The following is a 288,358-nucleotide window of genomic DNA, read 5'->3' on the forward strand; positions in this document are numbered from 1 at the left end:
GTAGTTTTTATTTCATCTTTGATTAATTATCATTATTCATAAGAAAAATTTCTTCTGGAGCCGTTGTACTACAGAGGTTAGAGTGCAGTATTGCAGGATAACTCTGCCCACTGGCAGGAGTTCAATCCTAACCGGCTCAAGCTTCTTAAATTACCTTAAGAAATGGATGTTTTCATTCTTCCACTCCTGAATATTTCAAACCACATTTCTATGTTCAGCAATCATTGCCCATTAACTTTTGACATGTGTAGTGCCATGTTGTATCCTTTCTTGTGATCACTTGAAAAATAAAAATATCGACCTTAATCAAAATTTGTGTTTTCAACCAAAGGTAAATAGTCCACTTTCCTGTAAGTTCTTGGTCAAAGGGAAAGAATAGAGAGCATTAAACTGGGTTTAGATTCTGAGTTAACAGATGAAAAAAATCACCACAGTAAATATCTAATAAGTCTCAATGAGTTAATGTTTTTTTAAAAATAATAAAATCAGTTGCAATTGTCACTAGCTACCACTTGATATGAGTATATATTTTAAGGGATAGAAATGCTGAATCTACTATAATTCAATATTGACCTTAAATGGGCTATAGACCATGGTAAAATGGCCAAAGGTGATTAAATACCTGTGAGGATCTATAGCTAGAATGCAAGCAATAATCACAAAGGCATTGGAAAAAAGGAGTCTTATATACAGTACTTACAATTGAATAAACTCCAAGGAAGGAAATGTGCTTAAAAGTAAGTAAGGCTAATCAAATGAAGATTAAAAATATACTAGGAAGAAAAGCAAATGTTAAGTCAGCAAAGCAACATCTAAAATGGATTCACACCTCTAAACATGAACTAAAATGACCATCAACAAAGAATCCTTCAGAAATCAGATCAACTGCTATGGAATTCTCCAAATACATTGACTATGATCAAACTGACTTTCCTATAGTCATATAAGTTACCGGTAAGTCAATGAAAAATACAAAGAGCAATTTATTCAGAAAAGGCAACTCAATGTAAGAGATGGTGTCAGTCATCTAATCCAGCATCTTATTTGTTGTGGGAATTCAGCCCAGATATGTGGACATACAGCATCCAGACATGAGCCTAACACGATTTTAGATAGACTGTTTCACTGCTTAATTTTCCATATCATCAGGAAATTCTTCCCAAAGTTCAACTTGATACTGTTTTCTTTTAATTTCAACACATTGGCATTTGCTCTGCTCTTAGTTTCAACAAAGATCAGGCCTCCCAAAAAACTTTTAATGTATGTGGGCTCATCAAAGGGTTCATATATACTTTTGAAGAATCTGATTGAAAGAAGTAGTGCCATATAGTATTCCAGTTTTTCTCTTATTTATTTATCCTCAAAGACAGTGAAAAGCAAATGATTTATAACCCAGTAATTGCTATTTATTCTATAGTGAACTCTTCTCCACCCTCCTAGCTCAGCAGTCTATTGTAAAAGTACAGAAGACAAGCAGATTCCCCTGTTAAATTCTATTAGCAAGCATGGATATTTTAGCAAGTTGATATGAGCTTAAGATATGTGCATTCCCTGGTTGCATCCACTCTTTTACATTGCCAATACCAGAGCCATTCATATCTGAAATTAAGAAATGGATTTACAGAACTTAGTGGCCATTTTCCTCTGTCAGTCAGAAGAACTGATAGCTACCTGGATTTAATGGGTGTATTACCTGATTTTACCTGACAGGTAAAATCTTTGATTTTCATCTTTTATCTACTTTTTGATCATCCACTGTGTCCCTTGCACTGGTATGGTAAGTCCTACAGTGCTTTTCCTCCTTTTCTGGGTCTCACACTCATATGCTTTCTTGAGTTGTGATCACTAAAGAATGAATCAATTTTGAGCAGTATAAACAATGTAATATAGGATTACTACCCATCCTTTCTCTGCATTAAAGTTAATAGGTGATTATTTTCAATAAAAAAACTACTACTCTTTGTCTATTTCTGCTACTCCTCTCCTCCATTTTTTAAAATAAAATTTATTGGCCAGACATCTTACCACAGGGTAACTCTGGGTGGCTTACTCTCATAAAAAATATGTCTATACATATAAAAATAAAACATAAATTATTAAAATCAAACATTAAAGCCTAAGGACACCTTGGAAGGGTGACACACAAACATAAAAACAATTTTAAAGTTGATAACTTTTAAAAGTTATTGAAGAAGATTTAAAAGAAGAAATCCCTGAAACTCTTTTTCAGATACCTGATTCTTATGCTTTTGTTATGCAAACTTTCTTTAAAATGCTTCATGCCTGTCTTTTGATGGATGGAATTTAAAAGGTTTTTAATAGGTTTTAGTGGGGAGGGGATCAAGATTTAATTAGTAGTAGTACTAGTGGCATTTATAAATCCATTAGGGCCTTCATAATGATATATTCCTCCAATCCCCATCTGCCAAAAGAAACCAGTGCCTATAAAAAAAGTCATTTTATTTGAAAAGCTCTTAATGAGGTGAGGTTTCTTTCAAGAATATGCTTGCCAGACTATAAAATTCTATTTTTTTAATTCAGGCTAATGCTGCAGTTACTAGTCTGCAGTTTAACTGCACAATTGCTGTCCATGGTCCTGAATGGAAATTTTTTGCCTGGTAAAGTTATTTGCAGCACAGATTCCACAGATTCCACAGTCTTTTTTATTTTGGCTCTGCTCCAGTTGGCAGATTTTTGCTGGGCACGGAGAAGGAATCTCTAATGATCTAGAACTGCTCTGTGTCCAGAATGAGGTTGTTTAGGAGCGGTGTGAGTATGATTTTTTTTCACTGATAACACATATGCACATGATTGAAATAAAAAAAATGCTTTACCAAATTTTGTGGTCGTTACATGAGAGCCAATGAGATGCTAGTATTCTTGTAAGTGAGGCCATGAGATAACAGCTGTCTTAGATGAGATCTGGAGTGTTCTAAGAATGAGATTGTTACAACCTTGGGAGATTTCTGCCTGCATTTTTAAATTTAGGTTTTGGGAGGCATCTGTTCTGCAAAGGTTCGTAGAAACCTAACCTTAAACCCCAATACAAGATAATAGTTGGTTTCACACAACATGCTAATCCCTATCCTAGTTAATAAACACAATTGCTGTGTTCTGCTCAAACAAATATATTACAATTTATTGTGATGGTCTGGTTCAGGGTTGGGTTCTGGCAGGCACTACTGCCAGTTTGCTCGCGGGTACACTGTGTGTACACTTGATGCACTGTGCGTGTGCTTGGTGCATGCTTGACGCACACTGTGTGCATGCTTGATGTGTGCTGTGTGCACATGCACAGTGCAATAAAAATGGTTCTGCACACAGAAGTGAAAAACAAGAACCCACCACTGGTTTGGTTACTAAAACCAATTCTCACAATACATTGAATCATAACCTTTCTAAACCTTGTCATAGGATGTTGTGCGAATCCAAACTAATAGCTTGATCCCATAACATGGTCAACTGCCAACTGTAATTTCATTGCTAGTAGTTATGAGACACAGTGGCACAGTGGTTAGAGTCCAGTACTGCAGGCTAATTTTGCTGACTGTCTGCTGCCTACAATTTGGCAGTTCAAATCTACCAGGCTCAAGATTGACTCAGCCTTCCGTCCTTCCAAGGTGGGTAAAATGAGGACCCAGATTGTTGGGGGCATTATTTTGACTCTGTAAACTGCTTAGAGAGGGCTGTAAAGCACTGTAAAGTGATATACATGTCAAAGTGCTATTGTTATGCCAAAACACAATTATACTGGGTATGTAAAAAGTCTCAGTGTTTGTAATTCTGAATCTCTATCCTGTTTTTTTCAGAATGTGCCAAATTTTCCAGCAGTATTTACCTCAGGAAAAAACTAGCAAGGCTCCATGGCATCACTAATCCCAACTCCAGATAAGTAGCAGTAGTTTGCCAAGTATTGCAAATCAAGGTTTAGAACTTGTTGCAGGATCCAATCTGTGTTGGTCACTGGGACCAGAGGTTTTGTCTTCCAAGCTTTCGGAGTCATGCTGGAGCCCAACTTCAGGGAACTACTCTCTAATCTAGATCAATCCAGATCTGGATCCTGCGACATTATCCTGGGGCATGTATATTTGCCTTCATTCATTTAGAACTTGTGTTCTGGGCTGAACTTGGGCAGCGAGAGGCATAATTTTTCAATCACTGTTAATTCTAATTCTTTTTTTTTTTTGAGGGCTAGATATCTAAGTTAAATTAACCAACAACTGTTTTTAATTCTTCCCAGAACACAACTAACAGAAAGGAGTTACTTTAACTTTGGATTTGTTTAGGGATAAATTTAGCTTTATAAAGTCATTCAACATGGTCAACATGTATCATATTAATTTGCTCAGCTAGTCAGTTTTTGAACCAGGGCCCAAGAGTCTCAAATTAACAATTAATCTAGCATTAAACAAAATCATTTGACCAAATCATTTTTGGTTGGATATTAAACTACAAAGAATAGCCATCAGGTGTTTATTTTCCTCTACTACGCTACCCTATACTGTCTTAGCTATTCTTGCTAATTACAACTGAAATATTGGTTTTTACTGTTTTCTGTCTTTTATTCAAAAATGAATATCAACCTACACTAAGACATGTCACTATTAGTACTAGAAAGTTCCTCAGACATTAATGATAATGCTATGGTACAGCAGAAGGGTCAGTCGTAACAGTCAAGCTGACCCTTCGCTTTTCTTTTCATAGTCCCTTCCTTATTTCAGTTGGGACTCTACTTAGATAATTATATAAGTTTTCAGAAAGCTTCTCTTTATCAGCCCCAGCCAACTCCCCCTGCCCCCAACTCATGGCTTTCCCTTTTGCCAGTGATCTTCTGGAAGCCTTAGGGAATTCACCTCTTTTATCTTCACCACCTTGGAAACAGGTACTTAAGCAGCAGCCTGTTGTCCAAGCAACTAGGTGGAACGTCTTCCCCAAAACTATGTGATTAAAGAGAAGGAAAGTTGGTGGATAAGAAACTTTGCAGAAAAATTGGGTTTTGTAAATATTTTATAGCCATATTCAATGCATTTTATAAACAAGCCTTTTTCATCTTTCCTGGGCTACAGTTGCCAGAATTAAACCTCTAACCATATTTGGCTAATAATTCTATGGGTGTTAGGCTAATATAATTGGAGGGCACAAGAATGGAGATAGAAAAAAGTTTACATTTAAAACATTCATAGACTACTATTTCATGAAACCAGAGTGCATTTGTTTAAAGAATTTGGATGGTCAGTGAGTTTTGTTACCTTCTTAATTATTCACCTTTGTTTCTAACAGTTTCAAAATGGGAAATTGATCCCATATCCAAATATCTGAAGTGGGATCTCCTGAGCACAGGTAGAAAAAGTAGATCTGTATAAGTGTGATTAAGAGCCATGGTGGCACAGTGGTTAAAATGCAGTGCTGCAGGCTATTTCTGCTGACTGCTGATTGCCAGAAGTTCGATAGTTCGCCAGTTCAAGGTTGACTCAGCCTTCCATCCTTCCCAGGATTTTACCCCATTTGGTAAAATGAGGACCCAGATTGTTGGGGGCAGTATGCTGATCCTGTAAACAGCTTAAAGAGAGCAGTAAAGCATGGTGAGGTGGCACTATTGCTACTAAGTTCACAAGAATTCCCTTGTTTTGCTTTGCTCTGCTCTGCTTCTGAGAAAGCCTTCAAAACACATGTTTTTAGGGAAATCTGCAACAGCAATAAAAGAGGAAAATAAATATAATAAAGAATAAAGAAGGCTGGTTAATAATAGGTGAGGCACTGGATAAAATCTCAACAGATGCTCTGATTCCCAAGCCCAGTGGGTTGTCAGCTTCCTTTTCATATCTCTTCTTGTGAACAGATTTTTAGGACAATCTGCCAAGCCATTTTCAGATGTAGATCTTCAGATTTTATTTTTAAAAGGTTAAAATTCAGTGGTGAAGAGAACATGTAGGCAGGGGAAAAAAGGACAGACACTGTTTTTTTTTTTTTAAAAAAAAACCTATTTATTTATGATCATTAAAAACAGATGAATAATAAACATTTGACACCTAGTTTAGCATTCCAAGAAAACACATAAACTCTACTTGATTAAATATGAGCTGGACGTGAATGGATAGCACTGTACTAAACCAAGGCTCGCCCTGAGAATTTTTCAGCCATGGTCTTAAACTAATAGGGAACTGCTGATCTCTCTTCATCTTCCAGGAATATGCCTAATGTTTTGTGAAAGCCATGTAGGGGAACAGCTCAGGCCTGGGAAGCCCAATCAAATAAAAACAGATGGCAGAACCCATGCAAGTTACTCCTGATTAGCCACAAAGGGTCCTCTTCACCTTAAGAATTAGCCAAGAAGACAGTTCAGGCCATTGTGGAAAATGTTAACTGGGCAGGTGTTTCCTAGATCCAGCTGCCACTTCAAAGATCCTGGCCAGTGTAAGTCAGGCCTGGAAAGGTCCCTGTTGGAATACTTAGATCCCAGAAGCTGCTCATCAAGATTAGGCTTTGATGCTTGTCTTAATAGATGATGCTTCCATATCAGAACCTTTTGCTGTAAAATGGGTTGACTATCATAACACTGCCACATAATTTGGTCTATGCCCATCTCAAAAGGCAACTCTCAACTGTATAGCATATGCAAGGAAAAAATGAGAAAATTTTTCTTAAAGGTCATCAGTCTGGAAACTAAACATGACCTCAGTCAACCAAGACAGTAGAACTTTGACTATCAGATATTGGAGAACAAAGCAGAAGATGACCCCTATTTTGTGCCCAGGGATATCTGGCTTGTTAATGTAGGAAGGCAGGATCATGGAGGAATGTTGTTTGGTGGCAATATATAAAAATTAAAATTCTTTTCTCAAACCTGCAAAATAAATCATTTTCTGATCCAATCTAAGCTTATATTTTGAGGCAGGAAAAAAGAACTAATACTTATGATAGCGGAGGGTAAAATTGCTAAAAATGGAGGCCTCTTTCGTCTGTAATGATAACTGAGAAAGTACATTCATGACAATCCAGTTTTAAAGGAAAGATACTTTTCAAGACATTATGTTGATGTCCCATCTGCTTAGTTTGCTTTAGCGCCCCACTGCAAATGTCAGAATTTGAGTACAACAAGCCAGTATTAACAATGCCTACCCTGCTCTTGAATCAAGCTATTAAGATTAGTTTGCAGTTCATTGCTGCATTCACATATGACATGAAACTTAGATTTTTTTATTTAAAAAAAACACTGCATTGAACAAGCACAGGAAATGGTTTTATACCCTCTGCTGATATTGGAGTTTCATGCATAAATCAAGGAAGTCTTCCAAATGAACTAAAATTAAGGAAGAGTTGAACCTTCAACCAGAACCTGATGTTTGCTGAGTGAAATTTACTTTTTTCCATGAAATTTATTTTTTCCATGGAATTTAGGAAATGCTGTCAAACTTTTGTTTTTATGTTATTTGTTTAAATATCATATGGCTGTTGATGATTTGTGGGTAACAAATTTTAATCTGATGTTATTTTATCTTTTTACTTCATGCTCATTGATGAAAACTCATGTTTTGAGTTTGAAAAATTATAAATCTCAATTGCTTCTTTCTAGCCAGGTCAGACTCTTCAGGATGTTGAAGGTAGAAATAAGTGAAATGTAAATAGAATCAGGCAAAATTCTGCAATTTGGGTCACTTTTTGACCACCAAACCCTAAATATGTATATATTCAATGTATATATTGAACACAGATATTGAACAGATATTCAGAATTAAATGTCTTTGCATTTAATAAAATTTACTTGGCAGATGAACCTGCAATCCTTCATGAACTTACCTGGAAGTGAAGCTTACTGAATTCAATATGGATTTAGTTCTGAATATGGATGTATATCATCTAGCTATGACTGTGAATTCAGTGTAGACTTGCTCTGAAACACGGTAGTCTCCATTCTACCAGATTATATTAGGCTGAATTGTTGGTTCCATCCGCCCCCTGCTTTCGAAGGATATCTATGACGTGGATGCAAGAGTGCCATCATGCAACGTTAAATGATCTGATCTGAAGTTGAATCTAAATATATATTTTATTGGATACAAACCCATTTGATCCCCAGTGCAAGGCAGGCTGCATACAGACGTTTACTGAGTTATTGCACTGTGGTTAAACTGCAGCAAATGAGGGGGATTAAGAGTTCAGTGATAATTCTACGTTCCATGCAGATGGCCCCAAATTCAAATCCCAGCATTTCCAGTTAAAACACTCAGTGGAGGTTGATTGGGGGGGGGGAACCCCTTTCTCCGCATGAGTCTCTGAAGAGTCATCCCCAGGCAGAACAGACAGGCCTGAGTCAAAGGGATAAACAGTGTAATCTGGGATAAAGTGTCTTTCTGGCTGACACGAAGCCTAAAAAGGTATCTCAGTGGTGAAACATTGAATGTTAAGGTCCCGTCTAAAGAAAGAAGAAAAAATGGAATGGATGTGAAAAATGTGGCTCTTTCTATGGCATAGAAAGATGTAGTGATACAGTGACATATTTCCAATGATACATCCATCCATCCAAGCAGTATATAGTATATATCAGCCAGACATTGCACTGAAGCAAATACCTTTTTAATAGGAAATTCTAGAGTAGGAGTATAATCCACTAGTGCATTCTCTTGGGGAGTAGAACCTTTAAATGTGGCTGCATTAAACAGACCATAGTAAAATGAAATAAAAAAGGGAAACTCTTCTAATGTTATCCAAATCTGATTCAATTATTTTTTCCTTGTGCTATAGGAGCCATAAAAAAAGTAGGGAGGGAGTTTGCAACCAGATCTTCTGTGGAAGGCAACTTCCTTCCCCCGCTCCCTTCCTCATCCAAGCATTGTCTTACCAAGTCTCTTTTGCTTCACATCCCTGAGCAACGTTTCACCCCTTATTTACAAGGAGCTGGCTTATGCCTTTTCTTCATCTTCATCTTCCCCTCCTTTTTCATTCCTTTTGGCTCGATAGATTGTGTAGTTTATTGATACCCTCCCCTTCTTTCCTTGGCTGGCTGGTGGGGGAGGAAGGGGAGGGCTCTGTAACAAATTAAATAGGGGGTGGGGGTCATTTCTGGAGGGTAATTGGTCCCATTATTGGAAATGCTGGGGCAGCTGCTGGGGGTGAGGAGATTGTGAGGAGGGATCTATATTACCATACAAAGGAAACAAATGAGTATGTTTTTACCAAACAGACTGACATCTCCCCCCCACCCCCGCCTCATGCATATATACATATATACATACATAGATGGAGCTACCCCTTTCCTTCCAATTTATTTTTTCCCCTCTTCTTAAAATCAGAGATGAGAAGAAACAAAGCCTATAGTGACCCGGTTAGAAATATATACAGTATGTATACACACAGACTCCGTTCTGAGAACTCACTTGTGTTCTTAACGATATATTTTATTTTGATCTGAAATAATTAAAATGCTGTTTTTCTCTTTTCATCTGTACCATACTCTGAATATTCTGATTGACCCCATTCCACTGAAAAACAAGTGCCAGTTAAAAGAAATGTATTTGTTTTTGCGGTAGAACCAGCTGTAGCAATACTCTGGATGTGCAAGAGAGAGATCATTTGCTAGAAAAGCTCAGTTAATATTTCAAACATTTTTTTTTTAAAAGATGACAGAAGCAATAGCATTATGTACTGTTTATGGATATATATATATATATATATATATATATATATATATATATATATATATATATATATATATATATATATATATATATATATAATAATTATATATAAAATTTCTGCACTTGCAGACTGCATTTTTACAACTCACACCAGCATATAATTCTATCCCAGCACAGTAGGGTGCTAAATCATATGTAAAGGGTATGAATGGCAGTCATGTAAGTATGAATAATTTGTTTTATTGTTACATTTGAAATGAATAAATGCTGTAATAATTCTCTCATCCTAGTATCTATGGAATTTGGCCGTTGGTTGCAATACAATGCAAATTTCATCTCCATCACCACCATCACTCTAATAGGCATACATACAGTACATACAGGATATATATTCAATATGTAATGGAACCAGTTGTCCCATTGCTTTAAATGATTTATTATATTTAATTCTATATTAGAAAAATTAGAAGTACTTGTTCCTGGCTCCTCTGTGTTCTGACTTAGTAGTTTTATATGTATCCTATATACAATAAGCTAAATATCCATTTATTTAGAGTATAATTAGAAATACATGTTTATACATCTATAACATCTGTCAGAATACTTATCTATGCCTCTGCCCAGGTATATTCCCACCTCTACTGTGTATGAATGAACTATACGGTTTTGTAAAGGCAGTGACATATAAATAGATAATATAAATAATTTATCTCTTCATCCATCCAGCCATTACAGAAGCTGTTCTTGGTTACAAAGGATCTCTTTTTTCCTCTTCCATTGTGTATATGCTACTGCATCATATCTAAAATATTAATTCTGGCTTCAAATTTAACCCTAAGTGGATTTAATTTTGTGTAGGATTTGCTGTCTTTTGAAAAATAACCTGGGCTGTGGGGTAGGGGTGCCCTGGAGGAGCTTCTAGCTAGGGCTTGCTTTAATTGTCATCCATTCCTGGCCCATTGGAGTGGATATCACTAAGAATGGAGTGATACTCTGCATTAATAGGCATATCTGGGGATACGGGCACATGAAATCCAATGGTTGTGGTTATTATTAAATGCCCAACAATATACCATCACAAGTGGTGTTTTTTTTTAAAGCAATAAGCCTTAAGCTCTATCATAATGTTTCAGGCGTATTAGATTTGCTCTCCCATCCTCCATCTCATTGCAGCAATTTTAAGTAGGGAGGCCATCATTCCAAATTGAAAATATCATGCAGGGAGAGAGAGACAGAAGGAGCCAGGGAATATCCTGCAGGCACACTTCTGTCAGAGCAAGGTTCTCCAGCCCAGTTGGAGCTTGCATCTAAGGAAACACGTGCAGCAAACCTGTACCGCAGTTGCCAATGTAAAAAAAAAAGGGGGGGGGGTTAGTGCAGGAGAAGGGTGGGGGTGGGCATTGGGCCCCAATGCATCCCCGGTTTTTTTATTCCCTCCCCTAAGTAAGCCCAGTTTGTATCCTAAGAGAGGGGAGGAAAGGCCCTATGGTGCATCACACTTACCTGGGATTCAAGTAGGAATTCATTCTGAGGACGCAGGTCTAGGCTGGGGGTATTGAAATCCAGGTCCCAACCTTTGGCCAAATCGCGCCCATTGTGCATCATCCACACACCACACTCCAGTTCCTATCCATCCTTCCCTGCAGTTCTCCACCAACCCCCAAACCTCCCCCCCCCGGAATCCCCCCCCTTTTCCCGGCCGGCCCGAAGTTTTTCCAGCCTCGTTCTTAGCATTCACCGCGTGCCTTAATTGTATGGACATTTAAATCAAGGTCCGCTGTGAACACGCAGAGAGGGGCCTTTGCCAGCAGCCGCTGGTCCTGATGCTGACCAGGGTGGGTGGTGGGAGAAAGCGAGAAGGACCCATTCCTTCCTGGCAACGCGTGGGCGTGTAGAGAGGGGTGGGGTGGGGGATCAAAGAGGGGGAGTTGCGGCTGGCGGGCAGGTCAGCCGGAGCCTTCATCCTCGGATCCCCACCCGCGGAACAAAAGCGGGGAAGGAGAGGCGCGGAAGCTGCCTCTGCGAAAGGGCGTCTTTGTTCTTATCAGCCTCCTCGCAGCGCCGCGGAGATCTCCCGCCACTGCAATAGGCGGTGGGGCCTGTTTCTCCGCCCTCCCCCACCCCCACCCCACCCCCGTCCCACAAGAGCTGCTGCAGGTGCCCTAGTCACTCAGCCAGGACGAGAAGAGGGGAAGACGGGGGCGGTGGGGGGGGGCGGGAGGATGAGGGTGGGGAACAACATCCAGCTTGGGATGGGCGAGGCGATGGCTGGCGTGCCCTTACCTCCCCCTTAGACCATCTCTCTCTCTCCCTCCGTCTCCGTTTCTCTCTTTTATCCCTGCTGGTCCTGATGCTGCGGATGCTGTTGCTGCTGCGGCAGATGCCGCTGTTTGGTCTGCCTGCAAAGATGCTCAGCCAAGGCCAGGGTGGGAAGGAGGAAGGGAGGGGAGAGAGAGAGAGAGATGAAGGGAGGAAAGGAAAGAAAGAAGGAGAGGGAGGGAGCTGGGGCTGCTGCATTCGTCTCTTTAATGATAAGGTACCAAGCCGCCCTCCTTCCCCCAAGGATGAAAAAAAAGAAGAGAAAAGAAAAAAAAAGAAAAAAGAAAAAGCAGGGGGAAGGACACGGGCTAAGCGGGGCCCATCTGGCTTGCGCTCAGCTTTGTCAAGTCTTGCATACGCTAAAATGCTAATGACCTAGATAGCTCATGCAAAATGCAGCAGCAAAAACAGAAGGGGGAGGGGAGGGTGGGGGAGGGAGGGAAGGAGGTTGGGAGGGAGAGCAAGGGAGGGAGAGAGGGAAAGCACCAGATTCACCCCCACTCAAAAACCAATTCTTGCCCCACCCGAAGCCTTTCTAAGTAGATGTTCTTGACTACAGCATGACCACGGTGGGGGTGGAGGAGAAGAGAGAGAGAGAGAGAGGGAAGAGAACCTGATTTCAGGGATTACTTGACTGCATTGCGTGCATCCCTTCAAGCTACCCCCTCCCATCTTTATCAGAGAGGGAAAGGATTGCCTCGGTCTCCTCCCCCCCCCGTTTTTTTTTAATCTTCCCCACTAAACATCTTCCCCACTAAATCCAAAAAGCCAGCTCATTGCCTCCAAAACCCAGCCCAGCAGGCTGTGGCTAAATTCCTCAAAATCTCTCTCTTGCACACCGTAAAGATATTGAGGCACACAACGGGACAACTCCTTTCCTCCTCCGTCTCTTTCATGACCTATCCCTCGCCAAGGTCCCTCCCCACCCTCACCTCTCCTTCCCAAACCCAAAGGGAGAGAAAAAGACAGGTGGAGAGAATCCCACGTTTCCCAAATGTTAAGAGAACCTTGTCAAGTCTCAGATCCCAAACATTCAAACGGATCTTCTTGGGGCAGACCAAGAGGTCTACAATTCTGCTTCCAGCAGACATCAGTCAGATGAATCCAGAAAACCCACCAACAGATTTCCCCCACCTACTAGAGGCAATCGCCCCCTCCCCTGCGCTGTTTACCCATCTAGGAGTCGATACTCAGAGATAAATTACCTCTGAATGGAGAGACTCCACTTAACCGTTGATAGAGCTCTCCTCTAAGTCATTCTTAAGAGGTCGCTTCTGACCCCCACCCGCACCCCAGCTCCGTTCCTCCCAATAAAACCGACCACTCGAGAGCAGAAAGCTGAGCATCCTCTGTCTCTTCTCCGGATTGTCTTCTGGGTGGTAGGCGGGCTGCGCCCCCTGCAATCTCTTCCTTTGGGGCTGGAGGGACAAGCTGGAATGGGGTGGAAGCTGTGAGGGATGAAGATGGGGAGGAATGGTAAGAAAGAAGGTTGACCTCGGAGCTGTTTTGAAAAGAATAAAATTGAAAATCCGCTGGGTAGGACTGGACTCTTCCGTGGCTTGGACAGGCAAAAGATGGTCCGTGGGGCAGCCACCCCCCGCGAGGGCAAGCAAGGTCGGCCATCTCCAGTGAAGATCCAAGATGCGATGCGCCACTCAGAGGAAGAGAGGATGGCAGGGAGGCACGCAGCGTTTTTGCTGGTTGCCAGGCACTGCGGGCTGTGCCTCAAGTTGGAGACCAAGCAAGCTTCAGCAGAGGGATGGGGTGGGCTGAGGGGCTGGGGATGGATGGGGGGGAGGAGGCTGTGGATCACCTGAAGAGGGAGGAGGCAGAGGAACTCTTACCAAAGCCCTTCCCAGGCCAAGCCCCTGCTCTGAGCTCACCCACTATTCTGGAAGTCTTGCCAGCAGCTTTCTCCCTCCCCCTCTCACCATTTTTTGGATTCTTGGAGGGATTTATCAGCCATCCCCTAAAACCCACTATTCAAATCTTCTCCCCCACCCTCATTTCTGCTGCCTTCATGCTTGGCCTGGAAACCGAAGGCTTAGGTGTGTCCCCATTCAGTAACCTGCCAATTGATTGCAATCATCAACTGAACTGTTTTATTTATTTCTTGATTGTTATTTTTACAAATACCTCAAGGCAGGGCGTTGTTCTCTTTTCCCCACAGCAACCCTGTGAGGTGGATTGGTTTGAGAGAGAGTGACTGGCCCAAGGTCACCCAAGAACCTTCCTTCCTTCCTTCCTTCCTTCCTTCCTTCCTTCCTTCCTTCCTTCCTTCCTTCCTTCCTTTCCTCCCTCCCTCCCTCCCTCTCCGTGGCCTACTGAAAAGGAGAAGGAAGAGGGTTAAAAAACAGGAACATCTCCACCATTCCCACAACCTTTTGGAGCAATAATGATAAGCTGGTATATAACTCCCTCCCACCCAAAAAAATATTCTGAACATTTACCTAGAGAGAAGGGCTGAATTTGTACTGGGGAATCCCAAGTGACCCATGGTTTCTGGTTTAATGGCGTTAATTTCACACCCCTCTCCCTCATCAAATAATGCACAGCTTCTTCCTCACCCACCTCCATCCATCCCCCTTTCCCTCTTCTTGCATGTAACGATGTGTGCATATAGGTGATACTGAATAACCCCTCCCCCCCCAATATGGCACACATGAGCTGCCATTCATGAATGTGGACGAATACAGAATATGCTACATTGTATGCATATCTGAAATACATTCAAGGTTGTACTGTAATGTTTTTTTTAAAAAATCTATATATTGTGTCCTTGGAATTACGCATTACAGGCAAGATATTTGGAACACTGCATTACTGTTTAACATGATTCTCAGCATGCATGAGTATTCCAAAAATTATGGAAATCATGTTTATATGTTGTTCACAGTCCTGTGTGGTTAGTCAAACCACAGATTTGGAGATTTTGTTGTCACATGTATGTCAGCATTTCTTTCTTTATTCTCAAATCCTGCCTTTTGCAAAAACTTGCTAGCTCCAGTTTAAAGAGGAAAATTATATGGCTAGAAGGACAGATGGATGGCATGGGTGCATGCATCTGCGTGTTCAGAGAGCGAGAAAAATTGACAGTATGTGTCTAATTCAAATGACATTTTAGAGCTTTAATCCTATCTCCTAAAACCCCTCTCAAGCAAAACACACATAGATATAAATGCTATAGGGCTTGAGTAAGGAGGACGAGGTGAACTGCAGGGATAGGTAAGTTAGGGAGTAAATTTTTTGGGGTGGTGGTGGTAGTCAAATTGCCTCCAACCTCTTGTTACCCTTTTCACTGGAATTTATTTCAATGTATGTACATCTCTCTCTCTCTCTCTCTCCCTCCCTCCCTCCCTCCCTCCCTCCCTCCCTCTCTCTCTCTCTCTCTGCAAGGCAAGTAGAACTGTGCACATGGGGGGGGGGGAAGAGAATGTTGCTAAGGAAGGGAAGGGTAGCCATGTTTTGCAGCTGACAGCACTGCAGTGAAAGCAGAATTGACAGTTGGCTACATGCAGGCTGCAGTGGTTAGGATTTTTTTTTATTATAACACTCTCTTCTTCCTTTCCCCAGTCTTCTTCCATCAGAGAAGAGAATTATTCCATTCCGCCCACCTCCCTCCAGCTGCCATTATACCCTCTTGCACTTCCACTCACCTCCCTGCATCCAAGGTGAATTAGAAGCTTTTATGGAGGAAGATGCAGTGAGGCACCGAGGCAGGCCAAGAATGCAAAAGACTGGAAGAAAATTGAGGGAGGAGGGGGGGGGGAAGAGGCCTTAAAGGAAGAGGCACATTTCCCCAAAGAGAAAAGAAGATTAAAAGGGATGGGTGGGAAGGAGAGAAGGGCAATGTGCTGATAGTTGTGGAAAAAAGGAATTTTAGCACTGCCATATTTCTCTGCTCTTTGATAGAAAGGGCAGAGAGGTGGGGGACATAGGGAGAAGAGATGTTTAAGCTTGGAGGGAATAGGGGAAATTTAATGTGCCTTTCTCAGCAAGATGTCTTCAGATGTGTCGGAGTCCGATTCCCTTCATCTCCAACCAGAATAGCCCTGTGAATTTTGGGCTGATGGCAGTTGGAACCCATGAAATTATTGGGCATCAAGTTAGAAAAGACTGGATTAAACAGTAGAAATAATTTTTAACCTTAAAGGAGCTCTTTAATTGGCTGAGGAGCTCTCTGTCTCTGAAAATAGAACTGGACAGAGGGTTGTCCGAAAACATGTGTATGTTGTGCACGTCTTGAGATTGAAATTTAGGGAAAATAGGTAAGCTTTATATTTATGTTTACAATTTACATGTGTTTTTTCTAGAGGCTATTCAAATTTATCTATAAGTGGTATGCACCTTGATCAAAATTCCCTGCTCAGTATCCTTGATGTGGATACTCCTTATGCATCCTTCCACATGGTAGCATTTAGCTAAACACGCATAAACACACTGACTTAAAGCATGATAATATTCAAGATAAAGGAGAGATCTTCTGGAACAAGTGAATATATTTTGTGAGCAAAACCATGTCCCAATTTTTTTTAGTTAAGTGCAATAGGGACACTTGGTCCTGCTTTTTTCCAAAACTGAAAAGAGGGACTTACTGAAGTAGATTTTCAGGACAAAGGACAGCACTTAAGCGGCTCAAATGCTTCTCCATTGGTAGAATTCCATTGCCACACCCTACTGGTTGTAACTATATTTCCATATTTGAATACAGAAGCAAATGACAAAACATCTAAATAAAGAGAGACATTTAACTTGAACTTACCAGGGGGGAAAAAATCAAAATTTAAAATGGGATATGAATATATCTTTACATATGATTATAAGAAAAAATAGAAGTGTTCATAGAGCAAACCAGTAAGATTAATGCAATAAACCAAACACAACTGATATTAATACCCTGATAGGTGCATCAGAAATTCATAACAATTATGAACAGAATCAACAACATTAAATTTTCTATCTAGATCCCACACTTACTTACTTTTGTTTTCATCTTCTTAATTTCTGGCCCAAGGGAAGAGCTCTGAGAAGACCATTTGCATTACTCAAGATATTTTCTTTCTACCTATTGGCAAAATACATCTTTTCTAGAAATTAACAAGGGTTAATGGCTTTTGCAGCAAAGATTGCTTGGTGATTGTCTTGGTTCAAAAAGACAAATGTTATTATTTGACCTAGTTTAACCAGTCTCAGTTTATGAAATCAAAGGAATAGTTTAGTGCTTTCTGATGGTTACTTTTGTGTTGTGGCCCAGCAGGATCCGGTTGAGCTGCTGATTCCTCAGATAGTGAGGAATCATATGAGTCTGCCCTGGACGATGTGAAGGACCCTGGGCAGGGTTCAGACTCAGAGAAGGGACCAGAGAGGCTGATTGGCCACCAGGAAGTGCCTGAGGCATGGAGCAGTGGGAAGGATCAAAGGCAGTTTGTTCCTGATGCTAGATTGAGAAGGGCTGAGAAATGAAAGCAGCAACTCCGTAGGCAGACTCACAGAAGATGATTAAGCACATGTGGTTGTTGATCGGCCCCTCCCAAGAGAGATTACAGGTGAGGCATTGGGAGGGGACATTTGCAGGAAACAACCATTTAAATTATTAGCTAAGAAAATCTATCTGTGTATTCTAGCCGTGTCTGTTCGTTTGGACTCTCTGCGTGGCTTCAGAGCTACTCTATTGAACGTGAGTTGCCTGGGCCCTCAGCCAAAGGATTCGTTATCTCAGTAATTGAACAGTGGCAAACAGCCAAGCCTGTGTTCTGGTTTATTCACAGTCTGTGGGGGTCAGAACACTTTTGTCTCTTTAACCTCACAATAAGAATCTGTACCCAGCTTGGACAGTTGTCCTAGATGCTCCAACCAGGAAGCAAACCTAATCTGGTCAACTATAATATATAATTAACCTTCCTCCCTTCTTTCCTTCCATTGCTTTAATGTATCTTTAATATCTTTTATGGGTACTGGTCTATCAGTTGTTGGGTGTGTGATTCGGTTCATTAAATTGGATTTTAGGGGTCAGCTGTGGATTTTAGGGGTCAGCTGTGGCTGCTGCTACAGTGCCACCTTCTCTACTGCACTGCAATCTGAAAACTGAAAGTCCAAATCCCCAGGCTCATGGCTTTAGGAGATTTCATTTTACCTACCCTGGCAGCAGGATCTGAGATGACTCAGAGTTCATGGCCACCCTGACAACCATGGGCCTGTACCAGGTCATATGGTACCCAACATGGGGCAGTGATCACACACATCTGTCAGAGTAGTGATAAAGTGATCTGGGATTAGAGGAGCTCTCTGTGCCTTCTCTGTTATGATCAGATCATGCCCTGGTAACCACGCCATAGGGAGGCCCAATCAATTGGATTGATCTGTCCTCATTGACTGATAGGCCATAAGGGCTCCAGAAGGAACTGTGGATTGTTCCTTATAGTTTGATGCAACTGTAGAGGCCTTAGTTGCTAGTTGGAATAAGAGAGCAGCTGTCACCTTGATCAGATGGTGTCAACGCAACACCTTCTTTCTGTTGGTTCCTGTTGCTCTTCATTTATGAAGGAGCTGAGGGAGATGAAATGGAAGAAGGGACATCTAGAGCACTGCTGGAGATCAACAGAAGATACACTTGAGTGAAGACGGGTAAGAACTGCTATAAAAGTCACTTTGTGGTGGTAGGCTGGCAAAGTGACAATTTACTTTCTAAAATAGTGTTAACCTTAAGTCTTCCTGTGCTCCAATTTCCCATGTACTTTTATAAGTTATTTTGGCTGCATAATTTATTCTGCCACCTGTGCCATCTAAAAATAAGCGAGGGCCCTACCCCCAAAGGGACAGAAATAATGGAGGAAAGACTTCATTTTCTTTGAAAAATCAAAGGTTTTTCCTTACGTATCAAGTAATCTTTGACAGATAGGCAAAGTATGCATAGAGCTATTTAATTCCCAAGAGTCTTTAACACCCAGTGTATTGGAAACATGAGAAAACCAGAGATGAGCCTCCAGAAAACAAATCTTACATTATTAGAAAGAGGGATTTGTTTTAGCTGGAGTGACTTTCAATTTGTTTGTTGTTGTGTGGTTCATCCATTAATTGTTTCAAAGGTAAGTGATTTATTAGTCAGACATTCATGCAATTTTAAGGTTGTTTAAAGTCAATATGTCTGAATCCCTAGGCCAATTCAAATTAATGTTCTTAACAATAGGCAAAACCTGTCTAAGGTCAAGCTGAGTCCAAGCACTGAATTTCATGTCAACATTTTTTTGATCTTCTTTCCTAGAATAAAAGTTTTATGATACATCCAGTGCAGATATAGTGAAAAAAATGAGGAAGGAGATGCTTAATGAAATATATCAATCCCATTCAAATAGGGGTTTCTGGTTTGTTTGTTTGTTTGTTTGTTTGTTTGTTTGTTTTGGAACCTTCAAGTCAGTATTGTCTTCTGGTGATTGCCTGGCCAGTTTTTCAGAAGTGATTTTCCCTAGCCTTATTCCTAGGACTGACGGAATATAAGTCAGTCAGTCAATTAGGAGGTTACCAGGCTGCTTTCTTGCCTAAGGTGGGATCAGTTCTTGGTCCTCTTAGCCATAACACCAAACTGCCTCATATTTAAGAGGCAATTCACTTTTAGTCATCCCATGCCTTCTAATAATTATATTTAAACAGTAGCTAAGGAGGCCATCCCAGCTTGGTTATGGCACTTGAACATTTTTTGTATAAATCAATAACTAAACATATTCTAATTATGGAATGCACTCTTTCAACAATTGTTTTATTCTTCTACCCCATTTGTTCAGCTTTCAAGGAAGAAATCACAACTTTCCTCTTCCAATACGTTTTTGGAGTTGGATGAATAATAATATTATGTATTGTTTTGTATTTGATGTGGTATTATTGCACACTTTAAATGTCCACAAATAGATATCCTGGAATAACAAGTGATAAACATTAAATAAAATGATAAATGTTACAAAATTCCGGTGTGAATATATTTTAAGAAATGATCTATCTAACCTGTATATCTGACCTAGACAATTAGAAAAATTCTAGCAATTGTCTTTTCAATCCTTTCTTATCTCTGTTAGAAACAGAGTTTATATATCACAGATATACTGTAAATATGCTCTAGAGCCTTATTAGTGAGCAAGGCTTTTACAATAAGTCAGTGTTGCTGGAGGCAATTTTCCCCATGTCAGTTTGCATTGTGTCCCTGAACTTATACAGCATGATAGACTGATGGATTTTCCCCTTCACTGCAAGAACAAAGCATTTCTTTGATTTTCTTCCTACATCAAAATTACAGTTAATTTAGTATGCCATATCTAATTAAGTATGGTTTGTATATGTTTAACTAAAACATCGTCAGCAAGTTTCTATGTCCTTACTTGTGAAATTTGCATATCAAAAAGGGGGCAAGTACTGAGAAGCATTATATTTTCATGCTAAGACGAGGTGCTTTCAAAACTCTTTTAAGAAGGGATCACACATGTGAAACAATTCCACATGTGTATATGTTGCTTTGACCAGCTAAGCTGATTGTGTTGACAGAAGCCGGTTGTCACAGAAACCCAAGAGAAGTTGCTAGTCATGCAGTCAGGACCATAGACAGCTCTCTGACATGCGTTTTCTTTCATTATCCAAAATCCACAAACCAGAAAGTCTTTCTCATTCATTCATTCATTCATTCATTCATTCATTCATTCATTCATTCATTCATTCATTCATTTGTATCCCACCTTTATTATTTTTGCAAATAATTCAAGGCAGCAAACGTATCTATTACACCTTCCTCCTCCTCCTCCTTTTGTCCCCACAAAAACAGCCCTGTAAGGTGAGTTGGGTTGAGAGAGTCTGATTGGCCAAAGGTCACCCAGTGCAAGTAAAACACTGTAAGTCAATTTAAATGTCCTCATTGCGATTGGGTAATGGGTTCGTGATTCATATCCAAAGAAAAACCACTTTTGCCAAATTTAGAATAGAATAACAGAGTTGGGACTTTGGAGGTCTTCTAGTCCAACTCCCTACTTAGGCAGGAAACCCTATACCATTTCAGACAAATGGTTGTCCATCTATTCTTAAAAACTTCCAGTGTTGGAGCTTTCACAACTTCTGGAGGCAAGCTGTTTCACTGATTAATTATTCTAACTGTCAGGAAATTTCTCCTCAGTTCTAAGTTGCTTCTCTCCTTGATTAGTTTCCACCCATTACTTCTTGTTCTGCTTTGGAGAATAGTTTGACTCCCTCTTCTTTGTGGCAGCCCCTGAGATATCGGAATACTGCTATCATGTCTCCCCTAGTCCTTCTTTTCATTAAACTAGACTTACCCTGTTCCTGCAACCATTCTTCATATGTTTTAGCCTCCAGTCCCTTAATCATCTTTGTTGTTCTTCTCTGCACTGTTTCTAGAGTCTCCACATCTTTTTTACATTGTGGCATTTCCCAAATTTGGAAGAATTTAGGTTTGGGAAGCACTGACATAACAGCTTTTCTTTAACATGCTACCCTTTATGGCTTGACACCTGAATACCATGCATGACTGTCCACAGCTGGGTAGAGGTTGGAATAAGAGGCTCAGGAGGGACGGTCCCTAAGTTATTGGCCTGTAATGGTGATAGTGGGAGAATTGTACTGTCGGATCTGCAAGACTGATGCCAGTTTTAGCAGTCAGACCAGACAAGAAATATGGTCAGATAAACACATTCTATTTTATTGTAAACTACATGAACAGAAACTTGCAGATATGAAAGGAAACAAAAGCAGAGTATAAACAAACAACCAAAGTTATTCCAAAATGTATATAACTATAGGTCCAGAATAACGTATTTTGGTGTAAATAATTCCAATTTCAATCAACATATATTATTTTAAGAAATTATAAGTATTTTAATTTGCAGCCTGTTGGGTACAAAAGGACAGAAAACATTTTCAAATATCGATTTTCAATAATGCTGTTGAGGCATGCAGAATTGTCCAAAATTGTCCATGGAGGTGCCCAATATCTCTTTTATATATTTTGTACAATATATGGTACATGGTATGATTCATATATCATACCAAATATAAGTGCCTGCCTGCCTGTCTGCTTGCCTGTCCGTCCATCCATCCATCCATCCATCCGTCCGTCCGTCCGTCCGTCCAGTCTTTTGTAAGAACAGCCATCCATCCATCCATCCATCCAGTCTTTTGTAAGAGCTGTGCTGGATTCAATAAAGAGCCCAACTATTTTATCCTATACAATGGCTAACCAGATGTACCTAAGATGTGCATCTGTATGGACAGGAAGGAATAGTTCTCTCTCATTGTTTCCTCCATCAGCTGGTATTTAAGTTGTTCCACCTTTGTTTCAGAAAAAAAGTATATGGTTATCAAGATCAATGGCCATCGTTTGCTTATTACTCCATGGATTTGTCCAGCTGTCTTTTAAAATAATCTAAAAGTGCATGTATCACCACAATGAATAAAAATGAATTCTGCAATGCAAGTTGTTGTAGATAATAATGTTGCTGAGTGATGATATCTCTGCAGCAAGTTGACTGAGAATCTGCTTAGAAATTCCATTACAGTCTGAGTACCATTGTTAAAAAGAGATTGCAATATTACCAGAGTGATAGTGTTCATGTGACTATTTAATCTATCTAGACAATTTTAAGGTCTTTGCTATCCAGTGAAAACATTCTCAAAATATTTTGTAAATGTAAGGTCAAATGACAAAATCAACCTTTAAATACCTACATAGTTCATTTTTGTAAAGAAAAGTCTCTTTCAAGTTGATTTCATTTTGATTTCACTAAACTCAAGTCTGCCATGTGAGTGTAGTTTTATTGACATGGGTCTCCCTTCCTAGTCTACAGCCCTTGTATTTTCTCATCCAAGTACTAATAAGAGCTAAACTAACGTAACTGTTGAGACAGCCAAGTTTGACTAGTCTTCATGGAAATTTCAAGGATCATTATGTTATAGAAAAATATTTCCTCCTTCCCTTCCTCCTTCCCCCTCCCCCTCCTCCCTCTTTTTCTTTCTTATAGCTATCCAACTCAACCGATTCCGGGTGGCTTACAATTCTAATTTTATGCTGATAAAAAGTTGTTTAAAAGTTGGTTTTCAAACATTAACTGAATTCTTGATTCAAAATAATTTTCTTTTGCTATAGTTAGATGGGAACACCAGAGGTTCCCATTTAATTATACAATTGGCCATTCAACAGCTGGAAGAAAAAGAATAAACATTTTCACTTCACTATTATCGTTGCTTATTTGTGCTTCATTTATTTATTGAAAATATCATTGTGTATTTGAGAATCAGGTTGACTTGTGATATTGCATTTTTTTAAGACAGTACCTTCCACTTTCGGATTACAGTTGCAAATATCTCCATCCCTACCATATATAATGGAGATTTCTGGATATGATAGCCCCAACAAATAGTGGATGAGTAATTTGAGCGATCAAGTCAGATCTCAATGCCATTGGAACAATTAGTTTCTCCTGGATTTGCCCAGGAATCAGAAATCCCATCCCCCAGTTTGAAATGTTTGGTTGCTTCACATATAGGGATGAAGATTTAACTGGCTCTTTACATCATGAAAGAAGATAGCACTTGCTAGCTTAGTACTGCATTCTGTTTCTGCAGGATGCATACAAATGTCTACATTTCCAAAAAAGGGGACAACGGAACAGAAAGGAAGATAAAAAGTAGAAGAAGGGGAGGCAGAAATGGCAAAAATGCAGCCAGCTTTTCATTTCTATGGGGATTGAAGCTAAGAGTTATGCACACAATGCAGTGTGTAGCCTCTGCCCACCCCCTCCCCTGTAATAACTGCATTTTGCTGCTGTATTCAATTCTTGAAATGAAGGTTTTAAGCCTTCCTAAATCAGCTCTAGGCTTTTCTTGTTTTTGTTTGAATAAGATGCTCCTCAGAAAATGGTGCAAGCCTGACTTCATCTCCTGCCTCCATTCTGTTCCCCTCCGCCCTGTCCCTTGATTCATTGCCCAAGGCTGCTGCAAGAAAAGTGGAAACGCTGACTGCAGCAAATTGCCATTTTTCTGCCTTTAATGCAGGGAAAACACACCAAGGAACAGAGTGTACAATCTCATTCCCTGTCTGTCTCTTGATCCAAGTGATTTGTTGAATTTGCTGCAGAAATATATGGAGAGAAGGGAAGTGATGGTGGGGATGGGTGAAAGTGAGTTGGTGTGATGAGAGAAGGAAGATCTATCTACCTATCTATCTATCTATCTATCTATCTATCTATCTATCTATCTATCTATCTATCTATCTATCTATCTATCTATCTATCTATCTATCTACCTACCTACCTACCTACCTACCTACCTACCTACCTACCTACCTACCTACCTACCTACCTTCCTTCCTTCCTTCCTTCCTTCCTACCTACCTACCTACCTACCTTCCTATCCTATCCTATCCTATCCTATCCTATCCTATCCGTCAGTCTGTCTGTCTGTCCATCTGTCCGTCCACCTTTCACTACATGTGGGTAAAGTTAGCATTTTGAATCATTTAACTGCCAAGGGGGTTGGATCTTTTTAAGAGAGGTGAAAAGATTTAGCTGATCTTGAAAAATTAGGAAGATAGAAGTACATGGATAGGAGATCAGAGGAAAGGGCCAAAATTGTAGGCCAGAATGGGAGGGCAGGCAGACATCCTGGAAGAAGACAAGGGCAAGTATCTTCTATCTTATTGGCAGAAAAAATCATGATATGTCAATAAATTCACCCTGAATTGGGTTTGTCTTGATTGACCTTTTACTTTTTCAGCCCAATTTATTTGTTTATTGACTAAATTTACTTACTGGCTTTCCAGTTTAACAGCTCAAAATTACATCAATTGCCAGCTTCCCTTGAATTTTTCTCTATATAATCATACTGTTGGAATTTGGAGACCAGCATAAACTTATTCAATGAGCTTCCATCTCTGAGAGTAGATTTAATTGCGTGTCCCCCAGTCCACCTTAATCACTACAGTTTATTGTGTTACAACTGCAGTTTTGTATGTCTTGTGCCTCAAAATGGCAGGGAAATACAATGCCAGTTTTTAAGAATTATTCTGCTGAATTTCCATGAATACAGATCCACTCAAAAAGAGTGTTGCTATAGGTTATTTGCCATAAGATCCCTTGAAATATTTTAAAAGGCATTTCTTTTCTTCTCATTTATGAATGTTTCCCTCAGAGGGTTAAATGGAGTCACATCAACATTATTTTCTAGTACTGGCTATTACAACCTGAGATCTAGAGACTTCATTTTTAGGATTTTGTCTCTTGAATAAAACTCTGGTATCATTTTAATACTATTATAAGGTATGCTACACCATGCAGGATGGGATGAGGACTCTAAAAGATACCTTAGAACAATAAAAATTCCTGAGTTGTGACAAAAGCTTTCCAGTTTTATCAGGTCACATGTATGTATGCATTCATTTTTTATAGCTGCCCAACTCAGTCATGTGACTCTGGGCAGTTTACAATTTTAATTTGAACTCAAAGATTTTTTCATGCAAACAAGAGCTCTATCCTTCAAGCTTTAGTCTTATTTCATTGCAGGATCTTCTGGGTTGCTGTAGGATAACCTTTGCCATGTTTTCAAATACTCTGGACTAACTGATCACCCAGCATTGCAGGTATATTTATTTATAGGGGGAAAATGTCCAGACCAAATGGAACTTCTAATGTTGGATTTTCCCCCTTACCAGAGGGAACCCCCTTTGGAGTACTATGAAGCCATTACCATGGCAACTTCACTGCGCCGTACAGTAGAAGTCATTTTAAGGCACAACAAGCTGTATCTTAACAGAACACCCCCCCCCCCAAGGGGTGTTAGGAGTGTCTTACCCCCAGAGTATTTTTTTCCAGAGAAAAAAATATATATGTATACCAAGTTTGGTTTGGTTTGGTTTGGTTGAAATTGCTCAAGGCATTTCAGATTTGTGTGTGTGTGTGTGTGTGTGTGTGTGCGTGCGTGCGCACGCACACTCTCTCACACACACACATTTGTTTTTGTAGATTTTCACGGGTGTAGGTATGCTGGTCTTGTTGTATTCGGGTCTTTTCCCATGTAAGATTGAGATTGTCGTGGCAACGTTTCAGCGAAGTCTTACTCGCCATCTTCAGGCTGGGCTTTGTGCTTAAAGCATGGTTGGAGCTGCCGTCTTTCTATAAATCTTGGTGGGATGTGTGTGGAGTGCTGGCTTTGTTTCAGTAAGTGGAATGATTGGTTGTGTGGTTGTATCATGATTGGTAGATTGGTGCTGTCTGTCTGTCGTGTTGTAACGGCCTGGGTGGTGGGTGGGGCTCGTTTGTTGACTAGAGCTGGTTTCCAGATGTCTGCTAGGCAGGAGATATTGTCACATTTATTCATGTTGTGGGGTTGTCCAGTTCATGCACTGTTTATTGGCTAGTTTCAGAGCTCAAGATACTGCCTGCAGCACTAGACTAAACCTACTCATTGAAGTGAAGGAAGAAGAATTCGTTTTTAGAAAATATTTCAGAGAAGAAAGCATTTTAGTGAAATTCTCACAAATGGGTGTGATGCTACTGCTGTACTTATTTATTTCTGGAATGCTACAAGGTGTGCTTGTGAGGATGTCCTATTTTGGACAGTACCGCCATTTCTTCAGCAATCTGAATTCCATCCACAAGCTTTTTCAGTCTGGAAAAATGAGACAAGCAGGGATGCTTTCATGTGAGCGGTAGAAAAGCTATCTCCAGGGTTAAAATCTGCTCAAAATACCAAAAGACAATGGAATGACATTCTTCAGCCTCCTAAAGTTAAAAAAACAACTCATGATAAAAAGTGTTTTTCACATTATCCTTCTTTTCCTTTTTTTAAATGGGGGAAGAGAATGTTGGCAGATTACAGGGCAGACTTTGGAGATTAAGCTCCTGAGCTGATGGCTGAGAGGCAGGAAATGCTCAGCTTCATGATCTCATTTTGGAGCACCGAAATTGACTCAGTGACACTGCTAAATTTGGCATGGTGTGGGTGGAGTACTTAGCACTAGAGGTTGCTGTTTCCTTGGCTGCCCTCCTTCTTAGCAAGAGACACTCCAGGGGAAGACCACATATGATAGATAATGGGCCTTACCTGGAAAAATGAGAAGCATTTTAAACCCCTTTCTGTATACTTCAGAAAACTAAAGCAGGGATATAATTTTTTTTGAAAGCCAGGGGCTGCATTGGCCAAGGACCACTATGAATCAACTGGCAATGTTCCAAATTTTATAATCACTGAATTTTTAAGGCTGCTGCTTCAAAAATGTGAGGTATATCCATCTCTCTAGTACAGGGGTGTCAAACTCAAAGCCCAGGGGCTGCATCCGCCCCATGGGTGCTTAGATCTGGCCCATGAGGCTGTCCTGAAGACAGTGAAGGAGTGGTCTGTGGTGCCTCTGCCAGTGAAAATGGAACCCGGGAGGGCTGCACAGCCCTCCCAAGCTTGTTTTTACTGGCAGAGGATTACAGGAGACTGTCACAGTCAAAAATGGGCCCCCCATGTTCCATTTTTGCTGGTAGAGGGCTAGCAAAACAAACTAAAAACAAAACAAAAGCAGAAATGTTTCCCCTTTTGTATTTGAGCATCCAAGAAGGGACAGGAAAGGAGAAAGGGAAAGAAAAAGAAGGGAAGATGGGAAGAGAGAAATGAGGGAAAAACAAGGAAAGAGGGGAAGAGAGAAGAAAGGAGATAGAAGAGTGAAGGAAAAAGAAGAAAAGGAAGGAAGGGAGGGAGGAAGGGAGGGAAGAAGGAAGGATTGCCCCAGTCTCACCTGGGCCACCACAGGTACCCTTGACATGAGTGATGTCCACCTTGGCCCACCTTGGCCATGCTGACCTCGACCCCCTGAGGTCAAACACAACCCTGATGCGGCCCTCAAAGAAATCAAGTTTGACACCCCTGCTCTAGTGCATCAGATAGCTCACCTTTCTCTGAAATACTAATTCATTTCTGTAGGGTCTTGTCCGATATATGTACAAATCAGAATAATAGTATGCATATTATGAGATTAAAGAAGGAAGAGTGGAGGAAGACTCTACCTTCCTATTTAATGCTGGAGACAGTTTGGGGAGGGAGGGACAAGGCCAGTGGAAGAGGTGTATACTATTTTGTCTCTCTTTTGTTGCAACAAAACAAAATGTTACTGGTAACAAATGGTTTTAGTAGGAAGAACCCCCAAGGAAACCTGCTGGGCCAGTTTGATGAAAGTGACTGTCAAGTGATGGGTTGCATTGGGGACCATTGTGCATCCCTTGTGATGCTTAATCTAGACATATAAATGTGTGATTCCAGCATACAAAATTGACTTTTCATGGACTGGGGGCAGTATATCAACTGCTAGTCCCTGAGTGACATCTGATTTTGATGCCTTCTAGAGCCAAACTGGTACAAAAAATAATGTAAATCGGCCTTTCCCCTTCTGATACTCTCCATATTTCCTGGGAATATTACTCCCACTGCAAGAAGAGATCTATAATCCATCATGCTGATTGTTAGTTGTAGTGTGGGGCTGGTGCAGGGGCTTTGTAACAGTTCCCAGTAGAAATTTTCTACTGGATCCTGCCTGCAGTTTGTTTCATTAGAAGTAATCCCCGATATAGAGTGTGTTTCAACTTGCATCTCTACTGAGATCAGGTGTTTTTTTTTTTCCTGAAAAAGAAGGCTTGTGCACCAAGGCTTTAAATTCGGAAAGGAAGCATTTATGATTATCCATTGCAAGAACTGCCTCTCCAAGAAAGAAGCTCATCTGTTTTGACTCATAGATGCCATTAATAGATGGACTGTTCTGGCAGAATGAACTAGAACAGAATGGCCCTAATCATTCATTTCCAGTCTTGGACAGAAGGAGTTGCTTTATTGTATTAATACCTGCCTGGGCAACTCTGATCTTTCTGACTTGTGTACCATCAGGACTTTTATACTTTCACCTGTCACTGGCTGTGAGGTTGTACAGAAAAGGGTGATTTTACACACACACACACACACACACACACACACACACACACACACACACACACTATCAGAAGTGGTATTCAGCCAGTTCTGACAGGTTCTGGAGAACTGGTAGCGGAAATTTTGAGTAGTTCGGAGAACCATCAAATAGGCTGGCCCTGCCCCTGCTGCCTCCCAGCTGATCTTCTTTTATTGCCCTGAACAGGAGAAGGGAGCTAGAAAGCAGATTATTGGGGTGGGGAGGGAATGGGGATTTTGCAGTAACTTTCCCCCAGGAGCGGGGAGAGAATGGGGATGTTGCAGTATCCTTCCCTTGTCATGCCCACAAAGCCACGCCCACAAAGCCATACCCACAGAACCAGTAATAAAGAAATTGAATTCCACCACTGGACACAATGTGTATAAAATGCCACTGATGAAGAAAATGCATGTTAGCATACAAAACTGACTTTGAAGGTTTTTTTTTTATTCATACTGGACTTGCTGCGAACACAGCCAGTTTTCCCCAATATACTGAGAGACGATAAATTGGGACCATAACTCTTTAAACTCCCGGTCAGCTAATTGCAAGGCTAGCTGGGAATTCTAGCAGTTGCAATTCTAAATATATCCAAAACCAGAGGCACTAGGGTGTGGATGTGGGCAGGATACAGTGAAAATTCCAAACACAGTGGCTTTTTCATGGATTAAATGCCTAACTTTTTAAAGCATGCTGGAATTTTTTTGTGGTCCCTTCTCAACATGCCATTTCTTCTGTTTGCAAAAGCAATGTTCTTTTACTTGCTTTTGCAAAGCTTCAGCCTACTTTGAAGGTAAGAAAGAGCTTATAGTGATAGTGGTCAATTTTTCCTCTTTTTCGCTCATGCAGATAAACTGCCACCAGCCTTGATCTGGGGATCCTTTGATAAGTAAAACCTTTGATCTTCTTTTCCATCACCTTCAACCTACCTACCTTATCAAAAAATATCCTTTTTTTGTTGAAGACTTTTCCCTTGATTGTTTGGTCTCTCAAATTCTTCATGAACCTCAGGCTCATGAACTAAAAAGCCTTCAGCAGTGCCAAAACCCTGCATGATCCATTTAACAGTATCTCCATCCATCACTTTTCTCTGGATAGAAACCAACAGGTTATTTCATCAGTATTATGATATATGTACATGTTGGTGATTTTAGCTGCCAACCATAATCCTCAAGTCCCAACTTTTCCTTCCCACCATCCTCCTGCAAATTTTTCAATTTCCTTGTCCATTCCATCAGCTACCCCTTCTTCTCCTATTACAACTATTTTTAAAATCAGAACTTAAACTAATATTTATTCTTGTCTACTTATCAGCAAAGTGTATATAAATTGTTTTATCTGGGTGAATGGCTATTGGAAAAGCCAATAAGAAGATATGGCTAAGAACAGCCTCATCCCATTGTCTTTTTTCCAACCTTTTGGGCTGACTTAATAGCACAAGCAAGACGCTGAGCTTGTCGATCAGAAAGGTTGGTAGTTTGGCTGTTCGAATTCCTAGCACTGCATAACGGAGTGAGCTCCCATTACTTGTCCCAGCTTCTGCCAACCTAGCAGTTTGAAAGGATGTAAAAATGCAAGTAGAAAAATAGGAAACACCTTTGTTGGGAAGCATTCCATGCGTGTTCCATGTGGCTTTGGTGTTTAGTCATGCCGGCTCTTTGGCTTGGAAATGGAGATGAGCGACACCCCCTAGAGTTGGGAATGACTAGCACCTATGTGCGAGGGGAACCTTTACCTTTACCTAATAGCACAAGCAATAGCACTTAGACTAATATACTGTTTCACAGTGCTTTTCAGCCCTCTTTAAGTGGTTTAACTGATTCAGCATATTGTCCCCAACAGTTTGGGTCCTCATTTTACTGACCTCCGAAGGAAGGAAGGCTGAGTCAATCTTGAGCCTGGTGAGCTTTGAACTGCCAAACTGCAGTCAGCCAAAGAAGCCTGCAGTACTGTATTCTGACCATTGCTGCCACATTTGTTTTTTTGCTCTTGTACTTTGACTCTGAAAGCATTTTAAGGGAAAATAAAGTGAACATTTTGCAGGTTACACATAAATAATGAAAACCACATCCAGTAAATGAATTTGTCTTCCTTAATAGAACATTAACCCAAGATGGAATAATGAGCACAAATTGGAAGTATAGTGTAGCCTTTTGCAGGGCAGATGATGTGCAGAATAGATTTTTGCTCCTGAATAGGCCTTATATTAAATAGAGTATAAGAAAGAAGGTTCATTGGAAGTTTGTTGATGATAAAAACGTGATTAAATGAATAGGCATGAATTATGGAATACTTTCACAAAGATGGAACTGCTGAATATGATAAGATCGGTACTGAAGAAGGTAAGGTGTGTATGAGAGAGAACTGAGAAACTTAGCAAATGATTTAATATTGATTTAGGCAGTAAAATGTCCCCTTGGCTAGTTAATGTAATGTAATAAAATCACGCTGATGCATCACTGATATACCTCTATATCATATATCATTGACACACACGGCTGTATGAAAGAGAAGTGTGTTGGCTGGGATCATGAACTTATGTGGATGTCACGCTGTTGACCAAGTCTATATGATGCATATGGTTCTGAAAATAAATGTATTAAAGACTAACATGCGTAACAGGGAAAATGGAATGAACAATTCAAAGTTATATTTAAACAGCATCAAACTAGAGCAAATAGATGGATTTGTATACCTCAGTAGAATATTTATTAAAAATGGGGAAATAGATAGAGATACGCACAAGTGCTGGTTTGGCTAGTTTGTCCTGTTATAAGAAATGCCACCAGGATTGTCAGTGCTAGTGAATGATGACCCCTGTCTTAGACTGACTGTTGCTGGACTGACTTTTGATTTGGATTTTTGCTTGATAGTTTGTTTCGGCTTGAAATTTGGTTTTCTGCCCTTTATTTACCTTTGACTCTGACTGACCTATGCTTGTTGAATACCATAGTGACTTGTGTCTTCTGGATTACTGCATTAGGTACTATTGCTTAAGACCAAACTTGTCCAGAGCAGGACATATTCTGCATTTCAGCTTAAAGCCTACATGATAATATCACAAAAAAATTGGATCTGGCAGACCTCTAGAGGAAAAAAATCCAAATTTTGGAGGAGATTCCTAGGATTAAAATCAGTGAAAATTTTAATCCATAGAAGGTCATTGAAGGAGCATCGAAAGTGCTTATTATGCACTAACAAAATTTAAACAACAGAAAAGTCAATAAAATCTTTTTTTTAAGTGTAATGATGGAACGCATGTAGTTTCTTAAGTGAATGTAGTAGATACAAGATGGACCACTAATTTATTACCAAACCTCAAATCTTTAATTATATTAGAATAGTAATAGAAAACCAATATAAACCATAGAGTATTGGAGAACATAAACAAAAACCTAATTAAGAACAGAACAGAGAATAGAATAGAATAGAATAGAATAGAAAAAGAGAAAAAGTAAGAGGAGAGGCCACTTTCTCTTTTACCCCTCAGTGGTAGATAGATTTACGTATTTAGCTGGGGAAAATGAATTATATCAACATGAACAAGAGCAACCAATGAAGTATTTGTTATGCAAATCTTTTCATTACAGCAAAACCGGAGTGCTGATCACAGATAAAATTCTTTGTTGCTTCCACCCCCATCCTCCACCCCTGCAAGAAGCAACTACCTAGACTGATTATCAGCGAAAGAAGGGAGAAGAGGCAGAACTTTGGGTGACACAGTCCCTTCTTAGCTCCTTTATTTTATTCCCAGAAGAATGAAAAGCTGGATGATAAATGAAAAAAAAAACTGCTGGGTTCATCAAAGTTTTCTCATTTTATTTTCTCCCTTTCTTTCTATGTCCCCAGCTGGGGTGACATCTGCTCTTGAATGACCTCAAGTGCCTTCTGTCAGTGAATATTCCTTTGGGGATAGCTGGCCATTTTTCATATGCGCATATATTAAGGTGTTGGTTAGAGGCCTCCCTCCTGCTTTCTTGGATCTCTAGTCAAGTCCTGTCAATAGTCTAAAGTGGTAAGATAGATGAGGGATAGGTCATTCATGGCTTATGACAGACCTCAAACCATTTCTTGTAGCCCAAGTAACGCATGGTCTGTTGGATGAAACTACAGGGGGGGGACATGCTGAACATCAGTACAGTTTCTTATGAAAAAGTGAGGCTTTTGAAGGCAAGAGTCAGATCTGATTTCTCTGGGAAGTGGGAAAGACAATACAATCTCATGATCCCCAGTCCCTTAACATCTGCATCTATGAGAATGTCTCAGGTTTCAGTGAGGAGATTATTTTACCACCACATCTCATAGATTATTAGGTTGTATTGATCAAAGTGCTTTCCAGATGTGTGGTATTTAAATTCCCAGAATTCCTCAATCAGAGGGTCCATTATTAGAAGTCTGGGAGTTGAGCTTTTCTTCTCCAGAGGCACTCAACTGGGAAAATCTTCCCTGAATATAGTTTGATCTGTTTTCGAACTGAGACACCCACAGAGGGTGAGACACTCCAGATTTCACCTATAGCTCATTTGTTGTAAACTAGAGCTTGAGGCAAAAGTCAAATAGGGCTAGAAGGGCCACCCTAGAGCTTTGACAGGCTTTGGCTGCATTGCCAGCTGCTCTATTTAAGTCAGAGATGAAAGTCTGAGGCCCAAAAGCTAAGAGGAGCCCCTAGAGCCCTTTTAAAAATTCCTACTGAATTGTAATTTTTTTTTTCAGTAACAGCAGAGAAAAAAAATGTTCCATGTGGGGAGAGTAATGTTAAAAGCATTTAATCAACAATTTAATGTTGAACACATATAAATGCCATCAGTTTTATTCCCCCCCACTCTTGGCTTTTTCATAAAAGATGTGTAAGCTCCCCTGGCATTGAAACATTACTATAAAAATCTTATCTTTCAATGTTTGTTCCATCTTCTTCAAATTCCAGACTTTTCCTTACAGACTTTTCTGGCTTCTTTTTACTGCTTTTGACAAACCATATATTACATAATTGCTTATTCTCACCACATTTTCGCTTATTACTTAAGTCAGTCAGCAGTCCTATTTTCTTGGTTCATTTATCATTCAACTATTTGGATGGATTTGCACAATACATTAATCTAAAATGTGGCTGGTTATAGATTCTGGTGCTATGTGTTGTGCAAACATAATCACTACAGTACTTGTTGTTCTGAACCCTTGCTAATATTCGTGACTATAGTTTATATTAGGGATTGCTTCCTGGTTTCTGACAAGAAGCCAGCTCTAGCCCAACTTTCATAAGATAACAAAATGTATCCAATATTCGACATATAATATATATTAGCTTAAGAAGCTGATATAAATCATGTATAAATCAGGAAACTGGGTGCATGATTAGATCAAGGAATTTTCCCAAGCATTTACTTACAATAATATTGCACTCTGGAACATGCTGTGTTAATTATTTATATACCCCACTTTTTTCCACCAAAGTTTTTAAGTAATTACTGTCCTCTAGTTCATGTGCTTTTGCTAATAACACAATCAGGAGAAAAAAAAGATGTAAGAACAATATATCTTGTGCTGCTTTCTCTATACCACCATCTTTTCTAAATTTTGTAAAATTAGCCTTAATTTTTTTATCAAAAATTAGTAGCAAAAAAGGCCACTTTGCTGGACGGGAATTCATACTAGAACACCTTGCAGATAAATGGCTACCTCATGTATTTAGCTTCTTTTTCCTTTTTTCTAGCTACTGAGTCGGTCATGTTTTCTTATTTTGATTTGTAAATTCTTGAAAACTGCAGCAAAACTCCCTTTAAAAAAGGCTTAATGCAGATTTTTTAAATGAAAAAAAAATCTTCAAAAACAAAGGGAAAAAACCACCCAAGAAAATACCCATTTGGCATCATCACCTGAACCACTGTTGTCCTAGCTTTCCCATGCTCCCACCTCCCAATATTTTTGCAATTTCAACCAAACTTGGTAGACAGATTACTCTCTGGAAAAAAATAATGTGGGGGTAAGACACCGCTAACACCCTTCAGGGGTGTTCTGTTAAGATACAGTCTGTTGTGCCTTAAAATGGCTTCTACTGTACTGCCGTAAATGGCTTCCACTGTACAGCTCAGTGGAGTTGCCATGGTAACAGCTTCACAGTACTCCACAAGGTGGCTCCCTCTGATAAGGAGGAAAATCCAACAGTAAAAATTATGTTTGGTCTGGACATTTCCCCACTATAAATAAATACCCGGGCAACGCCGGGTTATCAACTAGTTTAGAATAATTTCCATTGACTTAAAACCTTTCACAGATTAGGCCATACTAATGGCCTAACCAACTATTGTATAGTTGGTTGCTACAAATAACAATGTTGTTGCAGATGTGATATAGTAAGGTTGTGAGTGACGAAGAGGAATAGACCTTGGTATATGAATGATTCTAATCTTATCGTAACTGAGAAGAGGAATGGCAGGAGTTGCTTTTCTGGATCCATATATATTTTCTGGATATTCAAGGCATGTAAATATTTCTGAGCTAGGGAAGCTGCCTCAGCAATGCCTTGCTATTGCTATAATCCATCTTTTCCACCTAGAACATTTTTGCATAATGTACACATTTCACATGGGACAGAGGTTCCTGGTTCCTCCAGGGCATGTACATGACGTTTCGCATATGCTGTCACTGTGTGAAGTGGTTGTAGACAGAGTGAGCAATTTCTTTGAGGGATGTTGGCATACAGGGAACTGCAGTGATGCATCAAGCTTCCTCTCTATTAAAAAATAATCAGAACTTAATCTAGCTTGTTTTAAGTACCTAATGGGATCTGTAATTTCTTGCTAATTATATAATTATTATAGTTTGTTGTCTATGGCTCCAATTAAACATAAAAAACTCTGCCTCTATGTATATGAATGATGCCCAGTTTATTATTTCCTTCTCAGTAATACATCACATTTACTATTCAGATGTGTATTTCCTCTGCAACAGCTCCCACCTACTAGTCTGAATTCAAACAAAGGCCTGCTTCACACATTACACTAAGATCTAATATACTACTTCCTTTTTGGCTTTGTGTGATATGTGATCCTACATTTTGGCTTGAATGTGAGCCACAGCACTATGCTAATTTACCATTCAGCTTGTATGAATGTGTTCTGATTGGCCTTTTTGCTTATGCTTAAAGTATTGTCCATAATAATGTCAAATATAGAGTGCATAGCCACCCTCTTTATTTTTATGTAAAAATCAGAATCATGCAAGAATCATGGTGTTTCCGATGACGTTCTATGGGAGTGAAAGTTGGACTTTGAAGAAACAAGATAGGAAGAGTATAGATGCTTTTGAGCTTTGATTTTGGAGACTTCTGAGAACACCATGGGCAACCAAGAAAACAAAGAAATGTATTATCAAACAGATCAACCCAGCATTCTCAATACAGGCACAAATGACCAGTCTCGAATTAGCCTACATTATGCAAAGACCTACCAGTACCTCTCTGGAAAAAGCCCCAATACTGGAAAAGATGGAAAGAAAAGTGAATCTCTTTGTGATTCTTCACTTCTGTAAGGTAAAACGTGAGAGTGCAGACACATTTACTGTGTGGGTGTCTGTACATTTTGAAATAGCTTTCCCCCAGAAATTGAGTCTGGCCCCATGTTTGTTCCATAAGACTGAGTGACACTGATCGTTTACCATAGACTTTTTATTGCATTTATAGCAATGTATCTCAACTGCTGGGGTATCTTTTGATTACAATGGAATACAGTACATATTTTACAGATAAAGGCAGGCAGTAAAGTGTGCAACTCTTGAAGATGAAATACTTTAATTTATATTGCATTCCTTTTTAATAAAAAGAGAAAAAGACCAAAGCACAAGTGAGTTTTGCGATACTGATGGAAATGCTTCTTCTTGTTGTGCCATATCCATCATCGGACATTGGCAATCATGTTGGCATTCCTATTTTTGTCAACAGCTGCATAAAAAAGTGCTGCTGAGTTTTCTCCAAACCAGTCCCCTAGGTTTTGAAGCCATGATGTTCTTCTTCTGCCTGGACCTCATTTGCCTTCAATCTTTCTCCAGAGGATTAAATGAAGGATGCCGTATTTTTCTGAGTGTCATATCACATGTCCAAAATATTCTAACTTTCGCTTTTTTATGGCTTTGATGATATGAAAATACATACATTGTCAAAAAGAAGAAAAAAAAACCATACACATAAATAGTGGTCTAATAAAAAAGGGAAATACAAGAGAGGGAAAAATACTCCATGTCATTAGTAACAATAATAACAATTCTATATATTGTCTAATGCAAATATTATTCAAATATGTATATGTTTCTGATAAATTATAAAACTACCTTTTTAACCTACTTTATTCTGCATAAATGAGCCCCACATTTCATTATGCTTGTCTATATAAAGTCTATATTTACAGGCAATCCTCTCATAAGTAGCAGGCGGAATCAGATCTTCAATCCATTGAATATATGGAGTCATACATTTATCTTCCCAATGCTGCAATATCAGTCTTTTAGTAATAGTAAAGGCAAGGTGAATCCACTTTAGTTCAAATTCCATGTATTAGTTACATAGTTCAAAAGAATACTATCATCTGGAAATTTTAGCTTTTGTCACACAATCGTACAATATTTATATCATTCATTACTTTCTCCCCAACTAATGATAACTTTGTGGTTGAAATTACAGATTAAAAGCTCTGTGAAACAGCTCTGACTTTATTGCTTTCCTAAATGCCACTAGGAAGAATAGAAAGATCTCCATGTATAGGCTACTTCAATGTGGTGTAGCCAATTCAGAAAATCACTTTCTTCTGCCCCTCTCCCAGGGGAAGACTTTCAACATCTCTGCTCGAGATGAACAGATTGGGTAGGTTGATTCTGCCTAAAGGTTATAGCAATAGCACTTAGATACCACTTCATAGTGCTTTACAACATTCTCTAGCTGTTTACAGTCAGCATATTGCTCCCAACTAACTGGTTCCTTATTTCAGTGTTTTTCAACCACTGTGCCGCGGCACACTAGTGTGCCGTGACATAGTGTAAGGTGTGCCGTGGGAAAAACACTTTATATATAGTCAATATAGGCACAGAGTTAAAAAATTTTAACATTTTCTAATGGTGGTGTGCCTCGTGATTTTTTTCATGAAAAAAGTGTGCCTTTGCACAAAAAAGGTTGAAAAACACTGCCTTATTTTACCAGCCTTGGAAGGATGGAAGGCTGAGCCAGTTAGGATCGAACTTTTGGCAATGGGCAGCATCAGCCTACAATACTGCATTCTAACCACTGTGCCACCATGGGTCTTGCGATATCCTGGGTGTAACTCAATGCAGAACCATGAAAGATTTTATAGGTTAATATTAGCACCCTGAATTGTTGTTGAAAGTCTATTGGAAACTCAGGCAGCACCCACAAAATTGGTATTATGTGACTGTAATGGCAAATTGGTTGCTGTTTTTTACACCAATAGCTTTTGGTTAGTCTTCAAATGCAGACTCTGCTCAATGTGTTGTGGTAATCTATCCTAGCCATGATTGAGGTATTACGCTAGCTGCAGCCTCTTACTCCTTACTCCATGGGTTGCATTGTTTGAGAATACAAGAAAGGATACACTTTTTTTCCTATCTGGAAAAATATATATCTTAAATTCAGAAACATCCTACTTTCTACTAAATATAAAACTTATCATTCATAGTTTATCATGATAGGGTTTTTGCCTTTTAAGACCTGGTTCCTGTGTTATTAACTTGCTTTAGTTATGGATAAATAACCAAATAGCTTTTAGATTGATGAAATAGCTTCAGACTCTTGTTGTTGACCATGTTGGGTGGAGCATTTGCTGCATCCTTTTTAGGGAAGCATTCAGTTTTTCTTCTTTTGATATATCAGCAGATGGCAACACTTAACTGATCTTTGAAACATATTTGAATGAGCCCTAGTTAATATTGGTTGGGAATCACTAGGGCATTCCAGGGCTGTTGACTAGGCAGAAGTAAAACATATCCTGGAAGAAGACAATTGAAAACCATTTTCATTTCCCAAAGGTGCTTTTTTCAAAAGGCAACTGGACTTTCTGGTTTTTCTTTGAAGATGTTTCACTTCTCATCCAAGAAGCTCCTTCAGCTCTGGATGACCTGGTTGACTGAGAATCTCCATAGACATTTTCATTTTGTTACCAATAAAACTTCATGAACCTATCCATGAAGTCCCCAGGAATCAAATTCAACTCACAGAAAACTTTATTTTTTTAGTTTTGTCTTTGATAATTTGGCCAGTTTTTATCCCTTTTATTTCCATTGACATCTGGATCAGTTGATTATCCTTCCTCTTGACAGTGGTACTAAGGCAAAGTAGTACTTTAAAGCAGAAGAAAGGGTACCTTGGTGGTATCTGCAGTTAAAATTGTGTACCCCTCTTTTAACTAGCCTCTGAAATGTAGTGTCTATTCATCTCTGCCATATTAGAGGACAACTGCTTGGAAATAAGGAACGCTTTTACGCATACACACCTCTTAATGGTCGTTATGCATCATATGGCATTGTTATAATTGTAATCTTGAGATATTGCTATATGAAATCTTTTATTCAAGCCTTCTCTGTCAGTCAGGACTACAAATGGTCAATGTCTAATATTTAACTTCTTCATAGAGGCCCCTTGAAGATATTGTTCTGATAGCCGTTTCTTCCTTCCATACTTGATATTTAGCTGGATCCTTTTATTCATCACTAAGACAGATTCTGAGCCCTAGAGTCAAGGAGGAAAGGCAACTTGTCAAGAAAGGTTGACCTTGTTCTTTTAATCACAATGCCCTTTTCTATTTCTTATACTCATCCCTCTTCATCTTGAAAATGGAGTACAAGCTCTTTAGTTCTGATCTCAAGTCTAGCTCTCTCCAACTTGAGATTTCTACCCTCAAGATTATCAGTCATTTGGAAGTGATGGTCAGTCTTTGTTAGAACCTGAGTTTATTGAAACTGCAGCCTAAATATATATGTAGGGGAGAGGGCTGGGGAAGACTGCTGTAGTGTTATACCTTTTAATATTTTCAAGTGTATATATATGTATGTATGTATGTGTGTGTGTGTGTGTATGTATATGTATATATGTGTGTGTGTGTGTGTGTAATATAGCCCAGGTTCAAATCCCAGTAAGGGTATGGCTAGCTGATGAGAGCTAAATAGCTTGAAATAGATCTATACTAGTCTCCCTTTATTTATTTATCAGCACAAATATAACAACATATATATATATATATATATATATATATATATATATATATATATATAAATAGATATAGATAGATACACACACACACAGAGACACACAGACACCCTAGTGCCGCATAACAAAGTGAGCTCCATTATTTATCCCAGCTTCTTCCAATATAACAGTTCGAAAGCACATAAAAAATGCAAGTAGAAAAATAGGAAAGGTAAGAGTGTTCCGTGCGCCTTCGGCATTTAGTGATGCTGGCCACATGACCATGGAGACGTCGTCAGACAGCGCTGGCTCTTCGGCTTTGAAATGAAGATGAGCACTACTCTCTAGAGTCGGGAACCACTAGCATATATGTGTAAGGGGAACCTTTACCTTTTATATATACTGTAGGTAGCTTGTATGTTCTACTTTATAAAGGACAACCCTCTTCCCATTTGGAGGTATCTGAAGGGATGCACAGCTCAATTTTTCATTTTAAAAATAAAAGAATCCTATAAAGAAAAAGCAGGAACTTTTACTGATCAACAGTTTTTAAAGATTACATTAGCTACATTAATGGCCAGATTTGCATTTCAAAATTAACCAGGTGAAACAGAGATACCATTATATCTATGTAATATACTGGTACTTAGTTGGCAGTTTTGTCTTGATTTGGATCTTGTTTTTTGGCTGTACTATGGATGTACTGTTATCTAACCAGTTGGTTTCTGTATAATTCAACATATGGTATAACCTCCATAAAGAGGTTAATTCAATAATCAGGGTAAACCTGTTGTTGGAATCTTAAACGCAAATCCCATCCCTTTCTATTTTTAAATTTAATTTTTAGTGATTATATAAGTAGGTATAAACACTGAAGACTTTTCTCCATGTCTTCCCATGGAAGCACTCTTATTTGGCCAAATTTACTGGATCTCTTTGCCACCTCACAGAGAATATGCCCAGTATTCCTCTGTGCCTTGCTTGGGATAGTTTACTTTTTACAATTTATACATTGCTTAAGCTCAAAGTGGTCCACAATAACAAAGCTAAGCCCAGAGAGTACCAAGAACTCCACAAAATGATTCAGCAATAAAAAGTCTTTACCAAAAAGAGCAATGGGACCTTGAAGAAAAGCTATAATATACAATCCATAGGAAAAAGGAACTATTTTATCAATATCTATTCCAGGGCAGATTTTAATTGCTTTCTAATAAACTGGTAGGTTGGAAACCAATCTAATATTGAGATTGTTGTAAAACTTACTAGAGAAGGTCATCTGCATTTATTCATCTTTTCCTTGATCCACTCATAAATGGAAAGGAAGCTGAGGAGTTTCTGGAAAGTTCTGGAATATATGTTTTTCTTAATATATCGAGCAGGTAGGCTCCAAAAATCTTAAGGAATTCCATATTGAAAACATTTTACAGAGATAAACTAAGCTGATAATTTCTCAGCCCTGTTGTAAAATTGTGTAGTTTTATCTACAGCTGGAACTCTCAGTTCTTTATTTGCTGTAGAATAGAAATCTGATTCCAAAACATCCAGAAATCTTGTGACTTCCCTAGTTTAAAGGATACAATGGGTGCCTTTCTATTTCGCTACCATATGTGTAATTTCCCAACAATTGCATGTACTTTGCCAACCTTTCAGTGAAAAATGTAACTTCATAGCACTCATAACTCCCATAACTCATAACTGGAGTTATGGAACCAGCAGCGACCCAGGCCTGCCATGCCCCCAAACCAGTTCCCCAAGTGGCGCCATCATTTTGTTTTTCAGTTCTGCAAATGCGCAGAACAATTTTAATTGCACTGCGTATGCGTGTGCATCAAGCACACACACAAGTAAACCGGTAGTAGTGCCTGCTGGAACCCTGATGCTTTCCCAGATAACACAGGATGACCATGGAAATTTGTCCAATACTTTTGGAGGACAATATCTTGGAAAAGGCTAGCCTAAAAATCACAGCTTCAGGACAGTAAATCTGATGCATGAGCTTCTCCAGTAGCAATAACCCTTATCTTACTTTCTTTCCATATAATTATACAATACTGCATATAAAGGAAATTAAATTAGCAAATGTAAAGGAGAAATATTAGCATATGCCAAGGATGGCTGATTCAATTATTATAGGCCATGTATTACTTGGGATTCATTCAAAGATGGAATGGTGTTTTCATATTCTGAGCTGCCACCTTTGTAGCAATCTCCTAGATAATAATTATAAGCAGTTATAGAAGTGGTTTTTTTTTAATATACAGTCAAATTCAGGGTGAACCATGAAAGACAATGGATATATACTTATTATAATAAGGATAATAGCGGGGATCAATCTCCACCAGTAGAGTTAATTACTTCAACTATGCTGAGTAATGTCCATTTGAACACTTAGTTGTTGTTGAATATTGTCAATATGGAATGATGGGAGATCCTTCCAGTATTTTCCATGGTAATATGTAATTTGCTGAAAAATAAGCTATATATATTTTATTAAGTCAATAAAGGACTACAATCCCCCAACTAATCAATATGCTTACATTGCCTGAGGCAACAGAAGGTAAAATATCTAGGTCTACATGCTTGCAATGATGTTCATATTTCTTTTCCATGATTGAGGCATAAACTTTGTCAAAATAAATAAATTCCATTAGAAGAATTGGAAATGCAGTCTTCAATGTTACCCATATTTATTTAAATAATATATTCAGAATTAATGTCCAAGAGTACATTGAGATATTTATTTATTTATTGAACATATATAGCTGTGCTGATCACATACTGCCCAGCTTACAATAAATAAATATTGCTACTTATTTGCTTATATAGGGGGCTGAGCATTGTAGTTTAATCAGCACCAATCATCATTGCTCTTGTTGTCAGCTCATTTTGGCTAGTTATAAAACTGTGCAAGTAAGACATTTCTATTCTCAAGAGAATAATGTGGATTGCTGCCACATCTTCATCAACCTTGCCTAAAATAACTGTGCTTTTAACTAGATGCCCTGCAGTGAAAGCATATTCTTTAGAGGGAATTCCTGCATATACTGTTGGTGGCAAGACAATTTGACTACCATGTAAACAGACAAGAGATATCCATTTTGATAACTCTTTAAATTTTTTGGACACCGAATCAGAATTGTCACGGTGGATTTCCTATTCTGTGCGAAACCGACTTGCCTTCAACAATCAAGTACACATTATCTGACACTTGTCCAGAACTATAAACATCTTAAATTGAACACCTGAACGTATTAGCCAAGGGATCCATAAGCTAACTCTGGACTATGCCTCAGTATGCATTTGCTTCTTCTCTAGTGGTAGCCACTATAAAAAGAGTTGTATCTCTGTCTTGATGTTCCATGCTAAAAACTGGTCTGACTAGAATGGCATTTTTTTCATAATTTTGAATGCATCTTTTCTTTTGAAAAACACATGGCCAGAAAGCTTATAAAGTGGGTATTATATATCCTCTTGCATTTTTCTTCTTCCATTGGATGGGTCTGGTTTTAGGTTTTGAAATCCAAAAGAATTTCCTGATGTAAACCAGCATGAAGTGCTGCGCTTCCTCTAGAAATCCACCAGATGGCTTTGGAGAACTCATAACTAAAACTGAAAACTTTCTAGAAGAAAGATAAACCCCAAGGGGGTGTGGAGAGTCCTTCTAATAACATCAGTGTTATCCTTTAGATATAGAATGGCAAGAAAATTCCTGTTTCCTTCATGTTGCAAAAAACATTACATGAGTCGTAACCCCCTCCCCTTTTTATCTTTTATCTTGCATTGGTGACTAATGGTTCAGCTGCATCTCATGTAACCACTGTCAATTGAAGAAAGAGAGCCTGATATTTTATGGTACGAATTCTATTCGGTCCATGGAAGGTGTCACAAGGCACTGTTGAGCTAGCCTTTTAGATATTTTTTTACAGCATTCCTAATTTTTGTTGCCTTAGACAACTCAACAAAAGCACTTCTGAAGATTTCAGTGTGTGCAATTTTTGTATTTGGGAAGGCATTACATAGAAAAACATTCTTCAATTTTTCTGGAATCAAATTGGATAGGCTTCAAAGGTGATAACTTTGACCACATAGCTATACAGCTACACATGCATATGTGCATACTGAAACATACACATATTCACATATATGCATGTGGATGTATATATGTACAGACACATATATCGACACTATATTTACATATAGTGTATTTATATCCATTTGATTTACATCTATTTGATCCAACTTAATATATGTCTATTTAAAAACAGAGACATATTCAGATACAATATATTTACACATCCATGCATCGACATATGCATATACATATTATACAGAAACACACATATACTCATATATACCTATTGCATACATACATTGTCCAGGGTAGTATGAATAAAATTCTAGAAATGAATCAAGGCTAGGAGTGCTGTCTTTGGTAATCTGGCCAAAAGGCTGCTACAGTAATGCAATTGGCACATGAGGATACGAGACAAGAAGTAAGCCATCTTACTAGTAATACTGATGGCACCAAATACACCTCCCATCAACAATTTTATGTATATGACAGAATGAAGTCCTAAGGACCATTATATAAATATCTGCCAATTCAATTAATTCCAAGCAGAAAATGGTCTTGTGCAATGGTCTCTGGGCCCCCCAAGATTAGCCCATGTAACAACACTGCTCTGCAGTGTTGAAAAAGCAGCAATTGGACTTTCTGGTTTTTCTTTGAAGATGTTTTGCTTCTCATCCCAGAAGCTTCTTCAGCTCTGACTGAATGGTGGGGAATGGAAGGATAAATATATCCTTTGGGACAACAATGACCTGGATGACTGAGAATCTCCATAGACAATTCAAGCTTTAAATCCCTTCATAGCATAGGTCCAGGCTACTTCAGGAGCCATCTCTTCTCACTGGGATTGACCCACCCGCTTGTGCTGGGAGAAGAGGCATTCTGCAGGCCCTCTTGGCCCAACTATTCTGGGTGTAGGGTCCAGGAGAAGGGCCCCCTGACATTGCTCCTGCTCTGTAGAACATTTTGGCCCCCGGAGTGAGGTTGGCACCGACCCTCCTTACTTTCTGTAAGAGCCTAAAGAGCTGGCTCTGCCAGTTGGTTTTGGGGTTCCAATGGGGGAGAAATACAGTGGAGGTGCTTATTCGATTAACAAGATTTCATCTTCCATCATCCGGCTTCCACACTTTCCATCTTTTAGTTGGTCTGCTGTATTTGGCTGTGTGCAATTTTTTTTAATGTTTGTATCCTTGTAGAGTTTTTATTTTTTATGATTGTAAACTGCCCAGAGTTACCTTGAGATAAGATGAGTGTCCAATAAATTTTATTTCTTTATAAATAAATGACATTTTTGAGAGGAATATCATAGAAATGGAAACAAGTGATGAAATTCAACCGTACTATTTCAAAAATACATCTTAATAATTGGACTAGCATTTGGTAACATTTGGGCATTCCTTATTCATGAAGAAATTCCAATTTCTTTGGTCAGAAAAATATTCTTGTGGGAAATTAAGGAATAGTATTATGGCACAATATGCTTTCCATGGGAGTACCAGACCATCTTATTTGTCTCTTGAGAAACCTATATGGGGGTCAAGAAGCAACAGTGAGAACTGGACATGGAACCACTGACTGGTTCGAAATTGGGAAAGGAGTCTGGCAAGGCTGTATACAGTCATTCTGCCTATTTAACTTATATGCAGAGCACATCATGGGAAAGGCAGATGAATTTTAGATGAATCAAAAGTTGGAATTAAGATTGTCGGGAGAAATATCAACCACCTGATATGCAGATGATACCACTCTAATGGCAGAAAGTGAAGAGGAACTAAAGAGCCTCTTGATGCGGGTGAAGAAGGAGAGAGCAAAAGTTGGCTTGAAACTCAACATTAAGAAAACTAAGACCATGGCATCTGGCCCTCTCAATTCATGGCAAATAAAGGGAGAAGAAATGGAGGAAGTGATAGATTTTATTTTCTTGGGCTCCAAGATTACTGCAGATGGGGAGGCAGTCAAGAAATTAAAAGACGCTTGCTCCTGGGTAGGAAAGCTATGGCAACTCTAGACAGCATACTAAAAAGCAGAGACATCACCCAGCCAACAAAAATGCATATAGTCAAGGCTATGGTTTTCCCAGTTGCAATGTATAGCTGTGAAAGTTGGACCATAAGAAAGGCTGAGCAACAAAGAACTGAGGCCTTTGAACTATGGTGCTGGAGAAGACTCCTGTGAGTCCCTTGGACTGCAAGGCAATCAAACCAATCAGTCCTAGAGATCAACCCTGACTGCTGTTTAGAAGGCCAGACCCTGATAATGAAACTCAAATACTTTGGCCACCTAAGAGAAGGAAGGACGCACTGGAGAAGAGCCTAATGCTGGGAAAGATTGAGGGCAAAAAAAGGGGACAACAGAGAATGAGGTGGCTGGATGGAATCACCGAAGCAGAAGGCTTAAATGGACTCCAGAGGATGGTAGAGGACAGGAAGGCCTGGAGGAACGTTGTCCATGGGATCACGATGGGTCGGAAACAACTTCACAATTAACAACAACAAATACTTTCCTTGGTCATAACTTAATGTTGTACAAATTGAAATTGTGAATTATGGAATACAATAGAGTTTATGCTGACACAAAACGCTATATTAGGACACTAAATGTTAATATGCAGAAACTGAGTATATGCATTTTGAACTTACATGTTCTAAGTGAACTTCCCAAATTAGTAAACTAACTATAGTGCAGTATGTCCTTTAGTCACATTTATTGCATTGTGCAAAGCCAGTCTCATAAATTATACTTAAGTAAAACATACCGGTAGATAACTATCTGATATAATCCACATTTTAGAGACAAAGCAAAACAATAACAAACTTTTATCCAACCGTGGTGTTGAGTAATAGCATCCCCACGACTGATTTAACAATGGCTTATTCCAGTAGTTCCCAAGCTTTTTCCTTCATTACCCAAAACTGCTGATCAGAAAGTCCTTTTTACCCCAAGCCAGGTAAAACACTTCAATTTGAACCTTCTTGTGACTGGCTAATGAACGGATTCATGTCTTGTTACCGAAAGAAAAAAGAACTTTTATCCAATTTTGGGTAACTTATCCAGATTTGGGAAGTACTATTAACTCTATTTTCCGAGTACTCACAACACACTAAGCACTAAGCACTAAGGTGCTTGTTTTCCATGACCACCAGTCCCTTAGCCCCAGGAAGGGTAGAACAGAGCCAAGGTGGCGCAGTGGTTAAATGCAGCACTGCAGGCTACTGCTAGATCAGCAGGTCAGCGGTTCAAATCTCACCGGCTCAGGGTTGACTCAGCCTTCCATCCTTCCGAGGTGGGTAAAATGAGGACCCAGATTGTTGGGGGCAATATGCTGACTCTCTGTAAACCGCTTAGAGAGGCCTGAAAGGCCTATGAAGCGGTATATAAGTCTACTGCTACTGCTACTACAGATGTCTTCTGAAGATATAGGTGAACCTGCCCTGAAACTATGAATTTGTTTCAACTAAATAGCTGTGAGTACTTAATTTTCTAACAGTGAGAACAATCGACCAATGGAACCGAAGTTACCTTCAGAAGTCATGGGAGCTTCATCACTGGAAGCTTTCAAGAAGGGACTGGACTGCCATCTGTCAGGAATAGTGTAGGGTCTGCTTGGGCAGGGGGTTGGACTAGATGACCTACAAGGTCCCTTCCGACTCTGTTAATCTGTATCACTATGCTAAACTCGTAGTTTAAGGTCCAAACCTTTCCTATATCTTCCCATGGGCCAGCGATCCCGTTGTAAACATTGCCTAGGAGTCAAACGGAAGTTACACATAACCAGCAGCAAGATCAGAGGCAACGACCGTGCAGGGCCGGTGCGTGGACCGGGTCCCGTGTCTCTCTCTCTCCCGCGCGTGCTCCAAGTCCCGAGACCTACGCAAGCCGTCAGGCAGGTCATTACCGCCTCTTCTTCCTTTTTGCCCTTGGGGCTTAAAAGAAGGCGGAGGACGGGGTGTGGAATGTTTTTCGCTGTTACTGCCTGCCGTCTCTTCCGTACTTTCGCCACCATGGGAGAAGCCGCTTCGGTTTTCCTAAAAATTCCCAGCAAAGAAGCAGCTTTGCCTGGCAGAGACCAGAGCCTCGTCCGTATTCCGGGTAGGCAGAAGGAGAAGGAAAACACTATTTAATTTTAACTGTTGATGTGAGGCAATTTCCTGCGCATGCGCGTTGAGAAAGACGTTGAAGGGGAACGTCAACGAGCTTTCTGAAGTCTGGGGGGGCGTATATTTTGTTTCCTGCGAAACAAAATATTTACGCATGCGCCTGAATACGCCTTCAAGTGTGAGGATGGATCTGGCGCGGCTGCTCCGTAAAAGTAAAGCAAAGCCGTTCAGCCTATTGCGCATGCTTATTCGTGCGTGTAGTCTTGTCTAGCTTGCCTATTGCCTTTGGTTTGTGCTTTTATTAATATGCTATTTTTGACTTTGCAGTAAATGAATTATTCATTTGTTACCAGCTTTGGTTTAATATTATTGCTAAGGCTCCCCCCGGTGAATGTTTTTAATTTTCTTGAAATTTCAAGTGTTTAGACAAAAACAATGAGAAAAAAAGGACCTGGCCTGCTTTTTAACACAGTAATAAGCTTCACCCGCAGAAATCAGCAGGTAGAGATTTTAGCAGTCAATTTCAGCTCAAGATTTTGCTCTTAAAGACATAGGAAAATAAACTAGTATAAAGTCTATTAGAAGGGCATTTTATGTTCTCCAGTTGTATATCCAATACTGCAGGGTTCTTGAAATATTTTTATTATTCCTCTTATTTCTGTAACTATAGTGTTATTAATTGCATTTTATATCTGCCTATTAACGGTAACAATAGAACCTGGCTATACCAATGACATGCTCCTGCTTTCTTAGTTAGCATTGTCAAAGCCCACATAGATAGGGAATTAAATACAATATGTTTGACGAATGTTTAAAATACTGTTCAAGAATGAAACTAGGCTAAGTAAAGGTTTCTTTTATTGCACATTTTCTGGTAGGTCAAGGGAGAAAATGCATACAGGTAGTCCTTTATTTACAACCATTTGTTTAATAACCATTCAAGGTTAGAACAGCACTGAAAAAAAGTGCTGACTCACTCATGACTGTTGCAGCATCTCCATGGTCACATGATCAAAGTTTGGATGCTTGGCAGCTGGCATGTATTTATGAAGGTTACAGAATCCCCGGGGTATTGTGATCACGTTTTGACAAGCAGAAACAATGGGAAAGCTAGGTTCACTTAACTATGTTACTAACTGCAGTGATTCACTTAACAACTGTGGCAAGAAAGGTCATAAAATGGGCAAAACTCATATAACTGTCTTGCTTAGTAACAGACATTTTGGGCATATTCTCTAGGGCACATTTATTTTATCCAGTGCTGGGTTTTCCTTTTTTTTTTAACTACTGGTTTGCTTGTGATCATGTCTGTGCTTGTGCACGATGCATCCGAGTGGGTGGGCGGAGCCTCTTGTCGCTACTATCCTTTTGTCCGATTTGGACCGAACTGGGAGCAACCCACCTCTGATTTTATCCCCAGTAATCTTTTCAGTTTAAGTGGGAAGTGGAAGTGAACATGAAAAAAGTGAGGCCTTATGCAATGCATGTAATAAACACAATTCATGTGTAGTAACTTAACAAATGGAGATGGCCTGTCTTTTAGGATTTTTTTTCTAAAGCTTTCTAAGCCATGTATTTATATCTGTACGTTTAGGACTAGATTGCCAATAATTTGGTTAGCTTCATACATTACACTAAGCTGGTTGTCTTAATGAAGTTTGTTCAAGAAACTTAATGAAGTTGGTTCAAGTCACAGTTGGCTAGATTCACACATGTTAAATCATGGTTTACAAATACAGTGGTGGGTTCATATAATGCATTATGGATACGGTAAACCACATTATAGCTTAATACAATCCATGAATCAGTTCACTGCCTTCTAGCATTTATAATGGTTAAAAACATAAATGGTTAAAAAAGATCTTTAAAAGATTTCATTCATAATGCACTCAATCTTTACAGTACATTCTTTTGTTGAAAATAAAATATGTTTTTATGGATTAATACTGAAAAGAGAACTTATGCCTGGCATTTGGAATTTCTTAATATAAAAGCTTTAAAGAAAGCAACATGTCAGCATATACTTAAAAGCTACAATTTCTGAGGTAATATCTGGATATCTAGCACATTCTTATTGTCTGCAGTATTCATTGGTAAGCTTTTCTCATTTAGAAGATTCTGTTCCAGTTCGGAACAGAATCCTTGAAGTCCGGAGTCCTTGAAAAGTTGCTTATTGGTCTTCCTACATTGATGTTTGTATTATACTGAAACTGAAGGAAGCTGAAGTTCTTCTCTGAGATGGCTTTGTAATCAGAGTACCGTTTGCTGAATGAAAATATCACTTGTGGTTTTATTTGTTTTTTACAGTCTTTCTTCTGTAGGAAGTTATCACCCAGCCCTCTCCCAGAAAAATGAAATATCCTAGGAAATATTGAAATGGCAGAATATTTCTCTGGATGTGAAAAGAAAAAGACAGAATAGCTGTCTGTAGCTTCCTGCCCATCCCCACTTTGTCAATGGGCCATTAAGCTAGTCCCTTTACATAATAAAGACTTCTCCATTTCAGCTCAAGGGGGATGAGATTAAAGCATGATAATATTGGCCCTTTACCCAACTCACCACATGGCATCTGAAAACTCAACCAAACCTGGATTCCAAACAGCCTAGAGAGTTGCCCCTGCATGGCCCCATGGGAGTCTGCAACCAATCAGAATACATTTCTTACACAGGAACAGGAAACAGAGAGGTGGGACTGAACAGGTTATAAAAAGACTAGCAAGCCCCTCCTTCTCCCCTTCTCTTCTTCTCTACCAACATTGAAGCATGTGATCACCTTTTCTGTTCAGGACTCAAGCCATGTGGTCCACCAATAAACCATCTTTCCAAGCAGCCTCCATGTGTCCAGTGTCTTTTTCCCCATTTGGAACAGAACCCAGAAAGACATTTCTTTCAGCACTTCCTTAAGAGCAAGAAAGTTATAAAAAAAGAATATACGGTATATAGCACTTTGATTTTTCATTAACTTTAGCAAAGATGGAGATGGCTCTTATTTTCCTTCTTTTGAGATCTAGGGAAAAAACCAATCCTCTCAACTATGTTAGACTGAGAATTTATTCTATTTTTACAGAATATTTTTTTTAAATCCTGGAAAGTGGGTACTTAGATGTATTGGCTTGGAGATTCTGAAGTAGATACTATTTGGATTTCACTTTCTGACTGTTGGGCATTGTATTATGGATGTTAGCAACACTATGCTAGAATTTTCCTTTTTTGTGGACTGATTAAATATACAACAGCTTGTTTTTGAATCAAAATATTTGTGGATTCATGAATTCAATGACAAATAATTTTAAACATTTTCTCTCTATTTTCTTAGACAACGACATTGCACATTGAATAATTTTTAATAACATTCACATGGGAGTCCCTGTGGATTTTATTCCGTTAGTTGTTGCTGACTGTAGGGGAGCAACATTGATCTCCACTTCAGTGTTCATATGGCGTAGATTCTGTATGAGCTTTGTCAGCATTTAGTGAGGAATCCTATGTAATGTTGGCTAGGTTCGTATGGTAGGCTAATTTGCAGTTTGTTTAACTATAAATTATTCAAGTAAATTAAGCCAGTAACTGCAACTGGCAGAGCGCAATAAACTAAAATAGAGTTATGCAATGTGTATCTGAATCCAGGTACAGATTTATATTTCCCCTGCAAACTTATAATGTATTGATAATTTGAAACTGCTTGCAAAAGCAGCATCTTAAAAATATTATTGAAAATACTTACTTATGAATAAAGGGACACTAAATGCCAAAATGAGAAAAAAATATTGCAATCATCTATATCTATTTCCCAAATAAGATTAAATTTTAAAAAAGGACAGTGTTTCATGTGTTATAACTCAGTGATGAAATGTTGATGTGGCATACCAAACCATGCTAAGAGCTTTAGTAATGTTATTAATACAACAGCATACTAGAGATTACATTATATCTTGAGCACAATGGCTTCTGGGTTTGTTTCTTTTAATTCTCTGGTGTTTCTACTTCTCACATAACAGGAATTACATCTAATAATAATTTCTTAATCTCTGTTACGGGAGACTTCTTATCAATTTTAGTGTAATGTCTGTTGTGAATAAAACTGATATTGCTTAACAATTAAGTTGCATTCAAGTCATTTGTTTAATTTGTGGTTTACATTGAATAATAATGACTATAGGACTCCTTGATTTTACCACATACAAAATATTCAGTGGTGGGATTCAAATAATTTAACAACTGGTTCTTTGCCCTAATGATTTTTTCCAACAACCAGTTCACCAAACTGCTCAAAAAGTTAACAACCGATTCTCCTGTAGTGGTGCGAACTGGCTGAATCCCACCACTGAAAATATTGGATTCTTTATGACTGAGCTCAGTGTAACTATCAGTTAATATGAGTCTTAGACAGTTATTGTATGCTCTCTTGCTTGTATCCTCAGTATTTGGAATCTATCAAAACTTCAAGAACTGTGGATTTCTTGACATGGAGGATAATTTAAAGAATTATCACTTAATGCTGAAAGAAGAAATTTGTGCCTGATTTGCAGCAATGGATTATTCATAAAAAGTTGTTTGTCAACAGTTGTTATTTTATGAAAATGAAAGATGACTTGACAGATATGGACATTTTTTTGGACTTCTGGGTCCCTCTACCTGCCCTATGATTTTGTAATCAATCTAATCTGACTCATATGAAATCTGGGGAGCACAGATCACGTTTGTACCTATAAGCCCAGCTCCACTAATGCATTTGCTCTATCCTATCCCCTTCTTGGTCCTAAATGTGCCACCACACCAGGCACAAAGCAGTCTGCATCATCTCCATCAATGTTGATAGACAACTTTAAGAAACAGGTCAGATATATCCTGGACTTCCATCAGTATTGAGTCATCTAAAGTACTTCTTTATTGACTGGAAAGGGTACAGCAGGAGGAATAATCTTGGGAGGATACTATGAATACTGAGGAGCTCTGTACTTCCCTAGCTGCAGTATGGTCAGGCTTTCCTCTGTGCCCAATCAGAGTAGATGGTAGGGGGCTGAGCAGACGACTAGGCTATGATGCTATCCTTTGTAAATAGGGAACAGCTTGTGAGTAAATGGCAAAGAGAAATGAGCTCCACTGGGCTGAAGAAAGTATGTGGATTGTGAAGACCCAGATTTCATTTCTTCCTCTTTGTCTGCTTACCAACTTGCTTATTAACTACTCCACTCAACAACCAAGATTCTGGTCCCAATTGTGGTTGACGACTACTTGTATTGAATAAAACACTATGGTTATATTCATGCATTACATTATTTGGCTTACATTACTATAACATGGTATTACATATTACTATATAATAGCATAGGGTTGGTTATTTGAGGAAATACCTATCGTCAGTTATTTCTACCCGCCTGCTATCTTTGGGCAGAATGGGTATGCTACAGGTTCCCTAATTCATGATATATTATAGGACTATGAAATATGCTGTTTCTGTAGCATACCCTGCCCTGTAGCATATCCTCACAGAGATACATAACCAGTTACCTGGTGTTCTGGAAGACCCTTAAGACTTAGTCTGCTCCTAAGCCTGGGTTAACATGTCTGTGGCACACCTGTCATCTTTTTATTTTTATGATTTTTAAAAGTCTAGGCATAAAAGTCCTTCTTTTATGTTTTTAACTGTTTGACTGTATTTTTGGAGTAGGTAGCCATGATGCATTTAATAAACAATCATTCATAATTTATAGTAACACATGAATAAACAGTTAAATATTTTGTGTTATGTTATGTAATTATGTTACATAATGTAAGGGTTTGAGTTTGGTTATAAAAACCTAACCAGACAACTGATTTTGTAAGTTGGCTTCATTTTGAAAAATGCTTGAATATATTTTGAATGTAAGATTGTTGTTAGTTTAAATTAAAATCTAAATTGTCTTAGTTTGTGTGCTTTTCTAAAATGGCGGCATCTTGCTTGGCTGCAGCTGCTTCGACTCTCAAGAGTGTTGGGGTTTTGGAGATGAAAGTGTCATCCAGTTTGAGTGATTCTATGGAATTGTGACAGTGGAATTAATTGTATTACAAAATTGTTATGACTGTCAGTCTGTATTGGATTTGGTGATATTTAGCAAGAGAGGAACTATTGATAAAGCTATTCTGGAGAGTCTGCGTTGCTTTGGACTGCTTCGGTTGAAGTTACAAGCAGCAAAAGTGTTGGTGGGTTATGTGGAGGGTGTGAAATTGACTGCAATCTCTGAAACTTTCAGAGTTTTAGGTGGTGGAGGCAGCAGGAGCAGCAGCCTTTGCAGCAGGAAAGTCTCCCTCTGGAGCTGAGCTGCTTCTTCTGAGGAGGTGGTATGATTGAAAGAGGAAAGGAGGCAAACATGGAGGGTTAACAACTAGGCTAAAGGCTAATCCATACAGAGCGTCATTGCCATCTATTTTGTTTGCTAATGTGCTCCTTAGAGCCTAAAATGGAGTACATCAAGTTAGAGTTACTAACAAACTGGCAGGTGAGAAACTGCTGTGTCATTATTGCAACAGAAACTTGGATTAAGCATTCTGTCCCCAATAATGCTGTTAGCTTGGTGGATTTTCATCATTTCAGTTTATTTTCTTTTGAGAGCGGGCACCAGAATTTCATGTTTTAATATGTGCCAGTGTGTTCATAGAAAAAAAGTGACAATAAAGGTTGTCCCATCCCATCTCATCAGCTAGTGTCAAGAAAATCTTAATGCAATGAATTGTTTATGCTATAGGAAGATCCTCCTATGTGAAAAGCTTCCCTGCTAACGTTTCTAGGAAAATTTCTTATTTCTGAGTGCTGCTTATAATTGTCCAGGCTTACCGAGTAAAGAAAAAAAAATTACTATCCTACAATGTAAAATCCATGAAATCTGTACTGCAGTTTGGCAGTAGAATGGAAGTTGTTGCCAGGATATGGTTTCTGGCCACCAGTATGGTTGGTCAGAAACCATATCCAGGTAGCTGCACCCATACATTCATCCAGGTTGTCTTACAGGTATCATGGTTGGTATACTGCACAATGATAATTGTGCACAATATATGCATAATATATTGATTTTCAAAGGACTTCTATTGGAAACAAGAACTTCTGATAGGTTAGCACAAACTGGAGCTCTGCCAAGACTGCTTGGGAAGGTTGCCATGCTGGGAGCGATGAGTAGTGTAAGCTGAAGAAAAGAAGGGGGGGGGAGGCAAGACTTGGCAAGGTTCAGTGAATCGGGTTCTTTTGTCTATTTTATTGGCTTGAGTTTCATAAAAGAAAACCATCTTGGGATAGAGGAAAAAAACAGAAGTTCCTGGTATTCAGAATGATGTTAAAGTCGCTTGGGATTTTTTAAAAAAAGATGATTTATTAAATTTGCTCATAAGTGACTTGGGAAGCAACCTTTTTTTAAAAAGAAGCCATCACAGTGTTTGTTTTGTATATGTAGGATAATACGTATGTCATCTGAATTTTGTATGTATAAGATTTCAAAACAGGAGGTGGGGCAAAAGATTCTAAAAGTGAAAACATTCTATATAGAAAAGAATGGTATTAGTTTGTATGATAAAAGTTATTTATTTATTTATTTATTTTTAAAATTGAGTGGATGCTTTAAAATTTGGAATATAAATTTTCCTTTTCTGTTTTCATAACACTGCAGGTATTAACTTTTAAAGGCTAAAAACTATGATATTTAAATTGATTAAAAAGTCAAAGTGGAAACTAGGAATGATAGTTCCTTATTAATTATCATAAAATGACAATTACAATAATAAAATATTATTATTAGAAAAGCTTTTCAAGGAGCCTCTTCAAAGATGCATCCTGAGATCTTCTGTGAAACAAGAATACATCAGAATATTTTCTTTAAAAGAAAAGCATTTCTTTTTTATATTTCTCCTCTCCCGGTTTACATTCTCCTTTTACTATTAACTGTCAGTGGGAAAGACCAGATCATGCAATTGGAAGTAACCACTGTGTGCTTGAAAAGGAACAAGCAGTGTTGAAGATGGGATTTCTACTATTGCTCACCAGAAGTTTGGGGATTTACCTTTTATAACACAGGTGTGAGATCAGTGTTCTTTTTATATTATTTCTGGATAAAATTTGTAGTGGAGAAAAAGTTACTTCTCTTGTGTTTGGATGGTGGCAGAATTAATCACTTGATGAAGAATGTTTTTACTTACTGTATCTGTAATTGCTATATCTAGAAGAAAAAGTGCCACAATAATTATTGGTTTAAGGAACAATAGATAAAAATCAGATTCATTGTAATTTTAACTATGGATTTGAATCTAAAAGGTGGAGTTTGTAACTATTTGTCAGGAAGTAAGTTTCAGTGAATTAAATAGATTTTAATTGTCAGTAAACATGTATATTTATAGACTGTTTTCAGGCTATAAGAGACGAATAATTTATAATTTTTCTGTAGTACATGTATGAAATATCTTGTCAATCAAGCCTTGAATTATTTTAATCTTGATTAATTTTTAAAACATGATAGATGTGTCCTCATGTATTAAAATTAAGTTTCTTAAAACAGTTTTCATACAAATTTGTGAGTAGGTGAGATGAACATATTTATAAATATGCTTATTCCTATTTGTGTATTATTGTTAATATCACAGCTGTAATTCTCAAGATATTTAGGCAGAAGTAAATCTATAAACAGTGAATGTAATTTAAAAGCAAAGCATTATGATAGTTTTCTAAATTTGTATGGTATGAAAAGTGATTTGTTTTATTTGGATTAAAAAATGCTTAGCTTAAAAAAACTTGCTTAGCTCTTTATTTCCAGAAATTATTACAGCATTATTCTCAAATGGTTCATTGAATAGATAAATTCCATATATGTTTTTTGAAAAGGAAATATTTCATGTTCTACTTTATTTTGCAAAATTAACATTTTGTAAATGGAGTATTATTGTATATGTTATAACTGAAGATCCATTATAATTAATGGAGTTAAGATTTTGGTTAATCTTTCAATATATACATTTAACTCAATCCAGTCCATATCTAACCTTTAAAGTTCTATTGATTTGAATATTTAAACATATGCTTAATATTTCCTTTGAAATGAAACGGACAGACAGTTCAGATCTCTGTTTTGACATATCCTTATATCCAGGATACCCACTTTCTAATAATTACCAAGTTCCTGCTATGCTTATAAACTATCTATCTGAGATTAAAATTTGGGAAGTACTACTTTCAAGGTCTGTATTAGATTATCCTTACTTGACTCAATTGGGTTTTTTGGGTGTATGTGATATTTTATCTGTTTACAAATCCCAAACAAAGGATGAATTTAAAAATGTTAATCTACTTTTATTTAATACTTTACACCTAAGGAATGTATTTTAAATATACTTTATATAATTAATTTAAAAAGTGTTAATGTATTTATTATTCTTCCAAAACCTTTACCTTGTACTGTGAATAGTTATAGAACTAAAGACTAATTCTGATTTTCCAAATGGAAATTACACAATAGCACAAATGTAGTTTATATATCAATATTCTGGAATCCTGGAAGATTTGGGATGAATTCTCAATAGTTCAACTGTAGTTGATAGCTTTGCTACATAAAAAGATAGATTCTTAATATGAGAATAGGTAGAACTACATTATTTAATGTGAAATTCTTTTTAAAGATAGTTTTCAGTGAAATATGACCAGAATAAGTCCTGAGCAAATCTCATTAAAATCAATAATACTTTCAGCATTTTTGATTCAAACACATTTCTGACATAATATGGTTTTGGACTAAATAATACATAAAAGTTTTTGAATATTTAAACTCTATATATGTTTGTCAGGAAGTAAGCAGTACTGAATAGGACTTAACTCTCAATAAACATGTATATTTAGAAACTATTTCCAGGACATAAGAGGAATAATTTATTCTAATAGAAAGTATCATTGATAACTTTGTTAATGTACTGTATGGATAAAATTATTAGTTATTTTTCCCTTAATTTTTGGAATACATAACCTTTATGATAAATTACAAAATTTACAAAATTAGGAATGTACTATTTGCAGCCTGAACCTACTATGTGACCTCAATTGCCTTTGATGTAATCCTCAGACCCCATACAAAACCTGTATTTGAGTTTTAATTTTTAATATGGAAAAAGATGTTTATACCTTAACAATATTTTATTGTTTAAAGAAGTATTTTATTTTTAATCAAATTTAAATGTAATTTTTAGTCTACTTCCCCTCTATGTTTAGTGCTTTGCCAGACATAATCATCATAGATCATTTGTGAAAAGGATTTCATTACAACTAAATTTTGTCTATAACCTATGACTTTTTTTGTGTTTGGTGTCTTTGAGTCAGTGTTGAGTCCTGGTGACTGCCTGGACTAGTTTCTGCAATTTTGTTGGCACATTATTGCTTGCTTCCTAGAGCCAAGGTAGAGGGACTGGACAACATCACCCAGTTAGCTTTGTGCCTTTGTGGACTAGGATTCACAGTCTCCGGGTTCCTAGCCTGTTGCCTTAACAAACTGGGCCTCTGTCATAGAACATATTCTGAACAGTACAATAGTCTTGGATGCTTTTGTTTTATTTAATTCAGGAGGATAATTATTTCTAGACTTAATTTATATACATGATAACTTTCCATCATTTTAACTATTTGATTATAAAAATTAAAGTTAATAGCTATTGATAAAACCCAATAATACAATATATAATATTTAATAACAGCATTGTGTTAGAATGTACTATACTAAAGAATTAATAATATGGAAAAATATGTAGAAATTATCATGAAAGCTATAATGAATCAAGATAAAATCTTATAAAAAACTCTCACCAAACAAACCCTATTTTTTAGGGAAGTAATATTTCATGCCATCCATTCTCTATAACAACAATTTAGCAAACAGCAGAATTGTGGGGCTACTCTGGGCTACGTTTTTCCAATGAAATGAAAAAAAAAAGATAGTCCTAGAGCGTTAATATAGTTATTATACTCCTATAGTGTTAATAAGAGAACAAAGGATGAGTTTTTGGGATAGAATAGTGCAACATTTCAAATACAGGTAATCTGGGGTTAAAAAGTATTTCATGAAGTAACATAAATAGATGGATATTGGCTTCCTACAAACAGAGGGAATGGGCATCATGCAAGCAATGTAAATTAGTCCAAGAGAATACAGAAAAATTGGAGATCCAAGAATAAGTACAATTGATTGTTTGCTGAATATCTGCTTAGAAAAGGGCATGTTTGTTTTGAAAATGTATTTTAAGCATAAGAATATTCATTTATATGCATAACAGAGCAATGAATATAAAGTGTGATGGAGTTGTCATTTATTATGAAAGACTAAGTTTATTATTTATTATGAAAGATTGAAAAGATGTGGATAAAAGGATATGATGTGCGACAGACCGTTGTTTAGTGATGTCAGGTACACATCTTGTGAAAAAGATTGTGATGGAAAGAAAAAAGTAAAAAAATATATACATGAAAAAATAACTGGAAAGAAAAGAAGATATGAGAAAGTAGACCAATCTTCCTACAAAATGAATGGAAAGTACCGTATATACTCGAGTATAGGCCGACCCGAATATAAGCCGAGGCACCTAATTTTACCACAAAAAACTGGAAAAGTTATTGACTCGAGTATAAGCCTAGGGTGGGAAATGCAGCAGCTACCGGTAAATTTCAAAAATAAAAATAGATACCAATAATGCCATTGCCCATTGAATAACATATACAGCCTGCCTGTGCCCATTAAATATACAGTAGCCATTGTAAAAATTTGCTCTGGATAACAAATTATTATCACACAATACCGGTGTATTCAATGAAATACTTCACTCACCTCATGATGCTGATGTCCCGCTGTGATGATGATGTCCCGTGCAGCCGCGGGAGCGATGTCCCGCCTCCTATGACACACAGCACAGTGATTCCTATCATTGGATCACTGTACCAGAGGAGGTGGGACATCGCTATGTGGCTGTTTGCCATAACAAGGAGGAGGTGGGACATCGTTGCAGAGCGGCAGGAGGGGGAGGAAGGGGAATCGTAAGACAGCCCTGCATTACATTAGAACGTGAGGAGGGGGGATGGTGCGGTGCGCGCTGCGCGGCAAACTGACACAGAGGGAGGGGAAACTCACAGGGGCGCCGGGCCATTCACGAGCGTCACCCAGCGGCATGGCCCCGCCCCTTTTTCTCCTCCATTTCGGGCAAATTTTTCACTGACTCGAGTATAAGCCGAGGCGGCTTTTTTCAGCCCAAAAAGCTTATACTTGAGTATATACGGTAGGTATTTTGTGGAAGTGGCTTGGAACAAGAGTGAAAAGAATTATGCTGCAAATTGCTATAGAAGTGTTAACTTCCTTAATCTTAACCTTCAGTTTTGATACATTCTAAATTAAATGTTATAATGGATTTTACAGAGAGTATGCTGATCTCCAATATCAGAATCAATATTCTTCAATATTTTTGAGGATATCTTATAAATAAACTTGAACTCTGTATGATAATGCTACAGAGCCAATGTGGTCCAGTAGTATTGGATTAAGATCAGCAACTAAAATTTCAGTCAAAATTGGTTCCAGGTGCAAAGCTGTTTGATTCATTTGTCATGAACATTAACAACAGTGAGTCTATTATTTGAGGTTTATTTGCAAGCTTAAATACTTGAGAATGCAAGCAAACATATATCTAAATATATTCCTACTCCTATTCTATTCTATTCATTTTTTTAATAATTTACCTGTAAAACATTTTTATGATTAAGAAGTGTTGCTTTCTTCATTAGGAAAACCTCAGTTAGATTAAGTTATACATTATACAAGGCAAAAATAGAAACAGGGTATTGATTGAAAATTATTTTTAAACTCCCATATACTTTACAAAGAAAATATTTTTCCTAATATTTATTCTCCATAATGCTTGGAAAAATAGTGATTAAGATTTACGTAATACTCATGTAATATGGTGTAATCAGAGTTTAATTAACTTGGAGATCAAGTTCAAGGAAGGAAACCCAACCCCATCAATGTTTATAGCGTTTGAAGTACTTTAGAAAACAAACATGTAAGAGTATATAATAGAAACACATAAAATGATGCAGGTGATGTTAAAATATCAGAATTTTGACTGATTAAAAGAGCTGAATGTTGGAGACTTCAGAAAAGATGAAGTAACACTTGTTCCATAAAGCATAGTTAAAACAATGGAATTCACAGCCATGAACTTGATTTTTTTTTCATTTTTTTTTTATCTTTTAATATAAAAAAAAATACATAGTGCTGGTATACAAACGAGTGAATAATCAACTCAGAGTTCTCATTCAAGGCACAAATGGCCAGGCTCAAATTATACTACATTAGATACATTATGAAGACCTGGGTCTCTGGAGAAGGCTGTAATATTGGAAAAGATGGAAGGAAAGAAGACAATGATCAGCAAGTTGGAGTAGTGATGAGTGCACTGTTGGAAGACTTGAAGAACCATTTTAGGGATATATCATAGAGAAAATCTATGTGGTCATTAAGAATTAATGATGACTCAATGGCACATAATCACAATTTTGATAAGAAAATTTGGATAAAGTGCTTTTATAGAAACAATAAAACCCCACTGGTCCTTGTAAAATAATAATTTATTCCTTTTACTTATCATAAATTTATTTGTTTTCTTTTCAGAAAACTGTTCAAGAAAAAGTTACAGGCTAGGTTTTATCATCCCATCTGTCCATTGAAACATAACCTTAATATTTCTACTATCTAACAACTAATTTGGCTGATAGACATACCTGAACATTTTATGAGGAATTCACTTTTTCATTGGGATTATGAATGGCTGCTAATTGCAATTGCTATATATTTTCTCCCTTGTCTTGAATTACCAGTGAAGTTATATAATATTCTTACATGAGCGTAAGTCCAGGAATTTGCATATTATCTTAAAATATATTTTATTGTATTAACGAGTTGGTAAAATAAAGAAATGACAATTTTATTAAAAATCATTTTAAACATTTTATGTTGCTTATATAACATGACCCACAAAATTGAATGCAATCTCCCTGAAAAATGTTATCGGATTAGAATATTTTTGGATTTTTTCATGCCTCAAGATGGGATTTATTTTATATAAATACTAAGAGTTTTACACTATAAATATAACTCGGTTTAGTCTGCCTCTTATTGGAAAAGTCATTTAAAGGATTTGTCTATTTATTAATAGTCATCCCATAAATGAAGAACATTGGGAATGCATGGCAAAAATATATGCCTACTAGAGTCACCCAAGACACAAAGGTCATCTCAGTTGCCCAAATGAAACAAACAGACTATCAGGCAGGAGCAATGTGAGAGCCAGATGATCACTTAGTGACAATATGACACACACAATGGTAAATCTTTCCTGTATTTAGCCAGAAAACCATATACATAGACCAAAAAAACTCGTAAATGATGAGTGGCTCCTGAGCTGAGAATGTTGGCTTGATTAAAGCCTTAAACCTGGTTTTCACTGTTACCATGCAGAAAACCTTCGAAGACAGAATTACAGAGGGAACATGAAACACATGAAAATTCAACACAATAAAGACGAAACAAATAGACTATTCAGTGACATCACCAAACGAATGGAATTGAACATTTTTAGTGCGAACAGGTAGTTCTTGACTTTCAACTGCAAATGGGATCATAATGTTAGTGACTGAGCAAAACAGTAATTAGGCAAGATGCCCTTGTGACTGCTTCTCTCAATTATTGCAATCCCAGCACTTTGTGCTCCTTACTATGCTGTTTCTGCTCAGGAACTGAAAGTCTTCCTTGCTGAAATCCAAGCAGGATTTTCAACCCCTGACCAGAGGACTTCCCTCACTTGCCTGAGGCACCTGTGCTCATTACCTTACCACGTTGCCTTTCTCCTTTCTTGGATTTCAGCTCCCTGAAAGAGTTGCCTGCTGAAGGTTTTCAGCTCTCTGGAACAGAACTCTTCAGTGGGGTACAGAAATGCAGCTGAAACCCTGGAGATTTCAGTTCCATTTCTATGCCCCACCAGGGGAGTTCATCTGTTATTCACAAAAGGCAACTCCTTTGACAAAGTGTAGGAACAGAAGTATTTCAGCTCTGTTTCTGCTCCTCACTGCTCCTCCCTTTTGCGGGCAGCTCTTTCAGTCAGACCTCAGAGATGAGAGGAAACTTGCAACCTTCCCTGCCATTGACTTTCTAGGGAAGCTGGCAGAGAAGATTGCAAGTGATGATTACATGGTCACAGGACAATTGGCAATTGGTCATAAGTGCGAAGAGGTTGCCCATCTTGTCTGAGATTGCAATCACATGACCGGGGGAGAGGTGGTGTAATATTTTACAATGGCTGGAAGTATTTAATGGAGCACCCTTTTCAATCCTGTCATAATTCCATATCATTGTTAAATAAATGGTTGCAAATTGAGGATTATTACACTATTCAGGATATGAAAAATGAAGAAGGAACAGTATTGCTTTTATGGCCAGGAAGGTTATAGCAAAGACAATATTTGGGTACAATGCAAATAGTGACTAAATAATTCTATTTTGACTATGCAGACAATTCTTTCATACATTTATCCAAATATCTGTTCTAGCTATTGATGAAGAGAACTTCAGTATCAAGTCCAATTTGAAATTGGCTGAAGAGCCAAGCAAATAATGCTGCTTGTGTAGCGATTGGGATATCTTAAGTTGGAAATAGAAAACACTGTATGCTTGAGCTATGTGATCTGGGAAACAAATGAAACAAGAATAATTTTCGGCCAATCCAGTCATTACTTCATTGCTAACACAATCTTGAAGCAACTGAAATAATCTTTATAGACTTGGGCATCTTGATATATAGAAATCAATTTGACTGTATTATTGGTACAAGGAGGAGGAAGATCTCACTTATAACAGCAAAACATAGCCAAGGATTGACTGTAGAACAGATCATAAATCTAGCCTACAGCCTGGTATTCCCTGGTCATCTGCAATCCAACTATTAAAAAGACTTGATTAGCTTCCAAATCCAAACAAGGTAGCCAATTGCTGCAAGACCTCTCGGCAGTGGCCATCTATACAGATCAGAAAAGAGTTCTAAACCTCCTACATCTATAAATGGGAGGATTTAATGATATAAAAGATGGGGTTTATTTTTATGTATTTTATCTGTTCCCACCTTTAAGTTTTACAAATAACACAAGGTGGCAAACATATCCAAAATACCTTCCTCCTCCTATTTCCCCACAACAACCCTATGAGGTGAAATTGGGCTGAGAGAGAATGATTGGCCTAAAGTCACACAGCTGGCTTTTATGGCTAAGGTGGGACTTGAACTCATTTTCTCCTGCTTTCTAGCCTGGTGCCTTAACTATTAGACCAGTGATGGCAAACCTTTTTCGCCATGGGCGGCAAAAGCACATGTGTGTGTGCTATCACATGTGCTTGCGTGCCTATCCCCATAATTTAATGCCCCCTGTGCTGTGCCTCCTGCACATGCACGTGTGACACCCCCCCCCCCCGCTGCCCTGCACATGTGTGCACCGCTATCTTGGAACCTGGGGATGGGAAAAACAGCCTCCCCACCTCCTGGAAGCTCTCTGGAGACTGGAAATGGTCTGTTTTTTGTCTTCCGGTGGGCCCGGTAGGTCCGTTTTTCTCCCTCCCCAACTCCAGAGGCTTTCTAGGAGCCTGGGGAGGGCAAAAAAATGGCTCAACATGGACACTGGAAGTTTGGGAATGGACTTCTGGGTTGCCCGTTGGGCTATTTTTCTCCCTCTGGAGGCTTCAAGAGGCTCCCCTAAAACCTCCGGAGGACGAAAAACAGCCAATGCGCAAACCGAAAGTCTGTTCTCAAACTTCCGGTTTGCATGCCCTCCAGAGGTTTCAGGAAAGCATCCAGAAGGCGAAAAACAACCGGAAATCAAGGCCGAAAATCAGCTGGCCAACGCATGCATGCACGCTGGAGCTGACAGGACAACACTTTGCGTGCCCTCAGAAATGGGTCCGCGCATGCCATAGGTTCGCCATCATGGTACTAGACCAAGCAGAATCTTTATGGCCTGCAGCTATTCTTCTATGGAGTGAAACCATATAGATAAAGATCTAAAACATTCTTTGTTAATTTGGTAGTAGAGTTGATGCATCCGAGTTATTTAATGCTTCTTTTTTTCCTTTAAAAACAAACAAATTAAAAATTAGTTCTATATATTCAGTTACTCTTACACTTGGTATTCTGAGTACTTTAGAAACTCCTAATTGATTAATTAACTAATGCACTAAGTTCTAAAGATTAATTACTTTAGATGTCTTTAATTGACTGTTTGAAATTTATATGATCTGTTGTAGTAAGATTGGCTATAAATTAGAGTTCTTTTTAAAATCAAAACTCAAAATAGCAGAATTGTTATAATTACACAATCCTAATAGATTCCATCTGCCTTTCTATGTTCCTGTATCACATTTTGTGGTGTCCCTATGAACTGTAGTCATCACTTGTATAATGTAGATGCCTTTGAAGTGTAGGAATTGCCCATGGGGGAAAAGAAATCAAAAGAAAATTAAATGATTAATTAATGTAATCTAGAGTCTTTTACCAAAGGCATTTCAGGGACATATTTAGCTCTATTAATGATCATGATCATGAAATTTAAAAGCAGGTTCACAGTGTTTTGAAGATATAAAGTACCATTTTGTAGTTGCTACAGGGGAAATTATCTGAAAGTGCTCTGCTGAACCTCCCATTGAACGTGGAATTAGGAGGGATTGAAAAAACATGGAAATGTTTTTTTAAAAAAACATTTCCATGAGGAGAGGATGAATATTTGGAAGGAAAAATACAAAGTAATTGGACTAATTAAGGAGCATGCACTATGACCTTTAATTTCCTATATTAAGGTGCAGAGAACTAATGAAAGTTCTGTCAGGATTTATTATGGAAGTATGTAAAGCAACTGAGAGTTTTGGAGGACAACATAGGGACAAAATATGACCTCTGATATTTGTAATCTTATGTCCATTAATAGTGGAGAGATTAATGGATGGTAGAGTCTGCATTTGGTTTCATAATTATGGCTTCAGATTAGAATTGTAAATTTTCTGAAACGTTGCACCGTCTAAACTTGGGTCCATGACTGTCACTTAGTGTAAGAGAATTGACAACGTTGTTGTGGGAATACAAGAGGCATCCAACAGGTGAAAATGTCTAAGTACAATGGTACTTGTGAGCCCTTTTTGAATTTTCACTTCATGAATACCTTACTTAAGGAGGTTTGTTCAGCAGTCATTTGAAGTTACGAAGGCACTGAATGAATGGTATTTATGACTGGTTTTCAAAGTTGCAGCAACCCCATGGTCACATGATCAAATTTTGGGAGTTTGGTAGTATGCCTACATTTGTGGCCCCAAAGTGCTCTTCAATTCCTCCTATTAGCCCATATCCTGCAATCTCTGCCAGGTGAGGGAAATTGAGATGAACGTAAAGTATGAGGTCCTCTCCCAATGATATGCAGTGCTGGCGTAACAATCAACCAGGTCTACTGGCACTTCAGTGGATAAATGGTACAGTCGTACACGGCTCGCTTAGCAATAAAAATGCTACTCCTAATTAAGATGGTTAAGTGAGGATCACCTGTAGTCCTCACTGATGCGCTTTGAAATGGACTTGCAATAATTTCAGTCAATTAATTTGTAACAGAGTATGTACAGTAAACGTTTGCATGATCACAAAGTTAAGTCTTAAGTCTAACACAAACAGAAAACTTTGGCAATTCTTTGATCTTGTTGCTTCCATTGCAGAGCAAATAGGCATCCAAATGCTGATATTTTAGCAGAAAGTAATTTTAATTAATGCTTTAGACCAAAATTCTATGAACAATTATGCATAAATTAGAACAGTGAACATAGAGCTGTATCTGAGTGCATGAATAGAATTGTTTTGTGAAGTCTGAGGACTGCCTTCTTTTTTTAAAGCTGCATTTACCACCTTTTGGCAGGAATGTATCCCAGGTTTCTTTGACTGCATAACAAAGGAGGGAGGAAAGCATGATGAAAAAATAATCTGATCTTGAGATCTAGTTGAAATATGAGAGTTAATTAAATTTTATCAGGAGGCTTTTTTTTCCTCAGGATGCTTTTTCACACCTTTTAAAACCTTCCTCCTATTATATACATTCCACGAGGGAAATTAAATTAAAATTACATTTTATAATGGTTTTATTTAATGACATCACAGCTCTATGTGGTTTTTAATGAGCTGGAAGAAATTATATGGTTTTAGTGAAGATGTAAAACTATATACCGTAGTTTTTGGACTATAAGACGCACTAAGATTTTGAAGAGGTAAACAAGAAAAAAAAGTTTTTGCCCTCCCCAGCTCCCAGGAGCACTCTGCAGGCCTTCCAAACCTTTTGTGTGTCCCGTTTTTTGCAAAATCGTCATGTGCAGAAGGTTTGGGAGGCCTGCAGAGTGCTCTTGGGGGCTGGGGAGGGCAAAAATGGCTCTCCTGGGGAGGGTCTGGGAGACCACAAATGGACCCGTTTTTTGCCTGTTTTTTTGCCAAAACGGGACACACAGTTGGTTTGGGATGCCTGCAGAGCGCTCCTGAGCGCTGGGGAGGACAAAAAGGTCCCAGTTTTTGCAAAAACCAGGCCCATTTTTCTGCAGCGTGTTTTTGTCCTCTCCAGCTCCTGGTAGCACTCTGCAGTTTCTTATTCTTTCTTAAAGATTGAAAAGGTTTATTAGATAAATTTAAACATTATATATTTTTAAAAGTAAATGCTTTCTAAAATGGAAAATTTATTTATTTATATTTCATATTTCTAAACTGCCCATCTCCCTCAGAGAGAGGCTATGGGTGGTGTAGATAAACAATGTATGAAATTAGCATTAAAATATTAAAATTTAGATAAAATATTAAATTATGAAATTTCAAAAAGATAATTTCCAAAATGGCCATTTATCATGCTAGTAGGTAACATAAGTGCAATGACTATATGCCCTTTATTATAAAGGGTTCACCCACAAAACCACGCTCGACTAAACCGCGCCCGACTAAACCACGTCGCTGACGTCATCAACAGGGCGACAGCAGCGTGGAGACAGAAGGACGCTGTAAACCCTAACCCTAAACCTAAAATTAACCCCTAAACTTAAACCTAACCCCCCTAAACCTAATCCTAAACCTAACCCTAAACCTAACCCTTAACCTAACCCTAAACCTAATCCTAATCCTAACCCTTAACCTAACCCTAAACCTAACCCTAACCCTTAACCTAACCCTAACCCTAACCTTTAACCTAACCCTAAACTTAACCCTTACCTTAAGTTGAATCGGCTTGCTTTCAAAGTGCTATTTAAAGCGCCCTTCTTTCTCCGCGCTGGCTGTTGTTGCCCTGTTGATGATGTCAGCGACGCGGTTTAATCAGGCGTGGTTTAGTCGAGTGTGGTTTTGACGGGTCACGATTATAAAGTACAGTCCTTTATTTCAGAAAGCTCTTCTTTAGATTTATTTAATATTCAAATACTCATTTTTGTCCTTTTTTGGTCATTTACCTTTCTCCTCCCAAAGTATCACCATTTAATTCTTTTCAGAAAATCAGCTTTTGATTTTCTTTTCAGAGAATGAAATTTAACAATTACTTCCATGTAGTTTCTTGGTAACCAATGTTCATATTTAAGATTGCATTAGGATTACAACTGATAAAGGAAAAATAAAATAAAATGCAAACAAAGCATCTTGCAAATTAGTATCTCTGCGTTTTTGGTAGATAGGGCAAAGAATTATGGAATAGTTAATTTTTAGAAAATCAAAATGAAATTAAAAATTAGAAAAAATATTTATTAAAATTAAAAAAAAATGAGATTAGCTATTTTTGAGTCTATTAGAAAAAAGGCCAAAAATAAAGAAATTTAGCTGAGAAAATGTTAAAAGTTTTTCATTTAGGAAACACGGTCTAAATATGTAAGTGGAGAGTATTTGGGTTAATAGTATTTGTTGTGAGACAATTCTGGATAGATTATGTATCTTCAAGCTATTTTGGATTCCTAGTGATCACATATATGTATATAGTCTCTCTTAATAATCTATTCTAACCTGGTCTTTCAGGTCTTCCAATGGTGTACTCACCACCATTGTAACTGAATCTACGTATGCATCTTGCTGCTGCTGGTATTTGTATTGGAAATACTGTGTTACCCCAAAATAACATCCGGGTTTATATTAATTTTTGCTCCACAAAAAAGATGCATTAGGTTTATTTTCAGGGAAATACAGTACTAAATATGTCCATTTAGCTGATGATCTTAACTGGGGCTTATTTTGGGGGGGGGAGAGTGGTAGGGCTTATATTACAGGCATCCTGGAAAATCATGCTAGGGCTTATTTTTCCTTTGGGTCTTATTTTCGAGGAAACACGGAAGTTGATTACAAACTGAGTGCTAATCAGCAGTTTGATGATGGTTCTCCCCCACAAATGCAAATATAATTTTTGACTATATCAACACAAATAGTCTCTAATTTACATGAAATAATAGGACAAACCACCTTACATCCTAGAAGGCAAGACCTCAAATAATGCCCTAGTTTTTACCAAAGGCAAATTCCTGCTGAAATTAAACTTTTCCAAGCAACGCGACAGGCTTTTCTTCACCCAATGTGTTCAAGCAGAGCTTGATCTACCTGTTGTAAATTATTTAATATGGATTCCTGCAGTTACTTTGTGGAGCAAAAACTTGAATTATAATTTACAAATTTATGGATCTATGTCAGTGTTTATCAACCTTGGCAACTTGAAGATGTCCAGACTTCAACTCCCATTGAACTCACATTCACTGGCTGGGGAATTCTGGGAGTTGAAGTCCGGACATCTTCAAGTTGCCAAGGTTGAGAAACACTGATCTATGTTAATCAAAATATCTAGTCTAAACATAATGTGGCAGTTAATTGGGTCTGGGGCTTTGTCCTTTGTCCTTGGATTCCTCTTGTCTAGCAATGGCAGAGTTGCTTGATTTTCAGCAGGAGTTCAGGAACTCCAACTGTTTCCTCCCCTCCCCCCCCCATATGATTGCCAGTTAAATCTGGTTTAATGTTAGCTGAAGTGATCGGGTCCATTTCCGCTGAACGTATTTCTTAATTTGGGGTTTTACTGTCCTAATTACTGCCCTGATGAAATATTTTGTTAATAAAAACAGTGTTCATATTTCGTTTGATTTCTAATTGATTTATTCCTGCTCAGAACTGAAATTCAAGACTATTGTATTCCAAAATAATTATTTAAATGGCTTTCTAAGAAGGTACTGGGATCAGTTTTAGTGGATCTTTTGTGTCAAGGAAGCTGTAGAGTTTCAGAACCAGAAGCATTTTAATCTCTATTTGAATGCCCAGATCTTCAGCTGTCATGTATGAAATATACAATTAAGGGATCTCCCCAGCCGATTGGAAATAATTTAATTTCATACAAGAGGCCGTTGCCAAGATATCTTGGCCACAAGATCTTTAGGGGTTTTATATGTTAACTGTAATATTTTTCAGTGTGTTTGTAACTATGGGTTACTCCCAAGTCTGGATCCATAATAATCAAATTAAATCTGTCACTCATGTGAACAATACATGTTCTTTTTATCTCCTCCAGGATTATTTTTTTCAGACATGAAGGTACATGATTTTGCTAAGCTACATATTGCATATCTGCTTCATATATCTTAATATGGAATCAATTTCTCTTTTAAAAAAAAAGTCCTGGATCATACTGGAGAACTTGATCTTTATTAACATTTAATAACATTTAATTAAATGTTCTAACTTTATCCAAATCATTAACTAAAACCACTGAATTTTAATTCTTTAATGTTAGTAATATAGAACTGTGTTTGGGGCTGGGAGCCGCCAACTACAAGCATGCTACGCAAACAATCTGATATATTTCCCATTGTGTGCCTGCTTACTCTCTTGTAATCCCTTCCACTACAGTCTCTATGCTTTGCAAGGGAATGGGAGGAAACAAGTCAGACATAAGAGAGATTGCCTGCAGAAATCACTTATTATTTCTCCCCTCTTACCCTTTCCATTCGTGTTCTTCAATCACGCCTCTCTACAAGGGGAGAAAAAAGGGGAAAAACCCCCAAGCAATTTATTTTTGTCCTATTTTTTCACACATATAATCCCTTCTTCTCCAATAAATGATAATATAAACATTACTTCCTTTCTTGATAATTATTCCAGTGCCTGGGTAAGTAAGCATTTAAAAGGATGGGGCAATGAGGAAAAAGAAAGCTCTATCGTTGGCATATTATTTCCCACTTAGTGACTGCTTCACTTAATGCACAGCTGCTGGTTCCAATTGTGATAACTAAACAATTACCTGTAATGAACAGGCCATAGCTTGCAAGATTATCTAAAAAAGCTGTATGATAAAAGATAAGAATGCCACTGAAACAGATCCCAGTGTGTGAGCAGAGGAGTATGGAAGAAAGGGATAATTTATATAACATAAAATACTGATTGTTTAGATTTAGATAAGATTTAGATAGATTTAGATAAGTTTATTTATAGGCCGCCCTTTTCCCTGAGGGGACTCAGGGCGGCTTACAACTTATGGGGAAGGGGAATACACATAATGACGTATAAAGACAATACATAATTAAAAATAGAAACAACATTCATCATTCGGGTGGGGGCGGATTATAATCTTTAACCCCAGGCCTGACGGGATAGCCAGATCTTAAGGGCTGTGCGGAAGGTCTGGAGGGTGGTAAGGGTACGAATCTCCATGGGGAGATCGTTCCAAAGGGTCGGAGCTACTACTGAAAAGAATGTAAATACTAATGGATTAAGATTGGAAAAAGATAAATAGCCTACTCATACCACTATGTCAATATCTTCAAAGTAGATTTTCAACTTTTCTTCTTTGGAAAACAATTTCCCTTCAATTATAAATATGGAATTAAGGATTAAAATATCTTTATAGCTTTCAGCCCAAATTCCTCAAATTAAGTACTGAAAATTTGAGACTGGATCCGATGTTTTTCCATTTGATGTTGTGTTTTTCTTACCGATAGATAATAAGTTGTTACTGTATTTTCTTTAGTTAAAGAGAATTTTAAAAATCCCTATTTCTCTGTTGTCATTGTCCATTAAAAGAAAAAATATTTTTTCTTTTTTGTGTCGTGTTTTTACTACCAAGGTTGCAGGGGAAAATCACATTTAGGTATTCTGAGCTTTGTAAAACGAAAGGACTGTAGTGGCTTCTTCCCCTATGCTTTTCCCCTTGAACTGACCTAGAGCAATTATGTTACCTCCCTGATGAGATGCAGTTATGTGTTACTATTCTGTTCCTAGTGTGCTTTTGTTTGTGTTCTTGCATAATTACAGGGAGCAAGATAGGCATGCGGTATGCTTCTTGAAAACTATTGTTTTATCAGAGACATTTGTACCCAAGGTCTGCTGGGTCCATTTTTGGAAGAAAAAAAATGAACAGTCTTTTACTGTATTTACCCTATAGTTATTTCAGTAAATGCTGATTTATTTTCCGATGGATTCATATTTTTTATGTTAAAAAATAATTTCCCAAATTTTTTACTGGTGTTTTTCTTCCTCTTTGATATAATTCAGTTTTGAAAACATGGCTTCATTTTACTGAAGGGAAATTTGTTACATGGTGCTAAATATTCAATACAGTGCCAGTCAATTAAGAAGCTTTCTCCACTGTGTGTGATATAAAATAAAAAAAGTAGGAAGGTGTCATATTGTTCTGTTTGCTGTTTAATGATACGGTTTGCTTCTTTCAGTAAGTAACCAACCTTATTTAGTCTCTACATTGATTACCGGTAGTTATTTGACTTTTTATTACAGGTAGTCCTTGACATGATCATTCACTTAGCAACTGTTCAAAATTCTGATGGACCCCCAGAAGGTACTTACAACATTGTTTCAAAGTTGCAGTGGCCGTCCTAACTGGTCTTGTGACCATGATTTTGGCACTTGACACCGGTCTGCGTTTCAGTCCTGGTATCAGGGAAAGTCCATTAAGGATTACCAGAAATAACAATATATCTATGTAAATCTTGATCAATTAAACCATCTTTATATTCTTTCCTTTTACTCCTAACAATCTTTAGAAGCAGCTTTCTGGGGCGAACCGGCAGAAACCCACCTCTGAAGCATATGCAGGATTTATAACACAGAATTTCAGCAGACTGGTTATGACTCTGTGAAACCTAACTCCAATACTACCTCCTTTACACTGTCATAAATAATTTCCTTCCTTTCCATACTTTTCTTTTGTTTAGACCCAGTCACTGTGCATTTGAATAGAATAGAATAGAATAGAATAGAATAGAATAGAATTTATTGGTCAAGTGTGATTGGACACACAAGGGATTTGTCTTTGGTGCATATGCTCTCAGTGTACATAAAAAGACAAAATACATTTGTCAAGAATCATAAGGTAATGATAGTCATAGGGTACAAATAGGCAATCAGGAAACAATATCAATATGAATTGTAACGATACAAGCAACAAAGTTAAGGGTCCTGAAGTCATAAGTGGGAGGAGATGGGTGATAGGAACGATGAGAGGATTAATAGTAATAGTAATACAGCCTTAGTGAATAATTTGACAGTGGTGAGGGAATTATTTGTTTAGCAGAGTGAAGGCGTTCAGGAAAAAAACTGTTCTTGTGTCTATTTGTCTTGGTGTGTAGTGCTCTATAACATCGTTTTGAGGTAGGGATTGAAACAATTTATGTCCAGGATGCGAAGCATCTGTAAATATTTTCACGGCCCTCTTTGACTCGGTCCTCAATAGAAGGCAAGTTGTTTGTCCCAACTAAGTCTCTTGTTTTCTTACCCTATAACTTGAGTCCTTTATTGATTTTCCTATGGTCAAACTGAAACATCCTTTCTTCTAACCAGGCAAGGACAGTAGTATTTCTTCCTTAATAAACTATTGGTAGCATTCTCTATTTCCAAGGAACAGTTAAGGTCTATGCCCAAAAGTATTTGGGTGAATAAAGATGGCTAGTTGTTGGAGGCTAGTACTATACTTTGAAGTGCTCCTAAGGACCAGTATATTTATCCATCCTGTCTGCCTGGTCATCTACTTAAGTACCTATGTGCACAAATGGCATCAAGCATTTGGACAGCAGAAGTTAAAATCAGCACTTTGGTTACTGCACCATTAGCCTCCTCTGTTCTCTGTGAATTCTGCACCCTGAAGTTGTAATCATTCCATGGAGTGATTAGCCTGCTGGCAGGACTCCCCTCATTCCATCTGATGAGCAGCCTCTGAGATTCAAACGATTTCTGGTGAAAAACAACATGCTTTATCCGAGGTGGCGCAGTGGTTAGGGTGCAGTACTGCAGGCCACTTCAGCTGACTGTTATATGCAGTTCAGCGGTTCTAATCTCACCGGCTCAAGGTTGACCTGGCCTTCCATCCTTCCGAGGTGGGTGAAATGAGGACCCAGACTGTGGGGGGCGATATGCTGACTCTGTAAACCGTTTAGAGAGGGCTGAAAGCCCTATGAAGCGGTATATAAGTCTAACTGCTATTGCTATTGCTACTCACCTGAAATTGCACACTTTTTCATTCTATTACTTTTTCTTTGGGAAAAGTGGTAGTTCTCCAGTAGATGGATTATTTATTCATTCATCACATTTTTCTACCACCCATCTCACTCTCAGCTGATAAATCAAGCACATAATGCTGATGTAGTATATAAGTGCTACTATCACAAGGAACTTAAATAACTTGTGCAATGTTGGTAACGTTACAGCTATTTTCTCTTCCTGATAATACTTATTTTGTGCTGACATTGTTATTAGTCAGTGGCCTTGTTTGAAAATGTGGCCAGAGGAAAAAAAAAGCAACAGTAAGCTGAAGTACCAGAGAACACTCTGGGACATGAGTGGGAGAAGACATCATCAGGTAACCTTCTGATAAATTGTATTATATAGTTGCCAGTGCCTACCAGCTGAGCTCTTACTGAGAATATCCACATCATGCCAGTCAAAATTCCAAATATATTTACCAGCCCAAATTCACAAACCTGAGTTTTTCTTTGCTCAATGTTAGATGAAGAGGCTGGGAATTTGTCTTGTTCTTTCAGTTCTGCTTCTAACAGCATAATCTCATGCATGTCTGAGAGTTAGGTAATTGGCAGCTAACTGCTATTATTAAGTCTATCTCAAGGGGGCAAGATAACAATAGGCTATCATGTGATTGGATGCAATTCCCACCAGCTACTAACCAATAGGAAACATCCATTTTCCAGTTATATTCAGGGGTATATTTATGACTGCTGGACTTTTCTACTTAAACTTTTCATTATCGGATTGTTTCCTTCCTCCCCATCCTATTATCTTTTGGATTATGTTTCCAAGAATGAAAACTTACAATCTATGACTGATGTCTTATTTACAGTTTTTTTGTATGTTAAGAACAGAATAATGAGACAGTATCCCTATCCCTCTCAAAAGTGCTGTAGAAATTATGCAAGGATGAAACATTTTTGGAATGAACACCTAAATATTGTGAAACAACCACTAGTTATTGTAATGTTAGCCACAATAAACTAAACAAGATCCTTATTTTGCTAGAGAGAGATTACTTCCAACATTAAAAATTGTTCTATATTATTGTTTGTTTTGTTTTTAAAAAACAAATGTTGCAAAATTTCTCAGTGTTAACCTTTTGTAGACCTACATTAAAAAGCTTTTATCTTGTTTCCATAGAAACAGATGATCACTATTTCTGCAAGAATATAAAATCTTTTCACTATGTTTGGTAGCAATTTTCTCCAAATGACCTCCATATAATTAACACAATGGTTTAACCTAGGCATTAACATTATTTTCTGTGAACCAAACTCATTTTCCCCTTTAAAAATGTACTGCATTGTGCATCCAAGGAGAAAAAAGGTCCTTGAAACTTGATCTTTTCTGAAGAGCCTTTGTAAATTGTACCTATTAACATATTTGATCTAACCTTGTGGAAAGCTAGATACGTATATGACTTGTATGTCTTATGTCTTTGTCAGAAAACTGGCAGTGAAAAACTAAGTAAATACAGACTTGTCAAATCAGGTTATACATATATCATCAGGTGAATCTGACCCACCTTCCTTTCTAAAATTATTTGGTCAAAAGTGATGTAATTTTTTCTTTTGGTATAAAAATATAACAACAAAAATAACAACAATTCTTTACATAGTCAGACAGATATTTAAAATGGTATTTTTATTTATCTATCTATCAAGTCCTTCCTTCCCAAGGACTGGGATAGGGGGATGATATTTGATGGTGTTAAAGGTATTGTCAAAGTTGTAAGCTGTTCCAAGTTAAGTTGTTTTTTGCAATTGATTAATGGTGATTTTGTCAATGCTGATAGCATGCAAATGATGTTCTAGAACAGTGATTCCAACCTGTGGTTCTTGGAAGGCTGGGGGGGGGGTGTTTGATATCGGAGGGAGTGCACAAAGGCTTGATGAAATGTTATGATTTAAATCTTTAGTTAAGACTTGGGGAACCGTGTCCATGATCCGTGTCTACAAAAGGTGTTTAGAGAGAGTGCATAGTGAAGAAAAGATTGAGAACCACTGCTCTAGATGTTTTGGGATTTCAGTAAAGGTGCCTATCATTATTGGTACTATCTTTGCTTTCTTTTTCCACTATAGTTTTATTTCTATTTTTATGACTTTGACTTTTATGATTTTTCTTCAGTTCTTTCTCTTCTAGTCTTCTGTGTCCAGATCAGTGGTGGGATTCAAATAATTCAACAACCGGTTCTCTGCCCTAATGATTTCTTCCAACAACCAGTTCACCAAACTGATCAGAAAGTTAACAACCGGTTCTCCCGAAGTGGTGCGAACTGGCTGAATTCCACCACTGGTCCAGATACTGCCACATCCGCAATGCAAACATGTCTGTCTGTCTTATCAACAATTGTAAAGACAGGGGTGTTATTGGCAGGTGCTTCTCTGTCTGCATTTTAAAGTCCCAGAGCATTTTAGCTTCTTCATTTTCTGTTTCTTTATCTATTCTGTGATCTCACCAGTTCTTGCTTGCAAGCAAATGGTATTTCTTGAGATATTCCAATGCACCATTGTTGCTAATATTGCCATGCTATACTTTGTAGTCAGTCTGTGTGACCTTGCAACAACTAACTAGGTAGTCCATTGTTTCTTGAGCTTCTTTGCAGAGGTGGCACTATCAGCAGTCCACAATAAATCAGTTTTTCTACTAAGGTTTGCTCTTGTGAATTATCTTCTTTAGAATTTTCTTCATCCAGTTCTATCATGAACATTAAAAACATTATTTAACAATAATACTATAAGAACAGATGGTAGGGGATGCAAGTTATTTTTCTTTAAAAAGATGCTTACACAAAGTTTCACCATACTTAATGACACAACCTCTGTTTAAATTGTCACAAGAGCTAACAACAGATACGTTTGCTTTTTCTATATTGGCCGTTTTCCTTTCCTTTTCATCCTCTCAAGATTACTGAACTCTCTTCTGTCTCTTTTCTCTTAACTCTCATGCCCCAAGTTTTCTTAGCCTTCCTTACAATGAAGTGTCCAGTTAACCTTTTAATTGCATTGTGCCAGTGGCGGAAAGGATCATTTCATCATAATAAGAGTAGAAGCTCAGCTGGTACTCACCTTCAGCTCAAGTCACTAGTTCATTTATTCTTTTCTTTGTTTATTTCTTGTTCTGAATCAGCAAGCTGATATGTATTAAACGGCTGGGGACAGAACTATTTGAGGAACTGCAGGAAACTGATAGGAAACCTAACTTATAAGGCACAAGCTGAAAGTGATACTTTGCTTATTCACAAGAAATCTAGGCAGTCATTGTCTATTTTCTTATAATCCACTTGTCTCTTTGTTAGCTTCCATAGTACATTTTAACACCCAGTGATTCAGTTATGTCAGGGGTGATCCACAAATTACCAACTAGCATTTAACATTGTCATGGTAGCTGAATGTCTCCTGTGCAAATAGTATTTCTTTTGTCATGGCAGGATAAAGCAAACTACTGCATAGTCCAATATAAATGATTCAAGGACTGTAACACTAAAATACAGGCATACATCAGTATCAGTGAACATCTCTCAGATACAACAAACTTTTTACGCCAGTTGTCTTCAGAGCTCCAGCTTCAGAAAAGCAAAAATTGTTATAATAATGCATAAATAAAATTATCTTATCTTCCACAACTGCTAAAAAGACACGTAAAGGTCAATGCTTTCCCAAAATATAAAGCTAAGCATATTCAAACAACCTAAGCAAGCAGCATCTTTATACCATAACAAATTGTAAACAATCCAACAAACAAAAGCAAGAGATCTTGCCCTGCAGATTGGATGAAAATAAGCAGTAAACAACAGAGGACACAGAAAGGATATTCTGACAGGTTGATTTGAATTATGTCTAAAGTTTTTTTTTTAGTGAAGCATGGAAACATTCAACTATTAAGGCACAAATACAATGAGGCAACTAGTATTATAATAAATTAAATAAAACAGCACTTTCTAATTTTCTAATAGGTTCCATTGTTTCACAAAAAAATGAAAACTAACTTGAAAATTCTGCCTTTACTTAATGAAACATTGGAGTGTGAAATCACTATTTATTTACATAGTTAAATAGTTTTGGAAAATATCCACGTTTTATCCAGGTTATTGGTATGGTCAGTGTCAACTTCTGGTATCTTAAGGCAGTTGCAAAACCAAAATTTTCATTTAAATATACAAAATGTATTTCAGGTATACTCAGTATGTTAGTATACACAAATAATACTGGACAGAAATTGTATAAAGGTGCAGGATACTTTTTATTTAAGCAGAACAATTGTCCTAAAAAAATCACTATCATTAATACGTCAGGAGGGAAGGCAGCTGGGCTCTGCAGGCAAGATATTAAGAAGACAATTGTTAGCACTCCTTCAAAACTTAAAGCCAGTCCAACATTGCTGTTAACAAACTTTTAGAAACTGCATTTGGTGTCTAAAGACTGCAGTGGATGGACAATGATGCAGGAAGTGTGAAGCCTGAGCCTCCTATGTATTTAAATAGGAATAGGATCTTCCATTTTCAAGAGTTTTGGATATGCAACTGAAACGTTTCATTTTCCATTTTCCATTGTATGCTATGTTTTTCTTATATATTTCCAGCCTGAAAATAAAGAAAAATCACACCAGCAATTTTATGTAGTCATGCTATGACATTTGTGGTTTAACCAGAAAGAATGCTTGGGTCTTTGAGGCTGCTCATACCTCTGAAGCCAAAGGTTCACAGCCCTTAGTAACGATTCTAATGAATATGAAATTTAGTTGCTCAGGAAGAATTTACCAATTTTTAGATCATTCACAAATCCAAAAAGATCTCGTGGAAAAGAAAAAATAACTACAGGGAGGAAATAATGGATACAGGAACAGCTTAGTATTCTCTTCTGCTCTTACTTCTTTATCTCAAATTCCCTTCACTCTGCCAGACTTACATTTCAAGACCAGACCTACTACAATCTAAATATGCAGTTGGTCTTAGCAGAAGCAAAAGAATAGATATTTTAGAAGCATACTAATTATAGTCTGTTCAAAAGATTTTTGCCAAGGGCTGATTAGTTCATAAGTCAAACAGGGTTCTTTGTCAACTACGTCTCCTCTTAAAGCAGCTCAGTTTTGCAGGTGAAGCAGCACATTTTTGAAACATGCAAAATACTAATAATCATGTATACACTTAAGCAATCAAAGCAGAGAGTTAAGCAGAGTCAGATGTGCCTATTCTTAAACTGGCCACCTCTGATGAGCCAGCTGTGAACTACAATTGCCACATTTTAATTTCAGGAAAGGTTGGGAGAAGGAGGAGGCATTTGAATTGACACAGGGATAACATAATTATGCACAGCAGGATGCTGCAGAATTAATTTAGCCAATCAGAATTACATTTGGGGGATGGGCATGTGCAAGGCTGGATGTGGCGAGATAAGCATATATGGAAAAAACAGGAGCAAAAATGCAACTTTACCTTGCTAATGTTTTGATTATTCATCATTCACTAGAACTGGAAGTCAACCAACTGAAAATATAAACTATTTTATGAAGGTCCTTGACTCTTATAAATCATCTTGAAATTGGAGAAACAGTGAACAGGGATGACTATACCACAGCATGCATGTAATTATTGATACATTATATAAATCTCATAATGGACGAATATAAATTTTTTAGCTGTGATGCAATAAAATTTCTAAAACAATCCAAGAGGTTTCCAGATATGCAGGAAAAATCTAATCCAGGGGAATATGGGAAGGTGGAACACAGAACATAGAATTTCAAATTCTAGCATCCCAGTTAAAAAGGGCAAGTACAGGTTTTCTGATTAAGACCCTTGACAGTTGCTGCTCATCTGTCACTGCCACATACCAGGTCTCAAACTGTGAGGACAAAAGTCAGATAATACCAAAGAAAGGCATACTGGAGGAATCAGCTCCAGAACACATGCCTCCAAATGTTCATTATAGTGATGGGAAGGTTTATTTTATTCAAACATTTTAAATTCCTTTCTTGTTAAAATAAAAGAAATGCAATAAAACTATGAAACTGCATCATCTTAGAAAACATCTTTGCACCCTCTCCACAATGGAGGAAGCCTCTGGAGTCTCACATAAACCATTGACTTCAGACTATTTTAATCTGAAATACTTGGCTTCTTGTATATTGCTGAAATCTTTCCAATCCACATAGAGCTGTCCTTCATTTTCCTAGGTCACTTGAATTATAACCCAATTTTGACAGTTTAGCCCTACAGAATCCACCTAGAGCAGGAATCTATTCCTTTTAGCTTAGTATTTTATGAGCCTAGACAGTTTCATTTGGCATACATGCACAGAGCAATGTTCTGTTACATTGATACACAGAGAATGTTCAACATTTTATATAATTTTTTCCAGATCCTAGTTTTAGTTTAATCCCAATTACAATGACCTCAGATTTCTGGATTCATTAGAAGAAAGATTAAGTAATACGTAAGAATGTGGGTATATATTTTATTTCCATTTGAGAAGCCCACATGTAGTCATATTAAGGTGGTATAGATGCATATATAGATATGAGAGCTAGTTTGGTGTAGTGATGTAAGCCTTGGTTAGAAACCATGCGACTAAGAATTCTAGTTTTGCTGCAGGCATGAAACCGGCTGGGTGACTTTGGATCAATCACTTTCTCTCACCCCATGACACCAGGCTCAGGTAACAAGTTGGTCAGTTAAATGTCTATGGAGGTTCTCAGTCATCCAAGTCATGGTTGTTCCAAAGATCAGAGCTGAAGAAGCTTCTTGGATGAGAAGTGAAACGTCTTCAAAGAAAAACCAGGAACTCCAATTGCCTCTTGAAAAAACACCTTTGGGACAAGCTTGACTTACTTGACTTGACTTAAGTCTTTAGCGTCGGTACGGCATCGCCAATCCCTTCGCTGTAGAGTCGCATGCATCCCGAACCATCGCCACCCATTGTTTGCGATTTTGAGCGGCAGTTTTGCCATCTCGTATGGTAAAATGGATTCGCGAGAGGTCTTCTTCAATCAGCTTCATCCATGTTTTCCGTGGGGCGTTCTTATGCACCTTCCAGGTTTTGGGCACAGGTGCTTCAATGGTTATTTTGGGCCAGGAGTTGCTGTTCATTCTCCAAACGTGCCCTGCCCATCGCATTCGGTTGCGCCTTACAAGTGTTTCGATGGTTGGTTGGTTCAGGCACAGTTTCCGTATATAGTCATTTGTTTTCCGATCATGTAGACTAAGCCTGCTTATGGTGCGTAGGCATCGCATTTGGAACACCTCCAATTTTTGTAGTTGAGCTTTTGTAAAGGTCCATGATTCAGATGAATAGAGGAGTATTGGTATGATCAAAGCATTAAATATTTTCATTTTTGTGGGCCTGGATATTTGTTGGGACGACCACAGTCGAAAGTATAATTTTGCGAATGTTGTTGAGGCTCTTGCTAATCGATGGTTTATGTCTTCGGTTTATGACTTGTCTTTGGGACAAGCTGGTCAATTAATTCCTGTCACAACCAATGGATTAACATTTGGTTGATCTGAAAAACAAAAACAAAAATCCCAGACCCTGACTTTGTGGCCAAATGCTTGGAAGACAAAAAAAAAAAAAAAGATATATGTGTAGATGTTGAAAAAGGTTTGCAGGAACAGTTATTGTAAAGTAAGAGACGACTCAGTTCTGGAAAAAGAAAGAAAAGTAAAGAACCCAAAATACCCCCAATTCTGGAGTTTTGGGGGGTTATGTTCAGAGAGGAACTCTGACAGGCTTTTGAGATTATATTGTTATACCTTAAAACAACATAGTAGCATTCCTATATTATTACTATATCCTGAACTGAAGGGTAGTCAAAGATGATAGAACTAAACAAACTTTTCAAGTACAATGGTACCACATCAGGATTTTTCTCAGTACAGCTATGAGTGAGCAGAAATCGGTTTATATTTTCCCTCCAAAACAATTTACACACATAGTCTCATTCATATACATACATACATACATACACACACACACACACACAAATACACACACACACAAACATACACACACAAACATACACCCCCCATATATATATATATATATATATGTATGTATGTATGTATGTATGTATGTATGTATGTATGTATGTATGTGTGTGTGTTTGTGTGTGTGTGGTTTTTTTGTTTTTTTATTTATTATTTTTATTTATTTATTTATAAACACAAATATAACAAAGGCAACAGTAAAAATATTGAGTTTCTGTCATGATGGACTCGTGATGAGCCGATTGACAGGTGATGGAAGCAGTTAGCTTCCTCCCATAATTGGGGCTTACCATTGGTTGTGACTCTAAATATTAGCATGCACATGAATATGTCCACACACTTATTTACAATTGGAGGTCTTTTTCAGTTTTATCCTAATCCTTATTACTAAAGGTCCCAGCAATATATTACGGACCTTTTTCATGCAAAGCCATGTTGTACTTCTGAACATCTTACTTTTCTCTAGATTTATTTGCAATCATCAAACTAGCTTTTCTTGACAAAAGAAAAACAGCCAATAGCTAAATTATTCTGTCCTAGGGGTTTTTATCATAGGGATGGATTTTTCCGATGGTGATCTAGAATGGGCTTGGACTTCATTTACTTTTATTAAGTGGTCTTTTTGATATGTTTTAACTACTAGTTTTATTATATGCTAGCCAGAGTTACCTTGTGTAAAATGGGCAGCCACGTAAGTAAGTAAGTAAGTAAGTAAGTAAGTAAGTAAGTAAGTAAGTAAATAAATAAATAAATCTGTTAATTTATTAAAGCCAATTGTATCATGAGGTCAACTTTCATTAAACTGTACACCATGGTATATGAACCACAATGTCCCAGCCATAATATGTTTTGACTTAATATATTGTGTGAATCCAATTAGTAATCTGATCCTTTTGCTAAAATTATGTAAATATTAATATTTTATTATCTAAACTTTCACCTGTCTCAGAATAATTTGATATTCAGCATACCTTATTCACTTTTATGTTCTAATCTGCAAAGCACATCAAGAATTACTCTTCCTAAAATTCTGCCTGATTAATGAAAGAATAATGTGTGAATGTTCCATGAGGTGACCTGAAACCCTTTTCTGCTTACACAGAGCAGCCAAGACATCCTGTGCCTTCAAATTATGTTCCTCTGAAAGGAAGATCTTACACAATCAATCGACTGTTCATATCAGAATCTTGCGAGAATTAAGGTTATTTATGGAATAAGGAACTAGGAAACGTGAAAACTGTTTCTGGTAACAATGATTTTAAAATGACTGGAAAACTGGTAGGATTTAAGGGGTCTTTGCTGCTCTCAGAGCTTATTTGTTTTCTTGTAGTACAATTTAATACTTTGCAATAAGGGTTGATCTGTGTCCTATTGTCAAAGAAAACCATAGTTCTATCTATAATGATGTGGAGTCCTATGATGAAAATGATATAACTACAAATCGTTATTAACAATCACTGCAACACTAAAATGAGTTTCCATAGCAACAGCGGAAAATTATACAACATACAGCTTTGCCATAGCAAATAAATTATTCTGTGAAATGTTCCTTTTGCAGAAATCATTTGGTTTTCTGCTGCATTGATGCTTAAAAGTCTGGCAAGTGCTACTTCAGATGCTTGTGCCATACCTCCCAAGAAAGATGTTAAATTCCATCATCATTTGTAATTCAAATATCTCAGATATGCTTTTCTAAAATGAATTTACAAAACCAAAAGCTAGAGGCTAAATTGTCCAAATAAAAATCGGTGGTTTGTTTTTAACTTTAAATTGTCACTTATTTTGTTTAAAATATGAGATAAATCTATACTATACAGGTAGTCCTCGACTTATGACCACAACTGAGCCCAGAATTTATGTTGCTAAGTGAGAAATTTGTTAAGTGAGTTTTGTCCCATTTTATGAATTTTTTTGCCACATTCATTAAGTGAATAACTGCAGTTGTTAAATTAGTAACATGGTTGTTAAACGAATCTGGCTTTCCCATTGACTTTACTTCTCAGAAGGTCACAAAAAGGGATGAGCCGAGGTGGCGCAGTGGTTAAATGCAGCACTGCAGGCTACTGCTAGATCAGCAGTTCAGCGGTTCAAATCTCACCAGCTCAGGGTTGACTCAGCCTTCCATCCTTCCGAGGTGGGTAAAATGAGGACCCAGATTGTTGGGGGCAATATGCTGACTCTCTGTAAACCGCTTAGAGAGGGCTGAAAGCCCTATGAAGCGGTATATAAGTCTACTGCTATTGCTATTGCTATCACATGACCCTGAGACACAGCAACGGTCATAAATATGAGCCAATTGTCAAATGTCCAAATGTAAATCATGTGACCATGGGGATGGGACAACGGTCATAAGTGTGAAAAATAGTCATAAGTCTCTTTTTTCAGTGCCGTTGTAACTTTGAATGGTCACTAAATGAACAGTTGTAAGTTGAGGACTACTTTAGTCTCACCTCTGAACTATTTGATTTATTTTTTTCTTATCTGTTTCCTATCATTTAAAAAATGACGCCTGAGCCTTAAGTAACCATGTTTTCTTTTCACATTTGAAAGAGTTATTAGCAGATGAGAATAAGTAGCCTACCAGTTGTTTTTCCAAGTTCTGTACATGAGACTCTAAAAGTACCCCTGGGATACTTGTTATAAATGTATGTTGTGTTTTAATCTGACAGTTTGCAAAATACTACTTTTACATTTTCTTTCCTTTTTAAAGTCAAATTTATTGGGGAACTTGGTGGGAATTAAGAGCAATATATCTCCTGACATATTGCTACCATAGGTGTCATGCTGAGGAATTTTCCAAAATATAGCTAGTTGTGCAATGTTCATAGCTCAATATCTTATCAACCTATGTTTAATATAGCATTTTGTTCTTTTATGTGTCATCTGGAAAATACATCAAGGCAGTTTCATTAAAAGGCCAAAATTGTAATATTAAAATTGTGGCTTTTGCTTACTGGTTAGCACCAGTGGTGGGTTGCAGGTGGTACACCCTGGTATGGGCGTACCGGAGCCTGCCCGGAGCACCGGATACCATTCCAGTACGGTGCTCCAGAGGGCGCTCACCCTCGCTCCTTACCTGTACTTTAAGCATTTGGCGCTTGCGTGCATGCACATGGCGTGTATGGCGCCTGTGTGATGCTCTGCCGAGCAGCTAGAGCGTCGCGGAGACTTGAGGAAGCATTGCAGGTAAGTATGATGCATGCGGCGCCGCAGACGTGTGCGCGCGGGGTGTGCGTGGGCATGTGAATGACGCCAGGGCCCACTATCTAGAACCCAGCACTGGATGGCACCAATTAGGGTTTGAATCACTGTGCCAACGAACAAACTGTTTTTGATATAATTACTGCAAGTTATTATATTCAAGCATAGCAACTGATGTAAAAAGAACCAATCCAATCCTTGTTCTGCAATATGTGAATTGCTCTGCTTTCAGTTTCAAAGCTGAAACTAAACAGCAACACTAATAGCAGCCTGTAGAAATTCCCCAATTCTGTTTATTTTGTGGTCTTGATTCAAACAGGGTGGCTCCGGTGAATATTGCTGGGAATATTGTGATAATTATATTTATTAATCCCTAATCTCTTCTGAATAGTTTTGCCTTTTATCTCTGCAGGATTCTCTATGAATTTTTTTAGGAGTCTAGATGTATTATCTATATAGTTAGGCTGCATCCCCATATAGGTTCCGATTTGAGAGAAAAATTACATTGTTTTTCAACTTTTATGAAAAATACCCAGCATCTTAATTTAAATGTGTGACTTCACCTCTTTCCCTCTTTAAGAAAAAGTGCACAGTACAGTTTAAAAATAACAAATCAGTCTTAACTTTGGATTGAAAATCTTACTTAAAAAGAAACTTTAAAAGTTCCATCATTGTTTCCCAATTATGAGTTCTATAATATAGGTCATTCTCAATTTATAATTGCAATTGAGCCTGGAATTATGGTCATAAATCGTGCCATTGTTTAAGCAGGTCATCAATAAATGCAGCATCCTCTCTGTCTTACTTTTGCTGGACTTTCTTCTGTCCTAGCACAAACCCTGTGTGAAGAACCTTCATTTGTTAACAGTGAAGAGTTGCTGGGAGTTTAGGCAGTAGTAGTAGCAGCAGCAGCAGCAGAAGTAATATTATGTGTATGGAATGTATTGTAGTTAAACTATGGGAATTTTTGAAAAACGTATTCCATGTGAACTGTACTGTGGAGCTATTTTTCTGCTCTAAATTGGAAGAGTCTATCTGGTGCTATTGTTACCTGAAATCTCTTACCATATAGTAATTTTCACATGACAGAGAATTCTGTTAATGGAGCCTCCACACGAGAAAGCCATCTGCAAACCTGTCCCTGACCTCTCCTTACAATACCTATTCTTTGCCAGTATTTCATGTTAAAATATGGCTGCTGGTAGATGATGACAGTGCAGCATGTGATGAAAAACCTTCATATGTGATAGCTTTAACTCACACCCTGTGATAGCTTGGAGGGCATCACCGTTTGCTCTGTCATGCAGACTAAGCAGTATTTATATTAATCCTGGGCTTTTCTTTACTGATAAGGTTCTTACAGCAACTATATTATGTAAGGACTGGAACACTGTTCTTAATATACCAAGACTTATTTTTAAGTATCCCACTTAGTCAAATCTGCTAATAGCTCTTTCAAATGTGAAAAGCAAAAGTATTTAATTTTCATTGTGCACAGACTTCCAGCAAACATATCCAAGAATTAGAGTATTACAGCAACCAAATTTGCTAGCTAACCTCGCCCTCCCACTGCCAGGATTCTTCCTGGATCTTTAATCAGTGCTCTGCTCTTCATTTATTGTCTCTCCTGAGTCATCAGTATTGGTCTAATGGACTGGAACAGCCTAAGGTGAATGATAATTACTTATTGAGTTGCTGATAGCCAAGATGACAATAGGCTTATTAGGTCAGTAATAATGGAAATCTGTATTTAATATAGAAGTGGGTTATTCAGTTCAAAAGAAAAGAGCACAATCTTTTTTGGGAGAGTGGATTAGGATTAGGGGTTTTGGTTCAGAAAATTTTCAAGAGCATTGTAAGAAAATTATAAATTAATACTACCAATCCTTCTAGAAAAAGAGAAAAATACATTGATCTATTTTTGATGGCAATTTCAAAAAAGGCAATGTGATTTACATCAAAACATATGTATTTGGAGATAAAATGAAATATTTCATATTCCCACAGTGTAGTAAAATTAAGGACTTTGGTACGTTAAAATTAATTCTATGAACATATTGGCAGCTTCTTAAATTCATGAACTACAGTAGTATAATTATTATTCTAGCTAGTTGTCCATTATTTTCTACTTGTTGGTTCTGCCATTTTTCTATAAATAGTACTTTATGTATAATTATAAGGAAAATCTACATGCATGGCAGCTTGAGGAGCAGATGAAATTCCAAGAAGTGAGTTCAGATTCCAAGTCAGTTTTCAGTACTCTTAAGAGCTAGCTTTTGAACTGAGTTCTTCTCAAGGTGAGATTTGTTCTATTTCATCTTAATATCTGCCTTGATGGATTCTTCTCCCAAAAGAGAGGAGGGCAAAGAATAATGCTGCCCATCTGCCTTTCCTGTGTTTGATGGCAGCAATTTAATATGTACATGTGTTAAATCTTTCTAAGATTAGGAACAACCTGCCTTTATATAGTTAAGCTATAGGGAGAGGAAAATGTGTTCCAGGCCATTAAACAGATGTATAGTTATGTAAAATAAAGAGTCAAGATTAGGTTCATATATTGCTCTTAGCTACAAGATAGTTTTCTGGTTTTGGATTATTATGTGGTAAGAGTCCAGGCATTATAGTTTTATAATATAGCCAGCTAGTTGTTTACTGCCTCACTGAAACTGAGAGAGAGATGCTGCATACCGACAATTAGAACTTGAACAAGTCTGGAAGAAATTTCAGTATTTGAACATCGTTTTAACAATAGTTCTGATTTTACGCATCATTAACTCACCTAGATGCTGCATAGAGAATGGATCAGAATGACAGGTAAAGAATTTTGGTAGGTATGTTAAGAGCAACATGGCGCAGGGGCCTGGGCTAGAGGCCAAAATAAATGGAGATAGCCAATAGCCATGATCTCTCTGACACCTTCTCTTTCCAATTCAATTGCAGGGAAAGAGCAGATCGCTTTTGCCAGAAGTACCTGTGGGCCCTGTACAGTCAGCCTGAAAATTGTATATGACTCAAGGGAAGCAGGCTGCATTTTCTCTGTTTTAGATCTATTTAAATTATTTAACTATCATTATTTAACCATTATTGTTATATCTGTGCATTCCCAGCAAAGCCAGCCCATAGTGGTTAAGCCAGCCTAGTGGTTAGGTGAAGTACTTCCTTTTGACGCAGTAATTAGAATTACAGATAATGTTTTATCTGGTAAATGTCTAATCAACATCTGGCAACATCTGATAGAGATTTTGCTAGCTACATTTTGCTATATCAGGACTTTTAATAAATACCTTGAGAAAGTTATGTGATGTCAGGCACCTAACTGGATGGGGTATATTTACTAACTGCTGAGAAACTGACTTTTAAATGATTGCCATTGGTAGAGAAAACAAAGCTATTGTAGATTCTCCCAGAAATTATAACTTAGGGGTACCCTCTAAAGAGCAATGGAGAATGCCTAGTTTAATGGGCTGTTAATGAAACCAGTCATTTGTAAGTTATCCAAAGTAGGTCATATTGAATTTGTAGGCTTGAACATTTCCTTACTAAAAGAAAATGTTTGTTAGATAAAGCTGATATAGAAATGTTGATTATTATCTTCAAATCTATCTCGCGTGCGCGTGTGCGCACATGCGCGCACACTCGCACACTGTTATGTTAGCTAATCTTTCGAGAAAATTTGGAATAGATTAATATATTTATTGATCAGTATAAAAGAAACATTCTCAATAATGAGGAGAGGGAGGTGCTACCAGTGGGCTATCGTCAATCCTGATTGGTCCATAGACTGAGAGAAATTGTTTCAGCCATGCCTGAACTCCTTCTGCCCAGTTCCACTCAGTCTATGGTCCAAATAGGCTGGTGTTTTCCTTCGCTGTTCTGAATTTCTTCAGATTTATCCAAAATACAGATTAATTTGGCTAATTCGACTTTTAGACAAAGGTTTTATACCAAATTTGAATATTTGTGCTCAGTTTTGCATTTGGCTGAATCCAGCAAGCTTCTATTTGCAAAGTGATTGCTCCACTGCAGTTTCTTTGAAGTAAGAGGGTGGCCGGTTTAATTTCCTCTGCGCTGGCTTGAGTGGCTGTGCCCCAGGTAGCGGGAAAGCCGTGATTAATTTTAAACATTTTTTTTCCTGACAGCCATTCTCCTTCCCTTTCAGTGAGCCCGCAGCCACTTTCCCAAATGTGATTGAAGAGTCCAGCTGTAGCACTGGCGTGGTTCTTGCAATGGGCTTCCTGCAAGCTACCTGAGCAGGGTTTTTTTTTGCCTTCTCACTGGAAGCCGCCTGACATTTCTAGCGCAGTGGGCGGCTGTTATTGAAGATGGTGGCCATTTTGAATCTCTATAAGATGAACGGTGTCCATTTTGAGTGACACGAGGCGAGAAATTTTAAATTGCTCGGCATTGAGATGAGATTTTAACTAGTTCTTGGAGCCGCATAACAAGTTAAGGGAAGGAGGACTTGCTGTGCGCTAGCCCGCAGGGTCAGCAGTGGAGCACGTGGGGCAAGGCTTGAAAATGGATCCCTCTGAGGGAGATCCCAATGCAACTCAAGTCTCTGTGGGGTCAATCACTGGTGTAAGACCCAGATGCACAGCCATTAAACCAACAGCAGCCCAGAGCCCATCCAGGGCCATGTTGCGGGACGAGCAACGCAGACAAAGGGCTCTGGAGAAACGAGTGGCCCGGGTGGAACATTTGCTCCGATCTCAAAAGGAGCGGTTTGGTGGCTCTCCTTCCAGGGCTTCTAGTCTGGTTTCTTCACGTCCCCTCCTAGGGAAAGCAGGGTTTTCCAGATGGACATTTCCCCTTCTCCCTTGGTTTCCCGTAGGGCCATTAGGGGCGTAATGGGGGATCCATTAGAGGGCTCATCATGGGATTTCCTCATTCTGCATCCCACATTGGTGCCCCAAATGGTAAACCCCGACAGGGAGAATATAGATGAGGACTATGAGGAGTTGCCCAATTTGCCCCCTAATATCCAAAAGTTAATTGCTTCTGTAATATCTCATGGTATTGCCTCAGGTATGAAATCCCAGAATAGGAAGCCTGCAGGTTCCAAAAAGTCTCTTACGAGCTGGCCATCTGCAGTGGATAAGGGTTCTGAGGTGGCTCTTCCACTTGAAGAAGTCGATGCTCCGGGTTTGCCATCCTGGGGTCGGTAACTGGGGAAGAACCCGCAAGCAGGCTAATAATCTTGGACGATGAGGATTCTGCTAAGCAGGACACTCCCACTTTTGCCGGACTTTTTCAGCCTTCTCTGTTCAAACAGTTATTAACCAAAGCAAAATCTACAACTAAGCTGGGTGGCAGTGCTTCTGCTACCGCCCCAGAATCCTGCAAGGACCCAACACAAACTATGTTTGCCAAAGCAGCCCTAGATAAGGAGGAGGTACCGCTCCTCCGCTTTTTCTAGAAGTGGTCAAAAGTCAGTGGGGCCTCCCTGGCACATTCTCAAACCCAGGGGTAAATGACAGGAAGCTTTACAATATGGAACAGTCTTTTTCCCAGGCCCTTCAAGTGCCCACGGTTGACACTCCTGTTGCCACCCTATCCTCCTCAGCAGCTGTAGTGGCAGGAGATGTTGCAGACAAGTTAAAGCCTGAGGATAAGAGAGCAGAACTCATCCTTAGGAAGGGGTTTCAGACTTCAACTTGGTCCATTAAGGCAGCGGCCGCTACCTCCTTTTTCAATAGAACAACCCTATTGTGGCTACAGCAATTGCAGGAGGGTACACCCCTGGAAGATGCCCGCACAATTAAAGATCTTAGCAAGATCATTGCGGCGACCCAACATTCCGCGGACGCTAGAGTTAAATTTGCCACTCGGGCTTTATCTGCCTCTGTAGCCTCAAGACATCTCCTGTAGTTAAAGAACTGGCAGGTTGACAATAAATCGAAGTTTCATGTGACATCAACACCATATGCAGGCAGCAAACGCTTTGGCGAGTCCTTGGATCTATACATAATTTTATAATGTCTTCAGCACAACAAAAATCTTTTGAAAAATGTTTTTATAGTGGAGTGATATAAAGGATATTTTTCTTGCAAATGAAAAGCAAAAGTTTAAAAAGTTGATAAAGGGTAAATATTGAACTTTGTGAAGTTAATAGATGAAGTTGCTGTTCTGTTACAGTGTAATTATATTTGCACACAGTCTTCCAAAACCAGAAGATAATCTCTGTCACAAAGCCTTGTTACTGACAAAAGTAGAGGTTTTCTGGGTGACTATATTTTTATGATCCAAACTTTCTTGTTATTGGTGTGAATCATTGGACTTTTTATGCAAAAGTGATATACAAATAAACAGAAGATAACACTGCCCAGAGCTAATGGATCAATGAAAGCTTCAGGTCTACCATCTGAAAGAAGTTGTGAGAAGCAGAAATTCCACTGTATTGAAAAGAGATTTGATATGCTGAACTTCAGTGCTGCAAAGAAGAACTCCATGTTGGAAGCACTGCAGGGTATCGGTAGTGATTAAGTCTGGTGAGGTTAGTCTAAAACATGTTGTAAAGGACAGGCCTGATACCAGGAAGCTTATCTGAGCATTCCTTCTGCTCATTTGTCACTGTCAGCAGGTAGTGGGGGCAGGGATAGGAATGTAGGAGAAGCAGTGAACCTTTACGACTCATCTGTTGACTGGCAGTTGAATGAAACTTTAATGTAACCTCTAGACAGATAATCTGCCATTAAGGTGTGCATAGTTGGGCCCCAGTGCGTATATATGGTATTCACAGCCTGCATGTTGCTTTCAGCTACTGACATCTGAACAATAGCTTCTTGTGAGATATGTCATTGGGGAAGAAGTAGGTCACAACTTTTGTGCTCTATTAACAATATAGTGAAAACATGGGCTCGAGTTCTAAAATAATAATGCAGCCAACAGGTGATCCAGATGACAGAATATGAATGTTTTTGTCTTCATTTGTACAGAGGTAATCAACAAATGTCAGCAGGTGATAGATTAATGGTGGTATAATGTGGAAAATCCCTCATCATAGATCACATTCCTGCTATGAACCTATTTGATTTCATAAGATAAGCCCCATTTCTGCCACTTCGATCCCCATTTGTAGTACAGATATGGACTGACTGTGACAAAGTACTGTAATATGCCCTGATTGCCTCTTTTTAAAAATAGAGATTCAGGATTTATTTTTTCAGTTGTATACCATAATTTATTTGTAATTCATTATTTCAAACATTTTACCCAAGCTGTGATCTTCAGGATACTTTTGAACTTTCATGCTCATCACCCTGGATGTCTTGGACAATGGTGAAGGTTTGGGAACTGCAATCTAGTAATGGCTGAAGGAACACTGTGTCCATCCTTCTCTACCTCTTTTGGGAAAAGAGATCAAAATTAAGGGATTAAAAATAAATGAAAATAAATTATGAATTTATATACCTTTATAACACCACAATATTCTAACTGTGTTTGCACATCATGCTATGCCATGTTAGTTTATCCATGATTTACTGAATAAATCACAACTGCCGGGGTTGCAGTACATGTGGCCATGCCATAAACTAAACCACATCATGTCTTAGCAATGTAGGAATCTGGCCTTCAGATTTCTTTCCGAAGTACATCTGAAGTCTTACATTGTGACAGATGGTGCTATGTTCATGAGAAACCTTTCTCTAGATGCCCTGGATTTACGAACGAATGACTGGAGAAAATAATCAGATAGAGTCTGGGCTACTGTGTGATTGGAGGAACAGACAATTGCTTCTCAGCTACATCTATGTAGCTCCTCTTGGTTTAGTATCTTGTGTGTAGAAAATGAATGATGTAGGAGAAAATCAAAATGATAGATGAAAACTGGAAAATGTGCAGTACAGTTATGGATGTCAAAGGCTGATTAGTTGTGTACTGTTTGAAATATAAACATAAGAACTGTAATGTTGTGAAAGTGTTCTTGATTTCCAAAAATGAAGTAATTTAAAAGTGTATGGTTATTTTATTCCGCACTTAATTTTCCCACTGATAGTATATATTGTAAGTTATTTTTCTTTGGTTTGATAGCTGCTTTCAAACAAAGAAACAAATCCAGAAGGAATTTGGGTATGTCTTCAACTTATTCTAAAATGAATTTTGGAATAATCTGCAGAAATACTGTGCTGAAATACATCATATTTTGTAATATTGATCAGTATGCAGACAGTAGTGCTCTTGCTGTAATAGATCCAATTGCATGTGAGGTGTCAGGTTGTGCTATATTAATGATATGAACAAATTGCTCAAACTTACCACAGTGCCCTTTGTCACTGTCGCTTTTAATAACTAAAGATAATTTGTTCTGAAATATAAATTGAAACTGTGTTGTTTTTCATAAGCCTCGATCTAACTATGGTAGGTGAAAAGTCACCTGGTTGGTCTGGAAGTTTTCTCATTCTTTACTTTATATTATTTCTCCCTGAAAAATATAATAGCTGCAATTATAACTCTTTGCTTGTGATGCCATCTCCAAGTGTGAAGGTGGCTGCTGCTTCGCCTGCTTGAGGTGTTCTATGGGCAGCTCTCAGTAGTAATTTAATTTAATTTAATTTAATTTTGTAATTTAGTTCTAGAGAAGTTGCAGATTCAGATTATGTTCTTTGTATTTCTCTTTTTCCTTAGTATTAAATATTGGTAAAATGCTTAAAGGCTGGGTACATCCACACATCATACTTAGCCACATCATTTAAAAAAATACATTTTGTTTTGGTTTAGCACAGGACTGTCAAACCTTTTGCCTGCAGACCAGATGCGTCACACGCTGACCATGCCCATGTCCAGTTTAGTGAAGGGGGGGGGAAGTCCCGATACATAACGTGATGCCACCATGATGACTCAAGTTTAAGAGCCAAGGTGGCGCAGTGGTTAAATGCAGCACTGCAGGCTACTGCTAGATCAGCAGGTCAGCGATTCAAATCTCACCGGCTTAGGGTTGACTCAGCCTTCCATCCTTCCGAGGTGGGTAAAATGAGGACCCAGATTGTTGGGGGCAATATGCTGACTCTCTGTAAACCGCTTAGAGAGGCCTGAAAGGCCTATGAAGCGGTATATAAGTCTACTGCTATTGCTATTGCTATTGACACCTGTGGCTTAGCATGTTGTGTAAATCTAAGCACTGTGGTTTTAAAACCATGCTTTATGGCTTAGTTAGAGTATTTTCTCCTGACATTTTAAGACAGGTAAATTATTACCTATCTGATGGGAATACTGAAACTGGTTAGCATTTGTGCAAAGGCTGAAAGGTAACCCACTGGCTTACAGGTTTATACTGATATTCACTCATAGCACTGAAAAATGTTTACATGGAATCGTGGTGAGGAATAAAGCCAGAAAGGATTTAGCAGTTATTTGATGAAGAAGTATAGACAAAAAGTGCAGGTATTATTCAGTACAGGTATTTATGACTGAAATTGAGAGAAGAATTTTCATTGATAAGCAAGGTGGTTTAATCAAAAATTCAAAACCTTTCAGAGAATCTTGTAAGATCCTAGCAAAATAATCCATTAAAGCTCTGAACTTAAAACTCTCATTTTTAATTTTTTATTCCATTATCTTCTTGTCTTGCCAAATATTTCTATTCAACACTTCATGAACCAGGATAAATAGCAAAGGGGACAAAGGATAAACTTTGTTTGGTTTAGTTAAATTGCTATTAACCACATTCTATTAACATGATTCAAAGCTAAGAGAAATAAATTTAAAGAATACAAATTAACATAGGAGTTCTCAGACTGTTTTGTAACCCCACAAATAAATGTGAAAGGGCTTTCACTCGTTCCTATCTTTATTATTTATTATTTTATTTTGATTTATTTATTTATTTTATATCCTGCCTGTATTATTTATATAAACAGCTCAAGGCAGCGAATATATCTAATATTCCTTCCTGCTCCAATTTTCCCAAGAACAGCAATCCGGTGAGGTGAGGTGAGAGTGAGTGGCTGGTCCAATCACCCAGCCTTCTTTCATGGCTAAGGCAGAATTAGAACTCATGGTCTCACAGTTTCTAGCCTGGTGCCTTAACCACTAGACCTATGATGGTGCACCTATGCACGTGGAGCCATATCTGCCATATCTCTTAAATAAAAATATATTTAGAATACATGCACATACACCGATATAAATACAGAATTCGTGTTGGTGACATTAAACATATGTTTCTTGGGTTCCACCACAAAACCGCGGTAGACTAAAGCGCGCTCGACGAAAGCGCGTACGTGACATCATCACAGCGCGACGAAAACAGCACGCTGTGAGCGGTAAACTTAAAATTAACGTGTAAATCTAAACCTAACCCCCCCAAACCTAACCCTAAATCTAACCCTAAGCCTAACTCTTAACCTAACCCTAAACCTAACCCTAAACCTAACCCTTAACCTAACGCTAACCCTTAACCTAAACCTAACCCTAACGCTTAACGTAACCCTAAACCTAAACCTAACCCTTAACCTAACCCTAACCCTAACCCTAAACCTAACCCTTACCTTTATGTGAATCGGCTTGCTTTAATTTAATTTTAATTTTAATTTAATTTATTTTTAATTTTATTTGTCGCGCTGCTGATGACGTCACGTACGCGCTTTAATCGGGCGCGCTTTAGTGGACCGCGGTTTTGACAGGTCACGGTTTCTTGGGGATGTACATGTATATGCATATGATATTGGGTAACAGCTTTAATGTTTTGCAGAGATATTATATATATATAAATATTATATATAAATATTATATATAAATGCAACTCATGCAATTAAAAATCAATTTCTTTTGACCAGGAATTGACAGAGAAAATGGGAGGAAGCCTCCATCAGTTTATAATACAAATAAAGTTATATGAATAGGCAATATACACGTGACTAAATAAATAAATCCCACTGAATTTCCAAACTATAATAAATAGGTCAATTTGTAAACTTTGATTGAATTTTACTGACAATTGAAGATGAATGAGGAAATTTTAGGAAATGCAAGCTGTGGAGAATGGTAATAGGTATTATGTTGAGTGGAATGTTGAAAAAAGAGAAAAGCGTGTGAATAACAGTATGTTTCTTCTCACTTAATTATATGGAAATGAAAACTGGGTATGTCAAAAAAAAGGCATAAAAGCAAGCTGAATGCAGTGGGAATTGGTTACAACAAGTCTGTATGAGAAAATGAGGAAAGAAAGGGTTGAGAATGAATGGGTGCTGAATGAATGTACATTGAGTGCAAAAGTGAATGACCATTGTGAAAGCAGTATGCTGAAATAGTTTAGTCACATACGAGGATTGAATCACAAAACAAATATACGAATGAAGAATGAATAGATGGAGAAGAAGAGGATAAAGGTTGTATGGAATTGATGAGATCCTCAAAAAAGGTGAAAGGTTTAAAGAAGAAAAGGCAATGTATGACGTTTGTGCAGAAATGGTTTGCAAGAGAAGAAAGATAGCAATAGCAATAGCAATAGCAATAGCAGTAGACTTATATACCGCTTCATAGGCCTTTCAAGCCTCTTTAAGCGGTTTACAGAGAGTCAGCATATTGCCCCCAACAATCTGGGTCCTCATTTTACCCACCTCGGAAGGATGGAAGGCTGAGTCAACCCTGAGCCGGTGAGATTTGAACCGCTGACCTGCTGATCTAGCAGGAGCCTGCAGTGCTGCATTTAACCACTGCGCCACCTTGGGAGAGCAGAGGTGAATTCGGACCAGTTTGGTTCAACTGGTAGTGGTTTGCCGGCCTGGGTCGCCAGAACCCGGTTGGTGTGGTATGGCTCCCCCCCCCATTTTTTAATGTTCTGCACATGCACAGACCTATTTATGGGCCACTGCGCATGTGCAAAAAAATGCACATGCACTGAACTGGTAGTAATGCCAACAGCAACCCAGCCCGATGGAGTGGTATAATGAATAGTATTGGTATAATTTGAATTTATCACTGTTTCCTTTTTTTATGTCACAGCTTCAATATCTTGGGCTTTCTATTTCTTAATTCTACTCTGTGTTATGTGTAACACTGCTTACTCCAAACAAAAGGTAGTAGCATGGTGGAGATGTTGTGCATTTTAATTCTGTGACTTAATGGATAGTGGTTTAAAGAAAGGAGGGAGAACCATTAATTTTCTTATAGGAAGAACAAAACCTTATATGGTTTTGGTTTTGAAATAAAATGTAGATGTGAATTTCATTCCAATAAGTATAACTGAAAGTATTTTAGAAGTCTACTAGTTTATTGTAAATACTGGGAGAGAAATATTGATTGCACATGGTAAAAAGCAATAGCTATAGCATTTAGACTTATATACACTTTACAGTACTTTACAGCCCTCTCTAAATGGTTTACAGAGTCAGCACATATTGCCCCGAACAATTTGGCTCCTCATTTTACCTACCTCAGAAGAATGGAAGGCTGAGTCAACCTTGAGCCTGGTGGGATTTGAACTGCCAAATGGCAGGCAGCTAGCAGTCAGTAGAAGTATCCTGCAGGTACTGCACTCCAACTACTGTGCCAGTATGGCTTATGAATAGCTTAAGTTGTGATATATTTACCCCTTTCATTAAAAGTGAAATGCTGCAGTGGCCAGAAAAAAATGTTGTTATATTCAGTTCAAATATGTAAGTTTCATATTATCTTCAAAATAAAAAGAAAAAAAAGTACATTCCTATATCTCCAAAGGTACAGGTAGTCCTCAACATATGGCCATTATGAGCCCAACATTTCTGTTGTTAAGTGAGATATTTGTTAAGTGAGTTTTGCCCCATTTTACATCCTTTGTTACTACAGTTTTAAGTGAATCACTGCATTTGATAAGTTACTAACCTGGTTGTTACGTGCCTCCGTCTACCTCATTGACTTTGCTTGTCAGAAGGTCACAAAAATGATCACATGGGACATTAGCAAAAGTCACAAAGATTGCCAAGCATCTGAATTTTGATCACATGATTGTGGGGCTGCTGGAGAGGTTGTAACTCTGAAAAATGGCCATGTCATTTTTTTCAGTACCGTTGTAACTTTTTCAGAGCTGTTGTAATTTTGAACGGTCACTAAATGAACTGTTGTAAGTTGAGGATTACCTGTATTTTACTTCAGTGTCCATCGCCACCAAGCTGGCTGAAGAGCACTAAGAAATGAAACAAAAGCTGTTCTGAATGCCAGGTCTGCCAGGCAGCTTAGCCTGATATATGAAAGCCTGATATATAAATACGATGAGAATAGATTTATAATTATAATAAAACTTGGTTTTGCAGAACTAAGTGAGGCACAGGATATCTGTAATTCCCTAAAGTCCGTTCAGTCAAATAGCACTTCATTGCAGTGACATAATTGATGGAAATTCATCATTTGCACCATTATGTCATCCACATGATGAGATCGTTCTTCTCCACTTATTGCATCTGCAGACTCTTGCCTGGAAGCTTAATTCAGAGTTACTGAGACTCTTTTAAGAAAAGATGGGTAAGGCAAATCTCCTTCAAGCATGATGGATGAATTAGTGGGTTTCTTGGTGAATAAAGTTGCTTGAACTTATTCTGCCAATTGGACAGAGTCTACTGTGATGAACAAGGTAGTGTATTATTGAGATTCCTTTCCTCTAGTAGAGTTCAAATAAATGAACAGGTTTAGGTATGGTATGAGTCCTGATACCTGTGAGCAAGGTAAATAACCTTGGTGGAACTCAGTTATAGAAGAAACAGATTATCTGTATTTCTCATAGTCAGAATTTAGACCCAAATCATGAGGGAAAAATGGCATTGTTAACTGTAGTGGATTATCTTTGTTGGAATATAGATGGATATATAGATTCTCTTAGTATCTTTGGTGACATTTGATATAATCACTCATGGCATTTTGCTGAATCATCCCCAATGGATGGCAATTGGGGGGCATTGCCTGATAGTAGTTTTGCTTCTATCTGAATTATGGAGAAGCAGCACTCACATTTCTGGTTGCTTTAGTGTGATGTGCTACGGAGGTCTTTTCCTCATGTTATCTAATATTTACAGCATATGAAGCTGGTGGAAAAGGTCATTTGTCAGTTCAATATACTGATGACACTTAACTATATTTTGCCATCCTGGCCAAACCAGAGTTGCCCTGGAAAGGTTGAATTAGCATCTGTCAGGATCTAGATGGATCCAGGCTCTTGATTTAATCAGTTCACGTTAAATTTTATCAAGACCAAGTTGTTTTCTGTCAATTCACATTAGAGTGATCTGATAAAAAGGATGCTGGTACTTACTCTAGATATGGACAAAGAACTTGGTTTGTGAGTTGGAGCTCAACCAAGTCTTATGGTTCCTATTTAAACAGGTGAAAGTTGTGGCCAAGGAGGTCTTTAACCAAGAATAGTCGGCATGCCAGTGCAACCCTTTCTTCTCCAATATCAGTTTACTCAAGCCTTAATTGCTATGCATTTAGATTACTGCAATGCATTCTCTATGGCCTTTGAACATGCCTTGGAAACTATAACTTCAGAATGCAGTGGCTAGATTTCTGGTCAGATAAGTTCACAGTTAGAGCTAGTATCAATTACAAGATCACTACATTGGATAGTAATATGCTTCTAAGCAGTGGTGGGTTTCAAAATTTTTTAGAACCTCTTCTGTAGATATGGCCTGCTTTGTGGGAGTGGCTTGCTGGTCATGTGACTGGGTAGGAGTGGCTTGCCAGCCATGTGACCGAATGGGAGTGGTTTGGCAGTCATGTGACTGGATGACCATGGCCAACTTGTAAAATGTGGTGAAACTCACTTAACAATGCTCTTGCTTAGCAACCAAAATGTTGGCTCAAAAACTCTGGCATTTGAAGCACGTAAGCCTTAAAGCTGTCAAATTACAAGACTCTTGTAGCCCTAACCCTTTAGAAAAAAAACCCCCAGGAGTGTTCAAACTTAACAGTTTTAAGACTTGTGGACTTCAACTCCCAGAATTCCTCTTCCAGTCATGTTGGCTCAGGAACTCTGGCATTGAAGTGTGCAAATCTTAAAGCTGTCAAGTTACAAGACCCTTGCACCCCTAATCCTTTAGGAAAAAAAAACCCAGGGGTGTTCAAACTTGACAGCTTTAAGACTTTAAGGTTTAGATAGGACTCTTAGAGGCGGGTGGGGCGATTGTTGAGCCAGCCAATCAGTGAGCGGTGGGCGGGGCAAGCGTGGTGTGGATGGGCGGAGGGAGGGAGCTGGAACCGGTTCTAAACGGCATGGTAGATTTGTGAACCTCTTCTATAGAAGAGGTTAGAACTGGCAGGAACCCATCCCTGCTTCTAAGTCTAATTCAAAGTGCTGGTTTTTATCTTCAAAGCCCACAGTACTTTGGTACATAAGGTACTGGGCTCAACAGGGTTGATTCTGCCTATCTGGCCTGAACATCTTGAGAGAGCCTCCTAAAGTAATTGGGTAGACGGCAGCTCTTCTCTGTAGTGGCTCCTATGCTCTGGAACAGGGCTTCCAGAATATACCCTTGTTCCTCTTTGCAATATGCAAGGTAGTGAAAACATTCTTATTCCACTAGGGGTTTAGTCCTGAAATGAAGAGAGTGGACATTTTCTCATGGTGTGCAATACATGTCATGTCCTGTACTATCTTGGTATATTATACATCATCCAAGCTCCTATGATTGTGAGTCTACAAATATTATAAATAAACATTTTTCTACAACTTATACAATATAATATAATTTTCTACAATCATGAAATATAATTTATTACATTTTAAATAATATAAATAAAGTAATTTCTGTTGAATCATCATTATACAGATGTTGCCAATTACAACAGAATTTGGTAAGTGGCATCAAAATCCATTGGAGTAAGTTCTGGAAAATGAAAGTTTTACTGTAATGATTTTTGTCTTAACATAATGTATGAATCCATGGTTTATTCTTGATAATGAACAAATCATGGTTAAGCAAACTATATCTTAATGTAATGTGTGAATCTAACTAATCAGTTATTTATTTATTACTTTTATTTGACACTAAATTTTCTGGAATGTTGACTATAGAATAAATTGGGTTTTGAGAATGTATAAAAGGATTGGCACAAACTGTATAAATGTCAGACTAGTCTCTCTATAGATACTTCCAGTACTGACTCAGGTATGTCAGATGGTTTAAAATTCAGCCAGTTTTTTAAAACCAACGTTTAAACCCAGATTATATCACTCCAATTCTACATCTATTTTATTAGTTCATATTCTTTTTTTATGAACACAGTTTAAAGTGCTTCTAGATCCTTTAAATGCATAGAAACAAGATACTATACAGAAAATACAGAATGGTATTTCTCATATTACAGTGACTTGCTTAAATTTCAAAGGTTCTTCTTTTTGGTCACTTCCTCTTGTAAAGGCCTGTCTAATCTGTAGTTATTTATTTATTATTTATTTGATTGATTTATATTTCACCTTTCTGATCAAAAGATGCTCGATGGAATGCCATTTGTTTAAAATATCAGTTTGGTTCCTTCCATTTTAGAAGGAAAAAAACTGATACCTACTGTATGTGGTTGCTAAGTCTTGAAAATGACTTGATGGTGGGTAATCAGTCCTTCCATTTTTAGATGGTAATTTAAGGCCAATTTGTTTGAACTTTTGATTAATTGCTGCTAGTTTGGGAATATTATCTTGTGGTTTTGTTCATTTTTAATTGTGAGATTGATTGGTCCTATGTAACTGTATTCAAAAGTAAGATCCATTAAATTAAATGGAATGTACATGCAGTAAATTAATGTAGAATTACAGAATATCTTGCTTTTAGGATATTCATTTTGAACAGAATAATAGAAGCAATATAAATTTTAAAAATCAATAACAGATCTCTGATAATATGAATGAGACTCATGGCAGAAACATATAGTAGAGAATAAACATGAGATTGGTAGCAATCCCTGTCCTGTGGAAAAAACTGAGATCCAGAAGGATACCATCATATTAGCTCTCTAGAAAATTCTGAAAAACTGGTTCCCTTCCCCGCAACATCAGGTTGGGGGAAGCTGAAGCCCAGACAATGTGATTGTTTATGTATAGAGGGGTATTGCTTTAGGAAATTGAGAGTTGTTTTGGACGTTAGTTTTAGGTTTTCATTATGTTTTTATTTGTGGCTTATGAGCCAGCTAGGATTATAGTGTGTATGCATTATCTCAATTTATATGATGATCCATTTCAAATATTTAGCCAAGGCAAAAAGCAAAACAAACAAAAAACTGGTACAGTTGGTGAATGGGCTCTGCCCACATGAAGATCCCCAGATATATAAAATAAGCCATATAAGTCAAAGAAACTTTCCTATTTGATAAGATAATATTGCTTTGATTTTCAGGTAAACATCACGTGAATGGGAACAGTATGGTTGAACCCTTTCCAGAGGGAATGCATATGGCAATATTTGGTAAGTTCAATTTGTCTAATATTGAGACTATATTTATGACTAGACTTATATTAAATTATGCTGTTTTTCTATTATTAATATTAATGAATATCACCTTAATTCTTTGCTTCAAGAAACTGTTTATCACTATTATCTCCTTTTAAAATGATAACTCATCCACGTATGGATGAATTCAGATTTTCAATATCCAATCTAGTCTTGTGACTTGTTAATAGAAAGACCCCTCCAATACACACAGATATGGTTATTGTAGTGGCATGAAAAATGAATGAAGATTGTGATATGGAATGAGGGAGCCAGTTTGATATAGTGGTTAGAAACTGGGAGACTGCATTCTAGGCCTGCCTTGGGCACAAAGCTAGCTGGGTAACTTAGGGCAGTCACCCTTTCTTAGGCCTGGGAAGCAAGAAAGGGCAAACTGCTTCTGAAATCTTGCCAAGAAAACTGAGGGACATGTCCATGCAATAATCAGGAGTAAAAACTGATCTGAAGTTGACGTGCACAAAATTAAATAAAGGATTCATGTAATGATGGATTAAAACTCAAATTTACTGCATTACAATAAAAAATACATTCACTATTGCTCCTAGTTATTTTTTTTAGAAGGGAATGGAAAAAGATATTCATCATTATTGTGTTTAGCCAGAAGCCATCTTAAACATTATAGGGTACAAATATAACTGTGGTTGTTAGAAATCAGTAGAAATCAAATATACATTTATAATTAAGGATGCTTAGTCAATGGTTTACAACTTAGCTGTTTCTCAAAAGCGATTTGTGTTTTACATTAATGGTAATTTACAATCTTGTAAATAATTTAGTTATGATAAAGCTTATGGAATAACTTGGCAGTTGAATGGAACTTTGAAATATCTAATTTGTAGAGAATTAAGATTGTGTATATAGGAGAAAGAGTGGCAGAAGTTGGGGACGGAATTAAAAGAGGGATCAGACTAGAAGCCCTACATAGTCACCAGAGGACTAGGTCCAATTCCACTTAAATTTTGTTGACCCTTATCTAACTCCCAAGTAGGTGCTAACCATTAGTTGTAATATGATAGACTTATATATTTATTTACAAGACTGTATATTGCCTCAATCAGAAGGCTTTGGATGAGATACAACAAAGCAAGATGTCAACTCTGTGTGTTGAGCCGGATCTCAGATTAAAGTAGCTGGGTTGAGATGAATGAAGCTATTGGATAACGTGATTTATTGAAAAAGACTAAAGGGAAGGAAGAAACACGGGCGAAGTTTAAAAGCAGATAAAGAAAGCAAAAAAGATGGTTGCGAATAAGAAATGCCTAATGAAGAATGCCTAATGAAGCTGTTAATAAATCACTACTTTTTGTATTACAATATCGGTTCGCTTATTATAAAGCAGGCATCGTTAGGATACTTTACAGACAGTCATCGTTTGCTTTTAACTATTGGGGGTGCCGAGGGGGAACTCAGAAGACCATTGCAAAAGGCCAGCTATCTGAACAGAGCTGGATAGCAGACATCAGATATCAAAGCCGAGATGAGCGAAGCAAGAAGTGATAAGTAATCAACCCCTAAAAACAGCTAAAGCTGAGCCCCCACCCTACCCCTATGCCCAGAAAAAGGGAAAAGCCCTAAGCGAGCTGGGAAGAGTGGAGGGGATGCTGGACTGGAATCAAGCCAGGCCCCCAAAGTCCCCAATGTAGCCCTTGGGAAGTTCCATAGAGCAACGGAGGGAGGAATTTGACTAGGTCACCCTCCATGAAGAAAGGCCATTATGCATGCCAAAAGAGAGGGGAGGAGCAGTGGATCCTCTTGAGATGACGAGAAGCACATGGGAATGCAGCCTCACTTCTCCATGCATCGAAGGAAGATGAAGCTAGTGCCTCTCCCACGTAGCAGGCAGGCTGCCCAGGGCAGACAATCTCCACCCTCCCTCTGAATTAGAACTGAGGAGTATCTTCAGACATATCAAATGCAAGCATACAGAGGCTGACAGGAGGAGGGAAGGGCACTGCTGATTGAACCATCCCGATTCAGAGGAAAGTTTGATGGGAACTCAGACCAGTTAGCCCTATTCCTTGACTCAGCTGAAGTCCACCTGGAATGCTATGGACACCTCTACTCATCACCCAGAGCCATAGTGAATACTATCACAGAGGGACTAGAGCGGGAAGCAAGGGAATAGCTAGCAGTCCTCCACAAGAGGAGAGCCCCCCCAACTGCAAGGCGTAGATGACTTCCTATGACTGCTAGAGGCCAGATTTGAGGAGGTGGAGGAGGACCTGTACGCGGAATATGAACTCAGCGACCTAAAGCAAAGGGGCCTCCCCATCAAAGAGCACATCTGTGAATTTAGGAGAGTCATTGGAAGGCTACTCCCTTTACCAGAGCATCTGTTAGTGTATTTTTTCAGAACAAGTCTGGAGCAGCAGATTGCCCAAGTAACTGCCTACCACGACATTCCAAACTGACTCTCTGAGTGGTTCCGAGTAGCAATAAAAGTCGATAGCGATAGCGGCCAATGACATGAGAAAGCAACCGGACACAAAAGAGAGAGATCAACCTGACCTGAAACCACCCAGCTGATGGGGAACCACAGCACCCTGAGACCAGCCTTCCCTCGAAGTCCTCTGAAATGCTTCAGATGCAAGGGGATGGATCATATGGCATCCATGTGCCCCACCCCAATCTCAATGCCGAGGCCAGAGCTACTACCCAGGGCACGATGGGAACGCGGGCACAAAGGCTTTCCAGGCTGCAGAGGTCCCTCCCCAACCAGATGAAGGGGGGGGGAACCTAAGGCAACAATGACCAGTCACCAGAATCCTATGACAGTGATGACGAGGGTGAAAATGACCCAATGGTGAGAAGACCAATTTGCCCTTTCCTTTTTCCAATACGCCTCACAGCTCCAAAGACAAGAAGCCAGGGGGATTTTCAAGCCCTAATAGACTCAGGCTGCACTGATGCTTGATCAACCTGACCACAGACCTGAAACTGGGGATCAGAGCAAAAAGACTGGGGATCAGAGCAAAAAGACTGCCCCACCCAATCTGGTTCAATAGGTCCCTAATGGGGGGAGCCTATGCCACCCACTTGACCGAATCAGTGAGACTAGAGCTAGTGGATCACTGGAAAGTAATGTGATTCATAATAGCCCCCAAAATGACAGGTGCAGTCATATTGGGACTCTCCTGGCTAGACAAGTGGGGACCAACCATCTGGTGGCAAGGGAGTACCCGCAGGCTTAGGATGGAAAAGGGGCCCCAACTCCTTTTCCGCCAGCAAGCAGAAACACCACCCAAGCAGGGAACCCCCCAAAAGAGCTAACCACAACATCTGAGAACCACATCCGATGAAACCCCAGAGACCGAACAGATCCCAGGGGAATATCAGGACCTCGCAGAAGTATTCAGTGAGACATGCAACATTCTGCCCCCCCCCCCCAGTGAGGCAGATTGTGCCATTGAAATCATCCCCGGGGCAAAACTACCCAAACCCAAGCTGTACACCATGACGCCCTGGGAAATGCAAGAAATGCGCAAATACATATACAAAAACCTAGCACAAGGGTGCATCGAGCCAGCCAAGCCACGGGTTGCAGCGCTAGTCCTCTTCAAAGAGAAAAAAGACAGAACTATTAGGCTGTGTGTGCACTTTTGAGGGACAAATGCCATGTGCATACACAGCCTATACCCCATCCCCCTCGTGAAAGATATGCTATTTCACTTGGCCAAGGGAAAAGTCTTCACCAAATTAGACCTCGGAGAGGCATACTACTGAATATGAATCAGGGAAGGAAATGAGTGGAAAACAGCGTTCAACTGCCCCCCAGGGAGCTTCCAATTCAAAGTGATGCCTTTCAGACTACAGGGAGCCCCATCAGTGTTCAGGGGGTCCTCATCTACCTGAAAGACATCCTCATCTACACTGAGACCATGGACAACCACATACCCCTGGTCCAAGAAGTACTGAAAAAACTTCTGGCAGCCTACCTGTACGTCAAGCTATCAAAACGTTAATTCCACCGTGAGTGACTAGACTACCTAGGCTACCGACTGTCAAATGAGGAAATATGAGATGGACTCAGCCAAAGTGCAAGCCGTCCTAAGCTGGCAACCCCCTCGCACCCGCAGACAGCTACAAAGCTTCTTAGGGTTCACAAACTTCTATAGGCAATTCATCCCCTCCTTTGTGAAGATCGCCAAACCCCTGACAGACCTACTGAAGACAGGGAGCCCAGGAGCAAAACCTTGCCCGAGACAACCTCTAAGGTGAGACCTAACCTGCTAAAAGGCATTTGAGACACTAAAATAAATGTTTGCAAAGGAACCCTTCGTGATCCAAGCAGATGCCAGCGACATGGCAGTGGGAGCGGTGCTACTCCAAAGAAACAACCAGGGAAACCTACAACCCTGTGCCTATACCTCCCGCAAGCTCACAGACACAGAGAGACGATGGGCCACATGGGAAAAGGAAACTTTCACAATGAGATGGGCACTGCTAACCTGGAGACACCTGTTGGAACGGGACCAGAAACCGTTCGAAGTTTGGACTGACTATAAGAATTTGAAGGCTCTTAGGACCCCATGAAAACTATCACCCAAACAAGTCCGATGGGTTCAATATGTCAACCGCTTCAACTTCGTACTAAAGCACATTCCAGGGCAGAGGAACTTTCTAGCTGATGCCCTCTCCCGCATGCCCCAGTACAAATGTGAAAGGAAGCAGGTGGCGGATGCCATCATTTCCTCTACCCAATAGTTGCCCAAGTGACCACCAGATGACAACACCGTGACCAGCATGACCAACCCGCAGGCGACCTAACCACGAGACTCAAAACTGAACTGCTAGCAGACCCTTGGTTCCAAAACAACCAACACATCTTGACAAAAAGAGATGACCTTGCATGGAAGGAGACGAAACTCTATGTCCCAGAATCCCTACACACCCTAATTCTCCAAAGGAGCCACAACGCCAAACCGGCAGGCCACTTTGGATTCCTAAAGACGTTACACTTAGCCCGGAGGCAGTTCTGGTGGTCCAAAATAAAGATGTGGACAGTTATGTGAAAAGTTGCACCATCTGCGCCACAATGAATAAGTGACCAGGAACAGCCCCCCCCCCCTGGATTGCTGCAGCCAGTAGCAAGCCAATGAGACCGTGGGAGGAGATCACAATGGACTTTATAGTAGAGTTGCCTAAAAGTGGGGGAAACACGGTGATTTGGATTGTAATAGACCTGTTCTCCAAACAGGCGCACTTCATACCCTGCAGCAGACTACCCTCAGTTCACAAGCTGGCCAAACTGTTCCTGAAGCACATCTACCGCCTGCATGGAATACCTTGAAGAATTATCTCAGACAGAGGGGTCCAGTTCATGGTTAAGTTCTGGAGGGAGTTCCTGCAGTCCATTGGGTCATCCCAGGGCTTTAGCTCGGCTTTTCACCCGAGCACGGGCAGATAGACTGAATGCTATGGTAGAGCAGTACCTGAGGTGCTACGTGAACTATCAGCAGTCCAATTGGGCAGATCTTCTGACCTTCGCTGAGGTTGCGTACAATAATGCTGTTCACAGCAGCACAGGACTAACACTGTTCAAAGTAGTGAGTGGCATGGACTTTGTCCCAATGCCTGAGTATCCAAGGGATCCCCCTTCCTCAGTCAGCTTGACTGATTGGATATCAATGCTAAAATCAGCCTGGGAGAATGTCAAAAAAGCATTAGCTAAAGCAGCACAAACCTATAAGAAACAGGCAGATAAACACCGAGCTCTGCAACGACCATTCCTGGTCGGAGAGAAGGTTTATCTCTCCAAAAAATATTTGAGGTTAAAACTCCCTAGCAAGAAACTGGGACCAAAGTTTGTAGGACCATTCCCCATAGTAAAGATCATCAACCCAGTCTCACTGCAACTGAAACTGCCCCGACTGCTAGGGAGGGTACACCCAGTATTCCACAGTAGCCTCTTAAAACCTGTGGTCGGATCCACTCTGAGATCACTGCCCCGGAAACCCCCAGGCCTTGTGGTCATAGGAGGCCAAACCTATTATGAGGTGCAACGCATCCTTGATTCAAGGTGGCACAGGAGGCAACTCCAGGACTTATTTAAGTGGAAGGGCTATCCCTTGTCAGAGGCATCTTGGGTAAAGAGTAGAAATATCCAGGCTGATCGCCTTATAGAGAGATTCCATGAAAACAATCCAATAGCCTTGAATCCCATACTGATACTCAAATTGTTTTTGCTTGCACAGATTGCCTTTGAAAAGTGAGGAGAGGCGGATGTCAACTCTGTATGTTGACATTCCATGCAGAGCGTCATCTCAGATTACAGTAGTTGAGTTGAGATGAATGAAGCTATTGGATAACGTGATTTATTGAAAAGACTGAAGGGAGGGAAGAAACACGGGCAAAGTTTTAAAGCAGATAAAGAAAGCAAAAAAGATGGGTGCGAATAAGAAATGCCTAATGAAGCTGTTAATAAATCACTGCTTTTTGTATTACAATACCAGGTTGCTTATTATGAAGCAGGCATCGTTAGAGTACTTTACACAAAACACACTGCACAGAAATAAAAGAGAATTGGTGCATCATGCTCCAACACCACAAATTGCAAACAAGTACACAGATGTCTGCTATTATTCATTGTGGGGTTAAAGTTTGATAGGATCTTCCACCTGGATATTTGGCAAGCTACAGCTCAAACTTTGGTATGAAAAATAGATGAGGAAACTAATCAATATAAGTTCACTGCATGACTTGGGGAAATCACTGGTCTTAAATGTAACTATTTTACACAGTTATTTTGTGGGATGGTGCTACATACATCATATTTAGCTGTTGAGGAAAGGTGGAATGTAAAGATAAAAATTTTGGTTTCTTTCATTTTATAGTGCATAACAAGGAGACAGGTATTCTGAAGTACTGAATCATTTCTGCAACTATCGAGATATGTCTCCATGCCAATTAACCTTACCATAATCTTTGGAATGTGAACCTTTAATTAATTACCATGAAAATGTCCTTTGTCCCTCAGGAAAGGAAAGTATAATTCTTGCTTTAAAAAGCAGATTCTTATTCTCATATAATGGTGAGGTGGGCAGCAAACAAATTCAATAAATAAATAAAATAAAATTGGTTGGATTTGACACAATAGTGTTGAGTGGTGGGTTTTTTTGGAGAAATAATATTTTTGATATTACCTAGACAAGACTGAAAGACTCTCCTGAGCTTTAGCTGTCAATTTTTTTTATGTGCCATCATACTATTTTTGGTGTCATGTGCAATATAATAGGAATAAGCAGATTATTAATTAGCTATTTAGGTTGATAGATCACATTATGACATCTCAGAATGGTCTGGAAAAGCACAGATTGCAAGCAGATTACAAACACCTGTACTGATCTCTTCCCTTCCTGAGTATCAGGATGACCCAGCAGCTGCCAATCAAACAGCAGTTAGGTGGGTTGGAAGAGAGGAGAGGGGGGTTTTGTGGTTTGTTTGTTTTTTGGGAGATATTTTCTTGGAAACTCTGCAGTCTTCTTCCTCCCTCAGACCTGGTGTGAACTAAAAGTTTTGCTAGTTATTTTTCTCAGCTGGAGCCAAAAGTAGAAAAGAAGAACCATCAAACAAGCCAAGCAGGAAAAAACAAGCAGAAAAGCCAAACAAAAAACAAAACTTGACAGAAATAGAAATAAAAAACTAAAACTAAAAAAGAAAGAACATATAAGCCCTTCCAGGTAAACCAGGTAGGAAACACATCTGGATGAGCTATGTTAACAGAATCTTGCAAGTCAAACTTCCTGCCACCACTTTTAACTGATTGATCCATTAGGGCAGGTCCTTTTCTAAATTTCTTTCTCTTTAATATTTCTTAAGATATTAGGGTTTCCTGCCTCACTTAACTGACTATTTGCCAGGCATAATCTCTTCCCCCTCCCAAGGTCATTCCCAAATTCCATTATATATAGTTGAATCCTATAGAAAAGGTTCTAGTTCTAGAGAGAGAACAGGGATATAAAGAGTTTAAGACAAATTAAATATAGAGATCAGCAATACAGACTAGAATGATGTTACAATATAGGTAGTGCTCAAATTACGACGACAATTAAGCCCAGAATTTATGTTGCTAACGTAAGTGAAAAATTTGTTACGTGAATTTTGCCCCATTTTATTACTTTTTTTTAACCACATTTGGTAAGTGAATCACTGCAGTTTTTAAATCAATAACATGATTGTTAAGTGAATCTGGCTTTCCCATTGACTTTGCTTGTTAGAAGGTCACAAAAGGGGATCGTTCACATGATCCCGGGACACTGCCACCATCATAAATGTCAGTCGGGTGTCAAGCATCCGAATGTAAATCATGTGACCATGTGGGATGCTGCAATGGTCATAAGTGTGAAAAATGGCCCTCCGTCACTTTTTTCAGTGCCGGGTAACTTTGAACGGTCACTAAATGAACTGTTGTAAATTGAGGATTACCTGTATAGTGAAATTAGACAGAATATATACTACATAACTTATAGAAAATACATAAAAAGATAAGATAGTTTTAATAATAAAACATTAGTTTCTAAAATTGTTGGCACATCTGTGGAAATCCCAATTCTAAAGCTTCCTGGGATTTCACCCAGTTGAAAGTTCATGATCTTATCCCCACACCCATAAATCCATCACATGGTCCAATCTTCTCCAGCCATGCTGGCATTTCCACTCATCTAGTTCCGGTCAAATGCAGAGGTGCGGAGACAAAAGATGACCTTGGGCTTCTATAAAAGAATGACAACAACACATTCCACCATTCTACTCCTTTCTATTCCCCCCTCCCAAATACTACACTAATGAAACAGCATAGTGAAATAATAGAGAGTGTGGCAGGCCAAAGATCCTAAAAGGAACATAACTACAGGCCTGACAATAGGATTTATTAGCAGATCAAAGTATGAATTGCCATGAAACATATTAGCATGATAACAATTATACCAAATGAAAACATAATGATTCTGTTTTAACAATGCAAATGTCAACACATCAGTTTCTAGTTTCTTGGGACAGTTTCTCATTAATCCACAAAGAAAATACAGTCTTCAATTCCAAACAGATTTTTTTTGATAGTAATATGTTTTAATGCTATTTGGTTATCCCAAAGAATTCTGCACTTCCCAGTTTTTAGGATCTTCTCAAGACTTTAAACCAGATTAGAGAGAAAGGGATATCTTGCAAAATGTTTATACAAGTTTTGTTTAGGACTACATTCAAGATAATTTTAATGGGTACTACATGAAGTTGTTTTTTAGATGTTTTATGAATTTTCCTTGTTAGTATCCATTTTCTAGCCCAAAAATGTTAATACCCTGTTTCCCTGAAAATAATCCCAAAAATAAGCCCTAGCATGTTTTTTACGTCTGCACCTAATATAAGTCCTACCCCCAAATAAGCCCTACTTAAGACCCTTCACATTTGGCTGCCTGGCCATTCCATTTGGTTGCTCGCAATCCTGTGGCCACGAGGTGAGGTAGGGTAGTGGTGGAACTGCCCCACATGCCCTGTACTGGCTTACTTCAGGGCCTCTGCAGCCATGGAATCCACACCTTGACACCTGCCTCACAGCAACAGCACCAGAAGAGCCGAGGTGGCGCAGTGGTTAGGGTGCAGTACTGCAGGCCACTTTAGCTGACTGTTATCTGCAGTTCAGCGGTTCTAATCTCACTGGCTCAAGGTTGACTCAGCCTTCCATCCTTCCGAGGTGGGTGAAATGAGGACCCAGACTGTGGGGGCGATATGCTGACTCTGTAAACCGCTTAGAGAGGGCTGAAAGCCCTATGAAGCGGTATATAAGTCTAACTGCTATTGCTATTGCTATTGCTAATCATGTGCCGGAGAAGCCCACATGGCCGCCGGCCCACCTCTTCTGCTTGCTTGTGGCCAGAATGGAGCGGAAGTTGAGCGGTATGTTGGTACCAAGGCCTCTAGGTGAGGCAGGTGTCAGGCCGTGGGTGGGCTGGCTGCAGGGGCCCTGAGGGTAAACTGGTATGGGGCATGTGGGGCAGCTCCACCCCTCCTGCCTTGCGGTGGTGGCCTCCTGCCCCCCATGAGCAAACAGAAGAAATGGGCCTCCCGTACATAGGAAAAAGAATAAGGACCCCCCCCCCAATAAATCCTAATGCTTATTTTGGGACCCAAAAGAAAATAAGACCCAGTCTTATATTCAGAGGGAAACAGTTATCTGTCAATGCAGTATGTATTCAGAAAGGCTCTTATCTCTGCTTGCTGTCAATTTAGTACTATTTGGGAGATTTCAATTTCATAGAATGATTTCTGAGGCTACAAGATCATTTATAAGGAGGCTATTTTCCAACATATACCATGTCAGTGAATAAATACTTCATTTTTGTATGCACTTTATATATTATTTGCATACATGAATTGACTAGGCTGAGAGGGCTTTTCCCACCTCCTTCCTGCATGAGCTCTAATTTAGTTAATTATTGTTCTGCCACCTCTAAAGATTGCAGATGCCAGGAAGCAGAACATTAAATGAATGTTTGCCATTAATACAGATTACTGTGTTTTGACAGTTTGCTAATCAACTAAAAGAAAATTATGCTGTAAAAATATGTCTGATTGCCTTTTAACCTACCCTAAAGGTGTTGTATGGATGTGGTCTTTTCACTAAAGATTATGTATTTTGTAAGCAATTTTTGATAAAGTGCAGCATCTAAAATTAGGGAGTATCAGCACTTTTAATATTTGACTTTATGAAAAGCATTTTAAATTTTTCCTATTCAGTTAGCTTCATATTTTAATCCAGAAATCAAATTTAAGTATAGAGTTGTCAAATTACCACCGTGATAATGGAATAAACTTATTTCATTTCATTTCAGTATGTTAGATAGTAAGCTAACCAATTTTTATAATACCCTAAGGTACAAATGTCTAGGTTAATGCTGGTCAATTTTTACATGTTGTTTAACTGTCATGTCTTTAACCAACCTAAGTTATTTGTGTTAAACACTAAAATTACTTAAGAGCATGAGCTTTTGTGAATTACAAAGGAAAGCGTGAGTTTGTCAGGCTATATAAAAAAAGGAAAAGACATTTTACTGAATATATGGATGCTTCTTGAGAAAAAGAGTTTTGCCATGAATTACTTGATGTTCAAAGGACCTTTTCATCTGCATCATGCAGGTCAGGATATTACTTTTTATTGAAATCTTTGAAATTCCATACTAGTACCAGTTTAATTTAATTGAAAAGAAAATCCAAATATCACTGTTTCCCTAAAACAGGGGTCTATAGTTAAATTGTCATAAATGTTTTAAACCGATATAAAAATCTCTAGTGAGACAAAATGAAAAGTATCACCGTATGCTATTAAGAATAAATACATTATTACATCATTTATATATTTGATATATAACTTGTTTTTTGTATCTTATGAATTATGTTGATTGCTGTTTTTAGTACCCTATGACTATCACTGAGTGTTGTATCTTAAGATATATGATTATATTTTATGATTATGATCATGATTTATCACTTGTTGCTTACACATGTACACAGAGTTTATGCACGGGAGACAAATTCCTTGTGTATACAATCACACTTGGTCAGTAAAGAATTATATTTTATTCTATATATAATTTAGGCAACTCAGCTTCATTAGTAGTATAATTGTTTACACTTATTGCAGGGATGGGCTGTTTCTGGGGGGCAGAGAAGATATTCTGGAAGCAGAAAGGAGTCTACTCTACTCAAGTAGGCTATGCAGGAGGATATACCCCAAATCCCACATATGAAGAAGTCTGTTCAGGTAAGGTTCATATTTTGATGGATTAAATATCTCTTACTGACAAAATTAATAGAAGAAATAAATCTTCAGGAAGTCAAGAAAGAAAATAACATGCAAGAGGTTAAGAGAAATCTGTACAGATGAAGTTATTAGCATATAAGTTTATGAAATTGTTTTATCCCTATTTATTTGTGCTGCATGCTTCCTTCTCTGTAAAACTTTGACAGTCCTAAAGGTCAATATGGTTGTCTGAATCAGTATCCTTCTTCCCTATGCAAACTACATTATTTAAAATATCAGGTGTAGCAGGATTATACATATTAAGCATTCAGTCCTTGTAATTGATTGTGCGGATGTCTTTGGAGAAAGAGGGGAAGTGATGCTGTCTAGGGACCAATTGGATGAGAGAGGCAGGAGCCCTCAGTGACTTAATCAACTTTCAAGAAAAAAAAGTGGAAAGGACCCACCCTAATGGATCAAGCAGATAAAAATGATGTTGGCATATTTGTGCCAACAGACTTGTAATGTAACCTTACAATAAAGTAGAATTTGTTCATCTAGCATATTTTTCAAGAACAGAATGAAGGAAAGAAAAAAGGAAAGAAATATTGTATGTGCAAAATATTTTTAAATGGACAACTTAAATACCTAAATAAATTTGTAAAAATAAACCAAACACAAACTTTCATCCATTCCATTTAAAAACTTACTTTTTAAATTGAATTGGGCTGTCTCATTTATTTGTTTCAATTTATATGGCCTCCTAACATCAACATTATGACTGCCTAACAGCAAACAGTTAAAAACACATCATATCAGCAACATAAAAATAAATATATAATTAGCATCTGGGATAAAAATCACAAACAACCATCAGGATAATCATTTCATAGGCTCTCCTATATATTCTGACCCCAAAATAGCCACTAGTGTCAAAGAAACAAAGGTATTAGGACCACATGTGTGGGAAACATTGTTTGATTTGTGGTCCTAGAAACAGTGCAGCTGTGGGTTGCTCTCGGTTTGGCCCGGATCTGTCAAACCGGTAGTGGCGGCGCTTCTGCGCATGCACCGACACATTGCGTATATGCGTGCATGCGAGCACAAGCACAAGCAAACCAGTAGCCCTGGGATTTGAAACCCACCTCTGAAACAATGTTGTTATTTCCCCTTTGAAATGAATTTATCCTGTACCCATTGAAATAGATTTTTCCCTTTAAAATTCCTTTGATTTTATACCCATTTTAAATAAATCTATTGTCCCTTTGAAGCGATTGCTTTCCCTACCCACATGCCATCACTGACGAAAGCTATTTTCTCTTGCAAGTAGTTATCCAAATATTGTTTCCTAACAATAATCAGGATCTTAAAATGATAATACATTCCTTCACCTTGTGGGCGATGCTGCAGCCCTTGTTTTTCCTGTTTCCTTGAAAGCAAAAGTAAGACTATGATCTAGATTTGCTGTTTTCTGCTTGTATTCTTCATTTCGGCTAAGCAAGTTTCTGTACAATTAAGAACAAAGGAATTTCATATTCCTTTATGACAGCTCTTTTTGCTCTTTTAACAGCCTTCTAAGTTCACTTCCTTGGATGAAAATAAAACTGATGGTAATATCCACATTATAGTCAGAATATGATTTCTTTGTGGATTCTTTGATGATGATGCAATATTGTGTACCCAAATGCAATACTTTGTGCAGATCCTATCTTTGTGGGTATTGTAATCAGTTACATCAACAGTATTTGCATTAATGTAGTAGTGTGATGTAAAAACTGGATTTTAGAAGTCTGTGGAATGTTTAGAAACTTGTCCAATTCAGCTTGCTCCTGGCCACAAAGTAGCAAGGGACCTCATAATATAATCCTGCAGCTCATGCAAACATAGCCATTTGGTATTGTAGAATGTGCCTTATCTCATGATGAGATATTTTATTACCAAACACTGCAAAACTCTCTTGAGATTTGTTGTGCATCAAATTACATGCACAGCAATTTGAACTCTTTCACAGATTACTTGACTTCTTATGGATTATAGTATTTTAGGAGCAGAATGTAGAAGCAAACCTTTGTGAATTATGTATTATGCTTTTAAGAATGATTATCACCTTTTATGTTAGCAAAAATACAAACCATTTTGCTCTGAGCTAAAACCGTAATCAAATTGCTCTGACTTGTGAAGATAAGTACCCCGATAGAAAATTATTTTTATATCTCTGTAAATTGTCTTACAGATGGATGTTTGAAAAGATATTTGTAATGGATAAATGTTTTGGGCTATTTCCAGTGCCTTTGACTCAATAGACAAATGCACATTTTTTGGCTAATATTATATAAAATTCATGATGTTCATTCATTATGAAAAATCTCTTTATAGTTTGCTTACAGATGTTCAGAACAACTTTTTATTTGTCAATATATTCAAAAGTGATTTCAGATAGGCACATATATAGTGGAACTGAGGCCTGACAGAAAGAAAAACTTGTTGATTCAACAGCTGCTTTGTGGTAGCTGTTAGCTTCTGTCTTCATCCCATTAGTTTGCTTGAGAACAAAATATTTTTACATTATATTTCTGATTCAAAATATGTAACCAAGTAATTATCTGAAATTTTGGGTAGCCTTTCAGAATATAATTATATGGAGGAACATGAGTTTTGAACATTATTTCTTATTTAGATATGGTACCCTAAAATTCATTTACTTTGTATTTGAGCACTCTGTAATGTTTTTTTTCCTCAGCAGCTGTCACTTTGTTTTTTAATATGTGTGAATGATCTTTGAAACACTGCATTCCGTTTTGGTCGCCATGATGTAAAAAAGATGTGGAGACACTAGAAAGACTGCAGAGAAGAGCAACAAAGATGATTAGGGGACTGGAGGCTAAAACATATGAAGAACGGTTGTAGGAACTGGGTATGTCTAGTTTAATGAAAAGAAGGACTAGGGAAGACATGATAGCAGTGTTCCAATATCTCAGGGGTTGCCACAAAAAACAGGGAGTCAAACTATTCTCCAAAGCACCTGAGGGTAGAACAAGAAGCTATGGGTGGAAACTAATCAAGGAGAGAAGCAACTTAGAACTGAGGAGGAATTTCCTGACAATTAGAGCAATTAATCAGTGAAACAGCTTGCCCCCAGAAGTTGTGAAAGCCACTGGAAGTCTTTAAGAAGATGGTGGATAGCCATCTGTCTGAAATGGTATAGGGTTTCCTGCCTAGGCAGGATGTTGGACAAGACCTCCAAGGTTCCTTCCAACTCTGCTATTGTATTGTATTGTAAAATTAATGGCAATTTAAATGTCTGTTTTTAGATTTGTTGACATGATACCTACAGTTTTGTTAAAGAAATTACGCTGATTTCAGAATTTGCTTTTTTTAAAAGTTTCTTTCAATTGTAGGATTTTGAGACAACTGAAAAGTGATTCCTTACTATTATAATTTCATGTGAGTTTGTTGATTGTTGTTCATTTATTAAAAATATATATTCCGAGTTCTATTTTATTCAGCATTCAGCAACAAAGAGCAATAAAATGATAGGAAAATACATTAAAACTTCTATGAAGTTCTACACTTGTAGGGGATTGGAATTAATAGTCCCATGATTCTATGATTCCATATCACTGTCTTTTTTCTAAACAAAATACTTAGCAATCTTTTGTTAATTATGTCTTTCTGAACATACTTCAGAAAAAGTGAGGTTCATAACATTTCTTCTACTTTCATTCATTTGTATGTAGTAATTTTTGGCACTAAAATATCCAACTATCAAATGTAGATGTAGCTAGAAGGGGAAGAAATATAACTGTCCTATTAATATAACAGATATTATTTCACCTTGACATATGTGCCTAGATTTTTAAGATGCTTTAGCTGCATAATAAAATATAAACATTATCCCTGTTTTCTGTCACTACTAATGATGCCTATTGGATGTGTGAACAGCCTGTGAGGATTACAGGCCTCAAATCTTTCAGCAATATAACAGTTGGGCATACATATATTTTTTTTATTGAAGCATACTTTTTCATTGTGAAGGAAATGGATTTCTGTTAGATTTGTGACTAGCTTTTCTGAAAAGAACAGGATACAAGCATTTTAATACACTCTATAGAGTGCAACCTTGCTCGTTCCAAAATCTTCTGCTTGTTTGGCTATATCATTTGGTCACTTGCCTATGGTTGACTTAGTTCACATGGGCTGAAAGAGAGACAGGTCAGTTTGTCAAAGTAATCTGTATGCTTTGAAAGAATCTTAGGTGGCACAGTATAGAATGATAGCAGTTCTCAATTTCCATTATGTTATTGTTGTAAAGAAAGGAAATGGCTGGATAAAGAAAGCATTCACTGCTAATAGTTTCTATCCTGAACACTGATTCTTTGGAAATATTCTTTTGATTCCTTGGAAATATTCTTTTTAACTAATAGAATAGAATAGAATAGAACAGAACAGAATAGAATAGAATAGAATAGAATAACAGAGTTGGAAGGGACCTTGGAGGTCTTCTAGTCCAACCCCTTGCTTAGGCAGGAAACCCTACACCACTTCAGACAAATGGTTATCCAACATCTTCTTAAAAACTGTTGGAGCATTCACAACTTCTGGAGGAAAGTTGTTCTATTGATTAATTGTTCTAACTGTCAGGAAATTTCTCCTTAGTTCTAAGTTGCTTGTCTCCTTGATTAGTTGCTTCTCTCCTACCCTCGGGTGCTTTGGAGAATAGTTTTACTCCCTCTATTAATAAGAGGATAGATGCTTTGAAAGACAACTTGCTTAATTGTTTCTGTCATTGCTCTACAATATGTACTGTAGGCATAGGAGAATAAATATGTTCTAAGGTTTCATTCTCATAGGACAGTTTTGAACCCCTAATCATTAGCATTAGTTATCAGGCTTAAAGGGGGAGGTTATTTTTACATTAGATAGATCAAACTCAAGTAGAAAAGGAAGGTATATATCATGCTTAAGATCCTTCTGAACTGATGTTCAGCCTGAGTATTTGTCCTTGGTTCCCAGAAGTACACTTTTTCAAGAATCTATTTGGATTGTAAAAGAAACATTTGTGGATATAATGCAAACCACCCAGAGATTTATGCTGCTATTTTCTGTTACTATTGCTCTAAACTTTTGGCAATTTGTAAGTTCCTTAGCAACCATATTGTTCTAGATCAGTGTTTCTCAACCTTGACAGCTTGAAGATGTGTGGACTTCAACACCCAGAATTCCTCAGCCAATATTGCTGGTTGGGGAATTCTGCGAATTGAAGTCCACATATCCTCAAGCTGCCAAGGTTGAGAAGAAACACTGTTCTAGATGATGATACCAGGACTAAAATTCTGATGCTGCGTTCTGAGTAAATGATATGCTTTATTTATTAATTGAATTTTAGGCTGCTAATTATTTTGTTTGCCTAGCCACTTCAATCTGTATATTGTTATTTGTTTTTTTTTAATTTCCCGTTGAACATGGCAATGGATCAAACATTTTAACAAAGATGCATATTTGCCATGGAGATGAATTAAAAGAATAGGTATAGTCCAGTAGCCAAATGTAATGGTATATCCTGAATCTTAGTACTGAACAAAGAAATGACCAGTGCTGAGCATCTTGAATGATCAAAACTGCTATTAAATGCAAATTTACAAAGGGCCACAGTTGATATAGATTGCTTACATCTTTCTCATTATTTGTAGTGTTTTGTTTAATTTGGTTAAATTAATACTTTGTTTTCTCCCTCATCCTCTCCTATCTCAAAGTCAAAGTTCAGATTCCTTTAATGACCCATCAGAAAGGAGCAATAATAATAACAATAATGATGTTTATAGGACACATCCTACTTCCCTGAAATCATGATGTTCCAGTAATTACTGTGTGTAATATTATATCCACCATTTATATGCCACTATTCCCAAAGAACAAAAGCTCCATATGGCTGAACACATCTTTTTTTACTTTAAGATAATGATTTTCACTTATTTTCAAATTAGGGAGCCTTCACAGTGTATTTTGTATTTATCCTGGTTTCATGAACTAAAGTAAATAAGAAAGATAAACTCTTATGTGTAATTTCTTGAGGTTTCAAAGGTCTTTTTCTGTGTATATGTTGAAAAAATCATAAGTTCCTAAACATAATGCATACATTTAGGATATGATAAGTAAACCTGTTCTTTCACATCTTCTTTTCTTTCATGAAACATAATTAAAAAAACCTTAATATGCCAGCATTATTTGCAATATTTATGTATGGCATAAGCAGGCTGACAGAAGTTCAGCAAGACAGAACTCATCTTCAGGAAGATAAGACCAGTTGAGCTCTGGCTCAAATGTATTAATTGCCAAGGAAAACACTATCTTATTCAAGATGTTATATGGTGGGGAAAGGACATATTATTCGGCAACCATTGCCAAGTCTGGTCAGATATTGGCATTTTTGGAACATCTACTCATGTTTCTCTGGCTTATGCAAGTAGTACAGAATAGTACTACTAGTAGTACTGCTAATAGTACAGAATAAAGCATCAGCCACAAGCTATTTATTTGTTTATTTATTTTGTTTGCCACTCATTTCATTACAATGTCTCCCAAAAGAAAACAAAAAAAGAAAAATCTTTCTTATAAATTTTATTTCTTTGTATTGGATTTCCCAGTTAAGACAGTATTTGCTCACTGAAATGGCAAAATAAGAAATTAATTGTCTTCCCTTTCCAAAGAAGTATCAAATGTTAATTGTGGCTGAAAAGCCTTCCAATGATTCTGTTCTAATATCACATTTCCATAAAGTATATACAGCTGAACCTTCTGAACTGAACAGAATGCATTGTATCATGACTTTTCAGTAAGTGCCATGCTGCCTAGATAATTCCTGAAGTTGAAATTTTAATAAATCTGGAAATCTGGCTATTTCTTTTATTCTAGAACTTCAAAGTGAGTATTATCTGTAAGTGTGCACAATAAGCAAGGATAATCATTGTATTTATAACAGTCTCTTTTTAATAAATCCATTTTAGTTGGTAACCTAACTAATGCTTATATGAATGTATTTCATGGCAGCAGCTGTTAGATTTTTAAGGATGATCCTTAAGTGTGGAGAGTACTCATTCAATAGATCTCAGTAAATTAATCATTCCCAATTCATTGAACTGTGGAGATATGCTCACAGGGCAATGGATTGCCTATTAATTATTGTAACTTTTTTGCTTTTGTCTCAGGTTCTGCAGTCTTGTTTGCATCCTGCAACCCTTCTGTTTTCTTTCCTCTTAAAGAAGTAGCTATTCTTCCGACTGTATAATGATTTAAATTGGACCAGATGCTGCCTTTTATATTGTCTTACCTGTATTCCAAACATATTTCATATGGAGTTAGAAAGGGATACTTAGGCCATTGGGTCTAAACTGCTATCTTCTAAATGAATGTTCACATTCAACTGGAATTTGCTTTTCTATAAATCAAATGCCACATTTTATGTCCTGAACTTCAGAACAATGGACAAAGTTCCTCTCTAACTTTGCATTTCATTATATTCGAAGAGTACTATTCAATTCTTCACATTCAGTGTTATCTTTTCAAAGTTATACTCTGAGAGCTAATGGAATATAGCAATGATGGCTAACTTTTTGGTGTCGAGTGCCCAAAGTGTGGATGCCCGCATGCGCACAATCCAAAAATGCAATGCGAGAGCCCCCTGCACATGTACACATGTGTGTGCCACATGCGCCCTGCCCCCATGCATGCATGGCAGAAATCCAAAGACCAGCTGGCCAGTGGGAGGCATGTGCGCATGCGTGGTGGAACTGGGGCAATGGCTGGCATGCCTGCAGAGAGGGCTCTGCTTGCCATCTGTGGCACGCATGCCGTAGGTTTGCCATCACAGGGATATAGTAATTACACTGATGAGCTACTATGAGGAAACCCAGGTTTTTATCTGTGTCCCGTCTCCCCCCATCCAGTCATGACTGATTTTCAGAGGTTGCCTTGACAAGTCTCTGTACTTTTCTTGGCAAGATTTTTCAGAATTGGTTGGCCATTGCCTCCTTCCTAAGGCTGAGAGAAAGTGGCTAGTCCATGATTACCCAAGTGGCTTTGTGTAGGCAAAACTAGAATTCCCAGTCTCTCGATTTCTAGTTTTAACTGTGCCACCAAACTGGTCTCCACTCTGCCATAGATATTCCCTGAGTATATTTTTGCCCATTAATATCTCTCAACCCAATATAAGGTTGCTGTTCTGGAGTAAAAAGAAGGAAGGCACTTTCATGTAAATATACTGTAAATCCAAATGACAAACATGATGATGCTTATTACAATGTTCCTTCGATCTCCCTCCCCCATAGGATTTAATTTCTGATTCCTGATCATCTTTATTGCTCCTTTCTGAAACTTTTCTTTGTCTGAATTCTGCTGAAGTTTTAAAGAGATTATAAGAGGGACTGTAGTCTTATGATCCTCACACAATCACATTTGGAGGCAGTGTGCATCACTCTGTTTGTAAAAGCTACCATAATCTCTTTCACAGCTTACTCCTTTTGCTCTGTGCAAAATAGTACAATATGTGCATAATATAATACATTCAGGTAGCCCCATAGTAAACATCTTGATTTTTTTGCAAGAATTATTGTAAATAAATTTGCAAGAATCATTATTACTGACCAAATGAACATATAGGAAAAGTTTCCTGTCCTAAAAAATCCCTTTGGCAAGGGACCAACATATCATACTTCTCATCACCACTGCAGTGATGAGTGGTGCCACCCCTTGATTGTCAATTAGCTCACACATCCTGCATGATTGGTTGCCTGAGTCGCAAAGATTTGGTTCACAGCAGTTTTTGCTGTCTTGTTTTAAACAAAACAATAACAAAACCCATCCTTTTGATGAACAGATGCAGAAGCAGACCTTTCTCCAATTCTTTTTCCTTTACCACTGTAGCCTTTGCACTTCAAAAATAAGAGCAGCTGTTTCCCCATGAGCATTTAATTTCCTTTTCTCCCCCAATCACGAGTGGCCTCGATCGCAAGAGAGAAAATTAATATGGATGAAGGCAGTTTTTGTGTGAATTAAATTCATACCTAGCAATGTTTCTAGTTTGGAACCTTTCTAAACTGTGAATGTGAAAATATAGTGAATAAGGAATTCCAAAGTGACAAGCAATCACCGTTGAGGATCCCTCTGCCATTGTTCTCCTTCTGCCTTGTATTCACAAAAAGGTAAGATTATAGCAGGGTGTGGGAAGCAATCTTCTATTCTAGAAAAGGGGCAGGTAAATAGCAAACTGTTTACCAAAGCCAGATTTAATTAATTCCCTGTATGACTCAAAACTAACTTAGTCTTATTGGTCCCTTACAGCATAATTAATCATCAGTAATAATTTATTTTATGTGAATTCCTGAAGATAAATATGAGCATAGCAATTCATTAAAAAAGGGATGGGAATTAATGACTTCTAAAAGGTTTACCACAAAAAACCCTGAAAAGATTTATTTAAAGGCTTAATGATTGATGTATACAGTATTTTATCTGTTAAACTTGGGAGTTTAAATTTGGGTCGAGTCCCAACAGAAATACAGAAGCTGCTGTTTGATCATTGGCTAGTGATTAGCACTCTTCGAGGGGGAAAAGATATAAGATACCATTTTTCATTTATATTCTTGGTAAGATTCTAGTCCTCAGTGAGCAGGAAATCCTGCAGCAAGTATTAGGACTACATTTTATCTTTGTACATATTAATGAGTGCTTTGATTTATGATAACTTTGAAGTTGTTATACTATGAGCTAATACAGATCCATTTTCTGATTGATGATCCTTATATAGCCAAACATGTATGATATATCTGCAACAGTGTAAGGGCTTGAAAAGTACAGGCACATTTTGAAAAAAATAATTATAAGTCATTTATATAATTTATAAGCCAACCAAAGTCTTTTTGGAGTGTGAGATCAGGAGCATATAAATTTAATAAAGAAAGAAAGAAAAAGGAAGCCTCCAAACAGGTAATTAGGATTAAGTATATTCTGCCATCACAAAATCCTGATCAATCATTGACAGTGGAAGATAGAAAAAGGAATTAAACTGGAATATGGTAGAATATCCATATCCAGATGCCAAAAGTTTAAAGTGTTTAACTTCAAGAGATATTGACTAATCACAAACAGGTCTTTGGCCAAACTTTTTGTACTGATCTATAGTAACATGTTTGATAGGTTTGCATGTTATCTGCACATGAAATAAAACTGATATGTATGCATGGCTATGTTGATATAATTATTTGCTTTGTATGGAAGTTACATTACTGGGAAAGTTTTTCTCTACTTTAGGATGCTTTCTGATATTTAGCATAGAAGCAACCACTGGCAAATTGAAAAAAAAATCTTTGCATTATTTAAACTAAGGGTATTATATATTATAGGTGTGAAGTTAAAGATATATTTTCAATAGGAGCTCAAACACGAACTGGAAGGCCAGAACTAAACTGAAAAAAGAGAAAAAAAACTAAGAGAAAATCCAAGAGTGCTAATTTAGGAGGGAATTACCACCTAAATTATTGGGAGGAGAAATTCCAGCAAGCCTCTTCTAAATTTAGTCAGATACTTTCTGCTCTATAATCTTATAAAATAAGTAAATTATGGCATAAAAATAAAAAGTAACTGGATATGGATTTTCTGATGTGTTGATAATGTGCCATTGATAATGTACTATGTTGACTCTTCGCAATCACATAGTTTTTTTCTATGACGGCCTGTCCCTAACCTGGCCTTTAAATATTGGCTGGGATATGAGTATATAAATGGACTAACTAACTAATCATCCAGCATACAGCTGCTGTAAAAATTGAATAAAGAAACAAATAAACAAGGCAAATTCCATGACCACAATAATTAGGAAGAGAATTGAAAATGGGATTGTTACTATAATAGTGCCATTAAATATGTGTGAGAGGCACATATGTTAGATTATGTGTAGTTCTAGTCACTACATCTTAATGATTATTACAGTGCTATGAAGAGTGGAAAAAAATAATATTAGGGAAGTGGAGGAATTCCTTTATGAAGGAAAGCAATTGCTTTGGCTTTTTTTTTTGCTTCAAACCAAAGGATAAAGAAGATATGGTATGTATGAAATCATAAATAGCATTGAGACAGGTATATTTTTCTAACTCTTTCCTAATGTACAAGAACAAGAACAAGATAATGTAATGAACAAGAGACCATCCACTGAAACTACATTCAGAGGAATTCAGGATTCCTCCTAATTCCTAATAAAATGAAATACTTTCATATCCATCACATATACTAGAATTTACTACCAGCTGTTGGGATAATGGCATTAAATTTGAATGATTGACAAAAAATTGAAAGGAGGATAAAATCCTGTTCAAGGAAGATAATATTATCAGTGGCCACTAAAACTGATAAAAATTTGAAATTCCAATTCATACACAATGTGTTGTAATAATGTTGTTGGGAAGCAACAATGGAAAGAAGATACTGCTCTTGTTTCAGGTTTGTGAGCGTTCCCAAGTTGGCCATGGAAGGTTGGATTGGATGAGCCCAGAGGTGGTATTCAGCAGGTTCTGACCAGTTCTGGAGAACCGGTAGTGGAAATTTTGAGTAGTTCGGAGAACCGGTAAATACCATCTCTGAGTGCCCCGCCCCCATCTATTCTCTGCCTCCCGAGTCCCAGATGATTGGGAGGAAATGGGGATTTGGCAGTAACCGTCCCCTGGAGTGGGGAGTGAATGGCGATTTAACAGTATCCTTCCCCTGCCATGCCCACCAAACCACGCCCACCAAGCCATGTTATGCCTACCAAGCCACACCCACAGAATCAGTAGTAAAAAAATTTGAATCCCATGACTGGATGAGCCTATGTTTATCGCAAAGATGCACACTGAGAATCTGTGTGAACTGAGAGTTAATGCAATTGAGAATCTGCATAGATGATGACACTATGGATTCACCGATCAGGGTTTTATATTTTTGTGTGTTTAAAATTTGACCAAGGGGAGCTTATCCTGCATTATAACACACATATAACAAATTTTGTGTACAAAATGTCACATCAGAGAAATAAATATTTATATATGATTCATTTCAAATACATATTATTTGAACAAACAACCCTGCCATAGCAGGAATGAATTGAAAATGGATTAATTACAAAACATAAAACATTGATAAACCATGCCATCTTCATATGCACAAAGTCCTATTGTATTATATCAGGAAACCATTTAAGATGAAACATCTCAGTACTCGCTTTATATTGTTAGGGTTATTTTGCATGTTGAAAAACTGTTCCATAGCTGCTACTGTACATTATTCCATGAGGAAGAATTATCTAGATTTCATTATCATCATCATCTTGATTTTACTTCTGCTTATATTTAAGGAGAAAGACAGAAAGTTTAGTATTTTTTAACAGTTCTAGTATATTTTTACTTTGCAGTAGAAGTAATATACCCTTTTAGAACTTATAATTGTTAATTTTCTGGGTGTAGAGCCTTTTCAATCATGCTGCCCACTCTTTGGACCATCATCTCAATCAGGGACTAGATTGGCCCTAACTCTGCTGGCTCTTTTTGCAAGACTTAAAGACATGAATTTGTCACTGGGCTTGAGGATCAAGATGCATGGTGAGCTCAGGCAGTGGTTGTGTTAATTTGCTGTTGGTGGATTTTTTTAACCTTAGCTGTTAATTGTGTACGTGTATTTTTTAAAATATTGTTTTAAGTTTCTATATAGTTCTTAATTTTTAGTTTTTAATTGCTTTCGGCCCTCCAAAGTTTTAATATTTTAATCTGTTTAGTTTTATATTTTTAATATGATTTTATTTCTAATTTTAATTTTTGATTGGGAGTTGCTCAAGTTGGTTAGAGAATGAGTGGTAATGTAAATGTGTTAAATAAATAAGTCATGAATTTTAGATGGATGGTCATGTAAACTGAAATAAATAAATAGTTCTTAAGTCAATGAAAATAAGGGATTAATTTGTACTTATTTTAAAACCAGAAAACAAAAATTACTTAGCATTGCAAACAATTCTAGCTAATAGAATTATCCCTTATTTTGTGGCTGATTAGAAGAGACATTTTCACATGGATTAAAAAAAAAGCAATCTAGCCTAGTAGAAGGTAGTTTGTATTAATAAATCGTGCTCTTACATCCAAAATCACTATAGCATAGTACCTTTTATCTCCCATCCAGGAATCTATCATCATTACATTTTATGTTGAAGGATACATTTGGCATTTATTATATGCTGCATTTCATAGTAGCATTTTTATGTTTACCTCCTATTAGATATGCTCTAAACTGAGCTGGAAATTAGCCTTAGGTTTTCCACAACTATTTGTTCTGTTGTTAAAAGACTTGGACAATTTTTCAGCCAATCTTATAGTTTGAGCTCCTTTGTTTGTTTGTACCTGGGTACTTGAGAGACCACCTGCTGCCAATTACCTCCCAAAGACCCATTAGATCACACAGGGTCGGCCTCCTCCGGGTTCTGTCTGCCAGCCAATGCCATCTGGCTACTACCCGGGGGAGGGCCTTCTCTGTGGCAGCTCCGGCCCTTTGGTACGAACTCCCCGCAGAGATTTGGACCCTCACCTCTCTCCAGGCCTTCCAAAAAGCCGTCAAAACCTGGCTGTGCCAGCAGGCCTGGGGTTGATGAGTTCCCCTCCCCTCTCGACCTGTGTGGCTGTGTGATCCTTGGCGATTTTAACTACTTGTATTATGTTCTATGTTCCCTTTCCCCCTTTGAGTTGTTCGCCGCCCTGAGTCCCTCCCGGAAAAGGGCGGCATATAAATAAAACAAATCTCAATCTCTCAATCTCTGTACCAGGAGACGACATTAGAGACTTTTTACAGACCAAGGTATACCATACTATATATGTCAAAATATAACACTGCATCAAAATGAATTGGAATGAATTTAAATGGTAAAGAGAGCCTGTTCATTACTGTAAATGCCACAGTCAGAACATGACTAGGTGACTGAAAAATCAGTGATTTTTTTAGCACTAAAAAAGTGACAATACAGTAAAAGGTAGAACTGGGCATGGCAGCAGATGGAAGCACTAAGGTATTTGAAAAGACAGGTAATTATTATAGGTATGGGTAGTTAGGGCTCTGTCAAATGTTTTCTAATTTTTGTGTTGACATTTGTCATGGCCAAACCTAGTGCTAAAAAATAATTTCCCTGCCAAAGGCTTCTGTTGTTTTTACAGCCAAAGGCTTACGTATGTTCTTGGATGTTGCCACAATCCTCTGTTTAATGCATCCTCTAAATACCATTTTCCCCTCTCTCTCTCATTACCAATGAATTCGGGCAAGGAAACCTGTATTACTTTATATCAATGTTATTCCTTCAGAAGTAACATAACAATGCTATTTTTTATTTATGACATTACAATATTATAAATAAAAGTACATTTGTTTTCGTAGCCTACTTCTTTAATCAGAGATGATACAGTTGAGAACAGTGAGGCCAAGCTAAAAGCAAAAAGCAATAGAGATTATAAGAAACTTTGCTGAAATAATGAGTTTTATACAAAGCTGTTAAAATGGGAAGCACTTTGATAATAAGAACAAATATTAAACTAATAATGTGGTTTCTGCCCACAAAATATGATATATGATTCTTATTAAATGTCGTACCAATTTTCTCCAGCTTAACTCCCCTGCAGTAAACTGGCAGGGATGGGCAACCTTCAGACATTTGTCCCTGCTGACTCTTTATATGCCATTTTCAGAAATAGAGAAAATTGTGCTGAGAAAAGTCTATAGAGATTCTCAGTCATCCAGGTCATGGTTGTCCCAAAGGCACTTTTTCAGGAGGCAACTGGACTTTATTGTTTTTTTCTTCTGAAGGCATTTTGCTTCTCATCCAAGAAGCTTCTTCAGCTCTCTTCTCCACTATCCTGTCAGAGCTGAAGAAGCTTCTTGGATGAGAAGCGAAACATCTTCAAAAGAAAAAACAAGAAAGTCCAGTTGCCTCCTGAAAAAGCAACATGCTGAGAAAATTTGGCAGAATGCTTTTCTGTTTATTTATTATTACGTTAGAACACAGATGTCAAACTCGATTTCATTGAGGGCACATCGGAGTTGTGTTTGATTTTGAAGGGCCAGAGTGGGTGTGGCCAGGGTTGGCATGGCCAGCATGACATCATTTGTGTTGGGGGGTGCCTGTGGTGGCCCAAGTGATCTGCCCGTGAAAATGGGCATCTGAGCTCCGTTTTCAGCTGCCTCCTGCAACCCTCTGTCAGTGAAAATGGAGCTCGCAAGTGCCTTGTGCGGCCCTTCTGAGCTCCATTTTTTCTGGCAGAAGCACCATGGGCCGGTCCTTCACTCTTTCCAGGGCGGCCCCTTGGGCCAGATCTAAGTACCCCCAGGCCTTGAGTTTGACACCCCTGCTTTAGAAGAAATCAGCAAAACGTGTTAATCTAGATTTATATCCTAGATGTAACTTATCAATTTTTCTTTCAAAAATGAACCCATCCACTCTCTAAAAAGTAAGGACAGAGATAGAACAAAAAGGAGTTGAAACTGTCTCTTGCCATCTCCTCTGCCCCTCCTCCCCCGGTCACCCATGTGATCTCATGACTATATTGCCATGCCCTGCAGAGCCAAAGCAAAAAAGCAGTTTCCTAATGGAATAAAGCATTGCCATTTCTCAAACTACCAGAAAAAGAGGCAGGGCTTACAACCGTTAATCACCAGTCTTTTTCTGTCCACAGCTTTTTACTTGTTTAACATACTGAGTAATAATATATTCATTTGTGTGTGTGTTGGTTTCAGTGATTAATATTCTTGTTTCTTATTGTTTCATTGAAGGCAAAACTGCCCATACTGAAGTTGTGCGAGTGGTATTTCAGCCAGAAACCATCAGCTTTGAGAAACTGCTCAAGGTCTTCTGGGAGAATCATAACCCGACACAAGGTAGAGTGATGAGTGAGCCAGTATTTAATTATCTTACTAATTACAGCTGGGATAATTAGTGTTTGAGCTGCTTGGAAGAGATGAACCTTGAAATCACACCACAGCTCAAGAGTATGATTGCAGGCATTTATTGATGGGATGGGAAGTACGAGGAACCAGAATTTCACAAGCCTCCCCCCCCCCCCCCCCTACTGCTCCCAATAGATGTCTGTGCTGTGACAATACCCACAGAGAGACTTATAAGACAATAGAAATTCTTCTCACCTTTGGATTATTTTCGCCTTCTTCTTTAATGCAATCTCTCGCCTTTCAAATTAAAGGTCTTCTTCCTACATAGCTATACAGTTGATCATTTCAATTATAATGTTACTCTGTGAGTTTGGCTATTTCATTTTTCCCCCCAGTATCTTTTATCTGGGAAAACAAATAAAACTATTGAGGTATTTAGAATAACAATGTGGTGGGCAGTTCTTTTAATCAGTATTTTGCTGTAACAAGTTCTTCCTTGAAGGTGTCTGCAGGTTGCATGTAATATGCCATTAGCATGATGGAAGCAAGAAAATGTTTTAGTTTGGCATCTTTTCAAAGGGTAAATGCTGTTATATAATTTCATGATAGCATGAACATACATTTATGGCTAAATTTCTGACATTGACTACTGTTGACCTCACCCCATTCCTAAGAGGTCTGTAAGGGGCATGCATAAGCACACCAAAATGCCTACTACTGTCCCTGTTCTAACAACCCCATTTATTCATATCCATTTCATCTATTCATAATCTTGTATATACTTATATCTATTATCTTATACATGCTTGGCAAAACAAATAAATAAATAAAAATAAAAATAAATTGTGTAAGATTTAATATAACAATTATTTTTATCCTGCTTTTATTATTATTTCATAAATATCTCCAGGCAGCCAACATACCTAATAAACCCTCTTCCTTTATCCCCCCCCCCAAACAACAACCATGTGAGATGAGTTGAACTGAAAGAGGATGACTAGGCCAAAGTTGCCCAGCCAGCTTTCATGTGTAAGGCAGGATTAGAACATCACAGTTTTGCTTCACATATTTCATTTCACAGTTTCATATGAAAATGCTGAATTTCTGCAAAATCTCAGAAAAATCTCTTGAAAGATTTTGAAGTAATTTATCATATAATGATCTTCTGGAATTTTTGTTATTGTTAATATGTTATTGTTAATATATATATACACACATACACACACAAACACACATATATAGATATGATAGATAGATAGATAGATAGATAGATAGATAGATAGATAGATAGATAGATAGATGATAGATAGATAGATAGATAGATAGATAGATAGATAGATAGATAGATAGATAGGTAGGTAGAGATTAAAGCTCTACAACCTTCATCTATACTCTGCCATAGTGAGTAATTGGTCAACAATGTTCTCAGCCTTAAAATCCTATTTTTCAGTGGGTTTTTTTGATACATTTCGAAAAATATTCCAATATTTAGATAGGGGTGATTGCATTCAGAAAATTTGAATATTTTTTTTATTTGCAAGCCCAATTTATAAGTGTCACTGACAGGCTACTACTGGACCATTCTTTAAGAAAACATGATGGTGTAATAGCTTTCGCTTGCAGAAGTTTGAGATTTGTCATGATCTTTCATTGAAATACTTCTCCCATCATCTTCTCTGTCAAATAAAATATTGAAACAAAAGAAAGAAAAATAGTTTCAGCCTTTTGGATCATTCTTTTTTAAGAGGCTTATTTCCTGTTGACTGTATTGCAAACCTATATATTGTGTGTATGACAGTGTGCCAGGGGTGGGTTCCTGCCAGTTCTAACCTCTTTTATAGAAGAGGTGCCACAAATCTACAGTGCTGTTTAGAACGGTTCCAGCTCCCTCCCCCCACCCATCTGCACATCATCAAGATGAAGAGCGAGAGGAGGAATTCTGGGAGTTGAAGTCCACAAGTCTTAAAACTGTCAAGTTTGAACACCCCTGGGTTTTTTTTCTAAAGGGTTAGGGGTGCAAGGTTCTTGTAACTTGACAACTTTAAGACTTGCACACTTCAGAGTTCCTGAGCCAACATGACTGGAGGAGGAATACTGGTAGTTAAAGTCCACAAGTCTTAAAACTGTCAAGTTTGAACATCCCTGGGGATTTTTTTTCTAAAGGGTTAGGGGTGCAAGGGTCTTGTATCTTGACAGCTTTAAGACTAGCGTGCTTCAACTGCCAGAGTTTCTGAGCCAACATTTTGGTTGCTAAGCAAGAGCATTGTTAAGTAAGTTTCACCACATTTTACAAGTTGGCCACATGGCTGGCAAGCCACTCCCACCCGCTCACATGGCCAGCAACCCACTCCCACCCAGTCACATGGCCGGAAGCCACTCCCACAAAGCAGGCCACACCTACAGAAGATGTTCTAAAAAAAATTGAAACCCACCACTGCAGTGTGCACATACCAACTCACATTAAAGAACTAAGAAGAAATTTCCTGATTATAAGAATAAATAACCAATGGAACAGCTTGCCTCTCATTACTGGAGGTCTTCAATAAAAGATTGTCCAGAATGTAATAAGGTCTGCCTTAGGCAGGGTGTTGGACTAGAAGACCTCCAAGGTCCCTTCCAGCTCCATGTTTGAGTAAAATTCAAGGGGAAATTCAAGCTTTGGGGAAAATTCAAGATTCCTTGGAAGTATCCATGATGTGTTCTCAAAATATCAAACACAATATCTGATCCAAACATTTTGGGCAGCTTTTAAATATATGATATGCTTTATTTACCTGTCATAGAACAGAGAGAGAAATGCAGTTTCTGCCACTGCAAAGTGTTATGAAGATAGCTAAAGTATAGAGAAGTGAAATGGGGACTTAGGAATCAAAGCATTTAAGCAAAATGCCTTTTTTTGCCACCTCTTTCCTTTGTCTGCCTTTCCCATTGTTCATTTTGGAATCCCTTCCCTTCCCTATATCTTTTCTGCAAACTGCTGATCTTCCTTCCAGGGATGCATTGCCTGTCTTGTATTTTTAGATAGGAATATTTCATGCTGTGTGTTGCTATTTCACTTCGGGTCAGGAACACCAGTGCAGTAAACTTGAACATAGAATGGGGTTTTTTTTTTTTTTTTTTGGATGAGCTGTTATTTTCTGCCCAAATAGGATGCAGCTCTGGTAGCTTCTGGTACCTACCCCATCAACACAAGGTTTCATTTGACACATGACCACAAGCAAAAAAGAGAGTCAGGGAGGAACATGTATTTCCCAGCTGTTTGAGTGCCTTTGGCATCTGTGGTAATAAATTATCACCGCAGAAGATTACAGGATTTTGTAAACCAAGTCAAGTGCATGAAACCGCTTAGTTTACGATGCTAATATCAAATAGTACAAGGCTGTGGACCAGAAGTTTCCTCATTCTTCTTATCAAGATGTAACTGCCACATTCAATACACACAGAAATTGGCACAAATTTGTATCAGGTCTTTACTGCTTTGGTTGTTGTTACCTAAAGGTTATTAGTCACTGGGTGGGAAAAGCTGAGCCCTTTATGGAGGTTGCACAAGGAATCTATCATCTGCAAATAATTAGAATTAGACACTAGAAATTACATTGTTTTTCTAATCAGCAGATGTGTCTACTTGGAGAAGGAGGACAGCTGTATCACAAAATGTGCAATACAAATGTGAAAGCAAGCCTAAAACAACATTGCACATTTTGTGATAACCCTACTTTCATAATGTCAAATGGGTCATTGCATAAAGGATCATTGCATAAATTGTTCAAGATGGCTCCTCCAGAACTTTGAAAAAAGTTACTGTATATAAGAAACTCAGACCTCAGTAGCAGAGGTCCTTTGCATAAGTGAAGTAAATTCAGTTATTGGGATGGTACTTCCTATTTACCAAGATTTATTGACATGATGTTGTATTCTTTTCTGCTTCAGCTGTAAAGGAGCCGTTCTGAGTCAGGCAAAAGATATCCCCGCACTGTGTTCTTTTCGTATAGTAGTCAAATGGAAGCCTGTGAGAGACTTACAAGTAGGACATGAAAGTTTTCTTTCAAAAGACAACAATTTGTGGGGAAGTGAGAGGATAGGACTTTCTTTTTATCCCCTTGTTCAGCAAATCTAACTGAACATTAAAGGTCATAAATAGACCTTTAATAGACTAAAAATTATGAGAAGCATCTATAAAATCAACCGGGAAGTGAGTTGGAAGTTCTAATTCCATTCCCTAATTTTCCTTGCTCGCAAATGATGTTCCCACAAATTATTCTCTAAAGTTATGTGTATGTATTTATGCACATGTATTTGTGTTGGGAAGCATTCATTGGGCAAAAGAAATAAGCAAACCATCAGAAATCTCACAAAATGAATAGGCAGTAGGGAAGAAATTGTCTTTAATCATCAGTCTTGTCCCATGTCTATGGTATTTCAAAGTAAAAATTTAAAGAGCAATTTTATACAACATTTGGCTCTTGACGATTAAGCAGCTGCAAAGTGTATGAAAATGGCCATTGGGGAAGCTCCTGTACTCTACTGATGGACTAGAATCAAAAAGCACGATAGAATAGGGTTCACTGATTTGTATTTGTTCAATATGTAATAGGAGCCCATCCATTACCTTAACATATGGTATGAACAATGCCATTGTGTTAAGCCATCATTTAACCAGCAAGGTACTATATTAAGTAACATAGGGAAGGTTCTTCTATCTTTTGCCTGTAGCACCGATACTATTTACTTTTCATATTAATACCTATCACCCATCTTACAGAATTTGATTCTGATGATGTATGATAAAAACATACAAACAATAATTATAAAACCACTCTAAATCATAAATAAAACATAAATAAAACATAAATATTACCATTATTTTAAAAAGGGTAAGAAGAACATAGATGTCACACACAGTGAACGCACCTCTCCAATCCCCATTTCCACTCCCAAGCCTATTATATAATCAAGTTTTAAGAGATTTCTGGAAAGATATCGAAAAAGAGTATGTCTCACCTCAGGAGTGGGAGGGATGATGTTCCACAGACACAACTGCAGAAAAGCCCCCCCCCCTCCTTGGGGTCCCACCAAATATAGTTCACTAGCAGACAGGACCTGGAAGAGGTGGAAGTAATCGGGAAGCAACAGTTTCTCAAAATAACCTGGTCCATGAAGAAGGACTGTAAAGGTCAAAACTAGCATCTTGAATTGGGCCTGGAAGTAGCCTAGCCATGTGCCATTCTAGGGGCACAGATACCTGCATTTTGTATCAACTGAAGCTTCCAGATACTCTTCAAGGGTAGCCCCATACCAGTGGTAGGTTCTGGCCGGTACGCCCCAGTATGGGCGTACCAGTGCCTGCTAGGAGCATCAGGCACTGTTCCGGTATAGTGCTTCAGAGGGCCTGCTCACATTCCTTACCTGTATTTGACCCAACTGGGCCATTTGCGCATGCGCACACAGCGCAACACTCTGCCGAGCAGCTGGCACGTCGCAGGTTACCGGTTGCGACAGGAGCTGGAACCCACCACTGCCCCATATAGAGCACATTGCAACAGTCCACCTAGAGGTGACAGGACTTGAATGACTGTGAGCAGAACCTCCTGATCCAGCAACTGATGCACAAGTTGAAATTGTTCAAAGGCAATCCTAGCCAGGACTGTCACCTGCTCTTCATGTGTCTCTGCACTACACTATCTGTAACTGTGTCCTGATGATCGCCAGTTACAGATAGTCCTCAACTTATAACAGTTCACTTAGTGACTGCTCAAAGTTACAGCAGCACTGAAAAATGTGGTTTGTGGCCGTTTTTCACAGTTACGACCTTTGCAGCATTCCCATGATTGTGTGATCAAAATTCAGATGCTTGGCAACTGGCTCATATTTAAGACAGTTGTAGTGCCCCAGAGTCACGTGATCACCTTTTGCGAACTTTTTACAAGCAAAGCCAATGGGGAAGCCAGATTCAATTCACAACCAGATCGCTAATTTATCAGCTGCAGTGATTCACTGAACAATGGTGGCAAGAACGGTCGTAAAATGGGGCAGAACTCTCTTAACAAATGTTTCACTTAACAATATAAATTTTGGGCTCAGTTGTGGTCGTAAGTCGAGAACTACTTGTATACATCTCTGCTCCTGGTGAATTAAGCAGCGCTATTGATGTTCTATCCTGGTTCCTGGAAGCTATGGCGATCTGGATGGGGAACAGCAGGCTTCAACTGAAGCTAGTAAGTCTGAGTGGCTCAGGGTTTGGGGCCTTTCTCATTCTGGGACCCCCAAGTTGCATATTAACATTTTCCTGGGACATTGCAACCCCATCTAGCATCAATGACAGTGTAGTTCTGGAAGGAGAAGACGCCATATGCCTCATGTAAGGTTTTTGTTTCCACACGTCTCCTTTTTCCCTAATTCACCTTTCCCTTCTTGCACATGAGTTGTGCTTCCTCTAGGATCTTCTTCATTATTTTATTTCCTCTATTCCAGTGATGGTGAACCTTTTCGGCACAGAGTGCCCAAACCAGAATGTGTGTGCATGTGTGTGCGCCGGAGCACTGGAAACTGAAAGCCAGCTGGTCTTTGGGTTGTGCATGTGCATGCCGGCCAGCTGGTCTTCGAGTGCGCCGGAGCACCATAAACCGAAGACCAGCTGGCCGGCACGAAAATGCCTGTTTTTGGCCAGCGTTTTGGGGAGTGCTTTCCAGCACTCTGGAGCTTGCAAGGACTAGCATGCTGGAAACCAGAAGAGCAGCTAGCAACAGCGCATGTGCCCACAGAGATTGCTCTGCATGCCACCTCTGGCACGCGTGCCACAGGTTTACTATCACAGTTCTATTCTGTCCTGCTACTATTCATCATCTGTTGCTGCATGGCACAGTCAGTCAAACTAAATCACTAGCACTTTTTAGGAAATGTTCTGCATAGCCAGGTTCTACACCAGGTGAAGCCCATCAAAAGCTGCTATTATCTCTCCCCAATTTCCAACACGTTTTATCACATAAGGCAAATGACATTTTTACTTTGTACACTGAACACAAGGTCAAAGCTTCTTTTACCAAGACAAGTTTTGAACTCTGGGCATTATATGTCTAGTCATTTCAGGCAGGTAATGGGAGCGTGACCCGTCAAAAGCGCGGACGACAAAAGCGCGATCGACAAAATCGCGCCTTTGACGTCATCACAGCGCGACGAAAAAGATCGAAAAATTCAAATAAAAATTAATAAAAATTAAATTAAAGCAAGCCGATTCACATAAAGGTAAGGGTTAGGGTTAGGGTTAGGGTTAGGGTTAGGGTAAGGGTAAGGGTTAGGGTTAGCTTTAGAGCGTTAGCGTTAGGGTTAGGATAAGGGTTAGCGTTACGTTTTTCGTTACTTTAACGGTTAGGTTTAGGGTTAGGTTTAGGGTTAGGTTAAGAGTTAGGGTTAGGGTTAGGTTTAGGGTTAGGTTTGGGGGGGTTAGGGGAAGGTTTTAGCTTTATTTTTACATTTTTTCGATCTTTTTCGTCGCGCTGTGATGACGTCACAGCGCGCTTTTGTCGAGCGCGCTTTTGTCCTACGCGCTTTTGTGGTGGAACCAATGAAAGAGTTGCCTGCAGTCCATAAAATAAAACTCAGCCCGTTTAACCAATAAGCTCCAGCACAGTTTTGGTTTTTCAGAAGGTTTTTATAATAATCTGACCTGCTTTTCACATTTTTGCTAACCAGGAATTGGGGAGGGATGTGATACAGTGACTGCATCCAGTACAAAATAAGCCCCTTCATTATTTATGCATTATTCATGGCAGTTTGTGAACACTGCATTCCTTTGGTCAGTTTGATTTACATGCTGCATTAAAATTCAAGCATAAATGCTACATGGATTATTAGTAGGCTTTTAATCTTTGATTTCATGTCTAATTAGTTACAAGAGGTCAAACTTGATTTTCTCTTTCTCCTTTTTTCCCTGAAACAGCATTTTCAGGCGACTCTTTTTCTTCCCTATTACCTCTGCCTTCCCATAAATGTAATGCAGTAATAACTTGCCTTAATGATAACATAAGAGACGTCTATAAATTTTATAGAAGTCTTAATCCTCAGTATGCTGTAATCTAGACAGGCTTGAGTGATTCAGTGCATAAGTAAGACAAAATAGTGAGTGCATTAGGAAGCCATATTGTATGAAAGCAACTCATCCATCTAGCTCATTATGTCTAAGTGTACCATGGTTTAGTCAACCCGACTGGATTCTTTGAGGGCTGGATCAGCATTGTAGTTCTCCATGGGCCAGTGAGAGGGGGGCAGGGAACAAGGGGAGAAGTAGATGGGACAGACGCCTCCTGAAGCACTTTACTGGCCAAAACGACACCTTGTTTTTGCCCTCCATGGCCTCCAGCAGCACTCTACTGGCCAAAAATGGGCCGCACAGAGGCCTCCCAAAAATGGCCAGCAGAGTGCTGCCAGAGGTCGGGGTAGGCAAAAACAGGTCACGTGGAGGCCTCCCAAGGTTCCCACATGGCTCATTTCCGACCTCCCCGGTCTCTTGCAGCACTTTGCTGGCCAAAAATGGGCCGCACTGAGGCCTCCCAAAAACGGCCAGCAGAGTACTGCTGGAGGTAGGAAAAGCTGAAAACAGGCCATGTGGGGACCTCGGGAGGCCTCAACACGGCCCGTTTTTGGCCAGCAGAATGGTGCAGGAGTCCGGGGAGTCCGAAAGCAGGCCACGGGCCAGATTTAAGCACCCCACAGGCCAGATCTTACCCGCAGATCTGACCCGAGTTTGACACCCCTGGCTTATCTCAATAAAATAGAGTTATAGTCTTCCTGTGGTTTCTAATCTGGACTATCATAGGATTTATTTATTTTATTAAATATACATGCCATCTCACTAATGAAGCAACTCTGGGCAGCTTCTAAAATAGATTAGCTGTGCCTGTCCTAAATTTTGGAGACGTTTGTATCTATTTTTCACACCCTTGTAATTTATTGTTGTTAGTCCTGTTATGAAACCCATTATGTTCCATTATGTTCAATAAAAAATCCTGTTGAAAAAGTTATAAAATCATTGTATACTCCCAGCAATCAAAACAGTCCTGGGAAGCAGCAACCATTGGGTGTTGAAGGGCGGTTCATCTCTGTGTTGCATTGGCCATACAAATGGCTTTACCATACTAGCTGATTTTCATACTGTGACCTTCTTTTCAGTTTTCTTTTCCCTTAGCAACTCTTAAGCTTTGTTCACATAATCGTTACAATGAGTGATGAGATCAAACCAGGGCAACATAATATGGATGACTTTTGCTAGATAATAATATGAGGAGCTGCAGAAAAGGAGTTTTTATTAGTCTTAACTCAGCAGATATTGATTGGGGTGGAGAAAGAAAATGGTGGATCAATATATTAGAAAGCAAATGACAGATGTAGAAAATGTAAATCAAAGCTCTATTTTTTTTTACAATCTAAGAAACTATGAGCTGCCCTTTACAGTTTCACTACACCACACCAAAGATAGTTTCAGAAAGTAGTAATTTGTCTCCATTATTAGTGTAATTTCATTTGGGAATGAAAGACTAGAAAAAAGAACCATTAGCTTCTTGTCACTTATGGGAAGGAAATTAGAAATGCTACAAGTATGACACTCACAATATCATTACACGTTAGTACTAGAAAGGGGGAAAAACTGATAATTCCATAACCTCAACAGAGAGATTGACAGATTAAAATAAATTCATCTCGATGCAAACTTTATTGCAGTGTAATATGATTTTTGCTTTCCTCTAAGTTGTACCAAAATTTAGTAATTCTTTTTGACTTGCAGAACACATTTTACACATTGCTGGTGGCTTTGATTAAGAGGTACCTATCTCTTTTGCCAATATTCAGCTTTATTTTACAGTTTTAATAAAAGGACAGGATGCCATATATCAGGAATAACTAGCTCAAACCACAAACAATAAAATATAAGCACAAGGGAGAAACACATATGGAAGAAAAACGAGATAACTAGGTATTTCATAAGTGAATACCAGGAAGGACGAATATGAGTTCTCTTTCATACTTAGGAAATAGCATACAAGTTTTAAATCAGAAAAAAATATATACAAAAACACCAGTCTTGATAAGTAGGGAGTAAACTCCCTATGTTGAAATACTTAACTCTTTGCAATAATACATGCAGTAATACATGCCAGGTCTGCCCCCTCGTCTAAAATTAGGCCCTGGACGAGGGGAGCCTTGCGAACCACAGACCTGGCATTTAGCAACAACAACCTGTGACCAGGGTCCTGACTACTCACGCCATCTGGCCTTGGAGTGGAACTAACAGGGCCGGAAGGAGGGATCCCTCTGACGTAGGGAACCCTCCTTCCCCGGTAATGGCTCGCCCTGAAGCTCCCGCCATATCTGCCCCTCCCCAATATGACCCTAATGTTCCGGCCCACTCCCGCATCTATGGTCCCTCCACCCTCTCCCCTGGCCACCGGATTCACCAGCAGGCCCTTCGACACACACATCCAAGGGCCAGATTAGGCCTGGGCCCCCCTGCCAAAGCACTCACTGTAGGAGGTACCCAGCTATGCTCCTGGCCCACCACACATACACACACATACAATCAGTCAATCCCCACAAACAAGTTAAAACAAGGGAAACAACAATATTATAATAAAAGTGGGAACATTCAGTCAACCACAATCAAACCACGCACTCTCCATACAATTAAAAATTATAAAAAATTACAAATTTATAAAAATTATAAAAATTGCGCAATATAGCAAATTGATCGAATATAGTCCAAAAAAGCCGAGGAGGGAGTAATGTCCAAGACCTCCCACGCGAGAGCCCGAGATCCAGGGAATGATGAAAGAGACATATGGTGATAGCAATAAAAGAGAGAGACACACTTCCCAGTCCTCTCTCTCGTCAGTGGGGGTATGAACAGAAAGCCCAGGATGGCAATAAAGTCATAAGCCCCAATTTGCTCCCCAACGATGGTCCGGAGGGCAAGGCCAGGAAATGTCTGGGAGGCAAGTAGGCCATAGGCGGTGGATATAGCAGCGAAAGTTGCGGAGCCAGCCATAGGCGACGACAGACCAGCAACACCCCTTCCCTCAGAAACAAAAGGACACACGGGAGCCAGGGAAACCCCACGGTAAAAGGGGGGAGGAAAAAAAAAACCCGATCCCAGCTGTACCGTGACACTCCCAGTGGTGGCAGCCGACCGGTAGGCCGCTAGGCTAGCAACTCCACCCCCAGCCTCACCCTAACCCTAACCTTAATCCTAATAATCCTTAATCCTTGGCTCCTAAGAGCCAAGGTGGCGCAGTGGTTAAATGCAGCACTGCAGGCTACTGCTAGATCAGCAGGTCAGCGGTTCAAATCTCACCGGCTCAGGGTTGACTCAGCCTTCCATCCTTCCGAGGTGGGTAAAATGAGGACCCAGATTGTTGGGGGCAATATGCTGACTCTCTGTAAACCGCTTAGAGAGGCCTGAAAGGCCTATGAAGCGGTATATAAGTCTACTGCTATTGCTATATTGCTATTGCTATTAAAATAAACTAACCCCACCCAATAATTCTAATCTAACCCTACCCTGTCCCTAGCGTTATAGTATCAACTGGAAGTCAAAGGTTCTGGTCCAAAGTAGGAAGTGGGACCATGGGAAGGGGACCCAAGGGGTTTCTAGAAGACATTCTAAGTTATATGGATTTCTATCTTATAGGATCCATTACTCTAGAATTCTGCATTCCACTGTTGTTATTATTGAACTACACTGGAGTTCTCTAACTAAACATTCTATCCCTTCCTTTATTTTTAGGGATGCGGCAGGGAAATGATGCTGGGACACAATATCGGTCTGCCATCTATACATTCACCCCAGAACAAATGGAGTCTGCCTTGAAATCTAAAAATGATTACCAAAAGGTAAGGATAAACTTAAAAGGGCTTCCAGGTCACCTTACAACATTCAGACTGAGAAAAGCCATTATGACTTATCCTCTCAACTTACGTCTACAATTGGAACTGGAGTCTCAGGTAAGGCAATTAAGAAAGATATCCACGTGACCGCTTCCCTCAATGACTTCAATCCCGGCTCTCCCTGTTGCAGTTGTTAAGCAGGTAGAGTGAAACAGCTGCCTACTGAAAAAGGGCAAACAGCTCCTCTTCATGCATGAAGGTGAACTCATATGCTGGGCTGGAGAAATGAGGCAGGGATTATGAAGATTATTTCTCCACTACAGTGCACAGGTTCCTCTGTCCTCTGTGTTCAGAAGGGAACTCATGAACTGAGCTAGAGAAATGAGGTGAAGGGGATCATGCAGCTCAACAAAGGATTTCTGTCCCTTCTGCCATGCATGGAGGAGAGGGGATACTTTGACATATGGTAGCAGCTTGCAAGCTTCCCCGTCAGCTTCCCCATTGACTTTCTGGGGAAGCTGGCAGGGGAGATTGCAAATGATGATCATGTGCCAGAGAGCACTTGGCAATTAGTTATAATATATAATGTTGCCAAGCACCCAGATCACAAACCCTTCATGAACACAAAGCCATGTTTTATGATGGCAGGAAGTGTTTGACAGACTCTAAAGCAGACATTAATGTCTTCATAACTTTGAATGGTTGTTAGACTGCTGGATGTATGCCATCCACTAGCCCAGGGATGGGCAATTAATTTTCCAAAAGGGTCAGATGAGAAACTGGGACTGTTGTGGAGGATTGCTCCTGCCCCACCCACCACTGGCAACACTCTACCCACGAAGCTGCTCTCCTCTGCCGATGCTGCCCCGATGCCCCAATGCTGACTCTGCTTTACACCCCACCTGCCAATGCTGCCCTGCAGTTGATGCTGCTGATGCCCGCTCCCTGCTGTCAATGCCATGGATCAGATTAGGACCGCCTGTGCCCATAGGCTGTAAAATGCCCAGGTTTGCATTACCTGTACATTGCTGAAACAAGGGTTTTTTTTGACTCCTTGAAGACTAGCTTCCTATTTTATTTCCAATCTCACTCTTAAGGTCAGTGTATTTCAGGGGTGGGCTGCTGGGGGTTCGCAGGGGTTCGGGAGAACCTCTAGCTAAGATTCTGTGCAGTTTGGAGAATCCCCAAATCCTACTCCTGGCTGGCCCTTGTTACCCTGCCCCCACCTAGGAGTCCCCGCGCAGCCCATTTTGGATGCAACTAAGTGCAGGGTGTGCATGGAGGATTGGGGAGGGCAAAAAACAGGCATACTGGAAGTTCAGGAAGGCGAGAAATGGGCCCAATTCTGGCCTCCCGAGGGCCTCCAGAGCCTGGGGAGGCTCTTTTCACCCTCCCAGAGGCTCGAGGAAAGCCTCTGGAGCCTGGGCAGGGCAAAAATACTCCCTCTGCCATGGTGCAGGAGGCTGACTAGGTCATGCCCACCATGGCCACGCCCACCCAGCAACCGGGCAGAGAACCCTTTGCTAAAATTTTTGAAGCCCACCCCTGGTGTATTTATATCAGATGTTGTTTTGGCACTGCTGTACTTTTTCATGCCATCGCTCATAATGAGGAGAAACTCCATTCAGAACTGTGAACAGTCTTCCAGTATTCTTTGCTGTCTGTTTGAATAGCTAATAGCTGGAGACTCTTTATAAAATATGTGATGACTGACATCACTACCTTTTTAGTTTTCTTTCCACAAGGGATAGCGAGCAAAGTAAAATATCAGCAGGGAGATTTGTTGACTAATGATTTCACGTCAGTTAGATATAAAGAAAAGAAGAATGGAAGACAGTGACAACCATGTAACTCTCATAATTGCAAGCTTGAGTTGTTTATTCACTTGAGAACAATTTTACTTTGCAAAATAGTATAAAATATTTTATATTTACGTAGTTAGAAATGTAGGATATTTCCAAATCAAGCTCCCATACAGTTGTATAAATCAAGTCAAGTGACACAATAAACTCTAATATGCTTATACTTTTTAGTTTTTGTATTTATCTTGAATATATTGACTATATCGGAAATAGCAGAGATAGCAGCAAGTAGTGGCATGGAAAAAAAATGACGATCTGCTTCTGTATTAATGTCCTTTCCCAAAGTCTCCTTCTCAGTACTTTTCAGTGAACTATAAACTTTATTCTAAGGAATACCTGCATCATTATTATTCATTCCCCCTCCCAAGAGGATTAAGGATGGTTCTCATTAATTTATATTGTTTTCTTTCCTGTAGTTTTATGTGCAGTTATTGGGAGATGGGTTTAAGGTTGAAAAATGTCTGGTTTTTTTTCCCCTTGCCCAATGTTCCCTCTATTTTTTTTTTCCAGTGTGTGTGGAAAAGTATAGTGTTTGAGCGGCACATTTTCATGCCTGAGCACCTGATTTTTTTTCACAGATGTTTCACAGAGCAATTGATTTATAGGATCCAAATTGGAATGGAGAAAAATGGTTTTGTGTGTGTGTGTGTGTGTGTGTGTGTGTTTGAGTGAGCGAGGGATCTGGTAAGGGAACTGCGCCTATTTAGAAAAGAAGGTAAATTATTGCAAACATGATCAGTCTAAGATAAATATGGGGACATGTTGGGCTGTAGAGAGAAAGTGATAAAAGAGTGGGAGAGAGGAAGAGAGTAAGAAAAAAGAGGGAAGAGAGACAGAAAGAGACAGAGATGGAGGGAGGTAGTGACAGAAGAGTGGGAAAGAAGGAGAGAGAAAGAGAGACAAGGAAAGAGAGTGAAAGAGACAGAAAGAGACAAAGAGGAAAGAGAAGGGAGAAGGAGAGAGAAAGTGACAGAAGAATGGAAAAGAAGGAGAGAGAAAGAGAAGAGAGACAAAGAGAAAGAGGATGAGAGAGACAGAGAGAGAAGAGAGGAAGAGGAAAGAGTAAGAGGGAACATCTCATTTCAACCCTGAGGTGCAAATATTCTCTCTGATTGGTAATTTTATTTGTCCATTTACTATCCAATACTCTCATTTCTCCTTAAATTCATCAAGAATTCCCTTCTTTTTATTGAATTTATCACAATACCTTGAGAACAACTTTTTCAGCATAGCTTTACAGCTATTTAAAATATATAGTAATTTAGGTCAGGTTTTCAGAACATTAGTCTATTTATAAGTCACTAAGTGCAAAGAAACAGAATTCAAAAAGTTGGCTTCGCTTTTTGCAATTGCCTATTGCCTGCTTAATTTTTTACCTACATTTTTATTGTTTCAAATGTTTTATTCATTTTCATTTTCAATTTTGTACATTCACTTATATACTGAATATTTGCAATAATAATAATATAATTTAAAAAAAAAAACCCCACCTAAACACAACTCATCATAAACCCAACCTGTCGCTTTCATACACCCCTTCTTCTCCCCCTCCAACTTTCCTTTCTCCCTCCAACAATCACCCCTCCTACTTCCCTTTCCCCTCCTATCTTCCTTTCTCGCCTTCCTCACCCTCCTTCCCCTCTCATCCTCCTTACATTCCCCTCTTCCTCCCTCCTTACTTCTCCCTCTTCTTTTCCTCTACTTCTCACTTTGGTGCATTTCTCTATTCATTAATCTATTCAGTTACTAAAAATTGTGCTAAAAAGAAAAGAGAAAGAAAAAAAAGAAAAAAAAAGAAAAAAAAGAGAAAAATAAAAAGAAAAGATAAGGAACAACAGTATACAAGTGTATTCTTCTTATTCTATATATTGAAACTATATCTCCACCCACCCACCCACCCCCAATGAACCCCCCTCCCTAATCCCCTCCAACTTCCCAGGTCCCACACCCGGCACAGTTCAATACCATTCACCTTCTAGAATATCTTATTAACAATAATAATGAAAATAAAATAAAAAGAACACTCTGAAAAAGAAAAAAAACGAAAAAATAAATAAAAAAAATAAAAATCTTTTGCATTATGCTCAGCCTCCCATCATTCTTAAAATTTAAACAGTATAGATCATTCCATTTATATTTTGTCTTCGTCCCTTACTTCTTTGATATTTACCCCCATCTTCCTGTAGACTCTCCAGATAGCCTTTCTTAACCTTATATTCAAATAATAGTTTATACAAAAATCAATTTACCTTCAAATACAGAGCAGTCTAATCATACTTTCGCTACTCATCTTCCTACCCCTCGTTTCTCATCTCCATTCCTCCCAAGCCCAAATTCCATAAGATTAGGATCTCGCTCTTCACTTTAAAATCCTGAGCTTTTTATGTTATACTTCAAGCATGTAAATCCGTAAAATGTGTGCCCAAAATCCATACCACTTCATTCAGTCCCAAGATCCCTTCATCGATATCCAGCTCCACCTTCCCTTCTGCCCCACTCCTCCTGACTCCATTCATCCCAAACCGCAATTCAAATAAATCTTAGTCCCCGCTTTCCTCACACCAGAAAACAATTCATGCGCAGTTTGGATTGAAATTCAAATAAGTCTTATAAAGATCCCATACAATATCTGTCCAAAATAAGCAATGCTTCTTTCCATTCCTCATCGGTACACAGCTTTACCATTTCGTACCAAACAGGAATCCTAAAATTTTAATCAGTCCAAGAGCTTAAAAAGTATTTTAAAGACATCACTGGATCTTTGTTCTTTACTCTTCTGCCCTTCCGGAAAGAGAAGGCAACCCTCTGCCTTATAACCACGTGTCCCGCTGCTTTGAAAATATGGCTAAATCCTCAGTTTCCGCTCTTCTGCCTCTCCGGTAGGGGGAGAACAACTCCCTCCATCTTGTAACCAAGTGAATTGCTGCTTGTCTTTCCTTCACCTTGTCTTTCCGCATTTCCGAGTGAGTCAAGAAGCCCCGCTTTCAGAGTTTTATAATAAAAGTCCCGAGCTTCCGAAACAGAATTGAGACGAAATCGTTGATTCTCGAGTGTAACTGTGATTCCAACTGGAGCTTCCCATTTATACTGTATTTGACGATTTCTAAGCTCTTGGGTTATAAAAGTATAGTCTCTCCTTGCTTGCAGCATCTGGAGTGGTATTTCTTTAAAGACAAACAAATTTTGCCCATCGATTCGGAGCCTGTTGTTGTAAAACTTTTGGATGATCGCATTTCTGGATTCTCTTGTGAAAAAGTATATAATTATGTCTCTTGGAAGCTGTCGTTGTTCTGCTACACACGAATTCTGGCGATAGATTTTTCGAATATTCCAATCAAAATTGAATCCCGGACCTCCCACCGCTTGGCTGAAAGCCTCTACAAACGTCTGTTTCAAGTTCTCTCCTTTCTTTTCGGGCAGTCCTCTGACTCTTATTGCAAACGCCTTTCTGTTATAATTTATCATTATAAGTTGTGTTTGAGTATCTCTAATCTCTTGTTGTAATGCTTGGATGTTGGAAGTCAAATTAGAATTAGCCTCCTCCAAAGTTTCCAGTTTAGTCTCCATTTCTTCGATATAATCTGTCAAAGTAGACATAGCTTCAAACATATCCACCTTTATTTGGGCAATCTTAGTCTGTATTTTGTCGCATAAATCCAGCACAAATTCTTTGATTTCTTGTTTAAAATCATTGAGTATTTGAAAAAGAAGCTCCTGTGTTAAGGAATCTCCAGTAGGGGGTGTAGGAGGCAAGGGCAATTGATCTTAATTAGATATACAGACCAGAACTCTGAGAGGAGCTCCGTTGAGCTCCTTCGGCGACAGGCTCCGCCAATTTTTTACCTACATTTTTGATAACTGATATTCACTGTTGACCCAAGAAGCCCATCTTAGAAAGAAACCCTCCCCCCCTCTCTCTCTCTCCCTCTCCCTCTCCCTCTCCCTCTCCCTCTCCCTCTCCCTCCCCCTTGTGATTGCTGTCTCCAGGCTGGCTCTCCTCTCCTATTATCATGGAAGGCGTCTCACAAAAACCACTGCGCTGCACCCACGCAGCTTAGAAGGAACGTTGCCCTTGCCCCAGAAAATCTTTCCTGTTATATACTGAAATGAAGTTTTTTTAAAAAAAATTGGGAAAGGTGTGCTATCTGTCTTCTTGCAGATTGTCAGCAATATCCTATGAAAAGTAAAGCATATTAAGTTTACATTTTACAAATTAGCAAACTTGAGTCTCGCTTTAGCACTCACATAACTGAGGTTTCATGCCAGCAACTCTTCTCTACTTTGTCTTGGGCTTAGACCACAGCCTATCATGCTATCATTGTCTGCCTGTTTTGGTCTGTCAACTTGGGGAGAGAAGTATTGCCTTGTGACTGACTGTTATAAGGTCATCTGTGATCTTGACAACATGTGGGTATTGGTCCTTTAATCAGAAGAAGTTGCTCAAACTGTGAGCTTAATTTTTTTTATCCATAGTTTTCTCTATTTTCTTTCCTGCCGTTTCATTCTTGATATGCTAGTTTTTCATAAATAAATTTTATGGGTAGGTATTTGACCCATTTAAATGGAAAGAATTAAGACGTTTTCAGGAATAGAAAAGGTTGAAGTAGTTCCAGGCATCCTAATCAGACCCTTTCTCCATATCTCTTTTTCTCAATATAGTTTAATGTTTTATATCTTAATTTCTCCAGTCAGATGCAAGAAGCTTTTAAAAGGTCAGATCACTGAGAATTATTCATAAAATTTTTTACATTATCGGTTGTGTCTATCAAATTTAAATAATACAGATTACAATTAAGAAAAAAAAGTCTTATTGAGATTGAAAGAATTTTGTCATTGGGATTGGTAGTATAGGAGTTAAGCTTTAGATATTTAATTTAAGTCAAGTTATCTCTCTATAATCTGTCTGTTTTAAAATCACTTTTATGTATAGTCAATCTGTAATATTGTGTGAGTAACTTTTGTAGACAGTTATTTCATTTGGTTGTTTGGTAGATTTAAAAGCATAATGGGGAACTGCCAATCATTTTATACGGTTAAAAAAAATAAGCTTTATGTGGGTATTTTTCCTCATTGATATAATTTTTCCTACTCTACATCCGGAAATAGGGATCTCTACAGAGTTTTGCTGCCAGCCTCTTGTCTTTAGGAAACTTTGGAAAGTAAGAATTTGCCACATAATTATTTTGGATCATTCCTACAGAGGAAAGCTGGCACATAGGTACATGTGTTTCACCTGTGAAGTTTTTTGTTTGTTGTTTAGGTTTTATTTATGTATCATCTTAATCATACTCTTATGTATAATTTACTCTGCATCTTATTTATTTTCTATATATGTATTAATTTAGTTACAAAAATGTTTCATTATTTGCAAAATAGAGTGAGTCCAGCTCATATACAGTCTCTGCATTTGTTTCAAACACTATTCCTCTAAGAGCAGTAGATTTTTCCCCCCATTCCCTCTAAAATGTATTTACTTTTACAGTCCCTTTACACACTGTGCAATATTTTCTTAGCCTCCCAGTTCATAGTATAAACACTTGCTTTTCTCTCTCACTCTCTTCACTTGTCCTCAGACTTTAGACTGCTTATTCTTAATATAGCTCTCAGCTGACTTTACTCCTTTTTTTTAACCACATAACAATTTAGTGTTCCTTCTGGCTATCACACACCATTCTCTTGTTGTCTTGTGTCTTCTCTTTTCTAAAACAATATGCTGTAAGCTGAAAATGTAGAAAACAAGAGCTAAGACAGAACCAATAGAAGACTTATTAAAAGTCTTCCAGGATGCCTATTAGTTAACTTTTAGGAATAGGGTTGAAGTAGAGCCAATAGAATACCTGTCAGATAACTTTTGAAGTGTTTATTAGTTAAGACTTAGAAATAGGGATGGCGTGGAGGCAATGGAGGACTCTTTAGATAACTTTCAAAAAGTCTATTAGACAGTTTCTTTATCCCATTTTAAAAAAATTATAAAAGCTTGCTGAATCCTTTGTTCTGGGTTCTGTTTTTTTTTTTTTTTGGGCCGGGACCCTTTTGCTGAAGCGCTTCAATAAAAGGAAATCAATCCTGCACCTCATGTTCGGGTCTTAGCCTGGCACCAAAGCCAATGAAGACTACCTTCATTGGCTTTGGCGTCAGGCTAAGACCCAAATTTGGGGACAACAGAATGGTCAGGATATTTTGTAGAATGTATCTTTGGTTTAAATCTCTGCACTTTGTGTTTGTATTACATTCTATAATGGCATTAGTATGCCATGATATAGGTGTTAACATTCCCTATTCTTTGTTTTGGTGTAATTTCTTTTTTAAACTATTTCAGTTGATTATATTTCAACAGATCATCCACCACTCCAAATTCATTGTTAGCGCTTCCACACGTGTAAATTGGTGTTAGGCGTCAACTTAAGCAGCAAATAAACATTCACATGATTCATTGGCCTTTCATTATTGCAAAAATGAGAAATACTGTTGTGACTGACTTGCCAGCTCCAAGAAATAGTATGGAAATTCAGAATTTTGATCAAGACAGAACTTGGGTTATTTCATTGCCCTCTGGTGGCCCTAGGACAGGTCTGCAACATTGTGAGAACAGTTCATATTCCTCTTTTTAAAAATAAATAAATAAAATGAATTGTATTAAAAAAATTTAAAGGACCATAAATACTAGCACAAAGTAATACAAAATAGAAAGAATAAAGAAAAAAACGGGTAAAAATGAATTAAAAATACAGAGAAGCTCTGCAGCAAATATAATTACAAATTTTTCTCTTATTGTATGATTTTTTTTAAAAAAAGCTCACTTTTTTCTATTTTTCACTTTGTAAATCATCAAAACTAGAAGTCACAAGAGCATTTTTTAAAAATGTTTCATGCAGATAGTCTATAAGAGGTTTCTCTCTTTAGGACTTGCCAATTGCTCAGTATTGGTAACAATATGCAACAATTCAAAGAAGTTAAGCTATGTAAAAAATGTTAATCCAAACCATTTTGATTCCCTGCATTGAGCAAGTTTGATTATGTAGCAGTGATAATTTTGAAGTCTAAGTATAAATATGTATCATATTTTCCCATGTTTTAACATGTATTAGAAGCTAAGCCAATTCCAGCTCATCTTGCAGTAGAAACTTCCTGCAGAATCCTGAAAGAAATAGACAATAGTGTCTTTTCAATCTGCAAACACATAAAAAACATGATATGCTTTTCTTTGCAACTGAGAAATTAAGTAGAAAATCAACATCCAACTAGAGCTCAATTGAAAGGAATGCCACTGAATCCAAAGAAAGAGGCATTGGAAGTCAGGCAACCTGTAAATTGAATAATTAAATATGATGGTCAGAAAAGCTTTAATCTAGCCTGACAATAGGGCCTTTTCTTTTTAAAAGGCTAAGGAAATTATTTATTTAATTGGTATTGTGATTTTATCTTCTAGATTGTAAAAATTTAAAACAAAACAAAAGCAAAACGTAAGCATCCTTGTCCTTTTCTGAAAGCTACAGAAAGTTTTAAAAAGCACAGTTCCCAAAGAAGCTCAATTCATAGCATGAGGAAAACAAAGTAGCACTAAGACATATAGTCCTAATGCTTTACAGCCCTCTAAGTGGTTTACAGAGTCAGCATATTGCCCCCAACAATCGTGGTCCTCATTTTACCAACCTCGGAAGCAGAGGTGGGTTGCTCCTGGTTCAGCCCGGATTGGGCAAACCAGTAGTGGCAGGGACGTGCAGTCACTAGAGGCAAGGGAGGCAGAGCCTCCCCAGTCTCCTGAGAGAAAGGAAAGAGTTTTAATTTTTTTTTTAATGAATTAAAGCCAGGATAGTTCCTACCAGATTTCAAGTCACAGTGGCTTGGTGTCTGCTCTCAGTGTTAACTAGGAGGAGGCGAGAGAACTCGGGGCCTCTTTTGCTTAAGGAATTTTTTGCCTTTTAAAAGTTAAGGCGGAGTTAAAAAGCAAAAGATTTAATATGCAAAAGAGGCACTGATTCTCCACCTCCTGATCTGGGAGCAGCGAATCATGTCTTGCATTTAAGCGACTGCGCAAGTGCAAGGGTGATTCTGGAGAGGTTTTTCTTTCACCAGCCGCCATTTCTTCTGCAGCCAGCCCAGCACCGAGCGGGGAGGACGAGGAGGAGGAGAAGAGCGGTGAGCCCTTGTGGCTGGCTGGGGAGGGACTCACCGCTCTTCTCCCAGCCAGCCAGCCACTCACCCCCACCCAACCTGCTCCCTGCCTGGCCGGCCAGCCGGCACAAAGACTCACCGCTCTTCTCATCCCAGCCAGCCAGCCACCCGACCTGCTCCCAAGAATGTTAGCGGGGACGGAGGAGGCGGGTGGCGAGGCGGCAGAGCGTGGCAGCGGCGAGAAGCAACACCCCCGCCGCTGTGTCCGACAGGCATCTCGCATTTATGTCCATCATAAACGAGAGACGCCTGTCGGACACAGTGGTGGGGACGTTGCTTCTCGCCGCTGCCACGCTCTCACCAACGGTATCCCTCACCGCACGTCACTGAGTAGTGGTGACGGTGGGAAGCTCCACCCACCTGCCCGGATGCTTCTGTGCATGCGCAAAAGCATTGTGTGTGTGTGGAAACCAGTAGGAAAAAAAATGGAAACCCATCACTGCTCAGAAGGATAGAAGGCTGAGTCAACCTTGAACTGGTTACAATTACCCACTGTGCTATTATTAACTAGTACTCCTCTCCATCTCTTACTATGTACTTAACCTAGTCTAAAATTAGATTTTCATTTTTAAAAAGTACAATTAAAAGCCAGGCAGGCTTAAGATAAACCTCATAACTTTATAAAATTCATGAAAATTGATCATTTGCTAGAAGCAAAATAGTATGAGATACTGTATCGTTGGAATTAAAACTGAATTGTGAAACTGTTGGGGAGCCGTTTTCTTTCCTTAAGCCCAGAAGTTAGTTGTCCTTCTTCATAGTTCTGATGTCACAAACTTGTAATCTTTATGAAAATATAGGACAAGTTTTTATAAGGAGATAAAAGCAGTTTATAAATGATGGTTATATATCAGTCTTTCTATTTATATGGTGAACATGATCTGAGATATCACTGTGGGCTAATAGAGGACTTGCAAATATTGGCAGCTTGTTATTTCAATGTTGCAGCACCTAGCCAAACTTGGCCCATCTTAAAAAATTTAAGTAGTATTGGATGTAATTAGAACTTGAATAGTACACTTAGCTGGAAAATTTAAAAGAACAAAAAAACAAAAGAAGCCTACAGCATTTTTTGTTATTGTTGCCAAGAAAATAGCATGGGTCATCAAGATGGAACTCAATTTGAGATAGATGTTTATGTTCTCTATTCATTAAATTCTTTCTGTAGTATTTTAGCTGTGATATGCTTCATTAATACAGTCCTTTTAATGGAAAAGCAAGTTGCAAATATAATAAATTTCATAAGAAGAATCAGCTATATTATTTGGATTTAAAGCTAATTTGGTGTCAACAAAATGGATTGTTTTGGTTTCAAGAATACCTTGAAAAAAATTAAGATTTTTTAAAATACCAAACGGGAAATTTGTGTTCTCCAGATGTTTCAATCATTCTTGAGCATTAGTCTATTTGGCTCAGTTTGATAGATTATACTCCCTTCCATAGCTTTATTTAATATTTGAACAAGGCTGGGGATAGTAAAAATTTCCAGTGCAGTTCACTGTCACTCTGATCAAAAACGAGTCTTATGAGCTCTTTGGAATTTATGCTAGAGACTTAGGGAAATATGTTCTCTGAATTACTGGATCAACTTCACAGAACTTTGATTGAATCCCAATTTCATCTCAACTCCAGTTGAAACTTACTTGGAATGCATGCCTTCAGTTGCAGGGACTCTTTATTCAGGAGGATTGGTATTCTTCAAAAATGGCAGAGTTTCAATCTGCCCAGTTCAAACATTTTCTTTCCATGTTCCAGTGTTGAGCTCTACCCAGATGACAGATTCTAAACTGTAGAGCTAGTCAGCTCTAAAGCGAATGAAACTTGATCTACAACTGCTCTACTTGGGCTTGTAGAAGAAAGATTAATAATGTACACTTTTAGTGAAATTAAACTATTTTTATTTGAATAGGTATGGTGGAAATAGTTCTGCTATTTTATTTTATTGTATTGTATTACTTTATTTTATTTTATTTTATTTATTTTATTGTTTTATTTTCTTCAAGTCATTGTTGACTTCCGATGACTGCTCGGACAAGTCATCAGAATCTTCTTGGCAAGGTTTTTTGAAAGTTGTTTGCCATTGCCATCTTTCTAGGGTTGAGAGGTAGTGACTGTCTCAAGATTACCCAAGTGGCTTTATGCTTAAGATGGAACAAGAATAACAAGTTGAAATGGACCTTGGGGGTCTTCTAGTCCAATCCCCTACTCAGGCAGGAGACCTATACAATTCTGGAGTAATAGCTGTCCAGTCTTTTCTTAAAAACCTCCAGCGATGGAGCACCCACAACTTCCAAAGGCAAGCTATTCCACTGATTGTTTCTCACTGACTGCTTAGTTCTAAGTTGGATCTGTCTTTGAAAAGTTTCCATCTGTAACTTCTTGTCTTGCCCTCAAGTGCGTTAGAGAATAGGTTATCTCCCTCTTCTTTGTGACAGCCCTTAAATATTATAAGACTGCTATCATGTCACCCATAGTCCTTTTCTCTGTTAGACTAGACATATCGAGTTCCTGCAACCGTTCCTCATACAATGCCCCCTAATCATCTGTGCTTTTCTCTGCACTCTTTCTTGAGTCTCAATGTCTTTTTGTATTATGGTGACCAAAACTGGATACACTATTCCAAGTATGGTCTTACCAAAGAAGAAGTGGTACTAATACTTCACATGATCTTGATGCTACCCCTCTATTGATGCAGCTTAGGACTGCATTTGGTTTTTTTTAGCAGCTGCAGTACATTGCTGGTTTATACTTAAGTGGTTGTCCACTAGGATTCCTACATCTCTTTCATAGTTATTGCTTGTTGGAAGAAATGTCCTTCTGGGTTCAGTTCCAAGTGGGGGAAAAGACACTGGAGACATAGAGGCTGCTTGGAAAAATGGTTTAATGGTGGACAGGACCACATGGCTTGAGTCCTGAATAGAAAAGGTGATCACATACTTCAAGGTTGGGTGAAGAAGAAGAGAAGAGAGCAAAGGGCTGAAAGTTCCTGGCTTTATATTCTCTGTTCGGCCCCACCTCTCTGTTTCCTGTTATAAGAAATGTGTAAGAAATGTATTCTGATTGGTTCTCAGGGTCCCATGGGGCCAAGTTTGAGTTTCCAGATGCCATGTGGTGAGATTCTGTGGAAGGCTAATGCTAACATGCCTTAATCCCATCACCCTGGAGCTGAAGGGGAAAACTCTTTATTATGTAGAATAGACTTGGCTTGGGCATTTTAATGGCTAATAAGGAAAGTGGGGCTATTAAGAGTGAGTCTGGTTCAGTGGTGGGATTCTGTTCCAACCGGTACAGTTGGAACGGCCCCAGCATTCACCCACATGTGCAGCACGCATGCAGATACGCACAACGCACACCGCACACATGCGTCCTACCTGTCAGCAAGGCTTCCGCAAGCCTCCGCGACGTGCCAACTGCTCAGCAGAGTGTCGTGCAGGTGCTGTATGCTCTATGCACGTGCGCGGAAGCCTTAAAAGACAGGTAAAGAGCTTGGGCAGGTGGGTGGGCCCTCCGGAGCACTGTACTGGAACGATATCTGGTGCTCTGGGCTGGCTCCTGTACACCCTTACCAGGTCGTACCGCCTGCAACCCAACATTGGTCTGTTTCCTGCCTAAAAACATGAATCTTTATTTCTGATCCAGGGAAATAGAATATTCTGCCTTTTCAATATTTCCCAGGATATTTCAGTTTTCTAGTAGAGCGGTGGGTTTTAACTTGAGTCAGGTACCACCTATTCCATACCTTGTGCATTTCATTTTTCTTGCCTAAGTGTAAAACCTTTCTTTTCTTACCACTGAATTGTATTTTGTTGGATAGGGCCAGGGATGAAATTCAGCAGGTTTTGACAGGTTCTGAAGAACCGATAGCAGAAATTTTGAATAGTTCGGAGAACTGGCAAATGTCACCTCTGGTTGGCCCCAGAGTGGGGCGGGAATGGAGATTTTGCAATATCCTTTCCCCAGGAGTAGGGAGGCAATGGAGATTTTGCAGTATCCTTCCCCCTGGAGTGGGATGGAAGTGGAGATTTTGCAGTATCCTTCCCCTGCCATGCCCACCAAAACCATGCCCACAGAACCAGTTGTTAAAAAATTTGAATTTCACCACTGGATAGGGCCCAATGTTCAAGCCTGTCAAGATCATTCTGGAATCTTGAGCCTATCTTCTAAAGCATTGACTATTCCTCCAAGCTTGTTTGTCTGCAGCTTTGATGAGTTCCCTTTCTATCCTTCATCTAAACCATTTATGAAGGTGTTGAAGAGTACTAGGCTTAAGACAGAACCTTGGGGTACCCTACTGCATGCTTCCCTCCATGTAGAACTCATGAGTCTCCCATTTTCTAGCCTGATGCTGCAATATTAAACCACTATAGATGCAGTTTTAAAATTAGACAATTAGACAAGGTTCTCATAAGTAACTGTACAGTAATGAATAATATACAATAATAAGTAATATCCAATACTGAAGGAAATGTTCATAAAAGCAGAGAAGAAATTTTGATTTCAGATATTATTAACTTTTGCACAGAAATAAATTCTATATAGTATATTTCTATGAAAGAGACTGGCATTTCCCCTCTCTTTTCTAAAAAAACCATGATAGACTTACATTGAATTAACTAAAAGAATTCCTTTCTTTTATATAGAGAGGCTGCACATGTCCTCTTGAGAAAACTACATTTCTTTAAAAATATGGGTAAGTTTGTTGTGTTGGCAGAGTGAAACTTATAAAGACAGAAATGGAGCACTTTAACAAGACTTGCTCCTTCTGATGAGAATGTTTAATCCTGAATCTGATCTTCTACTCAGCCTCCCTCTTCTCATTTCTGCCTCCACCCTTACATGCAACACATTTATCTTCTTCCTCCATGTGAAACCTTGAATATGCTGCAGAATCAGCTATAGTTACCATAGTAACCAGCCTAAAAACCATGTCCATTGGACACATCTTTGGGAGGAGGAAGAAAAAAAAAGCCACCCACCATTGTTCCCTATCAACTCTTAGCTCAGAACCCATTAAGAGGAAGAAAGGGCAACACCCGGAGGTCACTTGAATTGCCAGCTGTATACCCTACTTGCCTTGCTGTGTCACTAAGAGCCCCTTCTCTTCTCCCTGGGTCAATACCATTAGTTTGACCCTTGGAAGTGGATGTTGCCAAAGAACAGGAGTCCCACAGAGAAGTGCAAGCAGGGAACTTCTTTTGTTTAACATCTTGCCACATTTCCTTTTGAACTGTTTAGGATTCAGATGCAGTTGCAAGTGGGGCCTTTCCTCCTGCCAGTTCAAATAGCGGAAATGCAGATGACAGGCCTCAGATATTATAATTAACTTCCATTTACAGCACAGCTGTCATCAGAATTGCTATGACAATTGAGCAACCAAGAGGGCTATTCTGCACCTGGACCAGATTAAATTCTAAACTTGGTTCTCCTTTGATCTTCTCTCCAAACATACTGTATATGTACATATATACACCCACACATACGCATAGATCCTGATGGTGTTTTATTTGTAAAATTAGAAATATTTAAATATAAGCATAAATAAACTCGGCACAATCTTATACATCTAGCATCCTGGCATACAACAGCCTGAGCTTCTTTGCAGTTTTTAAATCTTGCAAAACAATGAAGCTTTAGGGAGGCAGTTGAGAATTGTTCCACCAAAGGTTCTATTCTACCAGCAAATAGAAAAAGTTCCATTTCATTTATACGTTTTTATGACTTTAATCTTATCACCTCTAGTTCTGTAATCATTCTAATGTTCACTGTATTTGCGTGTGGGACAATTTTACAATACTATGCTGTCAGGATGTTTTTTAAGACTGAAAATTGTTATGGGAATATTTAACACTTAGATGTAATTCAGCTGAGCCCCATCCTTTGTGTCTGTTGTGTTATTTCAGTTGTTTTCCAGTGATAATTTATATCCGTTCCAAGGATATTTCAGTGATCTCTGATTCCATCCATCTACTTAATTCATCGTCTTCTACTTCTACTTCCCTCAATCAAGTAATTTCTCAGTATCTTCTCACATCATAGGGCCAAAGTATATGAGTTTCTAATTGTTGATCATTGCTTCAAGAGAGCAGTTGATTTTTATTTCCTCTAGGAGTGGTTCTTCTATAGTCTGTGATTCTCTTAGTAATCTTTTAAATTGAAAATATTCTAGATTCTCAAAGTACCTAATTTGAAAGCAGTTATCTTAAACTTTTTGCTAACAGTATCCAACTTTCACAGTCCTTCATTACCACTGGGGGAAAAGTTTATTTTCATATTTGTATTAACACAGAAGCATTCTTAAGAACCCTGTCTAGGCTTTCAGAATACTGTTCATCTATCTATTCTTGAGTTCAAGAAAATGAAATTATATAATACTTTTATAACCATCAACGATAAATTCATTGACCTGCTGATTAACATTACCTTTATTTTAATATTTAATATGATTTCAGATTTCTATATTTACTTTAATAATGACATCTATGTGGTTGTTTACTTTCAGTTAATCTGAATCAAGTGGAAATTTTGTATTTCAAATTGTTTGTGTTCTGGCTTCCAATTTTGATTTCAAATGTCACCTTTTCTAATCCCACCATTCTTAGGGTAATTCACTGTTCACTGCAAAGCATCCTTAGAAGAATAAACAGATTCTTGACCCACCTATTAGTATTAACATTTGAATGTGAGCTACAAAAGAAAAGTCTTGCTTATGTGGAGACTAAGCAAAATTGATCTATACAAGTCAGATTCACAGGCATCTCTGCTTTTATATAGGCATGTATTCTGATCCTTCCATATTAACTGAGAGAACTGTTAACATTTTAGTAGCATTTTCTCTTTCAGCTTTAAATAGTTCAATAAGCATTTCTTCAAGCTTGGATTTTCTTCATTTTATGGCTGGTTCAATGCTTTTGGTACTTTTCTTCCTAGCGAAATCAGTTCCCTAGCCCCCATATGTTCAACCTTATGGACTTGTCTTGCACTCTGTTTTCTGCACCAGCAATCAACTGATTCTGAGAGGGGTTGGGGGATTGACTTTTCTACTAGCCAAAGAAAGGTAAAGATGGCCCTACCGAAGATTAGAGGGGAAATGTGTTGGAGTGAGAGAAGTTACTGATGAAGATATAGTGGGTTTTCTCTTGCCTGGAGTCCATTAAGGAAATTGAAGTCCCCACTTCCCTATTGTGCCCATGCTGTGAAGGCAGAAGATATAGACTGGTAAACAAAAAAGTACATTAACGGCCCTCTCCCTCTACCCACCCCAGCCAAGATAAGAAGTAATAGTGCCATTGAAGGGAGAGAAACATGTCAAAGAAAAGATGAAATGAAGAGGAGAAAGAAAATCTTCTGGCATCTGTGGATCTAAAGAAGAAGAGAAGGATGAAGCTGGAAAAGAAAGTAATGCCAGGGTTGAAGTTAGCAAACTGAAAAGAGAGAAGGATAGGAATACAAGTTTATCGTGAACACCTATCCCAGTGATGGCGAACCTTTTCGGCACTGAGTGCCCAAACCAGAATGCGCGTGATTGTGCACTGGAGTGCCAGAAAACCAAAGACGAGCTGGCTGGTGCGCTTGTGCATGCCGGCCACCTGGTGTTTGGGTTTCCGACATGCACGCCAGCCAGCTGGTCTTCACATGCATCCGAACACCAGAAACTAAAAGACCAGCTGGCCAACGCATGCACACCTGGTTTTTGGGCGTTTTGGGGGCCATTTTCGAGCGCTCATGAACACCAACTGCCAGAAATACATGTCAAAAACCAGAAGAGCAGCTGGCAATGGGGCACGTGCCCACAGAGAGGGCTCTGCGTGCCACCTCTGGCACACATGCCATAGGTTCGCCATCACGGACCTATCCTGTTGCTGTAAGATAAAACTGAGAAGAGGGTGGTTACACTTTGTTTGCAACATCAGGATGAGAGAACAAAATCTAGAATTGAACCCTGTGAGGCCAGATCCTCACAAAGGCAAAAGTTTCTTTGTTTAGTTTGATATCACTGTGGTAATCAGCTGAATGGATTATCTTTCCATATTCATTCTTGTTTCATGTTCAAAGTCTGTATAGTTCTTATATATCCTTCTTGTTGCTCAAGGCTTTCTTCATCCGTCTTTCTTTAGTCATTATGATAGTATATTTTGGGGAAAAAAAACCACTTTGATTGTTTTTCTTCTTTGAAATTTTGGAATATTTTTTCCCAGTTCATTTTTATACTGGCCTTTTCCTCTTTCCATAATTTCTCAAATTTCTTGCATAAGTATATTGAACTGTCCCATATGTTACACTTACATTTTGATAATGTCTTCTAAGCCAAATTTTACAGACACACCTGGTCCCTTTAATTTTCAAAGTTTAACCTCTACATTTGACACTAATAAGTCATGTTCTGTTTTATAGTCAGCACCTGAAAACGTCCTTGCTGATTAGATTACACTTCTTTCTGTTTCCAATAGATAGTTTGATTCTGATGTTACCATCTGTATATTCTGAATGTAGAATATACATTTATGCTATAATCAATCGAAAATAAACATGTCTGTTTGCAAAGCTTAATCTATCATCATTTTTGAATAAATCCAATACAAGCCCTTTTAAAGTCCCAGTTTCCTCTATTTTTTTCCAAATTTTATGATCAATTACATGTTAGTAAGTTGTTTTAGATGTTGTAAATTATTACATTATTGTAAGATTTTACTTTTAGCACTATGGTAAATTTGCCATAGCATTCTTTAATGATTCTGTCAACAAGCCTGGGGACTCAAGAATGATATGGAGCCCATCAAATGGCTCATTTGATTGTTGTCACTGGTGTGTGTGTGGGGGGAGGGTATTGTTGTATTGTTTTTTTTGGGGGGGGTATCTTTGTAAGCCGTTCGGAATCACTGAGGATGAGTTGGGCGGTCATATGAATTTTCATAACTAAATAAATGTTCTCTCTCCATTGCATGTATGCATAATAGTATATTATGTGATTTTCACTGAATACACAACCTTTAATGGATATATTACCACTTATTGAATTATAGTCAACTGCATATTAGCAGTATCCTTTTAACATTTCATTGACATTCCATTCCTTCATCTGGTCTCATGCCCTAAATAGTATGTAATCGAAGTATCTATTTAAAATGGCTTCTCCAGTAACTAAAAGAGTGCTTTCTGATCTAAAATCTCATTATTTGGCACCAAATTTGTCTAAACATTATAGTCTTTTTCATATTATTTTGATGGCAACACTATAGAAATGGTTTGTCATTATTTTTCTCTGTATTTGATTTTGTAGTTCCTTCTTATAGATAGGTTAGCTTTTCAGATGCTTGCAAAATCTTATTTACTACTTCATCTGATTATCTTTACTTTCATCCCTCCTCTTTTGACCTTACCAGCAAGGATGGCTCTATTATAAGCTCATGGTCCTGCTGGCATTATTAAGAATAATTGAAACTATTAAGCATTCCCACTACATCAAGGGAATATCTAGTAAATATCACTTTTCAAAAGTTTAATGGGACATTTCTATCTTCCTTTTTAGTGTGATAAACCTGGACACAAATGGTGGAATCTTTTCATTTGAATGTTTTTCTTCAAACTTTCTAGGAAAAAGCCATTTTACAAAGCATCACACTAAATTTAGTCACTAGCATTTTGTGTTCAAGAGTGAAGACTGATATTTCTCTGCCAATTCAGATGTAGAAAGGAGGATGATTTAGATTTAGATTTAAAGTTTATTTATATGCCGCCCTTTTCCCTGGGGGGACTCAGGGCGGCTTACAACTTAAAAAGGGGGGAAGGGGAGACAAACTTTTAACATATAAGACAAATACATAATTAAGAGCGCAACATTCATACTATTCGGGCGGGTTGTAGTCTTAGCCCCAGGCCTGACGGGATAGCCAAGTTCTGAGGGCTGTGCGAAAGGTCTGGAGGGTGGTGAGGGTACGAATTTCCACGGGGAGATCGTTCCACAGGGTCGGAGCTGCCACCGAGAAGGCTCTCCTCCGCGTAGTTGCCAGTCGACATTGACCGGCAGATGGAACTCGGAGGAGGCCTAACCGGTGAGATCTAATAGGTCGTGTGGAGGTAATTGGCAGTAGGCGGTCTCTCAAGTATGAGAACTTACCATACTTCCCTCTCTGACACTGGCAACACAAATGGGACATGAATCGGAGGCTGACTGCCCCTTTTATCTGATAAATGGTTGAAATGACTGGCAGAACTATAGCAACTGCTGGAAGTTTTATAAAAGCTAATGTATATGACACCAGGTGAACTGGCCATTTGCTATTCTTATCTTAAGGCACAGGATAATATTAGAGATGCACCACAAAACATGAAGAAGTAAACAAAAATCCAGGAAAGGACCAATTCCTAGCAAGACAAAGCAGTGAAAAGTCTCTGTTAGACAAAACAGAGGATCTGAGCTAAAGGCTCAGGAGCAAACAATTTAAGTGTTGCTGGAATGATATAGTCTTGGCAGTGTTGGGCAGTGTTGGGCTTTCTGAAGATGGAATTATGAAGAACCATCCTCAAGAATTTAAAGAGCAAGAGATATTTTATCCTAAGTTCCTCAATAGTTCAAAAGCAGGACTTAAGCCTCTTGGCAAAGATCATAAGTTTAGTTTTCTGATAGTTTATATCTAATTGATTTATTTTATGATAATCTCCAAAGACAGGCAATGTTCTTTTAAGGCTTATAGAGACCTATTCTCAATCCTTGAGAGAATAACAGCATAGCCTGCATTAAGCAGGATTGAAATGCATTCATTGGCAAGTTTGCAAGAGTGGAAATTTGGGTTCTGTAGATGATTTACCTTGCTATTAATGTAAAAGTGAGGGGAACAAATATACATCCTGTTTGACTCCCTTCTGAGTTAAAATGACATTCAGTAGAAAGCCTCTGGGATGGTGCCTGACCTTGATAGATATGTGTGCATGAAGAGAGAAAATCAAAGTATTGTCTGTTGGCCACTTGAAGAAGCTTCCAACTTCTGTCAAAGTCTGACTTGAGATTACAAATCAAAAGAATAGCATTTTTATGTGGCATTTAAGATCTATAAGTGCCATATACAAGAATGTTGGCTTCTTGGAAGAGCATTTTTCAATAAGATATTGCAGCACAAAGCAATAGTCTCCTGTGGATCTGCCCCTCTAAAGCCACCTGGCTCCTTGGTCAGATTTTTTTTCTCAAGCAATCCCTAGGATTTTCAGTAAAGGTGTCTGTAGTACAGCTTGCTGGTAGTATTAAGCAGGCTGATAGGTCCATATAGCCAGTCTTCATTTAGTGACTGATTCATTTAATGATCATTTGCTATTAGGATGGTGATGAAAAAGTAACTTAGCAACCAGTACTCACATTTGCAACATTTGCAGGTCTGCAAAGCAAAGAAAAGCTGAAGTAAGATCATAAGTCTTGCTGTTTCACTTAGTGACTGCTTCGCTTAATGATGTTTCTAGATTTTTTATGTCTTTATGTAGCATAATTAAGAAAACGAGACAGTTTTAAGTTGGCCTTTAGTTGGGAGCACACTGTGACAAAAGTAATGGCACTTGCTTTAAAAACAAAAAGAAAAGAAAAACTCCTGGGGTTTTTCCACTGTTGGTAAATTGGAGCATTGTTTTAATTGAAATAATGTTTTGGCACAGCATCTTTTTCTTGTCTTGAGTGAGACAGAAATGTTTGCTAAAAGTAGGTAGGATAGCTAAGAATTGAAATAAGGCAGTTGGAGGTGACTGGACAAATTTAGGATTTTGTCCATATGAACTGAGCTTGATGATGCTAACGGAATATGTTAATGTTAATATGAATATGTTGCCTTATGCAGCATGCAAGATAGATTCATTCCTGCCAATCTCAACTTCTTGCTCCTTATTTGTTTAAAAAGTTCTGCATTTGTCAGAAGAAAGCTTTCCTTGGTGAGAAATAGAGACCGAAAACCATATTAACAAATCTGGAAATCTTTTAGCAACTTTTAGAAGTTTTAATAATTTACAAAAAAGAGGAAGAATCTAGGAAGAAAATAATTGGAACTTTCTAGATTGGACTGTAACTTTCAGAAGCTATGATTAGCATGCCAGGATTGTGGCCACTGTAGTTCAAAAGATTTGGAGGTACCAGGTTGTCTACAATTGACCAACAAGGATAACTTGACCAAGGGTCACCATTGGTATGATGAAAAAAAACAACAACCATTTTGCACTGTCTTCAGTCTTCCTTCCTCTGCTTTTAAACAGCTACGCCTCATGCATTTTAAAGTCTATACTTAGAATCTGGGAAATGCTTCTTGGCGTTATCCATTAAAGCATTTCACTACCTGTTTTAAGTAAAACTACTAGCATAAATGGAGATATCTTTCCTTCAAATTAGATAGGCAGCTTCCATTCCCATTCCTCTTTCCCTTCTCCTCTACCCCTCCCCTCTCCACCCGACTGCACGCCACCCCACAACCAAACAACATTGCCAGCATGTATGCTTATTATAGCTTCCTCCCCAGGATGTACACATGATGAAAGAAAGAAATGGATGAGATGCAAATTTCTAAGAAAGAATTACAGAAATTTTAAAAGAACAGTAAGCAGAAAAGGCGTGGTTGCTAGGATATAAAGGAAATAAAAAGGCTCTTTTTTTGTTCAGCCTGGTCCTGCTGTGGAACAACAGCTATGAATAAACTGGTACTGCCCAGTTAATGGGCTTCCAACTAAATCTCATCAAACTGCATCTAGAAAAATCAATGAGTGTTCCTCTCCCACCCCCCACCATTATAAAAAACAGCCAGTTGAAAACAAATATACCTGAGTTTCTCTTCTACTCATTCTATTATTTTTGAAGATGGCTTAAAAAAAAATACAATGTAATAGTTTTAGAAAGCAATTAATCAATTTCTGACTTTGAGATTTCTGTTTTTTAAACCATTTTTATTAAAGACTAATATTTACAATAAAAATTAGTACACACTAAAAAATAAAATAATTAAATTAAAAATAGAATATATATAAAACTGTCTTCCCACTTCATCACAGCATTTATTTATTTTTTTGTAAACATGATGTAGCATGCTTCATTGAATTATAGAGTCAGGCTGAGATCTGCCTTGTGGCCATGTTTTGTATCCAAGCCAATCAAGAGAAGTAATCCCCGTCCCCTGGTTGGCTTGGATTTCAGAATATTTACCTGTGAAATGCCTGTAAGGTCCTGGTATACACAGGTTTAGTAGTCTTTTGGAAGAGTACTAGACCTGTATTGTAAACTACACTTTTGCTTCAGAGAAAGGTCTATTTAAACCAGGAAGAAAGACAGATCTTTATAGCTATGAATGGCTAATTCTATGACCAGACGGTGCATTACGGGTTTCCACTATTTCTGTCAAGAAGGTATTTCACATGGCTATAATTATTACTATTTTTATTAATGAATAAGTAACGGATAATGTACTATTCTTTTGCAGCACTGGTCAAGGACAGTTGGAAGTGGATCTGAATATGGACACTAGGGAAAAGGTCATGTGGTTTGTCATTAGTCCTTCTAGTCCATAGAAAAATATGGAAAGGGGGAAATAATACTGCAAGTGAATGGCTGGCTGTGTGCATAGTTTGGAACTGTAGTCTGATTACAACATTGCAGACCTGATGGGTTTCACCTCACAAGGATTAAGAAAAATATCTTCAGGCAGTGCGGGACAGGTTTGATTAGAAGTTCAGTTCTATCTATGGCTGCTGGAGATAAACCCTGAACTAAGGACCTGAGATAGAAGGAGCTGTAAACATTGCTTTAATATTATGAAATTATTAAATTAAAACTTTTAAATTAAAAAACAAGAAGAAATTGGGGCATAAAGTTCATAAGTATTTGTAGTCTAAACACTCATGTTCAGACATGGAAAGTACACAAAATGAGCTTAAACATTTATTAAAGATAGGCAAATACAATTTAATAATCTAAATATATCCCCTTAATAGGAATATAACAAATGATGTATATAGAACTGCCCAGCTGCATCAGAGCAATAGCAATAGCAATAGCAGTAGACTTATATACCGCTTCATAGGCCTTTCAGGCCTCTCTAAGCGGTTTACAGAGAGTCAGCATATTGCCCCCAACAATCTGGGTCCTCATTTTACCCACCTCGGAAGGATGGAAGGCTGAGTCAACCCTGAGCCGGTGAGATTTGAACCGCTGAACTGCTGATCTAGCAGTAGCCTGCAGTGCTGCATTTAACCACTGTGCCACCTTGGCAAGTGCAGCTTGCTTCAGCATTTTGTTTCTCATAATGGGATGCTTGCAAGCAGAGTCTGGAAATACAGTATATCCATTTCCTGTTGCTGCCCCTACCCCAATTCCATGGTCACATTGAATTTTAAGGGTTATGGCTCTTCATTGATCCACATTTCATACCTACTTCCCTTTCCCCAATTAATTCCGATGACCACATTTTATGTTAATGTGTTCCTGAGGTTCAGTTTATTGAAAAACAGTGGAAACAATAGAAATTAAAAAGTTGCAGCTTACAACTAGAAGTATCTACACTTGTTCGGAAGTCCATGCAGGTGATATTGTACCATAGAGGTCTTGAGGAATAGGAGGAAGAGTCATAGTTTAGATTTAAAAAATCTGAATCTGATGTAAAATTATAAGATATTTCTTAGATGCCCTCCTAATTCACATGATGATAAAAGGAAGGACGGAGACATATATTCAAACTTTCAAGATTCTATTACTATATGTTTATAATTTTAAAAAAGCTCATACCTGGGACTGATGTTTGTCATTGTTTAATGACCCCTGTTTTGTTTTATGGTTTTTGTTAGCAGAATATTTTAGTTTTGGCTGCCTGTTGATTTAAAAAATTTTTTGCTTTTATTATGAGGTTTTTAGTTTTGCATGCCACCTGAAGTCCACTGGAATTGGGCAGCCAATAAATTTAAACACACAAACAATATTGATTTACATGATTTGGTTCTTTTAGTCTGGTCTACCTTGAAGGGCTGACATGTACAGAGCATCTGGATTAAAATAAGTGAGGAATGGAAAAAGGATATACTTTTATTGGTGCCTATAGTTTCCCAATCAAAGAGAATATGAAGACAATATTTTCTAAAACACATTGCAGATTGTTGCTGATCATGCTTTTTATCAGGAGCTAGGAGCCATTATCCTCCAACAAGACAAGGTTGTTTGCCATTCCTGGACATTATTAGAGAAGGCAAATAAAAGTTTTCACTTCCTGTTCTTTAATGAAAGGGGACAATAGGGGATCAACAAGGGAAAACTGAAACTTTAATAGCAGCATTTTATTCATGTCTGGCACTAGAAGAAATTAACTCAAAGTCAAACAAGAGAGAGAGGGAAGAGCTTTATTTTCAGGCTAATAAAAAATTTTAAGCAGTAATTTCAAGATTATTGCTATCTGGACTCAGGTATGCCAAGAGCTGCATCTGAGTTGACAGTCTCCCTCCCCCAACCCCATGAACTTAGCCAAAAGCATCCTGTTGAAATTAAGGTTCTTTATTTTTGCTTGTTCAATCACTGCAGCATAATATTACTGCCCCTTCTTTTGACGACAGCTACAATTTATTCATCAACACTGCGACTATTTGCTTACCTGTCTGTTAATTTGCAATGACTAAGATTAAAAGATATGGGTAGTATTCCCTGTTATACCTGTCTTTCCAAAAGGCAAGTAGCAGTAGTGATGGGAGGTCTTTAATTACTTTGACACCTGACAAACATGATCCTTCCATGAACTTCCTTACCGGCATGGTTAACAATTTTCTCCTTCAGAGGGTGGGAGAAGGCACAGTTGATATAGGTCCATGATGGCAAACCTATGGCACGGGTGCCAGAGGTGGCACGTAGAGCTCTCTCTGTGGGCACATGTGCCATTGCCAGCTGCTCTTCCAGGTTTCATCGCATGCATGTGCATTAGCCAGCTGTTCTCTTCCAGGTTCCGCCATGCGGTCTTCATGCAGCTGGCTAGTGCGCATGTGTGCTGAACCAGTTGTCCGCCACGCATGAGCATGACCGAACCCAGAAGAGCAGCTGTCCACCTCGTGCATGCACACCAGTCACCTGCTCTCTTCTCTTCTGGTGCTCCCGTGCGCACTTTTGGCACCCAGTACCGAAAAGGTTAACCATCACTGATATAAGTCATCTTTGATCTACCCTGAATATAAAGCAAGTGAAAATATTTAGTTGAGGGGCTAGAAGCTAAGTCCTATAAAGAGAGGTTTCAAACTGATAAATGAGCATGTAATAGCTCTCAAATAGTTCCACAGCGGAAGGTCAAGATCTGTTATCTATTGTTTCATAGTGTGGACATAGAATAATGAATGTAAGTTACAGGAAACGAGATTCTGATGAATGATTTAAAAAAGCCCCTTCATAATAGTAGTTGATCAGTGGTGGCCTGCCCTTCCCTTGATATGTTCAAGGAAAAGGTAGACAATCATCTGTCAGAGATGCCTTCATTGGAATCTTAGCAATGGGCAGGTAGTTGGACTTCATAATTTCAATGGCTCCTTCAAATGTTGTAATTTTTAAAATGTCCATATTGTCTCTGTTCTCAGTGTTTTGTTTAACATTTAAAATGGTCACACTTATTGACTTGTACATATTTTCAGGCAGTCCCCAAAGGTTTTCCTGTTTACTTAGATATCATATATAATTTAGTTAGTACATTATTGAACACTAATACTTATGTAGGGGTGTCTGATTTTAATTGTTGATTTCTTTTTCTTTTTTTTAAATGTTGCATTATTTTCTTTTGTACTTGACCTTGAAAGACATTGTACTGAAAGGAGGGGCATTAAATCTTTGAATGAATCAAATGAATCAAGAAACAGTGCAGCAATGTCTTCCACATCTGTGGGATTCCCTTAATTGTAAATGATGCAGATGGCCTCTTATCATTCTTGTTCTGAGAGCTTCCATACACGCAAAAGATATGCAAGGAATTTTTAAAATTCTTTTTGCGTAGTAATACTTTTTAAAATGGCAAATGTTAACCTTGACATATCAGTAATCCACAAGCAGTACATATTTTGAAGAGAAAAAAAATCCTTCCCAAATTATTGATATGAAACATATTGGCAACATTATCAGAATCAGAAAAAATTGTGAAAAATCTCATTTAATCCAATCACATAAGTAAAAATATAACAAGTGGAAAGAAGGAAATGAACAAAATGAAACAAAGAGAGCTTTTCGTCTCTGACATAGTATTGTTTATGGCAAACTTGTTTGGTTGAATTGTACATTTGCCCATTATCTTAACGTGCTATATGTATGCAAATTGCATTCCTTGCTTATTGTGCAGCATACATACTGTTAACATAGCCACAAGGGTGCTAGAATAGCATTATTTAAGCATCATTAGTATGCAACAAGGTACCTTGCTTCTCTCTTAATCCCTTGCAAAGTGGGCCTACAAGCTCTCTGTCTCTTTGTTATGACAGTGCTAGTCTTTGTGCTTCTAATGCAATACTAATAAGACTTTAAACTAGAGAGCTATATTAGGTAGACAGGAAATTGAGAGGAGAGAATAAATCCCAAGAATGGGGAGTTGGGGGAAAGAAAATGAACAGAGGGGAGATCCTATTTGTGAGCAGAATGAAGATGGGATAGAGAAGTACAGAGATACCCTGGAGAATTTAGGCAAAATGGCCTTGCAGAAAGGAAATATTTGAAAAACGCTTCTTAAAATTGTTTCCTTCTACTACAGGCAGATAAATTAGCAGTGTCATGAGGTTGGGACCCAAATGTAGCTTTCAAAGGCTATTTGAACTTACGATTCCTCAAAATCAGGCTCTTTGATGGATTTTCTCCTGAGTTCTTGGTGCACCTCTGGTTGGCAACCCTGTCCACTACAAAGCCATGGTGTCAACCCTTCAAGGTAGGGAAGGTCAAAAGACAGAGAACCAGGGATTTCAGGTGGGTCACTACTTTATTGTCATAGGGTTTATTAACACAGTCTTGAAAGCCTGTCCAAAACTTTCTCTGACTCTTTTAAGAACAACGAAGTCAAGGCAGAGTTCTTCTGAATCTTTCTTCAGCTTTCTACTTTCCAGGGTCGGGCAACTGTTTTCCCTCTCCAGCTTCATTAAAAGTTAAATTCCTCCACATATGGGCTTAGGTTGTCCAGGTGGCCATGCTGGATAACCTAAGGCAGGGGTGTCAAACTTGCAGCCCGCGGGCCGGATGTGTCATGTGCTGGCTCCACCCCCCTGTTTATTGAAGGGGAAAAAATCCCAATTCGTTATGTGATGACGCGAGTTTGACACCCCTGGCCTAAGGCATGTGTGTCATAAGCTGTACCTTTCTTGCCCCCTTTCAAAGTAAGCAGATTTATCAGTGAATTGTTAAAAAATATGCAGAGAGAAAGAGTAGGCTTCTATTTTGATGTAAGGAATAGTCATCCATAAACCAACCAGTAGTGGTCTTTGCAGTATGACCACATTATATGAGCAAGACTGGCATGATGTATTGCCAGTGATCGATGGTTGCTATTATAAGTCCATAAGCATAAGCGCTGCTGCATTTTCTACCATTTACAGCATCCTGGTCATCCTCAAAGGCAATACCTTTGCACCCCTTTGCCCTGGTAGAGCACAGATATACAGGTAGTCCTCGAATTACAACAGTTCCTTTAGTGATGTTCAAAGTTATAACAGCACTGAAAAATGTGACTTATGACTGTTTTTCATAGTTACGACCTTTGCAGCATCCCCATGATTATGTGATCAAAATTCAGATGCTTGGCAACGATTCACATTTATGACCTTTCCTGTGTCCTAGAGTCATGTGATCCCCTTTTGCAAACTTCTGAGCACCAAAATCAGTGGGAAAGCCAGATTCACTTATTAACCAGGTTACTAACTTATAAACTGCAGGGATTCACTTAGCAACCATGGCAAGAAAAGTCACAAAATGCGGCGAAACTCATTTAACAACAGACATTTTGGGGCTCAGTTGTGGTGGTACATCAAGAACTACCTGTACCGTGTTAGTGTGAAGCTTTCCTTATATTATACTTTCTTAAAGGCAATTTCTCCAATATGTACACTGATGATACATTTGTAGTGTAGACTTTTTTGAACCAATACTTTTTTTCCCTCCTGAATGCAGACAGGCACTGTATGTCAATTTGTACTGCAATAGATCCTCTGTAGTACAGTAAAGAATTAGAATATTTCATCTGAAAATAATTCAGGGACAGCATCTTTTACATCTTGATGAACAAATGTGTGCTGTAGCACATTCTGCCAGTGTATTTTCCATTCACCAATATTATCACTCTGTCAAAGTCCCCTTAAGATGAAGCTGATTCTGCTTTAATGGTGAAAGACTATAGCTCTGTCACAAAGACTACCAGTTTAATATATGGCATCTTTAGCTTAAAAGGTCAGATAATGGAAGATTTGAAGCACTGATGAAAGGAATTGCAGATGAAACACATAATTCTGTAGTAGACAAAGAATCATATTTCTTAATATGTTCTCATTGCAAGCTCTTTGTGATTTTGTTGGAAAGCCTGTGGAGATAGTCCTCAACTTGCTTAGAGACATTTGAAGTGACTTATGACCCTTTTTCACACTTACAACTTTTGCAACATCTTCATGGTCATGTGATCAAAATTGGCAGTTTGGCAACTGACTCATATTTATGATAGTTGCAGAGTCCCGGGGTCATGTGATCACCTTTTGCAACCTTCTGACAAGCAAATGAGAAGCTGAGATTCACTTTACAGCCGTGTTATTGACTTAACCAGTGTTTCTCAACACAGCCGTGTTATTGACTTAACCAGTGTTTCTCAACCTTGGCAACTTGAAGATGTCCGGACTTCAACTCCCAGAATTCCCCAGCCATCTTCAAGTTGCCAAGGTTGAGAAACACCGGACTTAACAATTGCACAACAATTGGGGCAAAAAAGGATGTAAAATGGGATAAAACTCACTTAACAGCTGTCTTGCTTAGCAACAAAAAATTGAGGGGTCAATTGTGGTCATAAATCAAAGACTCCCTGAACCAGGTTATCCAATTTTATGCTTATGACACTCCTGAACTATAGCTTTGAATGGGGTTAATATAGTCTTACATGCCTGATACCATTGTGTGATTTGGGATACTAAATAAGTTTCACTTTTCCACTAATTGGAATACCTGCCGATTCTCATCTCAACATGGGGCTCTGAAAGGTCAAAATATTGAAAGATTTAGCATTCTTACAACAAGTTTTCATATTTGAATGCCAATATTTCTAATTATGATTTTACTCAAAAACATTAAATTGGCAAAAAATTATGGCAATCTTAGCAAGACGTTTAGTCTCTTTTTTCTATCTATAGATGGGGGGATGGGTAAGTTGCCATTGCCATTTTAGAGTGGAACAGATGCATAAGGTCTGTAGTTGTCACCTTGTTGAATGTTGGTTTGGATGAAAAAATAACTTGCTCAAGGTCACTCTGTGTGAAAAAGAAAAATTTTCAAGAAAATTGTTTAATGAAATCCTTATTTAAAAAATGCTTGAAAAAGAGCTCATTAGCCCACCATTGTATTATACATCCTTGTTCTTGCAGTTACTTATATTCAGGAAAAGAAGGCAGCCACAAGAATTTCAATATGAAAACAAATACAGAGGAAATTTCAAATAGTAAAATAATCATATTAGAGCCTACCATCAAAGCATTTGTATCATATTTCATGTATTTAATAATGCATGGTGAGACAGTTGTAATAATTCATATTTTAAAGATGTATGTATGTATCTAATCTAATAGATACCTTTCACCCTGGCTTCGCTGATAATGGATAAGAGCCTGTGGCCTAATGGCTAAGATCTCTGCCTAGTACGTAATATAGCCCAGGCTCAAATCCCAGTAAGGGTATGGCTAGCTGATGAGAGCTAAATATCTTGAAATAGATCTATACTAGTCTCCCTTTATTTATTTATCAGCACAAATACAAATATATATAGGTTTTTTTTTTACAACCCCTGGTAAGCCCCAATTATGGGAGGAAGCTTAATATATATATATATATATATATTAAGAATGTGTATAAATAAATAAATGGCATAGTGCCTTTATGAAACTGTATCATCTTTGATTTGCTAAATAGATAATACATAACTATATTTCATGATTGTGGTTAAAGAAGCATAGCAAGATATGACATGCATTGAGCACTATATTTCCTATATTTTCTTTTAAATACTTTCTTTAAGGAATATTTCTTTAAGGAATTTATAATGGCTTCCAATTTTTTCAAAGACAATGTATAAGAAATTAAAATAATTAAAATAAACAATGATATTAGAAAACTTCAATTAAAATGCTATACATAAATATGAAATAATGAAAATGGTTTAGGTTTATTAGATTTATACGCCACCCTTCTCCCAAGGACTCAGGGCATACAACATTAAAAGAAACACATAATGCAAAAGTTAAAAAAAATTAAATAGAATATCCCAAACCCAATTAAAATTGACAATGACATTTTTTTAAAAAAAATTCAAATTAAAATTAACAGTGATCAATAATTTGTTTTGTTTTGCTGGCTTGCTGGAAAAGCCAACTTTTTAGGGCGCGTCGGAAGGACCGGAGGTCGGGGATTATACGAAGCTCTGGGGGCAGCTCATTCCAGAGGGAAGGCGCTCCCACAGAGAAGGATCTCCCCCTGAGGGTCACTAGCCGACACTGTCTGGCTGACGGCACCCTGAGGAGGCCAACTCTGTGGGATTACACTGGACAATGGGAGGCAGTAGGTGGTCTCGCAGGTACCCTGAGCCTAAGCCATGGAGCGCTTTAAAGGCCATAATTAATACCTTGAATCGCACCCGGAAGACAACCGGCAACCAGTGCAGGCCGCCTAAAAGGGGTGTAACATGGGAGCACCTGAGTGCCCCCATGATAACCCGCGCAGCCACATTCTGGACCAGTTGAAGCTTCCGGGTGCTCTTCAAGGGCAGCCCCATGTAGAGAGCGTTACAGTAGTCCAGGCGAGAAAGAACGAGGGCATGAATGACTGTGCACAGAGCATCCCGATCGAGGAACAGGCACAACTGACGTACCAGGTGAACCTGGTAAAAGGCCCCCCTGGTCATGGCCGTCAGGTGTTCTTCCAAACTAAGCCACATATCCAGGAGGACGCCCAGATTGCGGGCCCTCTCTGATGGGGCTAAAATTTCTCTCTCTATCATCAAAGATGGAACAAGATGCACAAATCAGGATGACGGAAACCACAGCCACTCCATCTTGGAGGGATTGAGCTTGAGCCTGTTCCTCCCCATCCAGATCCTCACAGCCTCCAGGCATCGGGACATCACGTCGAGGGCATCGTTTGGGTGGTTTGGGGTAGAGATGAAAAGTTGGGTATCATCAGCATATTGATGATACCGTACCCCAAAACCACAGATGATCTCACCAAGTGGTTTCATATATATATGTTGAACAGGAGGGATGAGAAAACTGACCCCTGGGGCACCCCACAAGTGACGCACCTCGGGGTCGATCTCTGCCCTCCAGTCAACACAAACTGCGACCAATCCAACAGGTAGGAGGAGAACCACCGTAAAACAGTGCCCCCCACTCCCAACCCCTCGAGTCATTGCAGTAGGATACCATGGTCGATGATATCGAAAGCCGCTGAGAGGTCTAACCAAGACAGAGGAGCAGCCCCTGTCCCAGGCCCGCCAGAGATCATCGAACAATGCCGTCTCCGTGCTGTATCTGGGCCTGAAACCTGACTGAAACGGATCCAGGTAGACAGCTTCATCCAGGGACTGGGGAAGCTGATGTGCTACCGCATTCTCAACAACCTTCACTACAAAGCGAAGGTTGGAGACAGGACGATAGTTGAATAAAGAAGCTGGGTCCAGGGAAGGCTTCTTAAGGAGGGGCCTCATCACCGCCTCCTTCAAGGTGGTGGGAAAGACCCCCTCTCTCAACAAAGCGTTGATAATCGGCTAGAGCCAGCCTCGAGTCACCTCCCGGGAAGCCGAGACTAACCAAGAGGGACACGGGTCCAGCACACAAGTGGCAGCACTGAGTCTCCCCATAATCCTGTCCATGCCCTCGGGGGTCACAGGATCAAACTCATCCCAGATGGTCTCCACAAGATTCATCCCCGTCGAGTCGTCCGAATCTACCCAGTCAGAGTCCACGCTTGTCCGGATCTGAGCGATTTTATCCTGCAGATACTGAACAAATTCTTCAGCCCTACCCTGCAAGGGGTCTTTCCCAGCTCCTTGGTTAAGTAAGGAGCATTTCACCCTAAACAGGGCGGCTGGGCAGTTATCTGCGGATGCGATAAGAGCGGAAAAATGTTGCCGTTTTGCCGCTTTTATCGCCACTAAGTAGGAAGAAATAAGTAATCATCATTTATAAATTATTTAAGAAACAAACTACATATTTAGCACACATATAAAGAAACCCTCAGGAAAGAAATATATTTTAGCAGGTGTTACAAAGTTGAAACTTCCTAATATCAGGTGTGTGTGAGAAGATTCCAAAGATGTAATTGATATATGATAAATTATAAATGAACATGTAATTGTAAGTTATCAAGTATTCATAATAAGTTATATTAAATTACATTCATAATTCAATGTTATATTCATAATCAGGAAAGCTACCTCCAAAAATCAATTTTATAGCCATCACTCAGTTTTATAACAGGGAAGATAATTTGGTCCCAAGTGGTTTTGGGCTTTAGATTCTAGCAATAAGATTTTGAACATGATTTAATATCCAATTTGCAGTGATGTGATCTATACATCCATTACTCCACTCAGGATTCTGTAAACATTTCTTTAGGACTCATTTTTCAACTGATTGTGTATTTCTAATTCTATATGTCCAACATAGATGAATTTACCAGCTGGATAAATTTGAATCAGGCAAGACCCAAAATAAATAATATCAATATAGTAATGTAATATCAATATTGTATTCGTTTATTCAGTGTGTATGCTTTTTTTATTGCTTTGGTCAAGAAACAAATCTCAGTTGCTTACCAAAATCATCATTAAGAAAGCCCATATTCCTCCTAGACTCATATATCCACTACATTAATCCCTAAATGCTGATCTTTCACAAACCCTTTAAATCTAAATCTTCTAAATATTAACAACAATGAAGATCTTATTTCATGGGAATGGAATTCCGCATAACGGGAGTTCTGGCCGAGAATGCTCAGGTTTAAGTTCCTTCTCACTGGACTTCAAATAGGGGAGAGACTTTCTATCAGGGATGGGCAAATTCTTTCTGGAATAAAATAGATCCATCTCCCATTCTCCCAAGCCATGTTGTTGTTATCAGCTCCTTGAGTTTATCCAGAAATTAACCAGTAGCCAATGTGTGCTATGGGGTACAAGTGTTATATGGCAATATGGAGATGTTTCCATTATTATATAGGCAGCTGCATTCTGCCAAAGCTTTGGAGTAATTCCAGGGTTAGTCCTAAGGAAGTCCATTTGAGAAATGAGAAAAGTATGAGCGAAACATGACAGTGTTTTCCACTATAGAAACAGTGCAACAGGCACTGGAGCACTCATAGCTGGAGTTTCCCCTAGCTGTTTTAGCAGAAGCTGTCAATCCAAGAGAATCACCTGATTAGGAGCCATCTCCTGAGAGAAGAGCAGAATATGAAGCCAGTAAATTCAACCAACTAGAATGAGAGGGAAAATGAAAACGTATTAAAAAATATGTAACAGTATAAGGATGGTCTATTAGATCAATTTCTCCCCTCCTCCCATGAGCAAGCTGAAAAAATGAGATGGTTTGGGAAACACAGTGTTAATACATACATTTTCCATCACACGGAGAATGCTAGTCCTCTCCAGTCCATTTCACATATGGGTTAATTTTCTGTTTATATCCTCCAGCGGCCAATTCTGGCAAATCTAACTTGAACAGCTTCATCTGTAATTCCAATGTTGTGCTTAAAATTGTTTAATCTTCACAATGAGATATGGAAAATATGTGTGATTTTATATAGAGATAGGGAAAAAGAGAAATAGATACTGACACAGATATCTGGATAACATTTTCTAGTTAGTGATACGGTAATTTTACCGTGTCTTTGCAGCTCTTTAGTAGGCTCTCTTTTCTTTCTTGCAAAATTATTTCAAAACAGAAATATTGGAAATACTTTTTTTTTTACTTTTGCTTTGGGGAATATTCCTCAAGAAGATAAACTAAATTCCATGCTGTGTGTTGTTTTCCACATTGTCTATAGATATGAAAAAGACACTTCAGTGCTTGCCTAGCATGACTTCCTCCTGATGGAGGGAAAGGAAGAATGTGCTTTTCCTATATACTGTATATTGGTTTGGCAAGGGCTGCTTGTTGGTGTGATTCTGGCAGCTGTGAAGCCCAGCTGCCCAGTTCCAACTAATCTCTTCTTTCTGAATATTAGCAAACCTTCTTTTAGTACCACATTGCCAAGACTCAAATTGAATATTGTGTTTGGCTGTTTTAATGTTTGTGCAGTACACTCCTAAGTATTGGGTATATGGGTGGGGGCTGGTTTTCTTCTTTTTTTAAAGTAATATATTTTTTAATTGTTTTAACCCTGTAAGCCATCAGGAGTTGTATGACAAGTGCAAAGCTTTAGCGATCTATGAAAGAAATACATGAATTTGGGGTTGTGTAATAGGATATTGAAATAGGATTAGTGAGACCCTGTTTTAAGTCTGCCTTTCTATAATTTTAGGCCAGTCACTCTTTTAAGGTTCATGTTCATGCAGCATGGGATGCTATGACCTCCTCGAAGAAACATACCATAGGATATTAATATTTGTCTGTATTTCTGTATTCATTTTTTTATTACATTTGTATGGCCACCCATCTCAAGTACATGACTCTGGACAGCTAATAATATTAAAAATTATAAAAGCGTATACAACCTTCCCTCCAAGACATAAAAGACCAGAAAAATTACAAAAGTTGCATTAGTCAGTCGCTTGACACAGCCAAGAAAATGGCTCCATCAACACAGCCAACTCCTACAGTAAGCTTGAGCACAGATCCAAGTCTTCAAGGCCAATGAAGCAGGGGCCAATCACCCCAGAGGAGTGATAGTCCACAGCAGGGGTCTCCAACCTTGGCCACTTTAAAACTTGTGGACTTCAACTCCCAGCTTTGCTGGCTGAGGAATTCTGGGAGTTGAAGTCCACAAGTCTTAAAAGTGGCCAAGGTTGGAGACCCCTGGTCCAGAGGATAGTGTCATTACAGAGAAGGCTGAACCTTTCTGAACCCTACTAATACCTGACACTCCTTAGCAGATGGAACCTGGATCATGATATGGTAATTCATTTACTATGTCCAGCCTTTCTGCTCAATTCCATAAAGCTATAATATAAATGATTTAAATAAATCTAACTATTAGGAATAACATTTAATATGATCATGCTTTATTCCCTCATGCTCTAGGGATGTTACTTTGATTGTCTTTAATGTAAGCTAGTGAGAGAAGGTCGCATGTTCTCAGACCTTCCACTAAAGTTAATGCTTATGGAAAGATTTGAATGGGAGGCTTCTTATTTCACAGCCTTAATGTCTAGTCTTGTACATTATTTCTTCTGCAGTATCTGTGTTGTAGAATTAAGAAAACTGCTTAATGACATTTTACTGCTCCAAACCTTGTGTAAAGTAGTACCTTATGCTGCTTTTCATTGATTTATCTATTTAGAAGATTTATATGGCTGTTCATCTATGCAACATAATTCTGGGAGGCTCATCACAACATACTGAAATCACAAAACTCAGGAAAATTAAAACCATTGCACACAACCAAGCATCATAGCACTTGTAAACCATATACAATGCAGTTGCTCCGCCCCCATCCTGGCTAAACCCAATGAAACAGTCAGGTCCTAAAACTCCAGGAAGCCAAGAAGGTAAAAGTCCTCCTGGACTCATGGCCCTTGCTTAAGCAGCAGATGGCATGCATGGCTGGGAGGTGCTTTTGCATTATCCATCTTCGCTGCCAGTTGCACTCATTCCTGGGCTGGGAGGCTCCACTTATGCTCACTCACACTTTAGTAATTTTCCAGTTGCACTACTTCAAGGAGCTCTACAAGGTATTGGCCCTGAAGACTAACCAGAAGCTCCAACTGGTTCATAATGCAATGCTTTAGGAAAATGACAGGTACAGTTAGGAAGCCATGATCCATAATGCAGTGTTTCTCAACCTTGGCAACTTGAAGATGTCTGGACTTCAACTCCCAGAATTCCCCAGCCAGCATTCGCTGGCTGGGGAATTCTGGGAGTTGAAGTCCGGACATCTTCAAGTTGCCAAGGTTGAGAAACACTGCCATAATGGCTGGAGTTGGGATAGTCAGGGCTTTGGAGCTTCTATGGGTTTTTAAAAAAAACTGTTTTGTGTATTTTCATCCTTGATGCATCAAGAAAGAACATTGCTATTTTTCATCAGGGCACTTGGAAGGGATTGATGAAGCCTTGTATATTGCTTGTGCATGTGGCTTGACACACCCTGACTTAAAAAAAATCATGCAACATGACTTGCTTGATGTAAACTCTTCTTTTATTGTTTCATTTCTAGTGAGAGGACTCTTGCCTTATACCAGTAAAATAGCTGCATAGAGAAAGTTATAACCTGGGCACAATGAGCTGCCAGAAAGTAGTAACCATTTTTCTGTCTGGGACTTTCTTTAACTTAAAATATAGTAGACACTGGTCTTCATGAGTTCAAACGGCAAGATAAATTTCTCAGGCTGTTTCATACAGCAGCATTCATAGTCCATCTTTTCCATCTTGACTGGGGACTTTGGGGATATGCCTCATATCTCAAAGACATGTTTGTAAAAAAAAAATAGCTCTAGTATTAAACTAAGATTGGAGTAAATTAACAGAACATGGTGTCTGTTTTTCCTCCCACTTTTCATTATGGGGATTATGATAAAATTCATCATAACTGCTCAAATCTTTGTAGCTTGACTTGAAATGGACCTCCTGTGGAATTGTCAACATAGTTTGATTCTTTTATGGAATACATTTTAAAGAATAAGGCTTTCCTATCTTGAAGTTGAATCAGATAAATATCACTAAGTTTAAGATCATGAACTCTCAGTGAGAACTTTCCTTCTACGGCGGCCTTCTCAACCTGCTGCTGTCAGATGCGCTGGAGTATGAGTTCCATCATCCTCAGCCAACACAGCCAGTGGTCCATATGATCCCTATTATGGTATGGCACATGTTCAGGCAGGCTTTTCAGATTTGAGCACTTTATCTGAGGCTGCTGTTCAACAAAAACTAATCAAAAGCCATCTCTCCAGCGTGGCCACAATGGAAACATGTTGCATAAGCACACCATGTCCTTTTTAACACTTTCCTCTCAAGCAGCACCTTTTAGCAGTTAAAATGCTTCCTAAAATATTCCGATATTTTTAGCCATCATGTATGAATCAGTTTGTACAGAATTGCACATTTCCCTGGTGAACAAAAGAGATGAGTTTGTGTTCATTAACTCTGGGCCATCTGGTACAAACATGATGCAGTCTGTGAATCAAAACATGGACCAAACTCCAGGGATGGGGAGAGGTGCCAGGGCCTGTACCGAGGACCTTGGGTGGATAGGCAGCAGTTAATTGCATAGATATTTTCCTTTCTCTCCTTCTCTTAATTATCTTTCTTTTTACAGCATATCTGGGCTGTAGCTACAATCTCGTAAATCTGTGTTCTTTTCACAGAATATGTAAATCGTTTTGAAATCCAGCTTTATTATTGGCAGGTTAAAACTGAGCTGAACGGGAGTTTTCTGCTTTCAAAAGGGAGATTCTTCTACCTCAAAAGAAATGGTCGGTGTACTGCAGCAGGGAAAAAAACTCTCTATATCAAAAGTCACCCTATGCTCATTTAAAGTTTTGTGTTTTTATATTGATTTAGCCATTGTTCAATTGTCCATCCTTAATTAAACCTTTTAAACTATACAAATACATAGGCTGTATTTGTAGGGACACACTAATTGCAAAAGTCCAATTAGCACATCTGTGCTCACATTTTTTTACAGTAATCTGTTTAATAAGCCATTATGATTACATTCATGTAGCCCAATAAGCTAGAAACTGGGTTTTCTAATCGCAGTAGTAAATTCAATAACTGCTTGGGAGCAAAACATTCCCCCACAATCACATTTTGTTGCAGGTCTAATTTCTTTGAATCAATTTCCAGCGCTGTAATATAGTGAGGCTAGTTTTACAAACCTACTGTATTCTGAATAATATTGACTATCTTGACCTTAGTGGGAGGCAGGAAGAACCACACTGGAATAATTGCTTGGAGGATCAGAATTTTCCCGCCTTCCCTCATCAGTCATTCCTATGGTAATTAACTGTGATGTCATGATCAGAAGACTGTAATTATAGGTGTGGGGAACAAGAAACATAAGTGAATAAGAGAAGTGTTCTGTAGAGCCAAGATACAGTTTCCATGCCAATACTGTATACTTAGCACAGTCATTTTAATAGTCCTGATTTTCTAGCTATGTGTGGGAAAGGCATTAGCAGCAAAATGATAGACAAAACTATGGCAAGAAAATAGTCTGAGAAAAAAAAAGTATAGTTCAGCATCTCTTCAAAATAATTTTTATATTAATGGGATCCATTTTGTAGCATCAGCCTTCATATATACAGTATCTAAACTGCCACCATGGGTCAAGCAATGATCCAGTGTTGTAACAATAGCTAGATATCATGTCAGTCAGAGGAAAGTGCATTCTGGGCAAGATTGTCTTATTAATTCTAACTAGCCAAAGCAGCAGTATGACAGTTCTTTTCTTCTTCTTCTTCCTCAGTACATTACAATACATGTCAAGAAAGAGCCATTGAAAATGACAGAATAATACAGAAGGGCTTGTGAGAATACAGGAATGGGAGTATTCCTATCCTAGATTTTTTTCTGAACTTTTTTTCTGAAACATTTCTCTTGTCTCCCCAAACAGCAGAGAAAAATTATGTTCTTCTATAATCGAATCATGTGCTTAGAAATATTTTTTAAATGCTTCTAAATATATGAAGCAACTAATTGCAACCCTTGAAGTTACTACAGGTAATCCTCGATTTATAACAGTTCAGACTAAAACATATGAAGAACGGTTGCAGGAACTGGGTATGTCTAGCTTAATGAAAAAAGGACAAGGGGAGACATGATAGCAGTGTTCCAATATCTCAAGGGTTGCCACAAAGAAGAGGGAGTCAAACTATGCTCAAAAGCACCTGAGGGCAGAACAAGAAGCAATGGGTGGAAACTAATCAAGGAGAGAAGCAACTTAGAACTAAGGATAAGGATAAATTTCCTGACAGTTAGAACTAAGGATAAATTTCCTGACAGTTAGAACAATTAATCAGTGGAACAGCTTGCCTCCAGAAGTTGTGAAAGCCCCAACACTGGGCGTCTTTAAGAAGATGTTAGATAGTCATTTGTCTGAAACGGTATAGGGTTTCCTGCCTAGGCAGGGGATTGGAATAGAAGACCTCCAAGGTCCCTTCCAACTCTGCTATTGTATTGTATTGTATTTAGTGACCGTTCAAAGTTACGACACTGAAGAAAGTGGCCAATGAATATTTTTCACACTCATGATCATGTCAGCATCCCCATGATCATGTGATCAAAATTAGATGCTTGGTATTGACTCATATTTATGACGATTGCAATGTCTTGGGGCATTTTGTGGCCTTCTGATCAGCAAAGCAATAGCAATAGCAGTAGACTTATATACCGCTTCATAGGGCTTTCAGCCCTCTCTAAGCGGTTTACAGAGAGTCAGCATATTGCCCCCAACAATCTGGGTCCTCATTTTACCCACGCCGGAAGGAGGGAAGGCTGAGTCAACCCTGAGCCGGTGAGATTTGAACCGCTGAACTGCTGATCTAGCAGTAGCCTGCAGTGCTGCATTTAACCACTGCGCCACCTCGGCTCCTAGTCAGTGGGGAAGCCAGATTACCTTAACAACTTTGTTCTGAATGTGGTGACAGGCCATTATTTGGCAATATAAGGAGTAGATCTTGAGAAAAAAAATTAGATGTGGAAGAAAAGAAGAGAAAGTATATGAGACCTCCATTAGCAAAAAAATAGGGGACAAGTGAGAGACTGCCTCCTGCCAATTACTTCCCTGCGACCAATTAGATCGCATAGATTAGGCCTCCTCCGAGTTCCATCTGCCAGTCAGTGCCGACTGGCAACTACACGGAGGAGAGCCTTTTCAGTAGTAGCTCCGACCCTTTGGAACGATCTCCCCGTGGAGATTCGTACCCTCACCACCGTCCAGACCTTCCGCACAGCCCTTAAGACCTGGCTAGCCCGTCAGGCCTGGGGATAAAGATAATTTGTCCCCACCCGAATGATGAATGAATGTTGCTTACTATTTTACTTCTATGTATTGTTTATGTCTATTGTCTGTACCCTCCCTTCCTTATTTTATGTAAGCCGCCCTGAGTCCCCTCAGGGAAAAGGGCGGCCTATAAATACTAATAAAATCCAAAATCCAAAATCCAAGTGATTTATTTAATGTATTTAGAAATACAATTCAAAAATGTTTGTAATGATATTAAAAATATATTGGTTGACAACATGAACACACATAAAGTTTTATGTGCAGAGAACCTGAATGTTCAAGTACTTCATACCGACTGTGAACTTAGCAACGAATGCTAAGTAGGTTACATGATACTGACCGTAGGAAAATAGAATGAATAATTGTAAATTGTGCATAACTAACAAAAAATGGATCAAATAGCTGAATTTAAATGCCTAGGTAAAATGTTTATTAAAATTTTGAAAATGGATAGAGAATGCTTAAGATATGCAAATACTGGTAGAAGGCTTGTGGCTAATGCATGATCAATGTTTGTTAAAGGAAAGAAAAATGACAGTGCATGATTTAGTCCACTCTGTTATATGAATTGAGAGGTAGATATGCCAGAGTAAACTTAAAGATAAATATACTATAGTGCGGATTTGCATGCTTGTGTAATGAAACAAGAGGAAATAGTGTCAATAACAAATGAGTGCTGAATTAATTACAATTGCAAAAGAAGTGAGCAACTGAAGTGATTCAATCATATATGATGAAAGAATAAAGATCAAATTAAGAGTGGAAGAAGTAAATGCATTGGAAAGAAAAGGATTGGTTTATAAGGAAAGAGTGTTTAGTGTTTATTAGGATTTGTATGCCGCCCACTCTCAAGAGACTCAGGGCAGCTTACAGATAAAAGCAGGAAGGGGGAACATATAAAAATTAAAAAACAGACATTAAAATTTCACAACATTCATAGCTCAGAATGGGGCTGGATAAATCAACAGCCCCAGGCCTGCCGGACCAGCCAGGTCTTAATAGCTTTGCGGAAGGCCGGAAGAGTAGTAAGGGTCCGGATCTCCACGGGGAGATCGTTCCATAGGGCCAGAGCCGCTTCAGAGAAGGCCCTCCCCTGGGGAGTCGCCAGCCGACATTGACTGGCAGATGGAATCCAGAGGAGGCCTAGTCTGTGGGATCTTATAGGTCTTACCTTTTAAGAGAGGTAAAAACGGTTCCACTACAAAACCGCAGACGACAAAATCGCGGTCGACGAAAGCGCGCATTTGACGTCATCACAGCGTGATGAAAACATCGCGCTGTGATCGAAAAATGTAAAAATAAAGCGAAAACCTTACCCTAACCCCCCCAAACCTAACCCTAAACCTAACCCTAAACCTAACCCTTAACCTAACCCTAAATCTAACCCTAAACCTAACCGTTAACCTAACGCTAAACCTAACGCTAACCTTTAACCTAACGCTAAACGTAACCCTAACGCTCTAAACCTAACCCTAACCCTTAACCTAACCCTAACCCTAACCCTAAACCTAACCCTTACCTTTATGTGAATCGGCTTGCTTTAATTTTATTTTTATTTCAATTTTTAATTTTTTTCGTCGCGCTGTGATGACGTCAAATGCGCGCTTTCGTCGATCGTGCTTTTGTGGACCGCAGTTTTGACGGGTCACGGTAAAAACAGCTATAGTGAATTATCTTGGTGTGAATTGTTTCAACTAGTCTTTGTATTCTTTTGTTTTTAATCTTCTGCCCTTAATTTTATTGACTTTACTGCTTTTTCCCTTTTTATATTCTGCATAATATTGCTTACCCCAAAATGGCAATGTATGTACTGTTATACAATATATATGAAATAATAGTTACCATGCTGCATTTGTGCTTGGTATGCAAACTGGTACCTATATATGTTTAGAATTTATATCCTACTAACTCCAGGCAGCATGTAGAACTTGTAGCCCTAAACAGCTGGAGAAAACCAGATCGCTCATTACGGATTTGGCAATGGAATTCCTGGGCTTTTCCCTGTTCAAATATTCTTTGATGGCCGAGCCAAGAAATAAATCCTACAAATCTCTAGACTTGAGATATTCAGGCTTTGTTAACTGAACTGCATATCTCAGTATGGCAATTGCTTATACTTATAATTCTGGAATCAGCTGTTTTGAGCTCTAGAGTCTAATAACCATTACTAAGATATACCCAGTCCTAAAAGGCAATAATTAAACTTTATACCTTAACATTTAAACGCTTTGAATTCTATATGAATGATTGAATACAAATGAATATCAATGGCTCTGCAAAACACTTTTCTTATAAATTGCCACAGATTCAATTCCTAATGTCTCCAGTGTCTTCTGATGGAGAATATCTGTCTGAAATTGAAAAAAAAGGCCAATAAATGTTTCCTATTTTCTAAAAAAGATACTTGTTAATTATTTCTCATGAAAGTAGGATATAACCATTGGAAAGAAATTAATTTCATTGGGCTTTGAAATTAATCAGTGTTAAATTATTTCAATATCTCTTTTAATATTTCAGTTTTAATTTCATGCATACACTTTTACTGAAGCTATTGGTTGGTTTTGGTAGCTACATTGTAAAAATCTCAACAAATAATCATCAGGCTTCCCAATGTAAGCATTAGGAAATAGCGGAGGAGGTCCAAACAAGGATGTACAGTAGCTTCCACTTCTTCATCTACTGCAGGGCTGTCAAACTCCCATTGCATGGGCTGGATGCATCACACTCTGGTCATGACCATGCCTGGTTTAGCAAAGGGGGAAAAACTTCCGATACCATTGTGACGATGCTGTGACAATGTGAGTTTGACATCCCTGATCTACTGTAAGCCTTTTCTGGGCCCTTTTCTCTCATTTCTCATTCAAAAATGGATAAAAAACCCAGACTTATAAAACAATGTACATCATCCTAAACCATAGTTGTCCTAATTTTTATGCCAATGCAATGACAATGGAACAAAAAATAGCAATTTAATTCCCACAATGTATCCAGAATATATTCCCACAAAAAAATTGGTATCCAACATTCACAATATGAGAATATTGCTCTTGTGATTAATTAAAAAGGCGCAAAAGAAGGCACAAAAATTCAAGTTCAGCAGAATTTTTCATGAAACAGATCATAAAATAATGGGGGGAGGGAATCCAAAAATCATTTTAATTAATGATTTATGAATTCAATCTTAATATTTGAGAGTTTAGCTAGAAAATATTAATCAGAGGTTAAGTATTATCAGTACTTAGCATTCAGGAAAAAAAATGGTCTGAGAAGCTATCCTACTCCTCTCCAGATCTAAAAACACAAAGATTGCAATTCCAAATGTGTCCCTTAGCTTGAATATTGAAAAATCTTTGTAGTGGAAAAAATGTGATTTGCAATGCCTGTAAATTTATCAATATTTGGAAGGGATAGTGGAATTAATTAGTTAAAATAGTGTTAATTTAGGTGCAGGTAGCAGAATCTCAAAAATGAGTCACAGTCTCTTTTAGACAGTGTATTTTCTTCATCCATGAGCATCTTCCATCAATTTGGAATCCGCATAGTTGATCATATTTTTACTTGCATTTGTAAGGAAATTTAATCAAAATCACTGCCAGATAAGTGAACTTACCACAGAAATGAATTTGCATTTAAATACATAAATGGACTCCCATTGCCAATGGAAATTTTTCCATCAACCTGCATTAGAATAGAATAACAGAGTTGGAAGGGACCTTGGAGGTCTTCTAGTCCAATCCCCTGCTTAGGCAGGAAACCGTACACCACTTCAGACAAATAGTTATCCAACATCTTCTTAAAAAGATTTATTTTAAAATTTAAAAATAGTGTTGGAGCATTCACAACTTCTGGAGGCAAATTGTTCCACTGATTAATTGTCAAGAAAGCATTCTTTTGAAAAGATCTATTTAACCCTGACTCATGAGATATTTAAATTATTTTCATTTTAAATTGGATTCTGTTGAATCAAGATGGCTTCCAATTGTGCTTTTGGTATTTGCAGTCTGCTACCATCAAGTTGCCCAGTGTCCTAACCCCATTCTTCCCTAAAATCAAAGTTATACATGAAAAGTAACTTCCAGGAACTGCCCCCCGAGATCTTCAGGGCTGGTGGGAGTACATGCAGCACATGGTGAGAAGTCTTATCCACTTCCTAAAGCTCTGCCATCTTCTCACATCATTTGTAGTGCTGTACTTGAAACACCCGGGGATCTCTGTTGCAAAACAGATTTGCTTTGCAAGTGTACAGACATACAGTATAATGCAACTGAATTCCTAACAGTGAGGACAATTAACCAGTGGAAGGGCTTTCCTTCAAAAGTTGTGGCTGCTCCATCACTGGAGACTTTTAAAGAAGAAATTGGACAGCCATTTGTCTGAAATGGTATTGAGTGTCCTACTTGAGCAGGGGTTGGACTAGAACAGTGGTTCCCAAACTTGGCAACTTTAAGACTTGTGGACTTCAACTCCCAGAATTCTCCAGCCAGCAGAGCTGGCTGAAGTCCACAAGTCTTAAAGTTGCCAAGTTTGGGAACCACTGGACTAGAAGAACTGTGTTATTCTATGTTCTGTGTTCAGTAAGAAAGGGCCTTCAGAGAGAAATAGACCACAGGAACATTTCCAAATTGATCCTCATTATTTATCTATAAATGGTCCAAAACATTTCCATCACTGGTGCTAGTACCACCCTTTTAAAAACAAGGCTGCCTGATGCTCATAGACCTCAGACTTCTAGAAACAACTTGGCAGCCATGGAACTCAAAGGAGGTCTGATTTCCATCACTCTGTTCACTTCTGTGTGTCCGCGCACTTTTTTTTTAAAAAAAGAAAGTGCTGATTGAAAAAAGAAACTTTCAGTTAATGATGGTCTCTCTTTCCCCCTGTGAATCTCACTACTGTTCTTAATTTCCTGACCAGCTTGTGCCCCTCCCCCGCTCCTTTCCTAGCATCTGTGATTGTTTCAAATGGAGCTGCACTACCTGCTGCTCTGACTTTCTAACACAGAATACATGTTGCACTGCCAAGCAGTGAACTGCCAGCCATCTGCCATCCAAATCAAAATTTGCATTGTTTCTTCTTAAAATAACGCCTTTAGAATACAAAGTAACTCTCTGCATCAGGTTTCAGTGATGAAAGTCAGCCAGAATTTAAAAGAGGGAAAAGAGAGAGCAATAGAGAAATAGACCTACCTAATCTGCTCGAAAGAGGAAAAAAACTTTCTTTAAAGAATTGAAAGGTCTGTTTTGCTCCCCCCCCCCACTCTCCTTGCAGTCTGTATTATGTATTTATAGAAACCCAGAAAAAGAGAGCAGAAAGTTCAAGGATGTGGGACTTTCCCCCACCATTCCCAGTTCATATATCCTGTAAAATCTGGACCATAATCAGAGGTGGGTTCCTACGTGGCACGACATAACCGCGAACGTCAAAAGCGCGCCGACAACACCGCGGCGCTAAAACCACGATGTCAAAAGCGCGCCCACAACAGCGCGCCCACAACAGCGCGCCGACAGAAGCGCGATTTAACTTAAGGTAAGGTTTAGGGTTAGGTTTAGGGTTAGGTTTAGGGTTAGGTTTAGGGTAGGTTTAGCGTTAGGTTTAGGGTTATTTTTAGGGTTATGTTACAGCGCGCTTCTGTCGGCGCGCTGTTGTCGGCGCGCTGTTGTCGCGCGGTTTTGACGGTGCGGTTTTGTCACTGCGCTTTAGTCACACACACTTTAGTCTACCGCGGTTTTGTGGTGGAACCGGGTTCCTACTGGTTCGGACCAGTTCTGCTGAGTAGGTAGTAACTCGGCCGTCCACGCCCCCAAACTGGTTCTATCAGCAGCATCATAGGCGCCACCATCTTATTTTCTGCTTCTGTGCATGCACAGAAGCAATTTTTTTTACTACTGTGTATGCGCTCATAGCACATCAAGCACGCGTGCAAAGCACGTCCCTGAGCGAACTGGCAGTAACAGTAGCCAGAACCTACCTCTGACCATAATACTACACAAACAAAGGGCAGATGCACTGCAGAGACTCATGCAAGCAAGGCAGGCTTTATCTTAATAGGTAGGAAAGAAATGTGATATTGTACGGTACTTATAGCTACTGTTGCTTTTATATTTTGGGCACAGTGTTGTTTATAAATTCTTCCTTCTCTGTTTACTGCAACCTGGAAAGTGGGTTGTTGTGCATCTCCCTTTGCAAATGAGAAGGAGAAAGTGGGATAAGATGTAACTCACCTTGCTTTCTCAAAAACCGTATGTGCAAGCAGAGATTTGACATGCATACACACCCTCAAAGTTAGCAGTATTTTAGCCTCCAACTGTTTTGTTCAATTCAGCACTGCCAAAGCAGCAGCAAACATTAGAAGTGAGTAATGAGACAGTCCAAGGTTTGTGACGATGTGATGGAAAGACAACTTAGTATCAACCATCCTCCAGAAGGACATATGGATACAGGAACTGTAGTAGATGTCAGTATAGATCAAATCCAGGACACATCCAGAGAACAAACTGACTTACAATGTGTACATTATTAATAAATTGTAGGTTCTATGAGCCAGTTGCAATGTTTAGTTTTGCCTTTGGTTACTTCTTTTAGTACTTGATCTAGGCCTGTGGTGGCGAACCTATGGCATCCGTGCCACAGGTGGCACGCAGAGCCCTCTCTGCGGGCATTTGAGCCGTCGCTCCAGTTTAGCTTCACTGCGCATGCGCACGCTCCCACCAGCCAGCTGGTTGACGGGATAGGCAAGGTATTTCCTGGGATTCTGGAGGGTTGCTCACATTCCTAATTGGTTTCCCTTAATTTAGCTTTAACTGATTGGGACTCTCTTATATAAATATTATTTCAGGCAGGGTGGAATCAGTTTATATTTAAAGTGGCATTCTTACAATAATAAAATAGCAGAGTTGGAAGGGACCTTGGAGGTCTTCTAGTCCAACCCCCTGCCTAGGCAGGAAACCCTATACTGTTTCAGACAAATGGCTATCCAACATCTTCTTAAAGATTTCCAGTGTTGGGGCATTCACAACTTCTGGAGGCAAGCTGTTCCACTGATTAATTGTTCTAACTCAGTAAATTTCTCCTCAGTTCTAAGTTGCTTCTCTCCTTGATTAGTTTCCACCCATTGCTCCTTTTTTCTATCCTCATGTGCCTTGGAAAATAGTTTGATTCCCTCTTATTTGTAGCAACCCCTGAGATATTGGAACACTGCTACCATGCCTCCCCTAGTCCTTCTTTTCATTAAACTAGATATACCCAGTTCCTGCAACCGTTCTTCATATGTTTTAGTCTCCAGTCCCCTAATCATCTTTGTTGCTCTTCTCTGCACTCTTGCTAGAGTCTCCACATCTTTTCTACATCGTGGTGACCAATACTGAATGAAGTATTCCAAGTGTGGCCTTACCAAGGCTTTATAAAGTGGTATTAACACTTCACATGATCTTGATTCTATCCCCTTGTTTATGTAGCCTAGAACTGTGTTGGCTTTTTTGGCAGCTGCTACACACTGCTGGTTCATATTTAAATAGTTGTCCACTAGGACTCCAAGATCCCTCTCACAGTTACTGCTATTGAGCAAAGTACCACCTACACTATACCTGTACAATTTCGTATATTCTTGCCTAAATGTAGAACCTTACTCTTTTCACCATTGAATTTCATTTTACTAGATAGTGCCCAATGTTCAAGTTTGTCAAGAACCTTCTGTATCTTAAGCCTGTCTTCTGGAGTGTTGGCTGTTCCTGCCAGCTTGGTGTCATCTGCAAATTTGATGAGTTCCCCATTTATTCCCTCATCCAAATCATTGATGAAGATGTTGAAGAGTCTTGGTTCTTGATTCAGATCACATTATTTTGCCATATATATGTAAAGTCAGGTATTAAGGGCTGAATTTTCTATCATCAGCTTCACAAGGTTGAGGTTGTCCTTCATCCAGATATGCTCTTTCTTCTAAGAATCATGCTTGATTTCCATATAAATGTATCAATTATATGTTTATATTACTCACCTACATTTTATCTGTGTTGTTCAGAAATAATAAAAAGTCTATCTATAATTGTTTCTTTAAGTGGTCATCTGTGTATTCACACAACCTTCCCACCATGACCACCAGTCTTCTCCTCTACAGGTGACTGATTTAAGATAACCTGAATGTGATATTACAGAGATCTATGGGAGACCCATCCAGGGCAAATGCATTAAAGAATGTGAAAATCCTCTGCAGCTGTAGAAAAACGATGTACAGGTTGTCCTCACTTGGACTTGCGACCACAACTGAGCCCAAAATCTCCATTACTAAAGAAGATAGTTGTTAAGTCATTTTTGCCCATTTGCAACCTTTCTTGCTACAATTTTTAAGTGAGTCACTGTAGTTGTTAAATTAGTAACATGGTTCTTAAGTGAATCGGGCTTCCCCATTGACTTTGCTTGTCGGCAGATTTCAAAAGATGATCACATAACCCCAGACACTGCAACATCATAAATACATGACAATTGCCAAGAGTCTGAATTTTGATCATGTGACCATGGGGAATGGTTGTACAGGTAGATGTGAAAAACGATCATAGATCACTTGTTTCAGTCTCAATGCAACTTCAAATGGTCACTAAATGAATGGTTGTATTTCGAGGGCTACCTGTATTTGTTCTGGGCAGGGACATTATCCATAAATGTAAATGCCCAGATGTTCACTATTTTGGAACAGGGATGAATCAAATTTTCAGACCCCATAGAGGCATAAATAGTTTCTACTGCAAAACTTGATTTGATAGCATAATTGGGAAAAAAACCCTGCTTCTTTTACAGTCATGAAGGGAACAGATCACATATATTCCAAAATGACATTTCATGGAACAGTTTTGGTGCCATGGAGATAAAGAACTGGCTGAAAGCAGGAAGATCTGCACTATATGGTAGCCTACAGAGCTGTTCTAATAGGAAAAGGCTTCTCTGTTTGCAGCTCCTGTGTATTCCTGTGAATTGCCTGACTCATGAAGTATGTTATCATAATACACCTTTATAGCAATATATTTCCATTAAAAAATATAGAGTCCTAGGTGAGAATTTGTACTAATATTTCCTCTGAAAAGAGGGATCTACTTTCCTCCAGTATTCTTCTAAATAATTTTTCTCGCTTTTCTAACTTGCCAAGTTTATACAGGTACATATTTTTAGATAGATTTTTTTTCTAGTTTAATGAAAAATAAAAAGAGAGGCAAGATATGTTACACAAGAGGAGAAGGATTGTGCTGAGTGGTCTTATTCTCCAGTATGCAAGCCAGTTCTTTAGTTGTTATTGTTATGGTTCATGTAGGAGATGACCAAGCTGAGCTTGAGGGAGGAGTCAAATATGTCGTCAGTCATGAGTCCAGCTGATCTTGAATTCCTTTCTATTCTTAACTCCCACTAATTTCTCTTGATTGTTAGTAGGTCAGATTTTTAAGCTTGCAATATCTTTATACTTGTTTGAACAGCCTGAATATCCTGATGTCTCTGGCACTTGACAAAGTTCATTGTACAGTCAGTCAGATGTTTAAATTGAATGTAGCATTTTTACCCACCTATTGAGTCCCACCCAAGGACTTGGGCTATGAAGATATTGTTGTTTGATGGTATTAAATGTATCGTTACAGGATGTAAGCTGCTCAGAGTAAAACTGCTTTTAACAATTGACCTAATGATGATTTTGTCAATGCCAATGGTGTTCAAGTGGGGCTCCAATTGTTTTGGGATTGCATCTAAGCAGTGGTGGGTTCAAGATCCCGTTGAAACTGGTACTGTTGCAACAGGGCCTGGCATCCTCCACATGAATGCGCATACCGCACGTATGCATCCTACCCTCCAGTAATGCCTCTGCGAGCCTCTGTGATGAGCCAGATGCTCAGTGGAGCATCATGCAGGTGCTGTATGCACTGTGCACATGCACAGAAGCACCAAAGAGTTTAAATACAGGTAAAGACGATGGGTGGGCAGGCGGGCCCTCCAGAGCACCGTACCGGAATAGTACCCGGTCCTCTGGGCAGGCACTGGTATGCCCATACCAGGACATACCGCCTGCATCCAAGGTACCTATGACTATTAGTACTATTTTTCCAGAACTGGTGCATTCTTTTCAGACATTTGGCTGCGTTTAAGGCTGAAATACTCCACTATCAGCATGAAGCAGAGAAAATGCAGCCACTAGCTTTCCTCACCTCATTGGAAGTTCTGTCTTCCACAAAGAATATAGGTATGTGTTCTGACCCCCGCTCTGACCTGTGAATCACCCCGACACAGGCTTGGCTGTTTTCCACTCTTTAATCACGGAGTTATCGACGCCTTTGGCTGAAGACCCAGACAAGACTCACATGCAAGAATAGTTGGCAGCAACCCAAAATCCAGCAGGCACAGATACAAGACAGACAGAGTTTTCCAATACTGTTTCAAATGGTTGTGTCCTGCAAATGTCCCCTCCCAACTTCTCCACTTATATACTCTTTTGGGAGGAGCCAAGCCACAACCACCTGGGCTTAATTATTGTCTCTGAGTCTGCCTCCGGAGCTGCTGCTTCTGTTTCTCCGCCCTTAATCTTGCATCAGGGACAAACTGCCTTGGATCCTCCCCACTGCTCCATGCCTCAGGCGCCTCCTGGTGGCCAACCAGCCTCTCTGGTCCCTGCTCTGAGTCTGAACCCTACCCAGGGTTCTCCACATCTTCCCTGACAGACTCATATGGTTCCTTGCTATCCGAGTCCATCAGCAGCTCAACTGGATCCTGCTGGGCCACAACATCTGTCATAGAACAGATGACCCCATGTCTGTTTTTGTAAGTTGTGGGGAGCCATTTTATTTCGGCAGGATTTTGTCTACTACATGCAGATCCTTTGATTGTCGTTTTTAATCTTGTTAATTTTTTCTTGTTTTATATCATTTCCTTTTTACTAAATTCATTGTTTATATTGTATCACAGTTTTAAATTGTTACAAAATGTTCTGAATGATGCAAAATCATTAGGAATGGTAAGGCAGGACTAATAAATCAAGATAAATTTTTAAATTCCTTCAAATATTAATATATTTTCTGATTTCCTCATGAAGTTTTTATGTTGCAAGGCAACAAAAATGAATGGGATAATGGGAATGTAATCTAGCATTCCTTTTGCTTTAACTCCAACCCATCACAAAAAGAGAGAATGCGATATATAGGTGCAATTCAATTGGGTATGAAGGTCTCATTTTTATCCCTTTGAGTTGCCTATAAAGCTGCCATCTTTATATTTTTACTTCTATTCTTTATGTTTGCAGGGTGAATGCTAGGGGTCACAAGCCTTTGTTAGCACTAACAAAAATTTATCAGAAGGAGTGCTATGTTTTGATCTTGCTATTCAGTTCAAGGAGGCATTGATAAAGGAACTTTGGAGCCCTTGAAAATATCTCATCTCTACCATTTTGAAAGGGGTGTGTGTAAAACTTCGCTGTTATTCATTTGTTCATCAGTGATGGTTTGAGTCTCCATTCAAGCATCAAAATGGAGTATTCTATCAAGGTCGTTCCCATATTCCAAGTCTGATTGGGATGAGGAAGATGGGTTGGTTCTCTGGGCAACATGATGAGCCCCATGGTTTGCCGCATTCTTTGTCTCTCAATCTCACCATATTTTTATTACTTCATTTTATTAGACTAATTTATTTCATCAGATAAAAATAACATTGCATATTGTCTTGTCTGCCATCAGATTTGTAAAAGTTCTGACATTCGTTTCCCCCCAAAGCATAACTCTTTGCATCGTTCAGTTGAAATATCATCTGTCTATCAACTAAAATTCTATTACAAATAGGAAGGAAGTGTTATGGAAAGCAAAACCTCCCAAGGATTTATTTGTTTGAATAAAAATGGAATAAATCATATTGTCATTATCTTCTTTCATTTTATTTTTTTCAAGTTACCCAATCCTTGGAAAAACATGCAGCATAAAAATGATGAATATGTCAACTTATGCATTATGCGTTCTGGGCTACATCAATGGAATCACCTTGTGGTGAGATGGGGAGAAAACAAATTTAATAAATAAATAAATAAAAAACCACCATGCCAAGTCTTGACCCCTTGAGTTAAATCTGAAAAATTCCACCTGGAATCTTGTAGAAAAGGTTTTCACGTAACTTTTCATTCATTCATTCATTCATTCATTCATTCATTCATTCATTCATTCATTTTTATTTATCTATTTATTTGCACCCCACTTTATTATTTTTACAAATAGCTCAAAAATTACCAACAAATTGAATAAATTGTGGTAGAATTAGCTGGAGAATTAGAGATGGAAAAATTGACAACCTTCATGAATGAAAAGACTTCTACATCTATATCTTATTAAAGAAAGTCAGATGACATTTTTTCTATCTCCCCCGCCCTTCTCTCTTCTCTGCACGTCTACTCTTTTTATTTCCTGAGTGTGTGTGTATTTCCTTTTCTTACCACATATCTTTAATGCCTGTTGTTTTCTATTACTTACTCCATTTCTGGGCTATGCATAATACTTTAAAAGAGAACAGCATGATGAATATGTATCTAAATATGTATATACTGAAGTGAGTGGGAGGTTGGAAACTTTTCCAGACCATTTACAGACCATCTATGCAACTAGTATTTTAGAATCAATCAATCAATCAGAATAGAGCTGGAAGGGACCTTTAAGGTCTTTTATTCCAACCCCCTCTTCAAGCAGGAGACCCTATACCTTTTCAGACATTTGGCTGTCCAGTCTTTTCTTAAAAACCTCCAGTGATGAAGCACCTACAACTTCTGAAGGCAAACTGTTCCACTGGTTAATTGTCCTCACTGTTAGGAAGTTTCTCCTTAATTCCAAGTTGCTTTTCTCCTTCAGTACTTTCATCCATTTCTTATCTTGCCTTCTGGTGCTTTGGAAATAAGTTGACCCCATCTTCATTGTGGCAGTGCCTCAAATACTGGAATACTGCTATCATGTCATCCCTAGTCCTTTTCTCTAGACTGGCCTTACCCAATTAATGCAGCCGTTCTTCTTATGTTTTTGTCTCCAGACCCTTAATCATCTTAGTTGCTCTTCTTCGCAGTTTTCCCAAAGTCTCAGCATCTTTTTTGTAATGTGGGGATCAAAACTGGATGCAGTATTCAAGGTGTGGTCTCACTAAGAATTTATAAAGCAGTAATAATACTTCACATTATTTTGAGTCTATGCCTCTGTTTGTACAGCCAAGGATTATATTAACTTTTTTGGCTGTTGCCACACACAGCAGCACACCAGCTTCAGTCTATGGAGAGGTTTTGGATTAGCCCCGCAGATGCCTTCTAAAAGTTGCCATCACTGCTTGAGGGAAAATCATGTGGCCTTCGTTAATGTAATCAAATGCTAATGTTAAATTGCATGGCATGACACTGCATTTTGTACTGTATGATCACCGCAATACTTACAAATCAAAGCCAGCCCATGACTTGGAAAATTGCACACCTCTCCTATACAGAAATAAAGTATCTCAGTTACAGTCTGAATAGTAGCTGTTACCTTGGAATCAATGTTGACAGGAGTCCTCAGCCCTCCTAAAAAATTTTTTCAGAAGAAAAAATATTTCAAAAGAAACAACAACAAAAAAATCAGCAGGAAGCAACAGAAATAAACAATTGTTGGGCTACTCTGCCTCCACTGGGTGATGTAGGTGGTAAGGCGTGGGGGAGAATTTGTCAACAGCACTGCGGTTTTTAATGAAGCAGGGAGCTAATTTGAAACTTGGCAGCACCCAGCATCACTTTCTTCTAGAGACTGTTGCCATATTGCATCATCTGGATATATGCTGCTTTGATTCATCCTATTGGTTTTTTCCCCCTGCAGCTGCAGTGCAGCAGACTCTTCAAAGTGCAGTGAAAAGGACTTGCTTTGAAACGTTAAGCTAGAAATATTATAAAGGGAAAGTGTGGGTAATGAAATATTGGCTGGCAACTGGGATGACCCAGGTTCAATCCACCTTCAGCCATAAAATTTCAAGAGGTAGGTTTGGGCCAGTCACTCTCTCTCTCAGCCCCATCTATCTTGAAGGCTGTTGGCATCATTTGCACATTATCTGTATTAAGGGTAATATTCCATAGACTCTTTTTTTCAGAGAAGTGCCTTTTCTTTCCAGTTATTAATTAAAGAATTGCAGATTTTGATTTATATAGAAAATAGGCATAGTACCACTGCTTGGGCATTAGCCTGTACTTTGTTGTTTTGATTGTAAACTCTTTGAGCTAACAGCTTAGTCTTCTTTCTGTATGTCCTGTAGGGAATAAGACTACTCATAGTCGGTAAAACAAGTGGCATGGCATAACTCAGTTGACATGAACTCAATACCACAGATATCAAAATGCAACTAGTTTTATGTGTACAAGTAAACTTCCTTAATGATGGTTATGGGCACTGGAATTTCCATCATAAACTGAAAGAATTAAATCAATCAGAATAGAGCTGGAAGGCACCTTAAAGGTCTTCTAGTCTGGCCCCCTGCTCAAGGAGGAGACCCTATACCCGGGATGGCAAATCTATGGCACGCATGCCACAGGTGGCACACGGAACCATTTGTCAGGGCACGCGAGGTGCTGCCCTGTCAGCTGGCCAGAGCGCATGTGTGCGCTGGCCAGTTGAGTTCACCCTTTTTTAAAGCCATTTTTCACCCTCCCCAGGCTCCAGAGGCTTTATAGGAGCCTGGGGAGGGCAAAAACAGTCCCCCCACCCCCCGGAGGCTTCACGGACCTTCAGGAGTCTTCCCTAAAGCCTCTGGAGCAGTCAAAACTAGTTTGCTCAGAGGTCATTTTAAGTGCTCCAGAGGCTTCAGGGAAGCCTCCTAAAGGTCCCTGAAGCCTTTGGAGCGCTCAAAATGGCCCTCCAAGCAAGCCGGAAATGTCTTCCAGTTTGCTCGAAGGGTTATTTTGACTGCTCCAGAGGCTTCAGGGAAGCCTCTTGAAGGTCCCTGAAGTGTCCGGAGGGCCTCCGGGGGGGCGGTGGAGGCTGTTTTCAACCTCCCCAGGCTCCTATAAAGCCTCTGGAGCCTGGGGAGGGTGAAAAAAGCATGCAAAAAATGAGGGTCACGCCTGTAGTGCACGCATGCGCACTGGGGGGGGGTCGTGCATTGTATTATGGGTGTGGCACGCCCACACACGACCCCCCTGCACTCCCCCCACTTATGGCACATGAGCCAAAAAAGGTTCGCCATCGCTGCCCTATACCATTTCAGACAAGTGACTGTTCAGTCTCTTCTTAAAAACCTCCAGTGATGAAGCATCCATAATTTCGGAAGGCAGTCTATTCCTGTGGTTAATTGTCCTATGTCATGTGACCATACTGCTTAACAGCAGCAGTTCTGATATTCCCAGTTAGCATTGTTAAATGAGGAGTGCATGGGTCATTAAGTGAAAATTTCATGTGACCATGACTTTTGACTTCCCGCCGGCTTCCCCAACACTATTAGGGGCAAACTGCAAAGAGGGAAGAGTTGCACTGTGTGCCTAAGCAATCCATTCTTTTTGCACCATCACTCCCTTAAACAGTGTTTTGAAATTTACCTCATGTTTTGGATGCCAGCAGATAAGTAGAACCTTCTTCTTCATTTATAATGTTTTTAAAAATGACCTTTAGAGGAGATGTAGATAAATAGATGAAGTGTAAACAATACCTCAGACACTTTCAAGTTCCATATAAAGTTGGAATGGTTGATGCAGGAGTTTTATATGTATGCCTATGGTTATATGTGTGACTTGATATTTCTTTAAAACAGTCACTTGTGAGCTATACCAGTAGGGAAAAGAAGCTCAATTATCATTTTGTGGTTTTGCTCTTCCATTAAGGCTGTGCTGCCCTATTCTGATGTTTTAATGTTTATATTTTATTCCACACACATTGCTATTGCTAGGTTAGGAGGAATTTTACTGTGGGTTTCTTTGCAATAAGATTTTCTTTTTTAGTTCAGCCACATAATGCCTTGCGTTGTCTTTCTTCCTGTTGTCAACAAGAAGTCCTGCTGGCTTTAAAGCTTTTGATAAATTATATTTGTTCTTCTGCTCAGGTTGGCTTATAGCAGAAACATCATAAAGCTGTTGAGGGTTGTGGGTATTTCATGACTACTGCAGACATCAGCTGCATCTGGCCACAGGTTTTAGCATGTCATACCCTCCATTGTATTTTTGTCTCTGTTCTTCCTCTCCTCTGTCTCCTCTAGCAACAACACTAGCACGCTCCCCCCACTTCTCTTAGTTCTTTATCTATTTGAATATGCAAGTCTTTTGCTTTTCTTTTAAGCAGGTTGTAGGGGTAGTTTGCAAGTTCTGGATGTGTAATCAGTGACACAGTTCTATCATTTTCTTCATAATGTCTTCACTTGAGAGGCTGCAGGGGGTTAAAAAAATAAGGTTTGACTTTTCAAGCCTCTTCTGAAAATACTACTGAGCTGCACGCAGAAATGAAGTTCAGTCTTTGGGATATCGAGATAAAATTGGGCAGGATTCTTGCCTGATATCTTGGAGAACATTTACCAATCAGTATCGACAATGCCAAACTAGATGGCCCAGTAATCAAACTTGATGCAAGGCCCTTCCTTTATACATGTATCTGGGTTAGCAGCTCTCCTTGGTCTATAAGTATCTCTTAGTTGAAAATGAGAATAGAGATTAATATCTTGTCATAGAGGCTTTATTTGTCACTACCCTGACAATGCTAAATTGGTTTTGAATGAGCATTTTTATGGGAATGAAAGCTTCATATAATTGATGATTCTTGGATATTTCAGTTATTTAGATAGCATTATCAAGTGGCCTATCTATGTAGGCTTACAGTATTCTGAAGCTTCAAAAACTTTAATTTCACTGGTTTATTAAATAGCATTTAACTTGAAGCCTACTGTGAAAACAAACTGGCTTTCTCAGCAAGACATCTCAGGGAAATTAATTCTCAGGGTCTGATGTTATTTCTGTCCTCTTAAGCTTCTACTCCCTGCGTCTCCCTTTGCTAATTCCATTTACTGTTAAACAAGAATTTCTTGTTATCTTCTCTTAAAATGTTTTACTCTTTGGCACAATGCCAGGGCAGTCTATTCACCGTTACACAGCAAACACTTCAGTCTTTGATTAGTCACCCCTATCCCAAGGACGTGTATTTATCAGGTGGCATTTCTTTAACTATGGTTTAGGTTACCTTGTTCTGAATTCAGTTAAATTGCTTGGGAAAATTCTCTCATTTTTGCCCATTGACAGTGTTTGTCCTTGGTGTAAGTGGTACATCTCCAAGATACAGGATTTTCTTTTTAACCTGCTAACACTGTCATACTTCACACTCTTAGTTTTATTGGTGTATGAGAGGGTTAAGTTCTTGAGTCTCAGAATAAAATTGGAGGAACCTTTGTTTACCCCATTCCTTGTTTTTTGGAAATTTCAGCCAGGAAAAAATGTCTATAGTGAGACCATGATTAAAAGCCTAGGAAATGAGACTTGCCAGGAAAACTATATGCCCAGGATTATTGCTGGCCGAGGTTTCTGATATGGACAGTTCTGGAATGTGACAGCGATGACAGAATAAAAAAACAACAGCACCTCAGCATTCTTCCTATTTACCCATACTCTATAGAAAGTTCCCTCTTTTGATACCACACATTTGACATGTAGCAGACTAGATCTGAAGATGCAAGGCTGAAAGAACAGTGTGATTTCAGGCTTCTTCTACACAACTGGCACAAATGTTTCTGTATCAAAACAAAGCCATTCATTTGTTTGGAATCAGCAACTGTGTGACTGTTATGTCACTGATTTTATCCAATTCCTCAGAGTGACTCATATCCTTAGACATCCATGGACATGAAACACTTTCATGTTCTCTGCGTGTTTATGTAGGCTTTCACTGTTGTTGCTGTTGTTGGCCTTACTTCCCTTGTTGGGAGAGAAAGTGTTTCCTTATCAGCAAATTAAAGGAAGCAAATTCTGTAATATTTAGATATCACAGACCTTCATGTACTTTTAAGCACTGAGTTGATGCCAGTGAAATATGCGGGTGAGGAATAAGTAAGAGTATGGTTACCATATCTAGATTTCAGAAATCCAAGCAATAAGGTGGGAGCAATTTTTTCCCCCCAGAAAACAGTAATTATCTATCTGGATTTTTGCAATCTGGATTTACTACCCCATTTTTTCAATCGCAGCATATTTAAAGGCCTTATTACGTTGTGATTTCGCTCCATTGATGTCTTCCGCTTATACCTCAACTTTGAAGAACTTCCTCAGTAGCAACTGCCTTTGTCAGGGTTCCAAATAGCATCCAAAAGTAAATCAGAGTCCAAGGCAAGGTATTGCTCAAAGTTCCAATTTATTAAGAGAACCATGTTGACACATCTGGGAAAACCCGAATCTGAAAGCTTCCTGGTTTTTCCCACCCAGTTGAAAGTTCACGATCTTGCCCTCACACCCACAAGTCCATCACACGGTCCAATCTCCCACTGCCATGCTGGCAGTTCCACCCCTTCCAATTTTGGTCAGGTGCAGAGACAAAGGGTGACCTTGGCTTTCTAGAAAGAATTTTGTTGTGACTACATAGTATGTGACTCCTTACAATCCCCCTTCCCATTTTCCCACAATAGAAAATGCATAGCAGAATTAAAGAAAGTGTGGCAGGCCAAAGACCCAACAGAAAAGATGACTGCAGGCCTGACAGCCTGATCTTTTCTTCTTCAAATTTGTGAAAACCGGTGCTTTATACAAGTTGAGATGACTCAGTATGGGGATTTTTAGATTCCATATTGATCTATTGTATAGGGCGGGGCATAACCTTTTCCTAGGGGGTCACAGCAAGATCGACAGCAGTTTACAACTTCCGCGACACCTCATTTTAAAGCCCATAAAAAACTGAATTGAATGAGCTATTAAATGTTAAATTTGCTTTAAGAATGGCTGGAAAATTTGATTCGGAAGAAAGCATGCGTGCAAATGCGACTCAGCAATTGTTAAAGGAAAACAATGTCGAATTTTGGGGCAATGACGTCTGGCCGGGAAATTCGCCAGATCTCAATCCGGCAGAGAACATTGGGGCCATAATTAAGGATGAAGTGGAAGCTCTGATGATTCAGGAGCAAGGTCAAAATCGATATTCGGTTGAAACTTTGAGAATGAATTTGGAAACTGTGTTGAAAAATCTGGAAAATCAAACGGAACTGTTTGAAGATTTGTTGTGTTCTTATCCACCTCGTTTGAATGCTGTTCGAAGGGCTAATGGTGGTCATACTGACTATTAAATCGTGTCAATAAACTCAGTTTTTGATGGGCTTTCGAATGGTGTATGAATTATTTGTGTTGTTATTACAAGTGTTGCTGTGACCCCCTAGGAAAAGGTTATGCCCCGCCCTGTAACATTGTTTTACTCTGGTTTTAGTGTCACCAGTTACATTTAAACACACACACGCACACACACGGACACACACACGGACGGACACACACACACACACGGACACACACACACACACACACACACACACCTGGATTTGTGTTATACTTAGAAGCTGCCTGAAATGCAGGAATGGGAGAGGAGGGACTAAAATAATTATGAGCCTGCTGCTTCTCCAGGGTCCTGAATTACAACTCTCAACATCTCCAGACAGCCAGTACTTCCAGACCACAGCAAGGTAGAAAACGCTGCTTAGAGAGGAAACCCTTTAGAGAAAGGGTGCTTTATTTCCATGGCCTGTTTTTAAGAGGAGGAACTTTCTCAGCTTCACACTGTTGGAAGGGAGTGTGATGAGAAAACTTTCCAGCGACAAGCCTAACCCACTTTTATGTTCTCTTTTTCATTTATTTTTTCCCCATCCTGTCATTTCAAATGCCAAGATTTTTTGAAAGACGATAACTTTTCAGCGTCAGTAATCACTCTTCCATCTGGTCCAGCCTGCTGCTTCCAAATCTGCGTGTTCTCAGCTGTGGAGCATTCAACTTCCTGCTTGTCTTCCTCTTGGAAATAGAGATGCCAGCAGAAGTTAAATTGTAACAGCCTGGTGGGGAAGCATCTTTCAATTCAGCTGAAACATTAGAAGAGGCAATATTTAGCACTCCACCATCTTTTTTTAAAAATAAACCAAAGGTTCTTCCTTGTAATATGCCTTTCCTCCCCTCACTTCAGTTTCTATATTAAAAAAAAAAAAAAACAGAAAACAAAACAAAACAAACCTTTATCCTATTGCTGGTAGCACGAATTATCTCATCGCTGTGACCCTTCACACCTCACCATATACAAGTTTGAAGTGAGGGACAAATATTCCATTCTTACATGCCTGATTGCTGTGAGGTATTTTGAATTGCACAGCAGAAAGAGCAAGCAGAATGAAACTGCCCGGTGATCCTGGAAGTGAACGAGATAGAGAAAAGAAACCAAGTTATCTTTTTCTTGGCATGAAGGAACATTGTTTATATAAGAAGTTGTCAGCAGAAAAGGTCAGCTTAGAGCCTCCTTAAAAACACAGAATTTAGATGCAGCAGGTGAGCCCATCCAAAGGTCCCCTGATTGTTCTTGTCAGATGCTACAGTCCAGCTGTAAAGGCTATGCCTGTGAGGGCGAACTTATGGCACACGTGTCGGAAATGGCACATAGCATCATCTCTCTGGGCACGTGAGTCATTGCCTGTTGCTCTCCTGGGTTCCAGCATGCCAGCCAGCTGGTCTTCACGCGTGCAGGATCACTGGAAAGAGCAGCCGCCCGGTGCACCTGTGCGCACTGGGAAGATGATCTTCTGGTTTCCGGCAGATACATGTGCCCCAGCCACCTGGTCTTCGTGCATGCATGCACACCAGAAACCAGAAGACCAGGTGGCCTGTGTGCATGTGCACATCGGAAACTGGAAGATCATCTTCCCGGCACACACATGTGCACCGGGCAGTTGCTCTTCTGGTTTCCAGCATATGTGTGTGTGTGCGTGCACCCCTATTTCGGCACTCAGTGCCGAAAAGATTCGCCAACACTGAGCTATGCTATAATTTATCTTGCTTTTGCAAATCTTATAAACCATTGCAGAGAATATATAACTTGTAACCTTGTTGGTTTGGGGGTTCTGCTTTCTGATGAGGAGCCTAGTCATCTTTATGGTGTGCATGCAAAAAAAAAAAAAAAAAACCTTGTTGCATCTTCCTTGAATTCCTTTGGTTCCTATATAAGTGGGCATTTCCCCCACAACACTGGTTTCTACTTCCTATGTTAAACGAAGCATAGATTTCTTGTGTCTCAAACCTAAACTGGGCCATGTGTACTTCAGCAGACAAATATATGCAAAACGTTTTCCCCACAGAGTTTAACGAAATCTTGGAGGGCAATGTACCCTGAAGAACACAAATGTGTGTATTTCGGTTGATAAGTCTTATTGTTATTATTATTTTTTACTTTAACAGTATAGGTTATTCAGGTTTACTTCTCATTCTTCATGAAGAGGATGACATTTCTAAAAATGTGGTCAAAAATATTTGACCCCTCTATTTTTCTCCAGAGAATCCCAATTTTCCATGGAAATGAATTGAAACTGACACAAGTAGATAGGATAATTGTTTAATGTTCTAATTGTCAATAATTTTTTCTTAGTTCTAGATTGTAGCTGCTCTCCATTGTATAAGTAAGTAAGTAAGTAAGTAAGTAAGTAAGTAAGTAAGTAAGTAGTAAGTAAATAAAGCAAATAAGCATTGTGAAGGTAAAGGCTAGAAAACTATCTCCAAAGAGCTTCATGTTGCTGTGACCATGATTCAGAAGTGGTATTCAGCAGGTTCTTACCAGTTCTGGAGAACCGGTAGCAGAAATTTGGAGTAGTTTGGAGAACCAGTAAATACCACCTCTGACTGGTCCCGCCCCCATCTATTCTCTGCCTCCTGAGTCCCAGCTGATCTGGAGGAAATGGGGATTTTGCAGTAACCTTCCCCTGCCACACCCACCAAACCACACCCACCAAGCCATGCCATGCCCACCAAACCACGGCCCACAGAACCAATAGTAAAACAATTTGAATCCCACCACTGCCCTGATTGATAAATTGATAAAGAGGTTTAAGGTATATGGAACCGTGGCCACTATCCCTGAACTTGGCCACAAGAGGAAAATTGACCATACTGAACGGAATGAAAACTTGAATGGTGGAGAAAAGAAACCTCAAAAGAGATCCTAGCTGAACTCTAAGATCAAGAAATAACAATATAAAGTCCACCTTCCCTTATTGTCTTACTACCTCCATGGTAGAAGACCCAGGAAGATTAGGCTTCTGAAAGCCAGCACAAAAACCTAGATTGAGGTTTGCTAAAATCCATGTTGATGAGTCACAAGGTTTTAGGAAGAAGGTTCCCTGGACAGATGAAATAAAATTCAAGCTTTCTGATATGTTACAGCAACTTTTCTAAACACCAAGATATCTTTCTGGGTGTCTGTCAAATTCCTGAACCCGTATGGCTGTGCATTTTGGATATGTTTGTACAATATATTAACAGCTGGGAAACTGAAAAGCAAAGCACCCACCCAGTGCCATCTTCATTCTTACAAACTAAACTAGGCAGGGTGTCCCAGTCCAAGTTTTTGTTTGAAGTAAGTACATCATCACCTGCCCAAGAAAAAAGATAAAAAGAAAGGGGAAAGTGGTTAGAAAAATATCAATTTAATCTGTTAAAATCCATTTTGGCTTTCTTTTTTTAAAATAAATGATGACATTGTGTGTTATATGTCATCTGTTGTTGCCCATCTGAGGTTGTATTTACCTACTTTTAAGAACTGCTAAGGACCAGATAATTTTTATTGTATCTTGATATGTAAAACTATAGAACTCAAAGTGGGTTTACTTTCTTTTTCTCATGACAATATGTTAGGCTCAATTCCTGTTGCAAAACAAGGAGATTTCTTTCTGTCCCTCCCTGCTGTTATATTGCCTGCACACTTCAGTGAAGGGAAACCTTTTTCATGTATACCAGGGAGTCCTGGTGAAATAATGGAATTGGCTTGAAAAGCATAAACACTGTTGGGCAGAGTATGTGGTCCTGTGGTCAGAAGCAAAGAAATGGCCAGGACTTTATAGTGCAAACTTTGGGACTTTCAGGCTCATACGAATTGACAGCTGGAGGGGAGGAGAGGAACCTGTATGAAGAGAAAGATTCCTGCTATACTGATTTCCACACGCACACCTTTTCTAATGCTATCAGTCTGGGCTATAAAAGACTGAATGACAGCAGCTGGCACCTTCTGAAATGTTGTGCTCCAGACCTGGTTGTGCTGTCTCTTCAGTAAAACTCTTTTTAAATGGCTTTGTTTTGTTGTGGTATTGCTTTTGTCCTTTGCTCTCAGGTAATTGTTGTGAAGCCTGATGCAAACCTTTTATACTTATACATTAAAAACATAAACTGGCCTATAATTTCAATTCTTCTCAAGGAAGAGGATCACTGAGAAAATGAATTGAAGACGTGAGTGGTAGGTGACTCTTAAACCAAGGGAAGCTCTAACTTCCTACCTATGAACTTTTTCATTTGTCTTTGACAATTGCTGGCACTCCTTTGCTTCTTCAATCCCTGCACTTCACAGAGGGTGCCCCTCCTCCTTGTTCCTACACCCATCTATTTTCTCAGAGAAGGCAATAAATCAAAAATAGTTGCAAGTTGAGAGAAGAATAGCAGAACTGAAGGACTTTGTAAGAGTTTCTGTCCCAGCTCTACAGGGTTGTTGTCAACATTACTGGATCTCAGATCATGCCCAGGGATGTACATATTATGACATCGCCACAAAGTTTCCCCATCTCTAGTACGTTAATATTAAAGTGTAGACCTATCATCCTGTGTCAGCAGAATACTGTACTAATCTTCCATTAGATTGATATTTCTGTATCAAAAACAAACTACCCACTATATAAGCCGGGTGTGTGATGTCTTTCTCAATCCAAACCATAGAGTAGGGGTGCCAAACTCGCAGCGTCACAACAGCGTCATGTGACGTATCGGTACTTTTCCTCTGCCCTTTGTTAAACCAGGGCCAGCATGTGATGCATCCAGCCTGCAGGCTGCAAGTTTGACATCCCTGCCATAGAGGTTAGCTTCAAATGACTAGTTGGAGCAAGTCATGTTCATAATAAATGTTAGCCAATAGAAACTTGCCAGATCCCTGCCTTGGAGTGTATTATCACCCATCCTATAATGAAAGTGTTGTTGATCATTTATTTAGCAAGCGTTGTGCAGGATAAAGAGGAAGACACAATTTTAACAGTGGACAACTACTGATAACTTCAGGCTTCCACTACAGCAGGCTGGGAATGGAATAGTTAGTAAGCATCTTTATAGCAGTTTAAGTGGGATGTGAGAATGAGACTAAATGTTTCTAGGTAACAACAGTAGGCATAACCCCTTGCAAAGACAGACTATTTTCTGGTCTTCTACCCTCTTTCTGCTTTGCTACAGTAATAAAGGGAAAGAAAAATATCAAGGTATGGCTAGGGATTCTGAATGGGCTGTTGGTCATCAGATGTTTCATGTGGAGCTATGCAGTTGGGGAAGAAAAAGCCATCTACTATTTATTTTAAACTTAGCATGTCATCCACAGGTTCCTTCTAGTCATAACTAACCTAAAGAGCATTCCTAGAAACAAACTAGGGCTGTTCTTTGGTGAACTATCAAATAAGTCTACTTACTGGATGATGTAGTAAGTTTTAAAAATCTATGGCTTGTAAACAAGCAATCTTATTATGGTACTTCTAAAGGGCAGGAGTCCTTTGAGGGATTCACTTGAATCCTTGATTTAATACAGCAGGGTACTTTTTATATTCTTGTTCTTCTATGTTTTTTTTTTTAGGAGGTTAAAAAGCCTTTTGTGTCCTTTCAGAAATTTAGGTGTCTGGCTGTGCTGTGTATATGTTTTTGTTTTAACTTAGCCTTCTAAAAGGTTGTGGAAATGTTGTCTTTGAAGTGAGGGGATCCTATTTTTAATATCTAGTAGAAATATCAAATGTTGCAAGGGAGCTGCTTGTAAATAAAAAAGCGTGGGGAACGTGTTAAGTTTTAATGGCTGAAAAAGAACAATAATGAGGGAAGCTGCCCCCAAAGGGGGGAAAAAAGGGAGGCGTAGATCAGGACAGATTTTTCTAAGCTGATGCCTTCCTGATGGCTCATGATTCCTGCAGTCAGTCTGCATGACAAGTGATGTGAGTAGTCATTCATTCCCAGGTTAAGCCAAGCTCAGTTAAAAGATGGAGAGAGAGAAATTAGACTGTTCATTTCATTTCCCATCTCACCCCCCCCCCCACCTCTAGAATACTCCGGCACTTTGATGAATCAACTGAACCTGACATTAAAGGAGAGGGAGGAAACTTCCTGTTTCTGGAAACTTCCTGTGATCATATAACTGAACAGTTTTGAGATTTCACAATGCTTTCCATTTCCTAATTAGGACATGCTTAAAAGGGAACAGTTGGCATTCCCGTTGGTGAGGGCCATGTGTTACCTGCAGCCGGCCAAGTCGAGAATGAGCCTGATTTTTCTCTTACCTTCGTTCTGCAATCGGCAGCTGCTCCGAACAGGTGCTGGCTCTCTTTAGAGCAGATGGCACCAAAAGTGAGTTTATTGGCAAGTGCCTCTGCAAACCAACCCTTCTTCTCACACATATTGATGTGTATGCAATGTGTCACACTCAGTCAGACCCATATATATATATATTTTGGTTATAGAGCACTTCAGTTTGCAATAGAAGGCCAGTGAGAGGAAGGCTCTACTTGGCCTGATGACGATTGTGATCTAAGAAGGGTTGTAGTTTAAGGACCAGACCAAATGTTTTCAGGTTTTCCCTACTATGATATCCTATTCACTTAAAGAAACATGGATTGATGGGCCCTTAATAAGCAGTCAAATATCTTTAGATTGATATTGAACCTTGAATATTTTGAAATTTTTTTCTAAAGAGGTACTGCAGATTATTCCAATTAGAGATACTTTCTTCAGAAAACAGACATAAAAACATGGTTCCACTGAGGTTGGTCCTAAAGTGAAGTAGGCAATTCAACCTGGGCAATATTGATTGTAGCTTACTTGCTTTGCCTAATTTCCCCTTTCCCACATTTCATTTTAAATCAGTGGTCCCCAGGTTTTGTGGCTGGATGGTCCAACGATGGGGGAAGGGGGGAACTGGGCCACGTGAGTGGCAGGTGGGCGCACAACTCAATGTGCAAACAGTGGGTCATCCCGCACACGCCTCTGTGCACAGCTTGATTTGCACTACTTGACCTGTGTGCACATATGTTTGTGTGCTGGCCCGCTGCTCACACAACCCAGTTATGGACCTCTGTTTTAAATGATATGTGCCTCTGCCCTTTCCTGTACCCAAAAAGCAAGATATTTGATCAAGTAAAAAAAAAAAGTGAGTGGTGTATCTCTCTAATCAGTCTGTGGTTTCTATCTTTGGCACCCATTAGTGAGGAACTTACAGAATTTGGTCTTTGTGAATTATGATGTGAACTATCGTATTTTCTAAGATTAGAACTACCATATCTAAAATTTGCATTTATTTGTTCAATTTTACTGTGCAGTTCTTAATTTAAGGAATATTCTGGAAGTTTCTGTATTTTTGTCTTAAATATATTCCCAAATTTGTATACTTAGCTAAAATATGCTAAGAAATATGTTTCCAGTGAGAAATTAGATCTAGAAGTAACATACTCTCACGCATATACAGATGGGCCAAATCCTTTTTTAAATTCCCCATTACAGTGGGAATTGGATAGAATTAACTTCAGGTAGAAGAGAGATGAAAGTGACACGGCCCATGAAGAGCCATAAAGAGACTGATTTGCCCATCATTGGCTGTCAGTTGCTTTCTACACTCAATGAGAGAATTTAAACCTGGCAAAGGAGCCTTGAGGATGATTGGCTGCATATTCAAGTATCTGCTTATGCCATTTATTAGTAGTCAGCAATAGTAAGTAGTACAGGAAATGCCTGATTCTTCAGACAGTCAATGCAATGGACAAAATGTATTTAAACTGCAGCTCCTCATGTAATGGACTAAGTTTGTTTTTGGTTTATTTCAAGGCAATCAGACAACCTATAGACAGATATAATATATACCAATTTACTTCATGTGTATCATTACATAAATGATGTTTTATGTGTGCCTATTTATTTACATGTTGAAATGACATAAAATTGATGCAATAGATGTAAGTACACAATTACTCAAATAATGTAAAAGATGTCAGTAACATAAATTTGGATACAGTGGATGTTCAGATTAGAAAGATAGCCTATTTGCACCAAATGGTATATTATACCAAGGTTTGACTGAGAGGTGGGTTCCTACCGGTTTTGACCAGTTTGGCTGGGTAAGCAGTAACTCAGCCTGCCACACCGCCGAACCAGTTCTTTTGGCAGTGCCATAGGCAGTGCCATCTTGTTTTTTTGCTGCGCACAAGATTTTTTTTTAGTACTGTGCATGCGCGCATAGCAAGCATCAAGCAGATGCATGCACGCACGCACGCAGCGCATCCCTTAGCAAACTGGCAGTAGCAGCAGGCAGAAACCACCCCTGGTTTGATTTCTAGTCGCTGCTGTTCTTATTTCTATTATAACACAATAGAAATAGTGCTTATAACATTGTATTGTATTTTTAATGTTTTGCTTTTTAATTTCTGCAAATTGTAACTTGCCCTAAGCTACTTACTGAACTAAACGGAATATGTTTCTAATAGATAAATCTGGTTAATTAATTCGTTTTTTCAGCTCATTTATTACACCAACCCAGAGACTAGCCTATACAGTTTGATTTGTTTAACATGCTGAGTTACAAAGAAACCAGCCATGTTACTGTTAATCAGTTTAATGTGTTGTGCAAATGCATTTGTTCGATCTTTGACCATCAGTTGTGCTGCATGGAACTGACTTTTTGGTTTCATAGAAAAGCCTCTTGCAGTGTGGCATGTACTGACTTTTCCATAGCAGAATCCTATATAATGGCAACCTAAAATGCAGCAGTGAAATCCTCTGAAGTCTGCTACTGGTTGGGTGAGTCTGCTACCAAGTGTGCACATGTGTGCCTGAGGTGCATCCGTGCAGCTCTAAAAAAGGAACATTTTGAAGCCTTCTGAGTCTGCAAAGGTAAGCAGAATAGCAAGAGGGGGAAATCTGTTGTGCCACACAATTTAGATTAGCTAGAAAGCAGGAAATCCAGGGATTCTAGCTAATATAAAATCACGTGTCACAGTTGATCAGCACCCAGTTGATTGTCAGAAATACTAGTTCGCCCAACTGGTAGCATTTTTTACTACCGGTTCGGGTGAACTGGTCCCAATCAGTAGCATTTCTCTCCTGCTAAAATGCCACCCTTTGTGACACAGCTGCAGTTCCTATGTAACACTTTCAGATTTAGTAGTACCGTATAGAGGCATCAACCACAAAAAGTGTGTGAATTTTTGCCTTCTCATCATCATCTCAAGGGATCATTCAGCATTTTCAAGTGTTTTAGCATAGCTTTAAATATCCACTGTAGCATGGTCTAAACATTCAAAGGCATTGCTAAAGTCAATGAAGCATGGATAAACCTCTATTTTATGGCGGCCATCTGATCTCATACCCCTTTTTTGAAACTCATGTATTCATTTAGTATTCTTCTCTCCATTGTTCTTTGTAAGATCTTCAATAAGTTGTTTATGTAATGATTTACAAATGGTTAGTAATTTATCTGTTCTCTTGTACCTTTTTTTTCTGCACAAATATATAGACCATTTTTCCCCTAATATCTAGGCCACGCTGTTTTGTTCCATAGCTACCTCTTGGCACAGAACTGTTAATACTGTAGCTACCTCTTCTCATACAGCTTCAAACAATTTGGTAGTGCTTTCTGCTTGACAGCTGGTCTATTGCTTTTCATACCTCACTTTTTAGTAGTCAATTCTGAATATGTCCTCTTTCTACAAATGTTTCCATCATTCTACAATCCTGCCTTAAAAGTTATCTTTTTCTGCAGTTAAATGGTATTTCTTCCCAACTATTTTATATTTTTAGTCCCTAATTTAACCCTTAATAATGGTTTGTGTACATTTTTATTTGCATCTTTTGTTTTGTATTATTTATAAATGCATTGTGCTTCTTTTTACAGTTGTAGCATTGGTACTTTTAATATTTTAAATTCTTTTGCAGTCCACCAAGGGAAACTCTGGCCATTGGGTTGATAAAAATTATTTTTCATCTGGTCTTGATAGATGCATGCTCTGTGAAGGGCAGAAATGGAGAGAATAACAAAATGTTTTTATTCCTTGGCTTAAATGGAAGAGGTTATAACATGGGATAAGAGGGACATGGTGGTTGAGTGGCTAAGATGGTGAGCTTGTTGATCAGAAAGATCGGCAGTTTGGCGTTTCGAATTCCTAGTGCTGAGTAATGGAGTAAGCTCCTGTTACTTGTCCCAGCTTCTGCCAACCTAGCAGTTTGAAAGCATGTAAAAATGCTAGTAGAAAAATAGGAACCATTTTTGGTGGGGAGGTAACAATGTTCCGTGCGCCTTTGGCGTTTAGTCATGCCGGCCACATGACCACGGAGATATCTTTGGACAGCACTGGCTCTTTGGCTTTGAAATGGAGATGAGAACCACCCCCTAGAGTCAGGAACAACTAGCATATATGTGTGAAGGGAACCTTTACCTTTTTATAACATGGGATGCATAGGGAAGGGAAGTGTTCATTGTGTGTCTGTAAACAGAAGCAGTTGTACACAGGGCTATCTAAAAATGGAATTCCTCTCTTGCTTTGTAGTATATGTGTAACTTGAACTCCTTGCTTCCCTTTTATCAGTTTCATGCCTGACAGCAGGTTTTCTTTTCACGATCCTGTTGCTCTGAAGTCACTGGTATCTAAACTAATGGCTCCAGTTTATGTTAAAAGGATTCAATTAGCACTTCCAGAGAGTGAATACCTCAGCTCTGGAATATGCTAAAAGACCATATCTGCTTCATACCCTCAGATAACCACAATGATTCTCAAGCTGAACTCCATTCCTGTGGCATTCCTGTGCAGTTTCTTGTCAACAGTAGAAAAGTGGTTTCTTTTGTGTCTTTGGGAGGGATTTTTTTTTTGCAGTCCTCCACTTTAATTTATATCATAGGGATTTTCTGGAGTGACCCTCCATTCAACTATTAACCAGATTAAACTCTGCTTACCTTTTTTGAGGTCAAATTGTGCTCCTCCTCCAGACAAGGAGCACAACCAAGAGCATCAGTACTCACTTTATTTTAAGGAACCATTATACAGAATCTTGCCAGACTGAAAATATTTTTCCCATCCTCTCTTTTTAGCTTCCAGGAAACTAGGCAGGATTCCTTCTCAAATGTTTCCCGTGCTTTCCCCTCATCTGTGGACTTTGTTCCCTTTGTTGTCCTGGCTGTAGGCTGTGTGTGTGTGTGTGTCTGTGTGTCTCCCAAAGTCATACCAAGGTCTCCCACATACCATCACAAGTTGGCTTAATGCCGATACCTTCTGAGAAGCTTGCATTCAAGTGTACCTTAATCTTCTTTGTTTAAGCTTAGATTCCTGGATCGTTTCCCCCCCCCCCCCCCATGGCTACATCACATTCATTCAAGCCAGAGGAAAAAGAACTGACCAGAAGGGCTTGGTGCATTTCCTTTCTCCCTGGGCACCAAGACCCCTAGCTTGGTTTTGCTGTTCATTTTAAACAAACAACTGGAGTCGACGTAACCAGATGAGGCTGACATCTGCTTCTTCAACTCTTGCCAAGTCATTGCTGTTCCATAGCTAGCATGAATGAGAGAGGTTATCGATGCCAAGTTCTCTTGGAAAGGCACAGTGCATTCTTCATCTCTCTCTCTCTCTCTCTCTCTCTCTCTCTCTCTCTCTCTCCCTCCCTCCCTCCCTCCCTCCCTCCCTCCCTCCCTCCCTCTCTCTCTCTCTCTCTCTCTCTCCCACTCCCTCCCTCCATCCCTGTCCTTGTACTTGTCCCTGTCCCTCCCTCTTCCACTGGTTTTGTTCCTTTCCTCCAGTATACTGAGGCATGTATATGAGGTGGATATGAAGCTGTTTGAAAAAGGGCAAAGAACTTCTCAAAGGGCTGGCCCTATTTAGTCAGGAAAACAAGAGCCCAAGAGGTGATCTAACAGCTGTCGTGAGGAGATCATGCCACAAAAGAAAACCATTTCTGCCAAATAGGCAGTGTCTGTAAGCATTGAAGGATAAATTAGGTTCAGATGAAGAGCTTAAAATTGTTAAGATAGCAGAATTCTGGGAACATGGCCCTTAAACAGTTGTTGAAGCACATTCTCTCTGCACAAATTAAAAAAAAAACCCAACCCATTGTATATCCAGCACTTTTATATGTATACACACACAAACTCACATTTCAGTGAAGAACACAGAAAGTGGCTTCATGATAGTAAGACCAATGACCCAAGTAGCTCACTGATGCTCCTCAGACAGACATAGGCACTCCATCCCTACTTGGAGAAGCCACAGCAGAACAGGTTCACCGGGTTGGAGAACAGAAGCTTAATTCTTGGATAGGTTGGGAGCTCATACAGAGTATAGGAGAAAGAGGAAATCTTCAACAGTTTCTCAAGGAGAAGATGACCAATAGAAGTGACTGTAGGACTGCTGAAAAACTCTAGTGGAAGAAATTCTTTCAAAATTGTGCCTTTTTATAGTGAAGGGGAATTTAACTGAAGTGTGGAATGCCAGTGAAACTACAGGCTACTGGAAAAAAATATTGTACAATAGAGAATTAGACACTCACATATACCCCATGGCTACCTTATAGCTACATTAATTTAAGAACCATATACCTTACCCGTGGCAAAATTTTCAACATGCTATTTTTCTTTTAAATTATTTTAAAAATAAATTCTCTTTTATCAAGTTTAGTAAGAACCCTAGATGTTTAAAGGAACTATTTTGGCTTCAAGTGCTATAGATTTTTCTTAATTTTTTATAGCTGGAAATTTTTTTTGCATAATGTAAACTTTAATTGTGTACATAAAATAATTGTCTGAAGTTCTCAGTGGTTTATGGAATATGGAAACCGTAATCCAATGCAGACATTTTAGTAATTGTTTTGCTAGCAGATCCCTGTGAGGAAGAGCATGGAAATTAGCTAGCTCTGATATGTTCTTGGCATCAAATAAATTTTCAAATTTTATTCAATGCCAAGAACATATTTGCAAACTAAGACTGAAAGTTGATCCTGCACATGGGGACGTGCGGACTTTTATCTGTTAGGGAAATTATAAACTGACAGAATCTTTTCTGCCAGCTGGATCTGGATGATGGACAAAATTGCATCTCCAATCTTAAATGATGGGTCCCTAGGAGAAGAGACTTTGAACTTTCCAAAACCATATCGTATTATTCTAGATATTACTCAAAGGCTTGAGTGCAACCCAGCTTCAAGCAAATTCTACTTTTTACTTCCCCGGTCCACTGAAATCTGGCATCAAAAGCACAAGCTCATTTAATTGGTATCAAAATTAAAGCTAGGCTGCCAATGTAGGCAGTTCTGAGAATGTGAAAGTTGAAGTTTATATTTGTGCATCTTAATTGTAAAAGCCATTATTACAGTAGATTATTACAGAATTTACAGAATAACAGGGTTGGAAGGAACTTTGGAGGTCTTCTAGTCCAACCCCCATGATCAAGCAGAATTTCTTTCTGTTCCTTCTAGAGCAGGGCTGTCAAACTCCCACCCTGCGGGCCGGATGTGTCATGCACTGTCCACCCCCATTTTAGCAAAGGGGGGGGGAGTCCTGATACGTCATGTGATACTGCCATGATGACGTGAGTTTGACAGCCCTGTTCTAGATGAAGCAAATATACTGTACATATCCAGAATTCATCCAATTTTCTAATTATCTCAAAACTTTGGGTGCTTATCACCCCATCTCTTTTTTGTAAGGTGGCATAATGAGTTGAATGAAAAGTAACCCCTTTAATGTCGCCTATTGACAACAGTACTAATGTATTAATGCTCTGACATTTTCTTTAGTGCATGCTCTCTCACTTCAGTTCAGGGGGACTTGCTGTGAGAAACTTCTATCTTTTCCCCATAGTGAAGGAATACCCCCATGGGTACCTGTTTCTTGCAAATGAAAAGGTGAAAATGACTGTCAGGATCTGACTGAAGAAGGCAAATATTAAAGCAAAGATTGCTTTAATTGTCCATTGTAAAAAGTATGCAGTGAATGGTAGCAATAATGTAGAAAAGTAAATACTGGTAATAAGAGAGCTTATTCCAAGGATTATTTTCCCGTTTCATTATTAAAATACCCCCACGTTATGGAGATGAATGCTTTAGTTTTCATTCAAGCAAAACATGGGGAAATACTGAGGGTGATTTTTTATTATTAGTGATAGGAAAGTACTAATGCTAATACTCTCCACATTTTATCTAAAGTTTCTTTGCAAGACCTTTGCAAGGCTTATAATTCTCCTACAGTAAACTAAAATGATCACAGAATCATTTTTTCCTGTTATCTTTAGATCCTTTATCCAAAGAATTATAGATATACAATATTCATATTTCTACAATCGTATCTAGTCACCTGCAAAAATTGGGGCTCTGGACTATTGATTAGATTTATTACCTGAAGGAATCTATTCAGACTAACTAATCCCTGATTTTTGACTACCTTAAAGTGGCATGTCTCTCCTTCTACAGCGAGTAGACCAATGTCATCCAGGGACCTTCTAACGAGTGTGGATTTGAATTTGGGTTGCCCACTCCTAAATTAATTCTCTACCCATCATGCTGTACTTGTTCAAGTTCACATTAACCCCAGATTTAGAGCCAGGCATGTTCTCCGTTAAACTGTTAAATATTTTCTCTTTCTGATCGAGTTCAAAGTTCTGTTATTAATCATTCATATGACTTCTTGTAAATGATTCCTAATAAGATTCTTTCTTTCTCTTTCTTTTGTCTTTGGCAGGCATTGACAGAAAATAGTTTTGGGGTCATCACAACTGAAATCCGCGAGGCTCCAGAGTTCTATTATGCTGAAGAATATCATCAGCAGTACCTAAGCAAGCACCCTAATGGTTACTGTGGACTCGGAGGCACAGGGGTTTCCTGTCCTATTGGTATTAAAGGATGATCCTTACTCACAAGGCAATCATTCCCTAAACCACATGTCAAACTTAAAGAAGTGTGTTTTGGCTTTTTACTGCAGACTTCAGTATAGCTTTCACAAATATGAAATCAGTGGCATTAATTCTCAAGGAAAGGTATAGCATCAAGTAATGCAAAATCAATTGTGCAATCTTCCTTGGACTTTAAGTTTAGATAGGGGGGAAATCACATTTTTAAACAGAAATAAATTCATTACACTTAGCAAATCTGCATAGTGGATTCTGCCTTTTCAGAAGATAAATAATCTTCTAAAACTATGAAGGGTCATGCTTAAAAAATACAGGGACATCTGAACCATCCATGGTGGTTTATATCAGAGACATGCAATTTCTGAAGCCATGAAGGCCATAATGGCATGTTGAGGGCTAAACTCCAGTTGTGCAATATCCATTGGCGCAGTGTTTAAAAGATTTATGTTTTCTTAAACAAATGAATGCACAAACTATTGCAAAGATTAAGGTTAAGGAAATCTCACCCCTTAAGCACTCTCCCAACCCCTAAATTGAGATGGAACAGTTTTAATTTGGGGGCTCTGTTCATTGGCCAGATTTGCAAAAGTGGTCGTGGTAGATTATATGTGACATATAGGCTGCAATGTTGCACACTTACAATCTTGCTGAATATGTATGCATCAGAATCCCATTAGTGCCATATGATAAGATTTTGTTGGGATTTTGTATCATATAAGCTAACATAACTTTTTACATTAATACTATAAGCTGAAGAGTTAAGGCAAATGTATGCATGTCAAGTTTAAGTAACAAGAAAAGATATTAGCAAAATTATTGGGGAGAATGTTTCCTGGGAATGAATTGAATGTGAGAAACAGGAGGCCAGGGCAGGGTTAGCATCTCCACACCTCTCCCATTTCTTTATTCAAAATATCCAATCTTGCAATTCACTTTATAAATTAGCACCAAAGATACAATATTAACAACTAGCTATTAGCCTGATCGCTCTGCCCCAGGTTGTGGTACCATTATATATATATAGGCTTTTTGAAGTCAACTGCTAAATAAATTTCAAGTAGGAACATTATGTAGCTATAACTACCCAGAACAACTATTACATTATGCAAGAAATTGGGTATTTGCTGAAAATAAGTGAGAGATGTGAGAACATTGATATTGAGTAAGTTTCTTAATTGATTTCTCAGCTTGATTCTGAAATGTAAAAAGAAAACTTGAAGTTTTATGAGGTTTTCCCCTCACAGATTTCTTTCATGCCCCAAATATTTGTTTCGTACAAACATATTTAAGAAGATGTTCCCTAATTCTTTCACCACTCGCAATCTCTTGCACCAACACACATACAGAGTGAGTGAGTTTCTCAATAGTGGGAATGTCTCACATGCAGAAGAAGCAAAGTAGATTCTGTTGACCTGAGAATTGGTCTGAATTAGTAGGGAAACTGTATCAAATTATAACAATAAAAGGGCTGCAAATATAGATAATAGTTCTTTGTGCTGTTATCTTAAGTATATAAAATCCAGGTCTGGGACTTGATTTTTGGCTCATAGCTTGGTAACTATAGATCAGATACTCCTTCCTGGAGGTCTCCACATAGCCATAAATCTTTGTGGTGCATCTCTGTTCCAAATGCTCTCTTGTAACAAAGAAAAATTGTGAAATTGTGAACTGGTGAACATCCTTTAAGCCACACTCACACAACCACTTCCAGCTATTTGCTTTTCATCTTGTTGATCGGTGATGGAAATCAGCAAAACGTATGGTGCATTTCAGTGTCGGCCATTGGCAAGGTCTTAATGTGTAACTCTGCGTTCCCTCTTGGATCCCCACCATCACTTGAAATGCCTGGTTCCTATAGTAACAGAATGTATTGTGTTGAGCATTATACCTCTGAATTGTTCCATTGTTCACTGTCAAGGAAACCAGCACTATCTATAATTTCCCAGCCACTTGGTGAAAAGGAAATGAAAGGGAGAACGGGTATAATGATGATGTTGGTACCTTACTCCTGCTATCTTTGCTTCTGGCTAATATTGGTTGGTGTGGGTGTGGGTATTCTACTGAGTGGGATCTCTTTGGCAAAACAGTGTTCATTGCCAAAGAGCAATCACAAATTACAGCTTTAGAATCACCATTGTTTAAGATGAAAAGTGCTGTTGGAGTTTGTATTCATTAGCACATCTTGATACCGTTTGATTTTGGGTTTAGCAAAGCATCAAGAGAGGTTTTCTCCTTCCAGGACACTTATTTCTCATAGTGGTTGCTTAATATAATGCTGTCGGATCATCATTTCAAACAGGTCCTGCCCAGCCTGCCTTAAGATTGTATTTATTTGTGTACTGCCTAGAAATGCTACTGATCTATTCATTGCTTTTGGCTTCTTGACCTTTTGTGCCCTTTGTAGAGAGGTAATGAATAATTTACCTCCTTAGTCATTATATGTTAATGTGATCTAACCAATCCAAATATAGCATATATTTAGCATATATAGCATCCAAATATATTATTTTCAGATGGGCTGCTGCATTTGCCTCCTGCAAGAAAACCAGAGAGACTTCGGGTACCTTAAAGAGAATCATGGCCTGACTCCATTTCTTCCCAGTCACAGCATAAGCATATTTGGCAACATTATTTGACAACCATGTCCCCTCCCATGATGTTACATTCATCTTATTTCAAACCGTGAATAAGACAGCTTAAATAATTCCTATCCCTACCAGATTTAAAGTAGCATTCCTCCTCCCCCCAGTTCAACATTATGCAAGATAAAAAATGGTACAAAATCTATTGGGATTTGTCACCAGTAACCTTGGAGGGAAGTCAAGTGACAGAAATGATTGAGAATAGAGGCAGGTTAGAGTTTGACAATAGGAACATCAACATTCAATCTGGCAATATTTTTTGCCACCTCAAGTATGGGTGAGTAGTGCTTCAGCTTATCAGTGGGGAAAGACCCTCTCTATAACATAGCCATTTACAAATGAGAATACCAGGTGCATGAAAAATATCACGATAGTGCCGGACAGGGCAACACCCTCTCAGTCTGCATACAGCTGCAATCCCCCATTTGCAGCTCACTAAATTTCTCTAGGTAGGTTTGGGATGACTTTTTAATTTTGATATTTAGGGAGGTTAATAGACAAACTCAGAACCATATTCTTGCAGAGACATAAGGCCTCCCATCACTCATTTAAAAAACCCCAACTCCTCCAAAAATTGGGGTCATTTTTTTCTATTCTGGATAAGGTTAAAGAGTAAAATGAGTGACTTGAGCTATAACTTCTTACTAGCCTTCCCCTAAATTAAAAACAAAAACAAAAAACAACCAGGCCTGCCTATTGCCAATAATTATAAAATCAACACATTAAAAACAGATTCTGGTTTGGTTAAATTATAGCTGTGTTGTTTTATTGATAGTTGCCCTTATCTTGTGCCCTTCAGACAGAGTATCTGGCATTTCAACTCCATAATCAGCCACATATAAACTTTAAAAAGAAATATTTGTCTTCCTGTCTTCCTCCCACTCCTAAAGGGATCTGGGTGGCACTCTCTGTCCTACTTCTATATATACATACTTGTAGAGAAGTGTAATAATTGTAGACCTCACCTCCCAGATAGTAAAAAGGTAGATGCATGCCTTAATTCCAACAAGAGCTTGTTCCATAATAATTGCACTATGATAGAAAAAACAGCATTTGCTTACCACAATCTGGAGAGCAATGCGATTCAAAGCCAGCGATGCCCAATCCATGCTATCTGCTACCTTCATGGTGAATGCAAATCTAGATAATGCTTAATTCTCAGGCAAAGGTGTCATACGATGGCTGCCAGTATCAGACACTTTCAAAGGAACCAAGTTGCTTGTAGGGGTCTCTAGGTGAGATCTTCAGTGGAATGAAGGACAAAATGAAAGCCTTGCACCAAAGGTTGATTCTGAGACTAAAAGAGACACAGATCATCTTCAAGCTGTGGGGAACTCCATCCTCAATCTGAATCGAGAGCAAGGGTGTCAAACTCGATTTCATCGAGGGCTGCATCAGGATTGTGTTTGACCTCGGGGGGGGGGCAGGGGGGGCGTGGCCAGCTTGACATCACTCATGTCGGGAGCGCCTATGGTGGCCTGAGTGCTGTGCCTGCGAAAACAGGCCTCTCAAGCTCCACTTTTGCTGGCAGAGGCATCACAGGCTAGTCCTTTGCTGTTTCCAGGACAGCTTCTGGGCCAGATCTAAACACCCCATGGACCTTGAATTTGACACTCCTGATTTAGAGGAAACATGTTCCCTTACAAATAACAACAGTCTCTGCTGCTGGATGGGCAGGTTTGATCTTTGCTCACTTATATAACACCAGATTCATAGGTCTTTAAGATAATATCACATGATCACATCAGAGATTTCATCATTCCTTTGGAAACACAAGGTAACAACAATTAATCACATTATCCTGAAAGCCATCAATTACCTTATCTTAACAAATCATTGAGTACATACTTCTGGGCAAGAGATTCATATTTTATATTTTTCATTGTACCAAGAAAAACAAGAAATGGTACATTATCCTGACTGGAGCAAGTGAACTGTGACATAAGACATTGCCAGTTCTGAAGGGAGACTGTGAGATCCACCATAGAATGTGATACTGGTGCCTCCCTGGACTAACAGGGCACCTGCCTACACATTCATATGTATTCATCCCACTGATAGTTCCTGAGGTTTGAATGCCAGAGTATCTGTTAGCAATTCAAAGCCCTGTGCTCAGCTCCTAGGAAGTTTATAGAAGTGATTGTAATTGTAGCTGTTTCAGATCCCCCAGGAATATATATCTGTACTCTGCCTATGATTTGTTTTCCTGATTTTCATTTACCAAAAAAGGGGAGAAAATGACATCAGTGTGTCAAGGATTGTTTCCTTATCAGTGAAGAAATGGGCAACCTTTAACTAGCATATAGCCTACAGCTCTTCAGTACCATTCTCACCACTAATAGAGTATCTTAATAAGATGGAATTTTGAACCAAGTTTTATTCTTGGCTTCTGGTTCACGGCAATCCAGGAAGTCTACTTGAATTGTAACAGGAAACAAATTATCAATAATGGTTTCCTGATCAGTTTAGCTACTTCCATTATGTGGAAACAGGCAAATAGGAGTGATATTAGGGTGACTCAGAGCACTTTCTGTGAAATAAGCTATTATTTTGTGTTGGTTATATTTTAGTGATAATTGCTTAGCCCACCCATAGACCTTATGCCATATCCAGACTGGATTTATAATTCAGTTTTTCATTTATTTTTCTGGTGGTAACTATTTCACTTATACCAATGAATGCATGATTTATACACTTTTCCAGAATATGGGCCATCACCCCACAAATGGCTTGGTGGGCATGGAGGATATTTTCACAAAATAAGCATTTTAAAAAGTTAACCGAACACATTGTGAACAACCGGTTACTCTAATCAGTTCACTGAACTAGCAAGATAAAGTCACCGAGTTCTTCGGAGGTGAGATTATTTTGTAGATACTTCATCTTTAATCATGAGACCTAAGAAAGTGTGTGGAAAAATGGAGCCTATTAATGTTTTATTGCTAGTTGGCAATAAAGTTGGCATTCTCCCTTTAAAAATAGAGCAACTAAGTGTATATTTTGGCCTAGGTTTAGAGACCTTCTCTTCGAAGGATTAATATATTGGCAAAAGGTTTGTGTGTCTGTGTGTACAACTTCATTAGTGTCTGAATAATTAAGGAAGAGATGCAAGGGAATGGCAAAATGTCAGTATCCATTTCATGCCGTTTTGCTTCATGTACGTATGTCAAAGAGATGGGTGGCTTGCTTGTTAGCTCAACTTTGGCAAATAGCATTAATTTACAGTTTAGAGAAAAGGGTTCATTCAGAAAACAGCTTGTGGAGAGAAGGTCAAACATTTTCCTTCATATAATAGCTTCCAATCTATATTATCCCTTATAATTGCTATTTTCTTTTTTAAAAACATACAAACCCAGGCTTCTTTTCCCTATTGTGAGCCTTTCTTTCTCATTATTGGAATATATGAATACAATGATTTGTAGCCAGAATATACCTCTCAGATTTTTCCTTTGGGTGTCCCAATTGCTTTCAATAAAGTGGTACCCTTTCTAATAGTGGTGTAGATTTTTTTCACGTTTCTTCTTTGACATAACTCTGATCCTAGCTAGATATCTCAACACTGTCGGAGGGCATTCTGGTGTATTTATTTAGGAATTCTTTCATTCATTCTTTCTTTCTTTCTTTCTTTCTTTCTTTCTTTCTTTCTTTCTCTCTCTCTCTCTCTCTCTCCTCCCCTCCCTCTCTCTCCCTCTCTCTCACTCTCTCCCTCTTTCTCTCCCTAACCCAATCCTCTAGAACTATTATCTGAGGTTCAGTAGAGCAGGTTAATAAGAACATAAAGAGCACATGGAATTAAATCAAAGGCCTCTTTAATCCAAAATTCTTCTTCCCATATTGGCCAACCAGATATCATTGGGAAGACTGCCAGCAGGATATGAGAGCAGTTTTAGAGTATTGAGAAAAATATCCCTGTGATCTAGTAGTTATTGATAGCTTTATCCTCCAGGAATTTGGTTTGCCCTTGGAGATTGGTGTGGATAGATGGCTGTCAATTCTGCCAACACTTGCTTAATTAATGGAACCTGGAAACGAGCCAAGCAATTTTTACATAACACTCTTCAGCATTTATTCTTCATTGCAGAGCTCATAAGCATGCACACACCCCAATTAATTAGGAATCTGGGAGTAGTGAAGGAAGTAAAAATACAACTAGAGCAACAGGAGAAAAAGCTCTGAGTTTCATTGAGGACAAATGAGATATCATATTTGGGGGTGCTGATGGCAACAAAAAATAATCTTAATTATATGCCAGTGTTGCATCTCTGCAATGTCATTGAGAGAGCTATGCTTTTGAGTGAAAGGAGGATAAATTGCCTCTCAAACAAGACTGGGGGATATCTCAAAGATCCCCATGACTTGTGTGCAAAGAATTATGTGGATAAAGATTGGTATGTAATAATCTGTTGGTAAACAGACCATAGTGTTCAGAAATTTATGATTAGAGCAGGAATTACAAATGCCTAGTATATAAATTTAAATATCAGGAATAATTTAAAATGGGTCTCTTTAACTTTTGGCATGCTTTTCTATGACAGAAATGTATTATGTTTTAAGTTCCTCTCAATTTTTTTGAATCAGTTTTGAAATCTCACATTTTTATTTTTATTTTCATTTTGCAAAACTTTTTAGGCACAAGTTCTCAGTGATTTTTACAAACAGTAAAGCCAAATTTCCTACCTAAATCCCAGGGCATAATTTTAATGCGTATCATGGAAATATAGTATGTTCACTCTGTTCAATGGTTTTATTACAGCCACTAATGAGATTATCTCCTAGTTTATTTTATATCACTGGCCTTTTTGGCTTTTTTGCATTTCTTTGCAGGATTTGTTCTTGAACTGCTATGATTGTTCCTGCAGTTTCTTTTTTAATATATTCAACCTGAGTCATATTTTGACTCTATGCAACATCCTTTTACAAGCACTATTTTGTATAATATGTATAATCTGTATAATCTGTGAATGTCACTTTTTTGGTAAACAGCATGATGTACAGTAATTAGTTTTCCTGTTTTCATACCCAGTTTGTCTAATCTAGTTTGGGGACAAACAATTATCCCTGCTGTTTAGCTAATTACATGGATTGACCAAGTATTTATTGTTTTAATAATGTTTCCATAATGTAATTTAAAACATTTTGACTCATTTTATATAGTTAGAATTCATTATCTTTTTTCACTAAATCAAAGGCTTCTATTAATCCTCAATTCTATTATTTCATTTTTTGAAAAGTTTTATATAGAAACCCTCTAAACATTGCTGCCAAATTATAATCATATGACCTAATTTAAGTTAAATTCAATCAAAATTCATTTTTTTCTTGATTCTGCCCACTTGTTTCTCCTAGAGCAGGGCTGTCAAACGCACGGGCCACATGTGTCACCCGCTGGCCACACCTACAACCACTTTAGCAAAGGGAGGGGGAAGTTGTGATATGTTATGTGACTCTGCCATGATGACATGAGTTTGACACCCCTGTCCTCAAGCCCCTACTTTTTGAAATGTAACCCATACAGTTCATGTTAAAAATCAAATATGCCCCTCGGTCTCAAACTTGCATCAGTCTTTTGAGTACCTGCCACATGTGATCATTTCACCATTAAAAAAAACCCCAACCCCAGGTTCCTTTGAAATGTGAGTACCAGAAACATTGACACACATTCATGGATTTGCAAATACCAGGCAAACCAATGGTGAAATTCTTTTTTTTTTTTTGAACTACCGGTTCTGTGGGCATGGCTTGGTGGGCGTGGCAGAGGAAGGATACTGCAAAATCCCTATTCCCTCCCGGCTCCTGGTGCCAGCAAGTGGTGGTATTTGTCAGTTCTCCGAACTACTCAAAATTTCTGCTACCGGTTCCCCAGAACCTGTCAGAACCTGCTGAATTTCACCCCTGAGGCAAACCCCAGGATTCCATTATGATATCATCACAGGTGATTTAGGTAGTGCATGAGGTCACATGGGGCAGAGGAAATGTGGGTCATGCTGCTTCTAGGCAAATACATTTCTTCTGAGCTACACGGTGATATTTGTAGGAAGTTCTTTGTTCAGCATTAATGTGGGGGACTCCTTTAAAAAGATGGCAAGATGCAGCTGCTTGTACTTCTGTTTCTGGTCTCCTCCATGACTGTCTCTTATGCAAGTAGGTGGAATCCTTTCTTAATGTGTTTAATTCCATACATCCCAGAAGAAAAAAACATAATTTTGGAGCTGTCCACGCTATACTGTATTATCACAGAGGACTGGCTAAGACATACAGTTCCAATGAGCTTACACTTAACTTTCTCACACTTGGAAAATGCGCACAAATTTAGAGGAATGAATTCCACTTTTTTAAAACAGAATTGAGAACATTGCCTACTGTTCCGATTTCTTCATGTGGCCTGAGTTCCAAATTCAGAGCCACTTCCTGGACAGTACCAAGAATCAAAGAAGGAACCTCAGCAGGGACATCTGAAACCCTACTCTGGCAGGTCAGCATTCGAACCAAAGACAAGGTTATCTGCAGAGGAGCAATTCTGAGCAGCTGGTGGATCCTGTCTGCAGCTCACTGCTTCACAGAGGACCTGTGAGTATTGCAGAGAAGATGTAAGAAAGATGTCCATACATTTGTGGGAAGTGCAAACATATTTAGGAAAATGGTTTAGGTTTAGGTTTAGGTTTAATTTTATTTGTATGCCGCCCTTTTCCCAGAAGGGACTCAGGGCGGCTCACAACTCAAAAAGGGAGGGGAAATACAAACAGAGTTACAAAAACATAAAAACCATACATAGTTAAAAGCACAACAATCATACCATTCGAAGTAGGGCAGCGAGTCTTTAGCCCCAGGCCTGTCGGAACAGCCAGGTTTTAAGGGCTATGCGGAAGGCCTGGAGGATGGTGAGGGTACGAATCTCCACGGGAAGTTCGTTCCAGAGGGTCGGAGCAGCCACAGAGAAGGCTCTCCTCCGGGTAGTCGCCAGTCGACACTGGCCGGCTGATGGAATTCGGAGGAGGCCTAGTCTGTGGGATCTAATTGGTCTAGTGGAGGTAATTGGCAGTAGGCGGTCTCTCAAGTATCCAGGTCCAATACCATGAAGGGCTTTGTAGGTGACAACTAGCACCTTGAAGCGTACCCGGAGATCAACAGGCAGCCAGTGCAGCTCGCGGAGGATAGGTGTTACGTGGGTGAACCGAGGCGCACCCACGATTGCTCGCACGGCTGCATAAGGAGCGGTCACAGAGACTCATAACAATTGAGTGAGAACAGTGGTGGATTTCTTCCGGTTCAGACCGGTTCGGCTGAACAGGTAGTGGTTTGGCAGCCTGGGTCGCTGGAACCGGCAGTGACCCAGGCCTGCCACACCCCTGAACCAGTTCTCTGGGCAGGCCGTAGGTGCTGCCATCTTATTTTTCGCTTCTGAGCATGCGCAGAACAATTTTTATTGAGCATATTAAGAACGCGTGTACAGTGTGCATATGAGCAAACCAGCAATAGTGCCTGCGGAACCCACCCCTGAGTGAGAACTAAAGCAGGCTAAATAGATGTGGATGCCAACTGACTGCAGAGATGAATTATCAAAATGAATTAGGTAGGAATAGAGCTTTGAATAGGAGCAGGTAAATAATTAAAAAAAACACTTATCATTCATATTCTCACCATCAGTCCGCTACAGCAGGCTAATTCAAATTATCCTGCCTGCTTGAAGCAATTTAGGTTGATCTCTTTTTCTCTGTTCAAGGTCCCAGGTACACCAATCCATAGGCCATTCCAAGGTGGAAATTCAAGGGATTTTGAAAAAAGGGTTGGGAACTTACAACTGATGGATAGGTTCAAAACAACAGATATACTCATCCTTTAAAACATTTTTGCACTAAATATCCCATTGACCCAACTGAACAATATGCCTTATTTTTTGGATTGGTCAGGCCACCTCTTGGGGTTTGAATATGTTTCAATAATGTGTTGCCTCCATCTTTGTTCCCAAGTTCTTTAGATCTCCCCATCATGGTCATCCTGCATGGGGAGCCTTCAGAGGAAAAGAAGTTGAATATGATGATCATCCATGAACACTTCAACAGTACCAGTCTCAGAAACAACATTGCTTTGATCTTATTGGATTCTCCCATCCACTTCAATGAAAAAACGACACCAGTTTGCTTGCCCCTGTTGCAGGACCTGAGCATATGGCAAGACTGCTGGGTTGCCACATGGGAGACTGCGATGGCTGGTACTGCATTTTCTAATCCAAGCCTGAACCAAATGGCCTTCCCTTAAATTTATCACTTTGACTACAATCTCAATTTAGGGAGGAATTTGCAAAATGGAGATGGGGTGGTATTTTAAAACTTTTGCTACTGATGACTTCACTTCTCCCACTGCACTGTGCTTTGGGGAAAAACAAGTTTTCCTTTCTTTTTTTTGTCCTTTCCAATAAGAAAAACTTTCTAACTCTGCCTTCCATTTTTTCATGGCCAAAACCATGAAGTTTGAAACCAAATCAAAGAAAGGACAAGAAGAATTGCAGCCTACTTCTTACTCTAATTTGGCCTGGAAACAAGTTAGTTAGCCTTGAGTCAACTTTTTGGAGTAGGCCAGGTTAGGAAACTGACATCAACTACTGGCACTCTACTTTATTATTATAGGCTGGAGTGAAAGGCTCCAGAAAGCTGGGTACAGATTATCCCTTTTACACTAAAGAGAATTGAGATGGGGAAATTCTGAGTTGCTTTCCTCACCCACCCACCTATCTTCTCCACTTCCTTCCCCCATCTAAGGCTAAGGTGGTATTTACATAAAGGTTACTGAGTTCCTTCTTGACATCCATCTCCCACCCCCTTTCAAAATAAGGGATTATGAAAAAGCAAATACTTGTTATCTAGAGGGATAAAAAGAGTCTTTACAAAAAATACAGTCCATAGTAACAGGGAAGGTGAATGAGCAGCTTCAAAAGGAAAAATCAAGAGCGGAAATGGAAGGTTTCCATGAACAGGGTTCCTTCACTGCATGAATTCAATCTAGAAATAGAATCTTGAAAATCTCTGCCCCTCCTCCCCATGCTTTTAAATATTGGTTATTGCTATTGCTACTGTGAGGGTTAACAATAGACATTGGTGGGAACGCTGGTTCCAGGGAAAGGGAAAGGAGTAAAGTAGCAGCCAACTTCTCATTCCCAACTTAGGTTGCAGACAAGATTAAAGGGAAGAGTTTTCGAACACTGGTCCCTCAATCAACTATTTAATTATGGCAGGCCATTTTTGTAGCTGTGTATATACAGTACGTGTGTGTGTGTGTAAGTACAGCACATAAGGGTATGCATATATATTCAGGTGCAGTTAGATACAAATGATTAGGCACCCTTGTCAAATTGTATGTTTCTATGATTTATTTATTTAGCCTAGAGCAGTGATGGCGAACCTTTTTGTTGTTGGGTGCCAAAAATGTGAGCGTGTGTGTACGATAGCGTGCTTGCATACTAACACCCATAATGCAAAGCACGCCCCCCCCCCACATGTGCATGTGCGCACACACACACACCACATGCTGTAGTAACTTTTGTAAGGTTTGAGGAATTCAAAAAATTATATATACATCTTAGGTTACATATTAAAATACATTGATTCATAAGAATAGAAAAATGTGGGGCAGACAACCCTCCCCTGAATGTGACTGTGGTGGGGCTCCTCATCAGACACTGGCCCACATAGGGACTAGCTGCCATTTGAGAGCTTATAGAGGAGGAAAGGCAGACTTTCACCAACAAACAAATACTGCACTTAATTGGATAAATGGCCTAGATATTAATATATGTTTCTAAAAATCTCTAAGTGAATAGAAGCTGATATAATCTCTATGTCATGCAAAGTAATGATGCTTTGCTATCAATTTGGATTCATATATACATTATTTATTGGCAGTTGTTTACAGATTCAGAATAAGAAAACTGAGTATGCAGCAAGTGCAGCATTGACCCTTCCTTTGGCAAAAATAGGTTTTCTTGGAGCCAGCCAAGAATCTTCTTTGCTTAGTTTTGGAACGTTTCCCCATCCTTCTGCACCAAACTCTTTCATTTTAGAAATATTGTAAGGGAATTTTTATAAAGTCTCTAATCTGGAGGTTGTGGAGGCCTTTTCAAAGCCTTTATCTTTGTTCCTGCATTTCATAATTAATTTGAAGGTGTGTTTTGGATTGTTATCTCACTGAAAGAGCTGTTCATTTTTCAGTTTTGGTTCTTCACTGACTGTGGGACATCAGTTTGAAGATGAAATAAAAATCTGTACTTTAACTCTACTTTGAAAACTGGTATAAGATACAGTTATATACATATATATATAACACACACACACACACACACACACACACACACATACATACACACACTTTCAACTGGCCCAAGAGCGAGCTTAATTTCAAGGGGTTTTCAAGGATTTCCACAGATGGCTTTAGCTAAGCTAATTCATTACAGATGAGTTAATCTAATCTAACTCGTTAATGTATTTTTTTCCTCTAGAATAGTATTTGGCAACCTTGGCAACTTTGATGTGTGAACTCAACTCCCAGAATTCCCCAGCTAGCATGCTAGCAACCAGCGAGCTGGCAGTGGAATTGTGGAAGTTGGTCTATGTCCCTTAAGGTCGAGAAACCCTGCTCTAGAAAATGTTGGAAAGTCTCTCTGACTGGCTGATTTCAGCAGCACAGTCTTGTGGTTCTGCAAGGACCATAGAATAAGGGATTATGGCAACAACATGGTGCCCACCCATTTCAAGCTGTGCACCTTATTCCTAATTCTTTCTTCCCTTCTTTCATAATATATGAGGCCAGGATCCCTTTGTCTCACAGGAGAGCAAAGCTGGCATCTCTGACATAATTCCATGAAATTGGCAGGGCTGCTCCTTGTTTATGGTGACAGGACAGTGATGTTCCTTAATGTATTCTGTCCTGTGAAATGCTGGGTGGCTGATTTCTATCCATTATTGGTTGATTCTAAACTGTTACTCGGCCTTTACCCTTTCCTTTTGCCTGCAGATAATGTTGAGAAATTAACCCACATATTAAGGAAGGTAAAAGTAAGACTAATTGACAGAGACGTATGTTCCAAGGAAATCCAAGGGTTAATCGGGAATGTCTTCTGTGCTGTTTCCAAGGAAAACATGGAGGAGTACTGTGAGGTACACTTAATCTCATCTTGAGCTACTAGAAGAACCCAATATCTTTTGCACAACAGATTCGTGCCTATTTTTTGTTATTCAACTTTCAAACACCTAAGTAAGATATTTTAGGAAAGTAACACGCTAAAACTGTTCCTTAGTGCATAGGGATATATTAAATTCAAGCCCACAATATTGGAGACCAAATATTCAGAAAAGAAGAAAAGACACCTGGTGATTTTCTTTGCTTGTGTTTCTTCTGCTTTTCTCATCCTTTCTTTTCTCTTTCTTCTTTGATATCTTTGTGATCCTTTGATTTGCTTGTTAGCCCTTTAAGTAACAAAAACAGGAGCAAGGGTTTTGCTACAACAGACAGATCTTGTGTATTTTGTGTGGGAGAGGAAGAATTCAGAAGCTTCAGGGGTTTATTATAATTTTTTGATTGTTGTTAAATAGAACAGTTAAATAAAATTTTGAAGGCAAGGAGAGGGCCGTGGTTGGAGGATTAAACTATGTTTTAAATCATTTTTATTATGCAAGACTATCCCTTTTGGTGTTTACAATCCAAAATCCAAGCCAGGAGAAATAAGGAATGGAAATTAAAATGGAGACTAGAATATGTAGGGAGAGAATATATGTTTCATTTGGGTAAAGTTTCATTACAGTTTTAACAGATTGGTTGGTATGAAAAAGAAGGAGAAAGCTGATCTTTGCCTGCTGAGGCAAAACTCAATATGACAAAGACACATTTGATTGTGCACGATTAACATATTGTTTTGAACCCTTCAAGGCCTTTTGCATAGGAATTTGGGCTATTTCAGCTATACTTTTATTTCACCAGGTGGAGAGTGGGAGTCCCGTGTTCTGTGATTCTGGAAGTAACATGAAATGGTTTGTGGTTGGCATAGCAAGCTGGGGAGGTAACTGTGACCCAGAGGCAAGCTCCACAGTCTACACTGCAGTCTTCAGCTACCTTGACTGGATACAAAAGACCACCGCACAAGAAGGAAAGCCCTTTATTCCCGAAGGAGCAGATGACATTGGACCTTACACTCAAGTCTTTATCCCAGATTCTGTTGCCGGTTCGCCCCTCCTTTCAATGACCAGCGCAATTGCTCCAGTTTTGCTACTGATGGATCCAGTTTACTGAACTGAACTCCTTTTTATTATAAAATTCTGATATTGTGTATTGATCTGTCCCCAATCCAGCACCATCCTAATGCATTGGGCAAAGATTCCTGTCCTGCCAGAAGGATGAGCAGAGCCTGTTTATCTGATATTTTCGGAAAGCAAATATTGGGAAAGGGTGCTGGGAAGCAGCTATAACTCTCAGCAGAGCCTTCTCGGACTATTATATATGTATAATAAATAGGGTTTTTAAAAAAAGAATTAAAGTTTTTTGTACTTAAGTAAGAACACTTCCTGCACAATTCCTAACATTATCTTTATTAGCCATTTAAAGGGACCCGGGTGTATATTTTGTGCAAGATAGGGAGACATCCTGTGGCCACACTGTGTATTGCAAGACACTAAAGAGCTCAAGGAATATTTACAGTAGGTGTATAAAAAATCTTTGTGGTGACAATTTAGATTGAACTTACATCTGCTTTTCCTTTTGGGAAGCCTTCCGGAATTTATTATGCTTGGTCTTCTTTCATAATAGCACTATCCTGATTGGTAACTTTGACCAGAATCAATCTTGATCTGTTGGTATTGCAGCATCATAGATAAGGTCCCCAAGAGATTTGGCTATTATTGATCATTTGATCAATAATTTTTTGATTATTGATCAATAATTTGATCAGTTAATCATTGTATGAAATTGTATTTTGGGAAGAGTTCTGGGCTGAAAAAGCTGTCCTGCAATGGCTGTGGATTTCAGAGGAGGGTGAGGGAGGGTGATTTGGATTCCTAGTCCCAAGATATTGCAGTCACCATTAAAATCTGCCTTAAATCGAAGAGAAAGTCAGTTTCCTTCAATGACTCTCTGCAAGTAAAACCAACACTTGGGCTTATGCAAAAGCCTGTTATTCCAGGGACTGCCTGCAGGTGGTTGTTAGGCCTCTGGAAAACACTTTCAAATGAGACTCCCTCCCACTCCTGTGTTTGTTGCTGATTGGATTTGTACGGAAGAGATATTTGCAGCCCTGTTTCAAGTATGTTGGTTTTTAGCTTGGGGCAGTTCCCCCCCCCCCCAATCTTGGCAGCTTGAAGATATGTAGATCTCAACTCCCATAATTCGGTGGCCAGCTTTATTTATTTATAAACTTTATTGGCTGCCCATCTCAACATAGGGCAACTCTGGGTAGTTCACAGTCATAAAAATCTAATCAAATCATATAAATCAAAACAGAAATAAAAGCTAAATATTAAAATCTTAATGATGGGTGGGGAGGATGGGGCTTGCGTAGGGGGAAGTGGGATCTGTGGTTAATCAACCACCTCCAGTGTGCTGTTCCCCCATTGGGGTCTCAAGCCAACTGGCAGAATCATGTCTTTAGGCCCTTACAAAAGGATAGGAGGGTTGGCACAAGTGAGGCAGGCCAATTCCACTGGGGTGAGACAATTAGTTGGACCCAAGCCATAAACAGCTTTAAAGGTGATTACCAAAACCTTGAATTGCACCTCCATGTGGGCCAGCAACCAATACAGCTCACAGAGCTGTGGCATTACAGGGGCCATTGTTCCCCACCCCAACCCCGCAGTGCTACACTCTGCACCAGTTGTAGCTTCTGAATGCTCTTCTAGAGTAGCCTCATGTAGAGTGCATTATAGTAGTCCAACTGTGAGATGACTAGGGACTGAATGACCAAGTGCAGGGAATACTGATCCAGGAATGGCCTAACCGGTGCACAACACAAAGTTGTGCAAAGGCTGTCCTAGCCACGACTGCCACCTGCTCCTCAAACGAGTCACGAGTCCAGGAGAACCCCCTAAGTTGTGGACTATCTCTTTCTGGGCCAGTGTCATCTCATCCAGAGTCAAAGATGACAAAGGGTTCAGTTCAAGTCTGCTGTCCCCCATCCAGGCCTCCATACCTCTGGGTACCAAGAGAGGGCAGGCACAGCATCACTTGGGTCACCACCAAGAATGGAAAATATAGAGTTGGGTGTCATCAGCATACCGTGCATACTTCAACCCATGGTGGCGGATGATCTCGCCCAGCGGTTTCATATAGATGTTGAAAAGGAGTGGAGAAAGTACCATGCCACGGTTGAGAAACAATGCTTTAGGGGGATAGAGACAACCCTCCCATCAGTCCAGTGACAGTTCTTTATTTAAAAGTCTGGAGAAAACAGAAGACATATTCCCACATAGCTGGAGGACACAGGGTTGAGAAGAATGGTCTAAAGAGCTTGTTCTCTGAATATTTTGTGTGTCCAACAGTTTTTATATGTGACAGCTTGTCATTTCAGCTGTAAGAGTGCCTTGATTTCCTGTATGTCAGGTTTTTCCTCCATAGGCCCTTTTCCTGACTCTCTAACTGATAATTGCAATTATTAATCTTCCATTGAGAGATACTTTCCTATTTATTTGTGACTTAAAATAATTGTTGTACAAAAAGAATAGGTTTTAACTGAGCGAAGAATTGCTTCTCTCTGTGCCTTCTTCCATGCCCTTTAATATCAGCATTTTAGAGAGGTCCATTGTATCTACTGAGGCTAATCCTGAGTTTGAGAAACTGTACCCCAGAAGAAAGTCCTACAGCTGAAGGTCCCCACTCTTTCCTATCCCCTACAGGAGCAGAAGTAAAGGGCACCCGCCCAGATCCAATAAGATTCAAGACACTCTGATTATGAATAAATAACACACTTTATTTTTTTTTTGCTTTCAGAATGAAAGATGGCTGCTTAAGGCAGGTAGTAAAACAGAACTCTTACAGTCTCACAGACCTACATGATTTATATAAATATGAGAATTATCTTATAGAGCAGAAGCTATGGGGGAAAAAACCCCAGTCCTTAGACACATGCTAAGAAAATGTATTCCTTCTGTCTCTCTCACTCTTTGTCAGGCAAGGTGCTTTTCAAACCCTATTAGCTTTAAAATGTCAGAAAGTCCATTTTAGTTGACTTGCAAACATCTTGTTTCTTCTACCTTCCTTTTGGCACTAGTTAAATCCTCTTGTTTCTCCGGTCCTTCCTGACCCGGATCCAAATCTGGATTGTCAGATCATTGCTTCTTCCAACCCTGATCCAGCAATCATACATCAAGCTAGTCCTCGGTTTCTTGGACTCACTCTGTCCCTGGCATGCCTAGGGGTGCATGTTAAAGGGGGCAGGGCTTCCATTGTGGCTACCATCTTGACACATACAATCTTGCTGATGTTTCAGGTCCTGCACATTGAACTGATTCTCCTCACAGTGGAAACTTGCCCACTTATCCAGCTCCCTTAAATCCCTTTTGTGTCTGAATTTCCTTCCTCGGCTCACCAAATTTGACAGCATTATCCTTTCTGTTAGATCAGGTAAAGGAGGCACACAAAGGCTTCAGTAACAACAGCTCTCTATTGCAAGTCAGGTAAACTTCCGGCTGAGGAAGGGTCGGACAGCAGCCCCCTTTTAAAGGGATCTGTCAGACCAGTGGTGGGATTCAGCTGGTTCGCACCTATTTGGGAGAACCAGTTGGTAACTTTCCTGACAGTTCGGAGAACGGGTTGTTGGAAGAAATCTCCTTTTGTTTTTCCCCATTTTACAGGGCTAATCCTGTAAGGAAGGCAGGAAGGAAATCTTCTGGTGTTGTTTCTAGCCTCATCTTTGTTGACCTGCTTACAGAAACTGTCTCTTCAGTTAACCCTGATTACATTGTAAGAGCTAAGGCGAAGCACCCATTGACGGGAGTGACATGGAGTTGGCCACACCCACCCAGTCACGTGACCACTGAGCCCCACCTACCCAGCTGGCCATTAGGACAGAGAACCAGTTGTTAAATTATTTGAATCCCACCACTGTGTCAGACCCTTTGACCAATGGGATTAAACCTCTGTTCCCACCAGAACAGAGGACCTTGGTGGAAACCACTGTTGGGGGGAGGGATATCTAACACTTTCCTTCTCTCGTTTTGTTTTATGAGTGATTCGTGAGAAATCTCCCTCTCGCTTGCCTCCTTTTTCCTTTACTCTCAGCTAACCTTTCACTTTAAATGCCTGATTCCTGTTTATTTCCTCAGCTTGTTTTCCTAAGCTAACTACTTCATTTCCTTTTTTCCAGCTACTTCTTTCAGGCTTGGTCTTTCTGGGTCAAAGCTTGTTTTGGTCAAAGTCCCTAGATATGTTCCTCTGAATCCAACATTGTATATATTTCCTTCACTCAAAATTTCATTTCTTTCTGTTAACTCTATGGGTGATGTCCTGCTCCCAATAGAAGGTCCCGGTTCAGGTTTATTTGTGAGGTTCCCACTATCTGGTGAGAGTCTTTGTATTTTAGCCTATGATCAGCTTACCTATCGCCCATTCCTTATTGACATATCCTTCTGCCTCTGCTTCAGTGGTGGGATTCAGCCAGTTCGCACCTATTCGGGAGAACCGGTTGTTAACTTTCTAAGCAGTTTGGAGAACCGGTTGTTGGAAGAAATCTCATTTTGTTTTTTCCCCACTTTACAGGGCTAATCCTGTAAGGAAGGCAGGAAGGAAACATTCTGGTATTGTTTCTAGCCTAATCTTTATTGCCCTGCTTACAGAAACTGCCTCTCGGTTAACCCTTATTACATTGTGACAGCTAAGGCAAAGCGCCCATCAATGTGAGTGATGTTGAGTTGCCACACCCACCCAGTCACATGACCATTGAGCCCCACCTATCCAGCTGGTCATTAGGGCAGAGAACCGGTTGTTAAATTATTTGAATCCCACCACTGCTCTGCTTAGACACCCAGATTTCTAACATCCAGATAATTTCCTTGCTTATCATGACATCCCCTCTATATGAACTTGCACCAATGTTATTAATTTCCTTTAAGTTCACCGCAACTTCTGTGTTACATCATTTTAAGCAATATTTTTTTCTCCTTTGGATAATGACTTCTTTGGAAAGGTATGTTTTTGGATTATGAAGCTGAGGGTTCCGTTTCCTTTTCCTTTTCCACACAATTTTTTTTAGCAGCCCCTTTCATTGTATTGTATTAATTGTATTAAATATCCTGAACAATAGGAATGATGTTCCTGAAGGAACACAATAGCCAAAGAAGACACTGTTGCTTTGCACATTTTGTGGCCTTCTCCAACCCTGAAATATACATCAGCTGAATTTTATCTCTTCTGTTTCTGAAGGCCAGACCTCAGGGACCCATCCTCTGGAGCTCCCCGGATCTCATGTTTGGATCTTATCGTCCCAACCAGGGGAGGTCAGGTCTATTGAATTCATTTCAGTTTTTCAGTAGCCATATGTCACAATGACTAATTGTAGCCTTAGTGTTAAGAGACACAAATATCCCTGAATACCAGTTGCTGGGCTGGTTGCTTTGACACCCTGCTTCGGAGGCCCATGTGTCTTCCTTGACAAAGGAAAGCCCTGCATTTGAGGGCATCCTCCATCTCATCTTTCCCCACCATGTTATCCTCCTGATGAGTTAGATCACAACCTCAGTTGTGTCTAAAGGGCTGCCAGGAGCAGGTGCCTCTCCAGGTCAAGGCTAGCTGAAAGATAAAGACCCCTGAGGCAGGAAGGCAGCTGAAACAGTCCATCTGCAACTGATGCCTGGACTAGCTGGGAATCTGAAGAAACCCACAAAGAGTTTCCAACATGTGTAAGAAAAAAGAATACGCAGATGCTTTAATAAGTCGAAGCTGTGTGGATAGTTTGGTATGACATGTGAGCCTAAAAGGTGGATTAACTGAGCAAACGAGTTAAAATAAACATGAATAACTGTGTTGCATGAATGTCATCACATTTCTCTATTATCTTCTCAAAGCTAATTATAACTAGCTTCCTGAATAATTTAGAGAAGAAATCATTGAAGGATTTGTCTGAATCCTTAAATGTAATGCTCTGGAACAAGGCTTAGGAGCCAGCTCTTCTAAAGCATTTGAAATTGAACGTATGAATTAGCAAATGCCCATGTTAAGTAAAGCTGTGTCCTCTTTTGTTGGTATTGTAGTTGTTGTTTTGGGTGGAGGTATTAAGGGGCTGTCCTATTTGTCTTGAGGACTTCCAGAGGCACCCCAGGGCAATAGACCAGGCTGATCCATCAAACACAAGTAGGTTTCCAGGATTGCCTGAAACTACAAGCAATCATTCTTGGTTCTACCAAAATATGAAAACTGAGCCTTGATGTTTCTCCGTGTCATATAATATATGTGGGCACAATGCATAATTTTGTATTTATTTATTTATTTATTTATTTATTTATTTATCTATCTATCTATCTATCTATCTATCTATCTATCTATCTATCTATCTATCTATCTATCTTGTCATGTATATGTTATATTAGAGGTGGAGGCCCTTTGGGAGCTGTATGCAATGTAATTGCATTTTTTGTATGCCAATTACTGTGCATTCAAAGTGACAATAAAGTATTTTATTTTATTTGTTTGTTTGTTTTGTCAAGATATGTGTAAGATAATAGATATAAGTACATACAAGATTATGAATACATGAAATGGATACGAATAAATGGGGTTGTTAGGTAGGGATGGTAGGCACATTGGTGCACTTATGCATGCCCCTTACAGACCTCTTAGGAATGGGTGAGGTCAACAGTAGACATTCTATTCTATTCTATTCTATTCTATTCTATTCTATTCTATTCTAGTTTAGTCTAGTCCAGTCCAGTCCAGTCTAGTTTATTGTATTCTATTCTGTTGTTTTTATCATGAAATAAATGTACACATTATTGTGTGTGTGCACATGCACGTGCATGCACTTGCACGCCTTTGAGTCACTGTTGACTCCTGGCAACTGCCTGAATAAATCCCTGCAGTTTTCTTGGTAAGATTTCAAAAGTGGTTTGCCATTTTCCTAGGACTGAGGGAGGGGGAAGGAGGAGAGAGAGAGAGAGAGAGAGAGAGAGAGAGAGAGAGAGAGAGAGAGAGAGAGAGAGAGAGAGAGACTGACTGGGTGGTCACCCTTGTTCAACTTGGGCAAGAGTTTGGAATTAGTACTTTGGAATTAATCCTGCTCTGGAGGAAGGATTTTTTTTCTTTTTTTCTTAGCAGCTCCTTAATTTACTAAATTTTCTAGCTCTTTTAAATGGATTTTAATTGGGGGCTAGTGTTATATAACTGGATGGTAAACATAATTCTTATGGGTAAAGAAACATAGACCCTCCCTCCACCGAGCCACCTAAAAATCAGAATGGCTAGAAATTAAAAAGCTTTGGGAGGGATGAGTTAAGCTGGAAGGATTGGTTTATTCTCTAGCCAAGACTTTGGCTGCATTTCACTCTCCTTAACAGGTCAGGCAGCAGTTCCTAGTCGAAGCCTCTGAGTGGCAGCATTGCTTTCTTTTCTTAATGCATCCTGCATGGACTCACATATGGGCTACCTTTTGTGAGCTCCTCAAATGTCATTCAGCCATCTTTGATTCCAGCTACGAGAATTAAGAGAACTATTTCAACCGTGTACAAAATTGCAAACCAAAAGAGTTGGATGAGTCCCTGAATCAAATTCTCTAAGAATAATTTCTTCAAAACCTATGCTTTTTCTTTAAAAAGACTGAGTTCGGCAGACATCACAGTCCAGGTTAACATTTTATCATTTAGACTTTTCTGAGACCTGGCTAGGCTAATGTCTATCGCAGTGGCATTTTAGCAAAGATTGTGGCTTGTAGGCCCCAGTAATACAATATGTTAGATCTAAACCCTCAATGGCCTCATTTTGCTGCAATCTTAAGAACCCTTCCCATAATTGTAGCCAAATTTACCGTTTTAGCATTCCAGAAAGAAGAAATTGTTTCAACTTTCCAATTCAATGCACACTCTGGTTTTCTGGTGTTCTGTATTAACCAGGTCTGGGGTTTTTTTGAGGTTTTTTTTTTGTAGTCTGCCTGTTTCTATTTTCTATGGCATGATATTACCTACATATTTATTTGATTTTAATCTCAGATTCAAGTCTTATTGAAAACAAATTTTGTTGCAGCGCAAGGTCCACCAAATTTCTGGAGAGCAGTCACTCCCTGGCATGCTACTAGCAAGACCAAAGTCTCTGACTCATAAAAGACATTAACCAGAGGCACAGGCACCCACAGTGCTGTTCACCAGCTTCAAAATTGGACGCACAACCAGATAATTAAGATCTCGTCTCCCTTTTATGTGTGCAATGCATGCAACACATATTAAAAAGGAAAGGATTAGCAAGTTAGGCCTGCCATTTTGAGGCCAGGGACCACCACTGCAAACAACTCTAGCCAAAGATAACCTACCTCTTTGCAATATTGGCATAAAGTACAGTAATCTCATGAGCCCCGTAAAACAATGACGGGCCACACGGAGTCATCTCACTCTTGTTTTTCTTAAGCCTTCACTTAAGAATCTTGAGCATGATGGCATTAACTAGAGCAGTGTTTCTCAATCTTGGCAACTTGAAGATGTCTGGACTTCAACTGAAGTGATTGAAGTCCAGACATCTTCAAGTTGCCAAGGTTGAGAAACACTGAACTAGAGACACCTTCCAATAAAAAGTAAAATTTCTTCAATAAAAATGTACCAATATTATCTAAGCAACTGGCAACCATATTGGATGTACAATGCGCAATTGGCTGAATCCTTGATTTCCTCAGCAGGTGGGCACATTTGGAATTTTGAGGACTTGTTTTTATTTATTTATTTATTTATTTATTTATTTATTTATTTATTTATTGTTTACAACAGGGGTGTCGAACTCAATTTCATTGAGGGCCACATCAGGGATGTGGTTGACCTGGGGGGGGGGGGGTAGGTGTGGCCAACTGGGTGGGCGTGGCCAGCTTGACACCACTTTCCAAACTGTTTCCTCTTCCCATTGGGTAGAACAGGCCGAAGCCACACTGGCCTGATCTTTCTTCTTCACATTGGGTAGACCAGCACAGCCCTGCGTGTCAGATCTGACCATATCATGGGCTGGATCTGGCCTGCGGGCCTTGAGTTTGATAACCTCTGGTTTACAATATTAAAGAGATAAAATCTTACAAAACCTATACACCATAGGAACTAAATAATAATAAAAAAGATAAATACACAACCCTAACTAAAAGATGGGAAAGGAGGAAAGGAGTTGAGCTGGGGGCGAGGAGGAGAGAGGGAAATCTGTTCGTAGTCTGTTCTGAAGTTTATCAGTTCTTTAAGCTCTTGCAAGAGGTCTGAAGAATTGGAGCCAACCTCACAGGAGGGGGGGGATACTATTGCAAAATGGCTGCTTAGGAGATCTGAGGGCAACCAGAGGTGGTATTTAGCTGGTTCTGACCAGTTCTGGTGAATCAGTAGTGGAAATTTTGAGTAATTTGGAGAACTGGCAAGTACCACCACTGACTGGCCCCGCCCCCAATCTATTCGCTGCCTCCCAAGTCCCAGCTGATCGGAGTCCCAGCTGATTGGTTGGGTCTGCTTTTGTTGCCCTGCACAGGAGAATGGAAAGCAGGTTAGTGGGATGGGGAGGGAATGGGGAATTTACAGTATTCTTCCCTTGAAGTGGGGTGGAAAGGGAGGTTTTATAGTATCCTTACCCCAGGAATGGGGATTTTGCAGTATCGTTCCCCTACCACACCCACCAATTCCCATAGAACCAATAGTAAAATTTTTGAATCCTATCACTGAGGGTAACATAACCGCTTACAAAATCCTGGTTTACCAGAATACCACCTGCTATTCTATCTAGTTCCTCCACTCAGGATATTCTATTCTAACATTGAACTCTCAACATATCTGGAAGGCAACCACTGTGGTTTCCTTGTAGCCTGCATGCCTTGTCTGTTTCCACCAGAGGATCCTCCTCAACTATGTTGTGTGTGAATGCTTCACCAACGGAGCCGTGGAGCATTTCTTTATCAGGTTCTCATTTTATTGACCAATAGATGAAGGTAAAGGCAGAAGGTGTTCCCACAGAGACATTTGGCTGGATTCAGAATTGAGCTGAGCTTTGAACCCAGAGTTTCCTGGATGACAGCAACATTCCCCGTGACTATCGTGGAAAGTGTCTCTTAAGAACTTCCTGCTTTGAGGTAGACAGAGGAAGGGATCTATTTCTCACTTTGGCAATAATACGAACAAAGAGGAAAGAAGAAATTGTGAATTAACAATCCTAAAGGGTTGCTCCCCCCACCTCACACCTTGCTCTCCATTCAGGCTTTGGACAATAAACAAGGTCATTTCATTCATTCAGTTCATGAAGTAAACAAAGTCTCACAATAATAAATTCCCCCCTTTCCGTTCACCCTGCTCTGCCTCCCCTCCTCTTGTCTCTAAGAATAGCTGGGCCTCCCTAACTCCCTTCTACCTTCATCTCTGCCTCTGAGAAACTGACTTGCTGCAACTTCCTCAAACAGAGTTCAGGGTTCCACAAAAGAAGCAGCATTTCCTACCCAGTGTGGGAATCTCACCTTCCCGGGTAACATCTGCATGGATACACCCCTCCCCATCCTTTCTTTTTTTTAAAAAAGTTTTTTTTTATTTTTTATTTTCAAAACAAACACAACACATAAAATCTTCCTTCTTTACATACTGTAGAAAGTGTATCAGTTGGTTACAAAAGGCTTTCGTGCATCTCTTCCACAGTCATCAAGCATAATTCATATAAACTCAAGTATTTTAACTCAGATGTTTATACATGTTACCATCATCATATCTCCATTTTCATTTGACTATAGTTGTTTAAACATCCTTCATCATAAAATATACCAAGATTTAATACATAACCACATACTGGCATTTCATTTACTATTTCTAAAATCCTCCAATAACACTGAATCCTTATGTTCTATTCTAGCTAAACATCCATAATATTTAATAACAAAGTTTTCTATCCTTCTTTCCAAATCACTGTTTACAATTTACAACTCATTGTACACATACATACATACATACATACATACATACATACATACATATATATATATATAAAATTATCATTATCCCTCCTTTATTTAACTATATCCTGCATCATATCATTTTTTCCCCTAGTAATCAAGACTTAACTGAATCTAACTTAATTCTTTATTATTATTATTATTATTATTATTATTATTATTATTATTATTAGTATTAGTATTAGTATTAGTATTAGTATTAGTATTAGTATTAGTATTAGTATTAGTATTATTAGTATTAGTATTATTAACCTTTATATATAATTCAAAAGGTTTGTAATCTTCCTTTCATGGGTACCATTCAATATTCATATCCAGTTATTACTTATCATAACACTACACATTATATACATTATTATCATTATCAATTATTTATTTAACTATATCTATTATCACTAAATTTTGCTAAGATTAGCTAGTTTTAAATTATACTCTTCCATATATCAACCTGTATCTTTCCAGTAACAAAACAGTGTCATATCTTCTGCCATTTGTGACATCAGTCCTCTAATCATCTCCTTAATCAACTTTGTATGGACTCCTCTTAGCAACTCTTTGCATCTCTCATGTAATTTCAATGCCCTTTTTCTGTTTCCTTAATCAGCTTATCTTTGATTATCAGTGGTGTTATCAAAACTATTGCTAATAAGATTTCTCTCTTTAAATCCATAAATTCTTTTATTTTTTCCTCTTCTGTATCTTCCCATCCCTTCTTGTGTTTGTCCGTCATTCCCTTCTCTGTTGCAAAACAGAAAAAAAAAACAGAAAAAAACTTTGAAGAGATGTTATCCCATTTGATTATTATATTATATAATATCAGAACTGGGATACGGTGGCTCAGTGGCTATGATGCTGAGCTTGTTGATCAGAAAGGTTGGCAGTTTGGCGGTTCGAATCCCTAGCGCTGCACAATGGAGTGATCTCCCATTACTTTTCCCAGCTTCTGCCAACCTAGCAGTTTGAAAGCATGTAAAAATGCAAGCAAAAAAATAGGGACCACCTTTGGTGGGAAGGTAACAGCCTTCTGTTCGCCTTCGGTGTTTAGACATGCCAGCCACATGACCACAAAGACGTCTTCGGACAGCACTGGCTCTTCAGCTTTGAAAAATAAATGAGCACCACCCCCTAGAGTTGGGAATGACTAGCACATATGTGCGAAGGGAACCTTTACCTTTTGATATCAGAACTACAAAGTCCACAATGAAGATGAAGATACGCAGTTTCAGTAAAGGGCAGCCAGTTCAGTGCAACTTCAGTGTGGAAATTCAGCAGTCCTTGCTTTCCCTTCTTCTCTCTGTTGGAGGTTGAATCATATGTGCTTGTGAAAGTTTCTGAAAGCAGAACCTGAACAAGTTTTTTTTTTGAAGAAGCAGATGTTATAATTAAAACAGCAAGGACATGATTTATCAGAAATATATCACAGGAACAGGCCCTGCCAAGCATCTAGCTACCTGCATCTTTCCAGGAGGAGAACATTTGGTTCATGCATGTGTGGCTGGGAAGAAAGGCAGGAGAACCTGACCTAAGATTAACAATATTTTAGACAAACATTAGGCAGAGGGATAGATAGAAGGGACACAAAGTAGTCAACTACACCATACTTCCCCTCAGTAGGTCATGCGATGCTGAAGCCTTTGTTGAATGTTTTGGATCTCCAGTAACCAACCTGTCAGGGTTCCAAATAGCAACCAAAAATAAATCAGAGTCCAAGGAAAAGTATTTGCTCAACGTTCCAATTTATTAAGAGAGCCATGTTGGCACATCTGGGAAAATCCAAATCTGAAAGCTTCCCGGTTTTCCCCACCTAGTTGAAAGTTCAAGATCTTGCCCCCACACCCACAAGTCCATCATATGGTCCAATCTTCCACTGCCATGCTGGCAGTTCCACCCATCCAATTCCGGTCAGGTGTAGAGGTGCAAAGGATGACCTTGGCTTTCTAGGAAGAATTTTGTTGTGTCTACATAGTATGCGACTCCTTACAACCCCCCCCCCAAACACCTTCCATTTTCCCACAATAGAAAATGCATAGTAGAATAATAGAAAGTGTGGCAGGCCAAAGACCCAAATGAAAAGATGGCTGCAGGCCTAACACAACCACTGGTTCAATAATAGGAGAAGAGGATGGCAAGAGTAGGACAGAGACCAGGTGTTTTACTTACAGTGCTCCACTTCTGACGTGGACGAAAGCTTTAGGCTTCTTCATTGCCAAGATAAATGGGATTTGGAAATGTGTTTAGCATTTTTTAAGCCGGCATATTCTTGTAGTAGCTTCCATACTTAACATCAGCATGTAGAATAAACCATTCCACCATGCAGAATGAATTAGAATAAATGTGTAAAATTATGAAAAGAGTGTTTGGCTTTGTTTAACATAATGACTCAACCTAGTGCAGTATATAAACCATGGTTTATGATTCAGGGTGTTGTGAGAATCCATCTCAATGGGATTTATTTGATAAATTGTGGTTCAGTAAACATGGTTTAACAATGTAGACATGCTTGACTTGGGAGGGCTTGATTCTGTTAATACCACTGCTTGATTGGCATATGGCTCCCCATCCTGGCTTTGAAGAGTTGCTCCTGTATCATTATTTATCAGTAGAGTTTCCCAGTACTTTAAAGGAAGCAGTGAAAAGACCCCTGGTTGAGTAACCTTCACTGGCAGTACTAATGTTAGGGTTCCAAGTAACATACCCACAGCAAACAAAACTCCATGGCAGGTAGATTCCTCAAAGAATAGCTTTATTGGCACAGGCTGGTGAAAACCAACTCTAAAAGTTCCTGCAGTTTTCACCTAATTAAAAATAGAAGTTTTTCACTTTCTCAAAACTATCAATGACATGGTCCAAGCAGGATACAGTCCAGTTGCTAGGTGACCTCAGTCCCCTCCTTCCAAAGCACCTGCTGAAATGTCCTTGGTTTCCAAGATAAAGTGTTTTGTTTTGGCTACAAACCCCAGCTATCTTTATTCTCCCCTCCCTATCCCTTAGCTCCAGTTGTGGCAGCTTCAAATTGGCCTCAGTCAGGGTTGACAGCTGATTTCAATGCCTAAACTACTCAAAATTTCCACTACCGGTTCTCCAGAACTGATCAGAACCCGGTGAATACCACCTCTGCCATGACCACAACTCGTGGTTTTACGTCTAGCTTTTCCATTGACTCTGCTTGTTGGAAGCTCTCTGTGAAGGGCACAAATGAAGAACCAGTGAAGTGCCCAGATGGATGGAGCCAGTCCAGAACTGGCACTCCACCAAAACTGGTGGTTTTCTCTACAGGGAAGCCTCATAGAGTTGCCAGTTCTACATGTTTCTAGACCAGTTTAGAAGCATGGTCTATAAAGTGAGGAGATTAATCTTCACACACTTGTGCTTTCAAGCATTTATCATCACTGTTGAGGAAATTATATGTCTGGAGGCCTCTCTAGGTGTTTAAGACTACAAAGTACATAATGCACTGCAGTTTGCCATCTACTGTACATGCACTCCAGAAGTGCTATTCAGCCGGTTCTCGCTGGTTCTCGCGAACAGGTAGCAGCAGCTGCGGGAGGCTCCACCCACCCACCCCGAGCACTGTGCATGCGCAGAAGGCGGTGCGCATGTGCCGACACGGTGCGTGCACTCACATTTGTGAACTGGTAGGTTGAATCCCACCACTCATGCACTCAAACATTAAGAGGCATACCAGTATATTTGAAGGAAGGGAAGAAACGTTCCAATTGGGCTCAGTTCTGTTCAGGTTATTAACACTCACACTTTAACAGGTTCTCTATTAATGTTGATGTGGAGGCTGTCACTGACTCACTGAACAAAGGACTTTTTCTCTCACCGTCTGGCCAGAGCACTAGGTTTTGGCTGAAAGAACAATCTTGGCAGCCTGTGGCTACCTATCTTATGAATGAACAGAAGGGCCAAAGGAAGCACCTGCTGGGAGAGGAAATCCAGGACAACTTTTATTATCCCTTTTCACAGGTCTATTCAGAACTCCATTAGGGGTTTCCTTTTCCCCTTGTGGGTTGCTCTGCATTCATTTGTGGCAAAAAGAGAGAGAAGACTGCGTCCAGTCCAGCCTGATGCCAATAGAGAACAGCCAAGACTCCATATTCTTAACCGAAGGGATATTTTGAAGGGGAAAAAAAAACTAGATTCCCTGGTGACTCATTATCACAGTTATGTTTTGCATATAAAAGATGCTGCAATTGTGTGCGCCTACTATAATTTTTAGCTTGTTTGTTTTAGGCTCTTTTCCTCAGAGCTCTCTGCTTCCCTTCAGAAAATGCAAATGCCACTTCAGTAGATTACACAGACCCTTTTTCCCGCGTTACGTGACAACTGGGATTCACCGGTGTTTCCTATGGATGATTGGTTGTTTGCTACATTTTTTTAAAGCAGGTTGCCTAATCAGCATAATTAGCCGAATGAGAGACAAGTGAATTCAAATCATACAAGCCAAAGAGAACAAAAATAGCAAACAGTGCAAAAATATACTATACAACACAGAAGGGAATGATAAAAGAGTGTGAAAACAATAGTACAGGTAGCCCTTGACTTACAACAGTTCATTTAATGACCGTTCAAAGTTACTAATGACACTGAAAAAAGTGACTTATGACCTGTTTTTCACATTTGTAGCATTCCCCATTATCATGTGGTCAGAATTCAGATGCTTGGCAACTGGTTCATACTTATGACCCTTGCTGTGTCCTGAGGTCATGTGATCACCTTTTGCAAGTTTTTGACAAGCAAAATCAATGGGGAAACTAGATTCACTTAACAACTATGTTACTCTTATCAACTACTATGATTCACTTAACAACTGTTGCAAGAAAGGTTGTAAAATGGGGAAAATTCACTTAACAAATGTCTCACTTAACAACAGAACTTTTGGGGTCAATTGTAGTCATAAATTGAGGACTAGCTGTAGTATGAAAGTAGTTAATTAATTAGGATCTAATCTCAAGACAAAACAGATGAAAGAAAATACAGTAATAAAACACATAGATGATAAACACAAATAATCAGCCTTCATATAAGTACAGCATCCTTACATGATGCCCCAATGTGTTTAATATAATGGGTTTTTAGTTAAACTGCCTTGACTATATAAAATTAGGAGCTCTGCTTACAGAGTCCAGGTGTTCTGACCTAGGCTTCCTGATTCAGTAAAAAGTAGATGCTTAGTCCCCAAAATACTCTTTTTATTTCAAAGGCTGTGAATTAAGTTCATTTGCAGCCCGTAATGAGACCCAAATAGTTTGTAAAGAGTTTGACAGTAGACTGTCAAAGTCTTTCGGGATAAGACTGATAAGCACCCACCTTCATCTTCCTTAAAACGCTGCCAAAGACTTAATTGGCAATTAGCTTGGCAAGGCCACACAGAGCAAAGAGTCAAAACAGAGTTTCAGAATGTAAACCGACCAGCATGAACAAAGTTGCTGCCTGCAAAGGCTCATGTGCCTTTGCTCCTCCTTTATGTCCTATGGGATGGGCCAATCACCTCCAAGCCTTACTCCCAAGCTGTCCCTTCTCTCTGTTCTTGCCTTCCGGCAGCTCTGTGCATGTGTGCACTGGGAACAGGCTCCCCCTCACTGCCTCACTGATGTCTGACTCTGGAGGCTCCAGAGGGAGCACATAACTCCCAGATGGCCCTGGCCTTGTCTTTGCCTCCAATGCAGAGCCCTCGTCTGAGCTTTCCCCAGGCTCCAGAACTGGCCCATGCTCCTCCCCAACCTCCTCACTGTCCGACTCTGCTGCTAGCTTTGCAGGCCACTGGCGGACCACAACACCAGGAGGAAATAGGACAATATGAGACTCAGGTCTCTATGGGCTGTTCTTTCAAATAGAGATGTTAAATATCTAGGTCTATAAGGGGCATCGAATTGACGGTTGACCAAAACACGAGCAATATCTTCAATGGCTGGGTCATATCCTCATGATGTGGCAGGTGATGGAAGAGCTCATATTTGGCCATGGAATCCACCAATGCAAATCTTGCTTTAGAATAGGTCCTTCTTAAGCATTGCGTCAAATTGATTGACAAGTATTGCTTGAACTGGTTTTAGTGGGAATAGATGCCTTTAAAAATGGCAGGAGTAGGAAGGAAGGAAAAAATCATCTCATTTTATTGATTAGATAAAAATTCCCTTTGAGAATTTAAAATGGCACACTTTATCCTCAAAATGCCAGGTGACAAGATTTGTTAGGCTGTGAGAGAATGATCGGCCCTAATCATCCCATGAGTTACTATGATCAAATCTGACCCAGTCCCAGTCCAACATTTTAACCATTATACTATACATTAGCCGTACTATACTATGGTTATCTTAATTAATGTAATATTTGTTTCCCCAGTCAGCTCAGTTTATTGGATTAGCACAACATGGCATAAACACATGGACTGGATTTGCACATCATCTCAGGCTAAACTGTGGTTGGTACGTTTGTAGAACTGTGTGCTCTTCAAATAGTCTGGTTTTTCCGATGGTGAGAGGACCATAATGGGTTAACTCTTGTCCTGTAGAATTAAGATTGCAATCGAATGTATGTGATGTGACTTTCTAGCGACAAGGCACAAATGACTGGCAATAGCAATAGCACTTAGACTTATATTCCGCTTCAGAGTGCTTTACAGCCACCACTAAGTGGTTTACAAAATCAGCTTACTGCCCCCAATAATTTGGATCCTTATTTTACCGACCTTGAAAGGCTGGAAGGCTGAGTCAACCTTGAGCCTGGTGAGATTCGAACTGCCAAATTGCAGGCAACCAGCAGTCACCAGAAGTAGCCTGAAGTACTGCACTCTAACCATTGCACCACCACAACTAGACTCAGATTACCCTACTTTGGATGTGTTACGCAAATACCCAGCTATCTGGGAAAGGCTGCAATGTTGGGAGAGATGGAAGGAAAGAGAAGAGGATGCATGGATTGGTGACCATATTCATTTGTGGAAGGAAGGAAGGAAGGAAGGAAGGAAGGAAGGAAGGAAGGAAGGAAGGAAGGAAGGAAGGAAGGAAGGAAGGAAGGAAGGAAGGAAGGAAGGAAGGAAGGAAGGATCCAGCTAGAGTGGGGATGGGTTCACTAACCTGAAAGTCCAGGTTAAGGACAGATGTATTTTATTTATTTTTATTTATTCAATTTATATGCTTCTCTCTCCCCCCTCCCCGATAAGGCAATCATTGGGGGCGGGGGAGGAATCTACATGGTTGCTGAGAATCAACAATAACTTGATGGCACATAATAATCAATCAGCCAATCAATATTTCTCCTGATAGTAGAAATACCAGTAGATGCCACTAGAGCCAGGAGTAGTTTTTTCTGCTGCTCACTTTATTAACATTTCAAAAGAACTAACTCCAGTGAATATGCCAATGTTACCGCATAGAAAAACCTCCGAAGACAACTGAGCAATAGAGTTAAGATTGCAATTATTTTGTGCTGCCACCTGGTGACTAATCAGGAGACGGCAGGTTCTTTGGGATTTTAAAACTTTCTTCAGAGCAAGATGAAATCTCAAAAAAGATTTCAAGAGAATTACAGGGAAAGATACACCTATTTTAATCTTTTCAGCTTGTCAGGAAACCTGAGAAATAGCAGCAGATGTTACTACCAGAGCTGGGCAACTCTTAGGCAGCACCTCTTCTTCCCAGATCTTTAGATCTCTGCTCAGGTTTCAAATATTTTGGGACTTTGCTATCTTGTAATAGTTTTTTTTAAAGAAACATTTTCTATGATGATACCCGAAGAAGGCTTGATAACACATCTTATCAGTGACTTGTTCATGACTTCAGTCAGCTGAGATATTTTCAAGTAAGACAGACCCTAACTCTAACCCTAACCCTGGGGAAAATCTGACTGGCAACCCTAACCAATACCCAATTGATTCTATGACAAAGATGAGGCATCATTCCTAATAGGCAACACCTGGAGGTTATATCTGGTCAATAACTTGTGAACCCACATGAGTGACCTTTTGCTAAGAATTTCTTTTATGAAAAATATTTCTAGTGTTTAGCCATGGCTCTTTCTCCCCTTAATAGGCGTTAAGAGTAGGGAACTTGTATCGTTCTCTTTAATCCAATAGTTACAAATATGAATACAAGTAAAAGGCTTGTGGGTGACTGTGATTTACAATATAATGACCCAATTCTTAGTTTGCGGAGTGACGTTTTCTCAGTTTATATGTGGAGGAATGTACAGTACAAGCCTGTTAAGTTAAATTACATATACCCTTGATGGCAAACCTACGGCACCACGTGCCAGAAGTGGCACACAAAGCCATCTCTCAGGGCATGCCAGCTGTCGCCCATTGCTCTTCTGGGTTCTGGTGTGGAGATGGGTGCCTGCCAACTGGTCTTCATATGCATGGGAGTGCCAGAAACTGGAAGAGAAATCTCCTTGGTGCACATGTGCATGCTAGGAAGCTAAGCTCTGGTTTTTGGCGTGCCAGCTGGTCTTCGTGCATGCATCCATGCCAGAAACCAGAAGACCAGGTGGCTGGTGCACATGCCAGAAACTATAAGCTCAGCTTCCCGGTGCACACATGTGTTGCCGGGGAACTCCTCTTCTGTTTTTTGGCACTCCCACGCGTGTGCGCTCCCATTTTGGCACTTGGTGCCAAAAAGGTTCTCCAGTGCTGACATATACATTGCCTTAGCTGGCTAAATCTTATATGCACAAAAAGGAAAAAGAGGTGCAGACCAACCTCACTCTGTGTGAATATATTTATCTAATACAGCCTATCCTTCCCAACTCAAAATTCTAAAACGAATCACGACAGCTGGCCTGGTGTAGTGGTTTGAGGCACCAATCTACAAACCAGGAGGTTGTGAGTTCTACTCCTGCCTTAGACACAAATCCAGCTCAGTGATCTTGACCAGTCACTCCTTCTCATCCCTAGGAAGCAGGCAAGGGCAAACCACATATGGAATTCTTGCCCAGAAAACTGCATGGATTAGTCTACGCAGACACCAGGCATTGATGCTCATAAATAACTAAGTTGTGACACATTTGAGGGACTCATAACTATCTGAATTCTCTCTACATTTTTATGTAGGACCTGTGCAGCTTCCCTGCAAGTCATGTCCCCAGAGTGCTGGTCTGCTTTCATAATAACATATAAATATAATATAAACCAATTTCGTTGTATTCAAGTACAATGACAATAAATATTATACATACATAAACATATAAATCCCATATACCTTGCTGGTCATTGTATTTTACCATAACAGATATGCTCCCAGGTTTTCATTTTTAGGAGAAATGGCTTTCTTAGTTCCCCAAACAGATGTTCAAGAGGTATAATTACTGTCCATTGCTGTAAACAATGTTTATGGACTCTCGGTGGACTTGGGGGGGTCACGCTGAGTGCTGCTCCTTCTCATTGTTGGGGGGGGGCGATGATACTAACTTCATTTTTTCCTCTGCAGATCTTAATCAGTGTTGTTGTTTGAGCCAATGCTCATATAGACTTTCTGAATGTCAGGCCTTTGGCTGTGTTTTCATAACAGGAAGTGGCCTGCTCCCTCTTGCAGTATAAAGGAACTCCATTGTATGTGAGAGAATCCGTACCAGAAATCGGAAATCTTATTAGCTGTAACTTTGTTGCCAGGTTTCTGAATATGCCTTGTAAACCAAAATAAAAAGCAAGGCAGGTCTGTTTACTCTCCAGAACAACTTTCTCCAACCCAATGCCCATCACACAGGCTGCATAATGCCCACTTTTCTGGCCCTCTTTGCTAGAATCATAGTAGGATAACTCAAAGGCAGTCAACTCAGTGCTTCTAGACATCAAGATACTTCTGGCTACCTTTTTGAGTGCCTGTCAAATTGTTGGGCCCATTTGGCTCTGCATTCTTTGGATAGCCATTTTATATGCTTGTATATATGTGTGTGTGTGTGAAGGACATGGTGGCTGAGTGGCCAAGACACTGAGCTTGTCAATCAGAAAGGTTGGCATTTCGGCGGTTCGAATTCCTAGCGCCACATAACAGAGTGAGCTCCTGTTACTTGTCCCAACTTCTGCCAACCTAGCAGTTTGAAAGCATGTAAAAAATGCAAAGTAGAAAAATAGGAACCACCTTTGGCATTGAGCCACATGACCACGGGGACGTCTTCGGACAGCACTGGCTCTTCAGCTTTGAAATGGAGATGAGCACCATCCCCTAGAGTCAGGAACGACTAGCACATATGTGCAAGGGGAACATTTACCTTATGTATATGTGTGTATATATGCGTGTATCTATACTGTATGTATAGACATACATATAGACATATGCATATATATATATACTGCTGAGATACTGAAAAGCAAACTTCATTCTTACAATCTAAACTTAACAGCTGTCCCAGTTCAAGTTTTTGCTCAAAGTACGTCTCTTGCCCAGTAAAAAAGATAAAAGAAAATAGAAAAGCAGTTAGAAAAGTTTTAATTTGATCTATTAAAAAATGAACTACAGTACTAAACAAGAATGATTCCGTGCCACGTAAATATATGCAGCCTCTTCCAGTTGGGTTAATCCAAATGCAGTTCCATAGATCACATACTGACGTGTCAGATTTCCTGCAGATGCAAAGGCTGTTGCAATGAGTTACTTTCTTCATAACTGCAATTAGAGGGCATCATCAACCTATCATTTGACCCTGAGTTACTTGGGTAATTACTTGCTAGCTACTTGTACCAGGAAAGCGTCATCCCTGGTCTATACATGGGGAGCCTGGACATATGAAATGGCTCTTGATTCCAGGTGCCATTTTTGGAACAGGAAGCCAGCTTGTGCCAAGTTGATGGAGTATATTTGCACAGCTGGTGCCTCAAATGTACCCATTCCTGGTCATCTCCGGTCTGGTGATAGTGACTCACACTTTTGTCTAAACTAAGCTGCCTTTGCAACATTTTAAAAGATATTGGTGCTGGTCCAGAATTCATCTCCTATGCTGTTGAGCAGGTGGGATGCACAGAGTAAAGGCCTTCCCTGTTACAACAGTGCCTACCATTGTGTTTCTCAGCACAGTGAAATTTCTGGTGGACTGATAAAGGATGGTGAACGTGAATCTTTTATTCTGCCTCCTCATATTCTAGAGCAGGGATCTCAATCTTGATTTCATTCAAGGATGCATCAAGGTTGTGTTTGACTTTGGGTGTGGAATGGGCATGACCAGTGTGGGTCACTCATGTCAGGGTCATCTGTGGTGGCCCAAGTGCTCTGTCAGCGAAAACGGGCTCCAGCTCTGTTTTTACAGCAGAGGGTGGCAGGAGGCCATCGCAGGTGAAAATGAAGCCTGGGAGGGCTGTACACAGCCCTCCTGAGCTCCATTTTTGCTGGCAGATGAACCATGGGCAGGTCCTTTGCTGTTTCAAGGGCAGCCCTGTGGGCCAGATCTAAGCACCATGTGGCCACATCTGGCCCCCAAGCCTTGAGTTTGACATCCCTGTTCTGGAGGGATGCAAAAGGTGCTCTGGTGATAAGATGAGGTGTCTAGAAGAGGGAGGGAGGTATAAATTTGCCACCTTGCGTTGACCAAAAGCTGTGATAAAAGTATAACAGTAATAACAGGTAATAGATGCCTTGGGTGCACTTCCAAAACATCTTGGCCACCACTCCAACACTATTGGCATTAGCAAAATGACCATCAGTCAATTGTAAAAGGCAGCTTTACTTAGAACAGCTTACAACATGCAACAAGACCTTCAACACCATCAAGCATCATCCCAGGTCCTTGGGAAGGACTTGATAGATGGATAAAAATGCCAAATCCAGTCTAAACATCTGGCAGACCGTGTGACCAATAATAATACTTTATAGCCCATTTGGGACATAGTTTTAGAATGCATTGTTTTAAGACTCGGAGTGGAAAACCTCTCAGAGGCCAACAATTTTTGCAGCAAGCAGTTCAGATTATTAACGGTACTCACCAGAAATCACCCTCTCTCCCATTATCATCTATGTTAGGTAAGCTCCCCGTTGGGAGAGCGAGTACATTCAGCAAAGTGTTGTGAGAGTTGTGTTGGAGAACACACAGACCAGCATACAGAGACACTGCAGTTTAAATAGGCTTTTACTTTCATGGAAATAGAGGTATCAGAGTCCATCAAACAGTCCAAGTCATACACGGATAAGACAATCAGTCATCAACGTCTTTCAGTTAAGGGATAATCCAAATAACATAGTCCAGTATCATATAATCAGTTCGGTACACAAAGTTTGCTAACAGTTGCAAAACTTACAATAGCTCACGGCACTTTCTAACAGCCAGCTTCCAAAACACTCAGATCAGATCAGCCCAGCATCTAACAAACAGAGAGAGAGAGCTAACAGTCATTCTGGCTCCCTCTGATGGCTGATTGAGGAAAACAGTAACCAATCACATTTTACAGTATGCTTTAAAGAAACAGGTACACCATTGTTACATGATTTATATATTGCCAATCCAACCGTTAGAATTATATACCTAACAATCTTTAATTTGAAATTGGTGTGTGTGTGTGTGTGTGTGTGTGTGTGTGTGTGTGTGTGTGAATGAAGAAAACACCTGGTCCAAATTTAGCCATTATCCCATCAGGGGTTGTGTTGCAATATCAGGATGCAAAGGGGATACTTAGAGTCCTTTTCCTGGTTTAAATAAATACATAAATGGGATGGGAATTCTCCCTCTTGAAAGGAAACTGATCAATTCCCCTCAACCCAGCCCTCGAAAACCTGATTCAATAAGTTGCCAATCAGCAATTTGGTTGTGTGGGTCTGATTGAGGAAAGAAATAAGCAAGGGGAAGCCTCCGAGGAGCACAAAGAAGAGGTGCAAAAAGGAAAGAAGTCAGAACTTGATGCAGAATCAAGTTCCCATGTTGTTTGAGGACTGAAAATATCAATTTATGTTTCATCACAAAAAAAGGTTAAGGTAATGATGATGGTTTCCCATTTTTAGTAAAGCACCATCAATGTATATATGGATATTTTCTGCCTTTAAGAGGGACCTATCCAAGCTAACTTCTAACACCAGGATCTCAGAAAAAGCTAGAAAGAAAAGCACCACAAAGTTACTAGAACTTATCATCATCCAGCTTTGTAAAGATATTTGTGAAAAAAGATCTTGCAAAGAATTTAACAAAAGCAATGGGGGTTATTGATGTAAGGTAACTGAAGTAAAGGCAAACACTGCTTGAGCTGCAGCAACAGAAGTAAAGTTCCAAATGATAGGAGATAAATGTTTCACTTTATTCTCCTTTAGTCTGAGTCACACTTTAAGAAGAATTAAGAGAAATTGGAATAGCATTGAAAATGTTCCAGTGAGAGGTGAAATGTTTTTAAAGGGGAAAAACCAAACCAAGGAAGTCCAGTTGCCTTTTGGAAAAAGCACCTTGGGGATCCCAAAGGATGGGACATGCAACATGGGGACTTCTCAACTTCCAACCATTTATTTATTAACTGCTTGAACTTACCACGGCATTCTGAAAAATGATCCAAAGATGCTTTTTCAAGAGGCAACGGGACTTTCTGTTTTTTCTTGAAAACGTTTCGCTTCTCATCCAAGAAGCTTCTTCAGCTCTGAAGAAGTTTCTTGGATGACAAGTGAAGCATCTTCAGAGAAAAAACAGAAAGTCCAGCGGCCTCTTGAAAAAGCACCTTTGACACAACCATCACCTGGATGACTGAGAATCTCCATAGACTCTTAAAAAATGACTGAAGACTGATTCTCCTACTTGCAACACCTCATAGCATCCTATGGTCACATGATAAAAATTCAGGCTCCTAACAGCCAGTGTGCATTTACAACAGTTGCAGCCTCCAATTGTAACATTCAAGTTGGCTTCTGACAAGCAAAGTCAATAGCAATAGCAATAGCAGTTAGACTTATATACTGCTTCATAGGGCTCTCAGCCCTCTCTAAGCGGTTTACAGAGTCAGCATATCACCCCCAACAATCCGGGTCCTCATTTTACCCACCTCGGAAGGCTGAGGGGAAACCGGATTTGCTTAATGACCATATGATTTCCTTAACAACTGCAATGAGTTGCTTTACAATAATGACAAAAAAGATTGTAAAATCAGGTACATTTCACTCTACAATCGTCTTGATTAGCAACAGAAATTCTTGTCTCTGTTGTGTCAAGAATTGACTGCAATTAAGTTAAGTAATAAGAAGGCAGAATCTAATTGAACCCTACAAAAATACTTCAATAGTAAGAGCAGATCAAGAATGAAACCTATTACTTTGAGACAGTGGGCTTCCCTTGTTTTGGATGTGTTCCAGTAGAGGTTACACAGCCATCATTTTAAGATGTTTTAATTTAGATTTCTGTGCTGAGAAGGGATTGGTCTTGGTGGCCTAACTGGAAACTTCCCATGGCGTAATTCTGGGATTCTGAGTAGATGCAACTTAAATTGAATTCAGTTTATGTTACTGCAGTTTATGGGATGCATAAAGTAGGGTTAGTGGTGAGAGATGGCATCCTGCAAGTCTTTGGGAGTAGTGCAACAAGAAACAAAGCAAAATATTTTCTAAGAGCAGGAGCAATAAACTCTGGATGTATGTCATTCTAAGAGTGTAGAATTATGCAAAAGTATTTGATTGTTTGCACAGAGAAACATGGGAAAGGGAAACTCTGGAGGATTATAATGGGGGTAATCAAAATTAGGAGACACGGGAACAAACAGGAACCACTGAGGAGATTTTAAAAGGTCATCATATCAACACAATGTCAAGAAAAATGAATGATTTGAGCAACAAAATGCTGGATGGTGCCAAGAGGACTGGAATAAACCAGTGGAAGAGCTGAGCTTTTTTTTCCAATTTCACTTTCAATTGAGAAAGGAAATAATGGAAGGGCAACACATCACCAATGTTGCAATGAAGCCAATATACAACTTGTCTTGAGAATAAGATAATAGTTAGATGGTTGATGATAGATAGATAGATAGATAGGTAGGTAGGTAGGTAGGTAGGTAGGTAGGTAGGTAGATAGATAGATAGATAGATAGATAGATAGATAGATAGATAGATAGATAGATAGATAGACAGACAGACAGACAGACAGATCGACAGACAAACAGATCGATGTGTTTGTGTGAGTGAGAGAGAAGTTGGGAGGCAGGCAGGCAGGCAGGCAGGCAGACAGACAGACAGACAGACAGACAGACAGACAGACAGACAAAAATTTGTGTACTTTGTCCTGCATTTAAGGTCTCCCATTCATGATTTTCTGAGTAGTGTATCTATCTCTATTGACCCTATGGAGCCCAGAGTATCCAGGCATTGTTGGATGGAATGGGGTATATTGGTTAAAAAGTTTAAGTAGGGATCTCACAAAGTTATGTCAAAATTAAAAAACCAACTATGTTATGCTAGATTTCTATATTTTTGCACTGTCTTTGTTTGAAGGGAATTACTTGAAGACTAAGATGAAATGTGGGTGGGAAAACAGGAAAATTTTCTCAGAGAAAACTGTAACAAAATGTGGAGTCTATCTTTTCATATGCATTGCACTCTTCCATTCCGAACATTGTATAAGCATAAGTATAATCTTTATTGTCATTGTACTTAAATACAACGAAATTGGTTGTCTATTCTAAACTTGTTTTCAGAATAATAATGATAAAGGTTGATCTAAGAAGTACCTTCAAGTTCTATACAAAATATGCAGAAGGGAAAGTAACACCATACCATCAACCCTACATGCAGGAACTGCAGTGTCTCATATCCCACAATGTATGTATTTATTTTCCCACCTTTTTATTTTTATAAATAATGCAAGATGGTGAACATACCTAAAACTCCTTCCTCCTCCAGAGTGACTGGCTCAAACTGGCTTTCGTATCTAAGGCAGAACAAGAACTCATAGTTTCCAGTTTCTTAACTACTATGCCAAACTATCTCTTACATCTTATATTACATTTGGTGTGATGTCCAGAAAGAGGCTTCGCCATGCATTTAGTTGCCTTTGCAAAGTGAAATCTCTGGATTACGAACATTGATAATGCAGGGATTTGAACTGGATATATTGCCTACGCACATACATTAGATATCATGTGAGTGCCACTTTCAGATGCTATATCAAATGTATGCCTATTGGGGCAAGTGTAGGTGGATAATTCACTTGGTCATTCCAGGGAAAAACTTTGGTCAAAGGACCACTTTCCTCTCTTGATGTGTTGGAAGATGCTCGTTTTTGCAAACCCTACATCTTCATCATTTACGGCCAGCCGCTATATTCAAAATAAAATTTTGAATATCCACAACATTGTTTCCTAGCTGTACCATCAGAATCTCTTTTGATTAAGGAGTTCAGGGACTGAGCCTGAAATCTTCTGGAGGTGGAATTACTTGTCTGTCACTACGCTGTGGCTCTTTCTCCCCAGGGAATGCTAGGACCTCAGTGTTAACCTGATTTTTGTTATTTCAATGCGTGGACGGTGTATCTTCCATCAATTGTACATTTTCTTGAGGTTTCCTCCTCAGGAGTGTATGGTAGGTGTCGGCTGAATTGTTCAATTCAAGCCTTTCAGACAGGATACCAGCTGAATGCCAGGTGCTGAAATATTTTCCTGTACAGTGGTGCGGTGCATGTGAATTGCTGATAACACAAACAATACAGCAAAGGAAAAAGTAGTAACAATTAGACTCTGGAAGCTCTTGGGACATGCCCCATCTGCCCACCCCCACCTACAATGTTTATATGGCCTTCCAAACTCAGCTAGGTAAGATATAAAGAAATGTATATTGTTCCAAAGATTGTTCTTAAAACTATATTCTAAACATATTCTTGTAAATGTTTGATAAACAAGAACAGGTAATGTTAAATGAGGCACAACTACTCTGACAAATGTTAATTCACATGCAGTAGCATGTCTGGCAGTAGATAACTTAAAACAGTTAATTCTTGGCATCACTAACAGATTACCTTATTGGAACATCTGATGGAATCGGATAGTCCCCTTCGGGGAAAAGGGCGGCATAGAAATATAATAAATTCAATTCAATTCAATTCAATAGTTAACATCCTGATGTGATCTGATGGGTTGCAGACAATATTTGAAAGAAGAGATAATGAACGTACATTTAATGGGTAACAGTGATTGGTGATATCAGCCAGGTATTATTGATGTGAAATAAAGAATTGTATCTTACCTTGGACACATTATACAAAGACCTAACTCTCTGGAGAAAGGTCTAGTGATGGGAAAGGTGGAATTAAAGAGAATAGGACAATGGTGAAATTCACATTTTTAACTACCGGTTCTGTGGGTGTGACTTGGTGGACGTGGTGTGGCTTGGTGGAGGTGGCAGTGGAAGGTTACTGCAAAATTTCCATTCCCTCCCCCTTCAGGGGGAAGGATATTGCAAAATCTCCATTCCCAATCCACTCTCGGGCCAGCCAGAGGTGGCATTTGCCGGTTCTCCGAACTACTCAAAATTTCTGCTACTGGTTTTCCAGAACCTGTGAGAACCTGCTGGATTTCACCCCTGGAATAGGATAACCAGAGGCAAGATGCAGGGATTCAGTTATAGTGGTGATGGGCATACCGTTGGAAGAATCAGATTATGAAAAGAAAATCTATTCATGTGGTTGTTAACAGATGACCCCAACCTGATATCACCTACAGATGAACCTTGACTTACAACCATTCATTTAGTAACCATTTGAAATTATGGCAAGAGTGAAAAAACGTATGACCAATTTTCACCCTTACCCCTATGGTCATGTGATCAAAATTTGGACCAATGACATGTGCAGTGCCCTGGGGTCATATCAGTGGTGAATTCCAGTCGGTATGGCCCGGTATGGCCGTACCAGTAGTAGTTGGGAGCAGCAACCACCGAACCAATATAGTGGCTCATTTGGCCCACCCACCTGCCCGCGTTCCATATCTGTTTTTGAAGCAACTGGGCCAATTGCGCATACACGCACAGCGTGCGACACTTGTGCAACCTCCGACAAACAGCTGGGTGTCCTAGGGCAGTGGAGTGCGCATGCGTACGCAGCACATGTCAGGCACGTGCATGAACAGACCACGAGCAGTGTACCGGTAGCGACTGTAAGAGCAACCCACCACTGGGTTATATGATCACCTTTTGCAGTCTTCTGACAAGCAAACTCAATAGGGAAGGCAGACTCACTTAACACCCGTGTTGCTAACTTAACAACTGCAGGGATTAACATCTGCGGCAAGAAAGGTTATAAAATGGGCAAAACTCACTTAACTGTCTTTGTTCGCAAAGGAAATTTTGGATTCAATTGTGGCTAGAAATGAAGGAGTATCTGTAATCAATCAAAATAAAAAAAAAATATTTGACCTACAATTGACATATAATTTATCTCATTTAGCTGCTTCTGCCTCATTTTCTAATAGACATAATTTTACCATGACTGTCTTCCAGGAACTGCTCGTTAAAATTCTCTTAAAATAATTCTTGTGCAATCAGCGATAGTTTTCTAGGCACTTGTCAGTTGTGCTGTTTGAGTAAAGCTTAGACTAGAACATCAGTTGTGGCCATCTTTTTTTTAAAATTTGATTTGATTCCTCAATTCTTCCAAGCATCAGGTCTTTTCCAAAGACTTTTGCCTTTTCTTTCTGTATCTGAAATATTTTTGCTCTATTATTAGGGCTTCCAGTAAAGTTTTATTTCTTCTAGTTTTAAGTTGCTGTTCTTCTGTTGCTCTGTAGCTGAATATTTTTTTAAAAAACCCTAAGATTATACAGGTGAAACTCGAAAAATTAGAATATCGTGCAAAAGTTCATTTATTTCAGTAATGCAACTTAAAAGGTGAAACTAATATATGAGATAGACTCATTACATGCAAAGCAAGATAGTTCAAGCCGTGATTTGTCATAATTGTGATGATTATGGCTTACAGCTCATAAAAACCCCAAATTCACAATCTCAGAATATTGTGAAAAGGTGCAATATTCTAGGCTCAAAGTGTCCCACTCTAATCAGCTAATTAAGCCATAACACCTGCAAAGGGTTCCCGAGCCTTTAAATGGTCCCTCAGTCTGGTTCAGTAGGAATCACAATCATGGGAAAGACTGCTGACCTGACAGTTGTGCAGAAAACCATCATTGACACCCTCCATAAGGAGGGAAAGCCTCAAAAGGTGATTGCAAAAGAAGTTGGATGTTCCCAAAGTGCTGTATCAAAGCACATTAATAGAAAGTTATGTGGAAGGGAAAAGTATGGAAGAAAAAGGTGCACAAGCAGCAGGGATGACCTGCAGCCTGGAGGATTGTCAGGAAAAGGCCATTCAAAAGTGTTGGGGACTTTCACAAGGAGTGGATTGAGCCTGGAGCATCAAGAGCCACCACACACAGATGGATCCTGGACATGGGCTTCAAATGTCGTATTTCTCTTGTCAAGCCGCTTCTGAACAACAAACAACATCAGAAGCATCTTATCTGGGCTAAAGAAAAACAGACCTGGTCTGTTGCTCAGTGGTTCAAAGTCCTCTTTTCTGATGAGAGCAACTTTGCATCTCATTTGAAAACCAAGGACCCGGAGTATGGGGGAAGAATGGAAAAGCACACACTGCAAAATATTCAAGGAAGGGGGCTGTAGCTATGAAATAAATATATTTCTGTGGTTTGGGATAACTGCATTGACAGTTTTAGACAGAACATTGAATTGCTGACAATACTGTTGAGACCATGGCTTTCCTATTTGTAGCATGTGATTATGAAAGCTTGCCATTCAAAAGATTGAATGAAATAAAATTAGTGCCTTTGAATTGTGATCCTGGAGAAATTTGTTGAAAATCCCTTGGACCACAAAGAGAACAAATAATTCAATTTTAAATGAAGTAAAACTAGACTGCTCCCTGGAAACACTGTGGCATCCAATAAATCTTAGTCTCCATAATGAGTAAGTTAGTTATTTAATTTACTGGCCATACCTTCTTAAATGGAAGAGAAGGAATTGTGTAGCATCACTTTCTGATGTCAAATTTCATCTCAAGCATTTACACATTGAATTGCAACACTGTATTTTGAAAGCCATATTTAGCCAAGCTCGAATCAAATCTCAGATTATTATTTTAATGGTTTATTCACGCTCAAATGTCTTAATTTCATTCATTCATTAGTCATCAAATGCACTCTAACAAATGGACTTGGCAACATGTGTCAATGCCAAATATTTCCATTTACTGTTTTAGTTAAGTCACCCAAGGCTGCCTCTACAAAATGCCATGACCCACTGTCTCAATTTTTCTGGTTGTTCCCATGTACTCATTCATCATTTGATATGCTCAGTCTTCATTGGGCTGTTTGCTTTTTCTGTTTCACTTGTGGGTTTTTTCATCTCCAGCCCAAATATTTTTCCAAAGCCTCAGAAGTTGTGGAAGTCAGTGTTTATGTGTAGGTGGTGTGGTTCTTTTTCCACTGTATAACATCAGCCCCCGTCTGCTAAACAATCACAACAGAAAGGCTGTGTAGGGAAATCAAAGGATGAGATGTGGATATGCAAAACTACCCCCCAGCACAAAACATTTCAGAAAACATTTCAAGAATTTACCAGCCGGTCTATTATAGGCCATCTGCTCTTATTTTTTTTCCACATGTTGTTTAAACAAAGATTGCACCATTTCCAAACTTAAGAGGGAGGCCGATATTACAAAAATATACCTTTTAAAATCCTCTCTGAGTAATAATCCCCTCCCCAGTAAAAATCTCGCTTTGTGTTGTGGCCTGCCAGTGGCCAGCGGAGCTGGCAGCAGATTCGGACAGTGAGGAGGTTGGGGAGCAACATGGGACAGTCCTGGAGTCTGGGAAAGGCTTCAATGAGGGCTCTGTGTCAGAGGCAGAGAAGGGGCCAGAGCTGTATGCTAGTCATCAGCTGCCTTCAGAGTAAGACATCAGTGAGGCAGACGAACAGCTGGAGCCTGTTCCCAGTGTGCGCATGCAGAGAGTTTCCAGACAAAGGGAACAGCTAAAGAACAGGAGTCAACTTGGGAGTAAGGCCACAGGTGGATGATGAATGCCACCACCCCCAGGAAATAAAAGAGGTGTGAAAGGGGAGTGGACTTTGCAGGACACAATTAATTGGTTCATGACTCTCAGAGACTCCTTGCCAGGTTTTGCAGATATCAGCCTGGCAGCTCTCCAAGCCAGATAAGGTCTGTGACTATAAATCCTCCCTTGCAAGGCTTTACAGGATGTGAATGAGCAGAATTCACAGTAAATTAATAAAAGGGTTTTTTGTTGGGACCAGGAGTTTGCTTCATGCTTCTTGGTTAGAAGTTTTAAAGCAGAGGCTTGAGCAGCTTCTAACCTTTCTTAGCAGAGAATGGGCTAAATGTCCTTTGATCTTATGATATTTTATGACCCTTGAGCACCTGATTCCAAATCAGGATTTTTTCCCCTTCTGTATATATTTTATGGCCAGTTCAGCCATGCTCCTTTGGAAAAAAACTGTTTTGTCAGCACTTGCCACAGAGTCCTGGGTGAAACGACACCAATTAGGTTTGTCAGGCCTTCTTTGGAAGCCTGAAGATGTATGAAATCGAGATGAGGAAATGATCCATCAAGCCTCGAAGAGGGTCCAAGCCTTGTCACAATGGCTCGGTATTGAGTGAACCTGCAGTCTCTCTGGACCATCAGGTTATGGAGAACATTATATCATCCCAAGTCGATTCTGAAGCTGAGGGGAGTGAAAAATGAGACCGAGGAGTTGTTGATTTGGGATATTGACTAGGAAGAGTCTGCAGTGAGATGCAGCATATTGCATATAAGCTCCTAGAGATATCACTGAGGCTGCAGAATCAGGTGAGCAATGATTAATGAACATTAAGGAAGATAGTTTCCAAAGGCAAAAATAGCCCTTCTGAATTAGCCAGAAGTCCACCTTGTCCAGCATTCTCCCTCCTGAATCAGCTAATCAAATGGCTTTAGGAATTTCACAGAGAGGATTTGAGAGAGAACCTGTAGCTTAGCAGATGCTATGTTTGCTTTGCCTCTCCTGCTAGGAATGGAAATACTCATATCTGAAACCCAAGAGAACTAGAGGTCCTCAGTATGGACAGCATCAGAGTAGGTGGACCTGTAGCTCATTTTGCCTTCCGAGGTTCCCCTTTGGTGTACATAAATCATAGAATAGTAGAGTTGAAAGGAACCTTGGAGATCTAGTCCAACCCCCTTCTCAAGCAAGAAACACTTTATACCATATCAGATAAATGATTGCCTAGTTTCTTTTTGAAAGCCTTCAGTAATGGAGCACCCACAACTTCTGAAGGCAAGTTGTTCCATTGGTGGATTGCTCTCACCGTTAGGAAATTTCTCCTTAGTTCTCTTGGTACTCAGAGATACACTACCTTTGGGCACAGAGGTTCCATAAGGATGGTTCCACCACAAAACCGCGGTAGACTAAAGCGCGCTTGACGAAAGCGCGTACGTGACGTCATCACAGCGCGACGAAAACAGCACGCTGTGAGCGGTAAACTTAAAATTAACACGTAAATCTAAACCTAACCCCCCCAAACCTAACCCTAAACCTAACCCTAAGCCTAACCCTTAACCTAACCCTAAACTTAACCCTAAACCTAACCCTTAACCTAACGCTAAACCTAACGCTAACCCTTAACCTAACCCTAAACCTAACCCTAACCCTTAACCTAACCCTAACCCTAACCCTAAACCTAAACCTAACCCTTACCTTTACGTGAAAAGGCTTGCTATAATTTTATTTTAATTTTATTTTCATTTATTTTTAATTTTATTTGTCGCGCTGCTGATGACGTCAGGTACGCGTTTTGATCGGGCGCGCTTTAGTGGACCGCGGTTTTGACGGGTCACGCATAAGGATAATTGCCAAAATTCATGGGTCTTATTATGTAACATCACTCCCCCAGACTGCCATCATCAAGCAACTCTGTAGTTGCTTGATGATGGCCTCCCAGATGCACAGAGGGTATTTTTCTTATGGAAATAGAAAACACAAAGGCTGTATTTTGAATTAAGATCAGGGCATGGAAAAGCTAGACTAGGACTGACAAACTCCGGGCCCACCGTCCGGATGCATCACATGCTGGCCTGCCCACGCCCGGTTAAGCAAAGGGGGGGGAAGTCCTGATACGTCACGTGACATTGCCATGATGTGAGTTTGACACCCCTGAGCTAGACCTTCCCTATACCACCACCCCCATACCATGCTGTGGTCTCAAACTTGCTTTCCTATAGTTCCTTTGAAATGGAACATGTTATAGACAACTAACAGCAACGTTGTTAATTGATATCTGAATATACAGTGTCTGGAAAATGCTAGATTGGAGAAATTAGCTTTATGGAATTGAATTCTCTGTCTTAGACTACATCAGGTAAAGTAATTTCTTTAGCGAGGCATGGGGCTGAGGTGGAGGCTGCTTATACTGCATCTGATCCTTGTTTCTTTTAGCCATCAGACCAGTCTGTCAAGTTCTTTGGGATCTAAGATAAATTCCTGGGGAAACCCGAAGGTTATTCCAATCTAATAAAGCTTTTAAAACACTCTTATCTTTTAATTAGAGCTACATTTCCATGCATTTTGGATAAGGCTGGTAATACAGTTACGATCCTGAATCCATTGGTTTGAAAGGACTTATAGGAAACCAGCAAAAGACTTTGTGAGTAAATGCACATGCAAATATGGATTAAAGAGTTAATTAAAGGCTCAAGATCTAGCCATAACCCTCATCTGCTGCGGAAATTCTGGGCAAATATTCTTAACTCATCTATAGATCATAGACTCAGAGCAGTGACATAATAAATACTCCCCTCTAAATTTTTAAAGGTAAGCCTTCAAACACCATTAATAACAGCTCTGGTGCCATATATCAAAGTGAAGTCTTCCCATTATAGTTGATGTCCGCTCTCCAGTCCCCTCCTGCCCCTGTTCATAGTTTGGTTTGAGAATTCAACATTTCCGTTTTCTGAAAGCCCGTGTTATCTTTTCATGGAATTTCATGCCAAGGGGCCCCAACTATTTTATCCAGCCACTGTACTGCAAAGTGAGAGACAAATAAAGGCTCGACAATATCTAGAATAGAGATGAGGTAACACAGGAAATCAAATAGGAGAGCCAGTATAGTGTGGTGACTAACAGGTGGACTAGGATTGGGAAGACCAGATTCCAAGCCACTAGCTTCTTCTTTTTTGCTTGGAAGATATTTTTTTCTCCCTAGTCAGAATTAAGTATTATTCCAAAGATATAAACTTCCAATTCAGTATGGTACTTAACAATCAATAGTGTGCTCTTGGGAGTCAATTAGCCCAGTCTTATATTATAACTGTTGGGAAACATACCCACACACCCACACACACTTACTTACATTCCTACTATTTTTCTGTGGCCTTTTCTCAATCCATTCAGGGAACTGGTTTCATTCAGGACTTTGTATCCCATTGAGCCTGGCACTAATGTTAAACATGCATGCCCATCCCATCATGAGTCAAATCAGGGGTGGGCTGCTGGAGGTTTGCAGGGGTTCGGGAGAACCTCTAGCTAAGATTCTGTGCAATTTGAAGAACCCCCAAATCCCACTCCAGGCTGGCCCCACCCCACTTACATCATCCCTCCCAGGAGTCCCCATACAACCCTTTTTGGATGCAGGTAAGTGCAGGGCTCAGAGGCTAGAGGGGAAAAAATGGGCCTACCAGAAGTTCAGAAAAGCCAGAAATGGGCTCGTTTCTGGCCTCCAGAGCCCGGGGAGGCCGTTTTTGTCCCCCCACCCCCCGCCAGGAGGCTCAAAGAAAGCCTCTGGAGCCCAGGGAGGGCAAAAATGCCCCCTCACCATGGAGGTTGACTAGGCCACACCCACCATTGCCATCAGTGGTGGGTTTCAAAAATTGTTCGAACCTACTCTGTGGGTGTGGCATCCTTTGCCGGAGTGGCTTGCCGCCCATGTGACCGGATGGGAGTGGCTTGTTGCCCATGTGACCTGATATGAAGATGCCGACAACACTTGTCAGAACCACCTTAAATTACCTCACACACAGCACTGGCATGCATAAGAATATGATGTAAACTTGTTTTTTCAAAGGCATCTTTGGTTTGCATTAAAACAACTTCAACACAGGCAATGTTCTGATTGCACCACAAATGCAGTAGTCATCCTTACCTTTCACAGAGGCACTGAGTTTTATAAATATGAGCATGATAGTGTAGAATAATCATATCCAAGGACCAGTTGTGGGTTTCAAAAAAAATTGGAACCTCTTCTGTAGGTATGGCCTGCTTTCCAGGTCCACTGGTGGAACCTCTTCTAATCAGTTTGGTAGATTTGACGAACCGGTTCTACCGAATAGGTGCGAACTGGTAGGAACCCACCTCTGATTGCCATGCCCACTCAGCAACCGGGCGGAGAACCCTTTACTAAAATTTCTGAAGCCCATCCCTGAGTCAAATCCTTTTGTGGAGGAAAACAGTCTGGATATGGAGAGATGTGATTCCAGTGTTGAGCAGAGAAATTCTCCTGCAATCCCGCCCCCCACATTAATTCTCATTCAGTTTGGTGAAAAAGAGTTTTGAATGACACTGTGGAGCATGATGTTTTTGCGGTGACTTGGGGAATCTTTCTCACTTTCCCCTAAGCACAGCATGAATATTCATGTTTTATTCTGCCATGCTTTTGTGATGTTGCCTTCAGTTTAATCCCCAGCACAAAACCGAGGGTGTTTGAAATCATTCTTAGTGCCACAATTCCTGTGATGGATAAGATCTGGCAGATTTCACCAACTGGTGGGATGGTGTGGGAAGTTGAGGGGGGAAGAAATGTGAGGAAAGGTAATACACAACCTAGGCAGGCAGGCCATGAGAAGAAATCTCTTCAAAGCAGTTCCCCTTAATTGACTTCCACCTAGGAATTTAATCTTGCAGTTTTCAAGATTATTATTTTAACTCAGTAGCCATTAAAATTGCCTTCCTGAAATCCATGTAGTTCTTGCTTCCTTGGTCTGCCAGCTGTAAGGGGCTTGCATGAGATGTACTAGTCATTTTGGATTGGGACAGAGGAGATACCAAACTCCAGCAGAGGCATCTGGTGGCATAATGCCTGATAAGTGCTTTCCATTGTGTTAATTAGGTCTTATGCAACCTCATCATGAGTGTGGATTTAGCTCTCTTTTGAAAGAGCGTTGATTCTATGCTTCATTGGAGGTTAGTTATACTGCACAGGTGAATTGAAACATGGAAAGGGGGCGGGGTTTGCTAGATGGGCTTTGCTATTTCTGTCACTACCTGGTTCATTGCAGCTTTCCCATTGCTTCTGCCAATGTAGGATTTCACATGGCTACCTTTTTTGTTCTTTTTATTATTTTTTATTTCTCTGTGGTTTCATACAGAAGCATTATTCTGTCCACCTGACTGAGCGACATTTTCTGTACCAATCTCATGCAACTGCGATTCCAAAGTTTTTTGTGCAATGCATTACAGTTAGTCCCAATGTTAGTATATGTTCTACAGAGGTGGCTTCCTACCTATTCAGTCCGGTTCGGCCGAATAGGTAGTAACTCCAGCGGACACGTGACTGTACCATTCTATCCTCGGTGGTGCCATCTTGATTTTCTGTTCTGCACATGCGCAGAACAATCTTCATTGAAAAAATGTAATTTTAATTCCTTTTCAAATGTGCGCATGTACAGATCATTTTAAGTGCAAATGCAAGCATATGCACACATTTTTCAGGTGCCGAACCGGTAGTAATGGTGGCCAGAACCCACCCCTGATGTGCTGCCAAAGTGAGCAGCTTTACAGTTAGTTGTGTCTACTTTGTCCATTCCATGTCCATTCTATGCCCAGGGTGAGATAGTGTTAATTCTTGCTATTATGATAGGCACAATAACAGTGGCATGATTAAGGAAGCCTATTGTTCTCCCTAGCCCACTAGTGTCAAATTCGGCATGTCACGTTGCTGTCACATGACGTTTCGCAACTTATTTCCCATTCAACTGGGATGGGAGTGGCCTCACGTGATGCATCTGCCCACAGGCCGCCAGTTTCACACTCCTGCGGCCAAATCATTCTCAGGCCACTTCTGGTACTGCTAGTTATGACAGTCACTCTTTTCAGTGATGTTGTAATTTTGAGAAGTCACTAAATGAACTGTTGCCAGTTGAGGCCTATCTGTATTAATCCTGTTGGGTATCTTCCTTTTCTCTCTTTATTCTGTGCTCCCTGCAACACTCTTACTCCTCGGTGTGCAGTGGTTAGAGGGTAGTACTGCAGGCTATTTCTGCTGACTGCTGCCTGTCTGAAATTTGGCAGTTCAAATCCCACCAGGCTCATGGTTGACTCAGCCTTCCATTCTTCCGAGATGGGTAAAATCAGGACCCAAATTGCTGGGGGCAAGATGCTGACTCTGTAAACAACTTAGAGAGGGCCGTAAAGCACTGTAAAGCAGTATATAAGTCTAAGTGCTATTGCTATTCAAACTATTTTTGAATACAGACTTAATGTTCTTTTAGAAAGGACTTAAACCTGTGTTCAAAAACAGTCCTATTAACAGGATACAGAAGAAGGGTTGGAAGGAGAAATAGGAGATTTGTGAATCACCTGTGAACCAACCTAAAAGACCCCTTTACTGTCATCACTCAAATTGTTCCATTTCTTTCCTATCTAAGGTAGATATCTTGATAGGAATTGAGTAACATACCACTAGCAGCAGCAAAGTTACTGTATGTTGCAGGCTTATGACTTTTTTACATGCAGAATGATTGGAGGTTCATAGGCTTAACCCTTTAGTAATGAGTAAACTACATTTGAAATCACTGCTCTCTTACATTTATTGTTATCAGATTTCCTCTTTTTCACCTGAGCTAAGCATGATGCACTTTTGCTTTCTTTTCTTGCAGGGGAAGGAATCCCAGGTCCCTCGCCATTTTTGTCACTGGAGAATTCATTTTTCTCAAAAGATTTCATAAACTGGGTTGTCAGGAATCTTAGCAAAACATCTCTATGAATCATATTATTTAAACCCCACCCCAAAAAAACCCTCTCAAAAATATTTGTCTTTGCATTTTTATTTAAAAAGGTAACTGTGAACCACATTAATAATATAATACTGAGCACTGTTATTAACCCTACCGAACCTAATGAGATTGCTCCCTAAAGGGTGTTTAGAATTAACGTTACTTTTCACAGATGGCTGCTGTTACCTTCAGATTTTATTCGGCTGGCAACCAGTATCAAACTGAAGTATCTGTCCACCTCAATTAGCACCATCAATTTTGATTACCAGTGGAATTAGGACTTTTTCATCATCTCCTACCTGATCATTTATTTCAGATTAATTAAGTTTATGTTTATGAATGCCATTTACCATTCAGCATACCCAACAGATACGTATTGGTAAATTAATTAAGGGAAAATATATCTATACTTATTAGGAAAAAAATGGCACATTCTATTATAGCTCCCATTACCCCTAGATAGAAAGTCTAATTATAAGGGATTATGGGAGGTTACATTCCTCTGTTCTGTTATCTTTTTTTAACATTTAACCAATAAATTGGGATACGTCATCCATTGCATGTTGATATTAATCTTGGAATATGAATTAGAAGGCATTAGATTTCAGGAATAGACTTAAGAGGAAACCTGCACTGTTTGTTATCATGCCCATGACTAGAAGTGTGAAAGTTTGCTCAAAAAAAATAACAGTGATATACATAACACAAAGATTTTGCTATAAGAAATCTCTATTCTACAGGCCTTAAACATATGAGAAGGAAAATATTTTGTTTTATGCAATAGCAATAGCAATAGCAGTAGACTTATATACCGCTTCATAGGGCTTTCAGCCCTCTCTAAGCGGTTTACAGAGAGTCAGCATATTGCCCCCAACAATCCGGGTCCTCATTTTACCCACCTCGGAAGGATGGAAGGCTGAGTCAACCCTGAGCCGGTGAGATTTGAACCGCTGAACTGCTGATCTAGCAGTAGCCCGCAGTGCTGCATTTAACCACTGCGCCACCTCAGCTCTCTTATGCAGAAGTCATACTGGAATATACCAGGTGGTGTTTTTCCTTAAAGTCTCATTTAATAGTTGAGAAAAAAAATCCAAATACAGTATATCACAGAAGTGAGTACAGCCCCTCACATTTTGTAAATATATTTGTAAGTATATCTTTTCATGTAACACTGAAGAAATGACTCTTGGCTACAATGTAAAGTAGTGAGTATAAACTTGTATAACAGTGTAAATGTGTAATTGTACAGTGATATGCTATATGTCAAACATGCTCAAGTCAATTCATTTTAAAAGTCCAGATCATCTTGATCAATAATATTTGAGTCCTGCTTCTTCTTTTTAGAGACCCGATGACTATCTTCATTGTCTTCATTTGGGGGATCTTCTCCCATCACAAAACTTGCCTGAGATGATTGGTCTTCTTCCTCCTCTTCATCACTGTCTGGATACATCTTTGCAGGCTTACTCTCGATATCCAATTTAGATTCCCCATCACTTCCACAGTCACCATCCTCATTACTAATATTCTCCTTTTTCTTAGACTCATCTTCATCACTTTTATATTCAGATCCTTCCTGAGACTGCTGTGAAAAAATCCCCTCAGATCCTTTCTCTGGTGCTTCAGGAGTCCCATTCTCTTCTGTTCCTCTGTCATCTTCTGGGTTCTGAACAGATTCATTGCTATCTTCTCCTTCTGCTTCATTCTCTCCAGCTTCATCACCATCCTTATTTTCATCCTCTTCTTCAACTTCTGCTGTTTCTGAACATGCCTCACTTTTTGCCTCCAAACTGGCATTGTTCTCAGATTTCTGTTCACTACTATCAGGAATCTCTTCCTCAATAATGGCCTGAGATTCACCAACATTTTCTGCAGGTTCATCTCCTTGGCTTTCTTTTTCATCCATTTCTACTGCACTATTATCTGTCACATTAGCTTCATCTTCAGCTTCTTGGTCATCTTTTGGGGTTTCTTTTTGTTCTCCATCCATCTCCTCTTCATCATTCAATTCTTTATCTTCTTCACTTTTGGCTTCCATTTCCTGATTATTTTCTTCACATATTATATCATTTTCTTCCTGTTCTCCATCTTGTTCTACTTTCATGTCCTCATCCTGTTCTTCATCCTCTTTTTCTTCCTCTTCTGTTTCTTTTTCTTCCTCTTCTTTTTCTTTCACAGATTCTGTCTCACTTTTTTCTTCATCTTCTTGTTTTGCTGCTTCCTTTTTTTCTTCTCTCATAGACTCTCCTTCCTTTTCTTCATCTTCTATGTTGGGTTTTTCCTCCTCTTCATTCTCCTCCCCTTCTCCTTTCACAGATTCCTGCTGCTCCACTTCCAGCTGTTCCTCCTGCTCTTCTTCCTCCTCCTGCTGCCCCTCGTCCTGCTGCTCTTGCTCCCCCTCTTCCTGTTCCTCCTGCTGCCCCTCCTCCTGCTCCTCTTGCTCACCCTCTTCCTGCTCCTCCTTCTCACCCTCTTCTTGCTCCTCCTGCTGCCCCTCTTCCTGCTCCTCCTGCTCACCCTCTTCCTGCTCCTCCTTCTCACCTTCTTCCTCCTCCCCCTGCTGCCCCTCTTCCTGCTCCTCCTGCTCACCCTCTTCCTGCTCCTCCTTCTCACCTTCTTCCTCCTCCCCCTGCTGCCCCTCTTCCTGCTCCTCCTGCTCACCCTCTTCCTGCTCCCCCTGCTCACCCTCTTCCTGCTCCTCCTGCTCACCCTCTTCCTGCTCCTCCTGCTCACCCTCTTCCTGCTCCTCCTGCTGCCCCTCTGCCTGCTCCTCCTGCTGCCCCTCTTCCTGCTCCTCCTGCTCACCCTCTTCATGCTCCTCCTTCTCACCCTCTGCATGCTCCTCCTGCTGCCCCTCTTCCTGCTCCCCTTCCTGCTCCTCCTGCTCCTCTTGCTCCTGCTCCTGCTGCCCCTCTTCCTGTTCCTCCTCCTCCTCCTGACCCTCCTCTTGCTTCTTTTCCTCTTGGTCCTCCTGCTCCTCTTCCTGCCCCTCCTCCTTCTCCTCTTCCTGGTCCTCCTGCCCCTCCTCCTCCTGCCCCCCCTCCTCCTGCCCCTCCTCCTGGTCCTCCTCCTGGTCCGCTTCCTGTTCCTCCTGCTGTTCTTCCTGTCCCTCTTCCTTCTCCTCTTCCTGCTCCTGCTCCTCCTGCCTCTCCTCCTGCTCCTCCACACATTTTGCTTCCTCCTCCCCATCATTTTCCACCATTTCCTTTGCTTCATGTTGTGCTTCTTCTTCCTGCTCTGCTTCACTAATATCATATTCTGTCTTCCTATGAGCAACACTGGTGTTCTTCATGTTAAGGATGTCTTGTAGATCAAAAGCCTTCAAGACTGGGTTTGGAGCCTTAGCCATCACTTCAGCTGTATGATGTATAGTCTTGGCCACCATTTTTTTCCTCATACACTCATCGCAGGGGCAATACTCTTCATCTTTTAGCTGAACATCAAATGTTTCATCTTCTTGAATTGTATTATTAAAGAAGTTATCATTGTCAATGTTCCCTGATTTCAGTTGCTTATTTGAATTTGTGCTCTCGTTATTGAGTGAGAACATACTCGTCAAACGGCGCCTCCGGTTTTCTAGTTGTGGAGTAGATTCTTGCCTTAATTCATTTTCTGGAGGTTTTGGAATCGTCTTTCCTGTTCTGCTTTTGATTTTATTTAGTTCTTCTTCCACACTCTTTTGTATCCTTCTGCTCACTTCTTCTTTCAGTTCTTCAATCATCAAATCCAACTCTTTACTGTTTGTCAGGTTCCATTTCACTTTGAACTCATTCATGGCACTGACATAGTGAGTCATGAATTCCTTCTCGATCTTCTTCAGAAGTTTTAGCACCCAAACTGGGTCCTGGCTGCCGGATCTTTGTTGGATTGTTGGAGAAACTTTCACTGTGCTTTGATGAGATATGTTACTAGTTGCTGTATCATCTGTAGTCTCAGACTGGTTTTCTGAATTGATCTTGGCCTCTTTCTCATCGATAGCCTCATTTACACTTGGGCCAGGTTCTGTCTCATTGTTGCCTGCCTCTTCACTGGGATTTTCTTCTACTTCTTTGGCCATGGTTTCTGTATGAGCCTCCATCAGGATGTTATCTTCATTAGAGACATTCTCTGCATCCTCCACATTTTGATCATCATGTGTACTATTTCTGTCCAATTCAATATTGTTCTCAAGATCCTGGTCTTCCTTTGCCTCTATTACCTCCTGAACTCCAGCAAGTTCTGCTTCACTTTCACTTTCCAGTTTTGAACAAAGTGGCTGAAAATGTTCCTCTGGCTCCTCCTCATTACCATCTTCCTGCTCTGGTTTTCCTTCTTCAGGGAGTTTGGCTTTATCTCTTTTCTCTTTTAACAAGGCACAATCATGGCCACCAACACCGCTGTCTTCTCCCGAACCTCCATCACCACTATTTATATCAATCCCCGAAGAGGTCATTGTTGTAAAGTCACCATCTTTTGAATTAGGGGCCTTGAAACTCGAAGACGTTTTTATCTGGCTTTTTCCTTGCAGCCCTAAATTGGCGTCCCCATTTTCAAGTATGTTTCCAAACCACACTGCCTGGAAAATGTTTAAGAGTTCTTTGTATCTGAACCCATTCAGGCATTTATTTTGTTTATTGGATGAATCCAATGCTTCATCCAGGAGCTGTAGGGAAGCAAGGCATTGTATCAAAATATTGGCTGAGTTGCTGAGTTTTTTTCCTAATGTAGGAGACACTTCAGGCAAACTATAGGACCGTTCCAATTTTGTTTCGTGTTTGGAAGCCAGCAACACTTTCATAATCTTCACAGAGATTTGAATGGTGCTGGGCAAGTCTTTTTTGTGGTTGTTTTGGCTGGGGGTGTCAGAATACTGGTCCTCTCCTTGGCTAGTTTCCACTTCTTCTGATATAATTTCAGAAGCCTTCTCGTCCTGGGGAGAATCATTTTCTGCTAGGTGTTCACCATCTTCTGCATCTTCCTTCTCACTACATCCCTTTTCCAATGAATCCTGGTTGTTTGAACAGTTGGGAATTTCACCATGTAATTCAATTGTCTCCTCATCTTTCTCCATCTCACATTTCATCAGCAGAGATTCTGAAGGAATCTTTCTCAACCACTCATGCACAACTTCTTCTGGAGAGGCATTGGGAAGTGAAGATGGGATGATTTGGTCACAAGTTTTTGAAGCAGCTTCTGCTTGGACCATTGTCTCTTCCTCTGTTTTCTTTTCCTCGTGGCCAGAGCCTTCCTTTTCCTCTGCCTCATTTGCTGTGTCCATTTCAGGCAACTTTGAACCATCCATTTCTTTTTGCAGTTCATCTGCCGTTGGCTCCAATTCATTGCTCGCAGGGGCACTGTTGATGTTCATCAGCAGAGGCCAACTGTTCTTGCTGCTGGGTCTCCCTCTGGGGGGGACAGGGGAGTGGAAATTGAACTGGGTTGTAGATGCTTTTTCTGAAACTTGGCTACAATATTTCAGGGTAGCATTGCTTCTCTTTTTTTGTCTTGTTTTGGAAGATGGTGCTATGCTTGATTGCGAGCTGACATCATTATTCTCTGAGGCTTGCATCTCCGAACAAGTGCTCTTGGCATCAGAATGTACCAAGTTGCTTGAACTACCACATTGAAGATAATTGCTTCTGGTTTCTGCTACGTGGCCACATTTGGAGCACATCAATTCTGAGCTACTTCCTTGCCTGGAAATGTTTTCCTGGGTACTATTTTTGGCAGTATCGGTCCCATTTTTCTCATCAGATTCCAAAACATTGGAAATAGAAGATGATACCTCGGTATCTTCTCTCTGGATCCTTTTATGACTACTTCTGGAGGACTTACTAGAGCATTTAGATATCCTGCTGGAATTTTCCTCACTGTTGGGAGCTGCTTCACTTAAATATGATGTATTTGAATGAGAAGAATTATGAGATAAATGACCCCCTTTGTCTCTTTTCCCTACTTCATTTGAGTTTTCTGAAGAAGAGGTTGTCCCACTGCTTGATTTTCCATCCTCTACATGTAAAGGTCTTTTGGTTTTCTTTCTCTTGATAATAGATCCTCTGCTTGACCCACTAGATACTTTGAAGTCTTCTTTTGAGTCATATTGGTTGCACTTGCTTCTATTGGAGATTCTGGAGGCAGATAAAGCAGCACTATGGATATCCATTTCACTGCTATCACTTCTACCTTCTTCATTACAAACTTTGGACTGGGAGACTCTGGTCTTAGACCTTTTGCTACATCTATTGACTTCATCCTTGATAAGACCACTGGACACCATCTTTTCTGAAACTGAATTTATTTCATTATCCTCCTCTTCCTTTTCAACCTCTACTTGTGTGGCAATTTTAGGGGGGCAATCTTCATTTGAAAATGATATTTTATTATATGATGGTGTGTGATCATTATCTGAAATCTTTTCTACTTTGTCTTTTGTTCCAAATGTACTATCTTTACCGGATTTGCTACTGGCACTATTTGGAGAAGATGAACAGCCAATAACTTCTTCTCTTTCCTTAATGCTACAGGATGAAATTGTCCTTACCACACTACTTGTTTCCTCTAACACTTTTATCTGGCTTTCTATAGAATACTGACATTTTGATTTGTTACTCCGAGCTCTAGTTCTTCTACTTTCATCTCTTTCTTTCCTCATGATGGAACCATGTTCACTTTCTGAACTGGCCAAGCTAGCTACACTATCAGTTTTCTCTGATAGCTCTTTTTGGCTTTTGCTTGTTTGCATACAGTTATCTTGACAGCAGCATTTCTTTATTCTGACGTTCTCCCTTTTATTTCCAAGAGTCTCTGAGAAATCTGAAATCTCTTGTATGAGGTGTTCAGAATGTTTTGTTTCATTTGATGACGTATGGACACTCTCAATGGAGGCTCTCTTTTTGTGGACAATTCTCTGGTGTGATGAAGTGCTTGAGCAAGAAGAGTGTGTGTACCAAGTGTTTGTTATTCCTGGCTCTTCTTTTTGAGAAGCATGCATGGGGTTCTTCCAAATATCATAGTTGCTGTGGGACTTACTGCAACAATGGCAATAGGTCACCTCGTTTTCAGATTCATCGAGATTTGAAATGTAAGAGTCAGCATCACAAGGATATAATGAGTCTTCCATTTCAGAGCTAGTCTCTTGGTTAATTTTTTCTCTTGGCACACTTTGATTATCTTCCATGACATCTGATTCTTCACAGAGAGTCTGATTCATCAAGCTGGATTTCTTGATTTGTGTGGACCATTGAAGAGTCTCATCAGAGAGCAGATGAAAGCAGACTTTCATTTCAACTGATAGGCTGCCATCTTTATTCATATACACTTTCTTTTCTATGTCATCATTGACTAAGGAAGGGGCCAAACCCTCTCCTTTAGGACAATTGTTTGAAGAGGAGTTTCCATTGTCTGATGATGTTGTTGGACCATTCATGTAAGATTTTTCAGATGATAGCGAAAACCTCATGGACCGATTGCTCAAAGACGATCTTGGGTGAATTACACTTTTTTTGGCTTTCAGCCCAAAATTCACTGAGGTTTGCCACAGCGGGGGTGGTGGTGGGGGGGTGGGGTGGGGGAAGGTAAGGAGGAAAGAAAGAACAAAAATGAGAAAAATGCATACCAAATATCCTGAACTGATAATAATAAAGGGTAGCAGTTGCTTAATCACATAAAGAATCTGGTTCAGCTTTCAGAATCTCCATCTTTGTAAGAAAATCTATCACAAATCCGTTTTCAAGGGGACTAAAGACTGCCACTTGTCTTTTTCTGGGTGATGGCTTCAAGTTGTGCCAAGAGGAAAGGAAAATAGATGCATCCATTCCACCCTCTTCCCAAAGTAGATTGTTGCAAATGAAGTGTTGTAAGCTCTATTTCAAATCACCCAAAGCTTTTTAAAATAAAAGGTAAATGTTTCCCTCACACATATGTGCTAGTTGTTCCTGACTCTAGGGGACGGTGCTCATCTCCGTTTCAAAGCTGAAGAGCCAGCACTGTCTGAAGATGTCTCTGTGGTCATGTGGCTGGCATGATTAAATGCCAAAGGCTCACGGAATGATATTACTTTTCCACTAAAGGTGGTTCTTATTTTTCCTACTTGCATCTTTACATGCTTTCTAGGTTGGCAGAAGCTGCGACAAGTAATGGGCACTCACTCCGTTATGCGGCGCTAGGGATTCGAACCGCAGAACTGCAGACCTTTCAGATCAACAAGCTCAGCGTCTTAGCCACCGAGCCACCATGTCCCTTTTTAAAATACCAGACTTCAACTTGTCCAGAATGCAGCCGCGCGAGCGATTGTGGGTTTACCTCGATACACCCACGTTACACTTATCCTCCGCGAGCTGCACTGGCTTCCAATCGGTCTCCGGATACGCTTCAAGGTGCTAGTTATTACTTATAAAGCCCTTCATGGTATTGGACCTGGGTACTTGAGAGACCGCCTGCTGCCAATTACCTCCGAAAGACCCATTAGATCGCACAGGGTCGGCCTCCTCCAGGTTCCATCCACCAGCCAATGCCATCTGGCTACGACTCGGGGGAGGGCCTTCTCTGTTGCAGCTCTGGCCCTTTGGAACGAACTCCCCACGGAGATTCGGACCCTCACCTCTCTCCTGGCCTTCCGAAAAGCCGTTAAAACCTGGCTGTGTCGGCAGGCCTGGGGTTGATGAGCTCCCTTCCCCTCTCGACAGGTGTAGTTGTTGGTTATTTTAAACTGCCTGTCTTGTATTTGTATGTTCCCTTTCCTGTTTGAGTTGTTCTCCGCCCTGAGTCCCTATAGGGAATAGGGCGGCATAGAAATAAAATAAAACTTCAAACTTCAAACTCTAATTCATAAAATGGAATTATTACTAGGGAGAAGCTAAAACCAAGGAACTACTCATGCCTGGCCCCATCATCACCTGTTTGGATTACAGGTGACCAGATGAGCAGACCATTGCCTAAAATATGGGTGTCAAACTCGCGATGTCACATTGTCATCACATGACATATTGTGGCTCCCCCCTTCACTCAACCGGGGGGGTGGGCATGGCCAGCACATGACGCGTCTAGTCTGCAGGCCACGAGTTTGACACCCTTCATCTAAAGCAATTTTATTGGTACTTTCTATGGTTGTTGTCTTCTCTTGCCCCAAACTCAGGAAATTAAACTGTTCACAGTGAACATTATGAATGCCTTTTACTAGTGTTATTATTTTATTAGTGTTATTATGGTCTTTAAAAAAACAATGCTGGTTTTCTTCTCCATTCACAGCAAAAAGAAAAGCTATGAATTACAAAGAGATCCTAACGACTGACCTTCTCCCTGCCCCTTTCTGCCAGAAAGGGGAGATATCTATAGATCTTATAAGATATACGAACCAGAGTCCTGGCAGGAGCTTTATTGAGCTCCCGACGGCGGCAGCTCCTCCCCTCGAAGCCCAGCTGAGCCTTTACTCCGGCCAGTTTTCCGCGCTGCCTTTTTTGCAGCCTAGGCAGATTGCCTCCCCCCCCAGGACAAAGCTAAGCTATTTAAAAGCCAATCCGGGCGGGGACCATTCCCGAGGAATTTCTTCTATTACTATTTAAAATACCAGCTTCAATTTCGCAAAAGGCTCCCTTTCTTTTTTAGCTGCGTCACAAGATGGCGATCTCGTAGCTTTTGTGTTTGATCTGACGCAGCTAGTTGACCCTACCCTCCTGAAGGCTTCTCCGTACTAATTGCTAAAAGATTAACTGAGGGGAGCACAGACTTTGATTTTTGGCTCGCTTGATTGCTTGTCTTTTATTTTTATTCTGGAATGGCTCCCAAACCTAAACAGAAGCGCTTCCTTAATAACATATCTCCAAAAACTGCTATGAAGTCGCTACCCTTGTCTCCTACACCCTCCACGGGAGATTTGCTAACACAAGAATTCCTTCTCAAAACGCTTAATGATTTCAGACAGGAGATTAATCAACTGATATCGGATTTATGTGATCAATTTGATGCTAAAATTGCTCAGGCAAAGCAGGATATGATCGGAGTAATGACAGTCATGACAGATTATATTGCTGAAACGGAGGACAAATTGGAACTTTTGGAAGAAACTAACCTTAATCTGATATCAAAAATTCAAACGTTAGAACAGGAAATTGCATCTGCCCAAAAAGAACTTGTCATGATAAATTATAACAAGTCTGCCTTTGCTATACGAGTTAGAGGGCTGCGTGAAAACCAACAGGAGAATTTGAAAGACATTCTTTGAAGCTTTCAGTCGCTTGGTGGGAAGTCCGGGACTTAACTTTGATTGGCAGATTCAAAGAATTTACCGCCAGAATTCCTGGGTAGCAAAACAGCGACAGCTTCCGAGGGACATAATAATATACTTTACTACAAGGGAATCTAGAAATGAGATAATACAGAGGCTCTACGGAAAGAGGTTGAGAATTGATGGGGATGACCTGATTGTTTTTAAAGAGATACCATTTCAAATATTAAGAACAAGAAGACAGTACGCTTTCTTAACTGAAGAGCTCAGAAACTCTCAGATTTCATACAAATGGGAAGTCCCAGCTGGTATTACAGTTACATTTGGCAACCAAAAACACCGCATTAACTCCGTCTGTGAAGCCCGAAAATTTTACTACGAGACCCTGAAGGCGGGACTTCCTGATTCATCCGGATCTGGGGAGAGACAAGGAGAAGGAGAAGACAAACAGCGAGACACGTGGCTACAAGGCGGAGGGTGTTGCTTTCCTCTTCCGGAAGGGCAGAAGACTAAAGAATAAAGACTAAGCGATGTTTTTAAAGCTTTATGATTTCCGTCTGGGATAAAATGGAAAAGTGGCATATTGATGATGAGACATGGAGACTGAAAGAAGCGTTGCTGATTGTGGACATATATTCTACAGAAGTTTTGTCTGAACTCTAACTCAAATTGTGCATGAACTATTTTCTTAGGCGAGGAGAACAGAAATTGTGATCTTTTTGAGTTGCGGTTTGGAACGAACGGAGTTGGGAGGTGTGTGGGAGAGGGAAGGGCAGCGAAAGTTTAATTAGATTACCTGGGGCTAGAACGCAAGCTGATGTTTGTTTGAGTTGCTATATCAATATAAGGTTAAGAAAGATTGGTCGGAGAATCTTCAGGAAAGTGGAGTAAACATGGGAGGAGCAATGAATGTGGATAAAATATATATGTGGATATGGATAAAGGCAGGGTGGAAGGTAAAAACTTTATATGTGGAGGTGGGTAAGGATAGAAAGGGAGGTGTTGGAAATGAAAAATGAAAGAAGTATTTGAGTTTAATGGTGTTATAGAAAGGTTTGGATATTTGGATAAAAAAGAGATAAATTAAAGGTCTGAATAGATAGACAAAGCAAGGAGATTTTTAGTTGGGGAATTCTAATTGATCAACTTACCTGGCTCTAATATAGTTTGAAACCCTGCAAGTAGCAAAATAATCAAAATTTGGAATGAGTCACATTGTTTAAGATTTACAGATAATGGGAAGCTGTGTTAACGCAGTGGGTTTATTGACCCTTTTTGTTTCTTTCTTCTTTTTGTGTGTGAGTGTGGGTGTTTTTTCTTTTTTCTTTTTTTTAATTTCTTATTTTCTACTATTTTTCCTTTTTCTTTTTGGCTTTACTTTTATCTTATTTTTTTTTTTTTAATTTTAAAGTTAGCTGACCTTATTATACTCAAATGCTTGTTAAAGAACTATGCCGGGCATGGGACCTGCGAAGCCGTAAGGGGGTTAGGGAGGGGGGATTATAGAGGGGAGGGGGGAGGGTGGAATTATAGTTTCAATCCTTAGAACAATAAGAATTCACTTGTGTACTGCGGCTCGTTTTTCCTTTTTTTTCTTTTTTTCTTTTTCTACTTTTATTGTAAAAAACAAATTGAATTGTATGGATACACCAAAGTGAGGAGAAGAGGGAAAGAGAAGGGAGAAGTAAAGAGGGAGTGAGAGGGAATGTAAGGAGGGTGAAATGGAGGGAGGGGGAGATGTCTGAGGGGGTAGGGAAGTAGAAGAGGGGAATGCTGGAGGGGTGAAAGGAAAGTTGGAGGGGGAGAAGAGAGGGTGTATGGGGGAATGAAGTGTTATGTTGGGTTTTTTTTTTTCCTTTTTTCTTTTTTTTTATGCACAGTATATAAGTGATTGTATAAAATGAAAATGAAAATGAAATAAAATATTCAGTACAAAAAAAAAACAATGCTGGTTTTAATGGATGGATTCAACAGATTCAAATGACCAATAAGATCACACAGGTTGGGCCTCCTCCGGGTGCCGTCGACTGGACAATGCCGGCTGGAGGCTCCCCGAGGGAGGGCCTTCTCTGTAGCTGCACTGGCCTTGTGGAACAAGCTACCCGCAGAGATCCAGACCCTTACCACTCTCCCGGCCTTACGTAAAGCGACCAAGACCTGGCTGTTCCGGCAGGCCTGGGGCTGTTGATTAATATCCAGCCCCACTTGATTGAATGGATGATTTATTAATTTTAATAATTGTATTTTAAATTTTTTTTATATGTTTTTACTTTTGTTGTGAGCCACCCAAAGTCCCAAGGGAGTGGGCGGCATACAAATCTTATTAGTTAAAGTTAAAGTTAAAGCTGAATTAATTAAAAAGAAAGAAAGGGAAAAATTAGACAGCTGAAGTTAGATTGCAATCTAGAAGGTCATTTTCCCCTGTTCATCCAATTAGACAACTGATACTTTCAAGAAACCTTCTTTCTTTTCCACTCCCCTCCCCTCCAAATCTAGAAATAAAGAGCACCAACCCAAATGCAGTCATCATTCATTTGTTCTTACTTTCATTCTTTTTGCCTAAGGTGCTACTGTTGGAGTGGGAAGCTAGACCAGGTAATTTCTCCAAAGAGTGCTTCTTTGGGTTTTGCATTAGGATTGGCTTGAAGGGTTCTTGGCCAACGCAGATGAGCACATTTGGGCAAAGCAGCAGACCTTGCATACTGTCAATCTGGAGAGGAGGCAAACACAATAGCAGTCAATAGGGAGAAAGGGGGGGACCAATACACTGAAGGTACCACTGTTGGCTGAAGTTGACTTGCACCTCAGTCTAAATCTAGAATGGTCACGTCATTGTTATGACAGCGTGTTTATGTGCGTGTCTTCCAGTCTACGTTTCTGTCAAACTGAAGGCCTTAACAAGCGTGGTAATCAGAGGTCGGTTGCTGCCAGTTCAGCCCAGATCAGCCGAACTGATAGTAGCGGTGGTGGGAGGCTCCACCCATCTGCCCAGATGCTTCTGCGCATTCACAGAGGCATTGATGCCCTTGAGCATGCACAGGAGTGCGCCCGAACCAGTAGTAAAAAAAATAGCAACCGGTTCCGGGTGCTGCTATTGCCGGTTCACTCAGGGATGTGCTGTGCGTGTGTGTTTCGCACGCATGTGCACTTGATATGTGCTATGCATGCATGCACAGTACTAAAATGCTTCTGTGCATGCGCAGAAGCAAAATTCAAGATGGTGGCGCCTATGGCGCCGGGGAGAGAACCAGTTCGAGGGCATGGCAGGCATGAGTTGCTACCTACTCAGCTGAACTGGTCTGAACCAGTAGGAACCCACCTCTGGTCTGGTGGTAATGATGCATAGTAGACACAGCTTCATCACACATATGTGCAGAATTGATATTTTGTTTTGTTTGATAGGTTTCCCTGTCTCAAAACAGCAGAAAATCACAATATTTGGTGGCACAATTCACAGGGAGCTGAGGAGCACAAAGAAAACAGGCATATGATGCTCAAAAGCAATATGTTGCCTGTATTCTCCTATTTGAAGAGCTGTCCTGTCTACATCGACTTTAAAGATTAAACATTGTAAGAAGAGATAGAACAAACTTCCCATCAGCAGTTAGCAGCCTCTGGGCAGGTGACTGAATAGCAGACCCTGTAAGATTACCAGCCAAAACAAGGTAATAGACAGAAATGACCCTTTTAGATTTTATTTTATATAATAAATCAGGTTAATCAAGCAAACATAACTGATTGCAACAAAACACATTTGAAGGTCTGGATATTGCATTATCTGTCTCTGTTAAGACTCATTCTTACATACTAGCATGTCTGATGGGTCTCCTTTGCTTCCTCATTAGGTCACTGCGATTGAGTTATGGGGTGAATGGATCAGAAGTACTGATGAAAAGGTAAAGTATTAATGTATAACAAGAGTGTAGAGCAGGGATGTCAAACTCAATTTCATTGAGGGCCACATCAGGTTGTGTTTGACCTCCAGGCACCAGATGGGCATGGCCAGGGAGGCTGGGCTGGGGTAGGCGTGGCCCCATTTTCACTCAGAACAGCCTCCTGTAGCCCTCTGCCAGCAAAAATGGAGGAAACCCCCCCAAGTTCCATTTTTACTGGCAGAGGGCTGCAGGAGGCCATCCTAGCTGAAAACAGAGCCTGGGAGGGCCATGCATAGGCCTCCTAAGCTCCATTTTCACTGGCAGAGGATTGCAGGAGGCCGTCCTGGCTGAAAACAGAGCCTGGGAGGGCCATGCATAGGCCTCCTAAGCTCCATTTTCACTGGCAGAGGATTGCAGGAGGCCGTCCTGGCTGAAAACAGAGCCTGGGAGGGCTGTGTGTGGTCCTCCCAAGTTCCATTTTCACTGGCAGAGGCACTATGGGCCAGCCCTTCACTGTTTCCAGGGCAGCCCCACATCAAACTTACGGTGGAAAATCCTTATTTTATTTATGGTTTTAAAACATTTGTAGTTAAGTATATCTATTAGCCAAGCTTAACTTTCCAAGATTAGCATCCTGATAACTGTCCTTAGATTGCGGTTACATTTAGAAAAATAGAAAAGCTGATTCTTGGGTAAATATAATTGTCATGCATTATGATCACAGAGAAATTTATACATTCAGATTAGACTTATGAAATAAATGGTCCAATTTTGCATTTGCATTTAGTGCTATGCCAGCATTAAGACTCGAGACTCACCCTTTTTCCATCTATTGTGTACAACTTCCTCACTGTGAACTGCATAATTTCTGAAATTTCATCCAAGAGAACTTTGAAGCTTTGTGCATTTCGACGGTTCAGGATAATTGGCAACTGTGTTGTAATATCTCCATTTTTGATCAGAGTGATTTTCTTGGGTATCCTTGGACTCTGTTGGGTGAAAGCCATTGAGTAATCTTCTTGTTTGATATCTTGAACTACTCTCTTGAGAACACTGGCTGTCTGTCTAACCTTTTGGGGACCCAACTTCCGGTTGGCAACACCAGCGTTAAGAGGTGTGACATATTTCTTATCTGAACAAAGATAGCACCCTCCATCCTCCAGCTGATCTAGTGTGCTGATGAAGTGTATCCCCCGTGGGGTTGTGATGGCCCGTACCCCAAAAGGCAAGGGAATCTTGTGGGAAAGATCATCCATGAGAGCATTGAAACTTTTGAAACTGCGTTGATTGATGGCCATCTTGATTCCTGCAAACTGTGGGTCCCCACTTTTGTAGAACGTTATTTTCTTGGCTGGAGGCACCTGGGTGACAGCATTTGTACGAACTGTTGGAAGAACTGGTTGCTCATTGCTATAAGAACTGGTGAACTGACAATCAACAGGTGGTAGGCTCATCCTACGGAAGGTTTAGAGGTAACTGCAATGCAAAAAAAAGGAGTATAATTATAATTACCGGACCTACACATGAAGGTACATATATCCCTATAACCAGAAGTCTAGCAAACAAATAACCTAGCGGGAAATTCATCTAATTAGTTCATATATTTTATATCTCATCCTACCACCTCTTTATTAGTAGAATTAAGAAGATTTAATGAAATATTTGTGCAAAGCCCACCTGAAAATTGTTCCACAATCTTGAGAGTGCATTTTCTCACAATTGCTTGGACACCCTCTTGTTCCAGCTTTGCCTCCATTTATGCCAAATTTATTTTCTTTAAAATTTCTTGTTTGCATATATAACTTCTAGGATCCAAACCTGATTTCTGAGCTTTAAAATTGTTTCTATCTATATGCATGCATGCAAGGTGCACCCACACTCACACAGACACAGATATACACAAACACACTTCATATTTTGCCCATGACATTGGCATTGGTTGACTTAGACCAGGGGTATCAAACTCATGGCCTGCAGGCTGGATGCGTCATGCACTGGCCACGCCCGCCCCCAGTTTTTAGGACTATGTTTTTAGTTTGAGGAGGAAGAAGTTTTTCTTTTCATCCAAGAAGCTGCATCATCAGGGCCGAACTGAGATGTTAAACATCTTCTTCCTCAAACAAAAAACATAGTCCACCGCCTTTTGAAAAATCACCCTTAGGAC

At 39.3% G+C, this 288,358-nt stretch overlaps 3 protein-coding genes across 4 annotated transcripts; 2 read left to right on the forward strand and 1 right to left on the reverse strand.

Annotated features, from left to right (window-relative positions):
* Positions 1-48,033: 48,033 nt before the first annotated feature.
* MSRA (methionine sulfoxide reductase A) lies at positions 48,034-221,324 on the forward strand. Of its 2 annotated transcripts, none has more exons than XM_014065929.2 (6): positions 48,034-48,257; positions 103,319-103,387; positions 115,068-115,187; positions 130,989-131,093; positions 142,876-142,982; positions 218,261-221,324. In XM_014065929.2, the coding sequence occupies exons 1-6, from the start codon at positions 48,122-48,124 to the stop codon at positions 218,423-218,425; spliced, it is 702 nt and encodes a 233-aa protein (XP_013921404.2). In that variant the 5' UTR covers positions 48,034-48,121; the 3' UTR covers positions 218,426-221,324. The 2 variants fall into 2 exon arrangements, with proteins under 2 accessions (XP_013921404.2, XP_087573598.1); XM_087717472.1 differs by lacking the exon at positions 48,034-48,257 and adding an exon at positions 48,398-48,477.
* A 3,965-nt stretch (positions 221,325-225,289) lies between these two features.
* Positions 225,290-233,570, forward strand: LOC106548539 (serine protease 55). Its single transcript, XM_014065926.2, has 5 exons — positions 225,290-225,459; positions 227,387-227,638; positions 229,039-229,280; positions 232,076-232,218; positions 233,039-233,570. The coding sequence occupies exons 1-5, from the start codon at positions 225,290-225,292 to the stop codon at positions 233,345-233,347; spliced, it is 1,116 nt and encodes a 371-aa protein (XP_013921401.2). The 3' UTR covers positions 233,348-233,570.
* Positions 233,571-273,151: 39,581 nt separating this feature from the next.
* RP1L1 (RP1 like 1) lies at positions 273,152-287,648 on the reverse strand. The gene is made up of 3 exons (XM_087717473.1): positions 287,013-287,648; positions 284,864-285,029; positions 273,152-279,621 (listed from the first exon to the last, which is right to left on the reverse strand). The coding sequence occupies exons 1-3, from the start codon at positions 287,646-287,648 to the stop codon at positions 273,407-273,409; spliced, it is 7,017 nt and encodes a 2,338-aa protein (XP_087573599.1). The 3' UTR covers positions 273,152-273,406.
* Positions 287,649-288,358: the final 710 nt, after the last annotated feature.

Source organism: Thamnophis sirtalis, unplaced genomic scaffold (genome assembly GCF_051295495.1).
Source record: "Thamnophis sirtalis isolate CommonGarterSnake01/CBP01778 unplaced genomic scaffold, rThaSir2_p1.2 scaffold_6, whole genome shotgun sequence".
In the NCBI taxonomy this organism is placed as follows: Eukaryota; Metazoa; Chordata; class Lepidosauria; order Squamata; family Natricidae; genus Thamnophis; species Thamnophis sirtalis.

Coding starts and splice junctions, on each gene's coding strand:
- RP1L1 (XM_087717473.1), bottom strand. CDS start 287,648: ATGAGCCTACCACCTGTTGATTGTCAGTTCACCAGTTCTTATAGCAAT. Junction 285,030..287,012: donor ACACAATAGATGGAAAAAGG/GTGAGTCTCGAG, acceptor CCTCCTCTCCAG/ATTGACAGTATGCAAGGTCT. Junction 279,622..284,863: donor CTTAGGCAAAAAGAATGAAA/GTAAGAACAAAT, acceptor GGCAAACCTCAG/TGAATTTTGGGCTGAAAGCC.
- LOC106548539 (XM_014065926.2), top strand. CDS start 225,290: ATGGCAACAAAAAATAATCTTAATTATATGCCAGTGTTGCATCTCTGC. Junction 225,460..227,386: donor AATTATGTGGATAAAGATTG/GTATGTAATAAT, acceptor ACAAATTTAGAG/GAATGAATTCCACTTTTTTA. Junction 232,219..233,038: donor ACATGGAGGAGTACTGTGAG/GTACACTTAATC, acceptor TTATTTCACCAG/GTGGAGAGTGGGAGTCCCGT.
- MSRA (XM_014065929.2), top strand. CDS start 48,122: ATGTTTTTCGCTGTTACTGCCTGCCGTCTCTTCCGTACTTTCGCCACC. Junction 131,094..142,875: donor GAATCATAACCCGACACAAG/GTAGAGTGATGA, acceptor CTTTATTTTTAG/GGATGCGGCAGGGAAATGAT. Junction 142,983..218,260: donor CTAAAAATGATTACCAAAAG/GTAAGGATAAAC, acceptor TGTCTTTGGCAG/GCATTGACAGAAAATAGTTT.